Genomic DNA, 288,358 nt, shown 5'->3' on the forward strand with positions numbered 1-288,358 from the left:
TTGCTCACATAGGCTCATCTATTTGAATACTTGCTCCTCAGTTCTTTGGGAAGGAACAGGAGGTGTGGTTGTGCAATGTAAGAGGAGATGTATCACTGGAGGTGGGCGTTGAGGTTTCAAATGTCCTCCATTCCCAGTTCTCTCTCTCTCTCTCTCTCTCTCTCTCTCTCTCTCTCTCTCTATATATATATATATATATATATATATATATATATATATATATATATATCTTCTTCCATCCTTCCCTCCCTCCTTTTTCCCTCCCTCCCTTCTTCCCTCCCTCTCTCCTTCCTTTCTTCATCCTCATGGAGAATGTTTAAACTTTCCATCCCAGGTCTACAACTATGCCTTACTGACTGCCGCCACATTTCCTTCCTTGTCTGACATGGAATTACCATCTAAAACTGTAAACAAACAAACAAACAAACAAACAAAACCCCAATAAATTCTTTCCTCTTGAAGTTGCTGTATTGGTCAAAATCCTCTGGAGGTACAGACCCAGCTGAATGAATGGTATATGTGTGAGGTGGAATTTATTAGAAAATCTTACAGGTTAGTTCAGTTAGTCCAATCTCAGAATGCAAGAGTGGTTCAGTCCACAAGGATGGATGTCTCAGTTAGTCTTCAATATACACTAGAATCCTAAGGAAGCAGGCCCCAGTGTTAGTAAGGAGTGGACTTGCCAGTGAGAGTGAGAGCAAGCAGACAAAAATAGCAAACTTTCTTCTTTCCTATCTTGTATACGGGCAGCCAGTAGAAGGTGTGGCCCAGGTTAAAAATGGATCTTCTCACTTCAAAAGATCTGGTATAAGATGTACCTGTAAACCTCTAAAGATCATGATTAAAAGTGTCACTTCCTAGTTCAAATGATTTAATTAAAAATTAAAAATTCCTCACAGTTGTACCCACCTCTGAGTTTTTGTTAATCTCATATATAGTCAAGTTGACAAGCAAGAATTGCCATCACCTATCTACTCCTTGTCAATTTACATATCTCTTTTATGGCCTGTTTAATTTCCAAATGAAAACAATATCTAGATAATAATTATTTTGAACATGTTTAAATATTCTATTCTTGTATAAGCAAAATGCATTCATTATACATTCTTTTTGTATATCAAACTTACGAATGAGTTATTCTCTTAACTTATGTTATATTACATAATTTAAAAATCTAATAAAGAAAACACAAATACCTGTACAAAGAAACTCTTACCAAATTAAGACAGAAATACTCAATTTAGTTATTATTATCATTTCTGTAACAGGCCACATACCGTTAGCTGTTATATATAACTACCTACCTCTACTACCTGTTCTGTAATGTATTCATTTTTGTGAGTACCTCAGCTGGTCTTGATTTTTTTCCTTTTTTCTTTTTCTTTCTTTCTTTTTTCTTTTTCTTTTTTTCTTTTCTTTTCTTTCTTTTTTTTTTTTGCAAGACCCCATAACTTCATTCTAGAAAGATCTGTGTTTTTAATCATGTGGCTGTATTAGATTGTTGTACTTTCCCATTGACTCCAACTTCCCTTTGTAATCTGGATCAATTACTTCTCCTAAAATTGTTATTCTGTTCTTCTCCCATTGGCTTAAATGCTTCATAACCCAAAAGTGGCCAGAAAAAAATATGAATTTCTGTTTCAATGAAATATTTTGTTGTGTCTTTTGGCAGAAGGTTCCTACTCTAGAGCAAAATATTTTAAGCCAGTAAAAATGTAAGGTTGTGTGAATAGGAAGCAACATTTTCCTAATGAAACACTATGGGTCATAGTTGGTGGAACTATCCCCTTTTCCACTCCTTAATTTCTGGACCTGAGGCTCCCAGCTATGGGAGGAACTGTACATTCCACGTTCTGGAGAGCAGTTCCTCAGAACTCCAGGCTGCTGCTACTTAATTGGTACTATGACTGTGTCTTCAAATGGCCATTCCATCTTTCTATCAGGCCAGCTGCTTCAGGATGGGAGGGGGGGTAAACATCGTAATATCAGTGAATCCCATAATTGTGTGCCCACTGTCACACTTCTTTGGCTTTGAGGTAAGTTTCTTGGTCAGAAGAAATACTATGAGGAACATCATGGGTAATACAAGGTATAATGTGAGTCCATGGATAGTGGTTTTGGCAGAAATATTATGTAAAGGGAAGTGACATTCATAACAAGATTAAGTATCTACTCCAGTAATGACAAAACATTGCCTTTTCCATGGAAGAAGCCATGCAATATAATCATCCTGCCGTCATGTCACTGATTGGTCACCTGGGGAATGGGGTCATATCTGGCGCTCAGTATTGGTCGCTGCTGCTTCCACATATGTCAGCAGCAGCAGCTGTACCCACGTCAAGATTGGAGTGTGGACCTCAATGTTGCAAAGTTTATACTTAACCTCCATCTCGGCCACCAGGGCCACTTTGCTCATGGACCCACTGGGAAATTACAGGAATAGCTGGGGAAAGAAGCTGAATGACTACAGCATAGGTTATCCTACTTTATGATTGAGCGCCTCTTTATTTTATATGAAGTAAACTTTTACTGAGCACTTACATGAGGGCACAGATTTCTTCACATCCTTTGCACATTTGGTGTATTTCTTACTAATTCTTTTGCCAATTTTCTGACTACTCAGCCAATCTACTGACTATAGCCCATGAGTTTATGAACAACCACACATCTGGTCATTATACTTCCAAACAAAATGTATGAACATGTGTATTGTCAAGCTCTGCCTACTGTGAAGATTTTTTCTGTGGTTTTTTTTTTCAGAAAAGCATTATAATGAAGGAGCTGTCCACATCTCAGTAGTGCTTATATAAACAGAAGGGCTATCAGCAAACAAAGTCCTAGTCATAGCTTCCTCAGTTACTTTATCTTAGGGCACATTCCATGCAGCTATAGGTGCAGGCTTGACAGCAAATGACATTGTAATAGCAGTAGACACCATAGGAAATTTGGTAACTTTTCCATGTAACACACTTGAGCCTTCAGGACTTGCTCAGGCCCCGTTATGTATATAATACTTTCCTTTGATAAAGGATTGCTGCTATATGTCCTAATTAATGACTTGGTGAGTCAAACAACACCCAAGTCATAATGGGAAGCCCAAGTTGCATGGTAACTTGGTGGCTCATTGTCAAGCATTCATTTTATACTACAGTTCAATAGCAGGCCAACTGCTGGCTCTCAAAAGGAGAATAGTTCTCCCTGATCCAAAATCCTGAAAATCTCTTCTGTGAATCAGATTATAGGGACTTACTGATGTCTCCAAACAGTTTCACTGTGTCTGCTGGACACAGTGTTAAAGCAGCCTACACAGCATCCTGGATTGTTGAAGATCCTTCTTATATTAAGGGCCCCATTTAAAGATATCAAGTTTCTGAGTCACGTGGAATATGAGACAGAGTAACACAATCAAAGGATATAAAAACTGTCTCCAGAATCCAAACATGCCCACTAATTTAATATTGCTCTTTGGTGATGATTCAGGTGGAATAACTTATCCTTCCCCTTAGAAATAATATCTCTGTAAACACATGCCACTGTGCTCCTGAGAATTTAACTGAGGTAGAACTTTGGGTAGACTTATTCCCCATCCTATTTGTGTGTGTGTATGTGTGTGTGTGTGTGTGTGTGTGTGTGAATATATACTACCAACAGGTCAAAATGATTGTTACCATCAGCTCACTTAGTGGAAGCAACATATCATTAATATAGTACAACTATATTAGTACAATGATATTTTGTGAAGGTCACTGAAGATCAAGATCCCTTTGAACTAGTTTATAATACGGAGATGGAGATTGTGATCTCACTTGATTAAGATTTTGATAATCAAGTGTTATTCTCCATAATCTGCCTGTCTTCTGCACTGGACAGAGAAGAGAATTACAGGGAGACATAGCAACCACCACTTGTGAATCTTTCAAGTCCTTTATGGTGATAATAATCTCTGCAATTTCTTCATGGACACAATACTATCTTTGATTCACTAGTTTTCCTGCAAGGGCAACTCAAAAGGCCTTCCAACCATAACAGCCCCCACTCCACAGACCAGGCAATCCATGTGAGAAATATCCCCATTTATAAACATATCTATTCCAAGTATGCATTATAGCACTGGATCAATAACCACAGGATGAGTTCAGTGATCCACTGGACCTACTATCAAACAGCTGAAATTCTATTAGTCACTTGACTTCCATAAGGCCCTCATTTAACTGTATAGCCACAAGATTTTTGGGGGTCTCCCAGAATCATCAATTCAGAACCAGGATCCCAGGAAGTTTTTTTCCCCATGTATTGTTACTCTTGCTAAAAGATGTAGGTCCTTCTGGGGAAGAGCCAAAGAAAGGTAAACAATAAAACTCTTGGGTATTGTGTCAAGGTCCTTCCTAGGGGAATCTGGTCATCCCTTCATTCAAAGGGTTCTGAGTCTGTACAGTCTCAGTCCTAAAAATTGTTTCACAATCTGAGATTTGCTTTTGGATGATACACTGTAGCCTTTCTTTTGGTTGCATGAGGAAGTATTCCTCTTATCTAAATCAAACAATAATTTGTTAGACTTCTTATCTATTTGAAGCCTGGAAACACTAAGATTTATTATCCAGTACTAAAGGTCAATATGAGTCACACCACCATGAATATTGTTCTGTCTATTTTGCCCATTATGGATTAAGACATTATGGATATTCCTTTATCCACACTCTACTTTATAGTAACTGCTATTGCTTTGACTTTGGCAACTTAGTGTTGACACTTGGCCCATGCAAATTCAGGGGTGCAATTAAACTCGTTGCATTTAATTCATCTGACTAAGCATCAGTGTTTTCAACCCTAAGGTATCACACAAGGAAAAGAGTTATAAGAAAGCTATTCAAGTGTGCTGGTGCCCTTCTCATGATTTTGAGTTCTGTGATAAAAACTGTGTCTTCTGGGCCTTCCCATTGTGGATGATTAGTCTTTACACAGCATAGCCAGTATTATACTGCAATTTCCCTAAGTTTTAAAATCCTTTAATCAAAATTAAGTCATGGATGAGCTTCTGAATCATGAAGCTTCTATATAGCACAGGGCACTGTCAACAGAACAAAATGACAGCCTACATACTGGAAAAGGATCTTCACCAACCCTACATCCAACAAAGGGCTACTAATCAAAGTGTACAAAGAACTCAAGAAACTAAACAACACTAATCAAATTATCCAATTAAAAAACGGGTACAAGGGGCCGGGCGTGGTGGCGCACGCCTTTAATCCCAGCACTCGGGAGGCAGAGGCAGGCGGATCGCTGTGAGTTCGAGGCCAGCCTGGTCTACAAAGTGAGTCCAGGACAGCCAAGGCTACACAGAGAGACTCTGTCTCGAAAAACCAAAAAAAAAAAACAAAAAAACAAAAAAAAAACAAAAACGGGTACAGGGCTAAACAGAGAATTCTCAACAGAGAAACATTGAATGGCCAAGTTTTAGTTAAAGAAGTGATCAAAGTCCTTAGGTATCAGGGAAATGCAAATCAAAATGACTCTGAGATTCCAATTTACATCTACCAGAATAGCTAAGATCAAAACTTCAAGTGACAGCACTTGCTGGCAAGGATGTGGAAAAAAGAGAATACTCCTCCATTGCTAGGGAATACAAACTTGTACAAGTGCTTTGGAAATCAATCTGGAGCTTTCCCAGAAAGTTGGGAATAGTGCTACCTCAAGACCCAGCTATGCTACTCCTGGGAATGTACCTGAAAGATTCTCTGCCATACAACAAGGATATTTTCTTGTTAAATAGCATCCTTATTCGTAACAGCCAGAATGTGGAAACATAGGGTATCTTCTTGGTAACTTGCTGTCCTTCCTCTTGATACCCTATGAGCATATAGAGGGGGAGGTAATCCCCTACAGGAACAGTCATAGGGGAGGGGAATAAGGGGAAATTGGGAGGGAGGGAAGAATGGGAGGATACAAGGGATGGGATAACCATTGAGATGTAACAAGAATAAATTAATAAAGGAGGAAAAAAATTAAAAAAAAAACAGAATGTGGAAACAACCAAGTGTCCCCCAACTGAAGAGCTGACAAAGAAACTGTGGAATACTACTCAGCTATTAAAAAAAAAGGAAATCTTGAAATGTGCAGACAAATGGCTAGAAGTAGAAAAGATCATCTTAAGTAATGTAACCCAGTCCCAGAAAGACAGAATTGATATATACTCACTTATAAGTGGATATTCTCCCAACATAGATGTCCTCTAAGAGACTCCATCCAACAAGGGATCAGAACAGATGCTGGGATTCCCAGCTGGACTCTAGAAAGATTGCTGAGAGTGGTATGGAAGAGGTAGGGAATGGAAGGACCCAGAGGTTCAGGAGCCCCACAGGGAGATCATCAATATAGGTGGATCTAGACCCAGCAGGCCTTCACAAACCGATGTACCAAGGATAATGCATGAGAGAACCTAGACTCCTGGTCCAGATAGAGTGAATAGGCCTTTCATTCTCCAAAGTTGTAAGGGGAGAAGGGACTGCCTCTAACATGAACTCAGTTGCCTGTAATTTCAACACTTCATTTGGCCAGGAGGCCCTGTGGGCATACAGAAAAAGGGGGTGCAGGCTATTCCAATGAGACCAGAAAGGATTTGGTAAAGGATGGAGGAGGAGGGGCCTCGTGTCATAAGTCTAGGGCAGGGTAATAGGACTGAAAAGGGAAGGAATGGAAAGATACAAATGGTGGTAACAATGAGGATTTAAGATGAATCAATTATAATAAATGATTTTTTTAAAAAAATGAACAATAAAGATCTGATATCTCATAAGGACATTTCCCAATCCAGAAATTGAGTGACAAAAAAATTTAAATTTTTTCAATAAAATAAGGCTGCATCCAAAACTGTTTTCAGTATATTTCTCCAATCTTTTTATCCCATGTCTTACCTGTCATTCATGTGTTCCAGATAGACAGTACCTAGCAATTCTGCCAGTTCTGCACATTGGTATTTCTGTATGAGCAGAGTGTAGGCTACAGTAATACTAGACTAATGATGATGACCTAATCCCTAGGAAAGCCATCCATTTGATAAATATTTACATGGGTTATTCACCTCATTCATTAATAATTGATTTTTGAAAATGATCCTGCCACTTTTGTTTCTCCCTGTCTTTAACTTGCTGTCTCCTAGGCCTAACAATAAACAGCATTAGTGAATTTTTTCACTTTCTTTCTTACTTGATTGAAGTAGTTCTTTTGCATAATTTGTGTTGCTACTGCTTGGTTGCTGTGTTTACAACATGCATACTGCTTTTTGCTGATACATTTAGTTTGAGTCTCAAGACTGCTATGTCTATAGTTTTAGCTACTGCAAAGTAACCTTTAATTTTAGAGAATTTAAAATGTGCATAATATTGGAGGAAGAATATCGTTTTATTGTACTTTAAAATTCTTTATTCGTAATAACAAGAGATTGCTATTTCTTCTTTCATGTTGACATAGTACATTTTTTGTGGGAGGATGATGGAATTCTTCATATGTTTTATATTGTACATATTCTTCTAACTATATTAATTCTGAAAATCTTCAGATGATATGCTTTAGAATATTTTAAAAATATGTATTTTTAATTCTATATTGTCCCCAAATATGAACAATTTATGTTTTAATATATCATATTAATATTTTGTGGGGGATGATGGAATTCTTGGTATGTCTTATTTTGTAAATATTGTTCTAACTATATTAATTCTGAAAAACATCAGATGATATGCTTTAGAATATTTAAAAATATAATGTATTTTTAATTCTATACTTGCCCCAAATATGAGCAATTTATTTTTAAATATAAATCTTAATTGTTATCCCATCCCTTGTATTATCCCATTCCTCCCTCCCTCCCATTTTCCCCTTACTCCCCTCCCCTATGACTGTGTCTGAGGGGGACCTCCTCCCCCTGTATTTGCTCATAGAGTATCAAGTCTCTTCTTGGTAGCCTGCTATCCTTCTTCTGAGTGCCACCAGGCCTCCTTATCCAGAGGACAGGATCCTGCTCAAACTATGGCACCAGCCAAGGACAGTACATGCAGTAAATTTTGAACCCCTACCCAGATCTACTGAAGGGACAGAACAATTTATTTTTGTTGTTTTTGAAAACTAGTAATAGTAACAATTTTGAAATAAAGAAAAATGAGACAGTCTTTTGAAAACACATTCTTTGTTTGCTCTTATAAAAGTATAGTACATTTTTACAAAACTAAATGGAATTGTCTATGTTAAGTGAATCTATTGAAATATTACTTGTAACATGGTGGGGAAAAGATCTGCCACATAAAAGCCCATGCTTTACAACTCTGACTTCAGTTCAATCCCGGTAACTCATGTAAAATGCACAATGTATTCAGTACACGTATCTGTAAGGTAGCACTCTTAAGGTCCAATGGAAGACAGAGACAGAAGAATAATCTGGAAGGAAATATTTTCAAAATTTGTACTACATTAAGCTAGAAAATGTAAAAGAAAAACAAGAACTTATAATCTTGCTATACTTCTATGTACATTGCAAATACACACACACACACACACACACACACACACACACACACACATTTCACTTAAATGATTTTAAAAAGATGGAAATAGGAGGATTCCCAAATTCTTTTATAAGGCCAATATTACACTTATATCATGACAATGTAAGTATACAATACGAATACAAACTTCAGGTCTATGTGCATGGTCTCCAAATACTTAATAAATTATAGAGTCACAATATTTAGTAAAATAATTGAATATAGAGTACAGTTAGTGCATAAAATATTATACATTATGACCAGATTGGTTTTATTCCTGAAGTGCAGAGATGGTTCATCTTATATGAGTCCATAATGGCAATAAACTACAAAATTTAGCTTGAGGAAAAATTCATATGATAATTTCAAAAGATCCAGAAAAGGGCTTTGATAAAAATCTAACAATGTTTCATAATTAAAGTCATAGAAAATATAAAACTAGAGGAAATGTTCCAAAATTTCTAACAGAAAACTTCAAAAGAGAATGAACAAATTCGGTAATATGGCAAGATACATAATCAATTTATAAAAATAGATAGCTTTTCTAAATACTAACAGCAAACATACAAAATGATCATGGACACACTACCATTTGGAATAACCTCAATGAAAGTAAAATAACTAGGAATAAAGCTAACCAAGGAGACCTGGTGGCACTCAGAGGAAGGGCAGCAGGTTACCAAGAAGATACTTGATACCCTATGAGCATATACAGGGGGAGGTAATCCCCCTCAGGAACAGTCATAGGGGAGGGGAATAAGGGGAAAATGGGAAGGAGGGAAGAATGGGAGGATACAAGGGATGGGATAACCATTGAGATGTAATAAGAATAAATTAATAAAGGGAAAAAAAGAAAAAAAAAAGCTAACCAAGGAAGTAAAGAACTTCTACAATGAAAAATTTAAACCTATGAAGATATAGAAAAAGATGTTAGAATACTGAAAGCCATCTCATGCTCCTGGATTTTAGAATTAATATTATATAAAAGACCATTTTACTAAAAGAAATATCATTTTGTAAAGAGTCAATACAGTGCCCGCAAAAATTTTAATCTCCCTTTTTAACATAAAAAAATTTAAAAATTCCTATAGTTTATATGGAACCACATAAGAGCATGAATAACCAAAACAATTGTTAGCAAAATGAACAATGTGATTATCATTTTAGTGCCCAAGATATATTTTAGAGCTACAGTAATTAAAACAACATGGTAGTGACACTTCAAATACACAGTCAAGAGGACTCTAACCTGGAACTGACCTGAAAGACTGCTCCCTGGGATCTATATTTCACTGTTTCAGGAAGAACATAAACAGTCCTAACTATATATGATACCTATGATCCAAATCAATGATCAGAATGACATTTTAACCCTGAATGTGAAGTACTGATACACCTATCTTGGTGGTAACCAATAACTCTTTAATTTCCAGTACAACCTGTTCAACAAGAAGAAACTATGCCTGGTACCATAAACCTAGCCAACTACCTAGGACTATGCTCAATACATTACTAAACCAACATAATACCTACTTATATTCCAAATATTATCTTTATACCAACAGGAAATTATAGTTTTTACTTTATATCAGAGATGTTTTTTAGCAACAGACTGAAACCATTACCAGAAAACCACAATTGATCAAATGCAGAGTTGTGTGACCTAGTCTAATGGATATATCTCCAATATAAGTGTGGTACCCAAGACTTAAGAGTCATTGTAGACAAAAGGGCATAATGATTGTAATAGCCAGAAAAACAGATAGGTTTTTTTTTTTGTCCCCTACAACTATTCGAAAGGAAGTCTCATTAAAATTGGTGTTTAAACAAGACCTGAAATACGGAGATACCAAAGTCCATGCTAATATGGAATAAAGAAATCGTGTGAGGCCTCCACCCTAGACAAAGACCTATAGACCACTGAAAACCTTTTTTTGAAAGTGTGATAAAGGGTTTTCCACAGGGAAGAGACCCCATTTGATTATCCAATCAAAGTGATCAGTCTTGAGATCTTATACCAGTAGGTAGCATTATGTATAGTAATTTGATCTTATTTGAATACACAGTGTGTGAGCTTGTGTGTGTGTGTGCACATGTGTGTGGGTGTGCATGTGTAATCACAATTATTTAAAGAAAAGAAAGCTATGCATTTAAGAGAGCAAGGTGATTTATGGGAGAAGTGGTGAGGTGGAAGTAAAAGGGGAACATAATATGATTATGTTTAATTTCCAAAAATATTTTAAAAGTTATTATAAAACCTGTGTTCTAAGTGCACAAGTAGGCACACACCCTCACATAAAATGCATCCTGTATTGATAGATTGTGAATATAGGTACTGTTAAAAATGTCTGTAACATACAAACTGCTCTACAAATAAATGTAATTTCTGTGAAAATGTCAATGACAGCACTACAAAAAACAGTCCTAAAATTCATATAGAACCACAATTACCTCAAGATTATGAAAGTAATATTTCAAAAAATGAAAACATGAAAGGCACTGCTGTATTAGTGAGTTTCACTGTCTTTCCCAATAACCTTACACGAGCAACTTCAGGGAAAAAAAGAAGGTTGGTTTTTGACACAGAGTTCAATGGTTATAGCTCCTCATCACGTGGAAAGCATGGTAGCTTAACTGATGGACCACAGTGGCAAAAGCTTCAGTGCAGCATCTTCAGCTCCAGTGGAAGATAGGAAACAAGTTATTTGTCCAATATGAGATTTTGAAACAATATTTAAAGATAACCCACAGTGGCTCACTTCTAAAAGTAAGGTTGCTATCCTAAGTGATCAACAGTAAAATACTCAAGACGGTGAAATGACTTAAAAAGTTAGCTATTCAAATGTACAAGTCTAATCAAAAGAGTTTGCATTCAAATTCTAACAATTATGTACTTCAAGATCAACTATAAAGTTGTAGCAATCAAAACAACATTGCAGTGGCACAAAAATAGAAACACACAAGAATAGGAACAGAATTATCCTCATTCATAGGCAGTCAATTAATTTTCAGCCGTGGTGCTAAATGTATGGTCTAAAGAAAGAATGGCGTTTTTGGTAAATGGTGCTTAGAAGCCTTGGCATCCACATGTCAAATAATGAAAATATACTCCTATCTCCAAACAATTAAAAAAATTAGCTCAAGATGAATGAGCCATTTAAATGTTTGATCTTGTACTGTGGAAATAAGAAAAACATGGGAAATACTTCAGAATATTGATTGTTAATGTTCCTTTGGAGAAATTTCCAAAGGAGAGGAAACAATCTAAATTGAAAAATAGAATTATATAACCTGAAAGGCTCCAGCAGATCAAAGGAAGCAGTGAACCAAGTTTATTTTAATCCACAGAGTAGAATAATAATTGCAATTTGTAGTTCTTTATTTTTTATTTTTTATTTTTTTTATTTTTTGCAATTTGTAGTTCCAACAAAGTTCACTACTCAAATATTATAATATGAACAACACATTAGGAAACTGAGAATAAATTTAAAGCAGTCTATCTTTAATATTATCAGTAGAAGAAACTAAACTGTTCTCAAAAAACATATGTATTTAAAAGACATTCAGAAAACCTATCATTGGAAAATTGCAATTATAGTGTGGTAAGCGAATGTGGAATACTATTGTGCCCTGAAAGCAATACAATTGGGAGAATGGGGAAATAGAAAGATCCAGAGGGTCCTAGAAACCTACAAGAAGAACACCAAGAAGGGCAGATCTGGACCCAGGCGGGTCTGCTCAAACTACTGCACCAACCAAGGACAATACATGCAGTAAATATTGAACCCCTACTCAGATCTAGCCAATGGAAAGGACATTTTCCACAGCTGTGTGGAGAGTGGGGACTGACTCTGACATGAACTCTGGTGCTCCATATTTGACCACTTCCCCGGGGTAGGGAGGCTTGGTGACAATCAGAGAAAGGATAAGCAGGCTACCAGGATTAGACTTGATAGGCTGTGACCATATGGTGGGGGAGGAGGTCCCCTTCTGTCACAGACCTATGGGAGGGGAATGGAGTGAAATTAGGTAGGGAGGGAGAAACGGGAGGATACAAGTGAGGGGATAACAATCGAGATGTAGTCGGAATAAATTATTTAAATAAAATTAAAATTAAAAATAAAAGAAAGCAATAAAATTTTTATGCCTAATGGCAACATGGATAGATAGTTCATTATACCACATGAAACAAGCCTGGCATACAAATCAGACACTGAATTATCTCACTCATAATTGAAATTTGAACATAGTGATCTTATGGAAGAGTAGAATTATGGTTAATAGACGTTGTGCAAGAGAGAGAAAATACTGTTGACAGTGGATCAACAGGTTAAGTAAGTTTAAAACTGCATAAAGAAGCCCTAGTGGTCGATGCCATAATATTTTGACTAGAGATGATATTAATTAGCACATATTTCAAAAACCTCTAATGAAAGTTCTGAATATTGATGTTTCAGAACTGGCTCACTTTGTTTTTGACTTCTTTAAGGAATAAATTGAGGAAGCCAATATGTAAGGAAGTTCATGTAACACAGCTGCAGAAGAAAGCATAAGCAAATAAAAGAGATATAAGAATGATTCTTCTACAGATGTTTTATAAATACCTATAAGGAAGAGGGCATTTTCATTAAAGAAAGACACTTTTCTGACTGAAACCATGGTGTAGTGGATTTCTTTCTTTTCTTTGAAATTAAAATATATTTACATTGTTTTCTCCTTTCACTTTCCTCCCTACATTTCTTATGTAGTTACCAATTTGCTCTCTCCAGAATCCAGGACCTACACACACACACACACACACACACACACACATACACACACACACACACACACACACACACACACACACGCATGCATGCACGCACGCACACACACATGAGTGAAAACAATCTGTTCAGTCAATGTCTTACTTACTCCTCTATTGCTATGAGATATGACAAAGGCAACTTATAGGAGATAGAGTTTATTTGGGCATGATTATCATTGCAGGTAGCATGACAGCAAACAGTGGAGCATAATATTGAAGCAGTAGCTAATAATTTACAATTTTATTCACAAGTGTGAAGAAGAGAAGAAAAATGGATTGAGAATGATGTGAGCATTTTAAACTATATAACTTTGCCTCAGTGACACACCTTCTCTACCTAGGCACACCTCCTAATCCTTCTCAAACTGTTTCACTAACTGGGACCAAGAATTCGTGGATTCATTCACAATCAGACCACCAGAGTCCATTTAGTGTTAGATAGCTCTCCATGCTAGTTAGCTGTCCAATAATAGGAGTATACATACAAGTAGCATAGTATGAATTTCTCTTTTATGTTATCTTCTCCAGTCATCCCTACATAGGGGCATCAGAGAAACAATGTGAGGGATACTGTAATGATGTCAGGGCTTTTGAGATTCACACTCCTTAGTAATGTATGCTGCTTTATTTTATGGTACAGTAGGACCATCCACTTTCAGCGTCAAGCGTATTTAACCAAAAATAGAAGTTCTACTCATCAACAAGCAAAATAAACAAAATATGAGTCTTTCTCAGTTGCCTCATACATAATTTCCTGAATGAAATAGTCTGACGTTCTTCCTGTAACAGATGCATGCTACTTTACGCACTAGTTTTGCAATTGTGTCCATTGCAATTACAGGAAGTTAGACAACAATAAGTTAAAAGACATCATGCTTTGTGTAAGTTCTGTAAGGGACTGGGGATTTACGGGAGCTAGTGGAGACTCCTGTGAATTTGTTGCTTCTCACAAAATCCTGCCATTTCCTAACATCTGGCCATCTTGGCTGTCATGTACTCATCCGAAATCTCTTTCAGTTCTCACTCTTAGTGCCCCAAGTCTTTCTGTTTTTAACATAACATCCTTTTTAACACAAATATTTATAGTCACTTTAGCAATTTCATCACGAGATGAAGTTTTTTGAATAAGATACACTTACTTTGATCTAAAAATTATATAATATGTGTATGTATAGGAAATATGCAAGGCTCTATAGTATGTCAAATTAAAAATTAATTAAATGATATTATTGGTTTTTAATAGTACTGTATTTCATATCAGCTTCATAATTGCTCTTGTATTTTGAGTGGAAATGTAAATGTTCACTAAGCAACTTTTTTATTTCTATAATTACAAAGGAAGAAAATTTTTCCCAGGAAAAAACGAATTAAAATAACAGTAGGATAATTCAAACTGTGATTAACTGAGAGGCTTATGTCCATAGATGCAAAAGGAATGGCATTAAACTCTTATAGATTTTACCTGAACCTGTAATTATATAAGCACATTTTCCACTTTCTTCAAGGGATCATCACAGCATGAAAGAAAAATGATTTTTGGTTAACAAATAAAGGATTCCTTTTCTTTTTCATAATGGCTAACCATATAGCAAACAAGCAAGTGATCAGAAAGCTGTTCCGCTAAGAACTTTCCCATTTATAATCATGTGCTCCTAGTATCTCCCGAAAGGCACTGTGGTACACATAAAGGTCAAGAATGTTGGCTAGGTGCAGATCTTAATAAAATTACAAAGTATGAAAACAAATGAAGTAAAATCTTATACCCACAAATTTTAATGTTTAAATTAATTAGATTGTTGCCTCACTATGGATATAACATCAGAGGTAGGCATATTAAATCCTGTAAGACTTCCTACGATCAAAGATATTTTCATGAAATAGTACTGATACGAAACAGCAGACTCTAACTCTGAGCAACGCAATGTAACCTTCTCATGTTTCCAGCTTTAAGACCAAGTTTGAATAAATATTATAGATCTAGTTTACAGTAAAAATCTATTGAACACAATTTTTAAAAATTAGCAGATTTTGTCACAGTTTGGCGATGAGAGTAAAAGCTAAAATTTAGATTCCAACTGGTGCTACATATCAAAAAAAAAAAAAAACCCTGAGATTCTCCTCAAGAAATATAGTCATCTCACAGGCTGAAGACATTATTTTCCTACAATAATTTTACAAAAATTTAGAGGAAAGTTCAGAGACTTCCGACATAACCAATGTTTCACATATACATAGATTTCCTGTTATCAATGTCCTCAATGGGAGTGCCACAGTTATTACTACTGATGAATCAGTATTACTTTGTTCTCAGTCATCCCAAATCTAAAATATATATAAGTATGCATCCCTGTCTCTGGACATTCAATTGATCTAAACAAATTCATGACAACTTGCGATCCATTAGCCTATCATGTATAGCATTTTCACTGTCTTACTTAATCTCACTCACAGCCACAACAGACATTATTCATTATATTCAAGGTTTTCTCATAATTTTGGATACCTGAAGTCTTTTCAAATTATGTTCATTTATTTAATAATCCTACTTTAAACTTTCTCTATGTCTTCTCATGGCCTGGAACTTATTTCCTTCTAGAGACGTACCATATGCCATTGTGTGAATTTACCACATATCACTTTACTTGCATTAAATTTTACAAATAACAATAAAGTATTTTTATTCCTACATGTGGGGTTTAAGTGTTGTAATAATTTATACTGTCAATTTGACCAGATTTAGAACCACCTAAGAGACCCACTTCTGGCTGTATCTGTGGGAGTGTTTTCAGAGAGGATTAACTTAGAAAGAAAGCCACATGAGTGTGAATTACCCTGTCCTGTGTTCCTGGTCCACTGACTAAATAAAAGAGAAGAACATAGAAATATAAGCAGGAAAGTTCCTCTCTTTGTGCTTCCTGATTAACTACGCAATAAGACAATCTATATCACACTAATGCCATAAAATGCTGGATATAATATCCAGTAATAGTTAATGTTCTGATAGAAAAGATTATTATAGCTACTTTGGAAAAGTGGTAATTTCTCACAAAATGAAACACACCATATGACTGTTTCCCATAATAGCTTACATTTCTTCCTAAAATGTGAGCCAAAATAAACCTTTTTCCTTAAGTTGCTGTTGTCAAGTATTTTGTCACAGCTGTGAGAAAAATAACTAGTAGGCAGTTAGACATGCATTTTCAGATCCTTTATATATATCCTAAAGATGATGGCTTCTAGATGCCGTAGTCAAAGTACACTATTCTTCCAGGATTTCCTGCTTTGATAAGCTTGTTCTACTTGCACGTTGTTTCCAGTCCATTCTTTGTCACTGATGATGTACACTACTTTTGTCATGTCTTTACTGGGCATCACTATAAATTCTATGGAGATAAAAGTTTTAAGTCCTCCATAAGATATAATTTACATCTTTGTCTGTGAGGTAATCCCCGTCAAGAGCAGTCATAGGGGAGGGGAACAAGGGGAAAATGGGAGGGAGGGAAGAATGGGAGGATACAAGGGATGGGATAACCATTGAGATGTAACAAGAATAAATTAATAAAAATATATAATTTACAAATAATTCCTCATAGAGTCATTTCTGCTTTTAAAAATAAAGTCTTGCTTAGCAATTTGAGAATTTTAATGTATCTGAAATATTGTCACTACATCCAAGATGGTTATATTCTTGATGTGGCTTGAGATAAGGCTTCTCCAGGAAAAAAAAAGAAATATAATAATCTTCATTGTATATTTTTTTTCTGATTTTTTTTTGTGCATTTGTGTTGGTGATGAGGGGTGGGAGGGGTGAGCATGTGTGTGTTTGGGTTTATTATCAGGCCTTGGTTTTGTTTGTCTTTCAAAGAAGAAGAAGAGAATGAATAATTATGGAGTTAGCTAGATGGGGGAGGTAGGAAGGATCTGAAATAATTGGAGGAGTGGAAAGCCTGTATGTGGTATATGAAAATTTTTCTACAAAAAAGAGAAATATAGGCCTTTGTTATCTTAGTTCAAAGTAGGATTATTATTTTGATCTGTATATAAAAATTAAATCAAAGAAGTTAAATATATGTCTGTTAAGCCATAATCACAGCTATTGATTAATGTGTTCATGTATATATGGATATATACATGTGTTTATATAAATGTACACATATGTGCATATTCTGTATTATATGTAAGTATATGTGTATATGAGTATATTTATACATTAGTAATTACAGTAATAATGTCTAATCTCAGGAAAACTGCAATTTATATGATCAAAGTTATGAAAATATGGGATGGTTTCTGTGTTGACAATCTTTTGATATTTGATCAACATGGATGCAGAATATACTAATATAGCTTGCCTTATCCCTATACTCACAGACCAAATGGAGCCTGCTAGAGCTGAATGGGTCTGAATTCATTTTAAACTCAATATACTTGTTCCAGAAACTCATACATCCATAGGTGTGCTTTCTGTTTCTTAGTATGTCTTATTTCTTCTCTACTTTGCACGTGCCTTGTGATTATTTTGTTTTTGTTTGTATATTACTGCTAGATTTTAACTTTTTTTCTGTATGTTCACTATACGACATTCTATTTTCTACCCACATCTCATATATTTCTTCAATATGCTTTCTTTCTCCAATTCTCATCTCTATCTTTTTCAACTTTTTAATTATAACTTTCCGTAGATTTGTTTTCATTCTGTAAAATCTGTGGCTCCTAAAAATATTTAAACTCCCCACTCCCAGCAAAGTTTCCAACTTCAATTTATTTTCTCTTTTAAATTAAAATTACATTTACATCTAACATTACCCATCCCACATCCATCCCACACAGGGTTAATAATTAAAATTTAAGTATAAACCATAAAATCCCTATTTGATTATCTCCCAACTGTTACTAAAAGCAAAAAGGGCTACTGATACTGCAATAAGAATGTCAACAATCATTGGGAAAAAATGGGGAGAAAAAAATCAACGAATGTTGGATATGATTCTACAATAAGACCCAGATATACTATTTATTGGCTTAACACTCAAATAATAATTCAATATCATACTCCACAGATACTTGCTCAGTCATATTCCTTGCTGCATAATAGTAAGGAAATGAAAATAATCTAAACGTCCAACAACTGGTGAATGGGTAATAGAATATGGCAAATCTACATTATGAATATCATACAGTGTTAACATTGAAAACATAAACCTTTCAGGTAAATAAATGGAAGTATAAAAGTTTATAGTGAATGCGATAACTCATAACCAGAAAGACAAATGTTACCTGTTCTCTCTCATTGGAGGCTCATAGCCCCAGTATTAACTACAGAATCAAGAAGACTAAACTGGGACTATTGCCAGGGTAGGAAGGTTATAGAGTAAAAGAAAGAAGAATAGCATGGTACAGGTAATTTGATCAGATAGATGGGAAAATAGAGTGCTCCTCATAGAAGGGAAGTGGGAATTATGATAGGAGGAGGAACACTGGTAAAAAGACAATATGAATAGCTGAAGAAGCCATAAGGAATCAAAATACTAATTATTTACCTAAAAGTCCTTATAGTACACATAATTAAGTGTATGAGCACACACACATTGTTTAATGAACTTTATCTGGGCTGATGGTAATAACCTCAAAGCAAAAGACCACCTGAAAAAGACAATCAGGAACCTTCTTTTCAGTTATTGATCAGGGATGAAACATTAATATAATTCCTGATTTTTTTTGTGATTCTTCACGCTATAGGTAGTTTATTTTATATAAGTGTAATAATATAAATGTATATATATATATGTATATGTATATATGTATTTTAAAAATGACTCCCAAAACATGCAGCCTACTGCTGTTGCTGTTTTCATTCCCCAGAGGTTAAAGTTAAGTTCCTATTGCGGAAGACACAATACACTTCATTCTGAAGATCCCTGAGCTGAAACTGACCTGAATGCTTCCTCCCTTGTGATTAGCTTTTCTGTCAACCAACAGCCCCATCTAAAAGCGGTAACTACAGACAACATCATAAACAGCATGATATAATAACACTACAGGTACTGCAGTGGCACGCATACTTTGGTAATAATTAATACCTCTAAAATGGACTTATGGCTCTGTCAGTGTGAGGGAGACCATGCCTTTATTGGAAACCTTGGTTAGAACTCAGTGCATGTTTATTGGAGGAGGATCTACAACCCCATATTTACCAAGCCAGTATATTCCTTCAAGAACTTATAACTGTGTGCTCATGCTCGCAAATAAGTGAGTCTTCCCACCCATCGAGGAGACATCCATTCATAACAGATGGAGACCAATACAGAAAGCTACAACCAATCAGTATGCAGAGTTGTGTAGCCCAGTGCAAATGGATATAGCTACAAAATACTCCGCAACTTACATGGCTCAGAGAACAGTGCAGAAGACGGGGTACAAAAGTGTAGGTGCTGGAGAATCAAGAAGTTTGTTGTGAGATCACATCTCCTAGTACCATGATAAGCTATACCTGTAAATTTCCAACATGACAACCTATTTGTGAACTGGAAAAGGATGACAGCAATGAACATGCCAAGCTTGAGACAGACGAGGCAATGAGACTTCATTATTACACACATAACTACTGGAAATTGAATAAACCTAGGGGCAAGGAGGTGGTGTGGTTGCTTGAGCAAAACTGCTTCGCATAGGCTCATATGTTTGAACATTGGCCACCAGCTGACGTATTGTTTGGTAAGCAGTAGGAGATATGACCTTGGAGGAGAAGGTGTGGCCTTGTTAGAAATGATGTATTACTAGGAGTGGATTTTGAGGCTTCAAATACCTATACAAGATCTATTTTCTTTTCTCTCTGCCTGTTCATTAGAATGGGCATATGCCCATTCTATACAACTGACTGTTCTGGAAGCTCGTTTAGATTTTTTATAAACTTCCACAATTATTTCCATAGTGGCTTCAGCACTTTTTACTCCCCACAGCAAGGAGCAACTGTTCTCCTGTCTCCATCTTCTCACCAGCACCTACTGACTAGCATTTATTTATTTATTTTTCAGCTTTTTAATTTATTAAGCTTAATAATTACTAAACACAAAAATTAATATAATATAAATTGTTTTCTAATCTGTTAGTGCACATAAGTACCTTTTCATAGTTACATTGTGTGTGTACATTAATATATTAATTAATACTATTAATTAATTAATTATGATATTGCTTGTGTTTATATTTTTCTTCTTTACATATATTTATATTATTAAAATATACACAATAAACTACCTACAGCAATTAGAGCCATGAAACAGTCAGTAATTATATAAAGGTTATATTCATAGTGCTTTAGCTATTTGTATTTGGCAACCTGGAAGAAAATATCTTTCCCATCTTGGTTTGTCTAAAACTCTGAATGTAAATCAATATCTATCCTATCTCATCTTATCAACTTAAAACATCTATCTAGATCTAAAAGCATCTTAAACCCAAAACAACTAAGCTTAATTGTAAAACTAAACTATCTGGTCTTCAACCCCATCAGAAATTTAAAAAGGAATAAAATTAATTACCTGAGTATACAGAGTGTGCAGATTATCACTCCCAAAATAAGAAAATAACAGTTTTCTGCCTGAACAATCACCTAAAACTCTCTATAAGGTTGGAGAATTATCTTCAGCCTTCGGTCTCACTATATCTAACATATATATTTGTGAGGCGGGAACTATTGAGAAATTGTTTACCCTGTCTTGGCAGAGTTTGGATGGCTTCTCTGCCTACATCCACATTTGCCCATTTTCATCCAGTGGTTTGTTTGTCACATTTGAAGCCATTTCCATAAGGAGGTTCACTGATGCTCATCATCTTTGAGATAGACTGGGTGTTATCAGGAGTTAACCTGTCTTATTGTAGTGAATCTTTAAAATAATAAAAAACATCTTTAAATGCCATTTTTCTGTAGGTCACTAAGGTTTTTGAAGACTATATCTAATTATTTTACCTTATCTATCCATAGAATCATATCTATCTGTTAAAACTAGGATGTATATTCATGTGATAAAAATACTAGTAATTGACATGACCAGATTATATAATTAAATTGTATTACTTAATAATCCTAAGCAGCCTGCACTAGCACTTTCAAAGTATTGGAAATAAACCCTGTATTATAGTTGAGTTGTATGGGTACAATACTTCACATTAGAGTAGTAGTATATATAAAATATGTGTGAAGACTAACCTTAAATTTGAATTCTATACCAATGTATCAAAATTAAACTTATTTTGCATCAATATACGAAATTCTATGTGAGCATTTATAATGCTTTATTTTCGATATTTTCTACATTTTCTACTGAAGGAGAGAAATTGTCTTCAATTTCACCCACATGTAAATCTTACAAGCTACATTGTGCGATCAGCCAGAAAGATATTTTGGTGCAGTAGTGGCACAAATGATATGGCAGTAACTAACCAACTTTTGTTTCAATGTAGGACTGCTTTATGAACTAGAACCCATACCTGACACCATTAATACAGCCAGGATCTGAAGACTAGACAGGGCATGTGCCCTAAGGGGGAAATCCTACTACAATTTTTCTGCTAAATGAACTTAGCAACACAAGAACTCCTAAAAGGACCATTGCTAAATCCATGATGGCTAGAATGTGAATTCCCCACAGGGTCACATGTCTGAATACTTAGTATCCTTGGTGAACTGCTTAAGAGGGAATAGGAAGATTGTGGCCTTTCTGGGAGGATGGTGAAATTTTGAGCTTTCAAAACCTTTTTGTGTGTTTGTCTCATGACTACTCCCTGATCCTCTGGATCTTACAATGCTTTGACCCCTCTTCTGCAATGATACCTGTAACTTAGGTAGACTTATTCTTTTACGTGTATCCACCATGGAAAGAATCCAGAACATATTTTTGTTCTATCTTTTTATAATAGTTCCCTGTCAGAAAACAATCTAAAAATGGAGTCATGTGAAGAGGATTCTGAATGTTTTATGAGGAGACTCCAAGAAAACAAGACAAGATTCTTGTGAGATCACTTTTTAAGAACATGGAATGTGTTTTCATGATCCTCCCAGGTGTAATGGATATAGTAGATTTTATTTCAGATTACTCCTTATTGCTTCCTGCTATTATTCAATTAAATGTTTAAACTATCTTTTATATGCCTATATGGAAAAACAGGTTTTTGCTAAGTGCAGATTGTCCTTGTGTTTTTATACAGCTTAAACTCATGGGAATTTTACTCTTGTGATTCTCTGAGCCTTGAGAGTATAATTGTTCAGTGCTCTGAATAAAGTTGCCTATTACATTAGACTTTATCCACTTCCTTTATTGGCTCCTTTCTCCTCATATCCCAGCACCTTAAGAGTTGTAAACAGTCCCCATATGTTGCAAAAAGAAGTTTCTGGGGGAGACTTATTCAAATAGAGAATAAGCAGGCTACCAAGATGAGACTTGATGGTCCATGATCATATAGTGGGGGAGGAGGTCCCTCTGGTCTTAGACCTAGGAGAGGGGAATAGGGTAAAAGCAGGAGGGAGGGAGTAATGAGAGGATACAAGTGATGAGATAACAATTGAGTTGTAATCTGAATACATTAATTAAATTTAAAAAAGAAGAAATAATCTTCCTCAAGTACGGGCACGCTAATTTGCTAGCCATTATCAAATGGTTGGCTCCGAAAATAAACATACAAATAACAATATACATACTAAGCATGATGTACCTATGTATTTAATATGTTATAACAGTTAGTAAAAAAGATTCCATGATTTTGAAAGTGAACAAGAAGGGACATAAACAAGAAGAGGCATATTGAGGAGTTTGGAGGGAAAAAATGAAGAAGTGAGATGAAGCATTTATGTAAATCTCAAGAAGAAAAATAATTTAAAAATAAAAAAATTCCCACTAGTCAGTATATTCTGTCTCTTCATCTGCTTACACGTCAAAATGTATATTCTCAGCTATTTTTGCCACCCTGCTGTCATCCTGGCATAAGTTATTGTTAAGTTCTAGAGTTTTAATACTTATTAAACAGTTATTTTAAACATTTATTGCCTTGTTCTTTGTATTAAATCACAGCAACATAAAAGTAAATATGATAGCTATAGGTAAGTGCATTAATCAACTCTTAATATGGACATTTTTTTAAATAGATGATAACATAGAGACTCACAAGTGTACAGTGTGCTGAGAGTGATTTACCTTAGAATATTCAACCTTAAATAGGATGTCTTTATCACATAACCTGTCAAGATTTAGGGATTGATGCAAAGCAGAAGATAGAAAGATTGTAAGAACCATAGTTTACAAATGACTCCAAGAAATGATCATTTTTTTTTCAGCTACAGCATGACTCATACATTTATGAACTCACAGATACTGTTACAGCATGCATAAGACATAAACACATTAAAGTCAAAGTCTCAGCACAGAGAAGGATAAATAGATACAATGTTATATCCCTGACAAAAAAGCTATTTGACTTTAATATCTGTTGGAAGAGAGAACACCAATACTCCTCACTGAAGTGTGCTCATTCTCAGGATTCATTGGCCAACATAGGAAAAACTCTATCTTTTTTATGTGCATTGTACTATTTTTGTTGGATTGTGGATTTGGTTGTTTGTATTTTAATTTAATGTAATAATATATTTTTGAGAGAGAAAGAACATGAAATTGAGTTGATAGGAGAGGCAGAGTATTTGGGAGGAGTAACACAAAAGGAAAAATATAAACAAAATATATTGTATGAAAATATTAATGGAATAAATTAAAAAATGAAATACCAGATGTATAAGGCAAATATAATAGTATAAGACACATAAAAAACTAAGGCAACAAAACTCATCAAATTATTACAAATATTGGAGAAATGCTACCCATTGACAGTGAGTTAAAACTACAAGACATAGAACTCAAAAGAATGGTTATAAGAATATAATTAAAGTAAAAGAAGAAAATACACAATTAAAAGGGAACACAAATAGCTGAATGAAATAATGTGATGTGCAAAGTTAAAGAGGAATTCAATTAACCAGTCATAAACACTATAAAAAATCCTATGTGAAATGTAGAAAAGGAAAACTATAGCCAAATTAAACACTGTAATATGTCTCACTAATAGTCTGGCCTGAGGATAGGGCAGAATATTTGCATTTGAAAACAAGGTAGAGGAATTTCAACAGTATACTAAAAACGAATATAAATAATAATAAGTTATAATTATGAATTTCAAGATATGTATGATACTATTAAATGTAAAATATAAAGTTATGGGAATAGAAGACATGAATCTAGTTCTTTAAGAATAGGAATCATTTTTAATAACATAATAACAGAAATATATCTTAGGTAAGTGGACAAAGTTGCTAATTGAATGAAAGAATAATACCAGAAAATACACTTTCCTTTTCATACTATATTAAAACGGTAATTGCACAAATCAAAGAAGCATATTGAAAACAGTAACATTAGAAACACTAAGTCACATATCAATTAGCTATTATTAACCATGAAGCTTCATCATGATTCGCAGCTTTCTTGATGCTGTAAGGTACTGTACTAGTACCTACTAGTACTGCTAGTAGCTTACTAGTAAGGTAAGCTACTAGTAATGGTCAGTGTTACCGAGCTGTAACTCTGTGCTATAGTAATTACTGGCCTGGCAAGATATGCCCATTGGTGTAACAGTGAGCCAAACCTCATAGATGCAACCATTTTTAGTGACACTACATAAGATGAAACCCATACCTAGCAAAATTATTAGGCCGTGGACTTGTTGGTGGTGGGCAGGTCAGAGCCCCTTAGGCAGAATCTACCACTACTATTCTGCAAAAAAATTAAGGATAAAAGTACTTGGAAACTATTCATTACCAGTTCCATGGAAGATACCTGAGAGAAGTATTTGGACTAAAGAGAAAAATAAATGTATCCATGAAGCCACAGAATAGAATATATTACATTTGACTAATAGTTAAACAGCATAGGAAAAGGAAAATTCAAAACCTAACAAAATGACAGGAATAAGATATATACATTTCAAAAACAACCCTGAATATTAATGATCTCAAATCCCCAGTTTCAATAAAATACCACAGATTAGTAGATTGTATCAAAAGCTAGAGCCTCCTATTTATTGCCTGTAATAAATAAAATTTCCTATAAAAAAAGATTACCTTCTTAATTATCTTTTTCACAGAACAAGCAAAGAAGGATCAATATTTAACTCTTTTTATGAACTAGTATTAGCCTTATACAATGACAAAAATATAACGTAGTCTGTTGGACTGCTTTAGGGCATCTGCTCCAGGCTGGAAGCTAGAGACATCCTTTATCCTGTTGGTGGTTGTGTTCCAGCTGGAGGCTACACATGTAAGAGATATTTAGAGGCATTTAGTCCAACTCAAGTTTTTGTTATATTTATATCTTCTCCTTTTAGATGCCAAAATTAATGAGGACATCTAAGTAGAAGATAGATGTGAGGATGTAAGTAAAACTATAAGGAAGATACATAGGGTTGACAGGTATAAATATTGTGAGTGGACTAATCCCAACTGATTAGCTAACTTTTAGCCACATTAGGCCAGTTTGTGCCATAAGTCCTACAAACAGTATCTAAACTAGCAACTCAGTGTAAACCCATCATGGGGATCTGCTCCTGCACTAAAAGAGTTCTAATTGCTTCCTTCCTCTTAAGCTCTCACCTGTGAACAACAATAAATTTATTTTAGAAATTCACTGAGTTCATAAAACAAAGACACTGGCCAAAGTGGCTTTGGTGTTCCTAGATTATAGTGGGCCATACTCCCATGAGTTATTGCTTCCATTGATCTCAAGAAACCTGCATTTCCCCCACACCAATAATCAAACTGGGAAAAGAACAAAAAATGAAAATTAAACACCCAGCTCCCTAAGAAACATAGATGCAAAAGGTATCAATTAAATACTTGCAAGGATAATTCAAGGATTCATCGAAAGACAATACAGAGTGATCATGGATGCTTGCTTTCAAAGATACATGGATAGTTCTGTACATGTAAATCAGTTAATGTTATAAATTATGTATTAAATTCTAATGCAGAAAATACATTGTCATATCAAGAGATGGACAAAGACATGTATAAAAATCTAAGAACTCTTTTAGATGATACATGTAAAAATGATAAATTTATATAAAGAAAGACATAGCCAACATTGTCCTAAAGGATGGAGCATGCAAACTATTTCCACCTAACTTTGGAAAAAGATAAAAAGTTACTCTCACTTCCTTCACTTGTATTCCATACAGTACTAGAAATTTTGGCTGGAACATAAAATAAAAAAGGCAAATGACAAGAAAACAAAAAAAGAAATACAATTATTTTTATTTTAAGATGACATGATTCTACACATGAGACCCTTATACCCCATCAAAAAACTTTTATAGCTGATTAACACTTTCATTGAAGTCGAAGAATATATAATTAATGCTCAAAATCAGTAACTTTTCCATGGTAAATATGCTGAACAAGAAATCAAAGAAATAAGTCCATTCACAATGGCCCAAATAAGTGAATGAATAAAATACTTGAGAATAAACATAACCAAAAGGCAAAAATAGAAGGTCCAAGCAATAATACTTGTAGACATCCATCAACTGACAAGTTAATAGTACAAATATAATACATGTATTAAATGGGAATTTATTCAATCTCTGAATCAAGTCCATTCACTGTCCAGAGAAAGATTGCATAAAGTGTAGCAAGGGGTACTGGCATATTCCTGTAGGAAATATCTGGAGACATAGTGTGGTTGCTTAAATAAGAATGGCCCTCAAAGACTAATATGCTTGAATGCTTGGTGCCAATCAGTGGAACTGTTTGAGAAGGAGTAGAAGATGTTGCCTTGTTGGAGGTATGTCATTTTTGCAACTTCAAAGTCCATCAATATCCAAGTCTGTCTGTCTGTCTGTCTGTCTCTGACTCTCAGTTTCTGTCCTCTCTCTCTCTCTCTCTCTCTCTCTCTCTCTCTCTCTCTCTCTCTCTCTCTCTCTCTCTTTCTCCATCTCTTTCTGTCTGTCTGTTTACAAATTAGTATGCTTTCATATAAAATGGATATATAGCTTTAAATTATTTCATAAACTAACTATTCACTATTTAATTAGTCTCTGAATTCTATATTTGAATTGTGTTTAATATTTATTTTGCATGAAGTAAACAATTTGACTTTCAGAACTGCAAATTGGCTCCCAAATAGATCTTTTAGTGACTGATTTCCTTTTCCATTTATTTTTTCATTGTTAATTTTTATTTATTTATTTATTTTTCAATTAAAATACAGAGTAACAGGTTTTCTAATGCCATTTCCTATACCTTGGGCCACTAACTTTTCTACCCACTAGAGGAAAAATATTCTTTTCTGATACCATTTCTGATTCTCCGATGATATTCATGGAATAAAATGCTAAATCTACACACTTCTCAGTGAAATTATTGAACACTGTAGGAAAGACACACTGTCAATTGTAAAGAACAATTTTTGGAAAGCCTTTTCCAACCTCTTGTGTAGATTTATAATGGAAGAGGTAAACAAATCACAGAGGTTTAATAAGATAATTTCCAGAGGTTCCATGTAAATGTGCATTCTTTTATAAAAACTATATGAGCTGGTATGGGAAGCCGTGTCTGTAATCCTAGTACTTGAGGTAAAAATCAAGAGGATTAAGAGTTCAAGGTCATGCTCAGCTTCCTAATGGGCATAAGGCTAGCCTGGGATATAGGAGACTCTGCCTAAAGACAAACAAACAAGCAAATGGTATTTGAAAGTTCATCCTCAGAAAATCTGTGTCACAGTTTCTTTTAAATGTATTATAATTAATCTGCATTTTGTACATGTCATAATTATGCCCTACTTTGTTTCCGCAAAATTAACTTGAAATTTCTCTGACATCAGTAATTAAACATTTGCAAAGGATTTAAGTCATTTGCTACTGATTTGAATAGCATTTGTTTTTATATCTCCTATGCTCCCATATAACCTGCTTTTTATTTACTAGGTATGAATGATCATTTCTCATTTGATTTGTTATTTTAATTATGTTTAAATAATTTATCATCATGGATTTTATATTCACAGCCAGACCCCATTTTATTTGTATTTGATTTTCCTATAAGCCAAAGCTCAAACTTTTTACTTAATTGTAAACTTCATTCAGGATATAAAATATAGCCCTTTTGTTTTTCATATAAGAACATTCTAAACGTTTCATCAGGGCAAGTTATACAGTGCCTTTCATTGAGCTGCACCTTGAATACTTAACAACCTGTAACATGCCCTCACTTCCCTGTCTTTACAGACTTTCCCAAGAGTTCTAAGATAGATGGATAGCTTGTTCATATTTGGGGCATTTCCATCAGTTCCTATTTATCTTCTCTTTCTGGGGTCATAGCCTGTTTCAAGATGTTCTGGAACTTCTCCCCAGTGATCTTTCCCTCAGGAGGAGTATATATTTGGCATAAAGTGTCACTTAGCTGAGGGGTGTTCCGACTATATCCTTCTCCGGTTTCCCAGTCGACAAATACGCAACTGCTCTGCTTACTGGTGTTTCTTCTGATTATCTTACTGATACCGTTTTAAAGACAAGCAAACAAAGTAAAGGATAAGCCTACTTTGCTCCCTTGTTTTGATAAACCTTATAGCATTCAGAGTCATTACAATATTTCTCAGTTTTCTTTCAGTGTGTGTGTGTGTGTGTGTGTGTGTGTGTGTGTGTGTGTGTATGTGTGTGTGTGTGTGTGTGTGTGTGTGTGTGTGTGTGTGTGTGTGCAGGTGCTATAATTCTGACAAAGCAGAACTCAGCATCAAATTTAATCTCATTTTTCACTGGACACTTGTGCCCACTTTATTCAGACATCACCTGCTCGCATGTCTGCTTTCCGTGTCCAGGTCACCTTGTGGCTGGTTATGTTTCATCCGTGTATTCTGTGAAAGCTTTTAGAGCCAAACCACTTCACACTCATTACCCTTTGTGAAATCTGGTTCTCCTTTTTCCAGGGAGATCTGACTTCATGATCTTCTCTGAAGTCAAATAGCACATGTTTTCTGTGCTTACTGAGGCATGTCCATATTGAGTCATCTCACTTATTTTTTAGAGATATTTAGTCCCCTGTATGTTTAGTGAAAATATGTGACACTGCTTCATGTGCACAATTAGTCAGAGAAAAATCAAATTTTCTCTCATACCCAAATACTCAAGCTTCAGGAAACTAGCTTCCCATGCACTCTAGAGCAATTTCCTGATACCTTCTCTGTTTCTTTTCACATAAAGCATTTTCAATCTTCTACATGGATTTAAGTCTTTAACAAATATAAGTTATGGTGACTGATTCTCTTGCAAGTAGGGAATCAATAGTTTTTAGGTGATATCACCTGGGTAGTCTGAATTTATTTCCACTGTATGATTATATTTGTAACATTCTCCTGAAGCAACTGCTACAAAATAGGAATTTAAAGCAATTTTATCTGTGTTGCACTCCCCTATATTGTCTATGTTTGAGTTGCTCCAACGGGTTACAATAGGCAGGGTGGCTTAACCAACATACATTTATCATGAACTGAAGGCTGAGAAGCCAAAAAGCAAAGTGCTAGAGGAGTGGATGTCTGGTGCAGATGATCCTGTTAGCTAGTGAGTGTTTCCTCTTCTTGTAACATCTGTCTGATAGCTTGGCAGACAGCAGACCTCACTGTGAGGTCTTAATCCCTATGCCCTAATTGTATCTCAAGATTCTTACATTTCAATAACACTGGACTGCAGTCCAAGATTAAATGCATTTCAAGTGTTTTTATTCTAGTCAAAGACTAGAGACTTTGAATCATTAAATTTGTTGGTGTTTATCTGTTGTCAATGATGTGTTGGACCACCACTTTGCATCCACCCACCAAACTGTGTGCAGAGCAGCTGCTGTGCTATACATGAAGCCATAGTTGGAGGACATGAGGATTTTTATAGGAGAATTTATTAAGCCTGATACAGCCCTTCAGGAAGGGAAAATGGACACAGCTGCACCCATCTCTACCAGGAAGTTTAACAACATCATCTCATTATCAGCCCTTGTCTTTAAAGGGTTCCGGGATTTTCCAGGTGCCAAGACTAGAAACACACACTTTTTCCTTCTAACTGTTCAATTCTGAAATCACAGAACCACTTCAGGCTTTGGAAAGCTGCAATCAATACCCTTTTCAATCTGCACTTTCAGTGAACACAATTTAGCAACAGTACACAAGTAAAGCATTTTCTGATCTGAAAACAATAGGGACATGAAGCTATAATGCTGTATCTATGTCTCTGCTGATATCCTGAAAGAGCAATTTAATTTTGCAGCCAGCCATGTGTAATACGAGTGTGACACATTAACAAATGGATAGCTGGTCCATCTTTCTGGCTTCCTGTCTCCTGATGCCTTTGGGCAAGTTAGAGGGAGTTAGAGCCTATCTGGAACTGCATTTGAAAGAATTAAGGCACATAAATGTGGACTGATGAGACATCACTGTGAGGCAACAAAATTAATGGCCTCATAGAAAATAATATGCAACAGAGAAACAAATCAAGGGGAAATTGACATTTTACTTAGTTCCTCAGAACTATTTTAAATATAATATGAGTATTTGAATTATTGTTTATTGAGCCCATTAAACATCTGCAGAAATTTAAAAATAGGTCATCAAATAGAGTACAGAGTGTAATTTGATTTCGATTGTATATGTTCTTTGTAACATGATTTTGCCAGAGGAAGATTAGACATGCTACAATCAACCTGAGCCTTTCCTAAATGCTTTCTAGGGTAGCATAGGGTACTAAAAACATGTCAGTCTTCAGTAGAAAAGCATTTTAGCCAGAATCCATAGCAAATGTGAAGACTTTGTATCACATCTAGCTTCCTGGAGCTTCCTAACCCTGAAAATTTGCAGAAAGAAATAACTCAGCAAGCCTTGACGAGGTTAAAGAACAAAACAAACAAAAAAAATTCAAAATTAAGGTACAGACAGCAGCCAAATATACTTGATCACAGGTGACAAGGATTATTTATGGATACATTCCCAATAATCAAGGACATCTGCCAGAAAACAGGTCTATAGTTATAGGTTATTTTTATAATTTGTGTATTAAGCTTAGTAGGCAACATTAAAGGCTATATCTTACCATTTGCAACACATTTAAAATCATGTTTAGATACTTTAACAATATTTTATCAAATTCAATTACTGAAGCCAGCAACGGCTTGCTCAGCAGATTATCTGTAAGCCATTAGAATAAGGTGGACCCCAAAGATCTTAAAAACTTACATGTTGGAGTTATATTTTTACTTATGTATGTTACAGAAGAAAAGGATATACTTCTAATTACTATAATTCTAACACTGTGCTGTAGTCTTCCAGGAATTTTGGCTGCTTCAAGTGTTCGTAACATATGACAGACTCAAAAGGGTTTGGCTGATGAAATTTACCAAAAATAGCACAAAATACCTGAATATATAAACCTCAGTAGAAATCAGATTAAATCTGAATCTATCAAACACGCGGAAGCTACTTGAGATATTTGCTAATGGAATGTATGAGCCTATTGACTTTCTTTATATATACACATTCGTGGAAAATGTGTAAATGGCACAAATTTGAAATTTGATGACTATATAAAGTAATCATGTGTGCGTCATTATTGCTGGAGATACTCAGGGAAAACATTAAAATAACTTCAAAAGATTTTTTCCCAATGTAATAAAAACAAAATCTTAATTGTAGTGTGCTAAAGCTAGCACCTCTAAAGAGAAGTTCTAAACTGTTGCACAGAGCAGTTGTAGGTTTGGTCCAGTTTGCTGATAAATTAAACAGAATATAGCCACAAGTCAGTGATTAAAAGCAATTAGATACACCTTGCAGATGCTCTGGAGATTAGTAAGAATGCAGACCACCATGTGCCCACTTGTTGTTCCTGGTTAGACCTAGATGCTGGACTATTAACCTGTGTGTTGGTTGTATACCTGCTCTGGAATGTCACTCTGAAAAATAGTAATCTGAGCAAAGTTGAGTTATGCTCATCAGTATAAAGCCATGTCCTAGAACATTGTATAGCGTGTGTAGTTAAATTAAATAAAATTTCAGACAAAAATGGGACAACCCACAGTTCTGTAACAACCCCTAAGTGAATATAAAAAAGATAAGATGTTACAGTGGCGACAGTCGCAAAGGCCTTCTGAAAAGTGTGTAAAGACTTAATTGTGATTTTTCTCATGGTCTGGATTCTTTATTTACAAAACAGAAAAAGATGTATATTAGAATATATCTTCATCATATGTGTGATTTGATGACTCAGAGCCTGAGCAACAGTGAAAGAACACAGAAAACCATCTACCACATAGCTTAATAAAGTCACAGCTTAATGAGATTCTGTTTATAAACATGCGTGTACTCATGTCCACTGGGAACTTTAACTCCTATTATACACAACTGCTTCACAAAATATAGACTTAGTGGTACTTGAAAAATTGCTAGTAGCTAAGAGCACTTACTTCTTTTACAGGGGATCTTGATTTGGTCTCATTATCCACATGGTGGTCCAAAACCATCTGTAACTCCAATTCCAAGGCATATAATGCCTTCTTTTGACCTCAGTAAGCAAAGCAAGCATAGGATACACATACTTATATTCAAGGGAAAAAGTCATAAACATAAAATTATAAATATTTTTCTTAGTTACTATTCTATTGCTGAGAGGAGACACCATAACCAAGGCAACTTATAAGGAATAGGGGAAGGGGACAGGAAAGGGAAGGTGGGACTGGGAAGAGAAGAGAGGGAAGGCTGTGGCTGGAATGGAATGTAAATAAATAAATTACTGCAGTAAAGAAAGAGAAAGGAGGGGCTGGAGAGATGGCTCAGAGGTTAAGAGCACTCTGTGTTCTTCCAAAGGTCCAGAGTTCAATTCCTAGCAGCCACATGGTGGCTCACAGCCATCTAGAATGAGATCTGGTGCCCTCTTCTGGCAAGCAGGCACACAAGAGGGCAGAATACTTTATATATAATAAATAAATTAGTGAGAGAGACAGAGAGAGACAGAGAGAGAGACAGAGACAGAGAGAGACAGAGAGAGAGAGAAAGACAGAGAGAGACAGACAGAGAGACAGACAGAGAGACAGAGAGAGACAGAGAGTATTGAGTTGGTGACTTGTTTACAGTTTCATCCTGGCAGGGAGCATGGCTGCAGTAGCTGAGAGGTCACATTGGGTCCACAAGTTGCAGGCAGAGACAGAGCCCTAAGTAGAAAATACATGGATATTTGAATCCACAAAGTGGACTTGAAACAGCACATGTCTCCCCTGACTGGACTTCCAAATCCTTTAGACACAGTTTTGCCAGCTGAGGACCAAACGTTTTAACATATGAACCTATTAGGGTATTCTGATCTGAAGAAATGAAAGTTTTAAAGGAAAAAAAAAACATATAAGTGACAGCAAACTGCTTTTACTGAGTCAAGACTCCACATTAATGAAATACTGTAGAAGACTTAAGATGATGTTGGAAAATTTAAGCCAAAATATAAAGCATAAAATGTTAAAAAATTAAACACTGTATCATACATTATGCAGCTAGATTAAATTCACCTCAGAATATAATTGGCGTGCCTCATGTTGCTATTCAAATTTCAGTGTGCGTATGATTCACTTGTGCACTATTTATGGATTCTGGAATTACTAGTACATTAGGCATGTCGATCTCTAGTTATAAGATGCCAAATAATGTCACTTTTTGCCATGTGTCACACTTCCAGGTGGTAAAGGGCCCACGGTTCCTCCGTGTCTATCTCCACTGTATGCTATCCTAGGCTTCTCTGTAACTATCACTTTCCATTCTTCCGTCTGTCACTCTGTACATTATTCCCTTCCCCTCCTCCTTTTCTCTTTTTCTTTCCATCTGTGTAACAACTCTCATCTTTCCCCCACAAGCAGAAATTCAAGTAAGTATACTGTCTATTTGACTGTGTCACTAGATCACTAGAATCCAGCCAAGGAGCAAGAGTTTCTGCTAATATAAACACTGGCTACTAAACCTTCTGGCTTTGGTAGATTCTTTTCTTCTGGTAATTTGCTGCACATGCAGATGTGTGCTTAACCATGCTGCAGCTCAAGGCAATAGGAATGAACCACTCTAGGGTTAAAATTCACGCAGGATGAAAGAATGCTTGAGAAGAAAGGTAATGCTTTTTTTCACAGAGGAGACAATAGGAGAGAGAGAGAGAGAGAGAGAGAGAGAGAGAGAGAGAGAGAGAGAGAGAGCACCCAGCTGTGTGTTCCTCTCTAGGCTTCTTAATGTTTGTTTGGTGGCTCTACAGTTCCAGGTAAATTCCTAGTGTTCTAACTAAAGTGTAACTCACTGGCGTTCAGCTCCAGTAGTTTATACCTTAAGATATTTATTTGGAGGCTTCCCTTTCTCTAACTGTAAAAAGCAATGTGGCCTACAGCTATCCAAATACATAAACTTCCCAAACAGCATGATATTGTTTCATGCTTTTGTGTATGAAAAAAAAAAAAAAAAACCTTAAGTAGTTTCAGACCATTTATAGAAAACGTGGGAAGTATACGCCCCACCCCCACCCTGTGGCTGAGACATCAAAACTCCTTAGCGCACAAGAGTAAGCAACATAAGGATCCCATCCAGCGTCTTTAGTGGGAGGGGTCAAAAAGCTAAGAGCGAGGCTCTTCATCACCTCCCAACTTCAAATGCCCGATTAAAGATCAGCCCCCAGGAAATGCGGAAGGAGAAACAGAAATGGAATAATTTGACGCAGGCAATGCAGCAGATTAAAAAAATATCTGAATGTGGTGGATGTTTTGGTGCCTTAATTACTTTGTTTCTAAACCAGAGTTCTATTGCTTTAGGCTGTGGAATGAGAAAGCTTTTCCTTGAACCTGGACAACAGATCCTGATAAAATTCTGGTTGCAGGTTTTAAAACTCAACACAAAATTGCCTTTTCTTGCTTATTATCATCTAAGCCTTGAAAATGGTTTCTGTAGGGAAGACATAATTTTTTTTTAAAAAAATGGCAGAAAGTTTCTCTGGGATATTGCCAACTGCACTGTTTCTGGGTGTGCATAGAACAGGACTCCCCTGGGAGAAACGGCACGGCTCAGGGCACTCAGGTGGGTCACCCTGTCTGAAAGGCTCTTCCACGTGTGCACCCTCTTTAGCTTCTGCCTAATTGTCCCTGACAAGGAGGGTACAGAGCACCGGAGCCATGGTGCCTCATTGTGCTCTGGAAAATTCTGTCTGGAGCTCAGAGCCAAGACCTCAGCAGAGGTCACCAGGGGTTACTGGGAAGAGGTCTCAAGAGCTGCAGGAACTTGGCCTGCTCTGATGTCAAAGGAGGCACACCTTCTTGGGAGAAGGATGACAGTATGTTTTAAAGTTACAGCATGTGAGACTGAGCAAGTTTTAAAAATAGGATAACTTTCTTTTCTATTGTAATTGTTAAAGTTCTGTGCCCATGATTTACATAGCCATTGCTAATAACCCAGCAGAGTCACAAGAATTCATGGAGGTGTGGGCTTTCACCTTTCACACAAAAATAAACAGGACCATCAAGTGCTATGAAGGAAGGAGTGCTTCTGGTTTGTTTGATTATTCATCTGTTTATTTGTCCATTTTAACTTTAAAAGAGAAATGTAGAAGACACTTTTTCTTGTCTCTTAAGTTTTGTACACTCTAATAAGGTGATGGGTGTTTTTGTAGCTTCTAAGAAAAAAGAATAAAACAATGTATTCACTTTTATTTTTTAAAAAAAATTGATGAAAAACAAAAAAAAATTGACTTTGAGTTTAGTTAAATTTAGAGTGGAATAAGAGATAAAATATAATTTTTGTTTTCCTTTTGAATCTTTAAAATCAATCTAATTTAATGCACAAGTTCATGCTACATGATTACCCCAGGAAATGTGAAGATAAGTACCCTGCACAAACAAGTGTTTTAGTGGATCAGAATTTAAGGGGCTGAAAAGATTCAGTGATGCCCAGAAGTGATGGTGATGATGACTGTGATAGTTAATATCATCCAGGGATGAAGCTATAAAAGGCAACATTTTTATGGAAATTTAATTTAATTCTTAATAATAACAACAGGTTTTTGTTATTATCTTCATTTTTATAGATGAGAAAACTCACTCCAAATAGACTGAAAATTGGTGCTAAGGAAGGTAATTTCCAAATCAGAAGCGGGAAAACACATCCCTGTATTCTCCTTTCTCTTTTCAAGTGTGCTGATCATTTCTTATGCCTCATTTTCCTTTTATTTCATATTTTAGCAAATGCATGCAGCACCATCTTCTGAGTTTTCAGTTCCTCCAGGTTTCACTAGATATACACATGGTACAATAACACTTGGTTTATTTGCCAAAGGGATTTATTAGCTTATATAGTAAGAAGCTATTATTGTTAGCAATTGGGCAACCTCACAGCCAGCCCCAGGGGACTTGAAGACAGCTGGACACAAGGCATTCCCACAGCCAGCCCCAGAAACTCAAGGACTACAGAACATGTCCTTACCAGCCACCAAGATGTGACACATTTCCGACTGTCCCTGAAAGCCACATGTGCTCTCCCTGTGCATGTGCTGAGTCACCTTGGAAGAGGACTTGTTCCATTTCCCCCACTCCCTCTCTTCCCTGCTTCACCCAGAAACACTCTCTGTAACCCCCTTTAATAAAGCCTCCCACATGGGACCTGCCTCTGGGTGTGACTTTGTGGATCAGTCACTTAGTCCTGCCACTAAATCCCAAACCCTCTGAGGTTCTGCTGGGACCCTGTCTGTCTGCCAGCTCATAGGCCCGATTTTCTGCAGCCCCATCACTACACTCCTACATACAACATCATAGGCTTGATTGGCGAGTTCCCCTTCCTGGTCTGCATAAATGCTTCTCTGGGTCCCAGATTGACCTTTGATCATCCTGCACTCTCTGGCACCTTTTGAAGCGGAAGAACAGCCGACCACAATCTTTACAGGTATGGTTGACCCTTCTCGCTGACCACCATTTAGTGCTTTCTCCTGTGGGTGAAATTTTCCCTCTACCAGCACAGTTTCTTTCCCTCTCTTCCTTCTTGCATGTGGCTGGAATCCTAGTACTGTGTAAACCGTGTCTACACGGGCAATTGTGCCCTTAGTCTCTGGCCAGTGACTATTTAATCTCTGGTTTATCTACTTCTTTGAGTCGAACCTTGCTCTTGGGACCCCTGAACAGGTCACTGACTTCCTACTCATGCCACGGGAACAGGCCAATTGTCTGTTCCTCCTGGATCCCCCTCTGTGATGCTTCTGGGAGTTTTAGATCTCTGTACCTAGTATCTGCTTTACAGGGCTTCTAAGCTCACATACCTCTTCAACAAAACTTGGCCTCAGTATACCTTAGATAATGAAATCAAATGGCAGCCTAATAGCACAAAAAAAAAATCCCAATATTATATGGGACCTTTGTAATTCCTACAATGACCAGGTAAATGGAAGAAGATTACCTATGTCGAAGCTTTCTTCTTCTTCACACAAAACCTTCCCTCTGTTCTTTCTGTCCTTCCCCTCAGCTCCCTGTAGATATAAAGGCTCAACCTCAGGACTCCTCTAGTACTTTAGAAGCAGATGACAACCCCTCCCCTACCAGTCACGGCCCACAGCTCCTTCCCCACTTCCAGGTTCTTCTTCCTCCTCTCCAGCTTCTTCAACCTCTTCATGTCCCTCTCCAGCAACAGGACACTCTAATTGTCCTCCTCTGCCATCTACTTTCATCCTGCCAGCAGCTTTTAGGCCCACACCGACCTGCTCTTACTATACAGCAAAAGCCCCTTCTTCTCCTCCTACTCAGCCTAAACCAACCTCAGTTTCTTCCTTTGTCAGAGGTGGGCAGCGTGGATGACCTAATTAGGGTACACATTCCCTTCTTAGTAACTAAATTTTCTAAAATAGAAAAGAGACTGTGATCCTAAATCTCTAAATTTCTACTTTCATTGAAGAATTCCAATATCACTCAATCCTAAATTCTCACTTTTCATGGCATATAGATGATTCTTACCAACAACCTACTGCCTGAGGAGAGCAGGCAAGTTTGGGAGCAAGCTAGAACCCCCACAGACAACCTGTACCACACTAATTCAGCATACCCAGTAGGGACTGAGGCGGGACTGAGGTGGTACCTGACCAGGAACCCTAAAGGAACTATAATACCTAGGAGGGCATTTTAACTAGAAATTGGTTTGTGACCTGACTCCTTGGCTGGTCTCCATAAGACTGCCCTCAAGCCAGTAAATTATGAAAAACTGAAAGTGGTCATTCAGGACAAAAATTAACACTTGTCTTAATTCCTAGAGTGCTTACAAAAGCCCTTTCACAATATATCAGTCTAGACTCTGAAAATCCAGAGGGCAGACAACTCCAGATAACCTTTTTCTTTCCCCGAGTTTCCCCGACAGTAAGGCCAAGCTTAAGAGCTTGGGAAGAGGATCCCTAATTCCACAGGCAGAAGGCTTAGATCTGGCCTTTAGGGTGTGTCATGGGAGAGACAAAAAAGCCTACAAGCAAAAATTCCAAATGCTGATAAGGCTGTCCAATTGGCTTCAGTGACTACTCAGGCTCTCTTGATTTCTAAGGCTTGAGGACAGCAAGATCCCTGTTTCAAGCATGATTAGGAGGGTCACTGGATCTGGGCCTGTCTTAAGCCCCATCAGCCACTAGGGCCATGTCCAAAGTGTCACTAAGAGGGACATTAGGCTGTTGATTGCTCCCATGTCCCCTCTGGCACTCCCAGATCACTCTGGCCGATCTCCTGGGCCTGGCTATGGATGACTGAAGGTGTCCAGGTTCACTTGGCCCAACCACTGACACATCTGACAGAAAGCCTTTGTTAGTCATCATGTTGTCAGGGTGACCCATCTCCTTCCTTCTGGGCACTGGAGTCACTTACTGGGTCCTAAAAGAGTTTTGAGGACACACCTCTCCTTACCAACTGCACCAGACCCTGCCATCCAATTGCATTTTCAGAGGTGTTCCTCTCACCCATTCTCTTTTAGTGGCACCACCCTGTCCCATGCCCTTATTGGGAAGGAACCTTCTAGCCAAATGGGAGTCTCTATTTCCGTTGCTCCTCCCGTTTGCCTAACCTCAACCTCACTAGCAGCCTCTTTCTTCCTTCTCCTACTACCCGACCTACCAGTTCCAACACACCATCTTCTTCGCCAGCCTTTCAGGTGGATCCTCAAATCTGGTATGTCACTAGGCGCCATTCCCATGTTGCCTTCTAGCTACCCAGTATATCACCCAACCTTAATACCCACTCTTTCTCCAGCGTCTCGGGGGACTTAAGCCTATTATCTCTGAGCTCTTAAGAAAAAGAAAAGCTTTTCCACCTTACATCTTCTCCCCTTACTATCCCTACACTTGCAGTTAAGAAGCCCAAAGGAATGTACTGTTTGCTTGAAGATCTCCAGCTTCTCAGACTGCGGTGGGTCCTCTCTACCCTGCCATGGTTAATCCTTATACACTCCTTTCCATGATCCTCTCAGGACCTCCCATGTCTTGTTCTAGATCTGAAGGATGCACTCTTCTCTGTCCCCCTTGACACCCAGTCACAAAACTTCTTTGCTTTCACCTGGTTGACGGTGCCACATACTTCTCTACCCAACTCACCTGGACTGTCTTAGTCCAGGGCTTCTGGAACATATCACACCTGTTTGGTCAAGCTCTGGCCTCCAACTTACTCTCCTTATCTCCCTTTGAATCTAAATTAATACAGTATGTATGACCTTCTCCTCTGTAGTCCATCCCTATTAATTAGCCAAACTAACACCTCTGTCCTTCTAAATGTTTTGTCAGCCAAGGCCATAGAGTCTCACCTCTAAGATTCAATTTTCCACCACTCAGGACACCTATTTGGGACTAACAACAACCCCAAACCACAAAGCCATTACCTAAGATAGAAGATGCCTAATCCAATCTCTAACAATCCCCTCCACTAAAGAGGAGATTTTATCATTCTTAGGGATGGCTAGTTTCTTATGCTCCTAGATCCCTTCCTTTTCCCTTCCCTCTTGCCCCCTTTACAAGGCAGCCTTAGGCCCCTTGCATGAACCTTTTCCTGATCATATTACCAAGAACTTCCAGAGGCTCCAACAGACATTTTTTCAAGTCCCAGTCTTACACTTCTAAGACCTAACTTATCCTAACCTAAACAAAAAGAGATATTTGCCCTTGGAGTACTAGGTCACTAACTGGGACCCTCCTTTACACCTGTAGCATACCTGTCAAAAAATTAACCCCAACAACTCAGAGATGAGCACCCTGCATACATGCTTTATCTGCTGCTGAGCTACTTATTTGTGGATCAAAAAAAATCAAAAAAACAAAAACAAACAAACACACACAAAAATATCTAACCTTTCAGTAAACTACTACTGTCTTCTCTTCTCACAACCTGTCTCACCTGTTACACATAAAGGCTGACAAACTCTACCTTCCTCCAGGGTTCTTTCTATCCAAGTGGCACTAGTAGAAATCTCTATGCTTACTTTGTAACTATGCCCACCTTTTAATATCTCAAATCTTCCCCAACCTCACATTGATTACTCCCCATTTTGTTTTTGCATTGAAACATAAAAGGAATTACTGCCCCATCCCTCATACATATGCGAGGGCACTTTGCCCCAGGCCATCTATACCTGGTACACAGATGACAGCTACTTTGTACATGAGGGTGCCTAAAAGTCTGGCTATGCCATAGTGTTGGATACTGAGTTTGTGGAGGCACAGCCCCTCCCTGTGGATACCACTAATCAGCATGCAGAACTAATGGCTCTTACTCTTACCTCCCAATTGGCATAGGGAATTTCCTTAAATATCTACATAGACTCTAAATATGTCTTTCATATCCTTTTGTTCCACGCAGCCATCTGGAGAGAGCATGGATTATAGATCCTCTGATCTAGAACAAATGCATACCAAATTATGACCATACTAAAGGCCTCCACACAGATATTAGAATTGTCCACTGCTGTTCCCATTGGATCTACAATTCCATCATCTCTAACGAAAATAACTGAGCTGACAAGGCAGCTAGAGTGTCGGCCCTTGGAGGCCAAGACTCGTTTCACTCACACAGGACAGTCTTACACTACAACCCACACCCCCCTGGCAGCCCCTGACACTGGTCAAATTCTCTCCTATCTACACCAACTCTTTCATCTTAATGGGAAAGCATTGTCTAATTTTTTAGGACCCACATACAGCCCACTCCCGAGGACTTTCACTTCTTAAACACTATTACTGTCTCTTGTAAAACAAGTCAGATATCAGACTGTAACTCCAGATATTGTAGCTCCCCTTTCCATACCACCTAGGCTAGTGGCTTTCTCCCCAAGACTGACAGACAACTCGATTTTACCTACATGCCAATAGTCAAACATGTTAGGTGTCTCTTGATCTTGGTGGACACCTTCTCAGGGTGAGTAGAGACAATCTCCACCAACAACAAGAGGGCGTAGATAATCTTTGATCTCTTCCTTCATGAGATCATTCTTAACATTGGAATCCCAACATCTCTCCAGTCAGATAATGGTCCAGAATTCACCTCTCAGGTTTTCCAGACCTTATATAAAGCCCTCAAAATTACTTGATATTTTCATATCCCATACCACCCTCAGTCCTCGGAAAAGATAGAACAAACTAACCAATACTTCTAAAATGTTCCTGTCAAAGGGTCAAAGGAACTTTTCCTTGATTTGGGTAAAAATTTTCAGGCTACGGGCTCTCCCAAAGAGACATCTTTTTGTCTTGTCCTTTGGATTGATGACCAGTTCTAACTCCTGGTCTTTCACCAGAACTCTTGCTTCTCCCTGACTACCTACTTACTAGTTAATTTTCCATCTCTGATCCCTAATTTGAAACTATACTGACCACTGCCCACCACAGCCACACAATAACCCCTGTCCATCTCCTATCTACTTTGGAGACCAGGTCCTCCTCTCCTCTCCAGACCAACTTTCCTCAGTCCTTTCCCCCAAATGCCAGGGCCCCTTCAGAGTAAGTCTTGTAAATCCCATAGCTGCTAAGATGGAGAGCCTCTCTCATTGGATTCACCAATCTCATCTCATGCTTTTTATGCCCCCATTTATATATAATTTTCCTTCATATATATCAATTCCAACAGGACCCTACTCTCTTAAGCCCCAGAGGATGCCAAGACCAATCCCTTTGTCTCCAGTTCCAAAGAATTGCATTTTTCCTCCCCCCCTCTTTTTTTTTTTTTTTGTTTCTGTCCAGAGTAACCCATACACAAGGAACCTTGAAGTTCAAAAAATTCTCAACATAACCAACCGTCTCTGCAAATAGGGTTGAAAGATTGCCCTATTGAAGGCTGTTGGAAGCTGGTTGAACTCATCGTTACTCCAATGTCCACCCCTCCTTTCTTATTGGACAGAATTTTTGTTTGCTTCCTCTTTGACCAAACAGAATGCTATAGAATGAATAGTCATAAAGATATGGATGTTTCCCATGATGGTCTTGTCAAGTCTATGAACCAGCATGAAAGAAGCCAGCTCCTTCACCCATATAAAAAGACCCACTTTGTTTACATCCAGTATCCATGGAATCACAGATAGGAAACTGACATCACTGGTAAACTATAGTTCCACTACAAACCCAGTCTCCCCATAAGTACTGTTCATATTTAGAGAAAATATATCCCAATTACCCAAACCCTGGTGATGGAAGAAGTAGAGAAGGTAATTAAGCACACTTCTGAGGTCACTGCCACTTTAACATCCCTCCCCTCCTAAATAACACAACCCTGTCATTTTGCCTCCTACTTCAGACCCCCTCCTCAGCCTACACGCTCCTTAATTGCACCCCAGCTGGCCACTATGTAGACTGCTGGCTGCATGTTTCTGCCTGGGGCCAGCTCAGAGCTTCCACTGACCGCTTCTCTAGTAACCGTGTCAAGTAATCTTCCCTCACCATTCACCAGCTGCTCTGACCCTGGTGCCACAATGAGTCCTTACCTTTTTTCATATTATCCTCTTTGGCATGGGAACCTGATTTATGGCATCCGGGGCATGCTCTGTGAGGGTGCTAAATTCCCTAGACTGCAACAAAACTATAATCCTCAATACCTCATCTCAGCCCCAAAGCCCTACTGTCCATAACACCTTGATTCTTTGTGGTACTCAGATCTACCAGCACCTGCCTGATGGCTGGTCAGGAGTTTGCATGCTATTGCTTCTCTTCCTAGAGTTGGAGGTGATGCATGGAGAAGAACCCTTACCTACCAAATCAGGTCATAGATACATGAGTAAGGCAATTCAAATCTTGGTCCTCCCAGTTGTCATAAAGGGTATTGGGACTGGGACAGCAGGACTGGCCACTTCCTAACATGGTATCACCAGTTTTCTTCCCAGTTTATCCAGAACCTCCAGCAGTTAGCTCAGACAATACTAACTCTTCAGGGACAAATAGACTCCCTAGTAGTGGTGGTACTTTAAAACAAATTAGGACTGGATCTCCAAAAGGCTATAGAAGGTAGCCTTTGCCTGTTACTCTACAAGGAGCGCTGCTTCTAGGTCAGCCAATCTGGTATATTTAAAAGCAAAACCCAACAACTCCAGAAAGACCTCTGGAGGATGAAGGATGCAGCTCAAGGCCTCTAACCCTTGGTTCTTTGACAACCTCATGTGGAAGTGGATTCTACCCCTCCCGACCCCTCTTGTCAGTTTTGTTGTTGTTGTTGTTGTATTATTTGCACCTTGTTTTATTAACTTCTTCTCTATATTCTTCCAACAACAAATCTCTGGAGAAGCCATTAATCAGTTATTCTTACAGGATTATCAACCACTGGCCACAGAACCTGAGGCAAACAATGACCCAACGTGCCCTGATGGTGAGAAACAGCTGTGCCCCAAGAATGACAACATCCTTAGTCATCAGGAACCAGTCTGAAGAGCATGAACTTTGCCCCATCCCCTCCTAACCACAAACCACTTCCTAGTTCCTCGTTTTTAAATAATATCTCAAAGTGAGGAATGTTAGCAAGTGGACACCTCTAAGGCCACCTGCAGAGGCCTTGAAGACAGCCAGCAGGATGCTAGGTATTCCCACAGCCAGCCCCAGCATCTCAGCAGCAGCAGGATACATCATCACTACCAGCTGTCAAGATGCAAGACATTTCCAACTACTCTCCCCATGCATGCACTGGGTTACCTTATAAGAGGACTTGGTCCTTCTCCCTGCCCCTTTTTCTCTCTTCCTCAACTCTCCCAGAGATAGTCTCTGTATCCTCTCTCTAATAAAATGTTTTTTTGTGGGATCTGTCATGTCCTGTGACTGATATTGTGGATCAGTCTCTTAGCTCCTCTGCTAAATCTCTACACTTATAATATCAAATCCTTAAGTTAATATGTTGATATTGGTCAGGTAAATATGACAAATAAACAAGTAAATAACACAGCAGTATCTCAGTTAATGTTTTCAGAATTTCTACATTTGGTACAACCCAGAAGAAAAGTAAATGTGGTCTGTAACACACAGCTTCCTATGGTTTTCCAATATGACACGTAAGGCTAGGAATGTATCTCCTTAATGGTTATCCTATACACTAAAGAGTCAACTCCTACAATGTCCAGGAGGAGAACCAAGTGTCAGCCAGTCAAACAATCTTAGCACACCTTTCAACGTTAATTTGAAAATTATCCTGACTAGAAAATTTCTTTCGAAAAATCATCTTTCCATGTTTTCTTTTGATACACTAAGAACTATTGCCATATAAATCACATAACATAAAAGATTTCCAGAATAACAATTAAAAACATGTCATATCTAGAAATGACAGTGATTGTTTTGTTTTTACCTTTTATTATAGGGTTCACTTTACAGCTATTTGTTTATAATTTAAGTGTATTCAGCTGCGAAGGTGCATTTTGCTTTTGAATATAGGAACCATCAAATATAATGATGAACTAAGGCTTTAATTTTTGATAACTTCAAGCCTACATTTATCTATCTTAAAAGACACAGTATCTGCCAAATCTTCTTTAGTATAAGAAACTCTCTGTGGTCAATATAATTGAAGTTGATCATTTTTGTCCATTCTGTGATGAGCTTTTGCGGTAGGAAACAAGCTCTTCAGTGACCCAAACATACTAACCTTGTATTTAAATAACATTTTTAATAGATTCTTTTAAAATGACATTTATTTTTTAGATTTGATTACATGTACTTCTGTACATAACTCATCATGGATAGACAAGTAAGAGTTTAGGGAAGAAGAGGTCTCCAAATTTTGATCTGTTCAAAAGCTTTGCAGTGCCATTCCATTTGTTATGCACCTCCCAGTGGCAGGCCAGTCTGAGTATATGGCATCCCTGCCTTTTCCTCATTTCCACTCTCATGATCTTTCTTTATGTCCTGCAAAACCAAACAATATGTTTTGATATTCACTTTTTAGAGAGACTGTGTTCTTTTTTTGTCTGTTTATACTGTTTATTTTATTTTATTTTACTAATTTATTCTTCAAACATCTCAATTGTTAGCCCACCCCTTGTATCCTCCCATTCCTCCCTCCCTCTCATTTTCCCCTTACTCCTCTCCCCTATGACTGTGACTTAGGGGGACTTCATCCCCTTTATATGCTTATAGGATATCAAGTCTCTTCTTAGTAGCCTGCTATCCTTCTTCTGAGTGCCACCAGGTCTCCCCATTCAGGGGACTTGCTCAAATATGAGGCACCAGAGTACATGTGAAAGTCATACCCTACTCTCCACTCAACTGTGGAGAATGTCCTGTCCATTGGCTAGATCTGGGTAGGGGTTTGAAGTTTACCGCCCATATTGTCCTTGGCTGGTGCCATAGTTTGAGCGGGAGCACTGGGCCCAAATCTGCCTATCATAATGTTCTTCTTGTAGCTTTCTAGGACGCTTTGGATCCTTCTACTTTGCTATTCTCCCATGCTTCTCTCATCTAGAGTCTCAATAGGATGTCCTCCCCTCTGTCCCAGTTTCCTGGTAATAGCCTGATCATGGAAACAGCCTAAGTGTCCCTCAGTAGAAGAATAGATAAAGAAACTGTGGTATATTTACACTATGGAATACTACTCAGCTATTAAAAAACAAGGAATTCTCAAAATTTGTGGACAAATGGATTGAACTAGAAATGATCATAATGAGTGAATTAACCCAGAAGCAGAAAGAGTCAAATGGTATATATTCACTTATATCTGCACACTAGCCCAAGGGTTTTTTTTTTTTTTTTTTTTTTTTTTGGTGTTTGATAACTTCATATATGACTGCTATATTTTATTATTTCTATAAAATAAGGAGTGAAACACCTTTGTCATATGGTAGACAGCAAAATATCCCTTAAGTATCATGATACTCATGTCTTGATGGTAAACAAAAGCTGACTCACAGGACTTAAGACTCAATGGTCAAGAGGAAAATCACACATTGTGAATGTTGTTTTTCTTTCCACTGATGATTGTATGAGAAGACAGCTTTTTACAAGGCTTTCTAGTTCTTTCTAAACTATGGCTGGCTGGTTCAACTCAGCTGTTCTGACCTAAATTCCTTTCCAAGATGGCTGACTCAAACTGGTTTCTCTTGTATTCCCAGTGAAATTCTCTGCTTGGCCTCAAACTAATTCTGACTATATGTTTTGATCTTTGACTCTTTCTCCTTTTCTAGAACATTCTATTTTCATTGTGTCTAGCTTGTTCTCTCTGCAACCTCTCTGTATAAAATTATCCCAGTAAGAAACTCGTGGTAAAACTCCTTGATGTCTTCCTACACTCCTCTTATATAGTCTCTCTTTCCTGTCCTGTTCTCCTGAGAGTTGGGCATGTCTTGTCTGACTCATTCTGTCAAATATTTCCCTGATTTGTTACTTCATCTGCTGCTTAATTTGGCATCACATTCAAACAAAGCTTCTTCTTTCTATAAACTAACCTTACCTTTATTGTTTGTGATTAAAGGTATACGCTAAGGGAGTGTCAGTATTCCAATCAGATCATACTGAGTTCCAGAGTGTGTTTGCATTCCAGATTGATCACATAGACCAAAAAGCTCTTTGGAGGTGTTCCATTGACAGGGCAGGAATGTTGTGGAACGAATATTCCTCTATAATCCTTGGTACTGTAAATCTTATCAATTACTTGTTGCTAATGAGGGCATGTATTTTAGAGGAGAACATGTTAGCACCACTGTACTAAATCAGCATAATTCTCAGCTTCATTCTAAATGCGTATTCCATAGTTCGGAAACCTCACTAATAAGTTTCTTTTTGCAAAACACATCTTTTCATAAAGTGTAACTCTTCAAAATGCAGTTAACAGCAGATCTTGTGGTTTCTATCCCCAGTGAATGCCAAAAAGAACTACAGGTAACAGAAAGATGCTAAGAGCAAGAAGAGTAGTATTTTTCCAGCAATGAGGACATCAATTTGTTATTCAGTACCAAGTGATCAGTCCTAAAATCATGCAAGGAATATTAGAGAGACACAGCAGATTGTGTGTGTGCATGTGTGTGCATATCCTATAATAATAGTTAAAAAGAAGGGTCCAAGAGTTGGAGATGGAAAAGCCATAGGGAGAGTTAGAGGAAGGAAAGGGAATTGGAGAAAACAATATAATTGAATTTAAAAATTTTAAAAAATGATTCTTTTTTTAAATTTATTTTTCTCCTTTATTAATTTATTCTTGTTACATCTCAATGGTTATCCCATCCCTTGTATCCTCCCATTCTTCCCTCCCTCCCATTTTCCCCTTATTCCCCTCCACTATGACTGTTCCTGAGGGGGATTACCTCCCCCTGTATAGCAGGAGACACCGTCAAGAGAACAAAGCAACAGCCTACAGACTGGGAAAAGATCTTCACCAACTCTACATCTGACAAAGGTCTAATATGATTCTTTAAAAAGACATGTTTTAGATATTTTTATTTCTTTTAAAGACTGTTTAGCTCCATAGCCCAATTATTAACTAGCTTATTTGTTTATTTGTTTTTAAAGAACTTTTCATATTCTTGGTAGTAATTCTTTATCAGATATATATCTAGCAATATTTCTCTCAAAATTTGTGGGCTTCTTCTTCAAGTAAATAATTGTTTCATTTGCTGTACACATGTTTGAGATTTATGTGGTCCCATTTCTCATCTGTTGGTCTTAATTATTGAGGAAATAAAATCCTGTTAAGAAAGTACTTTGTTTACTAAATCTTGTAAGGTACTACCTATGTTTTCTTCCTGACCTGTTGTTTTTTATGTTTCTTGTTGAGGCTAATGTTTATTTTTATATAACGTAATAGATGTGGGACTTATCTCACTCCACATGTGGACATCCAATTTTCCCAGCACTACTTGTTGAAGATGCTGCACTTTCTCCAGCATATGCTTCTGCATCTTTTCACATATTGCATGCCTCTATTTTAATAATATGTATTTGGATCTTCTATTTTGATGCATTGATCTACATGTCTGTTTTTGCATCAGTACTATACTCTTTTATGTTGATATGATTTTGAATCTGATATCACGCTATCTCAAACCTTTTGTTGCTGCCATTCTTGTTTGTTTGGTTGGGTTCATTTTTCTTCATTTTGTTTTTCTCTCTCTGGATTATTTTGCATATAAAGTATCATTTGTGCTTCCATGTAAATTTTAAAATGATTTTGATTTTTTCTATTTATACAAATAATGTTTTAGGTATTTTGATAGAAAATGTACTGAATCTGTGGCTTGCTTTTGGAACAATGATAATTTTCACAATATTAAGTCTATAGGTCTATAAGTATGGGAAGTCTCTCCTTTAGTCACACATTTAAATTTTTTAATTATAAGCTTCTTCTATCTACTTAATCAGGTTTATTCCTCCATGTTTATTTTGTGTCTATTGTGAATGTAAGTGTCTCTAAGACCTATTTAATGTCACTATTTTGTGAATTTATTGTGTATTCTGCCACTTTATTGAAGGTGCTGATCATTTCTGAAGATTTTCTAGTAGAATTCTGAGAATCTTTTATGTGTAGTAATGTACCATCTGCAAAATAGGAAATTTTGAATTATTTTATTTTTTATTCTTTGAATTTATCTTGTCTTATTGCTATAAGTAGTGATTTAAGCACTATAGTAAGAATTGTAACCAGTTTTGACTTGTTTCTGATTTTAATGAAATTGCCTTATGATTTTCTCCATTTAGAATAAATTTGACTGTGAGTTTGTAAGATACAATCTGTCTTGCACTGAGGCATGTTGCCTATAATTGTGCCTTTTCAATTATTTTATTTTGAAGGCATTGTGTTGATTAGTTTTTGTCAACTTCATACAACTAGAGTTAATTCAAAGAGGTAACATCAAATGAGAGATTATGTCCTTCAGATTGTCCCATGGGCATAGTTTGGAGCATTTTCTAGATTAATAGTTGATATATGAGCAACCATCTCACTATAGGCACTATTAGTCTTAGGTAAGTGGTCCTTGGTTATAAAAGAATGCAGGATGTCTAAGCCTTGAAGTACAAGGCATTAAGCATTTCTGCATGGTTCTGCTTCAATTCCTCATATGACCCTACCACAGAGGTGGCATCTCAGATATCCCATATATCAGATATTGACATTATGGTTCATATCAGTAGCAAAATTATAGTTATAAAATAGCAACAAAATAATTTTATGGTTTGGGCACCAGAACATGAGGAATTTTACTTAAGGGCTACCCCATTTGGATGATAGAGAATCACTGCTTTAATATTAAACACACTCTTTCCTACTCCAGTTGATTATGCTCACACTATTTTTCCAAACCCCTATTCTGATCTATTCAGTGCACAAGACATTCTCCACAGTTAGTGGAGAGCGGGCACTGACTCTGACATGAACTCTGGAGCTCCATATTTGACCACTTCCCCTTGGTGGGGAGGTCTGATGGCACTCAGAGAAAGAATAAGCAGGCTTGTTGTGTGCTGGAGCATTTTCTGGGTATATTCCAAGGAGTGGAATAGCTGGGTCTTGAGGAAGCCCTAATCACATTTTTCTGAGATAGTACCAGATAGATTTCCAAAGTAGCTGTACTAGTTTGCATTCCCACCAGCAATAAAGGAGTGTTCCTCTCTCCCCACATCCTCGCCAGCATGTGGTGTCGCTTGAATTTTTTATCTTAGTCATTCTGATGGGTGTAAGATGGAATCTCAGAGTTGTTTTGATTTGCATTTCCCTGATGATTAAGGAGGTTGAGCATTTCTTTAAGTGTTTCTCAGCCATTTGATATTCCTCTATTGAGAATTCTCTGTTTAGTTCCAAGCCCCGTTTCTCAATTGGGTTATTTGGCTTGGTGGTGTTTAATTTCTTGAGTTCTTTATATATTTTGGATATTAGACCTCTCACATACTCTGGTGCCTCACCTTTGACCATGTCCCCTGGAGGTTACCAAGAAGAGACTTGATACCCTATGAGCATATACAGGGGAAGGTAATCCCCCTCAGGAACAGTCATAGGGGAGGGGAATAAGGGGAAAATAGGAGGGAGGAAAGAACGGGAGGATACAAGGGATGGGATAACCATTGAGATGTAACAAGAATAAATTAATAAAAAAAAGGAAAAAAAAATAAGCAGGCTACTAAGATGAGACTTAATAGCCTATGACCATATAGTGGGGAAGGATGTCCCCTTCTGTCTTAGACCGAGGGGAAGAGAAAAGGCTAAAAGCAGGAGGGTGGGAGGAATGGAAGGATACATAGGATGGGATAACAATTGAGTTGTAATCTGAATAAATTAATAAAATTAAAATATATTTTTCTGGTTTGACTGAGAATGGTTCCTATTTCCTTCTATATTTTAATACTTAGTCCTTAGTGAAAATGTTTGTGAGGAATTAGGAGTATGGTCTTATTAGAGGAGGTATGCTGCTAAAGAGGTAAGCTTTAAAGTTCTAAAAACTTTCATGATTTCAAAATAGCTCTCTGCCTCTGTCTATCTCTGTCCCTGCATCTTTGTCTCTCCGTGTCTTTCTTTGTCTATCTGTCTGTCCCTTACTGCCTGTAACTTTGACTCATAAGAGATGTCTCACCTACTGTTCTGATGCCATGCCTGCCTGTCTTAGTCCTTGCAATGATGGTCATGGACTCACCCTTTGAAACTGCAAGCCCCAATAAACTTTTTCTTCTATTAGGTGCCTTTGTCATGGTGTCTCTTCACAGAAATTGAAAAATATTCCAGAGAGAAATTTGCACCAGAGAGTGGCATATTGTCATGACAGACCTGATAATGTTATATTTTGGAGGAATGTGAAAGACTCTAATACTTTATACTAGGAAAGCAATTGAAAAACTATAAGTAGAGATTAATGTAACACTCTAGTGGGACCTTTGAAGACAGTAATTTTGAGAGCAACGTGTGTTATAGAGGCCCGGATCAAGAGGATTTAGAAAGGTAAAACATTAGCAAATGAATTAGATTAGTTTTGTGATATATTGACAGAGTATGGTTGCCTTTTGCCATTGTCCTAAGAATCTCATGGAGGCTAATGTCAAGAATTTTGGAATGAAGTATTTGGCAGGAGAGATATTCAGATAGCCTAATATTCACTTTTCCTGGTGCTCCTTGACTTTTAGGCATGTCTGTAATGAAAATAAGTAAGCAGGCAAAAAGGAATAAAGAAGTAAGTTGAAGAGAAAAGGAGCAACAGGACATTTCATGTTGAAGCCTAGGTTTGAGCTAAGAGAGATAAGGAGAACTAGATTAGGGGAGAGGTGCACTAAGGTTGAGACTCTTTCCAGTTAGTCATACACTTCATAAAAAAAAAAAAAGGAGGGCCTAGGAAATTATTTGTTCATAAAAAGCAGCAATAAATAAAATCTATGCAAATGTATTTCAAGAAGATGGGCAGGTTCCATACTTAGCAGGCAGCAGACCTTGGCAGTGTCAGCACAAGTTTAAAGGCACAAAGAATACAAAAGTAAAGAGATTGTGGAATAGTTCTCTGAAGTTAAGGAAGGCTGCTCAACCCCAGCTTGTGGCAGAGAAATGCCACCATGGAAATATTGAAAGGCCATTGTCTGAGTCTGATATACTAAAGCCTGGACTGTGTTGAAGACTCCAGGATGTTAGAGACTTCAGTGCCATGGGATGCCTACCAGATAAAGCTAAAAATGAGGAGTAGAAGCACCGCAAACAACAGGAAAGCTAGGAGAAGGACATCCAAAAAGTTATCCAAGCCCTTTGATGTTGGGCATAGAGCTATATGATTGGGAGTTTCCTTGCTGGGTTTCAGTAATACTTTGGTCCACCACTTTATTACTATGCCCCTTTTAGAATTGTGATATATATCATATGATATTGTATGCTTGAAGTGTATAATTTGCCTTTAGATTTTATATGGGGTTACAGTTAAGAGATTTCCTTGGGTTTCAGAAGAGACAATGGAATTTTAGAAACTGTCGATATCAAAAGACAATGAAGATTTTGAAGATGGAATAAACACATTGTGCATTTGTTATGTCTAAAAGCCTACAGGAGCCAGGGAATAAAATGTGATAGTTTGTATAAGAATGTCTCCCATAGACTTACATGTACTTGGTCCTCAATGGAAAAACTCTTAAAGTTTAGAATGTCTGGCCTTGTTGGAGCAGGTATATCATTGGAGAAAGGTCAAAGGTATAAAAATTCACATAACTTCCAGTTAACTCTTTCTTTTTTGTCTCCAGCTATGGATAAAATATAAGCTTTCAACTACAGCTGCAGGGCCTTTCTTGCCTGCATGCTACCATGTTCCTAATCATGATGATTGTAGACCAACTCTCTGAAACTCTAAGAAAGAATAAGCTCTGTATTCAATAAGGTCCTGGTTGCAGTGTCTCTTCACACAATTGAACAGTAACCACGACACTGTTTATCACAGTGAAAACAGAGGCAAACTAGAATAGGCAGGTTGGGCTTTGTTAAAGGACTTTTCTGCATCCATGAAAATAAATAATGTGATTTTTGTCATTGAGTCCTTGTACATGGTTCCTGATACTGTATCTTCTACTTGATAAGACTTACCCTTGAATTTTCTAATTGGGTTGTTGAGGTTTTTAATTCTATCTTTATTTCTGGCTGACTTATTTTTCCTTGTCATTGTTGAATTCAATTTTCAATTCCTGGATTGTGTTGATCATTTTATTAATCCATATCTTTGTGTTTTCATAGACACAACTCAGAAATTTATCCCCATCCTCTTTAATTTCCTTGAGGTATAAATGTCTACTTAAAAATTCTTACATTCTTTGATACTATTCTTGACTGATCTTTAACATTCTGTGTCCAGGAGTTTATTTGGGAAATTTTTATTAGAGAAAATTTCTATAGAATGAGTAGTTGGTTGTTGGGGAATATACCTATCATCTTAGCCTTTTTATGATTTTGGAATGTGACTTGGGTATATGGGGTTACTTCGTTGGTTGTATATGAAATTTAAGCGTGCCTCAGTTTGGGCTGCTGCAGACATCAGATAGACAAGAGCTAAGCCTGGGAGTGTGAGGATGCCACAAATGGGTCAGATTTGGTAACTTCATTTGGTAAAGCCTGTGAGTAGCAATGTGATCAGAACAAGGCTTGGGGGTGTGGAGAAGGTCATGTGGAACTATGAGGTCTAAGTACTTAAAAAGAAATCCTTGAAGACAAATTTATAATTTTCTTATTGTGCTTCCTGAATTTGGTCCTTATGCTAACAAAACAAAACACCCCAAAACTTTGATATAGCTGTTTTAAGGTCCTAGTGTTACATACTTTTCTCCTTACTGTGACAAATACATGACAGAGGCTATCTAAAGAAAGAATGCTTTATTATGGCTCCTTGCTTTTGAGATTCCCATTCATAGTTTTTGGGTACACTGATTCTGAGGATCTGTTTAGTCAAAATGGATGGTCAGTGGGAGTAAATAAGAATGAAGGTGATCACCTCATGGTGAGAGAGAGCATGGAGGGAGCAAGGGAGTAGAGAGGAGGTACCCCCCCTAAAGGCACAGCCTCACTGGCCTAGTTCCTCCAATTCTTTTCCATCTCTGAAAGCTCTAGTATCTCTGAAAATAGTGCGGCCAACTGGAAATTGAGAATCTAAAACATGAGCCTTTAGAAACATTCTATATTCAAATAATATAATTTCATATTTGTGTCATCGTTTTGGCTATATGTCTTTTTAAGAATATTTTTCAACCCCTCCACTGTGTTTTGTTGGGTTACTCTTTATCTCTGTTATTCATTTTGTTTCACTGAATATTATCCAAAAACCTACTTTATATTAGGTTTTTGTGTTAGATCCTGATTTGGTTGTTTCTTTTGTCTTAATAAATACTCAGGTTTTAGTATTTCAAGTAATTTATCAAGAAATGTTATTTATTTAGGAGCATAGATATAATAACTCTAGGAAATATCTCTCCTATTCTTAGGTTGTATTTTTTTCTTCTCTTTGACTTCATTATCTAAAGATCTATGTTTTAGCAAGGCATAATGGCAAACCCTTGAAACCTTGGATTCTAGGAGGCAGAGCTAAGAGGAATGAGACAAATTTGAAACCAGACTGATGATCTCCATCATGAGTTCAAGGCCAACCAGAGCTATATAAAAAGAGTCCGTCTCAAAATAACAATAATGTATTTTAAATTACTTCTTTCGCAAAATGTTATCTTCTATTTTTCTTGAGCCTAAATCGATGCGATTTTATAGATCACAGATGTGTGGCACATGTGTGTTGACATACCCATTCTCACCAGCTGTGCATTTCAGTTATTTTTGTGTGGCCTAGACATTTAGGTAGATGTGTAAGACATAAATAAGCATACTTGGAGTCTTGAGGCTTCTATTACGGAGAAGTTTTTTGAATTGTAATATAGCTCCTTAAATTAGCAGAAAGTAGAGTTGAACTACTTATATTGAAGACACTCTTAAGTTTTCCACAGCTTTATTACTTTCTTGGCTACCTCAAGTATAATTAGTGAATGATCATCTTCCAGTTAGGAAATTGATACCATTGCTACTGAGGAGAGGTGACGAGGGATTCTGAAAAATCCTTTGTAAATAATGACTAGCTAAATATGTTAGTATAGGATATAAGCCTAACTACTCCTGAGGTTGAGTCTGAAAGATAAATAATTCAGGACCTACTTATATTACATAGTAACCACAAGGGTAGCCTTGAGATCCCATATCATAATATTTTATTGAAAGCATAACCAAAGATATAGCTCAGTACTAGCATGCTGTATAGTATGTCTGAAGCCCTAGCTACAAGTCTAAGCAACACAACAAAATAAAAACAACATTCCTTCATGGTGCTTTTTGTCTTCAGGTCCTCTATATTAATGTAGACTCTAGGAAAGATGATGGCTTTCTCCTTACTTACTGCTTGCTGCTCCTTTTCATCAGAGTGCTAACACTGTATCCTAATCATGCTTGTGTTTAGAGGGAAAATCTAGTAATATCTATGAAGTCTCAATTAGACTACGACAAACAATAATTTTAACAATAAAAAACTGAACCCATCTTATATCAGAGACTCAGTCTATAGTAATCAGCATGCTCCAGTCCATTTCTAAAATAGAAATAAATTCTTACTTTATGTTAAAAAAACAGGAAAATATTAATGTTTCCAGGTGATTTTCATGATTAGATTTTAAAACATGTACACGTTGAAATCCAATATTAGCAATGGAACCCTAAGTATGGAATATAAGACAGGTTATATTTGAATAGACAGAAAGGAAAGGTGAGACTTCAGAGACCCAGATGCTGAGCACTTTTCTCTTTCTATCTCCATGCTATCCCATAAGATAGTACTTATGATATGCTTAAAATCTTTCAGGGCACCCTGTAAATCTAGGGTCTATCTGAATGACAGTTTTATTCTTCATGTTGATATATACTGTGTCTGTTGAATAGGGCCACTTTGGGTTGCTATTTTCATATTTGACTTGAAAATCAAGTGGATTCTTGGCAGAAGCAATTGAAATTAAGCATACGAAGATATCATCCTCTTTTTTAATTTATTATTTTTTTATTTTTTACACATATATATTTGTATTATTCCACATATACACAATAAACTACCTATAGCAAGAATAACCCTGACGCAATCGGGGATTATATAATGGTTACATACTTAATGTTTTGGCTGTTTGTATTTGACAGCCTTGAAGAAAACTTCTTTCCAATCTCAGTGCATCTAAAATTTTGAATGTAAACCAGTCTCCATCCCATCTGGTCATTATCAACTTAAAAGATCTATCTAGACCTAAAAACATCTTAACCCCTAAACAACTAAGCTTCATTATAAAACTAAGCTACCTGATCTTCAACCCCATCAGAGACTTGAGAAGGAATAACCTTGATTATCTGCATATGCCGGGAGTGCAGGTTAGTAGCTTTCCAAATGAGAAGATGACAGAGATAGCTTGACACTTGAATAGTCACCCAAAACTCTCTATTATGTTGATATCATTCTCTTAGCAAGGTAGATTTTACTCAATTCAAGTGACCTCACATAATTCACACAGAAAGTGACATGCAATAGAGAGAAGAGAAAGGCAAATGAGAACAAAAGCAAGATCTACATGTATAAGCACAGGTCAACAGATACTTAGATTTATAAGCAACTAGAAGAGGCAAGGATATAGCTGCACAGTCTGTAATAGCTGTACAGACAAATTCATGGAAAGAGCCTGTGTCTCCAAAAACTGATTGACTGATGAGAAATACAGTAAAACGTCTCTGGGATACCTAGTCTCTGGTTACTTCTCTTGGCTTGCCTTGCTTAACTTCAAAGTGAAGGTCTTTGTTTTATCTTATTATATTTTATTTTGCTAAGTTGTATTGTCAACTATTAGAAGCCTTTGCTTTTCTAATGAGAGGCAGAAAGGGAATCTATCCAGATCAGTGGGGAGGTTGGGAGGAACTTGGAGAACTAGAGGAATGGGAAATTGTAATCAGAATATATTGCATGAGAAAAATAATTTTCAATAAAAGAGAAATAATCACAATAACAAAGAAATGCAGTAATATAGATAGGTTGTAATGCTGCAACTCTGGAAGCTAATTAACTTTGTCTTCCTTCAGTCTCTTGAACAGCCATTCTGTTTCCTCCTTCGTGTTAGAACTAACATACTCTAATAAATAAAATTCTTTTAGAATCCATTAACCTAGCAGATCATTAACTAGCTTCTACCAACCACAAATGTTAACTACGTAGTCAGATACATCTGAGGACTGTAGGAGAACTTCCCTCATCTTTCTATAAGGGTCTCTTTGATGTTTTATTATGTTTTTGTTGTCTATGAAACTGCAACGCCATGGAACTTCTTTCATGTTGGAATATGGAATTTGATATAACAGATACCTGTGTTGCTGTGCCTTAGTCATTCATTATTTGGCTCCAGAATATCTTTAATTCTCTTTAAAGTAAGAGCTGTGTTATTTATATCAATAATCCTTTGTGACATACAAATATATATAAAGAAAACTTGTTTTTAAAGGATGTTAGAAATGATGACATTTTTAAATTGATGGTAGAAAGCTTTGTCACCCAAAGAATGTGGCTTGGAATTTCTTGTTATTTGCAACCTAACCTTAAAGAGATGGTTAAACTAGATTGTAAACTTGAATGGATTTAGAATCCAGGAAAACAATTTCAGGCATGACATAAACTATTAACTAGATTTATTTAAATAAGATGGGAAGAATCATTCAGAATGGAGGTATTACCTTTCCTTGGTATAAGGACTTTGACTGAATAAGAAGAAAAACTGACTTGAGCTCAAACACTCTTTGAGTTCATATGCTTTTGGTTTAATTGTCAGATTTGTGGTGAACTTAGAAGGCTTTGAAATTTTAAGATGGGGAGTATCAAGGCAGGTTACCATTCAAGCTGAGACAAGGATAGTGTTCACTGCTGCTCCACACCAGCAAGAAATGGAGAGGAAAAAAAGTACAAAATGTGTCATTTAGAGAGAAATAAAAGGAGTTGTTAAAAATTGAAAACGATGCTGAGAAGGTGGCTGGAACTTCTAAACTGATTGGGCTCTTGAAGAAAAACTTGGCTTTGTGTTAGCACAACAGAGTTTTCCAGAGGATACAATCCATGCATCAGAAATTTCATCTTGTGAAAATACAACTCCATTTGAAAACAGAGACCCAGCCAAGCACAGTGGAGTACACCTGTAATTCTGTCCCTCAGGGAGGCAGAAAGAGGGGAATCTCTCTGAGTCCTAAGTGAGCAAATCCAGGATAGCTAAGACTACACAGAGAGACTCTGACTCACAAAACCAAAACCCCAAAACAAAGAAAGAAAGAAAGAAAGAAAGAAAGAACAACAAAACAACCCACCAAAACAGAGACCCTAAACTGAAAAAAAAGTACTGAATATTCTCTGTTTCTGGAGAATCTCTCCATAAAGAGTGTTTCCTAGGGTAGTCGCACAAAGACTGATGTAACTGCAGTCTAAGGGAGGCAGAATCCTTCCTATCTTGAATTAGAACTTGGTGGCAATGGATAGATAACACTTGTCTCATAGAAATGAAAAGTCTAGAATGTAGAGAGTCACATAGTCTTGTGGCAGGCCTCCAACCAGCCATGTATCAAAGGCTCAGAGGCCCTTTGGGGAGGATCTACGAGGGCACTATGTGAAGGTGTGAAGGGGGAACCTAAACTGAAATGCAGAATCCAAAATTTTGGAAATGCCAGCATTTTGAAGTATCTGTGGAAGAAAACTGATCATAAGAATGGAATTAACAAAAGGGAGAGATAATGTATGCAAGATGTGGGAAAGATGGAAGAAAGGTGTTACCCAGGACCTCTGAAGCCAAGACAATTTCATCGCTGAGTTCTAGGCAGCAGAAATGAATCTGCAGTTTCTGATGTTTTAGTTTTGCTTCGTCTGATCATTCCTTGCTTATTTTCATTTTTCTCTTTTGGAATGAAACTCTTTATATTGTGTCCTAGTATAGTGGAAATAATGTACAATTTTTGCTTTGAGTCTCAGATGGGACGTACTTTAGACTTTAAACTGTATTAGCTTAGTTTTATGTTGCTTGGTAAAAAAATTTCCTCACAAAATCAACTTGGGAGAGAAAGGATTTCTTTTAGTTCACAGTTGCATATTACGGTCTATCACAACAGATGAGCCAAGGCAGCAGGTACTCAGAAGAGAGAGTCAGATTCACAGTCCAGAGCAGAGAATGAATGTGTCTTCACTCTGCTAATATTCTCCACTACTGCTCAGTTTAGGATATTCTGCCTAGGGAATGCTGTCGTTCATTATGAGTGGATCTTCCTATCACAATGAACACTATCAAGACCATCCTCTGCAGACATATCTCCAGGCCCACCATCTCGAGGTAATCTTTCATGGACACTGGCTTCCAGAATGAGTCTGGAGTACATCAAACTGACAACTATACCAATCATCACACAGGATTCTAAAGACTGGGGACTTTGAAGATAAATTGAATGGATTTTACATTATGAGATAGAAATGGGGCAACTCTATGGAGGCAAAGAGTAGGAGGTCATGGCTTGAAGGTGATGTGTTTGTATGTCAAGTTCTCGAAAGGTAAATTGTAAGGTTTAATCTTCATTACCATTGTCATTGGATTTGGATTCACCTTGAAGTCAGATCTCCAGATATGTCTGGGAGGGAATTTACAGAGAAATTTAAACTATAGTGAGAATAAAATCCTAAACTTGAATGGTATTTTTCCATGTCCTGGGGTTCCTGACTAAATAAAAAGAAAACGTCTGAAGATAGGAATTCATCACACTCTGTGTCTTGACTACAGATCAAATGGGCAAAGCTCTTACCCTACACATTCCCAGCATGGTCGACTACCTCCTCACAGTAAGAGCCGAAATAAATTCTCTTTTCTTTGGGATTTTAAAATATTATTTATTTATTTTGGGGGTGGCCAGGAGACTTGTCAGAGTACAAACACAAGTAACTAATGTATTGATGATTGGGTCGTTCCGCATTTTTAATGAACTTTATGAATATCAGCTTGTACTTTAAGCATTGGATTCTCTCGTAGTGAGCCTGATTTAACATTTTTGACTGGGAAAAAAAACTTGTGGAAAATAAAATTTCTATCAGCTCACTCATCTTTGGTGGTATGTCTCAGTGATTACAGATACTAATAATGACGGTGAAACTTATTTCTGCAAATTTATTTACTAGTAGTCAGTGTTAGCACCTTTGTTGCTAGAAAGACCAGAAAAGAAAAATGTGACAGAACAGAGGGAAAAAAAGATTTTTTATATAATCATTACTTTAGAATTTACTTAGTACTAATTCAGATAAATTATCTATCCTCCCTAATATTTGTTCAATAATTTTTAATACACTTGGGCTAAAGTGATAGGCAAAACATAAGCTACCTCCTTTTTCGGATTTTCTTTTCTGGCGCACTTCATTAAACAGCAATTTATGGAGATAATATGTTTGAACTTAAAAATGAGATTTAAAAAAACTATTTTGATAGATATAATTAACATATAAAACAAAATCTTGTAAGCCAACATATCATATCATGTGACTCTCGTAAGTCACAAAGGCTTTCTTTCATCTAATCAACATAATGTGTACTTTATATTACTTACAGAGCTCCATGTGTTAGCAGTTCCACTATCTATTCCATAATTTTCTAATTAATTACTATGTCTTCAGGAAATCTAAATAGAAATATAAAATAAAACAAACCTGCTGAAATTTAAATGTTAAAATAGATGAAAATAAATACTTAATGGTTTGACTAAGTGTAAGGATATGGAATTATTAGAAAAATGCTGAACTGAGAATTTTCCAAGGGATATTTCAAGCTTTTCTTTCTTTTTTCTTCTTGCCAACCAACCTCAGGCAATCAAGACTCATGAGTTTTCATGATGTGAACTGTGAGGCCATAACTTAGTAAACTAAAACACAGCATATGGCAATTAGTAGCATGTGGTTTCCTTTAAGCTATCCATTTGGCCAGTGTCACAGGAGCACCTAAATTCCTACAACTTAGAATAATTTAGTATGATGGAGAAGATCCAAGTTAGAGAATGGCATTGCAGGAGACACTTCTTCAAAGTACAGTAAGACTTAAAAGATAGGCAAGCAGCAAGAGCTGGCAAATGATGCATGTTAGCCCTTCAAGAGCAGCAGCCGAGGCTCTGCAAAGGTTCTTCTTATGTAGCTTATATAAGCAAGTTTCTTGATGTGTGTTCTTTTTCAAGAAGCTTAGTAACTGGGAATTGGCATTCTACATTTACATTCTAGAAGATTATTGTTAGAAGGATTACATAGAAACAATTATACAAGAAATCTGGAAAATATCCTCTAGATATTAAGATATAATTATTAGTGAAATAATTGCATTAAAGGATTTCTATTCTTCTACCATTCGCTTTAAGCATATCTTTGTTATGAAAAAAAAGTATCATAGTATTTAATTACCACTAGTGTTTATACAGGTTCTGATATCTGTACACATGATTTTAATACTCTTCTAAAAATTAGTTACAAGCCTGAGGATGTAACTCCACTGAGAGAGTTCCTTCCTAACATACTTCAAGCCCTGGGTTCATATCCCAGCCTCCCAAAAGACCAGACATAGTGCATATGGCTGTAATCCCAGAAATTTAAGGTCAACTTGGCGATATATCAAGCTCAAGACCTGCTTTGGTTGCATGACTTTAAAAAAAAAAGTCTTTAGTTTTATCCTAATGATTGAGATTTAATTTATTATTGACAAACATCACACAAGGACACATCTTCAATATAGTCCATTAGTGTTGAAAAATCATCATTTTAATAACCAAAACAAAGAAATTTAAAACGGAACATTTCAATTTCACTTTTTACTTTATCTTTTTACTAATTCATAAAGGAAGTCGTGGAAATGTTCATGTAGCATTATTTTCTGGCACGACGGTATAGACTCTGTGCTCAGGAATTTCCATGACTTTCTTTCCATCTTCACAATGACTGCTAGACTGTCTGTTCACTATTTGTCTTCCACTGTAGCTATTTGTCCTTAGATAGAAATCACCTTCTTAAATTGACATCTATGTTTATGAAATCTGTTCATTTTACTGCTGTTTTATTAAATAATGGGAGCATTAAAACAGTGCAATACATAGAATGTGATGAAAACAATAGCTTATAAAACACCGTATACACATATAGTGCTGATAACTTGCTGACGGCCTTATTTCATAACTTCAGTCAGAGAAATAAAATTACTTACATTCCTCAAATGAAATAAACATAGAAAAATCATTTATATTTGTGGCACTCTCAAAGACTGCCTATGGTTCTTGTTTTATTCCATTTTGTAGTTTAAAAGGCTGACTTGCATACCAATGATACTGAGAAAGCAATCTTTAGTCTCTTTTGGCTTTCTACATTCATTATTGATGCAGTATTTTTGCTGTGTTTTTCTTTCATTTTCAATGCTGTTGACCATCAACAAAAAGCTGTACTTCAAAGGATCATCAGTAAAATTGTGAGATTATATGTATCTACTCTGAAATGCTTTCATTAACATTAGTCTTTTACAGATTCAGATTCTTAGGATATCTGTTTATATTTTTCATTGTTTACTATAAATTTATCATCCATTTCTTTGTATTCAGTTATAGATCACAATATTGTCATGTAGATAAATGACTTATAAATTCTAGAGAAGATAAATCTCAGTTATTACCCTACTTTAATTAAAAACATATGTTGTATTATAGAGCAAGATAGTTTTACAAGAAAGAAATCAAGTAGAAAATATTTAAATTGGGTTACATAATTAAACATTAATATTTAATAAGTATACAATACATATACTTTATACATGTGTATATATGTGCTCATATAGATAATAAGCCTATCTCCTATATAAAACAATGCTTAATATTATTTCTTTAGTTAAATTGGAAGTCTGTTTCTTTTGGTCATTAAAGTGGTGAGTATTGAGAATCAAATATTAATCATATTTAAACCAGCTTAATTAGTTCTCTCTATGAAGGTAAGATACTAAAAACCAATGAATGTCTACCATGTGATCAGAAAGGTACTGTGGTTAATTGCATGGTGTAATATAAGGCAACTTATCAGCTATGGAGAAAAGCCCAAACCATGAAATCCTCTCAATAACAGCTATAAGAACAAAACAGTAGTAGTTTTAATTAATTGCCTCCTATGTGACCAGCCCACTGTAAATTGGGTAGCTTCCCTTATTTCACAGAATACATGTAACAGAAAAATATCACATGTACTCAGGAGACAAGAAAGAAACTAGTTCTCAAGAAGGTTATGGATTAGCGTGGTAAAGTGGGGTCAGCAGAGAAGGAAAGGGATGACTTTGGATGAAGTACTGGGAATGGTTTTTGATTAGCTTCCCTTTAGGGAAATGAGTACAGTTCTGTTGGAATATTTTTAAAATCTATTTTCTGTTTGGCTTACTTATACCTCTTCCTCCTTTTTCCACCTCAATCCCTTCTAAAACTCCAACACCAGGTAGGAGAGTAAAAAAGTTAGGGGAGAAAAGGGGTATAGTTTTCCTTAGCTACTTCCGGCTGTTAAGGATTGTTAGATTCCTTGTGTAAGTTCAATCTCCGATATCTCCAGCTTCTTCTATTCAAATTGCATTAACAGCAGCCAGGAGGAGGGGGGAAGCACCAGCAGCTTGCATTCTCAGAGCAGTCATTCATTCATTCATTCATTCATTCATTCATTCATTCTCTCTCTCTCTCTCTCTCTCACACACACACACACACACACACACACACACACACACACACACACTGAACTTAAGCTTGTTTACTATAAAATGATGGCATTTGCAAGAGAAAGAAGAAAAGGTGAAATCAAGTCATAATATTGTCTGTCTTAGGGTTTCCATTGCTGTGAAGAGACACCATGACCAAGGCAACTCTTACAAAAGACAGCATTTAATTGGTGCTGGCTTACAGTTTCAGAAGTTTAACCCATTACTTTCATGGCTGGAAGCATGGCAGCATCCAGGCATCCATCGTCCTGGAGGAGCCACGCATTCCACATCTTGATCTGAAAGCACACAGGAGGAACCTGTCTTTCTCAGGCAGCTTTGAGGATCTGATTCCATACTGAGTACAGCTTAAGCACAATAAACATCAAAGCCCACCTCTACAGTGACACACGTCCTCCAATAAGGCCACATCTCCTAATAAGTGCCACTTCCTGGGGGCCAATCACTCAAACACGGCAGTCTATGGGGGCCAACCTTATTCAAACGGCCATATTGTCTATCTCCATATCATTTCTGCAATACAGATTAGGGAAAGAATACTTATTAGAAGCACAAACATTTGTAAAACTTCCGTAAATATTCTTGTTTCTAGTGGTATGTATATTTAGCTTATAACTTACTGTGGGGATTGGAGAAAGGAGAGCCCAAACAAAACCATGTTGTGGCAGTGTACAATTGATTTTCATAGCAAAAGACACAAATTGATTGCTCCAATGACTATGCTAAAGGAAGCTAATGAGTGTTTGTCTGTGTGTATATCTATTATTAGTAATAATGGTGTCAGCCTTACGTGTGTGCAGTTTAAGATTTACAAAGACTGAGGCATTAGAACAGCAAAAAAAAATTGCGTGAAAAATGAGCAGGAACACTGGGATGAGAAGAAAGCAAAAAAGTCAACAAAGTCAAATTTGTACTCAAAGAAAATGGAGCAGAGAGTCCACCCTTTGACTCTTGCCTTCTCCAATCTGCTCCACACATTTAATCAGATGCTGATTCATTCCATGCATGCATAAATAGGGACCTTTCTTTGGGTAAGTCCTTATAAACTAAGCATTTTTAAGTGTTTCACATTGTCAAAAATTATTAAGTGCTCTTGCTCTCAGTTGAATGGGATCTGCGTTAGTCCGATATTTAGTTCAAGACAAGGAAATACGAATGGAAAGACAATGGAAAGCAACCTTATTCGTGCTGAGCATTTTTGCAAATTCTGACAGAATTGGGACTGCGCTTTCGTCCGAAAATAATCTAAGTGGAACATTGGCTCTACTGCTTTTTCAGAGATTCAAAAGAATGCTTTTCTCCTGTCTCAAATTATGAGTATAATGTTCTCATCTTCCTAAAGGTTAAATGTTTTGGGAAGAAAGCAGTCACATGTCTAGGGTGACACATTTATTGGGCTCAACCTCATATCACTCACATTCTTTGGGACAGAAAGTAAGCAGCTTCACAGAAAGTGTAAACATTTTCCTTTCATAGTAGTATATTCCTTTCCTTCTTTCTTGTTTTCTGGAAAATGTAAAAGAACATACAATTTCATATCATTTTTCGCGTATAGCAAATATACAAGAACCACGAAGCTTTTACTTACCTTAAAGCTTGCACATACTTGCTGAGTTCTTTGATCTACATACTTAAGTCTCCAGGCCAGCCAACCTTTCTTGTACTATATATCTGAATGTGTACTTTCTCTCATACATCAGTTCTATAAGCCATATGACAAAATCCTTATGCAATAGAAGCTCATTCTACCTTTTCCATAGCTGTGGTGTTTTCTCCATAGAAAATCTTTAACTTCCCCCTACTCTCACATTCTACACTTGATTGTAGTTAAAAGCTGAGATGTGGCTCCCTATATACTTTGAGTTTTCCAAGATACCATGTATTTAATGGGCTGTTTATTCTTCTCTTTTTCATTTTGAACGTTTAAAGACTTTTGTTGCTTATTTTCTTTTACTTTTTCTTAAATTGCTATCTTGAAGTTTAGCTCAGTACAAACACATCCATTTTATCTTTTTTCATGTTTCTTTACTTTGTTTGAGATGTCAATGGAGGTGTCTTCTAAAAAACCTATCCTGGTGAGGTCTGAAAGTGCAGGCAAGGGCATATATCCTTTATACAAAGTCTTAGTTCACCACTTACTACCTATGTGACTTTAGCTATTTATTTAACCATCTGACGTCTCAGTCTTCTCATCAAATGCAAGCAACAAAAATATCTCTGGTAATGTGCCAAGAAGAAATAAAATATATGAGGCACTATACTTTGTAACCAATAAAGATTTCTTCCCAGGTACTATGTTTTTCTAAAACATATATTTTCTTTACTGCCATGTCACAATCTTCAATACATAATTACTGAAAGCATTATTATTAGAAGCAACCTACTGATCTAAAAAGATTGTGAGCCTCTTATGAGATCAGGCTCCATTTTCAATGTTGTAATGATATGTGACACATATTGGGCAAATTACACAGCAGACTATTTGTAAATGGATATATGTTGATCTTCCATGCTTCTTTAATGTATTTAAGCCAATAAATTTAGATTGCCTTCAAGTTCCACCAACTTTTGAGTTTTGCTTTTTCCTACTAGAGCCCTTTTTATGTCAGAACTCATAAAACCATCACCTGATGAGCTGATGAAGCACAGCAGAAAAAGAAAATTGAATATACCAACATCATAAAGAAAACATTTTATTTTGCCTTCCTCATGCAACCTTGTTTATCTACACTACAGAAGAAGAGAACAATTTATTTCATGATTTCACACTTTTTCAAGTAAACCAGAATCTAACAATATCTTACTTAATTTACAGTCCTCACCATTTCCCTATGCTTATTTAAACTATATTTCCTTTGTTTGCTCAGCTACATTTTGTGAAACCAACTACTGCTACAGTGTCTCTGTGAACACCTCTTGATACAATGTTGAAGCTACTCCTTTATAGCACCTTGATTCACTTAAAAATGTCATCATCTTTTATCTTTTACCCCTACTGGAATAAAGCCTTGTATTTGGAAGAAAGTATTGCAGATATTATGCCAAAAATACAGGAAGGTACTCTTGAATGTACTGTTTTCATAATGAGAGCCAGATAAAATGCTAAACTAAAATTTCCATTTAAAATATTAATTCTAGTAGCAGTTTAAAATGAATTATAATTTGTTAAATATTAAATTCTCAACAGGCTGGCAGTGTTTTATAATATATATTCAGAGCATAACTGTGCAGTTTGATATGATTGGCATCATCACTACATACCATTCTGCTTTCATCGTGAGTCATCTTTTGTGTTGTATCTATACATATTATCACTATTTTCTTTGTTTCTTGTGAAGCCATTTATTTGCAAATGACAGCCAGTACTTAGACAACTCTTTCCCCTAGTCAGCTTTATTAAATTCTGATATTTACCGATTAGTATTCTACGAACTACATGGCTTCAGTTGATTTTCAGTATGTCATCAGTCTCAGCTACTTATGTCCTTACTGCAGGATTTAAATAGCTGTTGTCTGCATTGCAACCTCACTATTCTAAAGTCATTCTCACAGAAGTACCCATGCCCTTACTCATACCGTTAGCATCCCTGTACTACCTGATTTTTACTTATAATATGGGAATGAAATGACTTTCCTCTGCCACCTATCAGATGAAATTAGACAATAGCCTTGAGAGTGCTTGGGAAACAACTGTTCTTACAGAGCATGCTGATTATCATCTAGAAGCTCCAAAGAGATAACCCATGCAAAGAAGCTCATGCTTATACATAAAACAGCAAAACAAAACAGAAAAGGAATCAGCTTTCAGTAGGATGAAATATTTACCTACTTATTATAAAAGCATTCAATATTCATGTTCTTAAATATCTATACTTGAGAAGTTTCAATGGAGAGTCTTATGTGTATACTAAAATAAAGTGACAGAAGCAGGGTTAGTAATTATGGGTGATCTTTCACGACTTTTAAAGGAGCAGAGCACAGGTAGAGAAAGCCATAAAGTACTGATTGTATATAGGCGGAGAAAGAAAGACCAGACTGCAGTAGTTGTTCAGCTCCTAACAGCATTTGTTATTCTTTCAGAGGACCTGAATTCAGTCCCAGAGTCTATATTGGAGCTCCATGGAGACATGGAGACATGTTAACTCTGGCCTTCATAGATACTGCATTAAAAATACCCCGACTACACACATATTTTAGTAATAAAAATAGTATTTAAAATATTTTTAAAGGGTAACATGGTGTACTGGTAGAATAGACGTCGTTAGGGTTTCTATTCTTAAGAAGAGACATGAGACACTAAGAACTGTGAGGAAGGGAAATCTTTTTTTTTCCTTGGTTTTCCAAGACAGAGACTCTCTGTGTATCCTTGGCTGTCCTGGACTCACTTTGTAGATCAGGCTGGCCTTGAACTCACAGTGATCTGCCTGCCTCTGCCTCCCGAGTGCTGGGATTAAAGGCATGTGCCGCCACTGTGCGGCAAAAATGTGTATCCCAAGCTGGCCTCGAACTCCAGATCCTCCTGACTCTGCCTCCTTCAGCAAATCCTACTGGTCTGCACCAACAGAACTGGCAATCTTTGCTTGGGGCTAACTCACAGTTCAACGGTTTAGTCCTTTAATGTCAAAGTGGTAAACATGGTGGCATGGAGGCAGACATGGGGCTATAGGTAGCCAAAAGTTCTACACATGGATGAGCAGTAATCAGGAGGAGAGAGTGAGCCACTAAGCCTGGCCTGAGCTTCTGATATGTTAAAGTCCACCTGCAAGTGACAAGCTTCCTGCAACCAGACAAAAGGACTTCAACAAGGCCAACACATCTTATAGTGAGATTCCCAATGAGCCTATGAGGGTCATTTTTATTCAAATCACCATATCCACAAAATCCTAAAGCAGAAAGACAGAAAACAATAGCTGAGAACATTGCTATGCTGGAAAATTGCTTCAATGGTAGAAAATAACCACCAAGCCAACAGGTTTCTGAACAATAGCAGCTCCATACTCCAGAAGCTTCTCTTTCCTTCCTTTTCCTTATTTTCACACATATTGACATATAGTAGAGAAATCCAGAAAATTAAAAGAAAAACTATAGTGATATTCTTTGAAAGAGATTATGAACACATTCTTTAAAAAAAAAAGAACTAGTTAATGATCAAAACCTAAATGGAAGCCCATAGAAAGAACTTTTAAGACTTCTAATTAGAAATAGCCAAGTATTTCTTCATTCAACAGAAACATAAGGAGAGAAAACCCAGGATTAAATTAAGATATTAAGATAAGATATAAATGATGATAACAATAACAATAAAGAACTAGAATACAAGACAAGTAGATATTTATATTCTATCTGAAACTAAATTTTCTGGGGTTTTGTTGATTTTTTTGTTTTGTTTTGTTTTTGTTGTTGTTGTTGTTGTTGTTGTTGTTTTGAGAGAGGATTTCTCTGTATAGCCTTGGCTGTCCTAGACTGGCTTTGGCCTACAACTCACACCAGGCTAAAATTTTGATGTGATAGTCACTAATATTTTTCCCCTGGACTACTTCAGCATTTGTTAAATAAGTAAAGTATTAGGACAAGAAAAATGTGGTAAGCATCCACAGTACTTAGACTACTCATGCCATTTAATAATCTAAGTCTGTGAGCTGGGCCTGTCTAGTATGGTGTCTGCTTCCTGCAGCCACTGCACATCCAGTAGTACAGTGGGAAACCCCAGAGAGAGAAGAGGGAGAATTGGGGACTTGTTCTAGAAGAAGGCATTCCAAAGAATGACAAAAGAGGAAAAAGAAGAGCTTTCACATAGTAATGTCTTTTTGACACATTCATAATAGAATTCAGAGAGCTCCTCTAGAGAGATTTTATTTCTAGTTTTTTTTCTATTGTATTAAATCTTATTGCCTATTTATTAGGTTAACAATTCACACCTGAAATTGATTTCTAATAAATTCTCAGGAGTAGAATTACCATTCTGAAATGTTTCCAGTTCTGTTTCTATTTTATTATACATAAAATCTCTTTGTTATATGATGGAAAGTCTACAATAATCATAAATTATTATAAATAAAAATATATTCTTATATGCTGCTTATTTGTGTGATTACCCATCTTGAGGTTCAGGGAGAGTAATTACTAAAGAAAAAAAAGGAAATGATTTGCTTCTTTCTTCCCTGGCAATAAGCAATGCACACTGATTTTTGAGTATGAAGCAAATGAAACAAACAACAAAGCCATTAGAATACTCTATGCCTGTAGATACTCAGTGAAAAGGACCTTATATACTTGTTTCTAATTATTTAAAATAAGGACAGCTATCCTCTGAGTATACCAACTATGGCTTATTTTCTGAATGAGCTAACTATGTGAATTCTTACCCTCTATCAGTAATGCAAAACATTTCAAATTTATTCTTTCAGAAAACCATTCATATGTTGTTAAGTTTCATCATTCCTACAGAGGTGTTTTCCATTGGAGATACATGGCTATAAACATTGTGATGGAGGAACTCTATTGTTCCATGGGAGATAAGAAGAAGTAACAGAGTTCAGGATAACGTTTTTCTACGAGGATATTGGTCTCCCCTTAAGACCACTAAGCTTTCTTTGAGATTACAATTTATTTAAGTAGAAGTGTGTCAAAATTGAATTTTTTTATATTTACTTATTTATTTGTGGTGTGTGTGTGTGTGTGTGTGTGTGTGTGTGTGTGTACAGATACTTACTCATGGCATGCAAACACATGGAAGCCAAAGAAGAACCGTGATTTTTCTTATCCACCATCATGTAGGAGCAGGGATTGAATTACAGACCTTGGGCTTGGTGGCAAAGTCTTCAACCCACTGATCTCTGTTACTGGTCCCAAGATTATTTCTAATAAAGCATAGGTTAAAAATCTTTTAGTTGCATTTATTACTTATTCAGTTTACACCCCTGTTGCAGGCCTCTCCCTCCTCTTCTCCTGGTACTATTCTCCTATAAGTTTCCTCCACTCTCAACCTCCCTTTCTCTTTAGAAAAGGAGAGACCCGCCATAACCTGCCCCAGCCCACCCTCTTCCAGTGAGGCCCAGCAAGGCAGCCCAACTAGCAGATAGTGATCCAAACATCAGACACCAAAGTCCATGTCACAGATAGCCCAGCTCTAATTTCTAGGGTAGAGATCATGTTGGGGAGGTGAGAAAGCTCAAGAGAAATACCCATGGGGCGGGGCATCTCTGTCACAAGCTGATGACAACTTAGGGTCGGCTGCTGGGAACATATGAGCATGACTCTAGCTCAGACTCTAGCAGAGGAGGATAGGAAGATTGAAGAGGCCAACTCCTATAGTCAGCCAGAATCTCCAGAACAAGGAGGGGAAAACAACCCACACATTGAGCATTTTTGAAAAATATTTCAGAAATAACTTTGATTTGCTTTAGTAAACTTTTCTTCAAATGTTTTTGTTTCTTTTTTGCTTTTTGTTGTTGTTGTTTTGTTTCTGAGACCGGGTTTCTCTGGGTAGCCTTGGCTGTCTTGGACTCACTTTGTAGACTAAGTTGGTCTTACAGAGATCAGGCTGCCTCTGCCTCCCTGAGCGCTGGAATAACAGGCATGTGCAAGCATGCCCAGCTTCTTTCTTATTTTTTTTATTGAATTTTCTACATGATTCATGATATATCTGGCTTCTGTTACCTTTTTAATCTCTTTGTACATTCTAATGCAAACAGTAAGAATAAAAGTTTCCAATTTTTATTCTAACTTTTGGATTCTTTATGATCATAGGTTTGCAATAGAGCGAGCTTATCACAAGGGGAAAAAAAAAAAAGACAGGTCCATGAAGCAAATTAACTGGGGGCCGAATTTAGGCTTCTGAACTCATTTCATTTGCACCTCAGCTTGGACTTAAGCCATTAGCACAGCGGGGGAAAAGCAATGGTTATGCACCAGGCCACCAACACTTCCACACATAAGATTTGTAGAATGGCAGAAATAATGAATGTAATTAAAACAGCATGTAGCCAAGAAAAAATAATTAGCATATAAGTGGGATGGCTCTGGGAGGCCCATGACATGACAAAAATATTTCTAATAGTTATAATGTATTTGAAACTAGTTTAATTTTCAAATAAGTATTCATGTATCATATTTGATAAATAAATGTTCTTAATAATTATTTTTAAGCTTTAGACTCAAAGGATTCTAATTTTAACAATATCAGCTTCTAATCTTGGATTTCCTCAACTTACTCTTGAAATGACATCCATAAATTATTTAATTATTATTTTCAGCAGAAAGGAGGAATGTAAATGCCTTATGGCAAAAAAAAAAAGATGTTAACATCTTTTCTAGGGAAAATATTCTAAATTATTCATTGTAATGATACATGCTGAAGCATCTAAAGGCAGTTTATACTTTGGAGAAAATAGGATATAGAAGAGGCAGAAGTGCTGGAAAGAGGAATATATATATATATATATATATATATATATATATATATATATGAGATAAAGAAAGAGAAAGAGGGATTTACATTCACAAAAATATAGTTTTCCATAGTAAAGATAAAATTATCTTCCACTGACAATGATGTTAGTTCTTTAAAATATGAAAAATTGTGTTATTAGAAACATAATTATCAGAAGTTAATATAAAAGTAATACATTATATATTTTCCCATTCTAAACATTAGAATAACTGAGTTATTTTCTTACAAAGAAAATATTGTACTTCCAAATTCAATTCACAGTTTATAGTTATTTTTGATGCATTTTATTGAGATGAATTTCAAATATCTTAGATTACTGTATCTCTCAAGCCTTTTCATAGAATCTTCTCTTTTCAATAGACGGTGATTAGTGTGGATGTCCACGGCTTGTCAAGTGCAGGAAATATGACTGTGGCGTGCTGTGTTCTAAACAGAATATCTATAGCACACCTGCTTAATCTGAGGCACCAAATTCACCCTGAAGAAGGGGGTGGAACAACTCTAGGACCCAGATAGAGTGGGTGTCTACAACAAAACAATATTTGCTGGGCATAGTAGAACAATTGCCCACATTAATGTATGTCTGTGGCTGTGTGCACAAGACCTGAACAAGATCAAGCCAGAAAAATATCAGCATCAGTGTGGGTGGAACTTAAAAAGCCCCACTCCGTGTTGAGGAGCTATTGTCTGTTGGTGGGTACTGGAGCTGAGTCAGTTTCTCCAGGGATTTGGATCTTCAGAGGCTCGTCATATTGCACTACATGGTCCTACATCTACGCACATACAAAAGGCACTAAGTGGTATCATTGTGGCTTTGAAAAAACACATGATATTGGGAAGGAAAAGATTCCTAGGAGATAGAGGAAAAAAAATTGAAAAGGAGGAAATGTGTGTAAATTTGATTAAAATACTAAATGCATACATGAAACTCTCAAATAAGAAAAATCTTTAGAAACTGCAAAATTAGAGCAGAAGCTGAACACCAAGTAGATTGTGACTAGTCAAGGTGCTATGGAGAAGTACAGTGGATCAAGGTTCCCAGGCAACAAATCTGTGGGCACAGCTAACCAGAAGAATAAGTTGGACAAGAAAAGGAATACCAAGCCAGATGTGGGACTTTTCACACCTAGCAGAGTGCAAACACTATTGATAGAATTGCCAGTAGAAAACATTTATTGAAAATCCAAGAAATTCATATAGTGAAAAAAATATATGAGGAACTTGTGGTATTAGTTTTTATAGAAACTATATAAAATTGAATTATCAAATATGTCAGATGTTAAAAAAAAAGACACTTGTTAGTAAATATTACTTCATGCCATTAAAGCAGATGAGGCAAAATTTTAGGTGATTTCCTCAAAGGCTTCTGTTTCAGGATTGAGAAAGGCAGGCATACTTTTAAATTGTATGCACACATATATGAAATTATTAGTATAATATTAATATGTTTTACATACTTCAAAATAAAAACATTAGACCTTTCCTTTTGACTAAAAATATGGTCATTTTTATACCTGTCTTGTAATACTGGAAAAATGAGAGAAGTGGGTTGGAATGGAAGTGCAATGGGAAAAAAAAATAGAGAGTGGAGAAGAGATAAGAGGTGGGTAGGAAGGGCAAGGAGGTGAGGAGGGATGTGGGGGTGAAGAAAGGTAAAAGAAGAAAAAGGAAAGGGATGGATGAAGGGGAGGGAAAATGTTTAAAAGAGAAGGGCTAGAAAGGGAAAAAATGAGAATGGGGAGGGGAGTAGAAAGGGAAAGGCAGCATGTGGGAAGATAAGAAGAGAGGGGAGGACAGAAAGGGAAAAGAGAGATGGGAGGAAAGAAAAAAGAAGGTGGGAGAAATGTGTGATCTTTAATTATCAAAGTTACACAGCTTTGAACCATCTGGACTCAAGGTTTGCATTGAGGCAATAACTTGGTGGGCGTGGCCTGTGAGCATGTGGGTGAAGCATCCTTTTGATTATTAGTGTTATTTGATGTGAGAAGTCTCATCTCCTTTTTTAGAGACATTCCCTGGGCCAAGGATCCTGGGCTGTAGAAGCTGACAGAAAAGCAATCTCTTGAGTGCATATGTGGATAGCTGCCTTCAAGTCCTTGCCTTGTCTGTTCCTCACAGTGACAGACTGCAGAATGAAACTGAGCCAAATAAGTCCTTGGTTCTCTAACTTGTTTTTGGTTGTAAAATTAAGACCAAGGACAATACAGGCAGTAAACTTTACACCCCTACCCAGATCTAGCCAATGGACAGGACATTCTCCACAGTTGAGTGGAGAGTGGGGTCTGACTTTCACATGAACTCTGGTGCCTCACATTTGACCACGTCCCCTGGATGGGGAGACCTGGTGGCACTCAGAGGAAGGACAGCAGGTCACCAAGAAGAGACTTGATACCCTATGAGCATATACAGGGGGATGAGGTCCCCCTCAGTCACAGTCATAGGGGAGGGGAGTAAGGGGAAAATGGGAGGGAGGGAGGAATGGGAGGATACAGGGATGGGATAACCATTGAGATGTAATATAAATAAAGTAATAAAATATATTTAAAAAAAAAACTAAGACCAGAGAGGAGGGGAGTAGAGGAGGAAAGGAGATATATGAAAGATGAGAGATGAGGAATCCCTTCTCTACTGGGGACAGGGGAGGGAAGAGATTAGGAATGGAAAAGAGGATAACAGAAGGGAAAAGTGGTAAGTGAATGGGGCCAGGAGATAGTCTATTTATAATTACAAGTATGGACTTGAAAATTCAAGACTTTTTACCTTTGATAAGAGAAATTATTTTTCTAATCATATTAAATCTGGGTAAGTTCCAAATAGCCTCAATGGAAGGAAGTCAGTTACACAGAAAGTGTTTTACACATGATTATTTCACAGGATTTTCATGAACCTGTTGTAAATAGAAAATTTGTTTGTAAAGAGGCCCATTCTCCTCTTTAGGCAGGAAGTTACTAACCACACTAGCCTTAAATAATACAGGCTATAATGTACAACTCTCTGCTCTCTTGGTGTTCAAAATGAGAGAAACTTTGTGAACTGTGGAACTAGACAATTGAATATTGAAAGCATTACACAAGCATTAGGAGAGAGCATTGACATCATATGACATGACAAAGCATGTTGTCCTCAGCATTCCAACTTTACAATGCAAATATATGTATGGATTTTTATATAGATGTTTGTACCTAACAATTTGAGTTTTGTTATGTGTTTTACTACTACGTTATTTAAATAAGAGAATTCTTTTTAGAGTGTTTGTCTCATAAGAATTTTTATGATAGTATTCCATTAAACAAAGTAGAGAAGAATAATTGAAATTTATTCTCATTTTCTCCTCTAGATATTTTTATCTATGTACTTATTTTTAATCATTTCTAAGTTTGAACATTTTGATATTGTAAAATACCTTTTGGGAAGGTATTTTATTATTTGAATTTATTTATCACAAAACCTATGTAAGATAGTTGAAAATTGTGTAAACACTGGTACAAAGTCATCCAAAAAGCATGCTATTAGAAGGACATTTTAGGACCCATAATTTATTTCAGTAGAGTTGTTAACTGAAACAATCAAGAGCTAATAGATTATTTGGCAGCATTCACAGCCAACATTAGTTTGATCATTCTTAATTAGGATGTGGACCATAGGAGACCATGTTACTCTTAATTGATTGATATTAACAATCAATGAATTCTGTGTAAAAATGAAGAAATCTGGAACAGAGAGACACTTTGGAGGAAAAAAAATGTTGCCAAGCATTAGAACTACAAACCTCTCACAAATTCTTTGTATAACGGTTGTGTAAAAAGAGGCTAGGTATCGATAAACTAGACTACTGTAACAATTTTTCTGTTTAAGTGACTTAGAACAAGCAAATTGATTGTTAAATGACTTATTTCATAAAGCAATGGTCTCCTTGCAAACATGAAGAAAAAAAAAACACATGTAAAACAATCAATTACCACTCAAGTATGTATATGACTTGGCCAAGCGTTTTCATACTTTATGGCTTCAGGAGCTAAATGTTGCAAAACCCATCCCTGAGAAAGGAAATCTAATTGAAAAATAATAAGACTCTCATAAGTCCTTTGGCATTACAGATATTCATGAAATTATGATTTATATTTTATTCTATATCTTATACTCATAACACACTCAAAAATTGTCCACAAAACTAATATATCTAAAGTTTTAGAAAAGAAATGCCAAAGCAAAAGGAAAGATCATGATCATAATCTTCAAGTTAGGTTTATAGCACAACACAGGAAAATAGCTAAAACCACCAATAATTGTATGCTATGTTTAATATAAAAGGGGTGCTAATTATTGTCTAGAAAACTGCTGAAGTCATTCTCAAGAATAACAAAAAATAAAATTTCAAAGGAAGACAAGAACTTGAGTTCCACACAGAACAAATAAGAAATAGCATGTCCCCCTGTAGAAGAGGAGGAGATTCTAAGGCTTGGAGTCCTATAAATGTGCACCAGTTTCTGTGTTTTATATGCTCCATTCTACTGATAAGTAACTCACATAAGTACACAGATATAAATCAATGCCATGTGCAGAAATGAGGCAGGTAGACTACATCTTGTTAGCTCATTGTGCAAATAGCCAAGGGCCTACCAGGGAGATTCACTCTGGGACCTATTTACTTACCAAATCAGAAATTCTCCTGGTATTAATCATTTGCATAAACCCCAGGGAAACCCTTAGAATTAGCAACCCAGTAATTACCAGCTGATGGGCAGTGTTACTTCTCCATTACAGGTTTGTCTTTGGTGTCACTCACAGTCCTATCTTGAACAAGTTGAGAAAGGGCAGTAGTGAACTGTGATGCCATACTCACTTCTTAACCATGGTAAGTTAAGAACCTGGAGGCAGAATCACTCCATATGCTTAGACCATGTTGGCAGCTTCCATAAAAGTGTTTCCTTTGTTGAAAATACTCGGTAGAAATTTGGAGGTGCTTAGGAAACACAGAAATCTGCAACAGCCTCTTTAACTTCACCAAGCAAGAAACAAGTACATCTAGCTCTCAACCCATGCTAAGATGTGCTTGTTACTGTGGAGACATTCTACCCATATTTATTCACTAAGTGGTTAAATAATCTGATTGCTACTTCTCACTAGATTCTTATCATTCTTCTCCTTCTCCTTCTCTTTCTTCTTTTCCTCCTCCACCTCTTCCTCCTCCTTCTCATTATTATTATTATCATCATCATCATCATCATCATCATTAATTATTTATCCTTCACTACATTTAGGCAAGGCCCAAGCACAAAAATATATGAGAGATTCCTTTATTTTTTTTTAAATTAATTCATTCATTTTACATCTCAATAGTTATTCCATCCCTTGTATCCTACCATTCCTCCCTCCCTCCTGCGTTCCTCCTACTCTCCTCCCCTTTGACTGTGACTGAGGGGGACCTCCTCCCCCTGTATATGCTCATAGAGTATCAAGTCTCTTCTTGGTAACCTGCTATCCTTCCTCTGAGTGCCACCAGGTCTCCCCATTCAGGGGACATGGTCAAATATGGGGCACCAGAGTTCCTGTGAAAGTCAGACCCCACTCTTCACTCAACTATTGAGAATGTCCTGTCCATTAGTTAGATCTGGATGTGGGCAAAATGGATTGAACTAGAAATAATCATAATGAGTGAGTTAACCCAGAAGCAGAAAGAGTCAAATAGTATATACTCACTTATATCTGGACACTACCCAAAGGGCATGTCCCATGAAAGTCTTCACTTATCAGGAAAGTTGGATAGAGGGGGAGGATATTGTATTGGGATTCTAGGTAAGAGAAGTATGGATCCAGAGGGTCCTAGAAACCTACAAGATGAACATAATGATTGGTGGATCTGGGCCCAGGGGTTTCGCTCAAACTATGGCACCAGCCAAAGATTATACATGCAGTAAACATGGAACCCCTACACAGATCTAGCCAATGGAGATTCCTCTCTTAATGCCCATGCTTTGAAGATATTCCAGTGTGTAAGGATATGGTTACAGTCTAGAGGAGCTTTCAATGATGCCTGCCTAATCTGTTTTCCTTCTCTGTTTAGTTTTTACATTTTTTTTCAACTTCCTTCTCTTGCCACTATGCCTTTTTCCAGCATGAAGGACTCTTATTCTTCTGGATTCATAAATTTGAATAAACCATTCTTTCTATAATTGACCTCAATCATGGTATTAATCACAGCAAGAGTAACATAAGTAAAACAAAAGTTAGTATTAGTAAGTAGGCTATTGTTACTGTGCAGTTGGGGTAGCTGGCAACTACAGGTGAGGGGTGTTGGGCAGCTTCCAGGAATGTCAGGAATGCAGTACTGGGTTTCTGCATGGCTTTTTCTGTTAGTTGTTTTCCCAGTGGGCAGACTTGATGAGGGAGAGAGGAGTGAAATTTATAAGACCATATGGGGGGAGAGGAGCAAGCCAGGGGTTTCAAAGGAACATCCTGACCTCTTAGAGTAAATGGGTGATGGCTAATGTCTGGCTACCTTCTTCTGAAAAGGGGTTGCACGGAGTGGGAGAACTGACAGTTCCTGGGTCCATGCTCCACAGGAAATTGGGCTGAAGAAGCAGGAGGTTTGATGGACTGTTACCAGGGAGACTTCAGGAATCCATCCCTGGAGAAGGCAGAGAAGGGAGCAAGTTAAAAAAAAAAAAAGGCAAATGAGAAGGAGTGTCCTCTTAAAAAGGCAAGCCATTGGAAAAGGGGAGACTGCCATCAATTGATGTTGGGGAGGTGCACTGGTTTGGCCATCCTGGCCTCTCATAGTTCCTTTCTGGAGAATGTCCCAGTTGTTTCACAGATTGTTACTATTAGGTAGGTTCCCTCTTGGACCTGGAGAGGTGGTACCAGTACTGCTGTCCTGGTAGCTTGGTGATGAAGGGATGGTGTGAATCAGAGTGTAGGTTCCTTTCCACAGAGGCTCTAGAGACTTGGGAGAGAACTGCTTGAGGAGTACTTTTTCCCCTGGGGTGAGTGGGGTAGACCAGCTCCTCTGTCATGGGGGCAAATAGGTAGCTATGAATCTGTGGGCAGACAGGGGAACATAGGACAGAGAGATAGGTTATATACCTGGCCATTAGGGGGTCTGGGCTGGGAGGTGGTAACTGAGGAGGAATGGCCTCCTTTAAAGGAGTTCAAAAAGACTTACCTGTAGGAGAACATGGAATGGTGCATGTTATACAACACCTCCAAAGACCACTCAGGAGCTATTTCCAAAGCAAGTGTATGAGGGTCATTAATTCCAGCCAGAACAGGGACTCCCTCCGTCACTGATGCAGCAGATTGGGAGTGAGAGCCCAGAACTCAGAAAATAGGGGATTTTTATAAGGTTTTGAACAAAGAAATGATTGGATGACATTTGAATAGACAAACATGTCTGTCCTTTATTGGCTCATAGCTGTGTGCCAAACCACTGCCAATTTGGTAAGTAGAAAGTATATTTGGACTTTGGATGCGCTAGGTGAGCACCTAAGAAATGTAAGTCAGATTTATTTTTTGGTTTGAGTAACCTGGTGTAGGGACTATTCCCCACACTTGGAGGTAAACAGTTTTTTTCTTTAGAACATAAACATTGGCTCTTAGTCATATTGACTTCATCCAGTGAGTTCTTTCTGGGATAGAGTTGGAGGTCCTCTGTGATACAATGGAGTCTGGGAGCCCTTTAACAAAATGGAGTTAGTCAGGCTCCATACTTGGAGGCAGGTAAGGTCAACAGGGATGGGAGAGGCCCAAGATAATCTGAGCTCAAGTGAGATGTGTGAGCTACTGTTTGATGAGTCCCTTGGCTCTGTCAACCTTTCCCAAGGAGTTTGGACAATAAGGCATGTGGAATTTTCAGGAATGTGGAACCCTGCTATTCAGGTCAAAGTGTGGCATTTCTGGATAGCCCCTGAGTTCACTATGGGATGTTGGACAACCTTTCTTGGTGGGGTAACTTCTCTGCCTGATTTGGAGATCCCCAGACCCTCTAAGGAGCATCACATAGCCCTCAGGGAGCATTGCTATTAAAGTAGAAGTGTGCCATATCATGGTAGTCTCTGAGGTAGAGGATGACAGACTCACTTTTTTGTCAGAATTCCATCTCTGCCTGATCTGGGGAACCACAGAACCTCTAAGGAACATCACATACTCCTCAGGGAGACTACAAGATGAACCCTTTCCAGATAAGAAAAATATTCAGCAAGTTCCTGGGGATTCCTGGAGATACCCACCCTAATAAGATTTCTTGTTGTCTTGGCTTTCAACCAATGACTTTTAACCTTACTTACCTAGAGATTATCTTCCACTCATAGAATAATTAAGTACTGTTATCCCCTCTTATGATAAGGCTGCTTTGTTACATGTAGATTAAGTAGCCCTAGCATCTCTTGCTCCATCAAATCAAACACACACCCCCTTCCCACTGCCCAAGGTTTAAAATTCTCTGTTTTACAAGTTTATAAAAGGTGGGCAGAATCATCTATTTCACCATGACTCTCTGAGATTCATCACTTTTTTTCTGGGGAAAGAAGAGCTCCCATTCTCCCTGAAGGATACCTTGAGCTTCTTGATGACCTCTCCTCAGTTCACCTGCCAGTCAGGCAGCCATCTGCCAAGCTGCATTAAGCTTCTGTCATTCACTAGCCTGTCAAAGCTGATCACTGATGCTAGCTTCCTAGTGCTGTTGTACCTACAATAGTGCCTGTCTGCAGGAACAAGTAGCTGTGTGTTCCCGATGTAGCCATTTTTGTCTATACAAAACCAGGCTTCTGCCTCTGCCTCTCTCTGCGTTGGAGCTCCAAGAAAGACTCCTGTACCAGCAGCTCATGAAGAAGCCACTATCTTCCCAAGTCAGACCAAGCCATTTTTGCTGCCTACCTCAGGTACAACTTGGTGCTTCACTCTTTTCTGCCAGTGAAACCAACACTTCTGTTTCCTCCTCAGTAGCCCAGGAGATGTTAAAAGTTTCAGAGAGGAGCTTGATAACACTGGAGGTGAAGGCTGTACTGTTGTCTGCTTGGGGGGTCTGCAGCACATCAAATTAAGGAATTATGTCTTTAAGGAGCACCTGAACCACCACATCTGCCTTTTCCTTGGAGTTGGGAAATGTTTCAATCCACAGGTAAAAGTGTCAACAAAGGTTAGAGACTAGCAGAGCTTTTCATGAGTGGGCATGTGGGTGAAGTCAATCTGCCAGTCCTCCCCGAGTTGGTATCCTTGAAGCTAATGCAGAGACTAATGTATGTGGAGATACCCTTGTGTGTTGGTCTTGGCACACATCTGTCAGGAAGCATGGACCTGTAAAAATGTGGGCTCAGATGAATGTGGTTAAAAGGAGGCTCTAGAAATTGGAATAGGGCCTTGGGTCCAATGTGTAGGCTCTGGAGGGTATTAGAGAAAATAGATGACACCTTTTTCTGGGGAAGAATAAAGGTATTGTTTATAAAGCCATTCATCTTTTGCCTGTATGGCCCATTTACCAAAGAACTTATTTCTTTCCTCTGGTCTATAGTGAGGTTTGTAGGACAATGTCAGAAAGAGGATGTACCCTTTGGGTCTGGAGAAACTGGATAACCAACTCTGGGCCATTGAGTCAGTTCTGGCATTATCCACGGCCACTGGGTCCATGTAGGTGTTGTATCCTTGACAATGGGAACATGGCTATCTTTGCCAGGAGTTGGAGAGCCTCCAAAAGTTTGGCTCTATAGGCACTATTGACAATGAGTATGCCCTTGATGATGAGAAATCCTCTTTTGTTCCAAAGGGCAAGAGGAGTATTGGCTGTTAAGAAGGCATAGTTAGAATCAGTATAGATGTTAGTCCATCCATTCTTGGCCCTTTAAGTCCTCTGGTCAAGACAATTAACTCATCCTTCTGTGAAGAGGTCCCCATTGAGAGGCACTTTGCCTCAACTTTTTCAGTGGAGTTGACTACAGCATAGATCACCTAGTGGTCTCCCAAAGTGGCTATGAAAGATCTCCCATCCACAAAGAGGGTGAGTTAGGGGTTGAGAAGATCATACTAGGGTGAGCATAGGGCCTCCATAGCATTTGGGAAGAAGTGAAAATATTAGACAAACCTGGGCCAGGGAGGAACATTGTGGTATTTAGTGCAGATTTGGAAGTCAGTATAATACCCTAGGAACAGAAGATGAAAGGCTTGGACTTGTGAGGGCCCAAGGAGAGAAAGAGAGGAATGGCTCAGAAGGTCTGAGAGGCATCAGGTGGAGTATACCATGGTAGACTGGAACAGAGTGATCTTAAGAAAATTCTGCTGCCACTGATAGGGCTCTCAAACATGGCTGCCATCCACATATGGGGGTGGGAATATACCTGTTTAGAAAAAAAAAAAAGCAGAGGCCTGATGGTGCTATGCCGATATTACCCAGATTGCAAGACCCCCCCAAAGACCACCAGGACTCAATACCAAAGCAACAAACACAGGGTCCTGTATTATGGGCTCAGAGCTTCAGATCACAATCCTTCCTGATGGAGCAGGATAGGAGAGTGATTCCAGAACTTAAAGAGTAATGGGTTTATAAGAAAAAACTGTAATTATGGTGGGATCACAGGGAAGTAAAGACAAAATCATAAGTGGGGGTTGTGAAGGTTGGTTAGAGGCCAGATCTCCAGGGAAAGTTGTGAGTCTCAGGAATGTAGAACTTTAAGTTGGTTGGTTCCAGGAGGCTGAATCTCCAGGGAAGTTGTTTTATCTCAGAGGATCACTGGGCGTTAATTGTACCTAATTGTTCCGGTGCAGTTTCTGGAGAGTGCTGGCAAATGTCATTTCCAGAACTCAGAAAGAAGGGCACCTAGAGGACAAGTTCTCATACAGACCATCATTAATTGGAGAATATAAATTACATATAGGATATGACATTAATTTTTCCCCTACAATTGAGGACTCACCAAGCTGAGCTAAAACACCTGTGGCCACTCCCATCTTCTCTTCTGTAAAGAGGTGATAAGGGAAGGGGAAATATGGGAGTGCCAGGGCATGGGCTGTAAGAGAGGATATCATGAAGCAAAGAGATATAAATGCACACTTTTCCCTGGAAGGGTGAGGAGCACTGTTGGGATCTCTCTGGCTCCTTGGTATAGTGGCTTAACCATAATAGCACAATTGGGGATCCAATGTCTAAAGAACTTCATCAAAAGAAGCTGATCTATCATACTTGTGGGCTGTAGGTGCCTTACAGCTATCATTTCATTGGAGTGAGGGCCTTAGAGCTGTGGCTAAGCTTGACCATGGAAGAACATAGATGAATTTTAGAGGGGAGACATTGCAACCCAGGGAACCAAGATACTTTAAGAGTGATGCAATGTTCCCTTGGGACAGAGATAGGGAAGGAATGCAGAGTACCATTTCATCTACATAATAAATGTTCTAGGATGAAGTTCTAAGACAGAGAGGTTCAGAGCCAAGGCTTGTCCAAAGAAATGAGGGCTGCCTTGGAAGCACTGAGGGAGAACTGTCCATTTGAACTGTCTCCCAATCAGAATCCTCCCAGGAAAAGACAAAGAGAAAATATTAGTCAAGATGTAAGGAGACAGTAAACAAGACATCTTTTAGGCCCAGGACAGTAGAGTGGGAGGTTGTAGGAGGAATGTTAGAAAGGAAGGAGTGGGGATTGGTAATCAGAGAGTGGGCTGGAATTACTGCCTCAACAATGAGGTGGAACTCCTGTATTAAGCAGCAGACACAAGAGGGCTTATACACTGTGAGAATGGGAGTCTTGCAAAGTGAACTAATGGGAATTGAGAGTCCCTGAATTATGAAGTGGGTAATGATAAGCTTGAGGCTGCAATGGTAGATTTCATATATGAAAAACTGGGGTCTTATAGGGAAGGAAGAAAGGACCTAAGGGGGTAGTGGATAGCAATCATCAGTGTGGAGATACCTCATACTTGGGGGCTTATCAGACCCAGTAAGGTAGGGACAGGACAGACTGGGGTAGGTATCTTTGAAGCCACTAGGAAAAAAAGAAGAGAGAGAGAGAGACTACAGAGTCAGAAGAGGTGATAGGGGACAGGGAATGGGTGGTTCCAAAACAGCTGAGGATACCTCTGCCAACTAAAGGAACAGGACAGACAGGCATGGCCAGAAAAAAAGTATGAGAAAAAAAGAATACAGAGGAGTAACAGGGTCTTATATACAAAGGAGAGTGTTGTTTTCTTTTCTTTTCAACTCCCATGACTGAAATTGGCAATGGGTCCATGGAAATAAAGTGTGAGGTTAAAACAGAGAAGGTGGCCCACATGTCCATCAGGAGTGAGATTACCTTGCTGCTTACCTGCAGTGTTACCCTGGACTTGGCAAGGGTGATGGTGTTTGCAGAGTCTAGGAGCCATCAATTATTCTTCCACCATGCCCAGAAGCTGTAGTGCCTGCATACGTGGGGCAAGGTCTCCATGTCTTGGCACAGAGGACAAGCCCACATGGGGCCATTTCCATTTCCAGTGGCCAGGCCAGACATGGCTTATTAAGATGCTGAGTGTTAGGGCAGGTGCAGGACCAGTGTCCTTGCTGGCCACATTTGAAACAGGTTCCTGGCAGAGTTGACTTAAGCTGGACCCCAGTGAGTTGAGAATTGGTGAATCTCCCTTGTTCCCTCTGTGGGAATGCTGTTGGCCTTGAGGCAGTTGCCAAGGCTTGGAACATAGCCTTCCCTTGTAGCTGAGCCTGTTTGAAAGACTTACCTGCTTCTTTTTGGGCCTTCTTAATAAAGACTTTAAAAGCCATTTGTTTTTTACCAACTCCTACATGGGGGATTGGGGATAATACTCAGCTTTTTTTAGTTTTTATTGACTATCTGGCCATGACTGAGAAATAAAATGGATAGAAAGGACAATGGCTTCTACTGGGGAGATTTGGTCTAGGCTGGTATCTGTCTAGTTACAGTGTCTTGTAATTGATTTAGAAAAATGGCCAGATTCTCACCCACATGCTACATACTTTTGCAGAGATTATAAAACTTAGCAACTTTAATTGAGAATGATTCCATGCCCTGAAGGATGCAGTGGACCATGAGGTTTCTCCTCTGGTAGCCATCTTGTCCTGCTAAGTAATCCCATTTGGGTTCTGTAGCTGGCATCAATGTGTGGCTCACAGGGACTGTGTCATCCATTAGGTGTGTTTGGTTCTTCCTATTGCCCAGTGGATGCCTGAACCCATCAGTCTTTCTCAGGAATAAGGGTGGAAGCCTGTATGAAACAAGGGTTGTGCTGTATTAGCTCATAGACCTGGAAAAGGTAGAGATTTGCTAAACTCTTTAATACAGGCAAATAGGCAGATGAGTTGGCAGAGAAGGAGCTTAGCCCCTTTTCAATCTGGAAGAGGTCCTGCAGGGAGGAGGCATGTGAACTCCATCCAATAAGCCCCTCAGCTCCTGTTACTTCCTAGAAGAGTAGAGGAGAGCAGAGATCTGTTGAGACCTCTTGTGAGAAGCCACAGTGGAGAATCCAGGCAGTGCAGGGTAGTGTGTGGGCAGGGCAGGTGTGGGGCCATAGAAGGGGGAGGTGGCCAAATAGGCACAGAGGACTGAACAGGATGGGAGAAGGTGGGTAAAGGGCAGGCAGCTGATTATTTGATGAAGACTGTGGTGATTAGGAAGAAGGAGGAACAGCAGGAAGAAAGACATAGTAGTGAGGTGGGTAAGGGGGAAGAGGCTGGGACTTGTCCTCTGTCTCAAAAGAGGGAGAAGGAAGAGGTGGGTGAAGAGAAGAGGGCTGACCATCAGGCAAAGCACATGTGGTATCAGAGTGGAAGGAACAGGTTACGCTAGAGGAAGGAGTGGGTGAGCCAATGACTTGGGAGGCTCAGTAATGACTAATGACTCAGGCTTCAAGTCCCTCAATAATAGAATGTTTGAGGGTGCTATAACCATGGCCAACAAGGCTTAGGTTATTGAACAATGGCTACAGGGGGAGGGGCGGGAGTGCAGTTCCCAAAAAACCTAGATGTAAGGGAATTTGGTTCAATTATCTGTCACTGGCAGAACATTTCAAGATCACAGAGAATGTTAAAGTCTAGTATGCTTCCTGGTGGGCCACTTAGATTGGTTATCTAAAGTGTATTGTGGTCAAGCCACAGAGCAAAGGAGAACAAGGCATTTTGAATGCAAGTTCTGAGGTGAATCAAATTTGGGTAAAGTTCACAACAGATGTATTTTAGACCTGGGAGTGCCCACCTTCCCAGACTTTGCTTGAGCCCTGAAACTATGGGAGTGGCATCCCACTCCATAGCCTGGGATCAAACAGTTTTGCGAGGTAGCCTTAGATCTAATGTGTCTTAGATCAGATGTGTTTGTATCACAGGCTCCTCGGAACAAAGACTTGGACTTATACCTGGAATAGGCTAGCCCTGGCATGACTGTAAGTTGGTGGAGAGAGCCCAAAAGTCTCTGGACCCAGAAGACTAGGGGACAAAAATCAGAAAAAAAAAATTCAGGACAACTATGGTGAGAAAGCTTTTTATGGATTGGAGGCAAAGGAAAATGACATGTCTCCCACATGCTGGGCTGGGATTGTGCCCAGGTGTGGTTACCTAGGGCGTGGGTTAGGATGGGAGGCAGCTTCAGTTGAGGAGCCTGGGACAGCCACCAGGAATGTCAGAAACATGGGACTGGGATTTTTTGGCACCTTTTTATGTTCAGAGCTTTCCAAGTGGGCAGTGTTAGAGGAGAGAGGAATGTAATTTACCAGATCATGTGTATGTGTGTGGGAGGAGGGGCAAGCCAGGAACTCCACGCCAACAAAATGGTGCAGTTAATGTGGTTCAAAGCATTTAGGTCTATCCCATACCAATAGCAAACCTTGGCAGTATCATTGTGTTGGCTTTAAAGTCATGAAGTATGTGAAACCACGAGTATCAGGGAATTTTCCTCGGTGTATTGAGAAAGCCACTGAGGCCAGGCAATGTGTTGCGGTGAAGTGCCTTTGCGAAGGTCACAACAGGGCAAGAACATCCTAGAGGCCGTTGTGTGGATCTGTGAAAAGGAAGCATTGGTTGCAGCAGGTATCAATCCTAAGATGTTTGAGATGAAACAGTTATGGAATATGTGCCAAAAAGAGATGAATCCAGGGAGTGGAACCATACTAAGAGAGAGGCTTATGTTTTAGGAAGCAAAGTTGGAAGGGTGGAGCCGTCTAAGTCCTTGAATTCCAGACATGGAGCTATGGAATTTTTTTATTATGATTTATTTACATTACGTCTTGATTGTAATCTCCTCACTGTTATCTTCCTGTTCCCAGCCTCCCTCCCTTTTCTGCACTACTCCTCTTCCCTAGACTTCTGACCAGTGGGGTCCTACTCCCCACTGTCTCACCACAGCCTATCAGGTTTCATCTGCACCTTCCTCTGTGTTCCCAGAGTGCCTCTCCACCAAGGGGCAGTGATAAAATTCGGGCATCAGAGGTCATGTTAGAGGGAGTACCCTGCTCTCCCCTCCCCTTGCCATGTGGAGGGTGAGCTTTCAATCACCTACACCTGAACAGGGGGGTCTAGGTTCTCTGATTGCAATGTTCTTGGTTGGTTGGTGCATCAATTGGTACAAGCCTCCCTGGGTCCAGAACCACCAGCCATGGGAGTCTCCTTGTGGAGTTTCTGACACCACCCCCCTGTCCTTGCATCCCCCATCTCTTCCACACAATTCCCAGCTCTTAACCAAGAGTCTGGCTTTTAGTCTAAGTGTCTGTCCCTATTTCCTGCTAAGTGGAGTCTTTCAGAGGACATATATGTTGGGCTAATGTGCTCTTATAAGTGAGCATATACCATGCATGTCTTTCTGTGTTTGGCTTCCCTTAAAAGGAAGATTATCTCTACTTCCATAAATTTGCCTGCAAATTTCAAGATTTCCTTGATTTTGATAGCTGAAGAGTATTCCATTGTGTATGCTTACCATATTTTCTTTATCCATTCTTTGGTTGAGGGACATCTAGGTTGTTTGGCTATTAGGAATAAATCTGCTATGAATATAGTTGAACAAATGTTCTTGTATGGTGGAGCATCTTTAAGTTATTTGCTCAGAATGGTATAGCTGGGTACTAAGGTAGAACTATTCCCAATATTCAGAGAAAGCCCACCAGATTGATTTCCAAAGTGGCTGTACAAGTTTGCACTCCCACCAACAACAGAGGAGTGTTTCCCTTTCTCTGCATCCTTGCCAGTATGTGCTATCACTTGAGTTTTTATTTTAGTCATTCTGTTTGGTGTTTGCATTTTCCTGATGACTAGGAATGTTGAGCATTTCTTTAAGTGTGTCTCAGCCATTCAATATTCCTCTGCTGAGAATTCTCTGTTTAGTCCCGTACCCTCAGCTGTAGTTAAATTTCTGTAGACCTATGGCCAGAAAAAGTGATATCATCAGTATTACAGGCTTAGCATCTAGTTTTGCTAGTTAGCAAACCAAATCAGTTTAAATCTGTATTCTCAGAGCCTGTATTTTCTTAAGTGTGTATTTTGTGCATCTTTATAAATACTCAGTTATTTTTAGGTCTGTTGGTTTATATTTAGGTCCACTATTTCATTCTATCAGTCTATATGTCTTGTTTTCTTACTTGGTTATTTGTTTTTCAAATACTATTTTTTCTACTATGGGTCTGCTATATCACTTGAAATCAGGTATGGTAACGGTTTATTATTTTTTTTGTTATTGTTAATTTGTTCAGGAATGCGTTATTTATCAAAGGCCTATCGCATTTAAATAATAGTTTTAAGTTGTAGATTTCTATTTCTGTAAAAGTGAATATGTAAAAGTGAGTATTGCATCTCTGCCGTATCTTGATAGTATAGCCATTTGCACAAAGTAAATTCTGACAACCCATAAGTTTGTAAACTTTTTAAATAGTCTAATGATTTTCTTAATTTCTTGCTCTGTTGTTTTAAGGTTTTCATTGTAGAAATCACTGACTTCCTCATTTTGAGTTACTCTAGGGTACTTTTAAAGGCAACTGTGAACAATATTGTTTCTCTGATTTTAAGATATTTTTCTTCGATTATAGAAAGATTATTGATTTTTGTATTCTTCTACAATATCCTGCCACATTGCTTTATGTGTTTTTAGCTCTGCAAATGTTCTAGTGGAGTCTTTATAATCTCATATATGTATAAAATCCTATCATTTACACAAAGATACCTGAATGTCTTCTTTTCCCATTTATATTCCTTTTATTTCCTTTACTTGTTATAGTAGTATAATGTAGACTTCGAGTATTTTCTAGTATAACAGTGAAAGGTGGACACATTTGTCTTTTTTTCCATCTTTGTGAAACTACTTTAGACATCTCTCCACTTCACATAATAATTGCCATTGATTTGTCATATATAACCTTTTATATGTTCACATGTTTCCTCTACTCCTGTTTGTTTGTTTCAGAACATTTATTACAATGTTTTCTTTTCAAAAATTTCACAGCACTTTTTGCATGTATTAAAATTCTGATTTTTGTCTTTGAGTGAATTTTTATGATGAAATTACATGTATTGAGTTTAATATATCATCATTAGATTTCAACACTAAAGGAAACTTCAGGATATATTCATTATGAATCCTCTTTTATGTATTTTTGAATTCCATTTGAAAGTATTTTTATTAAATATTTTCTTGGGTATGTTCATCTGAAAAAATTGGTGTGTATCATTTTCCTTTCTTTTAAAAATTTGTGTTTAATCGGGTTTTTATACAAAAATTATTAGTTCTCTCATATTCTTCCAGGAGTCTAATGTGACTTAGGTCTCCGACTTGTAGCACGAGCCATGGAGACTGAAGATGAAACCCTCTAACTAGACAAGTCTCCTAATAGGAGGAAGGGGAACACTAATCTACACACAAAATTCACTCTGTCTGCAAGATCTGCACAGATATGCATAGAGCAGAGATTGAGGGAATGTCCAACCAATGCCTGGCCCAAACCAAGACCCACCCCATTGGTGAGAGTCAACACCTGACACTATTAACGGTACTTTGATGTGCTTACAGACAGGAGTCTATCAGAATTGCCCTTTGAGAGGTTCCACCCAGCAGCACCTTGAATCAGAGGTTGAGACTCACAGCCAAACACTGGCAGATGCCTAAGGAATCTTATGAAAAAGTGAGGGACAGAGTAAAAAAGGACCTACAGAAGACAGGAGGTCCACAAGTAGACCAACAAAGCCAACTAGGCAGGTCCCAGAAGGACTTGGTGAGACTGAAGCACCAACCAAGGGCCTTGCTTGGACTTGACTTTGGCCTTTTACAAAGATGTACCTGATGGGCAGCTCTGGCTTCATGTGGGTACTTTATTAAGGGGAACAGGGTCAGGTTCTGGCATGGACTCTGTTGACAGCTTTTTGATCACTTCTTTCTGGCCTTGCCAGACCACAGGGGAAGACACAACTTGATGAGCTGGGAGGCATGGGACGTAAGGCTCCCCATATCTGAGAAATAGGAGGAACATATGGGGGAAAGAGAAGAAGGATGGAACTCAGAGGTGAGAAGGGATAGGGCTAAGAGCAAAATGTCAAGTGAATGAATAAATGGACAGATAGAGGAGAGATAGATAGATAGAATCATATATAGATAGATAGGTAGATAGATATATTATAGTATATCCGCCTTTAAAAATAAGTATTAGTTACTTTTCTTTTGTTGTCATATAACAAATGAACAGCAATAAACTTAGGAAACAAACTCTCTGGCTTATTTTCAAGGATATACAGCCTACCATGGTGGGGAAACCATGACAGTAGTAATACAAAGCTGGCATAGCTGTCAGGACACTAACTAATGGTATGTCATTCATAAACTTGAAGGAGAGAAGGAGGACAGAAAATGGAGCCAGGCTAGAAGATCTTAAAGCCTGCCTCCAATTAAGGTTACCATCAAATCTCAATTTCCTGAAGATTCTATAACCTGTCTAAACAGGGTCATCAACTGGCCATCAGATGTTAAAGATATGAGCCTGTTTTGAGATGAATAATACCTTAGTAGGGTCCAAAAAAATTGGAAAATGGTTAAACAAGGTAGGAATAGCATTTGTGGTCCAGTTTCTAAATGATGAGAAATTCTCAGCTTTATTAGGGTCCTGTATCAGACAGTCTGAACCAACTAGGATTGGAAGCTTTCTTTGAAGGTGTGCTGGGAGCTGTCTTGTTTTGATGAGGAACAGCAATTGAAGCACTTAGTGCTCGAACATAAAGGATGCAAGATGTCAGTGCCCAGGATGCTGAGAGGAATGAATCCTGTCAAGTCTTATCCAATGTCAGTGTCTGGTTCTTTTGTTCTAACAACATAATTTCTCACATGCATTATACAGTCCTAAAATTATAAATGTATAAGGTGTCTGTGATGCACAGAACAATTAAGGCTGGTTCTCTGCTCTTTGTATTAGCAGGAAAAAAAAAGACATCTGTAAATCTTCATTCATGCCATACAAAGAATGACATCTAACAATAACTCATAGTGATTCTGTAGACAAATTAGCTGGAAGAAACATTAAGAGAATGACACCCAATTTCCTTTAAGGTCGTTGAGTAGGTTTTTTGATAGCTTTCTTGGGCTATAGAGAGTTATTTTTAAATGGGAGTTGGTTATAAGTTATTGTGGGTCTTTAGAGAGAAAACAAGCTTAGATTCATGGATATCTCTCTTTTCCTTTATCTTCCATTCTTAGGTTTGGAGTTAGGGTTGAAAAGGCAGAAGGCAAAATAGAGAAATATATAGGGAAGATAGAACAAAAAAGCAGATTAGTGAATCTACTCAACTTAATGCCTCAATTGTCATTCACAGGGTTACTTTTAATTCAATGATATAGAACAGAATTTTGTATATAGATGCAAAATAAGTTAAAATTTAGATACAGTGGTACAGAATTCAATGTAACATTTTTCATCACATATACTATATATATTTCTGCTCTAATATGAAGTATGGTACTCATATAACTCAATAAGAATACAAGGTTTACTTCCAATACTTTGAAAGTGCTATTGCAGGCTGTTTAGGATAAATAAGTTATATAAGTTAATTCTTAATTGATGAAATCATGGTCATATCATTTACTACTCTATTTTTACCACATGAATATACAACTTAGGGTCAATAGATAGATATGATTCAACAGAAAGATAAGGTAAACTAGTTAGATAAGGTCTTCAAAAACCTCAGAGACATACAGAATATGACATTCAAAAATGTTATTATTGTAAAGATTCACTGACAGTGAGACAGGTTAACTCCTGACAACACCTAGCCTACCTAAAAGAGGATGATGAGCATCAAAGAAGGTCCTTATGGAGATGGCTTCAAAAATGGCAAACAAGCCACTGGACAAAATGTCCTCATTTCTACCACAGACAGAATTCTACCTATAAAAAGGACAATTTTGGATGCAGGCAGAGTCGAAGTCCAGACTCTGCCAAGACAGAGTAAACAAGTCCTCAATAGTTTCTGCTTCACAACTGTATCTGTTGGGCCAGAAGGCTGAAAATGATACTCCAACATTATTGAAAGTTTTGAGTGACTGTTCAGGTAGCAAACTGTCTCTATCCTATTCTTATTTGGGAAGTTGCTAACCTGAAGTCCTTGTATACTCAGGTAATTATTTTATTCCTTCCCAAATCTCTTGATTGGGTTGAAGAGCAGATAGTTTAGTTTTACAGTGAAGCTTAGTTGTGTTGGGGGTAAGATGTTTTTAGGTCTAGATAGATATTTTAAGTTGGTAATGATGAGATATGATAGATATTGATTTAAATGCAGAATTTTAGACACACCAAGATAATAAAGTTGTTTTTTCAATGCTGTCAAATACAAATAGCCAAAACACTAAGAATGTAACATTTATAAAATTCCTGATTATTTCATGGTTCTTCTAGCTGTAGGTAGTTTATTGTACATGTATGTAATAATATAAATGTATATGTAAAAAATTAATAAAAATTAAGAAATATGAGCCTGTGCATTTGTTTTACATTAAAACAACAATACAGGGAATTCTGTATTTTAAAGCATGCTTTCTGTTTCTTATTTGAAAGTGAAATTTGAGATGTTTGGTGTTAGTTCTTTAGAAGCCTGATAACATTCAGAAGTGAGTTCAATCCAAGTTTGTGTAGTTTTTCAATGGTTATTTTTAATTACTAGCTCAATCTTACTTTTTATAGCAGGTAGTTTTAAATTGTTTATCACATTTGCTTAACCTTTATAGGTCACATGTATCTAGACATTCATCTATTTTTTGTATAATAAATTTAGAAGACCATAAGTTTAGCAGGTACAGTGAGTCACGTATCCAATGCTCAAACCTTAAATCTTGTAAAGATGCAAGCAAAGAACTAACTCCACTAAGCCTTTTTTAACCCAAATTTTCTTAGTGCATGTTCTACTTCCTGACACATATGCTATATCTATCTTCTATCTTTATATCTATCTAGATAGTAAGATATATATATATATATATATATATATATATATATATATATATATTCACACACCTATATATATGTATATATGTTTATAAAATAATAGAATAATTTATAGAATGTAAATGATATGGAACTCTAAAATCCTAACATTTAACGTTTCTGCTGAGAAACAAGTATACTGATGGACCTTCCTTTCTCTTGCTTAATTTTCTTTCTTAGTATTTTTTCATTATACTTTATTATTCTCTGTATTTAATATAATATGATATTTACTTATGATATTACAAGGAAAGTTTTTCTATGGCCTTGTCTATTTAATGCTATATTTGCCTCTTATACACGGATGGGCCTCTTTTTTCCTGTGTTTAATAAGTTGTTTGCTGTGTTTTTAGTGAAAATATTTTCTGGGTCTTTGGCATGGTATTCTTATAATATGTCTATAAATAAAGTCTTGACCTTCTCATAATGTCTCAAAGACTGAAGCCATTTTTGCACTCTGGAAGATGCTTACTGGTCATCATTTCAAATCCAGTAATTTATCCTTTTTTGAGAATGTATTTCTATGCAGCAGAGGTAAAGAGTTATTTGTTATTTTGTGATGATTCTTAAAATACTCATTTTAAAGCATTATTTAATTATTCAGGATATTTGCTATCTGTTTTTGTATGACCAATTAGAATACAAGCACTTTGACGGTAGAAAGAACTTTATAATATTTTTTCATGATTTTTCTACCTTTATCATTGCATACATACTGTGCTGAATATTGTATTTTTGTTAATTAAATTTATGTTGATCACAAAACAACATGCTTGTAATTGATTTAAAGTGTAACCTTCAAATATCTTTAGAACTTAGAAGAAGCATGAATTGCATTTGAAAAAAAATTGAATTATTCAACTTAAAGTTAATAAACTATGAAATGCTGCACAGAGACGCCGAAGGTGCAAGTGCAGCCATGTATAATGTCATTGCAGGTTAACGATGAAATAGATCTTTTCCACATTTTCTGTGAAAGCATTCGTGAAAAGATGTATTGCTCCAAGTTGGAAATCTATATTCTGTGACAGCTGCAGACTGGTAATGAGATCTAATGAGCTGTCTCTTTATTGGAAAAAATAACATTTGCAATAACAGCCCCTTTGCAAATTGTGAAAGAGTATGAGTAGAAATCTAACCCTCAACTTGGTAGGGGTATATTCATTGTCAGTGTCATTTTAATTCAAATCTAAATTTTTATTCTCATTTGAAATACAGTCAAATGTGAAAATCAACTCATTTTACCCTAATAGCCTCAAGCTAGAATCATGTAATATTAACATAACACTGATCCTAATATTATCATAGTAAACTTAAGATGAGTCAAAGATGATAGGCCTTTCAGACATTATTACTAAATAAAGTTTCCAGCTAGTACCTTATCTCATTGTTGTGCTGGCCTCACTTGGGGTCCATTGCTTTGTGTGCATCTACTAGCTGTGAGTGAGCCCTCCCTGCCACAGTCAGTTCTTGACATGAACATCAAAACCAGGCTTTGATCACAACTACAGTAAAGTTTTTGAAGAACAACAGTGGTTTGCATTATAATGGATTGGCTCAGGGCTCAATTCAAAATCACTTGAACACAGCAATACCAGTAAAGTGACAACAGATTTGGTTAAAACTGAAATTTCTAATATTTTGCATAAGGAAAATTGGGGTGTTATCAAAAAAGTTGTGATTAAAATACAAGTTCTTTGAAAAATACTGCTGACTCACATTTAGATCATAGAGATTTCATTCACAGAAATATACAATTTAGAATTAATAATTTTATGATTTCTAAAATGTCCCAGTGTAACATATGTCATGGGTCTTGTCACATGTAATTACTTTTACCTTCTTCAGAAGGATGAACCCTCCTCATGTGAATATCAGTCCTCAAGTTCTGCAATTATTATCTAAAATTTTCTGGAGAACATTCTCTGTACCTTGCTGATATCTTTATCTCTGAGCTCTCAAATCTAATCTTAGCTGTCCCTTGCAGTTAAAATACAAAATAAATATTGATCGTAATCCCCAAAGCTATAAAAGCGTGTGTGTGTGTATGTGTGTGTGTGTGTGACCCCCATCCTTCTATTTATTTTTTAGCCTGTTTCTTAATATACTAAAATTTTATTTTTTAATTTAAACTCTCACTTTTATAACAGATTTCGTCCTATATATTAAAGACAAAGAAATTAATATGAGTGAATTGTCAACATGTATAAAGAAGCAAAGAACATACCATTAAGCTCACAGATGATTGGATTGGATTGGATCACATCTATACTATAGCCACATTGCCAGTCTTCAGTTTGCAGAATTGGTGACTGAGTCAATTTCTTTCTTTCTTTCTTTTTTTTTCTTCCAACACAATATTTTTGTTGGGTATTTGGAATAAGAAAAAAGGAAAACAAAACAAGTCCAATTTGTGTTGTCCATATTTTTGCAGTAGCATTGTCAAACTCCCTGCGATATTCCCCTGAGGGAAACTGAATCCTCCTTTATCTTTACCCTTGTCAGAAGCCATTTGTTTATGGAGAGCTGCACTTCAACATCCTTATCACAATTTTAAGAGTTCTCTTTGATAGCTTTCTTTTTAGGTTGTTACATTTTTGAGAGGGGAGTGGTTGTAGGATGTATGGGTTGGCACATAATCCTTCTGTGTCCCTCTTTTTCAACTGTACATCTGCAGTCACAAACACCACTGCCAAAATAGCTTCCCAACCATTTATAGTCATCTGGAGCATGGATCCTGTCTTCAACATGACTTCTGATGACAACGTGGATTAGGAACATCCACACAGTCTCAAACATCAACAAATGCCAAGAATTTCTGCTTGGTTTCCAGTTGCAGTATGAACCAAAGATATCAACACAGCTCTCTGCCAAAACATGGACCATGGATGTCATCATAGCCTTCAGCAATAGCAGAGGTCAAAAACATTAAGATGGACTCAGGGGTAACATGAACCACAGACTCCAAAAAGAACTAGGCTGATAGTCTAGCCCATGGATATCAATATGCACAGGCAGCAGAAGGAACAAGAGATGAACCACAGACATCAGTCTGGCCTCTTGTAGCAGCACAGCTCATGAACAATGACATGGCCTCAGGTGACAGCACAGATCATAGAAATCTGCAGATCCTTAGGTGGTAACACAGGCCACAGACATCAATAAGACCTCATCTATTTCAGGATCATAGAATATGACATGACCTTTGGTGGAAGCATGGACCACAAAAAATAACATGGCATCAGATGCCTGTGCAAGCCACTCATCAACTTGGCCCTGGGCAACAGAATGACTGCAAGACACCAACATGGCTTCAGGCACTGGCATGGACCATAGATCTGCATAGTCATCAGTGGTTACATGGGTCTCATTCAATAACACAGCCCCTGGCTGCAGTAGGACCATGGACACAAACATGGATTTCTGCAGCAGCATGGACCACAACATTGACATGGATTCAGACAATGGCATAGATCACAAACATCCAAATTGGTATAGGGGCTCATCATGGCCTGGGGCCCGCATGGATAACAGCATAGCTGCCAGAGGAAGTATGGACCATGAAGGTCTTTCTTGGTCAAAGAGGTCTAATCCACAAAATGAACCATTCTTCATCTCAGAAATCATGCATTGCTCAGAGCCAGGGAATTGTATGGCTAGCCAACTTCTTCAGCAGCTGAGCCTGTGCAAGTTTTAGGCTGTTGAACACCACCTTGCCAGCCCTACTGGTCAATGACATGTTCATCCATCAACTTCAGCCTTCTCTCACACATTTCACTGCTGTTACACCTCTCACCATTTCACATGCTTCTCTCTGTTCCTCCATCTTTCCTACCTCTCCATCACATGTTCATTCATTATAGCAGCATTGGAAACTGAAGTGTGTCATGTATTTTTTTGCCCAAACAGATTTACATGCAAATTTCACTATAATGAGTCTGGTTCAAGGTTTCTGGTTTATAACACACTATCAATATTGAACCATTTCCATGATTCCTTTTGGATATCCTGCTGTTTTCCAGAGTCATCATGGCCTTGCAGCTCTCAGGCCTTGCAGCCTGTTCTGCAAGATAGGCTTCTCCAAATACTCCAACAGCTCATAGACAGAATAGATGTTGGGATATACTGACTTAATGCAAACCATTGGGCTGGGCGGGAATATTAGTTGAATTGGTCATTTCAGGCCTCCCACAGCACTGGAAGGGCTTTCCTCTCCCCAGTGCTGGTGATTTCAATTCCTAATTCTTTACTGCACATATTTTTCTCTTCAGTGTATACATGCATACATACATACATACATTTCATACATACACACATACACACATATACACACAACATTGGTTTAGTTAGTCTAGATTGCTTATTTACTATGTAAGTTCATGCAAAGTGTTCTCATTTTGTTGGTTTGGAGAATTTCAGCGAAAACATTGAAGCAAGTTCAAAGTTCAAAGTTGGAAAAATTTGTAGCAAATATCAGGTTTTATAGAAAATTAATCACCTCAGCATGAAGAACATTTGGGTCATACCCTTCTGGCTTCCCAAGAAACAAAACTTAAGATTACATACCTAAAGATAAACTAAAGAGAGGAGGCCTCATTTAGGACAAGGATCTTTGATGAATAGGCTTCCACAGCTTATGTTTCTAAAAGGTCTGTTGCTCTAGGATACATTTAAGCAGTTCAGTTGCACAGAGTTTAAAAACCTAACATAAAGAAAATAGCAGAGTATACCATTTTAGCATCCTAAACATACATGTATGTATTTTTTTTTCAATGACCTGTTAGGATGCAAAATGTGAATAGGGCTTATGCAACTCATGGAAATGGTCTTAAAGTAAATGGAAAATTAGACACAATTCTAAATCCCCATACATTTGATTTGTTCTACTTTTCTCTCAGTCACATGTTCCTTGCTCATGGGTATGCAGCTCTATTACACTGCTCACTAAGTGAAGCTAATCAGAAACACAAAGCACATTGAAAGTAATTCTGAGGAAATAAATCTGTTTGCCCCCTTCGCAGTATGCCTTTATAAAAAATATCAAAGTTTATAATTAAATGATTGTTCTTATTCATTCTTCCTACAGTTCTAGTTAATTCAATATACATTTGTCAGAGCTTCCACAAATTCCTAATACTTTTTGAAACAGTTATTTAAATACCATAACTAGGACCTAACCTACTTTTATTAGCACATAAAGCAACTCTCATCAAAGAGATTAAAAATTATTTTTCTAATTCAAGAATTTAATTCCATTTTAAATTAATAGTTTGTTGAAATATAATATATTGAAAAATACTCTAAAGCTCAAACTGATTTCCTATATGAGCTTGATGAGTCAGTTATTTTTTTCCTTTTTGTTTTTTAATGTACAGAAAATAGGAGGAAGTTAAAATAAGTAGGGTCACGGATAAACTTTAGATGCTTTTTGGTCAAATGGTAGTTATGTACACTTATTTGCTACATGAATATGAGAAGATCAGCAGCTCATCAGACAGACATGTTCAAACTTGCAAGATGTTCATATTTAAATGACACAAGATGACACAGTTCTCTTCAGGATAAGCTTTCATTTCCTTTATGATATTCAAATGCATAAATGATAGAAGACATCATTGATTAATCCAATTACAATATAATAAATTGACATATTGTTATAAATGATGGCTAAAGTTATTGTAGTAATATAAAGAGACAGATATTCTTAAGCAGTTTTTCATTTCTACAAAATTATGGGAGGAAAAATATAAGGGTTGTATATATTAAGTAACAACTGTATGGCCCCACAGTTTGCAATAGAACTCCTATTTGGTTATGTTATGGTGTCTTAACACCTGACTGAAATAACTTAGGTATAGCTTTATTTGACTCAGCTTTAGAGAGGTTTCTCTTTGATGTCTAGACAGGTTTATTTTAGCCTCAATGTTATGTCACATGGAATTGGATCTAAGAATCTAAATGGATTTGAAGTTCAGAATACCAAGCTATGCTATTAGGAGATGCTGTGGGGTGAATGAATTTCCATGTCCTCCTAAAGCTTATATGTTGAAATGAAGTGTTTCATTGTATGCTGTGTCCAAGAATATTTGGAAAAAAAACAAATTGACCTTGACCTTGATAATGAAAAATAAAGAAAAAACCCTAAAAGATGGCAAAGTTGTATATGTAGAGAATAGACGATAACATCTGTGAAGAGTTGTTGGAAGATAGTGAACATAATCAAACACAATGCAACTCTCAAAGAACTGATTTGTGTGTGTGTATGTGTATGTATGTATGTATTCATGCATGTATGTATTTCTTGACATGTCTCCTCAACACCAATATGCTGGTATGAGATGGTACTAGGTAGGCCATTGATCAGGAGGTTACATGGGTCCACTTACATAAATGTGATGGATGTACCTTGTGAAATTACCCAGAAATCTTGATTCTTTCACCTATGATGACTATAACTAAATTTTCCTGTCATACTTCCAAACACCTGACGGAAATAAGTTACAAGTATGACTTAATTCTACTGCTGTTTTCAGAGGGGTTTCTGTCCATCTACCATCATGCAAAGTAGAGTAGAATGACTGTCTCTGGTGTCACCAGTGTGAGAAAAGACAGGCTAGCATGGCTGACATTCCAGAGACAGTGACTTGGCAGACAAAGAAACAGAGAAACAATACAAGAACCAGAGGCAAGGCCTGTCTCTAGCAGCTTTCCAAATAATTCACAGTCTTCAGACTAGCAACATAGGCTAGAGCTTCAACACTCAAATAATGTTTCAGTAAACTGGCATGCCAGGGACAACCTGACATTGGATCTTCGGCAAATGTCCTAGACTTTTCAAACGCCATAACTGTGACGTAGACTTTCTCTTTACAAACTACTCAGTCATTGGCATTTTGTTGCTGCAGCACAAACAGAATGAGATAGGACCTTAGGCTTTGAAGTATCATAATGTGCATTACTTTACAACTGGTGAGAGAAAACACAAGGTAAACAGGCAGAGTTTAAGAATGGCTTGAAACCAAGAGACTCTGGAAACCTTGCGTAATGAACAACTTGACTGAAAACTGAGGATCATAGGATTTCTCACTGAGCCCATGCAGGTGGCATAACTACTCTTTCCTTAATCCTTGCTAGCAGAAGTTGCTATCTCTAACATCACAATGAAATAAAAGATGACAGTGGTGTGGAAACTATTGAGGAGTGGCTCAGTGTGAAAAATAGATGCTTTGCAGAGGGTTATTCTAGAGTTGTTCTTAATGGGAAAAAAATAAATCATTTGGCACCTTTCATAAACTCAGTATTAGCTAGTGAGCTGCTGTACAGGGACTGCCAATGGTGCCTGAAGAAATGAGATGAGCTAACACTGAAACAAGTCAGGCCTTGGAATGTGTGTGTACTTTGGTAGCAAGAATGAAGAGTTAGGTTTGCATCACAGGGAGGAAAATGCTTTATTGGATCTTTAGAAGCAAATCAGCCAGAGTCCATAGGGATTGGTGAGTCATGTGCAGGGTTGACAGTATTCTATGATTATGGTTGCCTTTGCAGTTGGAAGGGCAGGTCATAAAACACTCTTTTATATTGGCAAATCAGAATACTATGTTTTGAATTGCACCTTACCTTATTCGTCCTACGTTGCTAGGAGAAATATTACTGATTAAAATGACAACAATAACAAAATGAGAATGAGGAGATTTTTTTATAATACATTTATTTTATTACACATGTATAAAACAAACTACATACAGCAGGGAGAACCATGTGACAGTCATGAGAATAATGAGTTCTATACACATTACATTCATAGCGAATGGCCATCTGCATTCATCCCATTGGAAGTAAGTGCCTTTCCTGTCTTGCTGGGGCTAAATCTCTGAACGAGATTCAATATTTATCCTATCTCAACTCTAATAGCTTAACTTCTTTATCTTTTTTTTTTTTTTTTTTAGTTTTTTGAGACAGGGTTTCTCTGTGTAGCCTTGGCTGTCCTGGACTCGCTCTGTAGACCAGGCTGGCCTCGATCTCACAGCGATCTACCTGCCTCTGCCTCCCGAGTGCTGGGATTAAAGGTGTGCACCACCATGCCCGGCTAACTTCTTTATCTTGATCTAAAACAATCTTGTCCCCTAACCATGTAAACTTGGCTGTAAAACTATACTATCTTGTCTTCAATGCCCCTCAGAGACTTGAGAAAGAATAAAACTTAAATTCCTGAATGAAACAGCAGTGCAGATTAGCAGCTTCCAAAATGTACAAATTGACTTAAGACAGTTTACTGCCTGACCAGTCACCCAATACACTATATAACATTGGAGCCTCACCTTCAGCTTTCTCACCTAATACTCTGCCAGACTTGTTCACAGGGCAGGATCTATTGAGGACTTGCTTACCTTGACTTGGCAGAGTGGAGCTGTCGACTCTGCCTGCATCTAAGTTGCCCATGTTTAGGCAGATTCTGTTTGTGGCAGTAATGAGGACATTCTGCCCAGTGGCTGGTTTGCCACCTATGAAGCCATATCTGTAAGGAGGCTCTTTGATGCTCATCATCTTTTTTGAGGTCAGCTGCGTATTGTCAGGAGTTAACTTGTATAAGGAGATTTTGAAGAATAAATCAGCCATAAATATTAATATTAGAATACAAAATAATTCAAGGAATAGAACTACACATAGGACAGAATAGAGTTGCTTCTTTGTAAGGCAAACAGTTGACCACAATCTCCAGAAAAAGAGATTTCCTCTGGAATTAGCAAAAAAGGTTTTCAGTTTTATTACCTGGAACTACTGCAGTGAATATTTAAAGAGCATATTAAAACTCCACTAATTAATTGGGTTATACAAGTAGCACCATCAAGGTCATTAGTTTGAATCAGAGCTATATGGGCATAACTGTTAGCACATGAAAGTACTTTGGTAAAAGTTCTAAGATGGAAGTCTCTTTCTGTCCCCTTGTCAGAAAGTGTGCATGTGCACCAAGAAATAATGACCCTGCTCTTGATAATCAAAGATACGTGCTAGAAGACTAATGCAGCAACTAATATTAAATAATTTGGAAACTGCTCTCCTGGCCTAAGGTAAACTGCTCAACTACAACACACAATCAAACTGTGCTCCCAGTTTGTTCTCACCATCATTATGCAAAATTCACTGAGACATAGAATTCAGAGCATGATGATTTGATTATTTAATACAACAAGTTAAATGTTTTCATTAGCTGAATGTTTTTACACAATGAAGATAATTGAGTGTTGAAAGTATACTAATTCATTTGATCCCACAAGACAGAAATAATATCAGGGAAAATTATAATGTTAGAAACTCTTGTTAGAAAATAACATAAAAATTGACACTAATAGGCCTAAATAAATTTGGAAAATAATAGGCAAAAATATTCTGATGTTTTGTCTGTTGAATTATTGAAAGTTAGTAAGGTGTTTATTTTCCCTCCTTATATGTTTCAGATTTCTTCCAACTTTGTGGGGCTGATGAAACTTTATTGTCTCATATAAGCAAATTATATGTGTTCTTCCCTCCATACATGTATATCCTTTTTTTAAAATAATTTTCTACTTACTGGTTTAGGTCTAGCAGTATATACTAGTTTAGGTCAGAGTAGTACATAATAGATTTCCTGTCTATATAATACCGCACTTCTTATTCCCCAACGAGCCCTGGGATATCTGAACAGATTTTCTTGAAGTCTATTGATGTGCTTTTGTATTTCAAGGCATCATGTAGTAGAATCTTCTGCAGTCTCCATCTTATTCCTCACTCCCTGCTTTAAGTCTGTCTTATGAATGTTCTCTGATTTTCTATGGAAAAAGTTGCTCAGTGTGTGTTTCCATTGTGTCTAAGACCATTTAATTCATAAAACCATGTTGTCATCTAGTAAATGACACATAATAACAGAATAAATAAAAATAAACTTGAGCTATTTCATTCTTACCCTTGTGAATGTTTGAATACTTGTTCTGTCTGTTTTTCTATCTGCAATAAAAATCTATATGCGTCTTTCTTCTTCCAGAAACAACTTAACATTACATTTGAAAACCATTGAAACTTCATTGCACTCTCCAGTATTGCGTAAGACTAAAACAAGATCAAAGTGTATTTTTAGAAATAATTGTTTTGCGAAGAAGTTCAACATATGACTTTAAATAAATTATTATGGCTTAGTCTATATGGATTTCTTTATAAATTGCATTGCATATGAAGAAATAAATGTGTTAAAATTCCACAGACAGAAAAATCACAGACCCAGGCTCCAACACATTCTGGCTCATAAACAGTCATGTTCAGAATGTAACTTCTCACTGTGAATGGGCAGGTTTCTTCTCTGAGAAGACTTACATTTAAACTTGAGCCAGGTGAGGTGGTGCATGCCTTTAATCCCAGACAGGACTCAGGAGGCAGAGGCAGGCAGATCACTGTGAGTTTGAGGCCAGTCTGGTCTACAAGTGAGTATAGGACAACCAAGGCTACACAGAGAAACAGCCAAACATCAGAATATTTTGCCTATTACTTTCCAAATTTACTTTATGCCTATTAGTGTCAATTTTTATGTTATTTTCTCGAGATGGTAACTCCAAATATCATTACGTAAGTGATTATTTATCCCTCATGATTTTTAATTAATGAATGTATTTATTGACTCTACATCCTGATTATAGCCCCATTTCTCCTCCCCTCCCAGCTGCAACCTGCTCCCCTCTCCCCCAAGCCCCTCCCCTATTCCTCAGATAAGAGGAGAACAACTTCCCATCCAACCCAGTTTATGAAGTTGCATCAGGACTGAGCATGCCCTCTTTCCCTGTGTAGTCTAATAGGGCAGTACCACCAGGGGAAAGTGACCAAGTCCATGTCAGACAGCCTCTACTCACCACCCCACCCCCCCTTTTTTTTTTTTTTTTTGTATTGTGGAATAGTTTGAGGAGTATTGGCATTAGCTCTTCTTTGAAAGTCTGGTAGCATTCTGTGCTAAAATCGTTTGGCCCTGGGCTTTTTTTTTTTTTTTTTTTTTTTGATTGGGAGAATTTTGATGTCTGTAGAGGTCTGAAGAGACAAGCTGAAGGTTGACAAAACCACTTGGCCAAGTTCCTTGTTTTCTTGTCACATTTTTCTCTTGATAATCTGTCTTTTTTTCTTCAGATGTTTAATTTTCCCTGTGGTCCTTGGATTCCTTAGTTAGATGTTTTTATTCTCCTGGAAAGATAAAAACAAAATCCTACCCCAATCCTAAATCTGTAGGGTTTCTTTTTGTTAGATTATATTATTACTAGGGCAAAAAAAATTTTTTGGCAATCAAAAATATTACCTCTCAATGAAAATTTTAAAAAGTTATTTTGAAAATGTGAAATCAAATATACTTTTAAGTATATTTATTTTTATATTATGAAGGGCATTCACATTAAATTTCAACCTGCCTTTTTCAAGTTGTTTTTAAAATAAAATCATTGTAATTCCTACATGCCTGCCTATATCTCCCAAGTGTTGCAATCACAGGCATGTGCCTTCCAAGTGCTGGGACTGAAAAAGTGTGAACCACCACATTTTTATCTGTTTTTCTTTACTTGGAACTTGATATCTATACAGAGATCTGTATGATTCCGTCTCTTGAGTGTTGGTATTAAAGGCATATGTCTACCAAGTGCTGCGATTAAAGATGTGAACCACCACCACCCTGTTCCTATTGTAACTCTAGAATTTAGAAATTAACTAACTTATAAGAATCTGCCTGTCTCTGCTAGGATTAAAGGCATGGGCTACCATCACCTCATTTAAACTTTCTATCTTAGCTCCAATTATTCCAACTTTTTGAGATTTAAAAAATAAGTTTGATCTGTATTAACCCTTTGAGATACTTAAAAAATTTCAAATCTCTTCATTTGTGCTTTCAATACCAAACAACAATACTATCATTTTTATTTAAGAAGAAACCTTTAGTCTTATATGTTAATTTGAAATGGATGACCAACATGTCGGATGAACTATCATCTTTATTCTGGAGATCTCTCTTGTTTAAATCTAATTTTTATCAATTTTAATAGTCTCCATAGCTTTTCTTCTCCTGTGGAAACAAAGACAAAACCTCTTCCCCAATGTAACACATATCCTGGTTTCCATTCTGAGGTCAACATATCTTTAAAATATACAGGTTCATTCAGTTTTTTCTATTATCCAATGTTTCTATGCAGCTATTGCTCCTTTCCATCAGCATTTTAAAAAATTAAAGTTAATAAAGCACTGTGAAATCTATCTCTGGGAATCTTTATTACCCCTTTCTGTTTATTAAACATATCTTTTTAAATGTTACTAGGCCTTTATATAACTGCTTGTCCTGTAGAATTGTGTTGTATATCTGTAATATGTTTTATGTTGTAATATGCAAAAAACTGTTTCATTTTACTAGAGACATATGCTGAAGCATTGTCCATCTTCATTTGTACAGAAATCCCCATAATAACCATAGTGCCTAATAAATATGTAATTACAGAATCAGAATGTTCAGAACTTAAACCAGTTGCCCATTGGAATCCTGAATATGTGTCTCCATGGTGTGATGCACATACTTTAATTTTCTAAACTATGCAAATTGAAACATGACTGTTTTCCAAATTTCATTTCTGTGAGTACCTTATGTGTTCCTTACTGTAAGTAATGGCATTTGGTTAAATAAAGAACATGTAGGACATTGCCTTATGGTTTCCTTAGCTTGTTGCAAAGTGATAGAAAATTCCTTCTTTAAACCTTTGCTATTAACATGTTGTTTTTATGAAACTCTGAAGCCTCTAACACACTTCCTATGACTAGCTGATCAATTTCATCATTCCCTTGTACTAGAAGGCATGGTAGACCTATATGATGTATTACATGTGTTACATGTAATAGATGCTTTCTATTTCTAATCACTTGTTGTAACTGAATAAGTACTAACTTTAAGTTGGAATCATCCTGAGATAGACCAATTGTTTCTAGAAGCAAAACAACTTTTTCAGCATATTGAGAGTCAGCTGCTATATTAAGAGATACTTGAAATTTTGATAAAAAATTGCATATAATTCTGCTTTTTAATCTGAATCATGAGAACCCTCAACCGCATTACTTATGTCTTCTGACTTATAACCTGTCCATTGGATTTATTAACATCAGAGTAAAATGTAGGAGCACCAGAAATTATAATCCTTTGCGATATAATAAGGAGAATACAATTAGTTCTTTTTTTGAAATAAAGTTGCTTGCCATTTTGGTATCTGTTACTAATTTCTTCCCATAATATCACTGCAAGCTCTCTGCCAAAGTTCATGGATTCCCCTAATGAGATAATTTCAGCATTAGTATAAGGTACCACAATTTCTGCTGGGTCTATTCCTGCTAATTAATGAAGTCTCTCTTTTCCTTTCAGAATCAATTCAGAAATATTTTCTAAATAGGTCTTTAATTTTTTTCTACTCAATTTATGTGTTAACAATACCCATTTTAAGATACTATCTACTCTCTGCATGAGAAATTCTGTGGGAGAATGAGTAGAAGTCAAAATAACCAAAATATAATCGGTTTGGATCCAAGTGATCCACATGTGAACCCTGTAATTTCTTTTCTGCCAGATACAATTCTCTTTCAGCCTCAGCTGATGATTTTCTTGGAGTATTTAAGTTCTTATCACCTTGGAAAGTTTGAAATAAAATACTCAGCTCTTGGTTAGTTAATCCAATAGTGGACTATAACCAATTAATATCTCCCAGCAATTTTTGAAAATCACTAAGAGTTTGTGATTGGTCTCTCCTAATTTGTACATTTTGTGGTCTAATTTTCTATAGGCCTACTTTGTATCCTATATAATTAATATAGTTTCTCCTGTTTGTATTTTTAGGAGCAATCTGTAATCCCCAACAGGGAAAAGTTATATTTATTTCATTAAAAACATTATTAATGTAATATTTTGTAAGATTATAATTTCTGGTTGTGTCATGTTTCTTCTTGCTATATTAGTTTATTGTATTTAGTTATAATAAGGTAAATATGTACATAAAATGAATAAAAACTTTTTTAAAAGAAAAAATAGTTTAAAATACAATGAAAATAATTCATTGCTCATACCCAAAAGTATGTCACAGAGTTCCCACTGTTTATTCATTTTTTACAGCATCCAAATTAAAAAAGAGTCCCTCACCTTTAGTGTGATGACATAAGAATGTACCTTTGAGGTGTATAGATGATGGGGACAGATTCTAAATGATTAGAGTTTGTCCACTTATAAGAGAAGCATAAGGAATCATCTATTCCTTACCGTGTGTGAAATTACCATAACCCAACAGTTATTGTACTAAACATGTTGGTTTTCTTGCCACTAGAACTGTAAGGAAAGGAAAGAAAATGTTCATAACTCAATTTTTAGCATTTTATTACAAAATACTTAAAATAACAAGATGAATTCCTATGTTTGATCTTTTGTGGCAGTAAAAAGCAAAATTATAAAGGAACAGTGTATAAATACTGTGTATAAAAATTATAAATATCCAGAGGAGATGCTTCCATTTTAGGTATGTTTGTCTTATTGATAAATTTGAACCAAGAATAGGGTCGTGTTTTAATAGACCCACATACATGGAAAATATTATACTTTAAAAATGATTTGTGACAGCCAGTTACTGAATAATTATTGATCATCACAGCTTAGAAGTACAGTACACATGCTGTGTTGATCATGAAATGAGAATCACTAAAGAATATTGAAATTTATAGCACTTGTCACGGAAAGCGTCACTATTCAAACTCCAAAGAACAGTTTATAACAAGTGTTTATTGATTCTACAACATTATAGTATATATAATATATATTGTATTACATATATATTGTACTATATATATAATATGCATTATATTGTATAGTATTATGTGTAATACACACATGTATATATGTGTGTGTGTATATATATATATTTTTTAATTTCCAATGAAAAAGATATTCATTCAATTCTCTCAGATATTAGTTCTAGACGCTATATTTTGTCATAATTTTTTAGAACATCATTTTTAAATTTTTAATTCTAAAATTTAATTTGTTAATTTTAATTTCTCAAATGTACTATTTTATTTATCTTTTAAATCTATACATCTTTGTTATTATTACTTGCATTTTCTTATAAATTTTAATCCTAGGCCAAATAGTTTATAGTATTTTACATGTGGCAATAAATGTGCTATATGTAGGACTATATTAATCACCAAAGCTTACAGTATCAAAATAATGGTAATGTATTACACTATACAAGTTATATATAATTATATTTTGAAAAAACTGGGAATTTTTAATTATTTATTTGTGTTTTTCATATAATACATTTTTATCATGTATCACTTTCCCTCAAGCCCACCCAGAACTTTTGTACTTCCCTTCTCCTCCTCTCCCAACTTAATGTTCTCTCTCTCTCTCTCTCTCTCTCTCTCTCTCTCTCTCTCTCTCTCTTTCTCTCTCTCTCTTTCTCTCTCTTAAAAAAAAGATAAACAAACCAACACAAAACCCAACAAGACCAAAACACAAAACAACAAAACAAAACAAAAACCAAACAAACTAAACTTGAATAAATGTCTATACTCCAAAAATCATGGATTTCTTTTGTGTTGGACAACTAACCTTGGGCATGAGCCCTGCTCTGAACTGTAGTTGGATTACAGTGACACTCTATTGGAGAAAACTGTATTTGCCATTCCTAGAAGTTATCAATTTCAAATAGCTTCTTTTTTAGGAGTGAGGATTTGCATCCTCTTCTCCTTATCAGTACTGAAATTTTGTCTGGCTTGAGCCTGTTCAGGTCTTGTATACCTATCACAGTCTCTGTGAGTTCCAATGCATCACTTAACATGCAGTAGCCTTTTCTTGCAATAGCTGTCCACACCTGGACAACTTGCAGAGAATGAGAGGCTGTAGAGGACTCAGTAATTTATGCGATGTTTTCAGAGAAGCCCTCCCCCCAGATCTCTAGATCTATTCAAAAGAGAAGGCAGAAAGATTGCAGGAGACAGAAGGGGTATATTACTCCAAAGTACAGGACTGATGCACATGAGCTCACAGAACTGTCATAATTTTCATCTAAAATTGAAAATAAATTTTATTCTAAATCATTACCTCAAACCTCCCTTTGATAACTGGCTTTTCATTGTTCAGACTTAGTTCTTCCCTGTTCTTTACCCATAATCCTTCTTCTTCAGTACTCAGTGAAGTTAACTGAATACATGTAGACCATAGTAAGGTGTGGTTGATGTTCAACTCCTTACACAAAAATCTGTCAGTCAGCAAATATTTAACATATACATTTTTTTCTATTTTGTTTGCAGAATTAAATTACATAGGAAAAATATTATTACTGTTAACTGCTCTAGCTGAACCTTGGTATTATAAAGTGTCTGTGAATTGATCAATAGCTGAAATATTACCAAATTTAAAAAATCCTTTATATTAGAAAACTGAATTTCAAATGGGCATATTAAAAGTGTAGTGAAAAATAGTCTTTAGTCCACTGTTAATGTCACACTGATACTCATTAGTTGGGCTGTTGTCATCATCATCATTAAGAAGTACTTACTATTAAGCATCTATTTGTTCTTAATTCAATCTTCTATAATTACAGAATTCCCTGGATTCCATTTGATGTAATTGCTGGTGGACACTTTCTTTATTAGACGGTGCTCAGATTTCCTGCAAGGCACCTGCAGGAAATAAACAAATAAAATATAAAACTGTGGTGAATTACTTTCTACTTTACATTTATAGCTAAATAACTTATCTCTCAATGGATTATAGGAAGACTAGAGATTGTATTATTTCCTCAGTGTTTTGCTGAAGAATCTAGTTTGTACCTATCAGTTACGAACAGACTGCTTCCCTAACCTGCACAAGTAACAAATAGCTTATTCATCAGTGTACTATAATTTGTTTTTCTCAGGAATTAGCATTAAGAATTTTTAAATAATTTGTGGCTCATTGTGCTAATTCATTAGCTTACTAAGAATGAACAATCTAGAATTGGTGACCATTATACTATGTCTTTTTGAAATGAACTATCCCTTCGTTTTAGATATGCCAGCAGTGACAGATAAAATTGTATAACTTTTAACTTTGCTTCACTCTTTGGAAATTATTTTTACTGCTCCATGAGAAAAATTTTTAAGAAACATATCTCATGTATATTTGTGGATCTCTAGGTAATCATTTCTGGCAAATCATGCATTTATAAATGATGTTGCATAGGGTTTTACTTTGTATCAACCCCTTGCCTGGAACTTATTGTGTAGCCCAGGCTGCCCTCTAGCTGATGATAAGCCATCTTGCCTCAGCTTTTAGGATATTAGGATTATAGATATAAGCAACCACATTTGGCTAAACTATTCATTTTATTAAACCAATGTAAAAAAAACTAATATTTTATTCACATTTAAATTCATTTGATTTTATAGAAGACTTTGTATTTTGAAAGGTACTTTAAAATTATAATGTGACATTAAACTGTTTTGTCTTAGTTCTGTATGCTTTTATAATATTGAAAAGATACACTCAACTTGATAATACATTCAACTACTAAAAGGATTAAAAGATAGCATGAATTTTTATATTTATTCTATCTGCTTTAAGTAAAACAAATGCATTTCTGGACTGACATAAGATTCTTAAAATGATATCCTATGTATAATACTCAAATGACATTTAAAATTACAACAGAAGTTGGTCTCATAAATAAACTAAGGATTTATAATAATCCTGAAAATCTCTATGCACAGCACTGAATCCTAGCATTCCTCCCTGGGAGATTCTACACATAGAAGTCAGAAGAATCATGCCAAGCTTTTTAAGTGACCGGACTGGTTTTCCACCAGTTATGGTGGAAAGTTATACTACAGTTTTACAAGTCCTTTTGGCAGTCTGAAATTCATCATTTGGCTTCCAAATTTAAACCCAAATTTATCTTCCACCAATAATTACCCTTCTAATTTCCACTGTATATTTTCTGGCATCTTTGACTTTGATGAACATAACAAGTATGCTACCATGTGGGAGTGATAGCTTGTTATACATACTACATCTGACTCATCTTTATGGCACTTTTTATTCATTCAGGTTTAAGATGGTTTTTGACTACAGGACAACCTATGTAAAACAGCAGTGAGATTGGCGGGACACAGTACACCTGTAATCTGCACACAAAAAAGGGTACAAAACAAAATGAAAATACTTTATAGGTAAATGATAGTTGGTATAAGTTATAGTAACTTTATAGTAAGGATTACATATGTATAAATGTGCTATGTGGAATACATCTGAATAAGTAACTATATGTATCTATCTATATGAGCTATTAGACCTCTGGTGGCTGTGGGGTTGTTAAAAATCTTTTCCCATTCTGTAGGCTGCTTCTTTGTCTGAAAGACAGTATTGTTTGCTCTTCAGAAGCTTTTCAGTTTCATGACAGTTGATTTATTTTTGGTGATCTTGGTGCTTGCACTATCCGTATCCTGTTCAGAAAGTTTTCTTCTTGCCAATGATTTCAAGGCTATTTTCCACTTTGTCTTATTTAAGGTTCAGTGTGTCTCTGTTGTTTGTTTGTTATTAGGGTTTTTCCCCTTGTTTGATTGACACTGGGTTTCACTGTGTAGCCTTGGAAGTCCTGAAATTCACTCTGTAGACCAGGCTGGGCTCAAACTCAGAGACATGCCTGTCTCTGCCTCCGGAGCACTGAGACTAAAGGTGTGCACCATAAGCCCTGGCCAGTGTCACAGATCAATATGGAGTTCAGTTTTGTGCAGGTAAGTAAGTACAGATTTGTGTGCATTCCTCTTCATGTAAGCATCCAGTTAGACTAGCACAATTTTTTGAAGAATTGCCTTTTTCCCAGTGTGTATTTATATGTTCCTTATCAAAATTCAATTGTCCATAGTCATGTGGATTTATATCTGAGTCTTTATTTCTATTTTGTTCACTTATGTTTGTTTTTTATTCCAAAACCATGCTCTTTTTATTATTATAGCTTTGCAGTAGAGCTTGAAATAATAGATGGTGAGACTCCCAGTAGTTCTTTTGTTGTTCAGAGTTGGTTTTGGTATCCTGAGTATTGTCCTTTCAAGGTCCATTGGGATTTTCATGTTGATTGTGTTGAATCTGTAGATTGCTTTTGGTAGGATGGTGATTTTTATTATGGTAATCCTGCCAATCAGTGAGCTTGGAAGATCTTTCAGTCTTCTGCTGTCTTCTGTCATTTCTTTCCTCAAAGACTTGAAGATGTTTTTCATAAAACTTTTAATGAAATTAGATTCATCCCATTATATTTTGTATTATTTGAGGTTAGTGTGAAAGGTGATATTTCCTTTATTTTTTTCTCATGGCAGTCTTTATTTGTATATAACAGGGCTACTGATTTATTGAGTGACATTTGTATTGAACAACTTTGCTGAAAGTATTTATTAGCTTGTAGGAGGTCCCCGGTGACATTTTTTAGAGTCACTTATATTAGCTATCATACCATCTGCAAATAAAGATACCTTGAAGCTTTATTTTCCAATCTGCATCTCCTAGCTAATATTTCACCTACGATATTGAATAAGTATAGAGAAAATGGACATCTTTGTCTTGTTCCTGATTTTAATAGAATTGCCTTCACTTGCTCCCTTTTATGTTGATTTTAGCTGTTGGCTTGCTATAGACTACATTTATTATATTCAATGTGTATCATGTAACCCTAATCTCTCCAAAAGTTTTAACATGAAAGACTGTTGGATTTTTGTCAAAATTATTTTCTACATATACTGTGATCATTATGTAGTTTTTCTTTTAGTTTTTATATATAGCAAATTATATTTATTGATTTTTATCTATTAAAGCATTCCTGCATGTCTAGACTGAAGCTTACTTGTTTATGGTAGATGATCTGTTTGATGTGTTCATGGATTCAGTTTAGAAGTAGTTATATAGTATTTCTGCATCTACTTTCATAGGAGAAATTGTTCTGTAATACTCTTTCTTTATGTTGTTTTTTTTTTTTCTGTAGAAAAATTTCAAGTACTATAATGAATAGGTATGGAGAGAATGGACCTTAGGCTTTACGTGATTTGGCTATGAGGATAACTGTAGCCTTATAAAATGAATTGGACACTGTCCCTTCTGTTTCTATTATGTACTAATTTAAGGATTATTGGCTGGTTTAGAACTGGTGTTTTGCATTTGTTTGTTTGTTTGTTTGTTTGTTTTTCCCCTTAGGAGTGTTTTAATGACAGCTTCTACTATTTCACTACAGGTTATAGGTTTTAAATTGCTTTTTTGATCTTGACTTAACCTTGGTAAGTAAGAACTGGGGGTCCTGTTCAAATTATGGCACCAGCCAGGGACAATATGTGCAGTAAACTTCGAAACCCTACCCAGATCTAGCCAATGGACAGGACATTCTCCACTGTTGAATGGAGGGTGGTGATTGACTTTCACATGAACTCTGGTGCCCCATATTTGGCCACATCCCCTGGATAGGGAGGCCTGGTGACACTCAGAGGAAGGGTAGCAGACTACCAAGAAGAGACTTGACAACCTATTAGTATATACAGAAGAGGCGGTCCCCATCAGTCACAGTCATAGGGGAGAGGAGTAAGGGGAAAATGGGAGGGAGGGAGGAATGGGAGGATACAAGGGATGGCATAACAATTGAGATTTAATATGAATAAATTAATAAAATATATTTTAAAACAACTATTTATCTCAGTAGTTCTCAACATTCCTAATGCTGTAATCTTTTAATGCAGTTTCTCATGTAGTGGTGACACAATCATAATTTTTTGTTGATACTTTATAACTGTAATTTTGCTACTTTTATCGATCAAGATTTTGGTCTTGGGTTACCTCTGTGAAAGAAACCTAGGACCACTGAAGGGGTCTTGACTCACAAGTGAGAATCACTGTTTCATATTTTTCAATTTGGTAGAGTACAGTCTTTTGAAGTATGTCTGTTATGTCCAGCTTCTTATTTCTTATTTTGTTACTTTGAATATTCTTTCTCTGCTTTTTAGTTAATTTGGATAAGGGTTTGTGACTTTGTTCTTTTTTTTTTCTTCAAATATACAATTCTGTTTCATTTACTCTTTGTATTGTTCTCTTTGTTTCTATCTTATTGAGTTCAGTACTGAGTTTTATTATTTCTAGCTGTCTATTCCCTTTGAATGTCTTTGCTTCTTTTTGCTCTAGAGCTTTTGGGTGTGTGTTAAGTTGCTAGTATGAGATATCTTCTGTCTTTTTTTTAAAAAAATAATATAGGCACTTAGTGCTATGAACTTGCCTATAGGTATCTTTTTCTAACTGTTTACCCTGAAGTAATGCCTGTCCATAAAGTTCAGATATTTCTTGGATATAGCCGAAGAATGAATCCTGGTTTTTTATCCATTCTGTTAGTCTGTGCATTTCACTGGGAAATCAAGACTATGGATTGAAAAATATCAATGAGTGGTGATTGTTGTTATCTGTTCACTTTTGCTGTTGTATTTGATGGTAGTAGTTGATGTGGTGCTTTGAGGGTGTATGTCTGTGAGTGTGTGTACTTCCATTCTTTTGATTTTGATGGTATGAGATTATTTATTCCCAGTGTTATCAAGGTTGCAGTAAAATCTTCTTACATTAATGTTTTCCTTCCTATTACCTTATGTAGGGATGGGTTTTTAAATAGATTTTGTTCAAATTTTAGTTTATTGTGGAATGTCTTTCTTTCTCCATCTTTGTCGATTGAAATTTTTGTTTTACATAGCAGTCTGTGCTGTCATCTCCAGTCTGTCTAGGGCCTTCTGGATTTTAGATTCTGTTGAAAAATCAGATGTAATTCTAATAAATCTTTCTTTATATGCTACTTTATCATTTTTCTGCAAATTTTATTATTTGTTCTTTGTTCTGTATCTTTAGTGTTTTGAATATTATGTGGTGAGGGGACATTCTTTTTTGTTCCCACCAATTTAGTGTTCTATATGCCTCTTTTACCTTTTGGGCATCTCCTTCTTTAATCTAGAAAAATTTTCTACATTGATTTTGATAAACATATTTCCTAGCCATTTGAGCAGTGTTTCTTCTTCTTCTAATTTTATTAGCTTTTTTATTTTCATAATGTATCAAATTTCTTGCATGTTTTGTGTCAGGAGTTTGCTAGATTCAACATTTTCTTTGACCAATGTGTTTATCTATTATATTTCTTAAGCCTGAAATTCTCCTTTCCATCTCCTATATTCTGTTGGCAAAGATTGCCTCTGAAATTCCTGTATAAACTTCTAAATTTTTCTTTTTCAGAATTCCCAGAGTTTGATTTTATTTGTTGATTTCATTTTCCTTTTATAAGTCCTAAGCAATGTTATTTGTTTCCTTCCACTGTTTGTTTGTGTTTTCCTAAATTTTTTTAGAAAGTTATTAGATTCTTCTTTAAGAAACTTTATCCTTAAAGGCAGTTTAAGGTCTTTTTACTATACTTCTGCTGTGGTTTGGATATTCAGAGCCTCTGGTGTTAGGGTTGCTAGGTTCTAGTAGAGGCATTTTATGCTAGCTGTTAGAGACTGTGGGTTTTTTTCATTCATCATTTTATTTTATTTTCTTAAGCATTTTTATTTTTTACATATATACTTATATTATTACACATATATAATAAACTACCTATAGCAAGAAGAACCATGAAACAATCGGAAATTTTAAAAATGTTATAATCTTTGTGTTTTTTGGTTATTTGTATTTGACAGCTTTGAAGAAAACATTTTTCCTATCTTGGTCATCTAAAATTCTGAATGTAAATCAATATCTATCATATCTTGTCATTATAAAATTAAAACATCTATCTAGACCTAAAAATATCTTAACTCCTAAACAACAAAGCTTAATTGTAAAACTAAACTATCTCATCTTCAACCCCATCAGAGACTTGAGAAGGAATAAAATTAATTACCTGAGTAGACAAAAAGTGCAGGTTAGCAGGTTCTCCATTAAGAAAATAACAGGGACAGTTTGATGCCTGATCAGTCACCCAAGACTCTCTATTGACTGTGTTTTTACACTTGTATATTGACATCTGGGATTTGGATGATTATAAGCCAGGTGTTAATTTCTGGTTTCCTCTTTGTTGGGTCACTGTTTTGTTCATTGGTTTCCGGTTCTTCTGTTTCCCTGGCCTGCTCAGTTGCTGTCTTTGCAGTGAATGCCTGCTGTCATTGGAGTCTGGGATAATAGGATACACTGGAGGAAGAAAGTTTGGAGGAAATGATCTTTGTTATCAGGTTGGGTTGTGGTCAGTGAGGATGGACCCCAGCAAGTGTTAGGCTACAGATCTGGAAGTGAGCTTGGTAGGATTGGGACTAGAGATGCAGAAGGAAAGGTAGAGATACACAATTGGCCTACCTGGTTACCTGGCAGGAGTCTTAAATTATTATTAAGTGATACACTATAGCCACACTAAAAAAATTAAAATTCCAACACTGTTGCATTTTTTTTCCTTCACTTCTATAGTTCTTCTAGGAGAAGCTGCTTCTGCATATGCATGTGGTTCTTAGCATTCCTCTTGTAAATGTAACCTTTATGATTTATAAAATTTATTTTGCTTTAATAACTGAAGTAAATCCCAGGAATCTTTAGAGCTATAGACCAGGCCTCATGGATCATCACTTTAATGAAACTTAGCTCTGATTATGACAAGGTGCTTACTGTATTTTAACTTTTCACCTACCCTAAACTCCTTCCTGTGTAGACATAGGACACCCAGGTGCATTTACATTTGTTTGGGAGATTATAAATTTCAACAATAAATATCTGGATTCTAAAGCAAAGCTTTTGTTTTAAATTTTAAGAAAGAATGTGTCTTACATAATTATCTTTACAATTAATGAGAGAGCTAAGCAAATTAAAAGGGATTCAATTTGGAGAAGGACCTTGGAAAATGTGAATACTAGAAAGTCCATGTTTCAGAGACAAAATTCACATGCATGAAACATTAAGCCCTACAAAAGTTATTGTTTTATAATACCATCCACAGAAAGCAATTCTCTAAAGCTCTACTAAATCTTCTGGTCTGGGAGGGATAAAAATAAAGAAAAATTCAACATTCTATGATTCATTATTTCTCAAATAGAAAGGCCACATTAGTACTTGGACACAGGCCTAAAATTTTATTATTATCTGAGATGGTGATGAATTTAAAGGATTCCAAATTAGCAGTAGAATTAGCATGGGATTGACACAGAAAAGTCTGATGAACACCCAAACTCTGCATCTATTAGGAAATGTCACCACATTTATTTATTATTCCAATTCATGGATCACAGCACACACTGGGGAGCACCTCAGGTAATTTCTTTCTGTCTGGCTTTACCAACCTGCAGAAAATCCTCTGGAGGTGCTCACAGTATCCAGTTTTGGGAACAATGCTGCTCAGTATGTCAGCCTGTTCTTTAAGTGCAAAGCTGCAACTGCTCTCTCTATTGTGCTAAATTCCTTACAACTTCCTCCTGCTCATCCTGGGCCTACCCTCTGGGTCTGTGCAAAATTATCTAATCCTTCTTCTCCATGAAAACCCTTGACACAGCTGAAAACTGCTATCATGTCTCCATAATATTTTATTTTTCAGGCTATTTACCCATCACCAAAATAAGATTAACTCTCACTGACCTTACTCATCTCACAAAGCTGATGAAAATAAGGTGCGATAATAGATGTGAAAGTGTGTCAAGAATTCAAACAAAAATACATGAAATTCATCATTGTAACATTTTGAAACTAATAGGTATGAAATTCTAATCCCTCAGCTAAAATGTTCTTCACCATGGTATTTAAATTTCTCAGTTATTTACATGTTTTATTATGATTCAACCAAGTTAGTATGTAAGTAAAGTCATTCAAGTATTTTTACAGAAATTAGAATGGGTGTTAATGGAGTCAGGTGAGGCAAATTAACATAACCATTTGAAAGGCTAGACTATAGTTATAGGGGCATTTTCTAACTTTACAAATAAAAAAAAGTTAAGGTATGATGCTTAGAGGACATCCTTGCTAAAACATTTCATTGCCTCTTAAAATAGAGTTTCAAGCATTAGTGCTGGGGCTAGAATAGCTATCCATCACTATTCATGCTTTTTAAAAATGTATGTGCATTATTGAATAGTAGGAACCCATTTAGCCAAGAAATACAATGTTAAATTTTCTGTTTATTCTTTTATTTTCATTACCATGGAGAAATATAATTGGCTTATGTATTGGCAAACTCATTTTAATAACTAATTTAAAAGTACTGAACCACAGCTAATATTAACTACCTGTTTCACTCTTACTATGCATTCTCAGCAGACTCATTTTTCCTGTACCTTCCAGGAAGTAAGAAAAATCAATGTTCCAGTTCTCTAATGCAAAGTCAGAGAACAAAGGCCACTCCTATCACAGTCAAAGAACAGTCTAATCAGTGATGCTAATGAGTTGAACACAACTAAAAAAGTGGAGACTCAACTCTCTGATTGCTAGCTGGTAGATAATATCCAAAGTCAAGAAAGATGAATCTGAGCTGAGCATACTTTGTCTTAATTTCACAAGCTCTAGCTAGCACGTAACAATTTGGTTTTTTATTTTTTTCCTTGTCTTAATTTCTCTTTGCTTCTTTTTGCTATACTAATTTCTTCCAAACTTCTATCCAAAGTCAACAAACAACCCAGTCTACAGAGCCACTTTCTCTGTAATAATATTCCTTTTGGTATGGATGTTCATGTTAATATAGTCAGACAGGTTTTCTGTGCAGTTTGCAGTACACTGAAATGGCCTCGTTTTTTCCCTTCAGCGCATTCTGAAAAGAATGATAAGTTGCTTCACTTGACTGATAGACACTCTTGCCTTGTTTCTCTTTGGCAATAGGAAAAAACACATGCCTTGCATATTCTATGTGTCCCTTCTAACCTGATTCCTCTAAGTTTTTGATAATTGATATATATTCTTTTGGAGTTTCAACATAAGCTGACATTTAAGCATTTCCATTTCTTTTTTTACCTCTGAGTAATCAATGCTATCCCTTCAAAATATAATAGAGTGGACAGAATGAAGTACTGAATTTTCATGGTATGATTTTAAAATTTTTTCTCTTAAAACATAGATCATTTATTTTCCTTGTAGTCCTGAGTTTCTGGTTTTCGTTTGTTTGTTTGTTTGTTTGTTTTGCATAGCAGTACATTAACCATGCCATTAGTATATAACCATTCTGTATTCTGTAATTAAGAAGACAAATATGGTTAGCTTATAAACTCACAAAGCCTGAAAATGCTTCCAAGGCTTTGTAGGACAAAAGTTTTTGAGCCTTGTCTCTGGAGCTGGAATGAATATACATGAGTTGTTTTCCTTGTTTGTCCTCAAAATGATTCTGCTCTTCTTTTCCACAACTCTAAATAAAATGTTGTCTAGATCATGCCTTTTGCTTCCAACATCTGTTATGCACTGATAGGATATCGAATGTATACATACATTATTTCATGGATTTATGTAGCTCTTTTTGATGTGTGTCATAGGTGTCAAGAAATGTTACCAGTAATAATACCAATCAAAAATAGCTAGCTGGAAACTTCCAATTAGAAAATTATAAATAAATTAATTGCATTTAAAGGATGCCCAAGTCGTTTGCTTTGTTGACAGTGTCTTCTGCCTTATAGGAGCTTCTCATCCTCATGATGTCCCATTTGTTAATCATTGACCTTAGAGCCTGTGCTGTTGATGTTCTGTTCAGGAAGTTGTCTTCTGTGCCAATGAATTCAAGGATCTTCCCCACTTTTTCTTCTAACAGGTTTAGTGTCTCTGGGTTTATGTTGCGGTCTTTAATCTACTTGGAATTGAGTTTTGTACATGGTGATGAATATTGATCAACTTGCATTTTTCTACATGTAGACATCCAGGTAGAGCAGGGCCATTTGTTGAAGATGCTTTTTCCCATTGTATAGATTTGACTTATTTGTAAAAAAGATCAAGTGTCCATAGGTGTGTGGATTTATTTCTGGGTCTTTGATTTGGCTCCATTAATCAACCAGCCTATTGCTATGCCAGTACCATGCTGTTTTAATTACTGTTGCTCTATAGTACAGCATGCTGGGGTGGTCTGGTGGCACTTGGAGGACAGGGAACCAAGCTATCTGGATGAGACCATATAGGCTGTGAGCATATGGTGGGGCAGGAGATCCCTAAGCACAGGCTTAGGTGAGGGGAATAGTGTAAAAGAGGGAGGGAGGGGGGAACAAGAAGATACAGTGAAGTGATAATAATTGGGATGTAATCTGAATAAATTATTTAAATAAAAAATGAAAAATATAAAAAGGAGATGCTAAAGTCATTTGCTTAATAAACAGAACTCTTGAAACTCTATATGAATTAGTAGTTTAAGTAAAATCTAGTATTTAATATGTTGGAATCAGGGTTCAGATTATAATAAGCATACACATATTCTGAATTTATTTTAGAATATGATTTGTTACAAAATGTCACTGTTAAACAAAATGAAGTGGTAGCAGAAATCTCTAAAAACACATCATCCTCAATTTTTTTCTTTCCGTTTCATCAATTCCAACTAGATGTGAAAAAGCAGAAATCTTTGGGGCAGTGGATGACCAGGACTTCTGTAGTTAAAAAAATAGGAAGTCAAAAGTGCTGAATCCTTTTTGAGAAAACACCTAAGAATTTAACAATCAAGAGGACATCAGTGCTTATGGACTTCACCTGTAAGATGGCCACAGTTCCTCTAGCTGTACATCAAAGTGTCCTCCTCTGGAAGGAGTTGAAACTTATTATTCTGGTTAGAATCTTCACCCATGCCCTGAATAGTCAATCAAGCCACCTGACTGTTTATACTCATCCACAAGAATAGGTTACAACAAAGTAGGAAAAGAAGCAGAGGCCATTGGCCTAACTTGAAGAGGATATACTCACAGAGAAACCATCTGTCCTTCAATCAAAGGTCAATACCTTTTTTTTTTTTTTCTGATGGAAAACCGGAATGCTTAGCTAGTGGTTATTATTCAGCATTTGGATATTATTGATCTAATGGTACTTCCGCTTGTTTTGTGTTCTATGATGGAATCCTCTACTGACTCAAGAGAAAAGCAAGCAGTGTTGCGTAGAACACTGGAAGACTGTGGCAACACTGATTTCACGGATGGGAACTTGGAAAACAAAGACAGTCAGCCTAAGCTGGTGGAAGCTAACAGAACTAATGACAACATCTGTGAGGATATCCACCATTAACTGGAGGATTGATTTTGGATCCAAAATTTGTGCCTTGCACTGCCGATTTGGAAAAGGCAAAGTCCAAATAATTCAGTATCAAGTTATATTAAATATGCAACACTGAATTTTCTGTGTACAAAGAAAAAAATAATGATGATGATGATGATAATAATAATAGCTCTGTCCAAAAATAAAAACAACAAAACTGAGACAAACATCAAAATGATTTCAATGTAAAAGAAGTAAAATTCAATATATAAACTTTAACACAATGTAAACAAAGCCTAATATATTAAAACGTGTGCAATATTTTATAGTCTACAGCCAGAAAAAAGTTCATGATATGAAAACATTATGTCTAAGTGTTAAGTAATTTTAAATCATAGAAAAAATTTAATATATGCTTATTATTATTTAATATAGGCCAAAAATTAGGGATTAACTGAAAACTTCAGAGTAAACTGATTTACTGATTGAAGACTGATCATTTATAAGCAACAAGAATACATGCATAACCTTATCAGGGAAGGGAAACATCTAAGGCAAACTAAAATATTCAAGAAGTGTATGTGCGAAATTGTAAACAAAATTATTTCCAAAGGCTAGTTTGTAAATGTGCATTCAAATGAATGTAAGAATGTGAATAACAGGTTTAGTTTTTTTCTTTCTTTCCTTCTTTTAACTGGGAGAGTAGGATCAATGGTTTAGAAAGCTAAAAGTGGTAGTCAGTATTCTTGGGCAATGTAGAAATAACAGAAACATTAGTTGTAAATGTTGTTTTCATTTCCCTAGAGGAAGGGATAAGACGAAAGCCTCTGGATTACAGTATGATCTGGCTAGAATACAGACAGAGGGTATGTGCATCCAGCCAGATCACATGGACCTTTAAGTTCTTTGGATATGATCCCTTGCCAAAGTAGCCATGTTGCTAGACTAAAATTCTTCTTTATCTTCTCTCTCTTTTTTTTTTAAGCTAAAACCTGTACACAGTTTCTTTTGTATTACAAAAGAAACAATTATCCATGCCATAAACTTAACAGTTGAATGCCCTTATGAAAACTAGTTGACACAATAACAAACATAACTGCAGTCTTAATCAATCATTTATTCTTCAGCAAATGCCCATGCTATCATCAAGGTTTTCCAGCCTACAGTTTGATGAACTATTTGTCATTTCTTCAGGCAGTTTGTTTAGGCTGCCCCATCCAGGGGGGATCAGTTTCCTGATTCATCTTTGTTGTTCTCTTTCTCTCTTGACTTGTGCCTTTCTTGTAGAAACTTCACTTACTTGAACCAGATATTTATCAATTTTGTCAGAAACCATAGGCTTTCATTACCTGTGGAAATATAGGTAATGAATATTGGTAATGAATAAATAAATATAATGAAAAATATAGGTAATGAATAAAAAATAACATCTTTCCCAATGTAACACATTCCCTGACTTTCATTCTGATGTTAAAACATCCTTAACGTATACAGGTTGATCTAATTCAACAAGTTTCCCCCCCAACAGTCCAATGACTTTCAACAGCTGTTGTTTCTGACTCATTAGAATTTAAAACATTAAAAGTTAAAACTCTGAGATTCCATCTTACAACTGTCAGAATGGCTAAGATTAAAAAAAAAAACCCTCAAGGTACAGCATAATCGGGCAAGGATGTGGAGAAAGGGGAATTCTCCTCCATTGCTGGGAGTGCAAACTTGTACAATTGCTTTCAAAATCAATCAGGTGCTTTCTCAGAGAATTGGAAATAGTGCTACCTCAAGACCCAGCTATACTACTCCTGGGCATATAACAAAAAGATGCTCTATCATACAACAGCTTTACTCATAATAGCCAGACTCTGAAAACAACCTAGAAGTCCCTCAACCAAAGAATAGATAAAGAAACTGTTGTACATTTACATAATGGAATACTACTCAGTTATTTTTTTTAAAGATTTATTTATTTTTTTAATTTTTTATTATTAATTTATTCTTGCTACATCTCAATGGTTATCCTATCCCTTGTATCCTCCCATTCTTCCCTCCCTCCCATTTTCCCCTTATTCCCCTCCCCTATGATTGTCCCTAAGGGGGATTACCTCCCCCTGTATATGCTCATTGGGTATCAAGTCTCTTCTTGGTAACCTGCTGTCCTTCCTCTGAGTGGCACCAGTTATTAAAAACAAAGAAATATTGAAAATTTCAGGAAAATGGATGGAACTAGAAAAGATCATCCTGAGTGAGGTAACCAAGAACCAGAAAGACACAGAAGGTATATACTCACTCATAGAAGATATATAATACAGGATAATCACACTACAATCTACAGACCTAAAGAAGCAAAGCAACAAGGAGTACTCTAGGGAGGATGCTTAATTCTCATTCAGAAGGGCAACTATAATAGACACAGAAAATGCTTGAAGAGAGGAAACAGGAAGGGAGATGACCATAGATGTCATGTGAATGACTCCACCCAGCAGAGGATCAAAGCAGATGCAGAGAATCACTGTCAAGCTTTGGCTCAGAGCACAGGGAGTCTTTGGAGAAGAGTTGAGGGAATAGAAGTACTTGAAGAAGACAGAAGGTCCACAAGAAAAACACAGAGCCAATAAATCTGACTCATAAACCAAGGACCATGCCTGCAGAAGTCCTAGACCCCTGCTCAGATACAGTTGATAGGCAGCACAGTTTCCATGTGAGCTCCACAATATGGGGAGTAGGGGCTGTCTCTGACATGCACCCTGTTGCCCACTCATTGATTACTTACCCCTGGTGGGGTTGCCTTGACAGTCTACAGAGAAAGAGAATGCAGGTGGTCCTAAAGAGACTTGACAGGATGGGGTCAGGTGGTAGGTGTGGAGGGCTAGCACTTTATGAGGACTAGGTGAAAGGGGAAAAAGGGAAAAGCGAGGAAAGATAGAAGGTGGAAGCAATAGGAAATGAGGAAGGAAGTTACAATTGAGATGTAAAGTAAATAAATTAAAAATAAACAAACTTACAAAAAATTTAGTTAAAAAAGCATTATTCAGTTCAATTCCAGGAGTTCTTATTCCCCTTCAAGCAACTCTTGAACCATTAAACCATTAGATCTTTCTATAACTGCTTGACCTGTTGGGTTGTATGGTCTCCTGTTACACATTTTATGTTATAATATGAAAAAAAAAGCTTTTTGTCTTACTAGAATTACCTGCAGGGGCTTTATCAATCGCAATGATAGCTATCACTTGGAAGAAATGTGCAATTACAAAATCAGGCTCTTAAGGACTGAAAACAGAGCCCATTGAAATCCTAAATATGTATCAATTGTAAGATGTACAAATTTTAGCTTCCAAATTCTGCAAAGTGAATCATATCCATCTGAAAAAATTTATTTTTTTATGTACCCTTCAGGTTACTTCCAGCAGGTAACATGATTATACAAAGAGGAAGTAGTTCATTTTTTTGAAAATTTATTTGTTTCTGCCAGACTTTGAAGCAGGATAAGACCTGACAGGATTCATTTCCTCTCAGCATGCTGGATGTTATCATCCTATATCTTTCATGTTCCAGTAACAAGTGCTTCAGTTGCTGTTCTCCATCAGATCAGGGCATCTCACAGGATAGCTTCAAAGGAAGCTTCTGTATGCAGTTGGTCCAGAGTTCAGACTTTAGCACACAGGACTTTTAATAAATCTCGAATATTTAGAAACTGAACCACAAATGATATTCCTATCTTGTTCAACCATTTTCCCCAATTTTACTTCCACCTCTCCAAAGGTATTATTCATCCCAAATCAGCAGGAAGAAAACCTAAGAGAATGACACCCTATTTTCCTTAAGTGGGATTGGGCAGGATTTTGGATGCTTGCTAGGGCTTTAGGTGTTTATTTTTGCTGGGAGCTGGTTATAAATTACAACTGGTATTACACAGAAAAAAAAAACAAGGTTGGACTCAGGGATGTCACTCTTTTCTTTTATCATTCTTTCTTGGGTTTGGGGAAGGGGATGAAAACAGAGAAGGAGGAATGTGGAGGTGTGTGGGGAAGATATGACAAAAAGTGAATTGTTTAGTTGACCCTTCAATTTAAGACCTTAACTGTGCTCACAAGGTAATTTTTTGTTCACTGGTATAGACATTTATATATAAATGCAAAATGAGTAGATTTTGATACATTGGTTTAGAATTCAAATTTATGATTATTCTTCACACACCTTATAATTATTTCTACTCTAAATTGAGGTATTGTACCTGTACCTCTTAAGTAGAATACAAGGTTTGCCTCCAATATTTTGAAAATGCTACTGAAGGTTGTTTGGATAAGTTAGTTAGACAAGTTATTTGTCAATTGATAGAATAGTGGTTATTTCAATTACTAGTCTATTTGCACCACAAAAATATACATCCTAGATGTAACAGGTATGTTTCTATAGACAGATAAGGTAAAATAGTTAGTTAAGGTCTTCAAAAACTTCAGAGTCCTACACAATATGGCATTTAAATATGTTTATATTGTTTTAATGATACTTTGACAACAAGACAGATTAACTCACCCAGCCTACCTCAAATATGGTGATGAACATCAATGAACCTCCTCGTGGAGATGGCTTCAAATATAGTAAACCAGCCACTGGGGAAAATGTCTTCATTTCTACCACTGACAGAATTCTTAGCTTTCTACCTGAATAGTCACCCAAAACTCTCTGCCGTCTTCTCATTTGGAAAGCTACTAACCTGCACCGCCGGCATACTCAGTTAATCAAGTTTATTCCTTCTCAAGTCTCTGATGGAGTTGAAGACCAGGTTGCTTAGTTTTACAATGAAGCTTAGTTGTTTAGGGGTTAAGATGTTTTTATGTCTAGATAGATGTTTTAAGTTGATAATGACAAAATGTGATGGATATTGATTTACATTCAGAATTTTAGACATAATAAGATGGGAAAGATGTTTTATCAAGGCTGTCAAACACAAACAACCAAAACACTAAGAATATGTCATTTATATAATTCCTGGTTGTGTAATGGTTCTTCTTGCAATAAGTAGTTTATTGTATATATGTGGAATAAGATAAATGTATATATAAAAAATTTTTAAAAACCACTTGCAAACTTGAATGTAGGCAGAGTCAATGGCCAAACTTTGCCAAGATAGGGTAAGCAAGTCCTCAAATAGTTCCTGCATCATAAATATGTCTTTCAGATATACTTGGCCAGTAAGTTGAAAATAATGCTCCAACATTTTATAAATCAATAGGTGATTGTTGAAGTACCAACCTGTCTCTCTCTTTAGATAATAGAAAAAATAAGTGGATTCCTGTTTGTAATATACTGGAATCCAGTACAGAACTTCTATGTCTGTGTGATCCATTAGGAATACATGTGCATCCTTATTACACACCTTTGATTCCTCTGCATGGAGTACACACCTCTACTCCTTCTGGCTGGAGTAAAAAAAAATGACATATAATTGAGGAACAGACCAAGTCATGACTCAGAGAATAATTTAGAATGACGCACAGACATTCTGTGTTCAATTCTTACAAGAATAGACAAGGAAGAGAAGCTACTTAAGAGCAGATAGTCGAACTGAGCACAGTAGGGTAGGGGGCAATGGGTAGTAGAGAACAATACAGTAGAGTGGAGTACAATAGAATGCTCAGTAAAGAAGATGGTACAGTAGAGAAAGGAATAGAGTTGAGTACAGTATGCAGCTCAGTAGAGAAGACATTACAGTAGAGTTTAGTACAATGCAGGACAGCAAAATACAGTATACATTATAGGTAGTTTGGTACAGTTCAGTTGAGAGCAATTGATTTAAGTTGAGTTCCTGCAGTTGGGTGCAAGTAACTTTGTGGAGTTCAGAAGCAGAGCAATTCAGGATGATCCAAAATAAACTTGGTTGAATCAGTCATCTTGGACAGGAGTTTGATCCAAGAGAGCTGAGCGGAGCCAGCCAGCCAGATTTCAGAAAAATCTAAAAAGGGTGAATTTATTCAGCAGTGTGCCTCCAAAGTGACAAATAAATCAGACAAATAAAAATTACAACCACAGAAATGGACCCATATCTTGGATCACTTTATTTACAGCAATTAGGAACATCCTCCAATGTCCAGGTTTCTTATAAGTGACAAACACAGGAGAGTTCCAAAGTTTGCTGACTGTTCTATGTGTTCAGCTTCCACCTGCTCTTTTACCAGCTTCTCAGGTGCCTACAATTTTTTTTTTCATTCAAGAGCCATTGATCTACTCGCACAGGCTTTTCACTGAACCATTTTAAAGGTAAGGGCTGTTGATTTATTAATACCTCCAGAATCTCCCATTCTATCCAATGGAGATGCTCTGCCCTTGACTGATAGGCTATTTGTGGCTAAGTCCACAGCCGTGTTAGGTTCTGTAGCAGGTCTTAGGTCTTGAATACTGAATTTAGTTTTCTGTAGTTGCTCTGTGGTTTGCTGAAAAGAAATATCTGGCTCATGTTATTTGTTGCCAGTGTATGAGCTAACCTCTTAAAGAGTTTCCTATATTTACAGAATTATATTGGTCAAAGATTACCTTGCATATCTATTGCTGATCATTATTCATTCTTCCAATACCTACCTTTAACACACCTCTGCAAATCCCAGAAGCTTGAAGTCTTTTGGAGAATTCCCTAGATATATTTTGTCTACAGTCTCTTTTCAACTGAGCATACCTACCACAGTCACAACAAAAGACATTTTGATATGTAGAGTTATTGGTCATTGCGAGGCTAATTACATAGTCATGAGGGTCCATTCTTGCCAGAATGTTCTTGTATACTGTGTACAGTTTATCCTTGTTCATTCAAATGCTCCATTATCTGGACAATCTGGACATTGCATTGTGACGTTTATTCTAAGTATCATCTTTTTCAAGTGTGTAAACATGTCACAATTTTTCTCTGTGCTGCCAATAACACAAACTATACAATGCTGAGTGATAATAGAGATTAAGATGAGGCATCCTGATCCAGTGAAGGGAGGGGATATAGAAGCAAGGAGAGGATGAAGACAGCAGGAGAGGAAGACCGGGAAACATCAGGAGAAATGAACTAGGTATAGGAGATAATTTTTTTTTTTAATTTTTAAAAGTAATTTATTCAGATTACATCTAATTTGTTATCCCCTACATTCATCTACCTGTTCCCCTCCCTCCATCTTTCATGTTATTCCCTTTCCCTAGGTCTGTGAGGGAAGCGGACCTCGTCCCCTACTATAAGATCACAGCCTATCAAGTCTTCCTAGTAGCTTGCTTACTCTTCCTCTGAGTGTCACCATATCTCCCCACCAAGGGGAAGTGGTCAAATAGAGGACACCGGAGTTCATGTCTGAGTCAGTCCCTGCTCTCCACACATTTGTGGCAAATATGGTGTCCATTGGCTAGAGTTTAATAAGTGTTCTAGGTTTACTGCATGCATTGATCTTGGTTGGTACAGAAGTTTGAGCTGACCCACTTGGATCCAGATCTGACAGCCTTAATGATCTTCATGTAGGATTCTAGGACCCTCTGGATCCTTCTATTTCCCAATTCTTCCTTACCTCTCACACCTAGAGTTCCAATAGGAAGTCCCAGTATCCATCCCAATCTCTGGCTAAGTATAAAAGTAAGTATAAATTGAGAAATCAGAATGGGAGGAAACTATACTAGCATGGAGGTTAGGATGCAATAACTGTTGTGAAGCGTTGTGCTATAGACTTATTAAATACATCCTAGTCTCTCTGTGAGTAACCTCTGACTTCACCAAATACTAATTCAATATTAAATATTCATAATGTTTCAACAGTCAATATAAGCATACGTTCTAACTCACTTATCTATAGGTCCTCATGAAGCTTTTAAATGTCTAAGAACTTCTGTATATTCTGTATTTGTACTTTCAGAAAATAAAGTTTCCATTAATACCAGTCTAGAGTCTGGATCTGATATTGTGAGGCTTATAGAGGATACTAATTTATTAAGGTGTCAGTAAAAGCCTCTCTGATGCTTTACATAATCTTTGTGAATGACATAGACTCCTTTTTTTTTTTTTTTTTTTTTTTTTTTGGTTCCTCTATCAGATCTCAGGCTCTTAAAACTACTAGAATACATTGAATAATAATAGACTGATGACATTTTATGTGCTATCACTCTCTTAACTCAGTAAATTGACCTTCAGGCAACAACTGGTCTTTTGTTATATTAAACACTTTTAGACCTATGAAAAATGTCCATAATTTTAGCTCCATCTTAGCCACTGTAATTGAGAATCAGCATCCAGTACAGATAAATATTTCTAGTCTTGAGAAATAATCCTATTTTGGGTAGCCCTAGTAATTAACATCTGTCTCACCTATGGTAAGTAAGTTATTATTGATCTTTTAAAATTTTTAAGATCTTGTATTTTAAGAGTGTTCCAGACTCTCTGTTCATTTTGTGAATTTACACCATTTCCTGGCTTATGTTCATGGATAAATAGGAAAGCTAGCAGAAATGGTCAAATTTCTTCAATATCATAAAAATATGGAACTGTATGTTCAATGGTATGTCTATTTCCAACTTCAATTTCAGTAAGTATCATAGCTTCACAATTAGGCACTTCCTGTTCCCTTACTTCTTTTTCCTCTTGTCTCTCAATCCCTTATATTATCATAGCTAATTATTTTTTGTATAAATGTTTTGTTGTTGTATAATTGTTTTCAACCTTTTTTTTATTTTCCCTTGTTGTACAGTTATTTTTTCAACATTTTTTGAGAGTAAATATATAAAGATTACAGCTGGGAGTAAGGAGGGATTTACCCCAGTTGTCACAATTGCAATAAGTAATCTGATGGCTTTTTCAAGTAGCATTTCTATCTCCTCAACTCCTACCCTTGGTCTTAAGGTATCTGAAATAAATTTTCCCATTTTCTAGTGCAGTAAAAGTCTGTCTATATTCTTAATATTGTATTCTGTTGTGGCTTGCTGAGATTGGCTGTCTCAGTAACTCCTGTGTCTTTCTATGTATCCAGCCAAACTTGAGGAAGTGAAATGTCCTCTGGAGACAATTGCAGGTAAACTTCTTCTCTGTGGCTTTCTGACAGATGTCTCCTGTTCTCAGGCTTTATAAACAGATGTCTTGTTCTAAGCCTAGAGCATTTCTATCTCTGTTGTATCTATTCCTATGCCTAGGCCTGGAAGCTTCTAGACTCTGTATAATTGAATCTTCTTTAAGCTTGAATCTTAAAGGCTTCAGATTCCAGCCTCCATCTGCTAACTTAGGCCTAGAATATATTCAGGTTCTGGAATTCACTGCTGAATAAGCTCACCCTTTCTATTTCTTTCAGAAATTTCGATGGCTGGTTCAACTCAGGTGTTTTGTACAAAACCCAACTCCAAACTGAATGATTTAATACATCTTCTGACTGAATAATTCTTTTTGGAAAAACAGCCTCTGAACTCCACCAACTGACTTGCTCTGACTACACAACTCGAAGTGTACTATGCAATCACAGCAGAACTCAATTCAAACCACTCCCTGAACTGCTCCTAAGTAGCCACACTTTCCTGTCGGTTCTCATGAGAGTTGTGCATATGCTATTTCTAAATCATTCTGTCAAATCTTTCTCTGATCTTCCACTTTGTCTGCCCCTCAATTAAACGTCATTGTTTGTGATTAAAGGTGTATGCTAAGCCTTTGTCTGCATTCCAGCCAGAGGAATTAAAAGTGTGTTTTGTTTCTTCATTCCAACCAGATCACACAGACCTAGAAGGCCTTTAAATGTGATCCCATGCCAGAGCAGCTGTTTTGCTAGATGAAAATTCCTCTATATTCATTGGTCTCTATGTCTTATAAGCATAATTATATACCTGACACTGATTGTGTGGTTTTGTATCAGCTTATTTTATTACTTGCTTTAATTTTATCTCCTATCACTTCTACTACAATATTTTGGTAAACAGTATGCACATCAACAAACAAATAAACAAACAAACAAACAAAAAAAAAAGCCAACCTCAAATTACTTATAAGTCAAATAAAGACAAACTGTACAATTCATGTCATTTCATGGGCCCTGCTTTCAAGGATTTACCTTATCTGCTGCTTGGTTGGCTATCCTATTATTGGGGGCTGAAATGACACAACCGGAAATTGGAAGATGGCAGGAGAAGAAATATTTATCTTGGATATGTTTATGACTACGGCCTTAAGTGGTCACTTATTAATTATACATTTTTAATTTTAGTGTTTTGGTATATTAATTATTAAATTCGGCTATAGTATGATCAATTTAGATTTTTTCTAATTTGCTTTCTAGAACTGACCATCTGTTTGATAGAGTGGTGTGTAAAATCAGAAATGCCATGCTACTGCAAACTGTTAGAGACCTATTTTGTATAATGAAGTACACTGCCATCACCTTGCTGAGGGAGCACAGGTAGTTAGGGACATAGAGGCCCTGGGAACCCTCACTTTGGATGCTTTTGACAAAATACTACATTTTTCTTTTCCACATTTGTCTCCTTTTACAAACAAGCTCCAGAGTTTCACAACATGCTGAGAGTGAGTGTAGATATCTTTACTTCTTTAAATAAGGGGATGAGATGAGAGCTGTACCTAAGCTGTATAAATAAACAGGTTAAGCTGAGTCCAAAGTATTTTTTTTCCTCTGTTCTAACTATCCCTTGGCCTAGGCCAGAAGCTTTAACTTCCGCACAATCTAATCTCTTGTAAACTCTGACCTTGAGGGCTTCAGCTTCCAGCTTCCACCTGCTAATCTATGCCCAGAATATTTCAGCCTCTGAGTCTTACTGCTGAATCAGTTCACCATTTTTAGCTCTTTTTGAACCCTCTCTGGCTGGTTCAGCTAACCTGTTCTGGCTCAATATTCTATCTAAGCTGGCTGATTCAATCTGGCCTCTCCTGGCTTTCAGAAGGAATTGCTTTGTTTGGCCTCAAGCTAACTCGAGCAATATGTTCTAGTTTTCTTGTTCCTTCTCATTTTCTGGATTCTGGATTCACTTGTGTCTACATTGTTTTCTCTACAACCTATCTCTGTACAATTGGCCTAATAAAACTGCCACACTACACAACTCCTTTTATCTCTGTGTGCTGCTATTAACTAGCCTCTCTTTCCTGTGATGTTCTAGTCAGAGTTGGGAATATACCATCGCTGACTAATCCTGCCAAATCTTTCTCTGGTTCATCATTTTTCTACCCTCCAATATACGTCATTTTTTAACACGGCTGCTTCCTTATGTAAGCTAATCTTATTTTCATTGTTTTGAATTAAAGGTGTGTACAAAGTATGAGTAGGCATTACAGCTGGATCACACAGACCTAGAAGGTCTTTAGATGTGATCCTTTTCCAAAGCAGCCATGTTGCTGGATGAAAATTTCTATACACGTCAGTACAGGTGATGTTGATGAAAAAAATCACATCTTATTACATGTTTATGAGCTATTAATTAAAGCTGATGTTCAAACAGTTCAAATAGATAAGAAAAATGTGTTTCCGTATGATTAAAACAAGTGAAGTTACCCTAAAAGGACACAAAGTTTAGTATGAGTGCTAAATAATACACAGCTGGAGAGTGAAAGAAGTCAAATCAACAAAGTGAGCAGAAGCTCATATGTATGAGAACTTGGTCACTGAGAAGGAAGCATGTTCTCACCTTGATTGTGATGGCAAGCTGTATGAGACAATAAAGCTTAGAATAAACACAATCTGATATGTGATGATGAAATATATGGGTTCAAGACATGCAAAGCTAGAGAAAAGATCAGAGGAATGCAGATAGGTCAAAATGTTACCATCAAGTTCAGATGAGAATTTAGATAGTGGATGAGTACAGTGTCCACGGAAGTGACCCAAATGTGTGTTGAAGTGTCAAAGATCAACTTTGATATTCAGGGCAAACTAAATGATCACTCAGCAGACTGTTCTCTGAGTGAGAAATCTTGATTCATTGGGATGGCAAAGTACTTCCTGTGGCTGGCAATAAACTGTTTGGAGAGCAATGAAAAATAGGGGAAAAGAACCATGTGTGTTCTCTCTCTCTCTCTCTCTCTCTCTCTCTCTCTCTCTCTCTCTCTCTCTCTCTCTCTCTCTCTCTCTCTCTCCTCACACACACACACACACACACACACACACACACACACATTTTGTGGATGGAGCAAAACTCCAACAAGTTCCAAGCATTTTACATATATACAAACATATATATGTGGTGGATGGAAGAAAACTCCAACCAACTTCACATATATACACATTGGGTGGATGGAGCAAAGCTCCAACAAGCGCCAACCATTTTACATTTACATAAATACATATATACATATTGTATAGATGGGGCAAATGCCACTGAGCAAGGTCAGACAATTTTATTTATTCTCCCACAGTTCATATATCTGAGCAAAATCTTTCAAGCAGTATAAAAATTACAATGTGATTACATTTTAATAATTTTGTTGTGAATAATTATGAAAAAACATTATGTCCTCCAATATATTTACATGAAAAACATATTACAAATTACTGGTGAAGAAAAAATGTTCTTAAGGACCCATATACATTCATAACTAAGCAAGGTGATACAGCTTAACAAAGTGTAAGCAAGCAAGGAAATTTCCTCAGCCAGTTTGTCTTTACTGGCAGGTTATATTATGCAGTTACAAAGAAAGTATCAATTATTTTATTATTTGGCTTTAAAAATAATCTTATAAAAATCTTAAGAGAATAAAAATCTAAATATTTGTATAAATAATAAACAAGCATTTCTACTTTAAATCTTCAAGGTACACATCTACTCATTAGTAATTTTTAAAAATTATATCCTGAACCTGAGGGCAAAAATTGTTACAAGAAATTTATTACCACCTTGATCACCAGCCCAATGATCTACTTAGCAAGAGAGTCAGGTCAGCCAGTTCTAATTGGTCTTTTATTGTTCTTGTTTTCTGACCTCAAAAAATCCCTAGCTCAACAATTAAGAGTGTGTATCTGAACTCCAAATGGTTTCATACATGTTTTTTATATCAGTCATTGACAAAAATATTTTAATTTAACTTTACTAACAGTTTAAATCGTCACAATTTTAAAGGGTGATGGTCATTGTTAATCTTCATCTCTTTCTGAGTGTGATGGATGAATCATTAATCTGCTCCAACAGCAATGCTTGAAAAATATCAATAACTATTATTGTAAGTGACAATGATGCTGCCCAATGAGGGCTTGTTAGCCCCCTAACAGTTTTTCTTACAACTAATAGATCATGAAGCATGTGGTTACCATGAAGACAACAAGCAAAACAAAACTCTAGAACAGCGTGAAGTACTCAGGACACATAGTTCACTGTCCTCTGCCTCTCAGAGGCACACCCATAGTGGTTGTGCTATCCAGTGAGCTGAATTCCAAGAGTTCTAAATCTATTTGTTGTTCCCCTTGCACAGTATTCAACAAGGAAAAAAGAAAAAAGTAAAAAAGAAAAAGAAACAAGTACATGCATGGACAAGTCCTTTCTATAGATCTGAAAAACTAAGCAGTATATCAGCTTACATCCTGCTGCAGGAATATATAGCTACATGTAAGAAAGCTATGCATTTGAGAATGATGTTCTCAAAAAAGTGAAAGTAACTTTCAGATACAAGAGGAAGAGCTCAGGGAAGATGCCAATAAATGTATAATCTGTACTTTGCACAAATGGAGATGTTTGATCCTGTGGTATGTATGTACATGCGTTTGTTCAGACTCATGAAACTAAACAGTTAAAATTTGTGCCACTTACTGTATACAGATTAAACATTAAAATAAAAACATACAACTTTTAAAAAACAAATTAGTGTTCTTTCAAATTGAGGATAATGAAAATAAAATGAGATTCAACCAAAAAGGGTGTCCATAAAGATAAGATATCAAAACACTATTAAAACTCTAAGTAAACTAGTTTTACATAACTTATTATATACAAAAGCTTGGCTGATGTGACAATAAAAAAGCCATTGCATTCATCTGGAAAGGTAAGTTATAAAGAATTTTGTTTGTAATAATGACAGTTAACAGTTAACTTTCCTCATGTGATCAGATGTATACCCACCCACAATAGTGGCATGTAACTTTTAGTTTTATGAATCAAATGAAGACTTCCTTTACAGGAACTATTTTATCACTCTCCATGCTAATAATAAATTACTCTTGGTTGTAAACATGTTGAGTAAACAGATTGCCAAACAAAAGCCCATAACTTTTTATAATTTAAGGTTTCTCTCCTGTGATCCAGGTAACTATGTGCAGAGATATAATTCTTTCTAACCATGTAGTTTCATGAAGACAAGCATTAAGGAATGATGACAAGATATTGTTCTTACTACTGATTTTACAATAACAAACTACCTGAATCTTCATCCTGTGGATTTAAAGAAAAATATTGTGATAGCAATAGATCCTCCACAATTTTTGAGTTTTCCTCCCAATGCATCAAAGTCTTAATATTGAAGTAATAGCATCCACTGAATTCAGAAAATTTTAAAAATACAGCACTGCCTACTTTTGAGGCAAAGAGAAATTCTGGAACAATCTTTACAAAGTCCACAAACCCCATATGTTGTTGGTATGCTATGTTGTGGTCTACCTCTAATTACTTGTCTTATTAATCATTAATTGTATGCATTATATAATATAGGTATACACAAAATAGAAATACCTTTCTTCTTATTAGAGAAACAAAATGGGATCTAACTCTTTATTCAAACACAACATGGATTTCCACTCTAGTTTTTAAGAACCTTCCTTTAATTGCAGTCATGTGCCTTCTCAATCTTCTGGCAGGGTTTAGTTCTGACTTTTCAAAAGTGGTCTGCTGGACTACATAATTGAGAGGTGGGGAATAGCAGCATAACTATACTCTCTTGACATTTTCCTAGGATTATCACCCTGCATTCTGTTGGGATAACAAGTTGTTTTCATCACTCCTTTTTGTGTTTGATACTTACTACTTTAAGTCTTAACCAATATTTCGAACATTTACATCTTAGGCATGCCAGTATCCCAGTCCTAGGGTAAAGGAATTAAGTCAATCCTTTTGACTGATCTTTTAAATCTAGGTGATAAACAAGAGTGATATATATGTATACATACATACATACGTACACACACACACACACACACACACACACATACATGTAGTGTTTTTGGAATCGAACAACCCTGACCAACAACTCAAAAGAGGGTTCCTCATGCCTAGTGTTCAGATTTTTTTTTTATTAAGTGATCCTTGGTTCTTGTGGGGAGGATTGTCAGCTTAGATGGAAAAAATGTATTAATATATCCATATTCTCCACTGTCTGAATTTGATAATCAGTCTAATCTTGATAATATAATTTCTGCATTACTTATACACAAATTTTTCTGTTCTTTTTAGGGGCATAGTTAATAGTATGTTCCTTGTAACTTTTTCTGACATATTAAAGTCATTTTATATTTTTCCATTCTCTTCTCCATGAAAGAGACATAAAGCAATTAAGATAATTGTTAAGCATAGACTTCTGTTAGGAGTATAGAGAAAGAGAAGCATTCTTCCTATTTAGTCCACAGCTTGCGATATATACTTCTGAGTGTGTAGGTAACTGTGATATTTAATTATTATTGTAGAGTTTATTGTTTAATTAACGTATTGAAGATTAGTGAGAAGGACAAACTGTGGGTGTCTCTTGGAGGGTATCTCTATGACCAACTGACTGATGGTTGAAGTCTCTTCCTAAATGTAAAATATACACCCCATAGGCTAGGATGACTGAATGAATGAAAAGAGATAGGAAAAAGCCTGCTGAGTGCTGCCAGTATCATTTTTCTATTTCTTCATCTGCCCAGATATGCTAAAGCTGCTTATACAATAACTTCGACACCATGATGGACTATCTACCCTCAAAGGAAAAGCTCCTTGATCTTTTAAAGTAACATAACAAATGCTAGAGAGATATGGCCTTGGGGGGGTGAGTGTGTTATATTTTGGAAATGCAAACTAATTAAGCCACTGTGGAGTTCAGTATGTGCATCCTCATAGAAAGAAAAATAGAGCTAGCATATGATGCAGTAATAACAGCCTAAATGGATAGTATATAGTAGAGACATATCTGCACATCCTTGTTCACTGTTTATAACTAATTACAATAGGCCTGCTATGGAACCAACCTAGGTATCCATCAACACAGAGATTACCTATGCACACAGTGATGTTTTACTCAACTGCAAATGAGTTGTTATGTTTCTTTCAGAAAATGGATGCATCTGGAGGACATTGTATTAATAACCAAAGTCATAAAGACAAACATGTTTTTTTTTCTCATATTCGGACAGTAGATCTTATATAAAAACAGAAAACTGTGCGAAGGGGACAAAAATAATACTGCAGGAAAGAAGGAGACTAGGACATAGAGGAAAAGAGGAAGGAGAGATCATATACTTGAAAACATCTTCTTTATAAAGTCCATTCACTATGTACAATGAATATACATCAATAAAAATTTTAGTGGGCATGAGTAAAAGTTTGTCTATGAACTTTGAATTGCCATTTGAAAAATGGAAATGATATTTTCCAGATGGACTGATGAGACACACTGAAGATGTGGTGGAGGGGAGGAGAAAACCCATTACCAGATATGAATTAAAGCTTGTCTGCTTTTATGTATTCCAAACCCCAACCAACACAGAACAGTAGTCAGAAGCTGGACCTAATTTCAAGGAAGGAAATTAGAAGCTTATTTTCTGTCTTTCCATTGCTTTTGAGTCTGAGTCCTGATCCAAGCCAAATGTTGTCTGTCAGCCTGCTGCTACAGCTTGGGCTCTCACGAGCTGCCACACTTTTCAGTGGTGTCCCTCCGTGTTAACCTGCTCTGTTCGGCTGCCTTGCTAGATTAAAAAAAAAATGCTCAGCTGCTGTACCATTCTGCCTGTTTCCGGTGCTTAAATATTTCCATATTATGGTGTTTATATCTCACTACATTCTGGCAGTTTCCAAATAAGAATTTCATAAACCAAACTACCAGTGGGAGGATGAGTCCTCATACTGCAGAAATCAGAATCAGTCAAAGGTATTGTTTATGGCTCAGTTTTCCTTCTGAGAACTAACATAACACCAGAGAGAGTATGGATGACCAGCAAGACCCTCAGAGACACAGCTGCAATTGGTCAACAGATTCAACCCATTCCAAATGTGCATTCCAAGTGCATGTGGAGTTGGATGAAAGTAAAATGAAAAAAAATAAATAAATAAAGAGATCTAGCCTGTCTTCAAATGAGAGGTACATACAAGCCAAAATGCCTCTCCGCTCTTTGTTTTCTACCTTTCCAAAGACTAGCAGATGTTATAAATTCTATGAAATTAGAACAAATGCAAATGTCCACTAAACACTGAGTAGTCTTTAATGCAAAACTGCAGGGATGTTAAAATTCAGAATTTCTATCAAGTTATGTTTATTAATATCATCCACATATGTTTTTTTTTCTCTCTCTTAAGGGTATTCTTTGATGTAGTGCCAAGTGGCTCTACAAAGCACATGGAACAGTATTGTGAGAGTCATATTTATTGGAAAGGAACGAGCTGCATGAGGCAAATGTCAACTGTCATTAGCTTGTAAGCCTTGTCTCAGGAGACCTAAAGAGTGGCCTGAATTACCATGGAATGTGCCCTCTGGGGATTTCTTCTATCAACCATCTATTTAAATTACCCTCCCAGGAGTATGGCTAACATTTACATTTCCTTTCTTTTTTTTTTTTTTTTTTTTTTTTTTTTTTTTTTTTTTTGGTTTTTCGAGTCAGGGTCTCTTTGTAGCCTTGGCTGTTCTGGACTCACTTTGTAGACCAGGCTGGCCTCGAACTCACAGCGATCCGCCCAACTCTGCCTCCCGAGTGCTGGGATTAAAGGCGTGCGCCACCACGCCCGGCTCTACATTTCCTTTCAATACTTGAAATTTAATTGTAATTTGGATACTTTCTCAATCTTCCCAAATCATTCTATATGACTTTTAAAATTTTATAAAATTTGAGAACAAAGACAGAAAGTTGCCTTTAGGAAAAATTTGTCAATAACTATGGTATATAAACTTGTAATACAAAAACCATTTCATCCCAAAATAGACATCTAATTCATTTTAAGGGTACATTTGTGTATTTCTTTTTATATAATTTATTTTAAGTTCATTTTTTTTGGTGTGCATATATGTCTGTGTGAAGGTGTCAGAAGCCCTGGAACTGGAGTTACAAAGAATTGTGAGCTGCCATGTGGGTGTTGGGACTTGAACTCAGGTCCTCTGGAAGAACATCTAGTGCTGTTAACCAGTGACCTATCTCTCCAGCCCTTTGACTATTTCTTAACTAATAGTACGCAATAGCTCCTAGGAAAAATAACACAACAAAACTTTAGAAATATAGTTTGAGTGTTTTAATTTATGAAATAATTTGAAAAGACCAAATAATGAACTATTCTCTTCTGTTATCAGTGAAAACATATGGAAATTAGTATTATAATCATAAAAGGATATGGTTCTCGAACTGTCTTTTAGAAAAAAATTACAATATGCTTTTTTTTGTCTTACTGATTTTGCCTCTATTTATGGTTTCAGATTTTTTGTTTCTATGAGTTTTAATTGGTGTGTGCATTTGTGTGTGTGTGTGTTTCTTGTGTTTCTTCTCTTCTTATTTTTAAATTTTGGTTTTGTTTTCATGACAGATTTTTTTTTAAAGAAAGAGAAAAAGTGTGGAGGTGGGTAGGTGAGTATATGGGGAGTATCTTGGACAAATCATGGAGAAGAAAACTATGATCAGAATATATTGTATAAAAAATACATTCAGTTAAAACAAAACTCAACATAGTAATTTCAATTTTGTACTTTATGTGAAAAACAAAAGTCAGATTTTTATCAATTAATTTATTCTCCGCAAAAGAAAATGTTTCCATGCTGCTCCCTAACAGATTTACCCGTATCCCTAAACTGTCTAAAATAGATCATATCAGACTTTAACCTGCCCATTGACCTTTAGAAGATCCTGCTCCTGATGAACATGTTTATCTCAAATTCATATTAGCCTCTGATTTTATTTTAAAATGACAGCGGCAGCAGGGAAGGATAATTTGACATTTTCATGTATGTCTTTGGGGAGGGGGCTTATAATTGTTTCTATTTCTTTAACACTTAGAAAAGTGAAACAGGTCAAATATGTTTTGTTTGGTATTTTTAGCCTCTTGCTATACTTTGTTGGCTTTCTTCATCAACATTTAGGATGATTCAAATTATTGCACCTGCAATGAATTTCTTAAGAATTCTCTACACTGTAACATTAACATAATATTTGTTAACCCCAAAAGACATGGCCTTTATTCCTTGCTGATGGAATTTATTAGTTTAATATACAAATTACAAGTGTGGTTATCTCTATCATTTGTTTTTATTCACTAGGAATGGATATTTATGCGCTATGGAGATGGCATTTGAATTTTTCTGTTACTGTTTTCTCATAAAATCTAGAAAATGATGTCCATTATGAAGTGTCCTATGTTTAATTACAATTTATTTAATTTGGTAGCATAAAAGACAAAATATTCTTTATTGTTAGACAATATTTGGGTTTAAATACCAATCAATGTTTAATTTTAGTACACAAATCATATTTTATTAAATATGCTGTAAGGAGTTGATTACTAAAATGTTATTAGAAACATTTAAAACAAAATGAGTTGAATGATATAGCTGAAAACAATGTATTGACTTTGTCTGCAGTTTTCCTCCTTCAATCATCAGTGGAATTTTTGCTGAAAGCATTACAGAGGATGAAAATTAGGGGATTTAAAAACTGGTTTGTATTGAGTTTTCTCTATGAAAACCAAGAAAATATGAATAGAAATAATATATAATAGCAGAATGAACAGGTTGAGATGTTCATGAACTCTTAACTCTTGTCAAATTATAAAGCCCCATTATCCCAGCCCATATACAGAGATTTATATATTCATACTTTAGGATCCACAATGCTCTCATAATAAGCATCTATTGTTCACTACCATACTGTGTGGTGTTTTGTTACAGAAGCCGGACAAACTAAGACACACAGTAAGTGCTTTCCATGCACATGTGCCTCCAATTCTGGTCCTTAACAGGAAACTAGAGATAAATATTTTCTTTACAAATTGCCTCATTTACTGTTCTATAGCTGTGAAGAAACATTATGATGAAGGCAACTCTTATAAGAGAAAATATTTACCTTGGGGCTTTCTAACAGTTTCTGAGTCCTACTCCATTATCATAATAGCGAGAAGCATGCTACCAGCTAAGTGTGGTGCTGGAGAAATAGGGGCAAGCTACATCCTGAACTACAGGCAGAAAAAGAAAGACTCTGCCTGGCACGGGCCTTTGAAACCTTAAAACCCACCCCTCAGTGACACATTTCCTTCAACAAGGTCACATTCCCTAATCCCTAATTCTAAATGTGTTACTCTATAGTGACTAATGATCAAATATATGAGTCTATGGAGGCCATGTTTTATTCAAACCCTTACATTCTACTCTGGCCACTGTACCCTTGCAGCCATATTATAATACAAAAAATGTATTTATTCCTACTTCAAAATTCCCCATAATCTATCCTAGTCTCAATACTGTTTAAAAGTCCAAAGTCCAGAGTCTCTTCTGAGACTCATGGAACTCTCTTAACTGCAATCCCTCATACAATAAGTGTCATGTTACTACCTGTGAATTGAAAGAATCATGATATTTTTAGTCAGCAAACATGATTTCTGAGAATATTTGGAGGATATTAAAAATATAATGAATAATACCAGAGTCACAAGGGTTGAAAATGTAAGTAAATGAATCTGGTAGTCTTTTGTTTTTCTTTCTGTAAGTGCTTCTATCTTAATACCTATGTTGAGCTATGTGCTGATCTCGGCAATAGCATTTCAAACATAACCATAGAAGGAAGGCCAACTATAGTTAATCAAAGTAAAGTCCACATTTGAAATAAGAACAAATCCAAAGACATAAGGGAATATTCAAATGTTACTTCTAAACAAAGCAGTTATGAAAGGCTTCATAAGTGGATGCACAAGAGCAGACTATCGTAGCGGTGGTGGGAGTGTTAATGGCAGAAAACAGAGTGAGGTACAAGTTTCACCACTGGACACACTTTGTGCGAACATGTGACAGATGGCTGGGTGCTCATCTCTTTACTACTGATGCTATAGAAACATTGCAGCTTTTCATATCAGAGAAAATCACAGGAGCTGTATACATTAAAAAACATTCCAAATGCCCTTTGTTTAAATATTCTATAGACCAGTGAGACAGGGGGGCAAAAGCCTTTGCACTCTGACTCTGTCTTCAACTTAGCATCAGAGCAATGTACCATCTGGCTCCTACTGCTTGATGACTCCTTATGACAGAATCTCAGTTCCCTCTACCAGCAGGAGCTAGTCAGAAATAGAGCTTGGCCTAAAGAAGAGAGAGTGGATATACATTTATTTTCCACTTTTCCCTCTTCTATTTTCATTACCCCAAATATTTCACAGCATTAATATTTAATTGCTCTGCTCTTTATGCAGGAAATACATGACACAGATATATAAGAAAAATGGTGATGTTTGATGTGCTGATTACTACCCATTGTGAGGTTCAAGGTTTGTGACCATCAATTCCTTATTGAATTTTAATGTAATGCTGAATCTTTACAGTTATTCTGTCCAATATGACAACAGTAAAGAAATTAGGGAATTATTTTGCTCCTAGCCTCTAGTCATTGCTCTAGAATTAATCATTATTTGTTATAAAAGATGACTTTTAGACATTTTCTTAGCATCTACATACATCCAATTAGGAACCTTGATTGCGTAAAATAGGAAAGGTCATTACTTTATTACTTTAGTCAGTAAAAGTAGAATATGGCAAATGAAATTGGCTTACAATTACAGTCAGTAGTAACTTAAAAGACATCAAGGTCTTTTTTTTTTTCTACTTTAAATATTGTTTTTTTTTTTTCAAATGTACTTTTATTTCCACAGTTGAGGGGATGAGATGAGAACTGTCCTTTCTAGCTCTTTCTGAAATCTCACTATTTGGCTTAACTCAGTTGTGCTAGCCTAAACTCCTCAAGCTGACTGATTCAAATTGGCTTCTCTTGGCTTCTGACTGAATATCTCTGCCTCATCTGAAACTAATTTTGGCAATATTTTTATAATGATTTATTCAGACTACACCCAGATTGTTATCCCCTGGCTCTTATCTTCCAATTTTCACTGTTCCTCCACTTTCTGCCCTATTTTTCTCCCCTATGCCTCTGAAGGAGGGAGGGGGGCTCCTCTCCCACAGTTTGATCACAGTCTATCAGGTATCATCAGGGTAGCCTGCATCCCCTTCCTTCGCGTGCCCTCAAGACTTCCCAGCCTAGGGGCAGTTATCAAATCACAGGCACCAGAGTTCATGTCAGTGTCAATCCTCTCTCTCACCCCTCCCAAACACATGGAACATGAGTTGTTCATCAGCTATATCTGAAAAAAGGGGATCTCATAATTTTCAGAATCTGGAAACAACCTAGATTTCCATCAGCTGAAGAATGGATAAAGAATTTGTGGTACATTTACACAACAGAATATTATGCAGCTGTCAAAAACAAGGAAATGCTGAAATTTGCAGGAAAATGGAGGGCGATATAAAAGATCATCCTGAGTGGTATAACCCAGACCCAGAATGACACACATGGTATATACTCACTAATAAGTGGATATTAGCACAAACATAGAAGTCATCTGAGAGACTCCACCCAGTATGAGTTTGGGACAAAAACTGTGACTTGTAGCCAGACCTTATAGGAGAGATGAGAGTCGTATGGAAGAGTGGAGGGTTGGTTGGGAAATGGAAGGACCAGGAGTGGTCAGGAGATCCACAAGGTGACCACGAAGGCCAGTGGATCTGGAGCGAGGGGGCCTACACAAACTGATGCACAAACCAAGGACAACGCATGCGGAGTATCTGGAAATATTTTTTAATCTTTTGGCCTTTTTCCTCATCCTCTGGCTTGTTCTGTCCTCAGCTGTGTCTAACTTGTGCTTTCTGCAACCTGTCTCTGGAAAACTGTCCCCGTAATCAACTCTTAAACAAAACAACAACAACAACAAAACCTCTTTTTGTGCTGTTCTTAAGTAGCTTCCCTTTCCTGTCCTCTTCCCATGAACATGGGCTTATCCTATCATGCAGACATATTTTTCTCTAATTTGTAACTTTGTCTGTCCCTCAATTAGACATCACTGTTTCCTTCTATAAACTAACTCTTTTTTTTTGAAATAAAGGTTTGTACTAAGGGTGTGTCTATATTTCAGCCAGATCATAGTGTAATCCAGAGTGTCTCTGCATTCCAGCCTGATCACATAGACCTAGAAGGTATTTGGATGTGATACACCACCAGAACAGCCATGTAGCTCGATTAAATTATTCGATATTTTTTACATATAAGAAGGTATAGGCTTTCTTGATCTCCTGTCAATCAATTAGCAACCTCCCAGATGTAGTTAAAATGAAATTTTAAATAATTTTTAAGTAGAATTCAACCTATGTCTGCTTGTCTTTATTTATGTCTCTCTGTCTTTCTCTCTCTGTTTTTGTCTCTCTTTTTTTTTTGTCCCTCTTTGTCTATATCGCTCTGTCTCTGTCTCTGTCTCTCTCTGTGTGAGTATTCATGTGTGCATACATGCATACATTTGTGTTTGTGTTGCATTATTTTTCCTTGGCTCCTTAGGCAAGAGTTAGTTAAGTCATAAAGGAGGTCTTTTTGAATAAATCTGAGAAGGTTTGGCTTCCACCTCCACTTCTCTGTGGACTTGAATATGACTTATATAGGTTGTTTGTGGGCATATCTTGTTACAGCTGCATTGAACTGCTTTATGAATGTTAACCCTTTACACTACTGTGTTCTATCTTTCCTTCTTTGAAGACCCGCAATGGTCCATGACTAAATCTCTGATGCCTGATATTCCAAATGGAACATACAACTATAGAAAGATGTATGGTGGAGTTACTCTGCATTGGGGAAGATAGCTTCCTCAGCTGTACCCCATGCTACCCAATAAATCCTCCAGGACCAGGAATATCTTTTTGTTTTGACTATTTGGCTAATGGATTTACATAGATTATCAACTTTGTCTATTCTAGAGAACTTGACAGGAAGAACCTGCTGCTGAAGATAACTACATACCTCAGTGCTAAAACATGAAGACCTCAAGGTGATATTAAATTGTAAACTTTATCCCTACGGACTACCATTACAGTGCTTTGCACAGTGACAGAAAAAGAGTAAGCATCAATTTCATCTAGCTGTGAATCTTGCCAACTACAGCAACGACCGGCTTGACAAGATAGGCTCATGAGGTACAAATACTACGGGAAGAACTAATGACTTTCTAATCATATCAAAGGATTGATCAATGAAATGGAATATACAGCTTGTACTACTAAAGATACAGGAAGCAATGATTAGGTAGGTGACAGGCCCTAGGGGAGTATCCAATAGTATTAATTGGTTAAATCAACACTGTAACAAAATAAATTGTCATACTCATAGATCATAACACTTTTCAAACCTCTTCAGATAAGATACTCCATACAGTAGATGGCAAGTAACTGAGACCCACAAATAGTCAATATGCAATCAGCAAAAGACTGTAGAGTGCTTAGGCATAACTTGAAAGCTCAGATTCCACCCAAGGTTCAGAAAGAAAGCTTTTATGGTGAAGCGGTGGCTCATGACTTCAAGGAAACAGTGCTTTCCAGACATGAGAGGGAAGATACACTCACTCTCAAAGGTTGTGACACCATGAAAACGATTTAAGCTTCAGCCAGACAAAATCCCAATTCATCAGCAAAAGGTGAATATATAATCCCTCCACTAGCTGAGGAGCTATTAGCATTTCATAGCTTCTGGGAAGAGAGACCAATGATTTGATTTTGTTTGTTTGTTTTATGTGTTCATTGTTTGTTATATTTTTGCAGTGTGATGCTAAGCAGACTGACAGCACATTAGAGCAATCCTAAATCCCAAGACTACTTAGGCAATACAAATTAGTCTCAAAGAAAGAAAAAAAAGAACAATTGGGTGTGAAGCTATGGAAAAGTTAAGAGGGTAGTAAGTGGGTAGCTGAGGGGGCGTGAACATGTATAAACTGCATTGTACAAAATTCTCAAAGTATAAATAAAAATATACAGGGGGAGGAAGTCCCCCTCAGTCACAGTCATAGGGGAGGGGAGTAAGGGGAAAATGGGATGGAGGGAGGAATGGGAGGATACAAGGGAGGGGAGAACCATTGAGATGTAATATGAATAAATTAATAAAATTTAAAAAATATTTTTATTTATTTTGCGTGACACACTATTTTTTCCTAGTCATGAAATGACAGACAATACTGACAAAACATCCCCACTTTCATTTTCTTGTTGGACTCTTGTTACCTTGATCCCAATTTGGATCCTGGGGTGTCTGAGTGGTTCTCATGGCAGTAGAACAGTCACTGTTTGTCTCACTATTGCTTACTTTTCCACTCCCATAGTGTGACATTTATCTATAGACAACACTTAGTATAAGCTAGAAAGTATTTCTTTGGAAACATAGGACTCCTTCCTTAGTAAACAAAAGGTGCTTTTAAAAGCATTATTAAGAATCAGAAAGCATAGAATGTGATGTTCAATAATATATATCAAAACAGTGATACAAATGGCTAGTTAAAACAGGTATTTAGGCAACTTTTTAAAGACTTTAAACTTGTTTTCATTATTTTCTGTTATTAATATTTATTGTATTTAATATGCTTGTGATGTATAAATTATACTTTATCATATATGGATTAATTTTTAACTAAACAAATCATGAAATAAAAGTCTTTTAAAAATGGTACTTTCCACTAACGTATAATCTTAAACAGGTAGTGAATTTGGTGGATTAAGCAAATGTCTTTGTATAAAATTAATTAAATATTTAATAAACATTTTGATAATAGTTCTATAATATCACTTACTAATCATTTGATAATCTATTATTACTATAGTAAAAGCAGTTTATATGAACTTGGAGCTTTTATTGGCTCTCTTTTATAAAAGGCATATTAAACTGGTCAGTTCTAGTCCTCATATTATTTTTCTTGGTCTTTACTAATATTGAAAATATATTTTCAGAAGAATAAGATTCCATCAAGTATTTAAAGAAAGCATATTGTCACAGTAAGCCATGTTTTATAGCTATATGTGAAGAGATTAAGTCACGTAAAATGCATTGACGCAATTCTGGATTCCCCTTCCTTATTGACAACCAATGCCAACTTGCCTTAGGGGCCATTACAGGAAGCCCTTCTCAGGCAATGTTTCAGTCTAGGTCTTGCACAGCTCAATTGATGCATCTGGGTGGGTGGGAAAAATCCTCATTCTCATGATGTTTATGCTAAAACACACAAAATTAAAATTTTATAAATCATACCAAGTGAAGCTGCATTCAACTGCAGCTGCTAATGACAAAGGTTCTTCCAAGTTCGGATTATCTCTGTATCTGCCTAATTGAAAATGAGCAGAAACAAGTGTCTGAACAACTAGATGAGAGGAGACGTTCCTGCCTCACACCTTGGTGGCCTTGTTTTGCCATTTCCAATGTAAGGAGACTCTGTGAGTCCTTTCTCTGCTCTCGAAGCCTGTCTCCTTCCCTGTTCCTTTGTCACAGCCTCTGATGCCGAGCAGCACACTTCTGCATCGATTGGCTGAGGTTTCTTTATATAAAATGGTTTCAAGTGTTCTTCTGAGACAGACTTAGAATCTTCAGCCTTTTTTTTTTTCTTAATCATGGACTAAGTGCTATAAATTCATAAGCAGGTGGCTCACAGAACTGTTAACATACCGCCATTCACAAGATACAGTCAGCTCTGTCGTGCAACTTTTTTTGTGAGCAAAAATTTGTATATATACAATTGACATACAGGGAGCAATTATACATAATTCAAATTTTGTATTTTGTTTTTGTAGGAAGTACTATATCAAATAAACTAGGTGAAGTTGGAATACTGCATCCAGCAGGGCCCAGCTAAAAAGACATACGGAATTCTTAAAATGCAGTAGATTCACACATCTATCAGATACCTCACTACACGATATGTGAAAATAACCACACCCATCGCCATCTGGTATTATGAAATACATCCAGTTTCTGAAAATCTACCTTCTACGATTTTATGATCGCATTACAGAGTGGTGCTCTTACTCTGTTTTCTCACATAAGCAAACTGTATGTCATTTTCAAATACCATATTTTATAATATTTATGTTACTAAACCTTGAGTATCTATTAAATGATAGCACCATCTTTCGCTACATTCTGCCTTTTTGTGTGTCACTAAGGATTTTGCATGTTGAGTGGCTTCATATTTGCGGATTTTGTACAGCACAAGTTTAAAATATAAGAAAGCAGCAAGTCTGAAAATTGACAATGAATTCCCTTCATCCCCATGACCGCATTAGAAAGATATAGAGCAATGTGCTCATGTTGCTATCTCTTCATCCTCAGTTCTTCTGCATGCTAGTCTCTGTCACTGTGAAAAGACAGGCTTTCTTTTCTTTTCCTTTCTTTTTTTTTAACTCAAGATCATATTGGCAATCACTTAAATCCTGTTTTAGAGAGTGTGACTTCTACTTTGAAAGGAAAAGACACCCTTAAAAAATGGAATGAAACCCATAGAGAATGGAAAAGATAATATAAATAAAGTCCATGCAGAAGGGAGCTCTGGGTATAAGTTGTCTATCAAAAAGCCTTTTGGGTTACTCAGAAGTGAGAGATAGTGGAAGACATAGATTGCTGCATCATTTACAAATCCCTAACTAGGCATTCTGCCCAATCCAGAATGGACCAGTGGTCACTGAGCTGCATTTTAAGTTTACTATTTTAAATGAGGGGCTGGTATTCACAATAGGTATCCTGGGACACCAACAAAAGTCTTAGTAATGATACAGAGAACTTCTCCCTTTAGTTATGGGAGAATTCAGAAGAAAAAAAAATTGAAATAGAAACAAAACCTGCAGCTCTTTATTTTAAGTAAGACTTCATGAGTTCTTGGCTTGGATTTAGTTATGCTTGAACATGCTTGAAAATTGTGTCTTTCTTATCAATAGAAGATTGGTACTTATTCAGTCACGAGGAAACTAGAAGCCAGAACATTCTACTTTCTCAAAATCATTTTCTCTGCTGTGTGCAGTTCAATTTCTTCATACACTAAGGCCACTTTAGCTTTTTCAAAGAGGTTTTTGAGAGGTTATAGAACTCTGTACAGACTTCCATGTGAAAGGCTATTCATATGAAATATTTACACAGTTAAAACAGAATCATACGTAAAACAATATGTGATTACAACCGTGGCTTTGTGAGAAAGTGGTCTCTGCTGGGTGACTCTGACTTCATTCCAATTAAGTGCACAATACAGCTTCCAGTTGAGCTGCCCATCTGCTCCTCACAGACAGCAAAGCCACCAACATCCCAGGCTCTCTTCACTGACAAATGGTCCCCTATATGCATTTTATATTAGAGTCACACAGCCTTTCATAGCTGTGAGGTGCAAACCTTCCACATACTTGCTGAAATCTGATCACAGCATTCATTTACAAAGGAAGGGCAGGAATGAACATCAATGTGGGGACTGAAGTGTTCCTGTAAGTGATATACATTTCTCTTTCGTACGTGTTACCTAAATGAAATATCACGCTTCCAGGCTTAAAGTGAATGAGCTGTCTACTAATAGATTCATTTTTAGTAATAATGTCTCCTTTTCTCTGCCAATTTTCATGGTATTCAAACGAGAGTTTTCAAAACATAAAGACACAGAGTTACTGACAGTCTTGTTCACCCTCTCTGTGTTCTACATAGCTTCCACTTACTCAGAGCGTATTTCATTTCACCCCAAGCATGCTTATATTGCCTTATAGCACTTTTTAATGTGGCAAAAAATAAAACTAAACTGGAATTATTTAGAGCAAATAATAGAGTGGGTTTCCAGGAAGCCCGAGGCAACCTGAGCGTTTTGCATTCAGAAGATGCCACAAGGGAGGGCCAGTTCAGAAAAAGCATCAGTGTGAAACAGGTTGTCGAGGAGGCAGCATTTGGGCATACACAGGTTCACAATTTAAACTGCTATTATTTGACCATGAAGTATGCATTCCAGATATATACTGCCACCATTGATGTATTTATATTAGTTTCTTCCTGTAGGTTGAGTCAATGTCATGTGAAGGTATAACCAAGTGAAATATTTAATGCTATTAATTTAACATGATAATTAAATGCAGATGGAAAACTGGAAGTTGGTAATCTGTCCCATCCAGCAGGACCAGTAATTACGGGGTCGCGAGGGGAGCCATACCTGAGAGATGGGACGGAGAAGAGAGAGGCAAGACCAAGTAGCTTTCCTATCAAGGTCTGTTTATTGAATCAAAAGCAAAAGCTTACATGGGGTGGAGGCTAAGCAGCAGGGGTGGGGGCCTGAGAATTCCCCCAGATGATGCCATCAGGGGAACATCCTGTGGTTCATCTCGGAACAATTCCTATCTTATCTTAGCTAACTGTCTCTTGGAAAGTCCCGAGCTAACCTGCTAAACAGCATCTGCAGAGGCTGAAAGGAGGAAGTTAGCTAACCTGCTAAACAACATCTGCAGAGACTGAAAGGAGGAAGTTATGCAGAGGCTGAAAGGAGGAAGTTAGCTTTTGAACGGGGAATCAGTATTTTTCCATAGCCAGTAGATCTTTTAGCCTTGAATGACCCCGGGTTGGCTCCGAACAGTAATCCTATTGTGAAAGTTAGGTGGAATCCCTTATTAGGAAATGTTCCCATTGCAGTTTTTAGTCCATGTTGCTGCAATAGCCATAGCTAAACTGGTATCAAAGAGACCCACAATAACAATGGTTTGACAAACATAAGAGAATGTAATCTCTGGACTGTGGCAATCTAAAGCAGAGAATGATGTCTTAAAGATACAGGTGGTTCTGAAGCTTGAGGTCATCTGGATATCACAATTACTTCTCCCATCACTGAGGAGAAGCTTTTCCTTGTCACCAGAGTTGTAACTGTTATTACCATCTGTTACATACCAGCTGTATCACCATAATTGCCCAAGCACAGAGGAGATGTATCAGGGTATCCATTTAAAAATGAGGTGACATAAGACCTATGCATGAATTCTCTCTCACACCCAACAGTGAAGGAAGCTGAACAACACAACCTTGAGCTGGGAGCTTTTGTTCACAAAAGAAAGGATAAAATTGCTACTAGTACAATCTCATCACTCCCATTAGCCAGCTGCCTGTTAATTTATAAACTCATTTAATAAGACAGTATTTCTGACAGACATAACAAAAGTGCCTTTCAAACAATCTATACCAGATAGCTTCTATTTTTTTCATCCAAAAGTACAGTCTTTACAACATTACACACATAAAGCACCCTGTGTTTTGGGACGTATAACTCCAACACAGGGTGTACTCTTCCAAGAGCTTTCCGTTTTCTTACTCCACTACTTTCACTTCTGTCATCCTTCACTGCGTCCCACTCTTCCTAACCATCATTTCAGAATTACCCTTGCTAGGATATCCTAGGTAGGTTCTGCTCTGCTTTTTAACATTTTAAAACTTTATTCCATACCAATTGTATTGTCACTGGTTTTTGTTTGGTTTTGTGCTGACTGAAAAATAAAATATGTGTTTTTGTTTCCTTGCATTTCTCTTTTCCTGAGATAAACTTATGGAAGATGTATGAAACTGCAATAGAATATTTGTTTGAATAATCCTTTAGTGTTCAGAAATTTAAACTGTAAACATCAAGCATACCATATCTTTTTAAAATATTTTATAGTAAAATTAATATCTGATGTATCCTTAATATTTTGTGAAGAAATTAAAGGTAATGCACTGATGACTGTGTAGCTCAGTGCATAAAAAAACGACTAGCATAACTATAAGAAGTGAACACAGTCCAAATAGAGGAAGCAAAACTCCTTATCTTTGATTATTTTGACAAACTCCACCAAAAGTTATATGGTATTTGAACAGAATCCAAAAGACTGAATTAAGAAGGCTCAGATGTATCTAGTGTGGTGGCTCAGAGGTAATGAACACATGCTCTCTTTTGCAGAGGACCCACATTCAGTCTTCAGCCTCTATATGGTGAGTGACTCACAATGTTCCATAACATAATTCTCAGGGGATCTATGCCTTTTTCAGCTCTGCAGGCAGCAGGCCACACACGGTGCACATACATAGTTTAGAAAAAAATTTAAAACCATTTAAAATGTTTTAACATCTTTAAAAATGTCTGTACCACAAAAACTGAGACTAAGTAGCAAACAAAATCACAATTCAGGCACACTTTTCATTCCAAATTTCAGAAGTGTTCAGTCAAACTTCAGAAAAAAATACAACATAAAACAAAGCCTTCTGTCTTAATGTATATGAAACAATAAAATGAAAATATGTTTAAATTAATAAATAAACCACATTGAGTTCATATTAAAGAACATAATACCTGATGTTGTTTAAGAAAAGCCCTCTGCTAATATCTGAATACCAGATGTAAGAATACTTTTACCTAAATACATTCATTCTGCTCCATACAGATGGAAGACATATTGGCATTTCAATTAAATATTGAGTGTATAATTAGACTTCGTATGTTCAGCATTAACACCAAGAATATGACTGACGTGAACATTTACTTTCGTAATCAACACCAACCTTTGGATTAGACTTATGTGTTGACATCATAAATGGTTTTTCTTAAGATTTATTAGTATTTTTCCAACCTGCTTCTTATTTTGCCATGTAATTATTCTGCCACTTGTGAAAACTAGTCAATTTCAAACATAGTTAAAGAAAAACATATCAGTGATGCATCAACATCAAGAAAAAAGTATTACACAAAATATTCCAATACCTGTTGCTGAAATTCAAAGAAATCACAACCTAAATGTTTCTTCCAATTTGGCTTTATAATTATTCAAAGTTTTGAACTACTTTTAATATGACTTAATTCATTACACTTAATATCATGATAAAGTGAAGAATTCTAGATGTTCTTACAATGTCTCTAACATGCTTTAAGTTTTCCCACTTATTTTATCTCATGTTTTAGATTTCCTATAAAATGGCATAAATAAAAGTGCTTAAACACATGAAGCTACATAGTGAAAGTAGAATTACTATGAATCTCACTATTTCTCCTCATGTTTATTTTATTTTGTTGAACATTCACGAGCTATGCAAAAATGTTTAGCATGTTTTAGATCATATCGGTAAATTTACTTGATATTTGATGGAAGAGTAGAACCTCCCTGAGGAAAGGTAGAACCAATAGATTTCACAAACATTCTGTGCTAAAATGGATTTTCTGTGATAATATAGCAAGAGATTGTGAACTACTTGTGCTTTATTTCTTCTTGTTCATCATAACATGAAATCAACTAAACATATTGTAGATTTTAAAAGGACATGAGTATATTATGCATAATAAATCGTAGATTTTTCTATTTTTGGAAAAAATAAAGGACAAAGACTAATTTACACTAAATTTAAACTCAGTATAAACTCATACTCTGAACAGAAATATATATATATATATATATATATATATATATATATACTTATATTTACTTCAGATATTTATATTTCCTAGCACTATCATCTCAGAAAATCAAGAAGCAAACTTATATTGACAAAAAAGAGAACACTTGATATATAACCTTGATTGCTAAATGTTGTTCTTTAACACACAATTTCTGTATCAGATGATATGGAAGTCTGACCTGGAATATTTACTGCATAAGAAGTTAAGCATATGTTCAAGAAAGAAGTAAAACTTTCTGAATGATGAACTCAACGAATAGAATTCAATATCCTTTCAACAAATGTAAAAAAATAATAATTCAAGCAAAAAATAAAATCTATATGAGACTACAACTCCAAGATTACAACAAATATGTACATATCTGTGATGGAAGAGCAATGCATTAAGCAAGGAATATACAAAAAAAACTGAGACTGAAATGTACTGTAGTGGAATGCCAATGAATAAACTCAGATGAATAAAAAATTAAGAATCAGTATAATAAATAATAAATATATAACAATTTTTGCAGAAAATCTACCTAGGATATAAAATTAGATGGTATAGTAGGGCTACCACAAGACCCAGCTATTCCACTTCTTGGAATATACCCAAAAGATGCTCCACTACATAACAAAGACATATGCTCAGTCATATTTATAGTAGCCTTATCGTAATAGCCAGAATCTGGAAACAATCTAGATGTCCCTCATTAGAAGAGTGGATAAAGATACTGTGGTACTTTTTACACTATGAAATACTACTCATCTATTAAAAACAAGGAAATCCTGAAATGTGCAGACAAGTGGATGGAACTAAAAATGATCATCCTGAGTGAGTTAATCCAAACTCAGAAAGATACACATGGTATATACTCACTTATAGTTGAGTACTAGTCCAACAGGGATGTCCCATGAAGGTCTTCACTTAGCAGGAGATTGGGATAGATACTGGGACTTCCTATTGGGACTCCAGGTAAGAAAGGTCTGGAAGAATGAGGGAATAGAAGGAACCAGAGAGTCCTAGAAACCTACAAGAAGCAACCTTATTCATAATAGCCAGAACATGGAAACAGCCTAAGTGTCCCTCAGTAGAAGAATGGATAAAGAAACTTTGGTACATTTACACTATGGAATACTACTCAGCTATTAAAAACAAGGAATTCCCAAAATTTGTGGACAAATTGATTGAGCTAGAAATGATCATAATGAGTGAGCTAACCCAGAAGCAGAAAGAGTTGAATGGTATATACTCACTTATATCTGCATACTAGCCCAAGGGCATGTCCCATGAAAACCTTCACTAACCAGGACACTGGGACAGAGGGGAAGACATCCTATTGGGACTCTAGATGAGAGAAGCATGGGAAAATGGCAAAGTTGAAAGTTCCAGAGGATCCTAGAAATCTACAAGAAGAAAATTATGATAGGACCCAGGGGTCCCACTCAAACTATGGCACCAGCCAAGGACAATACAGGCAGTAAACTTCAAACCCCTACCCAGATCTAGCCAATGGACAGAACACTCTCCACAGTTGAGTGGAGAGTGGAGTATGACTTTCACACGTACTCTTGTGCCTCATATTTGACCATGTCCCCTGAATGGGGAGACCTTGTAGCACTCAGAGGAAGGATAGCAGGCTACCAAGAAGAGACTTGATACCCTGTGAGCATATACAGAGGGAGGAAGTCCCTCTAAGTCACAGTCATAGGGGAGGGGAATAAAGGGAAAATGGGAGGGAGGAATGGGAAGATACAAGGAAGGGAATAACCATTGAGATATAATATGAATAAATTAATAAAATAAAATTTTAAAAAAGACCATCAAGGCTGACAGATCTGGACCCAGGGGGGTCTGTTCAAACTACTGTACCAAGCAAGGACAAGACATACAGTGAACCTAGAACCCCTCTTCAGATCTAGCCAATGGACAACACATTCTCCACAATTGTGTTGAGAGCAGCAACTGACTTAGCCATGAACTCTGGTGCCCCCTATTTGAGAACTTCCCCTTTGTGGGGAGGCATGGTGCACTCAAAGGAAGGGTAAGCTGGCTACCAGGATGAGACTTGATAGCCTGTGATCATATGGTGGGGGAGAAGGTCCCTTCTATCACATACCTAGGGGAGGAGAAAAGGGTGAAAGAGGGAGGGGAGAGAAACCAGAAGATCCAAATGAGGTTATAACAACTGAGATGTAATCTGAATAAATTACTTTTTAAAAAGTTGTAATACCATAAAAAGTCAGTTTCCAATTTAAAATAGAGTAGATGGTATAGTTTTGAAAGGATTTTCATGGTAACAGTGTATCTCTCAACGTTTCTTTAATTACAAAAGAAATGCAGTCATTTTACTATAGAAAAAACTAGAATATAAATTTTTAATAAACTAGCAAATGTCAACATCACTACTGGTGAGATTTAAATTTGAAAATGTCACGAACACCACAAAATGATGCAATAAAAAGACAGAATGTCTGTGTCATGATTCTGCCCCCAAAATGATGTCACCAGTCATGTGACATCAGATTGAGAGGAGTTCATAAGAACAGAACTCAAATTGAGAGGAATTCATCTGAACACAAAAAATTTTGTAACAGTGACATTCTTCTATAAATAAGATAGACTGAGGAATGTTACAGTTTTCATGAAACTAAGAAATAGTACCTAAACCCAATGCAGGATCTTGTCTAGATAGAGTCCTGAAATATCAAAAAACAATGAGAAAAATTTAAACTAATATTTTGTTTGATTCACAGATTTTAAGCAGCTAACTTTCTGTATTGTTATGATTTAATAGTGATTATGTATTTTATACATGATTTAACATTTGTAAAATCAGGTGTACTGGTACAAACATTTTTACAGCCCCTACTAATTTTACAACTTTTTATAATCCTGGAATGAATTCAAGTTTAAAAGTTAAAAAAAATGGTATGGATTGATATGACACTTACAAATTTACAATAACACAAGTAGCTCAATTTTATATTTATCAAAAAGTAATGTGTTTCATATTAATTATAATTTAATATTTTAATTAATGATGATAATCTACTAAAGCCAGTAAAAAAGAAACAAAGTAAATTATTTCATGATATAAAACAAAATGAATTCCAGGTAGTCTATGGTTCTGTGCTCAGAAAAAAAACTATGGTAGAAAAAGTCACCTAGTTACTTAAAGAATGATTGATTTACTAGGTGCCAAAATATACAAGGAAATCAACTACATCAACAGATCTTCAGAAAATATTTTTACAGAATAAAAGCCAAGTTGATGAGCTATGAATATTATCTAATTTTTAATATTTATTATGTTTCTTTTTAACATATACATTTATATTATTGCACATGAATAAAATAAACTACATACAGCAGTAAGAACCATGAGATAATCAGACATTATATAAATGTTACATCCATAGTGATTTGCATATTTGTAATTGTTAAACTTGAACAAATCATCTTTCCTATCTTGTTGAGTCTAAATTTCTCAATGAAAATCAATATCTATTATATATCTCATCTCTATTAACCTAAAATTTTTATCTTGATCTAAAAACATCTTAACCAACTAAGCTATCCTATCAGAGACTTGAGAAGGAATAAAACTTAAATTCCTTAGTGAATCAGAAGTGAAGGTTAGCAGCTTCCAAAATGAAAAAAAAAATGACTGAGACAGTTTATTGCCTGAACAGTCAGCCAGCACTGTCTATAACTTTGGAGCTTAATCTTTGGCCTTCTAGCCCAATATCTCTAACAGACATATTTGTGAGGCAGGAACTATTGATATGTGCTTACCCCTTGGCAGAGTTTCAATGTTGACTCTGCCTTCATCAAGTTTGCCCATTTTTAGGCAGAACTCTGTCTGTGGCTGAAATGAGGACATTTTGCCCAGTGGCTTGTTTGCCACATTTAAAGCCAACTCCATAAGGACAGCATTATAGAAAGCCTCTGATCCCAACTGGCCCAGCATTTCAGACTGTCCCACACAGGACTCCTATTAAGCTCGAGTTTCTCAACATTTGGAAACTGGACCACAAAAGCTAACCCTGGCTTACTTAAACATTATCCAAATTTTATATTTGATCCTTCAAAGGTACTATTTACCCTAAATCAGCCGGAAGAAACCTTAAGAGTATGACATCCCATTTCCTCTAAGGGGTGTTGGGTAGGTTTCTGTTTGTTCTCTTGGTCTACAGATGCTTATTTTCACTGGGAGATGGTTATAAGATATTATTGGTCTTATACAGAAAGGAAAGTAGTTTGAACTCAAGGATGCCTCTCTTTTCCATTACCTTTCTTTTGTAGGTAAGGATATAGGACCTGAAAAGAAAGAAAAGGGGATATAGAAATATTGAGGGAGTATAGAACAAAAGGTAGATTACTGAATCTACTCCTCAACTCAAGGCCTTAGTTGCTACTCCAAAGTAAGTTATTTTTAGTTCATTGGTATAGAACTTTGTATATTGATGCAAATCATGGTCATGCCAAAATCTAGTCTAATTTAATCTAACAGATAGATATAATTCTAAAGACGCATAAGGTAAAATAGTTAAATACAGTCCTCAAACGACTCAGAGGCCCACAGAATATGGTGTTTAAGCATGTTTCTATTAGTCCAAATACTCTTTGACAACAAGACAACTACTGGCAACACACAGCCTACCTCAAAGGAGATCAACATCTTATTTTTTTTTTAATTATATACAAAAATAGGACAGTCTGACATTAGAAAGATAACATTATTTGATTCTCACACTTGTATTATCTGAAATTTCAAGTTCTGTTTTTATCTACTGCTTTTAGAATTTCAAAAAATAAACCCAAATAATATGGTATGACACTGTTCCCTTATTCGTTATTTATTATCATTGCTTCTATTCCCTGAGATCTTTTCAATTTGGTTTGTTTTTACTTGCATGTTTGGACAGTTGGTTTTGAAAAATGTTGGAAAAGAATTTTCATTTGGTTCACAGGTAAGGTTCTTTATCATGTTAAATTACTCATTACTTGAAACAAAAGGCTTTGCCTGGTTGTTTTAGGTACTTTGCATATAATCAGCCTGACAGTGAGCCTGTTTCACTTAATGATTTCTCTTTTCACTAGTGGGGAGCTGAGTGAACATTTGGGGGATATAATAAAGTAGATTTAGCTACTTTCTATGAAAGTACACTAGAAGAGTCAGAGAGATGTTTTATTCAAAATTTCAAGGAAATAACTCACGTTTTTAAAGTATAGTTGTCCTTTAAAAGCTGCAAATTATGGATTTCAGGGTATTTTGTATAAATGTTCTGTTGTCTTTCATATTTAAAAACAATACCCTAGATACATAAATGCAATCCATGTATAAGAGGTCATGAATATCTACACACTTTGTATAGTACAGGAAACATTTTAATCAAGTTAATTTGAAATAAAAATCAAATTCATAAATAAAATTCTTTAAATATTAACAATCAAACAAAATGTGCAATTACTTAGAATATAGGACCTGTGTAAAGTACACAAACTCCCTTCTTATTAAATATTTTTACATATGCATTGATATTATTATACATATATACAATAAACTACCTACAGCAAGAAGAACCATGAGAAAATCAGGAATTATATATATGATATATCATATTGTTTTGGCTGTTTGTATTTGACAGCTTTAAAGAAAACATCTTTCTTTTCGTGGTGAGTCTAAAATTCGGAATGTAAATTATTATATGTCATATCTCATCATTATCAACTTAAAACATCTATCTACACCTGAAAATTTCTTAACCCATAAACAACTAAGTTTAATTGCAAAACTAAACTACATTGTCTTGAACTCCATCAAAGTGTTAATGATGAATAAAATTGATTGCCTGTGTTTTAAAAAAAGTGTAGGTATGCAGCTTCCCAAATAAGAAGATTACAGAGACAGTTTGCTGCCTGAACATTCACGCAAAATTCTCTATAACGCTGGAGCATCATCTTCAGCTTTCTGGCTCAGTACATCTGACATACATATTTGTGAGGCAGGAACTATTGCTGACCCTGTCTTGGCAGAGTTTGACTCTTGACTCTGCCTGCATCCAAGCTTGCCCACCCATTCTTAGGCAGAATTCTGTCTATGGTAGAAATGAGGACATTTTTCCAGTCACTCATTTGCCACATTTGAAGCCATCTCCACAAGGAAGTTCTTTGATGGTCATCATCCTCTTTGAGATAGGCTGGTTGTTTCCAGGAGTTAACCTGTCTCATTGTGAATGAATATTTAAAATAATAAAAACATCTTTAAATGAAATATTCTGTATGTCTCTGAGATTTTTGAAGACCCTATCTGCTTTACCTTACCTTTCTATAGAATCATATTTATCTGTTACCTCTAGGATGTATATTTTTTGATAAAATTTGAATAGTTTTTGATAGGACCATGATTTGATGAAGTGACAATTAACTTGTTTAACCTACATATCCTAAAAAGTCTGTAATAGCATGTTCAAAGCATTGGAAGTAAACCTTGTATTATAGTTGAGTTGTATGGGTAAAGTACTTCCTCTTAGGGTAGAAATATATATAAAAGAATAATCTTAATTTGAGTTCTATATCAATGTATCTAAAATTAAACTTATTTTGCACATATACACAAACTTCTATACCAGGAAATTAAAAATAGCCTTGTAAGTAACAATTAAGACATTAAGTTGTGAAGTAGATTTATTAATATACTTTTTGTCCTATCATCCCTTTATATTCCTATATTCCCCCTTCTTTCTTTTCAACCCTTATCTCAAAACCTAAGAAGGAAAGATAAAGGAAAGGAGAGACATCCCTGAGTCCAGCCTTGTCTCTCTAAATGAGACAAATAATAACTTATAACCAACTCCCAATGAAAACAAATATCTATCACTTAAGGAAGCAACCCAAAACCTACCCAAGTGCCCCTTAACGGAAATGGGGTGTTATTCCCTTAAGGTTTTTTTTTTCCACCTGATGTGGGACAAATAATACCTTTGTAGGGGCACAAATAAAATTAGGGGAAATGGTTAAACAAGCCAGGAATAACATTTGTGGTCCAGTTTCTAAATGTTGAGAAATTCCAGGCTTAATTAGAGTCCCCTGAAGGACAGTCTAAAATGCTGGATGAATTGGGTTTGGAGGCTTCCTTTAAAGATGTCCAAGGAACTGTCCTGTTCTCATGAGGCACATCACTTGGGCTTGGAACATGAAGGATTAAGGATGTCAGCATCCAGCATGCTGAGAGGAATGAATCCTGTCAGGTCTGATGCAGCGTCAGTGTCCAGTTCTTTTGTTCTGAAAACACATAATTTCTCATAAGCATTATGCAGTCTTAAAATTATAAATGTATAAGGTGTGTGTGTGTGTCGTGTGTGTGTGTGTGTGTGTGTGTGTGTGTGCGTGTGTGTGTGTGTGTGATGCACAGAACAATTAAAGATGATTCTCTGCTCTTTGTATACAAAGAGAAAAAGACATCTGTAAATCTTCATTCATACCGTACGAAGAATGGCATCAAATAATAATTCGCAGAGATTCTGTAGCCAACAGGAAACATTGTCTATGCATAGACACTCATCTCAGCCAGGCTCAGAGCTACTCCTGTGTAGTGGAATTTGCAATATAAGTTACCTGCTTGTTCTGCAGTTTGAATTCTTCACATTCTTATTGTATCTCCCTCCCTCATTTCCTCTCAATCCCCCTTCCATCCCTCATTCCCTTTCCCTCCCTCCCCTAGTCCTGAGAAAGGGGAGCCCTCCTCCCCTAACATATGCTCTCTATCTGTCAAGTCGCATATGTACTACTTGTGTCCTCTTCCTCTGTGGTCTTGCAAGGCAGCTCTACCAAGCGGAAGTGATCAAAGTTGGTGAGCCAGGGTCTATGTCAAAAGTAATCCCTTCTCTAGACATTGTGGAACCCACAAGGAGACTGTGCTACTATATCTCAACTACTATATCTCAGCTGAGGGTCTAGGCCCACATTCTACATGGCCCTTGGTTGGTGCATCAGTCTCTGTGTTTTACTGTAGTTATCCTGTATTCTTGATAGCATGGCCACTGAGGGTTTTAGGGACTCTAAATGTGATCAAGAGATAATTTTAATAAATGTTATATTTCAATAATTTTGAAAACATTCAAATGTTTCGATTCAAGAATTACTTATTTCCTTTCTGAAATATGTTAGCTAAATAATCATACTTATTCACTATTTAAACAAAATTACCACGATTACTTAATGTTAATGTGAAAAATTGAAAATACCTAAAGCTATGTAAATTCTATTTTATCTTATAATACCATGTAATTATTGAAAATTGTTTCTATGAAGACTTGTTGTAAGATTAGCTGCCATCTCATCTATGAAGATAAATAATAGTATAAGTACATAGGTATTAAGGCACTTACCTGTAAAGCAATTTAGATAAAATATACCAAAATATTATTGTTCAGTTTCTAAGAGTCAGTGAGATATTTTGCCTACACAGAATGATCTATGAAGGTCATTCGATATAAACACTTTAGGAAAAAATAAAATTTTAGTTGAACATACTTTCATGTAAGTAAATCAGTAAACAGAACTTCATGGTAATTTGTTTCGATAGGTGTGAGTTGTCATAACAAAAAGACACAGAGTGGATGATTTAAATACTCATTCAAGTCCAAGGGTAGGATATTTACTAGTCTAGTTTCTTTGCTCCCCTCTCCTTCTCTCTGCCATTGCTTTCTCTAGGAACATCACCGCCTTTTCTTAAGAGTGCCTCTGCCCCACCACCATGATCAAATTCACGTCTAGACATCTTGAGTTTTGGAACATCACTGTTGTTTATTTCATTTTCTACAAATTGTATTGATAAGTCATAATTGTCTTTAAAAATAAAATTGTAACAGGAATATTAGACCTACATTTTATACTGAATCGTGTACTGGTACTGCCAAGAAGATGAAATACCCTTTCTAAACTTTCACACTCAGAAACGTTTTGTTAATTATTGATAAGATTAACACAAGCACACTCTAGCATTTTTAATTATACAACACTGAGCTAAATCCATTAATGACTTTTTTTCTGCTTTACCAGCAGTTTTCAGTAAAAGTTCTTAAAAGGAATTTATTTTATATATAAGTAGGATATTATTTTTTCTAAATATATAAAAAGTTTCTTGCCTTATACATTTGACATTATTAATAAAGATGAGCATTTAGCTGATGGCCCAAGCTTCATTATTTTTTATTATCCTTTCTTGTCTAGTTTTAAAAATTAAAGTCTTTTGTCTAACATTTTCTAAATTCTAATGTTTTCTAAATTACACCTTCATTAGTATTCAGGTAGTTAGCATTTATGTTGGTGCCTCCATGCTGGGAATGGAGGAAGAGTCTGTGGTGAAATAAAGGATAAGTTTACCACATATTTACCCTTCTTTTCTTTACGAAGCAGTTGTGGTGCAAGGCTCCAGATTGTGGTCCAGGTGTCCAGAGGGCAGAGACCGATGGAGTCTGTTACCGTAGAAAGAGCAGCAGAGCACAGGACACAGATATATTAGAAGAGAACAGTGCAGATGATTCCAGCAAGTGTGAGCTAAATGTATCCAAACTAACATTGTTGATAAAAAGGGAATAAGACAGCACAATAGGGACAGAGATATTATGGATGTTAGAATACTTTTGCTGAGAAACTTTTGCCAATTAATAAAGTTTGAAATGCTCACAAGCTCCCCACAAGAATCATAAATTAACAAAAAAATCCCAGTTCCAGTTATGAGGACCCTTCTTACAAATGGTTTGTCAGGGAAGTCAAAGTGACTCTTACAGCCATATAGACTCCGGATGTATCCGTGGGTTGCCTCTCAGAAGTTAAAGATAAGCAGGTATTACAAAGGATACTGCACATTTAGAAAACAAGACTCAGATGATTCAAGCTGGGTTTAACCTGCAGAACTTTCCCCTGGGATCTAGCTTCTATGGTATTAAGTGAAAAGGAGGTGGATCTCAGGGTGGGGAAGGGAAAGGGAGAGGGAAGGGAAGGAGGCCGGAGGGAAATTGTATTCCGGATATAATATGTGAGAGAAGAATAAATAAAAAGGAAAAGAAATACGATGTAAGCAGCAAAAAGAGGAAAGCAATTAATAGTCCCATCTTGCTGTAATATGAGCCACAACTGACCAGCGTGGCACGATATCTGGAAAAGTGTAGTAAGTGGTACTCACATGTAGGTTATAACCAACAGCTGTTTAATTGGTCCTAGGGCCCACTCAACAGGAGGAAAATTATGGTCAATTCTGGTAAGCTTGACTACTCCCTGGGAGTAAGTAAGGGATGCATGGCTGCTACTTTGTTAGACTAGAACAATTGTTTACTATATTATAAATCACATTATATGCAGAGATCTGTGTACCTGTTACCCTAATCAAACAAACCTCCCTTTCCAGCAAAAAACTAAAAGTAGACACAATGATTAATCTATTATAAAGACCCCAGACACAATGGATAAATGGACATATTTACCTCATTGTACCTGCACCTAGAACATCATAGGAGAGGAGAACAAAATACTGGAAGAGCCAGATTAATACCAGAATCTCTTCTATGAAACAGTCTTACCTGGAAATATTACATTTCCAGAACCATGGCATTATCAATAGACATGCTAACATGGAAGGCAGGAAATTGCATGAAGTCACATGGACAGATAACAAACTACAAGCACCTAATGACTGCTGGAAGCAGGGAGAATTAGCTTTTCCCAAGCTGAGTCTTTTTAGTGGTTGTCCAATTCAAAATAGCCAACCCTGAAAACACACACACATACACACACTCATATATATAAACAAATAAACAAAACTGAATAAATAGGTTGTTCTTATATTTTGTGATTTATTTCAAACAAAGATATTTTCAGTTTGATATGTGGGGAGACATCAGAGGAGATGGAGAAATGGTTTGTGAGAGTGCTAAGAGGGAGCACAAGGAAGGGGGAAAGTGGTGTAATTCTTTTCTAATTAAAATGCAAAAGACACTGAAAAAAAGTAGAATGATGGGTAGTATTCAAAAAGATTGGTTCAGTAGAGGTTAGAAATTTTGCTCTGTTCTCCACACAATGGGACCTTTGCTTCTTTTTGCCCCATGCAAATTGACAGGCAAGCAAAATCAGGATTACTAACAGACCAGAAAAGGTAGTAGTCATTTGTAGGTAGAACACAGTCTAACTGGCTGAGAAATCCTCAAGAAGGCTTGGCGTTGACATATATTTCACACTGAAAGCCTGCATGTGGTTGGAGTGTCTTTTGCCTTGGTGCTACTTTCTATAAATCTTACCAGCAAATCCCTAACCATAGCATTTGCCTTAAAACTAACAGAGGAACTTGTAAAATTTTACTATCTGAGATTTTTTTGCCCTCAGCTGAATTCTACCCTCTCAAAGCCAGAATGGCCAGGTTTGCACCAGCCTGCAGAGTCACCACATGATAAGATATAGACTTTTGCTCAGACAAAATGAAAGCACAGTACAATTTATTACACAAAAAACATCACACACCATAAAAGTAAAATAGAGTAATACATATCAACAAAAATGAACTCTTGCAAATTCTATAATTAAACAAAGCCAAGACTCCATAATAAGTTATTATAGGTAACATACTTGAAAAGAAAAACAAAGCTTTAAAATAAATTGGTGTACAGGTAAATACCATAGGAAAGAAAGATGGGTAAATATAGTATGTGAGACAAAGAGGAGTATATTCTATAGAGGTACAATTTATTTTAAGCTAAACGAACTGTTCACAAAACCAGGTATTAAATATTTTAGACTCTAAATGTAACATGTTGTACCTGACAAAGTGATGGATTGACTAACTGTATAAAGATAAGTAAAAGCATATTGTTTGTTCCTAAAACAATATGGTGAACTGGATACCAGATGAATTAAAGTTCCGAGTGGGTAAAGTAAAACTATTAAGAGAAAATTGGAGACTCCTATCAAAATATACTGTCAAAACAAAGAATAAGGTATTACACAGGTATCAACTACATTAATATAAAGGATTTCAGGTTCATGAATTATACAATACCAAAACTAGGTAAATAGCAATGTACTACACAAATACACACACACACACACACACACACACACACACACACACACATAAACACACACACACACCAGCAAAATTATAGAAATCCAACAAAACATAAAGTATAGCATGAAATAAAAAACAGTTAAAAGATAATGAAATACAAATAAAAAACATACATACTCAAACTCACTAATAATTAGAAAAGAAGTAAAATTGCATGTAAACTAAACTGGAGATTGTAAACAGTTAGGTTAATGGATGATATGAAATGTTGCAAGAATGTGAAGGTAGAGGAAGTCACATGCACTCCAGGAAGTTTGTCAGCCTTTTCCACCATCACAGAAGGCAGGCTGGGGAAACTTTTGTCATATAGTGTGTACATAACCTTGTGCTTATGCATTTCCTGCTTTTTATTCTATTTATAAGTTACAAAGAATTTATTTAACAATTCTGTAAGCTACCATATATACAGATTTCCTGTCAGCAGTTTTGTTCTGGTGGGAACGGTTTGGACCATCCAGGGACTATATCACAAGCTGAATGAACCTACTGGAACCAGTAGAAACATTAAAGCAAGTGCTGCCAGGCATGGTGGTGCTTACTGCAACCGCAGCACTTGCTGAGTGGCTCAGGAAGTGGCACTGATATGTTCAATGACAGCCTGCATTAGAAAACGAGTTTCGGACTAGATTGTGCTGCAGAGTGAGAACTTGTAACATGTGAGAGAAAAGCAGAGTGAGAGGGATGGACAGGCAGAAGCCCACAGAGAGAGAAAACAAGATGAATCAGGACTTTATAATATAGTCTAACATAATATAATATGAATATATGTCATACAAATAAATATATAGAAATTTATATAAATAAAAGTTCAGAATTGGAAATGCCTATTATCATTGTCATTATTATTTGCAGAAAGTAGGCTCATCACAGGAAAAATGAGTTCAGGTTGAAGGGATACAGTGGCCCAGAGAGAAGTCAGTTCTAGGCTGGAGTACAAAATAGGCCTGTAGTTCATAAAACAAATTAACAAAACAAAAAATCTTGCAAGTCATTTGACTGCTGATTAAAAAATATTGTGACTAAAATTAGTAAGCAGAAACAAATGCAAAGCAAAAAGTATATGAAAGAATATGTAAATAAATATTAACCAAATATGCAGAACAGGTTTGACAGTGAATACAAATACATTCTGGATTTCAGTACAAAGTACTGTATGTGCCATAAACACAAGGTACCACAGCAACCCTCCTGTGACAGAAAGAATCATGCCGTGCTTACTCCTCCACCATCCAACAATGATCACTAATTAATATACAGATTGTTTTCTTTAAAAAAAATCATGCTTTCAAAATACACTCTTAGCTCTTCTATTTTTCTAATTAAAGTTCATTTTCTATCAATATTTTGTACCAGGCACTAGGAAAATTGATGTTATTAAAGTTATCATTTAATCTTATTAGAGAGATTTGATTTTGAGAGATTTTCAGTGAACAGATTAATTTTACAAAAGTCTGTGACTTTTTTGTTTTTAATATTTTTAATCCATCTTTCTATCAGAAAATATAACATTGTAATTAATCCCAAGACCATTTTAATTTACAGACTCAGATTCTATATCTTGTATCCCAATTTTAAAATCTAATATAGCAATTTATATTAATGAAGTTTCTAGGAACTAAAATCTATCCCTATGCTTGTTAACTCTAAGGCTTTGACATTTTCTCCTCTATGTTCATCTGACTTCCAAAACGGCTTCCAAAAAGACAAATTAGTCCATTCCCATTGTCATTAGAAAGTATTTCCTTTCTTTTTATTTGGGATAAATTTCATGTCTTTTGTTACTTCCATGTGAACAGATGCAAATAAAGAATGTAAAATACAGATCTAGAGCAGGTTTGACAGAACACTTTGCTTTTAGAAGGGCAAACTTGTGAAATGCTTCTTATAGTCTCCTGCTTTTTTAAGGATTTTCAGTCAAAAGAGGTATTAAGTTAGAGAGCATTTAACACACTGCAGCACATGATTTGCTTATTTATTTCTAGGGTTTTTTTTTTGGGGGGGGGGAATCACATGAAAAGGGCAATCGAACTGCGACCTTGATAGCAGCTCAGCAAGAAATGGGCCTGGAAATAGCATATACCTTTTATTAAAGAAATTCAGAGGACAATGAAATTCAATTTTGATAGTTGACCACTGAAGATGCACAGCATTACCCAACTTAACAACTGCCCAGTAACTCCATACACAGACCCTTTTTCTCAAATGAATTACTCATTTGATTTAAAACAACTACTTAATGACAGAAAAAATAAAGACTTGCGGAATGAGTTTCCCATTTTATCTCAATCCTTTATTGAGGAAATATACTGAGTATGTACTAATTCATAATTCAACAAATTTAAAACACTTTGGCACACAGCTAGGCAATTGGTATGCAATCTGTTCACTGTGAAGACAGATCAAATATCAAAATATGCTAATTGATATAATTTTTAAAAGTATTTTATGAACATTTCAGACAATATTCACACAAAGAAACTACCATGGCACGATCGTTTTTGCATGAGGTGATGCTCATGCTGACCAGGTCAGCAGCGTCCCTTCCTACTCACAGATTTCTCCATACACAGCTGTCAGAGAATCTGTTTAAAACTCACATGAGTGGTTATGTCAATTCAGCCTATGTCTTCTGACTTTTAAACCATGGTCTCTTCATGGTCTTTTCATGAGCTTCTCTCAGTTTCTGGGCCCTTGAAAAAAAACCCTGCTATTCTTCACCCATGAACCTCATGAGGCCTCCTCTCTCTTTTCTTGGATGTTGGTGAGCTTGATCTTGCATAAGTCCTGAGCAACAGGCAGCCATAGTTGCTGTGAATCCGTGAGCCCAGTGTGCTTACCATATCCCAATGCACTACTCAGCAGTCTTCCCAGACTTCTATCCAGGCTTTTTATTCTCTGATGTGTTTCTTGAATAATATGGACATGGGATGATATGTATGTACCATTTGTGCTGAGCTTTTCACAATGACTTTTTTCTCTGCACTTGGACTAGTTATGGGTCTTGGGTTTATCAATCACCTACTCCAATAAGAAGCTAATCTGCTGAGGTGGTGAGGTCCATGGTAATCTATGAGTATAAGGACCACTATTTAGAAGGAAACTCGATGCAACATTTATTTAGAAAATTAACAGCAGTAACTTCTTCCCTTAGGCCTATTACTTAGCCCCCACATAGAAGTTCTTGGACAAGTATATAGTATCAGGCATGAATTCATTCCTGTGAAGTGGGACTAAAATCCAGTAAGAATTCTGTTGGTCACCCCCATAACACTGCTGCCACTACTGCATACATTAGTCCATCTTTCCAAACCAGTCATCATTGTGGCTTTCAGGGTTCAGGATGAGGAAAGTTTGTTATTTTTCTTCCCCAGCAGTCAAATCCTTCTTGCTCTCTGAATGAGAGAAAGCCTTTTGGCTAACAGCTTGATTTGTCCATGCCTGTGACCAAAGTATATGATATGTTTAGCAATAGATCCTTATGCAGACAAACTTCAAAGAGGTTGTTAAGCTATAAAGTGGTACCCCCCCCATAAATGGGATTGGTGTCTTTATGAAGGAAGCACTGAAGTGTATTCAGTTGATTTCTCTTTTCAGAATTCCCAGGCTCAGAGAAAGTGATCCTTCCTACTGAATGATGTATCTTGGAAGGGTAGAAAAATCTTCAACAAAGAAGATGTATTGTCTCCTTGATTTTGTTCTTTCCTGTTTCTGAAATCCACGTATTTTATTTGTATATTCCTGAATTTCAGAAGTGTTATTGCAGGACACAAACGTACTGACATATGCAGACTCAGGCTGAGAATATTAGTCAGCTGGTGTACACGGGCATGTTTATAGGATCTTCTGCTTATGTGTGTGAGGAATAGGAATGTTAGGGAAGGAGAAAGTAATTGCAGAAGTGAAAAAACTATTAAAAACAAGTTTTTGTATCGCAGCACACCATATTAATATAATGTTTGCAAATAATCTGATCATTGTCAAAGTAGGCACTCATATATATGGGTAGAAACATTTAGCACTAACACAGAAACATTCTACACTAAAATACGTAAAATAACTTCTTTGTTATAAATCAGTTTCTATATGGATTCCTAATATATTCATCACATTAAAATTTCTCTCTTTTCTTTCTCAGCTTAAGATTATGCATTCCATTCCATTCATGGTTGGGTTTTTATGCAGTTATAATTAATCTATTTTTTCTTTTAAAATTAAAATATAGCCACACCACTTCTTCCCTCCTTCTCCTCCCTTAACTTTTTCCATGACCTCCTTTCCTTTCAAATTCAATGTCTTTTATTATTCAATTTTTATTGATACACTATATGAACATATACACGAACACATACACAAATATACAATCTACAGAGTCTCTGTAGTACTATTTATATGTATGTTTTTAGGAATGACCACATGACATTAGATAACCAATTAAAGGGTTCATGCATAGTGAACCTCTCTTTAAGTAGTCATGATTTGCAAATAGCTGCTCATCTAAGGTTGAGATAATCTGAGATTTCTGCCATTCACATTGGTGCAACAATAGGCATTGTCATTGTCTGTGTCTTGCTTAGGTTCCCATATTGTTGACCTTTCATTGGTTTGACCTCCCTGAAAAATCCAAAACAATAAAACTTAATGTTTACATTTAGGAAATGTACTATTTGCCCAGTTATTAAGGCCACATCTAGATTAGCGGGGACACAGAAAAAGAAAAAGCTTCTTTATAGCTAACACAATAATCAGTCACATGGAAAGGAAGTCTGTAGAGTAGGAGAAAAACCGTGTCAGGCATATATCTGGCAGAGCATTAATACCCAAATATACAAGTAAATAGGAAAATAAGTGTCAAGAAAACAAATAACATATTCAAAGAAGGATTTCTATAGTTAGAGCCAGAAGAACAAATGAAAATGAATTAAAACTACTTTAAAAAGCATTAGCAATTAGGGGAATGAAATTTTTAAAAAGAGACTTGGAAATTTCATCTTATTCCAACAAAAATGTTAAAGATTAAGTAAACAACTGACAACAAATCCTGCGAGGTTGTGGAGAAAGAAGAATTTCTAATACATGATGGTGGGATTAAAAAACTCTGGAAATCAGTGTGGAGAATCCTTTGGGAAAAAAAGCTATGTCATATGACTTATATAGACTACTTATTAGCATCTACCCTTGGAACTTGACACCAATGCCACAGACACTCACTCAGCTCAGCTGTATTCATTGTTGCTCCATTTATAGTATTTAGGGCTAGAAACAACCTAAATGTCATCTAGTTGATAAACTGATAAAGGGTGGAAGATATGAATAATGTAATATTATTTTTATTTTATTTTAAAGGCTGTTGACTTTCTTTTTTTATTATTAATTTATTCTTGTTACATCTCAATGGTTATCCCATCCCTTGTATCCTCCCCTTCTTCCCTCCTTCCCATTTTCCCCTTATTCCCTTCCCTTATGACTGTGCCTGAGGGGGATTACCTCCCCCTGTACATGCTCATAGGTTATCAAGTCTCTCCTTGGTAGCCTGCTATCCTTCCTCTGAGTGCCACCAGGTCTCCCCATCCAGGGGATGTGGTCAAATATGAGGCACCAGAGTACGTGAGAAAGTCATATCCCACTCTCCACTCAACTGTGGAGAAAGTCCTGTCTATTGGCTAGATCTGGGTAGGGATTTGAAGTTTATGGCCTGTATTGTCCTTGGCTGGTGCCATAGTTTGAGCAGGACCCCTCGGCCCAAATCTGTCTATCATAATGTTCTTCTAGTAGGTTTCTAGGACACTCTGGATCCTTCTACTTTGCTATTCTCTCATGCTTCTCTCATCTAGAATTCCCTGGTACTTTCCTGGTAAGTGAAGGCTTTCATGGGACATGCCCCTTGGGCTAGTATGCCAATATAAGTGAGTATATACCATTTGAGTCTTTCTGCTTCTGGGTTAACTCACTCATTATGATCATTTCTAGCTCAATCCATTTGTCCACAAATTTTGGGACTTCCTTGTTTTTATTAGCTGAGTAGTATTCCATAGTGTATATGTACCACAGTTTCTTTATCCATTCTTCTACTGAGGGACACTTAGGCTGTTTCCATGTTCTGGCTATTATGAATAAGGCTGCTATGAACATGGTTGAGCAAATTTTCTTGTTGTGTACTGGAGCATCTTCTGGGTATACTCCAAGGAGTGGAATAGCTGGGTCTTGAGGAAGCCTTATTCCCAGTTTTCTGAGATAGCATCAGATAGATTTCCAAAGTGGCTGTACTAGTTTGCATTCCCACCAGCAATGAAGGAGAAAAAGTGGGGCAGAGCCTGGAACATATGTAATATTATTTATCTGTAAAGAAACACAAAATGACAAAATATGTAGGTAAATGAATGGAACTAGAATACATATTAAGAGAGATAACACAGACCCAGAAAGAGCAATTCCCACGTGTTGTTTTTAATCTGTGGTGTATAGCTCCAAATCCTCAGATATGAGTATAGAACATGGAGCAATCACAGAAAACAGGAAACTATAAATGGATCATAGTGGGAAGGGGAAGAATCCTGGAGATAGAAATAAGGAAAATACAAGTGATATAAAGTGTAGAAAGAAGAAAATGGAGAAGACCTTTTTTGGGGATGGAAGAGGGAAGACAATGCACAGGGGTAAGAAAGCAGAGAAGGCAGGATAGATATTACTGTGGATATTGGGCAAAGACATAAGGAATCACCTTGCTTTATATTTACATAAACTTACACATAGTGCATTACATTTAAGTACATATGTATACATATGTATATTGCCTAAATGAAGTTACACTAGTTGGAGCCACAGACTAACGAAAATCCAAACACTTCCTTTCTGGTTTTGCTTAGGATAATTCAAGAGACTACAAGAACAATATCGGTGATTGTGTTTGGTTGCCTCCCACAGGTTGAAGTTAAGTCCTTATTGCTGAATAAACTGTTCAGACACAAGACCCAGAATATTGGAGTTGTATCTCCCTGAAAACCTCCATCTGAAAACTGGGAATTGTAGTGTAATAAGTACCACAGAAGCTGCCGTAAGAGGAAAGCCATCATTAGTATTACCTACAGGTGCCTGTGAATCACAACAATGATCAGCTTGATAAATTATACCTTGAGGTGCAATAGTGACACTTACAACTCAGCGATAACCAACACTTGTCTAATTGAAAATCCTATCTGATACTAGATAGTATGCAATTACCTGTGGCTAATGAGGTCATTAGCTTAGAGGGGAACCTGCTAGTGCTCCTTTCCTAAAATCAGGGTAATTCCTAAATGATTATAAATGCCCATATCTGCAGATAAGAATGGCTCATGCCTATTGTTCTTTTCGTTTTGGGTCAACGTCACAAAAGGTAGAGTTATATGTGAATAAGCACTTACTCTGAGAAAACCCTTCTGTCATGTTGGCCTTCAAGCAATGCAGTTGGCATTTGCTTGACTAATGCCTCATGTGAGAAATCCTAGGGCACTGTCAGCATTGAGACCTCTGGGAGCACACCAGCAAACAGCATTCCCCCATGGCCTTGGCTTCAGTTTTGTTCTGAATTCCCTTGATATTACCTGGAGGTATGAACTAAATAGATTAAATCTTCTACAAGTTGTTTTTTTAAAAGGTCTTTGTGTCTTTATCACAGAAATAGGAAGTAAACAGAGACATTCTTTATCACGAAGCATCTTTTTGGAGAATGCTAGGACCATTCACAGTCACACTTATCTAGTAAAAAAAAAATGCTGAGAATAGTGTACCTTGGGCTTCCAAAGACCAATTAATAGATTTTTGACATATACTTCACCATTAAGGATCAATGAAAATGGGGGCATATGGGATGGAGAGACAGTAAGAGGGAGAAGACCTGGCTGTCTGTTGTAAGATGGTGATCTAGATACAACAGGAAAACCAATCATTAATCTGGATAGAACACCCAGTTCAAGTGACCTGGGCCACATACTTCCATGTAGCCTAGCTCTTATGGCTTATGCTCAGAACTCAACTGGGGATGAGTACACCTGCATCATCCATTTCCCACAGAGTTCAACTCAGACTCTCAGAGTATACAGAGATTCCTGACTACACTTCCACTACTCCCAGGACATTCAGTTCAGACATCTCTGGAGTTATTCTTCACCAGTATTGCATGTAGAAAGCAGGGAAGATCCATCTCTATTGAAAACATGGAGGAGTGCCCCAGCAGTTGGGAGAGACTTCTGTCTTTTCCCATTTGGGTTAACATTTCTCGACTGTGATTCTCTTCATATTTTAAATATGTTAGATAGCCTAGTCCCAGAGCCTTTCCTTTCTCCTGAGCTTAATTTTCTACAGTGAGGTCAGAAGTTTGATTACTTGCTCAATGAACTCACCTTTGGAGGAAATAAATTCAAGCTTCCAGTTCAGAGAGATAATAAAGGGAAAGATGTCAAATTATTTGGAAGACTATTCTAGCAAATAGTTCTTTTCACAGAGAGACATTCAAATAAAACATACACTTTGGTGAGTTACTATTCACAATTAAAATAATGTAAAAAGAAAGGAAGAACAAAGGAAGGGAGAGAGGGAAGGGGGAAGGGAGGGAAGAAGGAAGAGAAACAAAGAAAGAAAAAACAAACAAACAAACAAGCAAAGAAAAACAAAGAAACAAAGAATGTCAAGAATCAGAGGAAGGATGCATTAAGTTCTACCCATAATTTAGGAGCTGTGGAAGTTGAAGGTTGCTGGGTAGGGGAAGTTGCTTTTCCGGGGGGGGGGGGGGGAAGAGGAGGCCAGTAAGTTTGCTCATGCTTCAGTGTGTGGCCCTACAGTCATGCACATATGGGCAGCACTGATTGGACTCAATGGGCTATAAAAAGGGGGGTGTGCGTTTTGAGGGAACTGAAATGAAGTTGGAGAAAAAGTGAGGGGTACACTTGATCAAAGTACATTGTATACATGTGTGAAATTCTCAAAGAATGAATAATATAATCATACATTTTAGCTGCAGAATGATGGAATAACAAGCTTTAGAAAGAGCACTGTTGTTAGGTCGTAGGAGTGGGTATCAGAGTGTATGTTTATGAGGCACTGGACTCATGCTGGGTACACTCCAAAAGGCCACAGCAGGAGAGGAAGATTTCACACCTTCCTTCCCACAACATCCACTTCCCCTTCTGTGTCTGCAGTGCTGGTGGACAAGCTTCCTGTCGCTAGAAGCGTCTTCATCAACTTCTGCTCAATATAGCTATTCGAGAGCTGTTCCAGCACATATCCGCAACAGAAGGACATGTCAGAACTTTTTCACACAGCAGATTCAGAGAAGCCACAAGCAGCAGGAAGCCATGATAACCACTTTGAAAACTGCCATAGCTGCAGATAATAATTCTGTCATAATAATAGCTACAAGCACCCTACAAATGCGCAATTATCATGGTTGGGGGAAATTCTGGCCATGTGCACTGTGCCTTTTTTATATTTCTCTCTTAGCTGAGTAACACAGTTTGGCCATATTGGCAGAAGTTGGTGTTCTGTCTTCAAATTTATACCCGTCTAACTGTCTAGTAATCAGACACAACCTGAGTTTTCAGATTGATGTGGCCTCAGTTTTCCATCTCCTTTGTGACAAGGCAAGGTGATTTGACTAAATGTAGAAGAGAGTATTACCATAAATGCCATGAACAGATTCTCATCAGTCCTTAGATTAAAAACAACACATGGAACAATTTTGTTTTATAACTTATTTTTCCTTTTCCTGTGTGTGTGTGTGTGTGTGTGTGTGTGTGTGTGTGTGTGTGTGTATGTTTGTGTGCGCGTTTGTGTTACAATAAAGATATAGTATCTGGAACTGATACAGCTATTTAGATCCATGAGATCAAACTAGGTTTTGAGGCTGCTAGCCTCGTAAAATGAAGGAGACCACACAATTGATTCTGCTCCAATTTTCAGGCCAATCACATGTACATTGCCTCCTGAAAATTATGTTTGTAAAGTATGCTTCTTTTCCATTTAACCACTCTAATTTGTTTTTAAAATTTCTTTAAACTTTAATGCTAAAATATCACCATAATCTATGTGCACTTTTGTGAATATTTAGAATCTTGAATGAAACAAGATGACTCAGTGCCTCCAGACCTGCCAACCTGAATTTGGTCCACAGGCCTGTACAGCTAAAGGAGAGAATCGCCTCATTGTATTGTCTTCTGACCCTCATGTGCATGTTATCACATGCAAGCAATCCATATTAATTAAATACATCATACTAATATTTTAAAAGGATCCAAGCTTCCTCAAGGCTTTATCTCAGTAATACCTCTAGAAATTATGAATAAAACAAAATGTGTTTGGAAATAAAACCAGATTCATTTGAACTAAAATGTTATTAGGGCTATGTGTATGTCTCAATGACAAAGTTCTTGCCTAGCATGTTGAAGACCTAGGTTTGAACTTCTATTCTGAAAAAAAATAAATAAAAACCACAAATAAGTAAATAAACTCAAATGAAAATTTTTCATAAAGAACTTACATTGTATTATTTAATAGGCATTTCTATTCTTAAATAATATCTTCTTTTAAATAATGATTTAAATTCATGCCATATAACCTTAAGGAAAAACTACACAATTCAATTAGTTCTCAAAGTGACTTCAGAAAAAATAATTATGTTCTTTAACATTAGTCCAAATACATTACATGCACTGAGGGAATTTCTGGTTTAAGAAACAAGTATTTTTAAAAAAAACAAATTGTATTTTTAAAGCTTAGAGTTAAAGGTTTGAGTTTCCTCTTGCATTTGGACAGCTTAGACTTTACACATGGAGCAGTGCTCATGCATGTAAAATGCTAACTTCAGTTTTTCATCTCTTTGCAATGTGTGAAAACTCAAGCTGGCAAGAGGAGAGCCTATGGCTGTGTAAGCAACCCAGCTGGCCAATACTGGGTAGTTCTTTTCTAAGCAGAATAAATATTTTATATGTCTTAGTAATTATAAAATGAAAGCAAAGCCTTTGTTCTCCATTTGAACTGTGCTGCTTTATCCAGGCTGTTGTGAAATTAGACTAAGCTGGAATGAAACACTGAACTCAAATAGGTTACAGTTTCCACTAACGTCAATACAGACATCCTTAGGACAAGATTTACTGCCACACTTTGGTTTAACCACGTTTATTTATTTTGTTTCTCATAATATAAAGGTGTTTTTTAACATTTCATTATTTTGCATGAGTAGCTGTTTATCAATTAAAAGAGAAAAGCCAAGTAGTAAATCACATTTTGGAAAGACTAAAGTGAATTTGATACACATGTTGCTGTTAAGGATTTAACAATATTACTAGAATTTTGAGGTTTCAGAACTATGGGTCCGTAATTTTTTTCCTTCTGCCTATTTTGCTTACTTAAGTCTGGAATAATTTCAAAAGCTCTCTCTCTCTCTCCCCCTTTCTCTCTCTCTCTTTCTCTCTCTCTCTCTCTCTCTCTCTCTCTCTCTCTCTCTTTCTCTCTCTCTCTCTCTGCTCTGTGTGTGTGTGTGTGTGTGTGTTTGTGTATGTGTTTGTGCTTGCCCATGCATGCACTTCATGTGTAAATGATGCATATATAGAAAAAGGTAGAAAGAGAAGGACGAAGAAAGGGAGGAAGAGAAAGACACTGGGAGAGTAGAGAAACACCTCATTCTGATTCCTCCCAGAACTTAGCACAAGTGTATTTGTGCCTCTAATCAAACCTACATGATTCTCATTTGATACCTCAAAATGCATAAATGTATAAATCAATGCAGCTTGATTGCTGGCATTCATATGTGGTTATGTTTAAAAATACTTTAAAATGACGGTTTTACTTCATTTGAATGACACTGACACTCTATATAAAGGAATGACTTCAATCTGCTGGTAGTTAGTGTGTGGGGAGAAAAAATGGAGACAGGCTTCTAGAAACAGCACTTAGCAGCATAGAGACTGGGACATAGGAGGAAATGACAATGATTCTGAAAACAGGGTACCAGTTTGAGAAATGTGTGAAAATTAAAGAAACAGTACATAGGAGTATAGTTGTATCTAGTAACGACAAAAAAAATCATACCCAAAGATCATTTTTATCTTTTCTTCTAAATGTTTGAGATTATAATTTAATTACATGTGTCTTGTCCTCACCCCAAACTCTCCTATATACCTTTCCTCACTCTGCTTAATGTTCATACTCTCCATTCATTACTAGTTGCTATTGCTTACATGAATATATGTAAATATATATATATATTCCTAAGTAGAACCTGTCCAGTTGGTATAAGGACTGACCATTTGGAACTATACAAAAAGGACTTTGAAGCTAGGTCCTAATTCATACCTTGTTCCTTTATTTGTTCCTTTGTCTTTGAATTTAAAGACAAAACTGTGAGCTAATAAGCATTTGCTCTAGGGCAGCCCTGATTTGAGATAATCACAATTGCTGTAATCCTGAGCTGCTGTTAATTTAGGATAAAGAGTGACTCATTCCACACTTAAAATGCTTTTCACATTTAGTTCCTTCCAACTGGTTTTCTAAACCCTCAAGGATTATTGTGTTTTATTTTTTAGGAAGGGGTCCATTAACTTGCTAAGAAGTTTTCACAGAAAGTTCTAGCTGACCTTGATAAGAGTCTGTGAAGTTGCAATATAGAGACAAGATGGAAACGGAGGCAAGGAGAACCACTTTGTCAGTGTCTTAGGTCATGGTGGACACTGTCAAAACTTAAGAAGTTACCTTGACAAAGATGTATAGAAAGTGATTTAATACTGAAGCTATAACTCTGCATGTAATGTTGCATTACACACACAGGTTTGTTTTCTTTGTCATTATTTATTCAATAAACAAGACGATGCTTATAAATTTAAATTGTGTATCCATTATACATGTATGGATTTAAATTCTAAAGACAGAAAGAAATTAATATCTAGGGATATTATCAGTTTGCAAGTCTTGGGGAGAGTTCTTTGGATTTGCTTTCAAAGTACATTCCTGACTCACTAAGACTACCAAGGAATAAAAGTTACTATAAACTATGCAACCACAACCAGCCTATTTTGTGTAGTGAGAGAAACATGGACGTTAGATTCACTTTCCTAACATGAAGGAGTAAAGAGTATAATACTTTACAACATATTTTTAGAAGCTACTTATTAGACACCTTTGAAAACTTATGATTGCTAAATAACAACTTCCCACATTTCCCTCTCTGCAGTTTCTGGTAAACAGTGTTCCAATGCCTGTTTCTTAACGGTGACACAATCCAATGATTCATACAAATGGGATTTGCTGTATTTACTTCTCTGAGAATGGCTTTCTCTACCCAGATTTATGTCTTCATGTTGTCTCATGGTAGAATATTCTTCTTTCTTAAGCTGGAGTAAAACTCAATTGTATGTATGAATAACATTGTAAAGTTTTTCTTTATATATATATTCCTTTACTAATTAACAGTCTTTGTGGCTTGTTCACACAGAAATATAATGCCTCTCCTTCACATCAACTCCATTATCTATCATTCCTCATACCTCTCCGTCTCTCCTCCTTTATCCTTACACATTAACAACATCTCTAGTGCATTCAACATATTAAATGAAGCATGCAATATTTGTCTTCTTTTGTTGGCTTTCTGTTTCATGAAGTTAGAATTTAGTTTTCTATATCTCCAACGTTTGTATATTTTTTTATCTATTCATCATGTAAAAGACATCTACACTAATTCTATAACTTAGTTGTTAAAAATAAAGGCATTATAACTGTGGTCCTGTAGGCATCTCTATAATAAGCTGAATTTGATTCTCTGTTCTGTAGACCGAGAAGCGGTGTAGATGGCTACACTAATGTACATTCGGAGCAGTAGTGTCTGAGAGTTCCTCCCCTGTCCTTAGCGCCTGTGTCCTTGTCAGTTTTTATTGTTTTCTTTCTTCGTGATACGCATTTTGACAAGACAAATTAGCTTTGAATTGCATTTCTCTGATGGAGAAAGATATTGAAATTTTTGCACATTTGTACTTGGTCATTTATAAAGTATCTTGTTCACAAACCTCCTTTCCTTAAGACATTTTTCCCTTTGCTTTTTTATCTTCTAACCTGGTGTCACCTGCAATGCCAGAATCCCAGCTCCAGACAGATGTCTCTTTGGTCTTGAGACACTTTTGTAGAGTAATTCACTTCGTCTCTTTCCTATTCTCCCAATACCATTCTTCCCTGTCTGATATGAACCCAGGGACACAGATTGTAAAGCTCAAGTGAAATTTATTAAATAATAAAAGGCATATAAAGAAAACATGAATGAACACTTAATTAATTTAACTCCAATATGATACGAAATAAACAATTGAGTGATTTCTAAATAAAGACAAATATATTACTGAATGAAGTCATAAAAATAGATTAAGATTTGAAAACTGAATTCATTAAGGAGACAGAAACACTAAAAACAATACGAGTTGAAATAAAGATGACATTGAAAGTCTCAGTATTACAGTTAGAAAACTTAGACAAATGAAATAAAGATAGAGTATCAAGACTCAAAGCAAAGGATCTACTAAAAAAAGGAAAATATATGAACAAGTTTAAAAATGCAAGAAAAGGATTTACAGAGCTTGTGAGGGAGCATTAAAAAACTAAATCTTTCAATTATAGACGTAGATGAAGGAAAAGAATTCCTGGTCATTTGTACAAGTCAGATATTTAACAATATGATAGAAGAAAACTTTCTCAAAGAAAGGAAATATCCATCATATACATACAAAAGGCACCCAAACAACAACTGAACTAGCCAAAAATATAAACAATCCATGACATATTATAGTTAAAGTGCTAGATATAAAAAACAAAGACATGAAAAGCCACCAGAGAAAATATATATCACAAACAAACCTTCTAAGAAAACATATTATTTCTCAATAGCCACTCTGAAAACCAGAAAAGCCAAGAGCAACATATTATCACTTCTAAACACTGAAAGACAAGATTTGTAACCTAGAATGCTATTCCCAGCAAAACTATGTAACATAATTGAAGGACAAAGAAAAACTTTGCATGGTCAAAATAGCCTAAAAAATCGCTAAATAGAGTATTGGAAGCAGTAAACTTGAAGACAGAGATAAACAAAACAAAGGGATTCTAAAAAGAAAACAAACTGATAATTTAATGAAAGACAAACTACAACTGTGAACAAAGAACAGGAAAAATCAATTATAATCTACACACACATATCAATAGTTGTTCTAAATATTAATGGCCTTAACTCTTCAATCAAAAGGCATAGCTAGTTGAGTGGAATCGAAACAAAACCCAGCTGTATGATGTGTATATAAAACTCAGCTTTAAATATAGGCACTATTTTAAAATGTAATACTGGATAAAGTATTCAAAGCAAAAAATATCAGGAAGCAAGCATGCATCGCCATTGCTGTATCTTATAAAGTAGATTTCAAACTAAAATCAATAAGATGACATAAAGAAGAATGTTGCATTCTAATTGGGAGATCAATTATTCAGGAAAGTGTTACAATATTAAACATATATGTATAAAAATCTCTTCTTCATCTACATTGATAAAAAGATACTCATGTCATTAAACACACAGAATAGCATGGACTCAATAATTATAAGTACTTAAACAGTGCAATTTTTCCAATAGGTTGGTTCTTTGAAAAATATTACAGAAACCATATAATTAAGTAACACTTTACATCCAATGTGCTCCAGAAGTAGTTCCCAGAGGCCCTGAGCTGGAACTGGCATAAAGGTCTCTTTCCTGATGACTAACTTTCATGAAAAACAAAACAAAACAAAACACAAAACAGAAATAAACAAAACAAAAATAGAAGGCACCTCGCAAGCTTCCAAAGGAGGGAAGTAACCAGCAGTCCTACCCAACTATGATGCTCATGAACCACAACCTCACCTAGCATGATAACCTTAAGGATACAATAGAGCTATGCCTACTGTGGCAGTCACCAAAAGTTCTTTACTTGGACTCAAGACTTGCTTATCAAAAGGAAAATCATGCCTGGTACTGAAAATGTAGCCAACAACTTAATACTAATGAATAAGAATCTTCGTAGAGAACCTGAAACTACCACTTTACTGACCCCACATATTTTCTAATGAAAATGTAAACACTTTTCTTTATACCCACAGAAAACACAGGCCTCATCCCTCATCCAAATACACTTTTTTTTGCAATAGGTAGTCACCATTACAAAATAGCATAACGAATCGAAACAGAGTTGTGGAGCCAGTCCCAACGGATATCTATAAAATGCTACCTAATCTCAGACTCAGAACGTTTTTCAAAGGAGAAAGTGGGAAGATTATAAGACCCAGAGGATCAGGAAGTTTTCTGTGAGCTTGTGGCGCCTAGTCATGTCAGAAGGTACAATAATAAAATTTATCCACATGGGTGCCCAAAGATGAACTGAAAAAAGAAACAAAAAAAGATATATCAAAGTGAAAGAAAAAAAAAACCCAAACACTAAACACTACACAAAGAATTAGGGGCAACTGAGGAATACTTAGCATACAAGAAATATTCTTGTTCATGGTAGAAAACAACAACTGTTTATCGAGTGCCGAATTATGAGCTCTGAAAACATATATACGAATAACATTCTACAGACTAAGTGGGTTATGCTTGAGCAGGTTATATTTAGGCATATAAGAATTTATATTTATATACATTTATGTATTGACAATTAAAGGAAAAGAGGATATAAATCTGAAAAACAGCAAGGAAAGGGCATGTGGGATGGTTTATTTGGAGTAAAGGGAGAGATGATATAATTATATTACAATCTCAAAAATAAAAAACAGATAAAGTTTAAAAATATACCTAACAGATATCTAGAGAAACTCCCACTCAAATGCCAAAGAATACATATTATACTCAGAAGTATATGGCACCTTCTCTAAAATAGGCTACATCTGCAACAGAAAACAAACTATAATAAAGAAATTTTGAAATAACTTTATGTATACTATTGAACCATTAGGCAATAGCAGTTAACATTTACAGCAAACAAAACCCCGGTAAGTGTTTAAATACATGGAGACTAAGGACTTCATTCCTGAACGATGAATGGGTCAATGAAGATATCAAGAAACACATGAATATTTCTGGAACTAAATGAAAACAAAACAAGACAAAAAATTCTGGGATACATTAAAAGCAGTTTTATGAGGAAAGTTTATGGCCCTATTTGCCTACATTAAAAAAGATCAAAATAGCAGAAGTAAATGACTTAATGATACAGCTGAGCATTTTAGAAAAACAAGAGCCAAACCCCAAGGCACCACATGGCAAAAAATAATAAAAATTAAAATTGGAGTTACTGAAATATAAACAAAGAAAACGGTATAAAGAGTCAATCAATATAAGATCTGGTTCTTTAAGAGGATAAACAAGAATAACAGACCCGCGGTGCAAGCAACCAAATAAAAAAAAAAAGTAATATCCCAAATTAATAGAATCAGAAGTGAACAGAGAAACTTAAAAACAGACACCAAAAAAATATAGGATAATGTAAGGGATATATTTATGACCTAAATTCTACTAAGTTAGAAAAATCTAGAAGAAATGGGTAGATTTCTGGATTCATCGAAACTACCCAAGTTAGAGTGGCAGGAGAACAACAATGCAAATAGATCCATAGATTCAAACAGAAATAAATAATTAATAATAATAAAAATCCTTCTAACTATAATATGTCTAGGCCCAAATATATTAACATCAGGATTCTGCCAAAATTTAAAAAATATTACCATTAATATATGATTTATTTTAAAAATATTAATGGAAGAATCACTTTCAAAATAATTCTTTGAAACCAGTACTGCTCTAATTATCAAATACAGTAAAAACACAACAAGAAAACCCAACATACTTAAATTCTTAATTATCATAGACGCCAAAAGGCCTCAAAAATACTAGCAACAGAAGACAAATGTATTTCAAGGAGACCAACCATCATGAACATGTTCCCTTAAATCTGGAAACAAAAGGCTTGTTTAACATACTCAAGTCAATAAATATCATATAAATTGACTGAAAGATGAAAATAATACCACCATCTCAATAAATACAATGGCGAAATTCATAATTTACAAAATCTAACACACTTTCAGGATAATCTCAGAAAGGTTACATTTAAAAGACTGTCAAACTATCTCCAATGGAGAAAAGCTTGAAGCAATCCCACTAAAAACAGAACTAGACTGTGACAGGGCTGCCCACTGTCTCCAATCTTTTTTTTAATATATTATGGAAGCTGGTGGAGTATTAAGGCAAGAGAATGAAATTAAAGAAATACAAATTGGAAACAAATAATTCAAACCATTCCAGAGAATATATTTCACCACATAACTTTTAGATATGCAAAAAATTTTAGCAAAGCTTAAAAAAATCAACACTACAAAATCAAGAGGCTCATATACACCAACAGCAAACACACTAAACGAAAGAGTTTAAAGAACTTTATAATGGAACTTTAAATCGCTGAAAGAAGACATCAAGTCAAAGAGTAGAAAGTGGAAATACATTCAGCATTCATGAGTGGGTATAACTAACAATTTGAAAAAAAATATAGGCATCTTAGCCAAAACAACTTACAGATTTGATACAATCCCAGTCTAAATAACCACATAATTTTTCACAGAAAAAAATCTACAATTTACATGGAATTTGAATAGACCCTGGATAACCAAAGCAATCCTAAGCAAAAAATGAATACTAAAGGGCTTGTTATTCTAGAAGTTAAGATATAGTATAGAGCTATAGTAATAAAAACAATATGGTACTGATGCTAAAACAGACATGGAGACCAGTGGAATGGAATAGAGAATCCAAACATGCATTTTCGTGACAGTGTCCATTTAACATCTGAGAGCAAAATACATGTATTAAAAATAGACGGCATATTCAAAAACGGTGGTGGGAAAACTGCATACCAAAATTAGCAGATTGAAAGTAGAGCTGTGTCTGTTTATGAGACTGTACCAAAACTAGATCCAAGTGTATAAAAGACCATCATTTAAACCCTGAAACACTAAAAGTTGTAGAGGAAAACATCGGCATGTACCCTACAAGATATAGCTGTGGTGAAGGACTTTCTGAGCCAGTCTCTATATCCTCAGGAATTGGTGACCCTTAAAGCATGGGCCCTTAGAAAGAGCTGAAAGACTCCTCTACAGCTTTGGAAATAATACAGCAAGTGAAGAAGAAGTCCCCCAGGCAAAAAAGAAAGACTCTTTTCCAGCTGTGTATCCGAGAAAGGACCAAATAAATGAATAAGAATAAATACATATGTAAAGTACTAACGAAACCATAAATCAAAAGCAGAGTCCAGGACACAAGTGATCCAACTTCAAAACAATAAGCTGGGGATCTATATGGAGTACTCTCAACAGGACAAATAAAACTGATTAAGAAATACCTCCGAAGGTTTTCATCATCCTCAGCGATTAGAGAAACGCAATCAAAACAGCTTTTGAATTTATCTCATTCAAATCACAATGAGTAAGACCAAAAGAACAGAAAACAAATGCTAGTGAAGTGTAGGGAACCCTCCTTGTCAGGAACCCTTATTATTCACTGCTGGTAGGAAGGCAAATTACTGCTGAAAGAAGAACTAGGGTTGATCTCTTTTACTGGTTATCTAATACAAAGTTGTCGGTTGAAATCATATACACACAAGCAACCAAATGGACTCAATAGATTGTTTCTATATATTGGGGCATACAAATATACACATATATGTATTACTTACCAATAATAACCAATAAAAAGGGAAAGGGTATCAACTTGAAAGTTGATAAGAAAGATATGAGGTGGTACCAAAGGAGAAAACTAACAAAGGGGAAGGAGGAAGTGGTATTACAGTATTTTAATTAAAATATATTAAAACATTTTACAATGTCTATTCCACATAATTATTGGAATATTTCCTTCTATGGAGGTTCATAAGTTTTAATTCCTTGTAAATTCTGGATATTTATCCATTATCTTATATATAATGGTAAAGATTTTATCTCATTCTGTAGGCTATTTATTCTTGTTTCATTTGCTGTATGATGTTTGTTTGTGGTTTGTTTTGTTTAAATTTCAGCCTATGATTTCCTGAGCTGTCGGAATCCTATTTGGATATCGCTAATGATACTCATATCATATATGTATATACATTAAAAATATATTAATATATTTTATAAAAATATATTATATTATGTATGTATATTACTTTTTCCCCTGGTGGTCTCAGAATTTTATATAATAAAATCTTTGATATAATTTCATGTTTTATCAGTTAGGAAATAAGATATCTACACATAGGATATCTAGGTTCCCCAAGACATCTGTATGAATGTCTTCAACATAGAACTCCAGAGTATCTGGTTCTATTGGGATTCCAGTACCTTTTTAGCCTCACTTAAGTTGTAATTCATGCACTGAATATAAGTAAAACAGCCTAAGTCTAGACAGATATTTACTGAACACATTGAGTTTGCCAAAACACCAAATCAATATTTAATGAAAAAAACAAATATTGCAGTGTAAATTTCTTTACTTTCATCATTAAAATTAATCTTGAGAAAAATTGATGCAGTGAGGATTCTTCTTCATTTAAACCAATGGAGAAATCCATTGGTGGCTTTGTAACTGCAGAGCTGGATGGAATATTCACTTGCTGGGGAAGAGCTTGTCACTCAGTTTGCCTTTGGGCATCAAATAGAGAAATGTAACGTGGCCATTTTCTGAAATGACCAAGTTCAAGCTGTTTTATTGAATTGGACAGTATGGAGTCTACCGTAGAGATCCTCTGAAAGATACCCACTGGCACCCTAAGGAGGGGATGGAAGCAGATCCTGAGACTCAGACAAACTTTTGAGCATAATGCAGGGAATCTTATGAAATTGGGCCATAGAAGGACCTGGAGTTGCTTGTGTTACTACACTGGCCTCTGGCCATCTGGGTTTTGTGGTTATAATAGACTTAAGTGGTGGTTTCTGAATTTATCTTTGTTTAATGCATGGTTTTTGGGCTGTTTTTTCCCTTGGTTTCTGTTTCCTCTCTGTCTTCTGGTCTGAGTGGCCTGGTGTTCTGGTAACCAGAGATTCTTCAGATCCACTAGAGTGTCTCTGATGTGGGTTTTTTAAATTTTTCTTTATTTTATTTAATTTTATTCATTTTACATTCCACTTGTAGCCCCCATCTCATAGCCACCTGGTCCCACCCTCCCTCATACTTTCTTCCTCACTCCCCTATTCCCCAGAGAAGGAGAATTCTCCTACCCTAAAATATGACCTCCGTCTATCAAGTCTCAAATGGACTGCCTTTATCCTCTTCCTCTGTGTCCCGAAAAGGCTACCCCACCAGGGGAAAGTGATCAACATTTGGGCACCAGAGTCCATATCAGAAGCAGTCCCTATTCCACATATTTTTGGAACCACAGAGAGACTGTGTTGCCTATCTACTACATCAGAGCAGAAGGTCTACGTCACCGCCATGCATGGTCCTTGGTTGGTGCACCACTTTCTATAGCACCAGCCTTCTCCTCTGCCTGGATTTGTTGGTTTCCTTATGGAGCTCCTGGCCCCGCCAAGTGCTTCTATTCCTAAACTCTTCTGTGAGACTCTGTGCTACATGCCAAAGTTTGGCTGTGAGTCTCAGCATCTGATTTGATACCCACCTGGGTGGATTCTTTCAAAGGACATGTATAGAAGCTGCTGCCCTGTGCCTTCTCTTCAACTGCATCCATTGTCTATTCTATTTGCCCTTCTAAATGAGAATACATCATTCTTCCTAGTTTCCTCCTTGCTATTTAGCTTCTTTGGGTATGTATATTGTACCATGGTTATGCCGTATTGTGTGCTTAATATTCGCTTATAAGTGAGTATATACCATGCATGTCTTTCTGAGTCTGTGTTATCTCATTCAGGATGATCACAATCAATCTGGAGCTTTCTCAGAAAATTGGAAATAGGTCTACCTCAAGACGTTACCATACCACTCCTGGGCATATAACCAAAAGATGCTCCACCATACAACAAGGATATTTGCTCAACTACATTCAAAGCAGCTTTACTCGCAATAGCCAAAATCTGGAAACAACCTAGATGTCCTTTAACTGAAAAATAAGAGATAAAGAATATGGTATGTTTATATAATGTAATACTACTCAACAATTAAAAACAAGGAAATATTAAAATTAGCTGATAATTTGTGTGTCCTATGTGGCTTCCAGGAAATTGGGCAGGGTTGTGGGGTGGGAAATTGAGCATCAAGGATGGGGTGCAGTTCAGTGCTTTTGGGTGTGCTTTCAGTGGAGTTGGCAGACCAATATAATATAATTTAAAATCAACTATGAGGTAAGGTTCTGGGTGAGTCTGATATGGGTGCTTCCCCTAAGGGAATACAACTTTAACATGGTGGCTCTGACATCAAAGCATTCCTTCTCTGGTGGTCTTCAATTCTCATATGTGAGTGTCTACACCTGTTTCTCTTGCTGCTACCCTTTGATGCCATCAGCCTACAGCTACTTTAGATACCAATATAGAAAAGCAGCACCTTGCCAGGAATCTTCCAGGTCTTCAGCACTAAGCTGAATACTCCTGAAAAGACAATACTCATAGTCTGGGATACTAAATGTTTATTACCTCCAAGTCCTCTCGGGTGCTGTTGGACTACTCAGAACCTCATGTATCAGGTACTAAATCACAGAAACTCCTCTTTTATAAAACGAGAACCATTTAGCATGAAGACAACATTTTTAAATGAAATTAAAACTTTTAATTGATACTTCAGTGCCCAGAGGATGGATGTGTATGTGTGTGCATGTGTAAATATATGTATGCATATATACATGCTTTTAATCTAAAGGTGTGAACAGTTCTATATAAGTGCAAGAGATGCAGGTCTCTATAAAATTGTAGGCAAAGATTGTGTTGTCAAAAATTCTTCTTTTTCCTAAATATTTGACAGCTTTCCTCCTACTTATTTGACACTAAGAGAGCATAGAGTTGATGTATAATAGCAGAAAACTATAAAAAGTCATGAGTAGGCATTATATATTCTTAGAATCTTGACTATGTTGTGCTATACACCTTTTATTTTCCAATTTACATTCCATTTTTCTATAAATTTGACTGTCAACAATGTGCTCACACATAATTTGAATCTGTTTTACTGCATGTCAAAGGACAAATAACAGCTGTCACTCTGCCTCACTCCTATGTTCATGGAGTTTAAAAGCATATCATGTTTATTGGCCTTTAGCAACAATAATTTGCTCATCTTCATAGGATATTAAAATTTTCTCTTTTATTAGTTACTATTTGAGTTTTTCCATCTTTTTTCTTGTAGGCAGTCATTATATATACATTTTATTCATTTCAGAAGAATAAGCTTTTGGAAAAAACTCTACTTTCGTGATTTTTCAATAGTCTTACTCTAAGAAAAGTTTCACAGAAGTGACAAAGCAATAGGTCTAGAAATATATTTAAGATGAATCAGATGAAAATACTTCCCTTGAAAATCACTAATTGAATGCAAAAAAATTGAAGTTAATTTTCTATTATTATTTGAAAAGTTTATAAAGATAAGACATTTATATTTCATATATTGATATATTTAACTATGTATAGTTACTGATTTTATCTTTTGGTTTTATCCAATGAGACAGGATGTCTTGTACACACTTTAGCCTATAAATCACCAGGTAGCAGAGAATGACTTTGAATAGCTGATCTTTGTCCTGCCTCTACCATGTGACAAATAAAATTACTCATGAACTGTTTTCTAACTCCATACCACAGAGTCTGTGATAAAGTAGAAACAAATAATTGAATACATTACTGGCAATAAGAAATCCTCATGAGGTTGTTCTTATGGGATCATAGCATGCTGGTCAAGGAAGAGTGGAACAGTTGCACTTAGTAAAGTTATTGTCAGTCAACCTCCTCTGGAAATTCCACGGGGGCAGGGGAAATATCTGAAATATCATTATCATATTCTAATATATGAAAACTGAAAGAATTTAGTGGGAAATAAATAATTAAAAATACATTTGGAATATATTGTATTTCTTTTTCAGGGCTTCTATAGTTGTATAAAACATCATGACCATAAAAAAGTTTATGGAGTAAAAGGTTTATTTCTTCTTATAGCTTGTAGTGCAGGTTGGTTTCCAGCTTGTGATGCTTATGCCTCTACCGTCTCAACATATCCTACTGTCCCACATCTAAAGAGACTTTGGATATTTCTAAAAAGATGCTGAATATTTTAGAGGAAGCCGATAAATGACATTCTTCCATGGCTTCTGCATCACTTCATGCCCCTAGGTTCTTGACTTGAGTTCTTGCCCTAACTTCCTTCTGTGATAGATGTGATACCGAAGTACGGTATGCTTTTTTGAAAGTGTTCCTTGTTATTTGTTGCTACATTGTTTAGTCAGACAAGAACTTCTTGTGGCTCTTGTCAAGTTGATTCCTGTCTGCTGTTGAAGATAAGTAGTTTTTCCTTACAATGATGGTTTACTCTTACAAGACTAAGTTCTACTCTAATAACAGCCTGTTTAGGCAAGATCATATTGTAAATTTCTCTGACTTGATTCAGAATACCTACTATCAAAAATAAAATGGAATATTGTGCTTTGGGTTGTATACTCTGCATAAAATTACCTTTTCCTTTGATTAATATTTTCCCTTATGTATTTGTTTGCTAATTATGTAGCATCTAGTTTGGTAATCATATTAGTGTTAATTAGTATGTAGGGACTGAGTTTGGAGTTGTTGTTTTGGTGAGGACAATGATCAAAACTGCATCATATTATATAGATGAGGGTTCAAGTTTAATAGAAGTCCTTTGTAACCATAAATGTTAGTAAAAACATTCAAATACACTGTAAAATAATTAAATCTTGTTTATATTCTCAAATATGCTACGGACTATGACTAACTAATTTTACAAAGGTATTTTGACAAAAATATTCATGGTTGCACAGTTAGAACAAAAATATCAAAATAATTCAATCCTGTATTGTAATTGTCTTGTTTCCAGTAAAAATATATAAAGTCTTACTATAGTAACATAAAAAAAATAGGCTACTTTGTCAGTGTATCAGACAAAGTAGCAAATCCCAGAAACATGTCTGAGTAGCCTGATATGAGTGGTTTTTTTTCTTTATTATAATCCTCATGAGAAAACAATTAAAATATTAATAATATATCAAGTTTATCAAGTTTTAAACCTTTAAACAGCAACACTTATAGTTCCAAGATGAAAGATATAGGTTAGATAGAAATTACTTTCAATAGAAAAACCACAGTGCAGCATTACACAAATACACAGGTAACTTTGTTTCTCAAATTTAGCATTGTTACAGTTTATTTTAATATTTAAACTTCTTTATTAGTACTAACATGCAGTATGTTTGTCTGAATGAGCTAAATTATATTTTAGGTGATGTACTACACACAAATCAGTATAACATATCCTTATGTCATATTCAAATTTTAATCAAATTTATGCATTAGTAAATATTCATTGTAGATTGCTCTATTAACTTAAGTAAACAATTCTCTTTTGAGGTTGAACAAGTTTTCTAAAACGGATTCTGTAAATAGAATTGGTGTGGGATACCTAAATCTCCTGGCTGCCTGAAACAGTGTCACTAAGGTGGTTGTGATGTTGTTGTATTAACAATAGAAAAATTCTAATTTATTTTCCTGTTTAGATCACCTCAGAGAGTAACTACATGGATTTGTTATGATCAAGAAATATATTGCTTGCAGAAGATATTCCAGGTTGTTGCACTAGGACCACATCAATGATAAACAGAATCACTAGGCTAAAATCACTGAAGACGATTCTAGTATGACTTGGCCTAAAACTTGTGAAAAACTTAACAAAAAAGACAAATAAAAACATAACTTCATATGTGTTTTATGAACATACCAAGGTAAAACGTTGAATATATGATTACAAAATGGAATTAAGTACTGTTACCTTTTCCTGGAGAGATGTGAACAAATATCTGGTTTTTTCATTTATAACCCTAGTGTGTACTCAAAGTACATATTCTCAGTTGGACTCCAAGATAACGATGAGCAGCAAGGACTGTGTGTAGAAGCTCCAGTAAATGATTCAGGGAATTGCATGGATTTCTTAACCAGGAACATCAAGCTCCCCTTCCCACTACAGCTTGCAACTACAGTTCGAAAGGATTAAAAATAAAAAAATCTGCATACACGTGAGCAAGGGAGGAGCGCGGATGTTCTTAGGCGGGAGCGACAGCAGCGGTGGCTGAGCTTTGCAGCTGGGAATGCTCTGGCAGAGGCAAGTGGTGTGGTGACTGGTGGAAATTGCTGCAGGAGAGGGGACTCAGTGCAAGATTTGAGTCCCATGACTCTATTTTTAAAATTATATTTTATTGATTTATTCATATTACATCTCAGTTGGTATCCCATTCCTTGTATTCCTCAATCCCTCCCTCCCACTCATTTTCCCCTTTCTCTCTTCCCCTATGACTATGACTGAGGGGGACCTCTTCTCCATGTATATGCATATAGGGTATCAAGTCTCTTCTTGGTAGCCTGCTATCCTTCCTCTGAGTGCCACCAGGGGACATGGTCAAATATGGGGCACCAAAGTTGGTGTGAAAGTCAGACCTCACTCTCCACTCAACTGTGAACAATGTCCTATCCATTGGGTAGATATGGGTAAGGGTTCAAAGTTTGTTGCATGTATTGTCCTTGGCTGGTCCCATAGTTTGAGCAGGACCCTTGGGCCCAGATCTGCCCATCATAATGTTCTTCTTGTATGTTTCTAGGACACTCTGCATCCTTCTATTTCCCCATTCACCCATGCTTCTTTCACCTAGAGTCCCAATAAGATGTCCTCTCCTCTGTCCCACTTTCCTGATAAGTGAAGACATTCATGGGACATGCCCCTTGGGCTAGTGTCCAGATATAACTGAGTATATACCATTTGAGTCTTTCTGCTTCTGGGTTAACTCACTCATTATGATCATTTCTAGTTCAATCCATTTGTTCACAAATTTCAGAAATTCCTTTTTTGTTTAATAGCTAAGTACTATTCCATAGTGTAAATGTGCCACAGTTTCTTTATCCATTCTTCTACTGAGGGACACTTAGGCTGTTTCCATGTTCTGGCTATTATGACTCTAACTGAGCTCAGAGCACAGTTTGAACCCAGAGTTCCTAGCTGAGGTCAGAGCATGGTTTGGGCCCCATGAGCCAAGCTCAACTTGGCATGCGGCTCATGCTCTGAGACCCAAACTGGACTTGGAGCACGGTCCTGGCCTTGAGAATCTGGCTGGACTCTGCGTGCAGTTTGGTCCAGGAGTCTCTAGCTGAATTTGGCATGCGGTTTGGGCCCAGAGTTCCTGGCTGAACTTGGCAGGTAGTTTGGGCCCAGAGACTCTATCTGGGCTCAACACAGGGTTTGGGGCCAGAGATTCTAGCTGAGCTTGGCGCACAGTCCAGGTCCTGAGACTCTACCTGAACTCAGCGAGCTCAGCATGCTGTTTTGGCCACAACCCTGGTTGGACTCAGTGCTGCTAACTAGACTAAGTACATAGATTAGGCCCCAAGACCTGTTTGGGTCCAGATATGTGAACTGGACTCAATGCTCAGGTTGGGTACATAGATGCTAACTGGACTCAGTGTGTGCAGTTTGGGACCCGTTACACTAACCCACTCACTATGAGCTGTCTGGGTCTCAAAACTCTACTGGGAACCACAGACCAGTGGAGGATCAGATCTCTGGGACTAGGGAAATCTAGGGGTGACAGGGAGTAAAGTGGTCATCAGATACCCAACCCGACCTGTTTCTGTTGCTGGAGAGCTCCAGTACCACAAGGAGACCCTGAAGGCTGTGGACACTTTGGTCTGGCCCAGCGCACATTCAGAGACCCAAGGCAATTACAGGACCCACAATACAGGGGAGCTGGAGATCACTGGCTGTGACAGACCCAAGCCACAGGGTGGCCTCCTTCCATCCAGAACAGAGAAGAATCAGAGTTTCCAGCCTAGGGAAATAAGAAAACAGGTAAATCTATCCTCAGACTCCCTCCACCCAACTCCAGAAGCTACCTCCCAAAAACAGAGACAGAAAAATGACTAAAGGACAGCATAAAATGATACGCAAAACAAAAACAGAAACAAAACAAAACAAAAAACCCAAAACAATACGGTGTCTCCAGATCCCAGCTGTCCCAAAGAAAACAACCCAGAGAACTCAAACACAATGAAATACAAGAAAATGACCTCAGATCCTTAGTAATGAGGATGATAATGGAGGAAACAATAAGATTGGTAATCAAATGCAGGAAGACGCAGCAAAACAGGTGGAAGCCATAAAATATCCCTATAAAGAAGCACTGGAAAAAAAAACTCAGGAAAATACAAACAACCAGATGAAGAAAATCAGTAAAACTGTTCAAACTCTGAAGGCCTATAAAGAGGCAATGGAAGAAACTCGGGAATATACAAACAATCAGATGAAAGAAACCAATAAAACAGTTCAAACCTGAAGATGAAAATGGAAATGATAAATACACAGACAGAAGAAAAACAAGAATGTGAGAGCTCAGAGAGGAAGGTAAGCAACACAGAGGCGAGCCTGTCTATAGAACTCAAGAGATAGAGAAACGAATCTCAGGACGAGAAGACACAATCGAAGCAAAAATGAAGGAAAACACTAAATCTGGAAAAATCCTGACACAAAACATCCAAGAAATCAAACACACCATAAAAAGAAGAAATCTGAGGACATAAGACATTGAAGAAAGAGAAGATGCCAGATTCCAAAGCAGAGAAATTATTCTCAAAAAAATCATAGAAGAAAACTTCCCCAATTTAAAGAGAGAGAGATGCCTATAAGCATACAAGAGGCCTACAGAACACCAAATAGAATAGATTAGAAAAGAAAAACTTCCTGTCACATAATAATCAAAACACAAAATATACAAAACAAAGAAAAAAATTAAAAGCTGCAAGTGAAAAGGGCCAAATAACATTTAAAGGCAAACTTATCAGAATTACACCTGATTTCTCAACAGAGACCAAAAAAGCCAGAAGGGACTGGACAGAGATCCTGCAAACCCTAAGACACCACAGATGCCAGGCCAGACTACTTTACCCAGCAAAATTATCAATAACCATCTATGGAGAAAACAAAATGTTCCATGGCAAAAACAAATTCAACAGTACCTATCCACAAATATAGCACTACAGAAGGTACTAGAAGGAAAACTCTACCATAAAGGAACAAGCTACAACCAAAACTACACAGGGAATAGACAACTACACCATCGAAAAAACACAACTACACAAATGTTGTACTGGAACCAACATCAAAATTAAGACTCTTAATAGTCACTGGTCATTAATATCTCTCAACATCAATGGTCTCAATTCTCCAATAAAAAGACACAGACTAACTGAATGGGTCCATAAACAAGATCCAACCTTCTTCTGCATTCATGAAACATTTCTCACCCATAAAGATAGACATTACCGCAGGGTAAAAAGCTGGAAAAAATATACCAAGCAAATGGTTACAAGAATCAAGCAGGCATAGCCATTTTAATATTGAACAAAATAGACTTTCAACCAAAATTAATCAAAAGGGATGAAGAAGGACACTTCATACTCATCAAAGGTAAAGCCAATCAAGATGATATCATAATTCTGAACATCTATGCTCCAAATACAAGGGCACCCGCATTTGTAAAAGATCTATTAACAAAGCTTAAACCACATATAGATCCCCACACAATAATAGTGAGAGATTTCAACATCCCATTCTCACTAAAGGATACGCCATTAAAACAGAAACTAAGCTGAGAAATAACATCATTAACCAATGCCATGAATGAAATGGATTGAACAGATACCTACAGAACCTTTACCCAAAGAAAAAGGAATATACCTCCTTCTCTGCACCCCATGGAACCTTCTCCAAAACTGATCACATAGATGGTCACAAAGCAAGCTTCAACAGACACAAGAGGATTGACATAATACCTTGTATCTTATCAGATCACCACAGTCCTAGGCTGCACTTCAACAACAACAGAAATAACAAAAAGCCTACACAAACATGGAAACTAAACAACTCTCTACTTAATGACACCTGGGTCAGGGAAGAAATAAAGAAAGAAATTGAAGACTTCCTGAAATTCAATTAAAATGAAGGAACAACATATCCAAATTTGTGGGATACATTGAAAGCAGTGCTAAGAGGAAAGTTGATAGCACTAAGTGCCTTTAAAAAGAAATTGGAAACATTTTAGCCTTCAGTGATATTTTATGATATCTATGTTAACACTGTATGATGTGTTTATGGAAGACCTTGATAGGCATGTTCTATGGGACACACAGACTCAGAAAAAGGTAACTGAAATCTTCACACTAGGGAAGCTGTGATCTGTCAATATATGCCAAGGAAGCTAGAATAAAGTAAAAACGTATATAACTCTAGGTATATAAAGCATAAAGCTATAATCTTTAAGTTGAGTTTCCTCAAAGGATTAATACAGTATTACTTTAAAAATGAAATAATAAGACATGTATGATGGCACACACCTTTAATCCCAGTACTCTGGAGGCAGAATTAATAAAAATAAAAATAAATGAAATAATAAAACCTTATGTGTCCCTATCTCCTATGCTCTAATAAAATGATAAACATGCTAGAACACAGAGTTTTTCTGTTTAAAGTGACTCTGCCTGAATATATTGATTCAGCCTTGTGAATCCTTGCACTACCAAGACCGAGACAAAACATTAAGACTGAGAACAGCTGGATCTTAGTGCAATTCTGCCTCAAAAGAGCAACTGCAACAGCAAAATCCTCAAGAAAATGAAGATATAATTAATAATATACATTATTAAGCAGTTAATAAAATGCTAACCACTATATTAGTGTGTATGTGTGTATGTGTGTGTGTGTGTGTGTGTGTGTGTGTGTATACAAAGGAAGTGTTGCTCATGTGTATATGCACTTGTGCCTATACATATGTGCATATATATTGATGCCAGTGGTCAGCCAGTCTTGAGTACTGTTCCTCATATATACTCCATTTTGATTATTAAGAGAATGTTTCTTACTTAAGTGGATAAAATATCACAAAAGAAGAATCATAAAATCATTAAAACTTTAAAATATCCAACTAAGTTTTCTTTTACTATGCTAAACTATGAGCCAGTCAAAGAAAGACATTCCATGTTGCTAGTTATATTATCTACTATTCTTCAGTACTAAAAATAGAACATAATAGCATTCTCTTCTGTGCACACACATGTGTATATGGATGTGAAAGTGAAAGAAAATAAGACAAAGGGAAAAGATGATGCACACTTCCAGGTGTTCTACAGGCAACCCCATTACTTATAATATACTGTATAAGTTAAGTGTTTTAAAGAAAGCTTAGAGAAAACAAAACAACACTGCATAAGCTTACTTACCCCACAGAAATAGAGACTGAAAATCTTACAGCAAATACATTATATGAAGAATGGCAGATGGAGGTATGAAGAACAAATGTGGGAAATGATAGGTATGTGACATCAGATTACTTCAAGGAAATGAACATAGTAGTAGCAGAATTCAATCAATAATTGAGGAGATAAAGAAATCCACTAATAGTTCAGAAAACTTGAATAAGCCAGAGAAGAATGTTTTTAGCAAATCCATTAGTGGTAGATGTTTAACTTGCAGAGAGATGATGTTTTTGAAAACAAGTACATGAAAGATATAACTATATCAGCATAACTCATAAAAGAGCACAGTTTCAATGTGGTAAGAGGAATGTGTGTGAATAGATATAGTTGACAACATACCTAAGTGTTTTTCAAACCATCACACTATATTAGGCAAACCATTTCCTCTGAGTGATGATGAATTTTACTTTTAAAAATTGATTTGAAATGCAAATAGAATAAAATGTCAGATTATGTATAATGAATTTACCTAAAAGGCAAAATTAGTATTTAATTTTCCTCTTTGTTTAGTAAGAGAGAATTAATTATCATAAAATACTGTTAACATTGATGTTTTCTAAAAGGGTTATATTTACTAACTGGATTAAAGTATGTGTTAATGTACTGAAACTACTATTTAGGTGAGGTCAATTTTACAGGTATGCTGCATTCAGTTGTGTTAGTAACTACACCAAGGCAACACTCCAGAAGATGTCAGATGTGGCTTTGTCATTCTCTACAATTATGCATTCCCTTGGGAACCTACTGATCTTTTGCATAGGATACCTTTATATTTTATAAAACATGGAGCAGAAATAAAATTAGGAGAGAAGGTGGTTAAACTACTTACACAGAGGGAACTAGAATCAGAAAGCAATGACAACACGAATGAACCAAAAAACTCTGTCTGAATATTTGTTTTGTTTGTTTGTTTGTTGTTAGTTTTGCTTGAGACAGAGTTTCTCTGTGTAACAGAGCCTGACTGTCCTGGACTCACTATATAAACCAGGTTGACATAGAACTCACTGAGCTCTGCCTTATCTAAGTCCCCCAGTGCTGGGATTAAAGGCATGTGCCACTGAGTCTTTTGAATTTCAGTATGTGCTGAGCTTCCTTAACCTAGAAAGTCTCAGTTTTTTGTTTGTTTGTTTGTTGCTGTTGTGGAAAAGATATACACTGGAGAAGCTTTGAGCAAAGAGGGTCCTTGACCACCCCATGCTTCCTGTGGCAGCTTCACCATTTACCATGGCCTTGATCTGAATTGCTTTTGTCATATTAGCCAGGAAGTATTTAAATTTATACTATCATTGAAGGTAATTCTGAGCCATGTTATGAACCCTTTATTTATTGTCTACTTGCAAATTTATTGTTCTGAAGGATTATAATATTTTATGTAATTATTCTAGGTGAATGATAAATGAATTTTTTTACAATAAGATAATTGGTTAGAGACAGATGATAGTTAATTAAATGTATTGAACCTCATGATTTAAGAAAATCACTCCTAACAGTAGGAGGTACACAATAATCTTTGGAATTAGACTCCTCTGGTATTTCATTATAAGACAGTGTGGAAGCTGGAAAATTTTTCAAACAAAAAAAATGTAATTATTTTGAAAATTGTTCAGATTTTATAATTGTCCTCAGAGTAGTGTATCATTGAAATATTATAAATAATTCTTAAATTGATCCTAACATACAGTATGCCTAGGCTTTATTCTTCATACTTAGATACTTAAGCAACTAGGTATCTAAATTTAAATGACCCATTCGAGATGTATGAGTCTTGTCACTCCACTTCTTTATATGCCTTTAAGTTACTGATGGTAATCATAGTATAATATGGTTTGTATAACTTGGTGATTAATTAATCAATTTATTGGTTGATGTTAAGCATTTGATACTTATTCATTAAAATTTCTTAACTCCTTTATGTAAAATCAGTGAATAATTTTATAGGAAAATTCATTCACATTAAATTTATCAAGGTGAAAATAGTTTAATGAGAAAGGAAGTCGAACAAAAAATGTGTGATAAAGAAGGACAAGAATAAGATAAATACAGCATTTATATATTGGTCACTCAAGTTGTTATATTAAGTTTCTCTTCTATATCGTCACTCCATCAAAAATATTTTTATGAAAGAGCCAAGCATATCTTTATTTCCTAAGACGCCTGGATTTCTTTCTTGATTGTTACAGAGAAAAATACATCTTTTTAAGTTTTGTGTAGTTTCTAGGCTTCCAGATGATCACTGGATTAGTCCCACATTTACTGGTACCTCATGATGAAGATAACAGTAGACAGAAACTGGCCAAGGTTTAAGCATAGAGGACACCACATGTATCTTTTCCCAGAAGCAGAAAATATGCTTAGCTATGTACTGGCCAAAACCCATTATGGATGGATGCTTCTTCCCACATGATCTACTTTGATGCCACCTCTTCTTTCCCTGATAACAGTAGAGAGGGAAGTGTCTGTTTTATTCCATTTTAGAATTCAAAATACCATATGCGAAGGTAGGGGTATCAGGGCTGAGGCTCATTAAAAGAATTCTATTTCCTTCTGGTCAAAAGGATAGAAATTCAGTTCCACCTTTGGTCCTGGGTAGAATCATAGCGTTCTGATGAACTGTATACATTAAGAGCATTGCACACAATTGTGTCCTGAGATTAATCTAGTTGACCCTCTGAGACACCTAAGAAACGGTTCACCCTACCTGAAAGATGACTCACATGAAGGCATGCTATGCTGTTTGGAAGGATCGCTCTTGATAACATAACGTACTTGTTCCCAGAAGTCACTCCCACACTACAGTCACCTTCAGCAAGTCCTTCAATCAGATGCCGTGACTAAGCCTACCATATGCTTTTAGTTTTAAATTCTACTTTTCATTCTGTTTGTTTTTCCTTTCGTCTATTTGCCAAAATTCTAAGCATACTTTTTTTTTTATTACACTGCGCTTTCTCCTTCTCTTTTGACTCTTACCTTCTATGTAGCGGCCATGCAACTGCTTTCTGGCCTCTGCTACTGAATGTGCCAGCTGCTTTTCATTCCAACTCAAAAAAAAAATGAAACAAAAACAAAACACAAAGCAAAGCAAGCAAGCAAGCAAACACACTCTCTCTTCCTGGCTGTTGCAAATATTTATAGTTTGCCTTGCCTGATGCCTTCCTTCAAACGTTAGTAAAACTATCCTTCAGCTTCTTTCTGCTTTTAAATTCCTGGATTAACAACACCAAGGACCCAAGAGAGTAACTGAGTACACTCCATACACTGAACTTAATTTTCTTATTATTCAGACTAGATATAAATGATCTGTATGTGGTTCATGTGGAGTATCTATAAACAGAGTCCCACTTCAACATCCTACATTTTATTAGTCTGTCCTACTTAGCTCATGCACAGTTGCTGACATATTTCTTTGATCAAACTACTAGTTCCAAGAGTGTGGGTAGGAAACGGGTGTCCAGAGGCATCCAGAGGCAAGGACATTTAAAAGCATTAAACTACAAACCTAAACATTTCAGAGATACAGGCTTCCAATGTAGCTATAAGATGATATCTGCAAACCACATCAGAATATTTGACAGGACATGGCATTAGGATGTACTCACCTGAGAGGTCAGTGACTGAGCACTGGAATCCATGCACCAGCTCTGGGCTCATAAGTAAAGGACATTTATATGGCACGTGATACAATGAAGAAGAATCTATTATTACATTCTTTCATTGCCATTTCCCTGAGGAAGACGGTGCTGTTGTTTGAATGTATTTCCTTTTGTGCCTTTATTCTAAAAGATGGAAGTCTTGTGACATGGAATTTTAAGAGTTATTAAGGCTTTCATCCCAATCTTATGAATGGAATAATATTTTTATTATGGGAATAGGTATCTTAAGCAGGACACATGCCTTCTCTTTTATCATTTCACATTAAGAACAAAACTGAAGGCACTATCTCTTAGAGGTTTTTCTTTCAAATGCAAATCCAGAATTCTATTGGTAATAATATAACAAGACTTTAAAGTCATCAATTTGTCATTTGTTGATGAAACCATTATGACCTTATAATATATTAAAAATTGAGCCACAAATGAAACAACCAACTTTTAAATGCAATTCTAATTAAAACATCCCTACTACTTACAATGAAATCTAATTGAAGGGCTGAAGAAGCAGGTTAGAAGATTATGACATTCATCCTTCTGAAGAGAAATGGACAAGGAATGTATATGACAGGAGTGGTGGTGGTAAGGAACTGGGACTTAAGAGTGGACAGAATGTAATATATGGAAAGTTCCATTTAAGGTACAGACACAGTGAGATACTAAGATTTATGACTAAACTTGAGGAGTTTATTGATTTCTTTGATTTAAAGTTTCCCTTCACTTTCTACTCAACTCTCACAGATGCAGAAGAGTGTTCACTAGGATTGTTATAAAGCTACCTCAAGTACATTTGTAGCAAATGGTAATGCAGGTACCAATGGCATGATGTTGATTTGTGAGAAAACACAGAAATAACAACATTAGAGGTGAAAACTAATCATACTATAAAGCCATGGTAACAAAATGAGGTAGATGACTAGGAGGTAAATACACAACAACAATCATATAATCTTTGACAAATGTATCAAAAACATGCATTGGGTCAAAATCACTCCTTTTCAAAATGCTACTTAAAAAGCTGGATATTCACAGGGAAAAGAATGAAACCATATCTTACTCTGGATCCAAATCAATTACAAATATATCAAAGATCTGAAACTGAATTTCCTGGGAAATCTATAAGGTAGACATTGCAATATAGAAGCCTATTTGAGTAGTTATCTGAAAAGGATTTTAACAGCATGTGACAAAACCCCCAAGAATTGACTACTGAGATTGCACTTCAGTGCAAAAGATTTTGCTCATCAACAGATGTAACAAACAGAGTGAACTGACAACCTACATATTGAGGAAATATTTTTGCCACTTCTATATAAAACAGGCAATTAATATATAGAACTTGTAAAGGATTTCATATTTATAAATTAGCTAAAACTTGAAGAGATAGTTTTTAAAGAACAGCAAATTACCAATGTATATTTGAAAGGCCAAAAACAAGCTCAACAAACTTTTTTTGTTAACATTTTATTTCTTTTTACATATATTTATATTTTTACACATATATACAATAAACTGCCTGCAGAAAAAAGAACCACAAAACAATCAGGAATTATATAAATGTTATATTCAAACTTTTTATTAGAAAAACTCAAATTAATATTGCTTGGGCATTTTATTTTATCTTAGTCAGAATGTTCATTGGCAAGTAAACAAATAAGAGAAAATTCTGGCAGAGACAGAAAGAAAAAGGAATGTATACACTGATGATGGGAATGTAAATTAATGCAGTTAGTATAGAGGTTTCTCAGATATATTGAGAATTGAACCATCATTACATCTAGCTATACCTTTCCATGGTGTATACTCAAAGACTAATTCAGCACTCCAAAGAAATATATGCACATTTTTGTTTACTTCTTACAATAGCCAAGATATCTTCAATAGTCCATCAACATAATAGTGAATAAAATAAAGTGGCTCTTAAATGCCATGGATTTTATTCAGGTGTAGAGAAGAGTGAACTATGGTATTTTAAAAAATTGATAGATTTGAATAACATTACGATAAGTAAAATAAGATAGACTCAAGCTGAAAAATTCTCCATTTCTCTCTCATGGAAAGAAAACAGATTTAAGTACACAGGCATGAATATATTAATGCCCACATAAATATATCATGAGTATGTTATCCTTAAAATATAAATGATTGTTTTTTAATTCAGACTATATAGAATAACAGTAGATTAAAAGCTATGATGTTTTAATTGGATATACTTTTTAAAGTATTTCTGGTTACTCGACCAATGGACTTGGTAAACACGGGTATTTTATTTTGTATTAATTATTATTATCAACTTTGATATCACAGATTACACAAGAACTAGTAATTATATCTTTGTATATGTTTATATTCAGGTAAAAGAATGGGTTAATGATGCTGCAGCACAATTTAAAGACATCTAAGGTTGTTTATGGAAGCCTAAGGTAGAGTTAACAGAGTCTGAGAAGGAGTCGTTGCATTTTGTAATATATTAACAACCCCACTTAGAGGTATTATAGTAACATCATTAAGCTATGAGGACTGCAGGGCTGAGGTGTTGAGCTAGGACTGAAGCTAACTTGAGCTGGAGGGGTGAAATTCAGGACTAAATTCAGATAGATGAAAGGATGGTGAAGTGATTTGGTCTATCCTTTGGTTATAGCAGCAGTGAGAATTGAATGGAACTGAAGTCCATATTGGCAATCAAGAATTTTTTGTCACTTGGTCCCTTGGCATATACACCAGGTAGTCTAGTGTCAGGTTAGTGGTTGCTGTCATCATTGAAGTGTTGACTGTGTTCCTTTGTAAGGAGAGCAGATGTGAATGTTATACCCTGCCTCCTTCTGTTAATATACTATAATTTGTTGGCACTATTACTTTTTTCTGACAATATTTTAATATGATCATGGGCACATATGTTCTCAGTGTATTGTCATAAGTATATAGACTAATGTTTTTTTTTACTTTTTGAAATTAGTTATTAGTAAGTTTATGATTTATGGTTTTGGCTGTATAAGTGTTATTGTCTACGTGCATAAGAGATTCAGTGTCATCCTTGGAAAGAATTCCTAAAAGGAAATTACTGTAAGAAAGGTTATGACCTTTTTACAGTCCTTGGCATGTGCTGACAAATTTCTTTCCGGAAGATTATAAACACACCCTCAAACACACACACATACACATACACACACACACACACACACACACACACACACACACACACACACACACACAAATGTATGGATAAGTCGTGTACAGAACAGAAATATAATTTTAATTTTTTGGCTGGTCTGATTGACTAAAAGAAAGATTATGTATAACATGTATTTAGTTTCTCTAAAATTTATTCATGGTTTATGCTACTCTATTTGTGGTTAACTGCTCTAAATTAGATTTTAACTTTCTAATTGACATTAATTTCTTTAATTTCTACTTGCTAGTAGAACCTCAAATTTTTAATTTTGTTTTGTCCATTATTGTCATTTTGGTGAACTTCGTCATATATATTATCACTCAATAATTATAGATTATAAAATTGTTGATAGTCAATTAATGCTCATCCTACATTTTCCATAAAATGAAATAAAGGTCTTGTAGAAAGTTTGATACATTCTCCCATGACTCAATAAAATCACAAAAAAACATTTTAAAATGAATTATACTTATACTGTTAATTATTATGTAACATGTAGCAAATTTAGGCAGTATATTTAAGGTTTTAGGGAAGTTTAAACCTTATGCAGAGTTTTAGGTTTGTCAGAATTTCTTTAGCCTGTTGTAGAGCTTGATATGCTCCAAAAAAATTTATATTTTGAAAGAAAAAAATACAAATCAATGTACATAGAATTGAAACTACTTCTATAATACAATTTTTAAAAGTCCTCACATTAAGATTGGTTTTATTCAGTGTTTGTCTCAGTGATTTTTTTTATGGTTTCTCTTTTTCATAATTTCTTTTTAAAATAATTTATTCAAATTACACCTCAATTATTATCCTATCCCTTGTATTCACCTTTTCCTCCCTCCCTCCCACTTTCATGCTGTTCCCCTCCTCTATGTCTGTGACTTAAGGGACCTCCTCTCCCACTATATGATCATAGGCTACTAAGTCTCATCTTGGTTACCTGTTTATCCTTCCTCTGAATGCCACCAGGAGTTCCCACCAAGGGGAAGTGGCAAATATGGGGCACCAGAGTTTGTGTCAGAGTCAGATCCCACTCTCCGCTCAAGTGTGGAGAATGTCCTGTCCATAGGCTATATCTGAGTAGGGGTTTGCTGTTTACTGAATGTGTTGTCCATGGTTGGTGCAATAGTTTGAACAGAAACCTTGGGGCCAGTTCTGCCTGTCCTGGTGTTCTTCCTGGAGGTTTCTAGGACCCCCTGGATCCTTCTATTTCTCCATTCTCCCGCACTTCTCTCATCTAGAGTCCCAATAGAATGTACTCACATATGTACCGATCTGGTAGGTGAAGAATTTCATGGGACATGCCTCTTGGGCTAGCATCCAATTATAAGTGAGTATATACCCTATGAGTCTTTCTGCTTCTGGGTTAACTCACTCATTATGATGCTTTCTAGTTCCATCCATGTGTATACAAATTTTGGGATTTACTTGTTTTTAATGGCTGAGTAGTATTCCATAGTGTAAATGTACCACCGTTTCTTTATCCACTCTTCGACTGAGGAACATTTAGGTTGTTTCCAGGTTCTGGCTATTATGAATAAGGCCACATGCACATGTCCTTGTTGTGTGGTGAAGCATCTTCTGGGTATATTCCAAGGAGTGGACTCGCTGGGTCTTGAGGAAGCCTTACTCCCAATTTTCTGAGATAGCACCAGACAGATTTCCAGCCACTCTCAAGAGCATGAGAATTCCAGCTAGCCTGTGGGGCCTGGCTAGGCTGGGTCCATTGTGACCAGTTGTGCCAGGGTAGTCCTCTGGGACTAGGCATTTGGCTTCTGGCCAGCCCTGCTCAGAGGGCTGCTGCAGTCCTTGACTCCTGGCAGCGTCTCGAGTCTCAGACCATGCCACTGTGACTGTGTATCCTTGATTTCAGCAGTTTGCAGTTTGCAGGCAGGGTCTTGACCAGGCGCTGGGGCCTGGATTGCTGTCTGTAGAGTCCTCTTCTCAAAGTGCACAGTGACTGGGAACAGTACCCACAGCCGACTGGGTGCTCTTATGGCACCTGGTCTTTCTGTGGATTTGTCTAGGACAAGTGAGGGATCTGAGGGCCCAATTTACCCATTCCCCATAGATTTCCGTAGGCCAGGAGGGTTGAAGCACCCTCCGCACAATTTCAGCTCCACGTACTGAGTTCATGCCACTAAGCAAGGCTGCTACTCACAGCTCGTCACTTACAGTCTGGGTCCTGCCCAGGAGCTGGTGACTAGTCTGTCATCTTTCCGGGGGTGCTGAATGCCAGGAGGTTAGACTCACCCATGATCCGTACCGTGTGGATCTCTCTCAACCAATTATCCCCAGCTGCCGTGCTTCATGGGTCCGGTCAGTGTCCAACAGCATGCATATCAGGCAGCATGCATCTTTGTTGTCGCCACCTTGCAAGTCCCTGTCCCAGTGAATTTTAAGCTGGCTACATCACAATGATTTTCATCACATATTATTGTAAAGGTGTCTCCTTAGTGTGAGACTAATGAGGATTTCTTCTGAAATTTAATAAAAGGATGCAACAATTGTATGAAGGATTATTCTTGAAACATCAACCAATTATTAGCAGCAAGTGGTCATTCTTTTCTATTTTATAGAAAACAGAACATCTACTTTCTTATAATTGGATCTCTTCAAAAACGGTCTAGTAAAATGACAGTTTATGTACATCCATATTTTTAATATCTTCTCATGAGAAGCAGTCACAAAATAATCTAGGTCTCCGTTTTCAACTGGTTCGCACAGTCCAGATTCCATATCTCCAATGCAATAGATTCTTGGCTCTCAAAAATCTCTGCCATATCAGCAAAAAAAGATGCAATTGTACCCATCATTAACATGAACTGCAGAAGATGTAGTACAATGCTGTTTTGGAAGTAAACAAAGTAACTTGTGTGTAAAATTTTAATACATTTACCTCAAATTGTTATCATAATTTCATTATCTGTTACTAATTAAAAAAGTAAAACTGCTCACAAAGAAGCAGGTAAGAATAATAACACTCCCTAAATTGGGAATTAAATATATGCTTCTGTGCTCTTGAAAGTGGGTAAGTTGTAGCAAATTACTTAGTTCAGTGTTTATCTGATGCTCTGAAGATCACAAGTAGGAATTTTATAAATGTGATGATGGTGATGGTTGCTGCAACCAAAGGGAAATCGTCCACATTTGTGTGACAAAGAAGTTTCATTCTCACCCTGAATGGGTGACTGCATCATAGTATTCTCCTAGTCTGATCCAGAGTATACTTAAATATTGTCTGCCTTGGAATCGAGTGATTTGATACTTTTGAAGAAAGCTCTTGACTATGAATAAACTCAAATGAAGCTTCTATTTGGAAGAGTTTTATATTATCTAAAAACTAATCAAGAAGAAGTCCACATACTAACCAGCATGTGCTGTTACTTGAGCTTTTGATCTTAGCCATTCTGGTAGGTGTAAGATGGAATCTCTGAGTCATTTTGACTTGCATATCTCTGATGACTAAGGACGTTGAGCATTTTTTTCAGTGTTTCTCAGCTGTTCAATATTCCTCTGTTAAGAATTCTCTGTTCAGCTCTGAACCCCATTTCTTAATTGGGTTATTTGGTTAGGTGGTATTTAATTTCTTGAGTTCTTTATATATTTTGGATATTAGCCCTTTGTCAGATGTAGGGTTGGTGAAGATCTTTTCCCAATCTGTTGCTTTGTTCTGTTGACAGTGTCATTTGCCTTATAGAATATTCTTAGCCTCATGATGTCCAATTTACTAATTGTTGACCTTAGAGCCTGAGCTCTAAGGAAATTGTCTCGTGCTAATGAGTTCAAGGTTCTTCCCCACTTTTTCTTCTAACTGAGTTAGTGTATCTGGTTTTACATAGAGGTCTTTAAGGTCTTTCATATAGAGGTCCTTTCATTGCTGGTAGGAGTGTACACTTGTACAATCACTTTGGAAATCAATTTCTCAGAAAATTGGGAATAGAGCTGCTTCAAGACCCAGCTATTCCTCTCCTTGGCATATACCCAGAATATGTTCTACATGACAAGGTAATTTTCTTAACTATGTTCATAGCAGCCTTATTAATAATATCTAGAATAAGGAAAAATGTAGATGTCCCTTAGTCAAAAATGGGTAAAGAAACTGTTGTACATTTACATGATGAAATATTACTCTGCTATTAAAAACAAGAAAATCTTGAAATGTGCAGGCAAATGGATGGAACTAGAAATGATCATCTTGAGTGAGACAACCCAGACCCAGAAAGATATACATGGTACATACTCACTTATAAGTGGATACTAACCCAACATGCATGACCCCTGAGAGTCTTCACTCAGTGGGGCGTCAGGAGAGGCGGTGGCACTCATTATTGGACTCGAAGTGAGTGAGGTATGGAAGAATGGGGAGATAGAAGGACCCAGAGGGTCTGGGAGCCCCTCAAAAAAACCATCGAGGCTGGTGATCTAGACTCAGTGGTCCTGCACAAACTGCTATACCAACCAAGGACAGTGCATGCAGTAAACCTAGACTCCCTATTCAGATCTAGCCATTGGACAGTTCATTCTCTATGGTTGTGGGGAGACTAAGGACTGCCTCTGATATGAACTTGATGCTTCCTATGTGACCATTTCCCCTTGGTGGGGATGCCTGGTGGCACTCAGAGGAAGTGGGTGAGACCTGATAGGCTGTGATCATATGGTGGGGGAGAAGGTCCCCATCTGTCACAGGCCTAAGGGAGGGAAATAGAGTGAAAGAGGGAGGGAAGGGGCAACAGGAAGGTACAAGCAAGGGAATAACAATCAGAAAGTAATCTGAATAAATTATTATTTAAAAATAATTGAGAGGCCATGAGCAAAATGGGGGATTATATTTGTATATATATAGGTATAAATATACTGTTTAGCCTATTCTTTTGATGTTAGGAATATGTCAATTGGGTCAGTGGAAAAGAAGTGAGGTTGAATCGCAGGTCATATTATTTTGTTAATTTTTAAATTCATAAAATAGTAGTTAAAATAGTAGCTAATCCTTGTGCAAACACAATTCCCAAGTCTTTATGGTTATAATTAATATTCTTTGATAATTCTTGCCAGAAATTCATATTCTTACTTTCACAAAAAATGATTTTTATACACAAATTTCTTCCATATTTATCAGTTGATATGTCATTCTAGTGACAATTGCAATTGTCCTTTTACTTATTTACTTTATGTACCCATCCATAATCTTTCTGCCTCTCTCTCTCTCTCTCTCTCTCTCTCTCTCTCTCTCTCTCTCTCTCTCTCTCTCTTCTCTATTAATTAAAAAATCTGAATTACTGTTTCATTCAAAGGATTGCCTTACTTTTATGTTCATATTGTTCAAGATTTCTTCAAAACTAGACCACAATCCTACGTGTACTCTGGGCTCTTTTATTTATTTTTTAACACTTACTAACAAGTCCTTTTTGCATTCTGAAACCTTTTCTTTCTCTATTTCCATCCTTGATAAAAACCATCCTACATTCTATAAAACTTTCTTTAATAGAAATCATATTTACAAATAACACCTGCCTTTATTTTATTTAGAATATATTTTTGCCTTGCATAACTAATATCCTTAGGCATATTTGACTTTTTACATGTTATATGTGTATTTAACAGATACTGAGCGCTATTTGCAGCTTAAATTTTTTTTCCTGCCTGCCTTTCAACTGGCTATATGTGAATGTCTCCCCCTCTTCCAAAGTAATAACTCTAACTCAGTTATAGTGCATGTACTCATTTGCTCATTCTGACAATACACATAAAGCAACTTCAGAATAGCTGGAAACACAATCACATGAAACCACATCCTGAAAGAAAAGTGCCAGGGTTCAGTTTTTGCAGATCTCCTCTTCTTAGAGTCATTGTGCAGGTAAAACGTATTAAGAGGTTATATGCACTGATTTCATTTTTCTTTGTTTGGTTTTTACTGCTTTGTCCTCTTTCTGTGGCTTGTGTTTTCTTATGAAAACCAGTGGAGATTTTTTTGTTGTTGTTTCTGTTTGTACCTAGTTTTAAATTTGTCACACTGGGTTATTTTTATTTATTCAGCAGAAAAAGCTATTAATGTGCTGTGGGATACTGCACACCCAACAAAATCATGAAATATTGCATTTGATATTGCACAGGCACCTTCTACCTAAATTCTTTCAGCTGGAACATTAGAATTTGGTGGCACACATTCTGTGTGCTAACTGTTGACTGGTATCAGTCCATGGAACAGGGTAGTAAGTACATTTTTATTTTGATTTTTTGTAAACATGTTTGTTAATTATGTGTGCCCTAAATAATGCTTCAAGAAAGGCTTATGTGAATAGTCAGTTCTACAAAATTTTAAATATTCATTTTTGCATTAGATATAAAATTAAGGAGAACAATATTTACGTGTTTCTTCTGTTCACTTGCCAGAAAATATTAATTATTCCTGGCAAACTATATACATACAAACACACACACACACACACACACACACACACACACACACACACACACACACCATCACCACCACCACCACTACCATCACCACCACAACCACCACCAAAAACAATTATACAAAAAAAAAAAAGGACATATATTTGACCAAACAATGATGGAGACACCCAGCAGTGGCTAGAGGAAGAGGGAATTGGTACAATTATAATATCAAAGAAATGAAAAATATATAAAACTATAAGTAAAAGTTTAATGTCCAAGTGAAGCTGGCCAGACTTACCAAGCAAATCTTTTACCTTAAACACCCAGCACCAGTGACCCACACTGGACCTACAATAACCATTTTGTACTGAGAACTGAGTGCACCCTGATGCGGAAGCAGCAAAAATACAAATAGGGTAGATGTTCCCACTCTTAGTTTCTCTACTTATTTGTGATTTGATATACATAAAGAAAATAGATTCAAATGTGTTTAAATGAAAAGAAGGGGCTGTTTACAATGCTTCCTCATTAGTACTGAGAATGGAATCTTGTGTTGTTTGTAATTGTTTTATAGAAGATAGATGACCTTAAAGCAGAAGTTATTACTGAATTTGGAACAGTATAGAAGATGTAGCAAAGAAAGTCTTACTTTAAGACAAAATCACTGTGCTCTAGCTAGCACCTCTGCATGGTGAGAGTTAAAGTCCTACCTCAGAGATTAAGGTCTGTAATTTTAGACTATCTAAGAATAGAAGGATAAAAATTGACCACAGGCTAGCGTGTACTGGCCCCTCCAATGAGCCTAAGGGCTACTGGTAGGTCATGATCACAAAGCTTTCCAAAGCTCTGCCATGTTTCCTTTAAAGATTACCTCAGCTGGAATCCTGTGAACATCTGATCACAGCTGGAGGAAAACTTTCACTCTCTGCCTTTTACATCTCATCAGCCTGACTTTTGACCTTCCCAGCCAAACAGGGAACCACTGATGGAGTCTGCACTTCTGATTATATATCATGGATTTCCTAGTGCATCATACAAATAAGCACTTTTCTCTGAAGTTTTATAGTTCAGAGCCATAAAACACTTGCACTATGCCTTGATCCCAGACATGAAATCCCTTGAACCAGGCTGCCTATGGTGAGCATTCTGAATCTGCGAGACCAAGCAGCAAGGACACTGTCCAGCCAGGCCTCTCTGAGCAGAGCCGGAATGCAGTTGAGCAGAACAGCCACGGTGGAATCAAAAATAGTGCGTGATTTTGTTTTTCAGACACAAAGAATCATTTAACAACACTTTGGAAAATCCTCAGTGCTTTCCCACTATGGTATGGGGTAAAATGCCAAGGCAGAATACCATCCTTCAGGACTCCAGGACCCAGGATAGACAAACGTCATCGGAAAGTTGAACTAAGAAGCACTCATCTGTGTAGCAATGGCAGAAATATCATCCTTCAGGCCTTCACCACCACCCCCCCCGATTCACAAACATCATCAGAAAGTTGAATTAAGAAGCAATCATCTGTATGGCAATATTTTTTATACTTTCATCTCTTTGTTGACTAGACCAATGCAAAACATATTATAAAATAAACACAACATAGAGCTACCTCCTTTGAATATTTATGTGCATCTTTCCAGGCATCAGACTATCTATTCATTTTATATTTATATTTATTATTCATAAAAATACTTTGGTATTTAAAGCAATGTGTCAAGAGATTGAATACATACAGTTACTTGTCAAAATAAAGCCTAGAACTTTAAACTTCTTTTTAAAATCCTGGTATACTTTTAGCTTTATTAAAGATCATTTGATTATCACTTCAAGTTAATAAGAATATATGTATTTTACAACAGTATTAAACTTATCTGATGCTAAAAACATCATTGAACTTGTGTCTAAATCAGCTGATTGATAAACATAAACTTTACACTTTTGAAAGGTTTCATGAAAAACTAAAGTCATTGTAAATTCTAAAAGTTTATAACAATTTCAGTAAATTTACACAGTGCAGAACCAATATTTTATTTTAACAAAGGTATACCATTTCATTCAGTTTGTAGATTAAGAATATTTTTTAGCTTTTACTTTTATCATGACTTTTTACTTAATTTTAATTGCATGCAAGATCAGGTCTTAGTGTTTGTGGATTAAGGATAGTCTATAAGAGTGAAATACAAGACTGTATATATACAATGTTTTTATTTAAGATCATGCAGCTTCCATATAAATTGGGGTGTGGCAGACTGACAAATGAATCTCTGATTTTCCACAAGTCACTATCATCTCTCAGTGACAGTTGAGATCGTAAACTCATTGCAATATATAAATGAACAGAAGAAAATTAAAATTGAGGGAAAATATAAGTGCAACAACATGCATCAGAGTTTAAGTACATAACTCATAGAACCACAAAATGGACAAATTGCTAATTTACATTTGTAGTGTGGAGATTTAATTATTATATGCTCTTAAAATATTTAATGAGTGACATCTACAGTGAGTGATCTAATGCGCAAGGTTTTGTCAAAACCAATGACGTTAACACTATTGCTTAAATGATTTCATTTCCTTTGTAGCTCTGCCTCCACTTCCTGCCACTATTCCATGTTCTCACAGTCTTGAGAAGAAAGACTTATGCTCTAAAAGTATTGCTTTATTTATTGTTAGTATTATATATATGCATATACCTTACTCTTTAGACTTATCTTCACATTCTAATCATAAGAGCCAAATACCATCTGTAAAGACATCATATTTACTAATTAACCAATATTAATTTTATTTTCTTAGATGGTTTAGCCATTCTGTGCATGTTATTTACTCTGAGAAACTGAATTTCACTTAATCTCAGTTGCAAATCTTTGAATATGTGCTTGAGGGCATCCTGCATATGCTTACTCATTTTTAAAAAATGGACTCAGTGTGTTTTTTCTTTTGCACAATCACAAATAATCTATTTAAACCAAACAGACATTAGTTATATTCAGATGAACAAAAATATTGATAAAACATATCAAGCAGCCGAATGAAGTAAATGGTATGGACAAGGCAACGTTGACTATTAATTACTATTGATTTCTTGATCTCTGTTCTAAAATGAAATGGCATCCCTTCCACACCAGGGTCACACAGGATACCGCAGTTGCTAGTGGGTTTTTATAGAATGAAGCTTTAACCTTTGCAAGTGGGGTTTCATTGTGGAAATATTTTCATGACTGCAACAAAAGCAGTGTGAATGGCCTTGCTGGATTACCCATGCCATTAGCAGGTGTGGTTAGAATTGCTCCCAGTGGGATTTGCAAACTTGGACCAAAGATAAGTCATTGACATTTCAGCAAGAAAGGGAAGTATCTTGCATGGTTTTGTTTGTATGGCACGAGATGAAGTGTGTTGTGGTATTCATTACTAGGTCAGTTTCTTGGGGTTGCTAATCACAGGCCCGAATACAAATCCATGATCCCAGCTTTTCCAGATATTTGTATGGCAGGCAGCCACACAGCAGCATCTTCTGTAATCCCTTCTCCCGCAGTCAGAGCTACTAAAAAAGCTTAATAATATCCCAGAGGCAAAGATGAAACGCTATTTCCACAGCTACTGTTTGCTGTAGAGAGCTTTTGAAGTCAAGCTTAAGATGTCTTTATTTCCCTACCAGAAGGATTCTTTTTTTTTTTTTCCTCCCTTTTTTTACTCAGCTGTTGTCATGATGATGGCTTTCTGCTTGAAAAATATTCCAAGTAGCTTCAGTTCTCCCATAAAGCATTAGGGAATGAGAAGAGCTTTTCATCAGGGGCTGTTGGAATCTGTAACTACAGTTTGTCACTGCCGAAACCCATGGCGATGCTGGTAGTGATCTCAATTGAAAACTACCAGTTTCTTTCTTATCTGCTTCAGAGCAGCCACAACTTTCTCTGTCAGCTTACTGGGCACTGCCCTCACTTTTAACGTGGTTGTTAATTAAATTCTATATCAGTTGTAGTGGATAGCTTCCAACCAACCTTTGTTCTTGAACCATCTAGAAAACAAAACGTGGTAGCCTCAGAACTCTTAGAAGCTTAAATTAATCGCAGTGGTACGGAACAAGGTGAAATGCAGATCAGGGTATTGTGTGATGATTTGGGAAGCACGGTTTTAGGCAAATCTACGTACAAAGCAAAGCAGCCTTCACGCTACGGGAGATGAGCGGCTGTAGACGGCTGCAGAACCAGTGAATGTTGGAGAATAATACAACTCTTAGCTAATTAAAAAAAAAAATTGAGTGAGCCAAACCAAACCAAATGAACAAATAGCTCTAGTAGTATATAAATAAGAAAGATGATGTTCAATGATTCTCCAGAAGGTTATACACTGCAAGTAGCAAAAATGAATTATTTCATCACTGGCATTAAAATCTCAGTTTTCAATATATGCATGAGAGTTTTTTAAGTACATATGAGCTATGTCTGTGGATAAACACATAGAGATTTAGGTAATGTTACATTTATATTTTGAACTTTAAGCAAGAGGATAGTTTGGAAAAATAATATCCAATCTTAAATACAAGATCATCTGAAAACCAGAAATAAATGAACACTTGAGGGCTTTATATGGCATTTTGTTTAAAAGTATTAGTATCTATGAACAAATAATTATCAAATATTGAGAATAATTTTATTTGAAAAAATCTGCTATTTCCTCTTAAAATACTAAAATTATAAAGAATTTAAAAATCAGTAATTAGTATAATTGAAATTATAAGTCTCAGAAGGTTTTGGCTACTCTGATAATCTCATCATTAAATAAAACAATTGAAAGTATCTATGGGTTTTGAAGTTGCTTTGTTTCCTCATACTTTCACGGAGAACTGAGAAAGTTGAAGACTGGCTAACTATGTCAGGAATTTGTTGTCACAGTAGTACTCCAAATAGCCGAACCTTAGAGTCTGGAAACATGACAAATGGGGTTAGCCCTGGGATGAGTGCTGCTTAGCAATTCCATCAATCATCACAAAAATGCTCATTTACTTAGTTAATAACATCAGGCCAGAAGGGTTATTTAGCACCTTGAAGGAGAAAATTAAAATATAGTATGACCTTGAGAATTAACAAGTTTCAGAAGGTATCAGAATCAAATTATAAAATCTTACATAAAATACATATTGATGTAGTTCTATAGGCCTAAAGGACCCACATAGCAGATTTAGAACAGATTTATGATTTTTTTTTCTGGGAGAAAAATATCTCAATCCCAGTGGGAAATTTTTACAAATGAATCACAGACCTCTTTCTGCCTGGCAGACAGGAATTCTGAGTGCTTTTAGGCATGAGAATGCTGGAGGGCAACAGACGGCCATGCAGAGCAATAGAACAATTTTTGCCTCTTTCTTGAAAAATGAGTATTTATCATCAGTTCCCATGAATCTCTTGGCTTTTCAGATCTATTAAATGTGAAAAAAAATAGTGTCATTTCCATAGGACTTTGTGAGAAACTTAAGACAACACAAGCATAAACACGGGCTTCTGTCATGTGCTCAAAGAATGAATGGAAAATCAAAATGAATGGCATCTCAGAAAAGCACATCCACACCTCTCTGAACCTTAGCAAAGTACAGAAAAGTGAAAACAATCTGAATAGCACATTTCCATACTTTCCCTTGACAACTGAAGAACAGCTGTGACGTAAGAAGCAAAAGACATCATTCAAAATAGAAAAGTTAGAAAGGCCATTTAGGATCTCATAGGTAGGAGACTCATGAACTATGTCCTAATCTGTAGTAGGCAATATTGGTACCATGGTCTCACACGAGAATTGCCAAGAAAAAAAGCGACTGTTGCTTGGCTTGATCACAAATGCAGCATTAACATCTGTGTATGTCCCTTCACTCACGTGAAAATGAAATGTGATGTCATTAACTACATTATAATTTATGAATATCATAGTGTCATAGGTAGTTGGCTTGACTTGAACAAATCAGGACCTGGAACCGTATATGAGTTGGTATCAATACTGTATTCATGCCTCAGTTTCCTCACTTTGCTGTGGTAACATTCGAAATGATGAAAAGGTTGGTTTAAAAGGGTTTCAGAAATGAGTAAATGAGTGCCAAGTGTATGAAGAGTAATAACTGATCGCTCTGTGCTGAAAATAGCCAGACCCCAGCGCACAATAAGTGGGAGTACATACAATATTGCTCCAGTGTGAATTCCTGTTCATTAGGTCAAGACACTTTGCAAGCCTTTCTAATATATTTCTCTAAGCACAAAGGAGCAGGGAAGATAGGCATTTCATAGTACCTAGAGACAGACATTGGATAGAGCTAACTCCTGTGGTTTATTGAAGTAGTCCTTTCTTACCAACCTGCATGTTTGTGGCCATTCCTCATTCGTTTCCCAGTGCAAATGGCCACATGAATGTCTGCTCAGTAAACTCTGTTCCTGGTGCTAACATTAAAAGTATAGTACTAATATGGGCTGACCAATAGTAAATCTAACATTAAATGTGTCCACTGGACAGCTGAAACCAACTGGAACAATATCCAAACTTCTTTTTCAAATAGCCAAGCCTATTCATTTTTATTTGGGCCATTATCTTTCAGCACGAGAAAGCATCTCTTGTTTTCTTTAATAAACTTCTGTTTCTTCAGCTGTGCATATAAGAAAGTGTGTCATTTTTCATAAATGTTTCTTCTGTGTGCTTTTGTTTATTTTCATAAATACTACAAATACAGAGCCCTACAGGATTCAATATATAGCCTGCTGCTAAACTATTTATATAAAAATAATACCTAACAAAGTAAGAAAAATGATATTAAAACTAAGCCCCCTTGAAAGCATATGAGGAAAATATCCAAATCTGCCAATGTTGCATAAAGTTCAAAGGAACATTTCCAGCACATTTAAGGAGACATTTTTAACCCTGCCCAAGGATCTCCTTCATAAATATTGGGCAAATGATTTAGTCATGAGATTGAAGATTCACATTCTTGGTTTTTTGTTTATTTGTTTGTTTGTTTTTGTTTTGTTTTGTTGTTGTTGTTGGTTTTTTTGTTTTTTGTTTTGGTTTGGTTTTTTGAGACAGGGTTTCTCTGTGTTAGCCTTGGTTGTCCTAGACTCACTTTGTAGACCAGGCTGGCCTTGAACTCACAGCGATCCTCCCGTCTCTGCCTCCTGAGTGCTGGAAGATTCACATTCTTGATTTTCATTGAATGTGTGAGTATCTGAAATACTTCACTTGAGGCAGGGTAGCATTTCCCTAACTTCACTGCTGCTGAACCTTACCCCCCTGATAATTGCAATCTGAATGGTGAGGGACACAATGAATTCAGTTTCAAGTATCGAGTTTAAATTTGTGTTTCTTAACATTGAAGAATTAAATTCTCTCTTACTATTTTCTAAGAAAGATGGAGAAAACACCATTGTATCAGATAATTCCTTTGTTAATCGAATTTTGTTCAAAATGCTGGAATAATTCTTGTTTTCACAACTGTCTCTTTATTAACAATGCATTAATATTACTTATTTAATTGCATTACTCACTCACTTACAAAATCAACAAATATCTATTGGGGGCTGGACAGAGACCAGGTTCTCTGCTAAACACTGATAATAACACTGTTAAGCAAGAAGCAATTACTCCTTATGATCAAAGACCAAATAGCAAAGCAACAGAAGAATTGAGTTTTATGGGTCAGTGTGAAAGGAGGAAGTTTTATTCAACTCTTCTTCTGTTTGAGATACTGATGCTTTTCTAAGACACAGCCCTACTCTGTGACTGTGAATTAGTCAGTGACCCTGGAAAACTAAACCACAGACAACAACACACAAACATTTTGGTCTGATTGAAATACATAGTTAGGTAGAAGTGTTTGAGCACAGAAGAGAGGTTTATTTAATTTCCTTACGTTTATACTATGACTTTAACCTGGAAAATATGAGGAATTTAGGAAGTATATGGAAAGAGCAAAGGGAGTTTTTATATACACTGGATAGATTTAGATCTTTCAATGCTCAACTGGAGAAAGACAATATATGTTCTCAAAGATGCTAATAATCTTTTTACTGATGCAACAGTCTTGGTCTAGTCTTCTGTTCACACTAACATCTAAGCCAGTGCTTTTAAAGCCAAAACATCATCAAATCACATACAATATATTTATAATGCATGTAGCATTTTAGAAGGCACAACAGAATTTGAGTCCCCATTTCATTCAAAGTTCCCAAATGATGTTGGCACTCCTAACTTCAGGAGCTTGTTTAGACCAAGAAACTTTTCACATTCGTAGGAGAACCTCACAACTGAAGAAGACAGGCAACTATATATTAGTTAAGCAACTTTAGCCTGTTTCATTAAGGACATATGCCATATGTTGGAAGCATAGGTGATGACAGGAAGCTACATATTATGCACATTTATGGAAAATTTCCAAGAAATAGCACTTGAGCAAAGTCTAAATTAGAATTTAAATAGAAAGGCCAAGTTTTGGCACTGGAAAAAAGAGACATGGCACTTATAACTTCATCTGGATCATTAATTCTTGGGACTTTAAGGTGTATGCGAAGAAGAAATAGCAATTAGACAAGTGTTCTGGGTGGTTTTAAAGTAAGTACATCTCAATTTTCCAGAGCTCACAAACTGAATATATATATCAAAATCAAATACCGGTTCCCAAGCCTCAAACAAGATAAGCTGGAAAGTTAATTGTTTGCATTCTTGTTTCTCTGTATTTCTAGTGAGCCTGGCCTTTTAAAAAGTTGAGCCAATTTTCTAACTCACTGTACTTTAAAATGAATTTTATTTCTATAACATTTTCTTCACAAAAGTGAAATATTTAAAAACATTCTTATTGCAATATTTTATGTGATTAGTAATTTTATGTGATGTATTACTGAAAAATTTGTGTCCAGATATTTAGTAAAATACTAACTTAGATGCTGCTGCAATCAAGAGGAGAGAAACAGGTAACTTGATGTGTTCTTTCTTGATGCAAGTGTTCTTATCCACCCAGTTGTGATTTTAAGAGAAAACATGTATAGGTATTTCAAGAAAGGAAAATCTTCCATCTAAATGGCCTTTGAAAAGAAATGTCAGGTTCACCAGGAAGCTTTCAACCCTATAGGAACTCTGGTGATCTAGTCTCTTTCTGTCAGTCTTTCTCTGTTTCTTGTGCATATGCACACACACAACACTCTTGGCTATGTATTTGTTTCTTTGTTTTGTTTATTTTATTTATAGTACCATGACTAACACAACTTTGTTTTCTCTAATTTCACAAATGTGTGTTAGCACTTTACAAAGCATAATTCAGAATAGTTTTATAATGCTACTTGGGTAAAGGTTTTATGTTATTTTTTTCTCTGAGAGATATTTAGAAAATAGTGGAGGGGTCATCAATGGATACAAATTACTAATAAATAATTTTTGCGGGTGAACAAGCAGCTTTGTTAAATTACTGCAATTGAATTTATTTCAATATATATTTGATACGCACAACTCAATGTCTGGCATTGGGGAAGGGGGCAGAAAATCTGGTAAAAAGAAAGAATCTTTGCTATCAATGATGTACTCAGTATTTTTTGTTTGTTTTTGTTTGTTTGTAACAAGGTTTCTCTGTACAACTCTCAGTGTACTAGAACTTACTAGGTACACCAGCCTGGCCTCAAACTTGTGGAAATCCATCTGCCTCTGCCTCCCCAGTGCTGGAACTAAAATAGTGCACCACCACTGTCAGGCCACTGGGGATGAGTACAATATTCCTGGAAAAGATAAAACAATTTGCAGTAGATTTTTGTGTTTCATGTCATTTTTGTGTTTCATAAAATTGGAGTGTCAATATAAGTACAAAAATGGTCTACACCAACTCTTACACAACTGTCAAGAACAGTGCTAGGAATGAATTTGCTGTTTTGTAATTGTGGGCAGACAGTTGGTTGGTTGCTTTTTGTTGTTGGTTTTTCTTTTTGCTTTGTGGTGGACCCTTTACTCACTCTAATATGGGTATGTGTGTATCTGATTAAATAAAAGGTGCACGCATCTATTCCCAGAGTTACAATGTGTGAACCAGCTGTCCAGCAAATTGACAGAGAGGAGGGGAATATGTGAGTACAGATAAAATAATTAGAAGAGAAAGAGGGAAAGAAGGCATAGAAAGGGATGAAAAGAGGGAAGGAGGGAGGGAGGGAGGGAAGGAGGGAGGGAGGGAGGGAGGGAGAGAGGGAGGCAGGGAGAGAGCAACAGCATTGTACTGCAGGAGCTTAGTAAGAGTACAAGAGTAAGATTGGTTTTTCCATGTAAGTGTCCTCATTCTCCTTGAACTCAAAAATGGCACTGAAACTATTATAAGCCTTTAGTGCATCCAAATAGTTTATAATTAATTTGCTGTTGAAAGGAAGGAAATTTCAAAATCTGGATATATATTTGTGTGTGTGCATGTGCGTGTGTGTGTGTGTGCGTGTGTATGTATGTGTGTGTGCATGTGTGTGTGATTTAAAACAACAGAACCCTGTGTGGCAGCAGCAGCGAGGCTTGCTTTAGCAGACGATCCACTTTCAGTGAAGTGCCCTTTTTCCTGAATCTGTGGAATTGTGCCTTTGACTTTCAAGGAAAGAAAAAAAGTCCTATGGTGCAGCTTCCAATAGCTTCATTCTCGCTGTTACCACTTAAAAATTCTCACTGATTGAGATGTTACATATCATTTTGAGTGGTGTTAACTTAATTATTTCTTATCTGTGGAGGATTTAAACATGCTGGTGTAGCCGGCATTAATTATTAAATAAAGGAAAAATGATCTGTAGAGCAGAGATGTGCTGTAGATGAAGTCTTATTTTTAATCTTGCCCTTAACTTCATCTTTCTTTCTTTCTTTCCTTTTTTTTTTTTCAGACTTCAAAAGGGTTCATGGTACCTGCAAATTAATTTTAGATAAAATAGGGGAATTTTAAGTACAGGACCTGCAAACTTAATAGTCTGTTTTATTAATGAAGGGTTTGCTTATCAGTGCTTTTAATTTTTTGAAATGCTTCCTTCTCAAGCGCAGCAGGAAATACTGAAATGTCAGACCCCCATGGGAGCCACCAAAATATTCATGAGTGCCTCAGAGAAGCTTATCTATATACAGAGAAGAAAAATATGCTAGATACAGATCAAGGAAAACTTAATTTCTTTCTACAGGAAATGCCTTACAAATGAAGATGTATTATTTTCTGATATAATCAAAATTTAGTTCTCAGAAAATGGCAGCAAAATTATAGCTATTAATCAAAACACAAAATGATTATAAGTGAGTAATAGGAATTGAGCATTATTTACATTTTTTTCACTTTAAAGACATCAAAATGCATGATTTTAAAGGCAGAAATAAGAATATTTCTTCTTAATCAGCAGAAAACCTGAATTTCTGTTACATTTGGCGTCCCTCTGTCTGTTACGTTTTGTGTCCTGCTGCAATTACCCTCTATCCATGGTCTCCATCTGCCACCAGGGTGCTTTCAGAAAAAACAGAAAATATTTTTCAGGGGGAATGTCTATCTTTTGCTAACTGATAAAAACTGTCTTCATCTCTAACTTAACTCTCTTCCTTTGTTCTCTCTCTCAGTAGAACTAGTGTTTCTGAGAAGCCAGATTTAATTCTCAAGGTGAATTACATTGTCAGGCATAACTTATTAGAAGTAAACTGATAATTGTCGCTCTGAATATTAAACTGCAAGGACAACGACGCACAGTAGATGAAAGCAGTAGAGTGAGGACATTTAGAAAGAACAGGGAGAAACCATGTGAAATGTAAATAGTTTCCATTGAAATAAATTGATTAAATTTAATATATATAAATATGAAAATTATTGAAATATAGTATATTTATTTACTCATGATTATCAAACTCTTTTTACAATTAATCTTAATGGACTATTAACAGTTAACATATTTCTTTAAAAATAATAGTTTTTATTTCATCTGTTGTGTAAGTTTTCCAGGAAAAGGATACCCTAGTAAATCTAACGAGCTGACTGTAGTTTGACTTCCCTATTTGTCACACTGAAACACAATTAGTATGACTCTTTTACATATTCCAAGTCTCATAATGATACTTGAGTTACTTATAATTTTAGTGTTTATTATGTACTAATTATGTTAAAATAATTTGTGAGTACTATATGATACAAAATAGAAAAATCGTCCTTCACTAAAAAGGGATTCAAATATTAGTCAAGTAAATCAAAGCTGATGTGATCAGATTAGGTGGCAAAGCAACCCTAAGTGATGGCTTGGGGATAGGTTGGGCATATTCACATAATTACACAAAAGATTTGTTCATAAGATTCAGATGATCATAAGAATCAAGGAGCAATAAAATAAAATAAAATAAAACAAAACACATAGGGGCTTATTTAGACAGCTGGTGATTTTGATTTCCAGGTCTGACTTGTTTCTAGTATTAGAAACTAGCATTTTTTTTTCTTTTCCAAGATTTCAGTGCCTTTAGAGCCTTATTTAAAGAATTCATAACAAATAATAGGAAGATTTTTTTGTTTTTTTAAAACTCATTCAGATATTATAACTGTGTTTAAACTTCAACACAATTTTCTGTATGTAATTCAGAAAGGCAAAATGATTCACTAATTATAGGAAATTGCAAAATCAAGTACCTATGGGTTTTCTCACATTTTACTAAGATTGTAAATCAGTAATCTGGGTGGGAGGGTTTTGATAAGTAACAAATGACAGGATATTAACTTCACAGTTCTATTATCTTGAAAAACTTTATGGGATTTGTGCTAAGAACAGGACCATATGCATACAGGAAGATTTACTTGATGATATTTAAACAGTGCTCATTTTATACAAACAAGCTTGTAGACACCAAATATATATTATATGAACTTTCCTAGCAATGCATGTGACAAAGGACAAATTGTGATTCAATCCCAACCAGAAATGTGAGTTTTTCTTCAGGTTTGGGGGTTTTTCTGCTAGAGCAGGCAATAGTTAGAGAACTGCTATCCATAAAACTAGGTAATATCTAATCCTGTACAATAAAGGTACATGTAAATTTCTAGAAAGTGTGTACACTTGCCAGTATGCACTCCAAGGTTTGTTCTCATTGTATTCTGCTTAGCAGAGAATACTTGACTCTCTCAAATTTCAAACTTTGAATTTCCATGTTTTTGTGAAACACTGTGTTTCCTGCCCAGAAGTAAAAAAAAAATAAATAAATTTACGTCATGACATACTATCTTTCTTCACACACTGGGAATTATGATGGCAAAGGGCTGCAAACTTGTAGTTAATTGAACAATGAACACTCGCAAAGTATTTTTTCCTTAAATACCAGGTCACTTTTAAGTACAATAATTCAATTTAGAAGAAATATTTAATCACTGTGCTCAGTTTATTTCTATCCCCTTTCTTCTCTGGTTATTGTACTTGGCTGGGCCAGAAGGACGCAGAACACCTCTTTGACTCTTCCCTGTGTCACTTTTAGAATATGATTCACCTCTACTTTTGCTAAAAGGAGCACAAGAAATGCAAAGCATCATTAAAAAGGATTTTGCTTTTAATGATGCATATGTATAGTTCTGTGTGTTGGTATGTGTGAGTAAGTGGGTGTGTTTAAGAAGGTCAAGGGTGTTGAAACAGTGTGGATGCTGAAAACCAACTCTTTCCTTTGTGAAAGCAATACTACATTTGTTTTCTTTTTTTAGCTGTATTGCCTCTCTGGTCTGGTGTAATAACTTTTTGCCCCTAATCAATATCTCAAAAATTCTTATACTCAGGCAGGTTCCTCTAGACTCCCGGTGCCCTCCATGTACATGCCATGGAAGAAGACATATTCTGACATATTCTTCCATCAATTCCTGGTCTAGGTGCTACTGATCTATGCCCTCAGAATTTTCTTACATGGTTAGAACAGACCTGGTCATACCAAAAGCAATCTAGAGATTCAGTGAAATCTCTGTCAATATTCCAAAACAAATGTTCACAGATCTTAAAAGGAAAAAATTTTCAGTTTTATGTGGAAAGAGAAAACAAACAAACAACACAGAAACAGAAACACATGAAAAAATATGACACAGGATATCTAAAACAATATTGAAATATAAAAGAACTGTTGGCGTATCACTACCTTGAATTTGGAGTTGTACTAAAGAGCTATAATAATAATAATGATATAAAAAATCAAAGGCATGGGATTGGCATAGCACACTTAGCACAGGCTCTAAGATCAACAATTAATAAATAAGACCTCATGGAACTGAAAAGCTTCTGCACAGGAAAAGGATACTTCCCTTCAGACAATGTAGTAGACTACAAAACGGTGAAAGACTTGCCCTCTCCACATCCAATAGAGGATATATAATATAGAAAATATATAAAGAACTCAAAAATTAGATATCAAGAAAAGAAATAACCAAATTTAAAAGTGAAGAGAGACCTAATCAAAATTCTAAAAAGAGGGAAACAAAATGACTGAGAAGCACTTAACTGTTCAACATCTTTAGCCCTTAGGGAATTGAAAATCAAAACTACTTTGAGATTTCATCTCAAACCTGTCAGAATGGCTAAGGTCAACAAAACAAGTGGCAGCTCATGCTGGTGAGGATGTAGAGAAAGAGGAAAATTTACCCATTGCTGTTGGGTGTACAAACTTGTCCCATGATTATAGAAATCCTTGTGGCGGTTCCTGGGGGAAGATTGGAATCTACCTGCCTCCGGATCTAGCTATACCACCTTTGTGCATTTACCCCAAAGATGCTTCACCCTACCACTGAGAAACTTGTTCAACTATGCCCATAGCTGCTCTACTTACAACAGCCAGAAATTGAAAACAACCTAGATGTTCCTTAACAAATGATTAGATTTTTAAAAAGGTGACGCATTTGATCAGCTATTTAAGAAAGACAAAGTTCGGTTGTATGAGAGAAGAATAAATAAAGATTTTAAAATGGTGAAGTCATAAAATTTACAGATAAAAGGATGGAACTAGAAAAAGTCTTTGCAGTTGTGTTGGCATGTTTATGTCAACTTGACACAAGCTAGAGCTATCTGAAAGGAAAAAAAACCTCTATTGAAAACATGTATCCATAATACTGGGTGATAGAACATTTTCATAGTGACTGACAGGAAGAAAGCCAAATCCATTGCACATGGTGCTATCCTTGGGATTGTGGTCTTGGAATTTATAAGAAAGGAGGCTGAGCAAGCCAGTAAAATGCACCCCTTCACGGCCTCTGAACCAATTCATAGCTTCAGGTTCTTACCCTTTTTGAGGTGCAGTCTTGAATTTCTTTGAGGATAAAAAGTGCTATGGAAGTATAAGCCAAAAATGGACCTAACCCTCTCCATATTGCTTTGGTCATGGTGTTTTATCACCATAATAAATTTAGCTAAGACAAAGAGTGATAGGATAAACATATTATATCCTCAGTTATATGTGGATATTAGCTGTTATGTCAATAAAAATCAAGCTACAATACATAAAAACCACAGAGACTAGTTAAAGGGTAAGAGATTTAATGGGGGAGGGTGGCTGATAGCTCTTCCTAGGAAAGTAATATAGATTAGATAGTTATGGATCAGAGAGAAGAGCACTGGAGTAGGAGCATCAAATGGAAAGGAGGAAAGAAGAGAGGAATGGGGGGAGGGATTATGTAGAGAGGAAGTTAAAACAAAAAGGCCATTCAAAGGGTAGTATATAAGCCTAATAGAGTAGAAGCTTCATAAAATGTACACATATACAAAGGCAATATAAGTGAAATCACTAAATAATGGGAAAAACAAAGCCTCAACTGACCATTTCTTATCAAAAAATCAAGCTTCCAGCATCACTATTAGATTGAATATAACTGAATTGTTGGCCAAAGAGGTCCCATGGGGACTCCCAAAGAACCTGAGTTGTTGCCAAAGAAGAGGGTTGTTTTATACAACCTGACAGCAGGCTCCCATTACTGAAACAACACGTACATAGTTCGTTGACATGGAGAAGTTGAGCTGGTGCCTACATAGAGCCTTTACCTATTTTTGTTATTGTCTTTGGCCCAGGAAATCACTCTGCACATTATTAAAGGAGAAAAATAAACACAAAGCAAGCCACAAACTCTTTGGGTTTATGTCCTGCCTGCACGATATGCTAGTGCAATGGTGGTACAAAGCTTATCGGAGTTACCAACCATAATCTGATTTGACACTACTTGGTTGATCAACACCTAAGACTAGATATCCCAAAGATTAGATGGGGGAATTACTTTTCTGAAAAACAAAAACAACAATAATATGATTTCTAAAGAAATATCATGAGTGCTGTTATACTCACAGATCAGTGCCTTGCTCAGCCACCATCAGAGGAACTTCCTCTTGAAACATATTGGAGCAAATACAGATACCCAAGCTAGACAGTATGCAGAGAGGGAACACACTGCCTTAAGCAGGATGTTTTCATCAATCCTGTACTTCATGTAATCTTTTGGAAGATGAGGTAAAATGATTTTAAGAGCCAGAAGAAATAGAGAGCACCAAAGAAAAGCATCTCTCTAAAGCAACGTGGTCAAAGCACATGTGAACTCACAGAGATTGTGGCACCATGGACAGGGTTGGATTAGTTCTCCACCAGCTGGGGTCCTCAAGCTGAAAGAACTGGATACATGTTACCTTCTCTATCCCAGAAGCAATTTCCAGTTATTAACCACAGGTAAATGAAAATTTAGTTTTCTCTAAGGGAGTCTCATTGGGGAAACAAAGTCCTCTTGAAGGCAGTCTTCATGCCCACCCACAGAAGTACAATAGAACATGAGATCAATAGCATCTTTGGAAGTTCCTTGTCTGATAATGTCATACCAAGCCTTTTAGTTTTTCTTTTTTCTTTTTTTAAAGATTATATTAATAATGAAACAGAATTCTCAACAGAGGTTTCTGGAATGGCCAAGAAGCACTTAAAGAAATGCCCAGTGTATTTAGTCCTTAGGGAAAAGCAAATGAAAATGACTCTGATATTCCATCTTAACACTAGTTGGAATGGCTAAAATAAAAAACTCAAGTGACAACACATGCTGGTGGGGATGTGGAGGAAGGAGAAAACTCTAGATGCTACACAAGGAGACCAATACAGCCAAATACCCAGGGCCCAGAAGAGCCTACTGTGACTGAGGAACCAACCAAGGATCTTCCATGAACTGGACATATGCTTGCTCCAAAGATGTAGCTGATCATTTGCTCAGGCTTCATTTTGGTCCTCTATTGAGGAGAGCAGTTGATCTCTCTGACATGGATTTTCTTGACAGCTTTTCCATTACTTCCCCCTGGCAGGGCAGGGGAAGAGGATGGGCATAGCCCTGCTGTGACCTGATGAGCATGGGTGAGTGGGTGGGGGCTCCCCTTTTCTGAGGAATGGGGAGTGGCAGTGGGAGAGAGGGGGCAAGGGTGGGACCGGGAGGAGAAAAGGGATTGGGCTATCACCAGGATATAAAATGAATAAACAAACAAACAATAGATTGTCTTAATACTTCTAGTTTTATTCATATATATTTCTATATTTTCTCTATCTTTTTACATTACAGGAATTTACATATACATTATGGATTCCAGTTTAAGATTCAAAGGGATTCCTGAGTCCATGAACCAAAAATATTTGTTTCTTATGCTTTCTTTTGATCTGTTTTCCTTCTTTTTGTTTGTTTTACCCTGTTCTATGTGCTAGTTTTTGCTTTGTTATTCTATTGTATTTTATTTCACCGTGAGCTCTTGGAATCTTTTTTGTTTTCTACTGAGAGATAGGAAGAAGTGAGTCTGGATAGAAAGAGAGATGGGAAAGAAATGGGGGTAGAGAGAGAGAGTAAACAACAATCAGCATATATTATGTGAGGAAAAACATCTATTTTCAATAAAAGGAAAAATGCAAGATGCATCAAACTACTTCTCATGGCGTTCAACAAGATCTCTATAAACACAGGTATCCTTTCATACATTTCCCTGTGACCTACAATTATCTTCCCTCTTCTCACTTGCCTTGCTCAAATGAGCACAGTAGGCAGAAAGGCAAGTTAACTGTGTAAGCAGATACCTAGAGAGTTATTATGGTCTGCCTTAATCTCTCCAGATAAATCTCTTGGAATTCTCCTTTGGCTTTATGGGAGAGCAGTTTATCAAAAATAGAGCAACAAAAGCCAGAGCATTCACTCATACACCCACATGCCCTAATTTGAATCATTTCTTTTACTGTCTTAATTTAATACTGACATCTTGTTATTTCAGCAGCCAAGTTAACAAGCTGAATAAAGTGTAGCTTTGTATTTATTTGTTAGGTGAATGTGTACATCTGTGTGCTCAGAAAACAAAGTAAAATTCTGAGTTGCCTACTGCCAATTTTTCTAGGCTGTATATAGAATATCTCCCTGGGAATTTTCCAAGGTGACCACTTTACAGAAACCTCAAAAGGCTTAATAATCAGTTCATCTAGATGCGTGTGTTTTGTTATCTGTTAAGAGAAATTTATCTATGTTTAATCCCTAGTTGAGAGAAGAGTGATAAGTGTCTGTTTTCTAGAATAATCCAGAAAATGTAATAAACCAATGAGACAGGAGGATGCAGTAGTTGCTACATTGCAGAAATCTCTAGATTACAATTTTATCCTTTATCTGCCTTTGCACTTTGACTGAAGAGAACAGCATGCTTGGAAATACGCCTGCAAAATATATCTTTATTCACTAAATTTCAGCCCCAAATTTTACAAGAACTATATATTCTTTCCATGCAGTTAGTATGAATATTGAGTTAGAATAAAACACAATAGTTACCAGAATGGGTAATAAACATGGTAAGTCAAATATCCATAAACTGATAAATGAGTCACAGAAGTGTCTCAATGTAAACAATTGAATTTTATTTGGTCATAAAGGAAAAATAAATATGGAGGCATGCTACAATGAAGGAAGAAATATAACTAATTCAAAAACAATATGAGTTTTAAAAACTTCAACACAGAATTTTGTGCTCTATTAAAAACTCTCAAAATAAGGAATCAAAGACTGAGCTGATAATTAAGATCCATTTCTTAAGAGACAGATGATTACTTTCAATTAGTTTGTAGAGGCAACAACATGGATATTTTCTAGCCCTATCTTAACAAAGAGTCTTTTGTGTATTTAATAGGTAAGTGGACCTAATATTTGAGTAATCAAACAACAATATATTAGTCAATAATGTACTTATTAATTTGAATCTACATATTCTAGTAAGATCTCTTTTCCACTCAATATTAATCTTGTAAGTATTCAAATAGATAAATATCCACAAACCATACCAGATACCAGGTATAGCTTAGTAACATGACTGACATAGTATTTATAAAACTTTTGTTTTTAAGAGAAATTTAAAAATATGTTTGTGTGTATCTGCATTTTAGGATGTTTATATGAGTGTGTATGCAATGGAAACCATAAGAGGAAATCATATTCATTGGAACTTGAGTTATTAATTTAATTTTATTAACTTATTCAGATACAACTCAATTGTTATCCCATCACTTGTATCTTCCCTCCCACCCACTTTCACCTTATTCCCCTCCCCTAGGTCTAAGACCAGGGAGGACCTCCTCCCCCACTATATGGTCAGAGGCTATGAAGTCTCATCTTGGTAGCCTGCTTATTCTTTCTTTGAGTGCCATCAGGCCTCCCCTCCAAGATTAGGTAGTCAAATATGGGACACCAGAGTTCATGTCAGGGTCAGTCCCCACTCTCCACACAACTGTGGAGAATGTCCTGTCCATTGGGTAGATCAGAGTAGGGGTTTGATGTTTACTACTTGTACTGTCCTTGGTTAGTGCAATAGTTTGAGCAGATCCCCCCTGGGCCCCGATCCACCCATCATGATGTTCTTCTTGTATGTTTCTAGGACCCTCTGTGTCTTTCTATTTCCCAATCCCCTTATTTCTCTTACCTAGAGTCTCAGTAGGATATGCTCACATCTATCCCAATCTCCTGGTAAGTGGAGACTTTTGTGGCACATGCCTTTTGGGCTAGTGTATATAAGTGACCCCCAAAATTCCACCAGAGAACTCCTACAGCTGATAAACACCTTCAGCAAACTGGTTGGATATAAAATTAACTCCAAAAAGTCAGTAGCCATCTTATATACAAATGACAAACATGCAGAGGAAGAAATTAGGAAAACTACTCCCTTCATGATAGCCACAAGCAATATAAAATATCTAGGAGTAACTCTAACAAAGCAAGTGAAGTACTTGTTTGAAAAAAACTTTAAATCTCTGAAGAAAGAGATTGAAGATGACATCAGAAGATGGAGGGATCTCCCTTGTTTGTGGATTGGGAGAATTAACATGGAACATGAATTATATTCTGTTGTGAGCATCACTTGTGGGTGTTGGGAATCAATTCAGGTCTTCTTGAAAAATAATAAGTGTTAATAATTGCTGAACCATCTTACCAATGCCAATATATTAAGAATATTGTTACCATGAGCATTCAAAAACTAAGAGTGCATTAAAAATATATAAGGTTGTATCTTCAAAGGGAGAGATGTACAACATATTTTTCTGCCACGAAAGTTGTTTTCTGATGTGATTATTAGCCTAGTGACCTTCAAATGATCTGTTCTGCCATGCTACAATGACTCCCTAAGATCTGAATATTTAGTTTGTTTGTCTTAGTCAATCTATAGTGTTCTTCTTTCCCAGACTCTTATCCTGAGCCTGTTTTCCTTGAGTCACTTGTACTTTGAAGTATGTCATTAGAAGATCTCACTTGTACTTTATAAGAGTCTTAACATAATCATGTCTTAAGCTTTGTTGTACACACAGGATTAGTTATCTTTTTTTCTCAAATTATGTTGTGCTTAAATATGCCTAAAATAAGTTATTTGACATCAGACTTGCCAAGTTTGCACCAACAGCCTCTACTGAGTTGTGTTGAGCCAAACAACCTTCTTGCCCTTGCTGGTTGACACTGCTGGCCATGTAGAGCTAGGAGAAGCCATAGGTACTGAGTGAGCTTTGTTCCATATTAATTTGGGATGTGACAATGACATCAAAATTCTTGTAAAGTAAAAGTGAGACCTTGCATAAAAATGGGTTTTACAGATTAACTGGGGAAAGGATTTAAAGAAGATGGTCAGAGGAATAGGGCTACACACAGACTTGAGAGGAACATGCTCCAGATGAGTCTGGGGAGCTACTGGGTCCTGGCCATACAGACTGTGTTTAGCTCACCAAGGTATTAAGCACATCAGTGTTCTTTCTGTGGAGAACACGTATCATACATCTCTCAGTTGGTGAGAAAATGTTGCATGTTTAACATTCCTGGTTTCCTAGTGTTTACCCATGAGCACAAAGATCTCCATGCGTCCTATAAACACTGGATAGGAAGAAAGAAGTTCGTTAGCCTCCATCTCTGAGGAGCTATGAGCAGTTGATAAACCATTAGATTTCTTTGAGGATGTGGCTCCTGGTAGATAGAACATGGTCCAGTATATGGATCCAGATCCAGAAATATATGTACAGCACAAACTAGAACCAATAGGTTATTATTATATTAAAAGTAAAAAGGGATATCGGAAGGGAGGTGGGAGTGGATCTGAGAGGAATTAGTAAGAGGACCTGAGGATGGATATGAGAATTTATGTTATGGAATTATCAAAGAATTAATAAATTATTTAAAATGGATACATCATATTATATGAATACTTTATGGGTTAGAGAGACATTGAGTGACATGTCTGTCATATCATGAGTAGTAAAGTTAACATTTGAGGGCACAGCTAACAAAATTCGCGACTAAGACTCTTCTACGGCACAATATCATGATGATGTGATGTGGTAATAATACTTTGCCCTAATGGCACCATGTCCTACATGGCAAGGTAATAGGACTGAAAATGACTATAAGATCAGAGAGAGTTCCATGTTGGGCTATATTATAAGTTCTCAGTAATCCTCAATTTAACTACCCAGAATACCTTTAAATGAAACCACTGTTTGACAGAAAAGGAAACAAAGAGCCTGTAAACATTTATGGCTTACAAAGCACAAAGAAAAATTTTGATATACATAACAAACAACAAACAAAATTTGTCTTTTCATTATGTTGAATTTTTATCTAATGCAACAAATTTATTCACCTACATTTCAAGTCATTACTATGACAGCTGCCATGGTATTAAACTTAACCTCTAAACAGAAAATACAGGATTCTTATCTAGGGGTTTGTTCTGTTTTTATTAATCAATCATAAAAGAGGTTATCTATTCTCATTATAAACATCGAGTCAATTGTTGTTCTATTTATATTAAATATCAGTTAGTTCAATAATTGTTATTATAATATTTGTTTCTGTTTACTTACATTAGAAAAATATTTTACTTGTAGCAAATTCATGAAATACCAGATATTTTAATTATCCCATAAGCTATATAAAGGACAGAAAACACTGCTCTGAATAAGCCTAACAATGACACAGTAAGTAATGAAAATAACATGGACAAGTAATTTTATTTTACATTTTCAAATTTACATGGTAACTGAGATCCACATATATCTAAAATTCATTTCCTTTTTTCCTTAGGTTATTTTTCAAATAAAGCTTACTTATAAGGTTCAATTAATACCTGTAAGTCATTGTAAGGTCATGTAATAAGACACGAACTAGATACTATGTCTCAACTGTGGAAGTCATTACCAATGAGAGAATTTGAAGTTATCCTTGGCATATTCAAGTAATGTTATGACGAATATGGGCAATTGTTTGTAAAATGAGTCTACAACTTGGATTCTTAGTAATTATTTTGTGATCTAGACCAACATGATATTGAAAATGTTTTAAATGTTTGAAGACATATGCTCTGGGAAGCACTAGAGATATTGTATTCAGTTTGTACTGTAACAGCAATAATTCATAAAACTCTAAAACCTTTTATGATAGCCAAGAAAATTGTTCTTAGAGCAAACTGCTCTGAAGTAAATTGGTCTGTTTTCTGATATGAATGGTAAGATTCTAATGAGAATTTATCTGCTCATCAACAATCTATTTCTACCATTATCTAGACACCATATGGCAGAGCATTCAAAATAATTTTAACATTTGTATCAGCAGAGTGAAGCCAGCTTATTTTTAATTCTCATTAAAGGCAACAGAATAGTCCCAAATCTGCCCACAGAAGGTAAATATTGAAATCATATCTTGGCACCATTACTACTGTTTGTGCCCCCTACCAGTATATATTTTTCAAGCACAGCAGGTGAAACAGGAATTAGGGCATCCACACCAGTAGCATGGATTTTTGTTTATCCTGGAAGAGCTAAGTATAATAATAGATACTGAAACTAATGTTTGGATAACACATACAAAATTGTTCTTCTACAAGGGCTATTGCTGTCTGTTGAGGAAGCATAATCAAGCTGCATTATTGTACACAGAACCTATACTACAAAAGCAGACCAGGAAATAACAAAAGAACCATGTTCCTGCATCTGCTATTTAAATGTGAAAAGATATGCAGAAGAGAGAATAGAAGATTTCTTAAAGCAATAACTTTACTTTACTACACATTGGAATCCACAGTGGCATTTCTTTCAAGACTTTTGTGTTAATGTTATGTAGGGTGTAAGATAGGACACAGGAGACAGGTGGAGAGCCTGTAGCTTTGTAATTCTCTCAACAGTAAGTCCAGTAAAATTAGATCAAATAATACATTTTCCTCCTTTATCCAAAGTGCCATGTAGGATGATATGCAAGCATCACTTTGGTGAGCATTAAACCAAGTGAACAGTGCTAGCTTTTCCTAATTATGAATACTATCCCAAAGCAAAAGTTGTATCATTTATAATTGAAGTAAAAATTCATATTATAGTAGTAGATATGACCAATTATATAGTTTAATACATTATATGACCAATTTATACAGTTTACTACATTATATAAACATTTTGCATGCATATGTAACTGATGTACCTGAATGCATACATGCCTGAACATATATGGCACAAACATGCAGGGATGCAAACAGAAGAAGCCCAAAGTTGACATCATTTTACACTCTGTTTATTGATGCATGCTGCTGACTGAGCCCAGAACTTTCCAATTCTGGCTAGTGTAGTTAGCTATTGGTCTGAGGACCTTGTCTTTGCCTCCCTTAATATAGGATTATAGAAGACTACGACATCTTTCCCACTTAATGTTGGCTGGGAAATTTGAACTCTGGTCTTAATGTTCACATAGCATGCCCTTTATTCATCGAATTCTCTTGCCAAAACTTTGTACAAATTTTATATCTAATAAATATAGATGTTCATCTAAAAAGAAAAATAACTCCTAGCACTAGCTTGGTGATTAGAAATAACTTAGGTGCCCCTCAGTCAAGAGAGCCAGAACAGCCAGAACAACCCTCAAATTGCAATAGGACAGTCCAGTAATACTTCATGTCTCTATATGTACATTAAAGACATTCTTCTTCAGAGTCACCATAAGGAGAGATCTTGCCATCTCATAACATGCCCTTAATAAATGTACTCATGACTGCAAACAAAAGGAGAGTCTAACAGCTCTCTTTTGACTATAAATCAGACATTGCGTTTCTGTTCTGAATTTAATAGCAAAGCAAGTCACCTGTCCACACATAACTCCGACAGGTTGGCTAAGTACAATTCACAGCTATGGATGGCAAGGAAGGTCACTACAGTGTAGGGACCAGTAGACGCAGAAAGGTTCTGCAAATGGAATGGTTGACAAACTTCCTGGGACAATATTTTACAACCAAGCTACCACCAGTGTCACAGAAAAATCATCTCACATCTTTTCTTGGAAGCCTTTATGCATATCACAATAAAAACTTATAATATGTGAGGTAAAGAACATTTGTGAGAATGTAATTAATCAGAAGAGTGTAACTACACAATTTAAAAGGAAATTATAACCACTGTGAGCTAGGGTAAATTTCATATTACTAGGATATACGTAGTTCATAAATGTGAAGAGGACAAAGCAAGTGACATTATTGTCATGGCAATGTAGCCTATCAAAATAACAGTATTCTTAAAATAAATTTTAAGCCTTACTGAAAACTTTTCAATTTTTTATTATTAATTTATTCATATTACATATCAATGGTTATCCCATCCCCTTGTATCCTCCCATTCCTCCCTCCCTCCCATTACCCCTTATTCCCCTCCCCTATGACTGTGATTGAGGGGGACTTTCTCCCCCTGTATATGCTCATAGGGTATCAAGTTTCTTCTCATTTAATCCTATTTGTTAAGCTGAAAATTGGTAAATGAGCCTCAGACTCACATTGTCCCTGAAAACCTAGAAAGAATCTCCTCCTAAAATCTTCATTATGAGATGTGGACTGTATTCCACTGCTCAACAGGCTTAGTTAAAATATTAAAAGTTCCCATACATGTAGATAATCTTAAAAGAAAATGTGAACAAAACTACCAAGGAAGCCATTAAGCATCCTGTCACTGACCTCCTCTAGCAAAGTTGGCTTTTATTAAATGGCAGCTGTGCCTGATTAAAAAATGATGATTCCCCTCAGAAATCATGAGAGTCATTAAAAACTAAGTCATAAAACGTTCTGCTCTCTAAAGTCACACTTCCGGAGAACCCTTTTGATATCTTTACTATAATTTAGATACCATAACACCCAAAATGTATTTAAGGGTTTTAAAAAACACTTTCATTTTACTTTTTACATCCCTGCCTCAAACTAGTAAATAATTACTTTAAATTAGTATCTGAAAAATGCACACCATGTGAATTATAAATCTTGTGTGACACATGGTCATCTTAAATAAATCAGATCCATTGATAAATTTCAGCCAAATTATTTTAATCAGTATTTTGATATACTTAACCTTGATATTTGAAAAAAACTAAAAAATTTATCAGGAAAATAATCAATGATGGATGTGGGAAGGGGACAATTTGGTTAAAATTGGTAGATCTAGAAGGGAAAATGATCTATGAAAGGTGATGATTTGCCAAATGTTAGACATGTATGAATATGTAAACATCTCTCAAATTCCATACTTGTGGTGCTAAAGCAATATTGTAGTATGAGTGCATGTTTGTCTTTGAAAGAAAAATATCCCCCAGTATTAAGGCTTCAACCTATAGCCACATATGCTACAAGCTCAGCCAAAGAGAATGATATTAACAGCTTTGTACTGTTCCAGTGCCTTTTCTGCCAAACACTGCACTTTTTCAAGGCTAGTTGCAGTTAAGACTGACAATTTGCTACAATTATCTAGATAATTTACAGAAAGTCAGCAATAAAATTAGGGAAATGGTCCAGAAAGTACCTCCCAGGCATCTTCAATGTCATTGCCGAGTTTCTTCGTGTTAGTCATTATTATGGTTAAAGTTCAGACTTACAAAGTTTGCCCTCTGTCTGTGTTAGAAGAAGGACAGTAAAAGGAGGAATGAGAGCCAGTCTGTTGTGCCCAACAGGTTTTCAGCACACTGTGGTCTGTTACCATGGTAAGTAACTGTGGTTCTTGTGGCAATCAGAATATATCCTCCATTTGTATGTCTATTATTTCTCAAGTAGTTAATATAGTGTATTTATTAGAATTTTAAATAGTATTCAAATATAAGTAAGTTTATTTACATGTTTTTAAGTCAAATTATCATATACTGTTTATATATAAGGTTTCCAACTATTTATAATCTTGGATATTATTAATTAATATGTTTGTTGTTTTCCAGGTTCCCATAATAAGAATTTGCATGAGTCTTATAGGTCAGTCCTATGTTCCTATTCTTGTTTTTACTAGCTGAATATTTTCTGAATAAGTTTGGTTTCCATCTACTGATCAAGCTCTATTTCCATTTTCTACTTACCTTTTTATATCTAATACCATCATTTTCACTATCATTATCATATTCCATCTATTTTCAGAAAACACTGAAATTCCTACTACTTATCTTCACCCTAACACTAGAGTCTTATTATTTAAATATGCAATGGAAGCCTACCCCTGTAGCTGTGCTAACATTTATTACCATAGTTCTTTCAGATTCTATTGACATATATTTCTTGAGTTACTACGCATGCTCAGCATATAACATTTAAGATATCATCAAACTTTGTTTTTCAAAAAAGGTAAACAAATATTTGCTGAGACTACCCCCACTGTAGTTATAGTAGTTTAGTAGAAGACTAAATTTATTAAATTTATTTGATAACTAAACAAGTTATGAACATATGTTCAAGAAGTAACATTTATATTACTATATCAAGTCTAAAGAAACTACATATTGCATGAGTCTTAACATATTATAATATGGATTAGGCAAATGGATGGAGAAAGTGAAAGCACTTGAAATTATGAGTCGTGGGTTTAGAAAAAGGAGAGTGTGCCAAGAACAGATAAAAGTCAGCGAGTCTAGTCCACATGAAGCAGCAACTGAGGAACCATGTTACTATAAATTTGTCCAAACACAGAATATATAATCTCACTACTAAACTCTAGCAATGGTGTAAACTATTGACGTTATATGGTAATGCTGGTTTTACTTTAATCAACTTGATACAAGCTACAGCCATCAGAGAAGAAGGAGCCTTAGTCAAGGAAATGTCTTCATGAGACCCAGCTGTAAGGAATTTGCTTCGTGATGAACGGAAGAGGGCTCAGACCATGGTTAGTGGTGCCGTCCCTGGGGCAGTAGTCCTTCCTATGTTCTATAAGAAAGCAGGCTGAGCAAGTCAGGTGAAGCAAGCCAGCAAATAGCACCCCTACACGGCCTCTGCATCAGCTCTTGCCTTGAAGTTTCATGCCTGCTTGAGTTTCTGTCCTGACTTATTTTGGTGATGAGCAGCAATGGGACATGTAGGCCAAATAAACCTGTTTTTCCACAACATGCTTTTTGGTCATGGTGTTTTGTGGAAGCAATAGAACCCAAACTAAGACATATATCTTAGTGCATATCCAATGATATTGATCTATGAACCACTGAGGAGTAAGTAACCACATTTACATGTGAAGGGAGACATGGAGACTATAAAGTTTCTGATAATTTCTTTGTATAAAACAAATAGTAAGTTAAGGGGTGAGGTTTATTACTTATAAATGACAAGTATTTCTGAAATTGTATAAGATTAATCATGCCTATTTTATTGTACCTATAAAGTCAAACACCTGTATGTTTTTAGAGTAATTTATTTTTAATTTGCTTGATTTGTAACACTTCAGGAATGTCAGAAGAGGATGTTGGACTTCCAGGAACTGTAGTTATAGTTGGCTTCTTGTTATCATGTGGGTTCTGTTCATTAACATCAGTCCTCTGATAGAGCAACAATTGCTCTTAAATGCTGTGACAACTCTGTAGCCCAGGGAGACTATATTTTTATTATATAAATGCCTGAGTATGTTATTTATAGAAAACCATTTGTCAAACAATAGCAATAAATATTTCTGTGTATTAATTTTTTTCCTAGACATCAATTTGAGTTTTTACATACACCATCTCATTTATTTGTTTATAACTTATGTGAAGGGCATGCTTGTGAGCCAGCAATGATTCCTTTGCCTACAAAATGTGAGCTGTAGCTTCAATATTCAGCACTAAAAATGATACTCTGAGATAAATATTATCCCTATTCTCACTTTACAGATGACAAATGGCAATATAGGACAAGTTTTTCTTTGAGTCTGAATGTTTAAATAGTTTATCTTACATAAACACAGAGGGTATTGGCTTGAAATCCTATTCACTTGGCATGCAGCTCTACATAGCTAAAACACAGGTAATAAAGATACAAAATACACTTGTCTTTTCCTCTACAAGCTGTTGAGTGAACAGGAACTGAGTGGTAGTTAGATGGTTGTACCATTTACTAGGTGGAGAAATGACAGAACAGCACATGTTAAAGAAGATGATCTTTTGAAACTATATTCTATGTTCATATTATGTGGAAAGATTTAGCGGGAAAACAACCAACTGGAAGGATGTTATTCTAGGTATTATTTGAAGGGCCCGGACCAGATAAATATGCATAATTTGTCAGACAGTTTGACATTGTGGTTTAGAATCTCTACTTAACCAAAATATACTTTCTTCCAAGATGTGGTATGTGATATCAACAATAAAAACTCTCTCTGCCCTCAAATTTTGGTCATGGATTTTAGTGTCTTGCACAATCTTATTTTGGAAAACTAAAGACGGTGATGCCTTAGTATCACTTCAAGAAGTCTAATCGCATTCTTGGCTCGCTTCCAGTGATCCACACGCCTGGACATAATCCTAGCGAAGTGCTGTCGATGGTGAATAAATAAGATAGGCAGGTACAGTAGTGGCTAGAAGTACATACTATGATGAAAACGAGAGTGGTTCCTTCTAACGACTTAAAAACACCTTCTTGAATTAAAAGACAAATCTCAATCAGCTACTGGGGTTTTCCTTAAATATTTATCCAGGAAAATTATCTCAGAACTGACGTAGAAATAAATGTATATAGTAAAATCCTTTAATTTCAGAGACACATAGTTTTTGGAAGAAAATGACTTTTAAGAAGCTTTACACATAATTTCCCAGCAGTAATACTGTCTAAGCATAATATGAACATGTATAACAGCAATAGAGCTGCTAACATGGACAGAGAACGCCCTAGACAAAGAACTGCACGCAAGTCATGAGCACTGAGATAAGGAAAAACAGTCTTCTCCAGAGAAGAATACATGAACTAGTTATAAAATACCACTGTTCAGCCTTGAAATATACGTACAAGTAACATTATATAAACTCTAACGGTTACATTTATGTGTAAATAAATACACATGTATGTGTGCAACACAATTAATGGAAAAAGATACAAGAAATTTGAAAGTAAAGAAGGAAATATTAGAGGGTTTGGAGAGAGGAAGAAATAATGTAACAATGTTAAAATCTTAAAAAAAATAAAGTAAAATAAATATAAAAATATTTCAGTTTGAAGGAAAAATAATAAAGGACTACAAAATGCTGAGTGCCATTCATATACATTGAAATATTTAGGTAGAATCTGTTGTCTGAATCAAGTCAATTTGACTGATGGATATCACAGCACTTTGGAGATTGAAAAATGACAGAACAGATGTAATGCAATGATTGACAGAAAATTTCAGATTCTGTAAGATTTTATGTATGTTTATAGTATTTCTTAACACGGTGTTCAATAAATGAGGCAAATCTGTATTTTAAAAATTATAGTAAAAGAAATGAAAAGTGTATTCAAACAGAAATTAATATAATTGATACTTATTCAAATCACAAGTGGTCATCCGTAAAACAAATTAAAAAACAACCCTAAATGACCCAACAAGTTGTATTTATGTATCTATTCACACATACACACACACACACACACACACACACACACACACACACACGCACGCACACATGCACACACACACATATGTGTAACAAAAATAATTAAGAACAAGAGGCTATGAATTCAAAAGGGAACCAGGAGTATCATGGTAGGGGTTTGAGGGGGAAAAAAACGAGGGAAGAAATGTTGTAATTTTATTGTAGTTAAACAAAAAATGTACTTGTTTATCTGTACTAATAAAATTCCCTAAGCTCCCATAGGTCAAAACACACTCTTTAGGAAATTTGTGTTTAACTTCACCTGTATGTGACAAATGTATGATTCTCTAAATCTATTGGTTTTGAAAATTAGAAGTGTAAATAGAAAAAAAGGAAGAGAGACAGGATTGTCTCAATCAATACAGACATAGCCTTTGGCTGATGTTCTGATGCACATGTCTAGTTGATGTGATTTCACTTGTCTCATTAGAAGGAAAGGTGTGTGCCCACCTGCACTGCCATGACGGAAAAAACCTGAGGTGTGACCACTGCTGGAAAGGATGTGTTTATTATAGACTGGTTTTCATAGAAGAGCAGAGATGTTAGACTCTTAGAAGTTTTGCAAACTAAATAAGAAACAGAGTTATGTATTCAGTAAATTGTTTTCATTTTTTTGTATTGCCATTATCCACATGTTTTAATCTACAAAAGAACACCCTCTCCTATCTGTCTAAAAAAAATTAACTTAACCTGTGGTTGTATTACACAAGCTGCTTTTTAAAGAACAAATTAAAAAATATAGAGAAACAAAATTAAAATGCAATCTAATACAAGAGACTGCTATTACCTCCATATTTTTTAGCCATGGTATTATACATTTTCTGTATGCATAAAATTTAAATATTGTATTTATCAATTCGTTCTTTTGGTTTTTCTATGTAACAGCAATAGAAATTACAAAACAAATATCAATAAGACTTAAAAGTTTCATACTACAAATATTTATTTTATTCTCATTAAGTCGTAATATATGAAATACTCCATATAAAAACAAGTTTTACAGATATATCTTGAATTTGAAGCATAGTGTTAGTGTTTACACATATTTAACCTGCTGGGAAGTAAATATCTTCCAATTAAAGGTAAGTCAATACTCTTGTCTTTCTTCATGTTACAGTTTACAGAACTTCGAAGTGCAGTGTGTGTTGCTGTGTTTTGTTTTGTTCACATGCTCAATGCTTTGCTTATTCCAAACTCATTAAGTTAATGGGACAAACAAAATGCATTTTCAAGTCACTAAAAATTCCTGCTCAACTTAGTTTCTACTGACTATGGAGGCTAGTTTCTATGACTTCATCCATGATCACAGACACAATATTCTCTTTATCCATTTTGTAGATCTGAAAGACAACAATCTTTAAAACATTTGGAATAGCTTTATTTTCATTTCTGCTGTTTTTTTTTTTTCTTTCACACAAATATCAAGTTAATCATGCAAGTCATATTGTCTTTCTAGGTTACAGAGAGTAGCTTAATTCTCTCCTTAAAAAACAAACTGGCAAACAAAAAGCCCTACAAATTTACTTACTTGCTAATAATTATCATTATGTAGTGCTTGAATGGAACCCAAGGTACAGTGTCAGCATCTACACTAATCCTGGGAACAGCTGAAGTTTCCAAATCCATGTTCCTGCCAAGGATCCCGCCACTATGATAGATACAGGATACTAGAAAAACACTTTGTTATAAGCCAATCAAGGCCCTATTAAAGATCAAAGCAAATTAATAAAGGGAAAGTTCTTAAAGGAGTGCCCAGTTGGAACTAGGTACCCACAAAGAACATTTTTTACCATCTATCCTTTCATCCCTATTGCTACAAACAGAAAAAAAAAATCCAACTGAACAACTGAACAAAATAAAGTATGCTCTATCTCTCTTCTTATTCTAGCTATATATGATTTTGCTTAAGTCAGCATTTCCTGTTGACCAAGGCTTGACATTCTCAGTATTTCATACTACTCTGTTCTCTTTAAGAATGCTCATGTAAAATATTTCCTGATAATTGTCACACAGAAATATGATGTGCCACTGACTTTAACACCTTTGTTTATTTTTCATACAAATATTTTCATTTAATTTCCAAATTAATGTGTTCGGAAAAATGAAAAACAAGAAACATAAGTTGTTGAAGCACAATATTTAAAAGGCTAAAGACACCTTTTGCAGTGACATTTATATTTAACTGTATTAAAACTAGAAAATTTAGGTAATATTAAAATAATCCTATATGGTAGTCTTAAGAATTGTGAGAAACATTAAGAAAATGTTATCCCATTTTCAAAAATATGTTTATTCCTTTCTTCAAAATCTTGCAAATTTGCATTTGATGAATTTCTCTATACATTTATAGATATACACACACAAACATATTGACATATAGACGTGCACATACCATAAAGCTGAGTCTACTTTAACGATGTAACATAGATGATGTATTGTCACAGACAGGCCTGGTGCTATCAGTACAGTAAAAAGCCATGCATTTCAGTACGTGACTCTGTTTTAAATGTTTAAATGTTTAAGAATAAATGTAGATATAAAAATAATATGTGATCAAATGCAGAAGTTGGTTTCTAATCTGATATGTCTGCTGATCTAAAAAGACAGAGAAATATATTTGATATTTTACATGTTGCTGAAACAACAAACAAGTGATTTAAGGGGGGAAAGAGTTTAATGTCACAAAGTATGGGTGTTTAGTCCTTCCAGGAGGGGAAGCTATGGTAACTGGAGCCTAGGTTGCTAGTCAGAACACACCCACACAGAGAAAGAAGGTGCCTCTGCTTTGCTCACTTTGTCCAGGCCACCAACCCACATCCAGGGTGAGTCTTCCCAACCAAATTATTCTAATTCAGAGAATCCCTCATGGCCATGCCCAGAGACATTTTATTGTTTGTTTGTTTGTTTCCATATAGGATTTCTCTCTGTAGCCCTACTGTCCTGGACTCACTTTGTAGACCAGGCTGGCCTTGAACTTACAGCAACCCACCTGCCTCTGCCTCCCAAGTGCAGAGATTAAAGGCATGTGCCACCACACCAGGTACTACAAAATGATTCTAAGACTCATCAAGTTAAGATTGTCACATCACATGAACACAAACAGCAGAATCCCGTATTTGACTGTGCCTGTTAGATCAAGAACAAGAGGCTAGGTAGTCCTGGACCTAAAACCAAAAACCAAATTTAAAATACAAATATATGTTAGAATTTTAATAATTGCAATATTTCATCTTATTAGATGAGTTAAGTATTAAGAGAAAGAATGATAGGAAAAGCAGAAGTAATCTGTTAATGAAATACATAATTTCTTTTTTTTAAAAAAGATTTATACCAAGAAGAGACTTGATACCCTATGAACATATACAGGGGGAGAAAGTCCCCCTCAATCACAGTCATAGTGGAGGGGAATAAGGGAAAATGAGAAGGAGGGAGGAATGGGAGGATACAAGGGAGGGTATAGCCATTGAGATGTAATATGAATAAATTAATAAAATAAAATAAAAAGATTTATTTATTATGTATACAGTGTTCTTCCTACATGTACACCTGCATACCAGAAGAGGGCATCAGATCACATTATAGATATTATCTTCATTAAATTTCTGTATGTAATTTGCATTAAACTTTTCCTGATAAAACTGAGGGAAAGTAAAAAGTATTCAGTGCAATACTATATTTTGTTTTTTAAATTAAAATATGATTACATCATTTCCACCATTTCTTTTCCTCCACACAGCGATTCCTTTTTCCAACCTCTCTTACATTCTTCCTTTCTTTCTGATTGATGGCCTAGCCACTTTCACATTATCTTTTAAAAATTCTTTTTAATTATTCTATGAATATTTGGAGTATTTTTTATTTTCTTTAGGTCTACATAGATGTTTTAAGTTGATAATGATGAGATATGATAGATATTGATTGAAATTCAGAATTTTAGGCTCATAAAAATAGGAAAGATGTTCTCTTCAAGGTTGCGAAACACAAATAGCCAAACACTATGAATGCAACATTAATAGAATTCCTATTGTTTCATGGTTCTTCTTGCTATAGTTTACTGTGTATACATGTAAAAATATAAATGTAAATGTAAAAAAAAATAATGAAAAAGAAAAAATTGAAAAAATGTAATTTATTCAAATTACATCCTATTATTTCCCCTCACTTGAATCTTCCCATTCCTGCACTCCCTCCCCTTTTACCCTATTTGGTTTTTTATCCTTTTGCATCCTGTCTGTGAGGTCAGCAGTCCTGCTCCAAAGTGTATTCCTCCAGTGATGTGATATCTTGACAAAGACTGAAAGTGACTAACCTCCAAAGCCATAGCAAGGAGATATTTGGAATAATGGGGAATCAAGAAATACCTCAATATCCTGAATAGAAATATTATTAAATCTGAAAATAAAAGCTTCTCCCCAATAAAAGACCATATTTTCTGCTAAAAGGACAAATGGTAATTTATATACTTGGAAATCCCTTTTAAGCACACAATACTGTAGACTTGTTTTTGAAATAAAAGAGTTTCACTGACTTACAAATTAAATCCTTTTAGTCTCTTCACAAAATAATACTAAAAACAAAAAAAAATTAGAAAAAGTATTTGGAACCTTCCATAACTTTTCCCAATTGTGTGATTAACAAAGGAAATAAATGTCAGATTCTTGGTCCAATGCTGAGTCCAGGAGGTTATGTATTATGGACTTAGCAAAATTTTGGATGAATGTAGATTATTGTCAGCCACAACAGAGGTTGATCTGAAATGCTCAAAGAATGGAATTGCGATAGAAGTAAGTTTGTAGAATATGACTTAAGAAAATGATGTGTTTCAATCTTAAATAGCCTGATATAAATAAATGTTCTATTGAATTATTTAGATTCTCTCATACTAAATTCTGATCTCAATTATTTTTTATTTTAACTTCTTTAAGTGTGTGTGTGTGTGTGTGTGTGTGTGTGTGTACATAGCATGCCCACTGATGCCATAGAACAACTTGTAGAAGCCTATTTTCTCCCACCATGAGAGTCTTGGAGATCAAATGCAAGTCCTCATGCTTTATACCACTTGTCTTGAAACGCTGTGCTGCCTCATCCACCCTGTTGTTGATCTATGGTGGAACACTTTCCAGGGTAGATGGAGCTGATGTTGCTGTCCAGGGCATGCACCTACTTCTCTGGAGACATTAGGATTGTGGTAATTATACCAAGGAATACATGACCAAAAGATAACAAATAGCACAGCCTTCTTAAGTTTAATTATTTTTTTCTATCAGTTTTAGATAGAAACTCCTTTATTCTACTCCTTTATTTTACTCTTTTATTTTCCTCACAACATACTATAGACCTGTGCCGACTAGTTTTATGTCAAGTTGACACAAGCTATAATCATCAGAGAGAAGGGAGTCTCAATTGAGAAAACACTTCCATAGGACTACTAGACTAAGCTGATAGAGCATTTTAAAATATATTTTATTAATTTATTCATATTACATCTCAATTGTTAATTCGTCCTTTGTATCTTCCCATTCCTTCCTCCCTCCCATTTTCCCCTTACTCCCCTCCCCTATGACTGTGACTGAGGGGACCGCTTCCCCCTGTATATGCTCATAGGGTATCAAGTCTCTTCTTGGTAGCCTGCTCTCCTTCCTCTGAGTGACACCAGGCCTCCACATCCAGGGGATGTGGTCAAATATTGGGCACCAGATTTTGTGTGAAGGTCAGTCCCCACTATCCACTCAACTGTGGAGAATGTCCTGTCCATGTTTACTGCATGTATTGTCCTAGAAACAGCCTAAGTGTCACTCAGTTGAATGGACAAAGAAACTGTGGTACATTTACAATATGGAATACTACTCAGCTATTAAAAACAAGGAATTACTGAAAATTGTGGACAAATGGATTGAACTAGAAATGATCATAATGAGTGAGTTAACCCAGAAACAGATACAGCATCTTTTAATTTAATTTTTAAAATTTTATTCACTTTACATCCCAATCATTGAGCCTCCTTCATCTCCTCCAGTCCCACACTTTCTCCTTCTTCCCCCCATGTTTTTCCCCTAGTCCTCAGAGAGCATGAGCCCTTCTACCCTACCAGTTGGCTATAAACTACTAAGTCTCATCCAGACTGCCTGTGTCCTTTTCCTCTGTTTCCAGGAGGAAATGATCAAAGAGCAGGCAACAGAGTCCATGACAAGAGTAGCCCCTGCTTCCCTTACTAGGGAACCCCTATGAAGACTGAGCTCCCTATTTGGATATATCTGAGCAGTGGGCCTATGTCTTCTCTATGCATCCACCCCACCCCCTCCCCCTTCCACTCTCATCCCGCAGCCCCTCCTTAAGCATACCCCAGATTTGTTGGCTGTTCTTCTTGTGGGGCTCCTATCTGCTCATGGCCTTTACATTCCTCCACTCTTCCCTATGACTTCCTGCCCACTGCCCAAAGTTTGACTGTGAGACTCTGCTTCTGTTTCAATCCCCTGCTGGGTGAAGTCTTTCATAGGACCGGACCTCTATGGTAGTCTCCCATCCTTTTCCCTCTCCCTCTTCCAGTGTCTATTTTATTTGTCCTTCTAAATGAGAATTAATCATCCACCCTAGGATCCTCCTTGTTATTTAGCTTCTTCATGTCTTTGGGTTGTAATATGGTTAGCTTGCATTATATGGCTAATATCTGCTTATAAGTGAGTATATACCATGTGGTCCTTCTGAGTCTGAGTTACTTTACAGGATGATCTTTACCAGCTCCATCCATTTGTCTGCAAATTTAATGTTGTCTTTGTTTTTGAAAGGTGGATAGTATTCCATTGTGTAGATGTACCACAGTTTCTTTATCCATTCTTTTGGTTTAGGGACAGCTGGCTTTTTTCCAGTTTCTGACTATTATGAATAGCTCTAATATGAACATAGTTGAGCAAATTTCCTTGTATGGTGGAGCAGTAGTGGCATAGCTGGTTCTTGAGGTAGAGATGTTCTCAGTTTTCTTAGAAAGCTCCAGATTTATTTCCAAAATGGTTGTGCAAGTTTTCGCTCCCACCAGCAATGGGAAATTTTTCTCCTTTATCACCATTATTGCCAGAATGAGCTGTCACTTGAGGTTTTGATCTTAGCCATTTTGATAGATGTAAGATGGAATTTCAGAGTTGTTTTGACTTGCCTTTCCCTGAAGGCTAAGGACATTGAAAATTTCTTTAAGTGCTTTCGGAAAACATTCACCTTTGATTTGAAAATGATCTCTGACTGGGGTTAAAAGTCTTTGTTCAGTACTGTGAGGCTGCTGTTTATTTTATTACACTCCAGCATTGCCATTTAATCTGGTTGGTGCAATATTTGCTCCTGAAGGTGACCTTCTTCTTCCTGTTATGTTAGTATGTTAGTAATAAATATATGAGATTTATTCGCTCATTATTTTCTCATAAATTTATAAGTTAATCAATTCAATTGTGATAATTTTGATTATCATTAGCTAATACATGTGTTCTTTCCTATTTAAAAATGATGGAAGGGATTTTAGCATGCTCTCTCTCTCTCTCTCTCTCTCTCTCTCTCTCTCTCTCTCTCTCTCTCTCTCTCTCTGTGTGTGTGTGTGTGTGTGTGTGATAGCATTAATTTTTATCATTATTTTATCCTTGTGCTCATGATGAAACATTTCAACTGTTTTGGGATAAGTTCCAACCTTATGGTGTTGAGATTCTAGGATACTCTGATAAGGTATATTCAGCCTGGCATGGTGGTGATGATCGTTGATCCCAGCTTTCTTGGAGGCAGAGGCAGGAAGGTCTCTGTGAGTTCAAGGACAGCATGGCTCAGGACAGCCAAGGCTACACAGAGAAACCCAGTCTTGAAAAACGAAAAGTAAAATAAAAAAGTATATGCAGATTTTCTATGTCACCTAGTCTTTATTTAATAATGTCTCCTATCATTCCTAGCATATGACAACTGGAAAAAATCTATACCATAGGTCAAATATGAAATGAAGAATAACATTTTAAACCCTTACTTTGTCAAGATCTCACTGTACCGTATGACAACTTCTAAAATGGAGCTTACTAGAACAAGGAAAGCTCTACAGTGACATAGACCTGAATGCGGAGAATGACTGACTAGTCCTTTCCAAACAGCCTGGCCAGCAAATACAGCTGCATAGAGGAGAAATCATCAGAAACAGAAAGTGAGACAATATCTAAGTGCTATAGGATCAGAAATTGTTACGATGGAGTTACAAGTATTGAAGGAATTGTTTAGCAGGATGGACTTCCAATAACTATCAGGCCACATCAGACCATCAGAGTCAGAGACACTGCACAAAAATTACAAAGAAATAGACAAACAAAATAAAACAAACAAACAAATAACAACAACAACAACAACAAAAAGGACAATGGTTTTTACCCTTCCCTGGAACACAAAGCACACAAAACCTGCTAGATTAGGAGAGATCTGAAAACCGTACTTTTCAATTCAGGGCACCAGGCCAGTAATTCACTCTAAAGGTCTCCAGTTTACTTATTATTTTCTATGATTTAATTAGCAGATGTGTCTCATCATGGTTTTGTTCTTGTAAGTATACTCTTCAATTAGGTAGTAAAACTTTTATCCACTCAATTATCTAGAACGCATGCTTTATTGAACCGTTCAGCTACCTCTTATATGCTTTCTTCCTATTCATATGCCATTTCTTCTTTCTCTCTCCTGATCCTCTCTTCTTCTTACTTCTTAATTATAATTTTCCATAGCTTTAAAATACCAAGAAGCCGTGGAAACCAACAGCAAATCAAATTGTCCCCTTTACTACTTTAACCATATTTATTTATTCATTTATTTTTGCAATATTGATCAAAAACGTATCTTTATAAATCCTGCCTTTCCCCTCTCTTCATTGTTACCCAAAATCTGAGTATACTCCAACTCTCCTTTGTGGTTTGCTCTCCAGCTCTGTTGCACTTAAAGAGCCACAGCTGCTAATTAGATAGGATCATGTCTTACCAGGCTTTCTATTGCTGTAATAAAATACCATGGACAAAAAAGCTACATGGGGAAAGGTGGTTCATTTGGCTCACAGGCTACAGTCATGGACAAATCAAGGGAGGAACTCAAGGGAGGTGTCTGAAGGAAATGACTGAAGGGATAGCCAGAGAGATGCTGCTTACTAGCTTGTTCTGCCACTTTTCTCATACAGAATAGGGCCACCTGCCCACACTATAGCTACCCACAGTGGAACGGGTCATTCCTCCCTCATCCATCATCCATCTGGGGGCATTTTCTAACTGAGGTTTTATCATATGACTCAAGCTTGTATAAAGTTGACAAAACACTTAATCAATAGACATGAAATTGCAGTGATATCAAGCTGCAGTAGTTGCTCTTGCATTTAATATCCTACTCCTTTGAATAATATGTATTTTATACATGGCATTATGATGACCTTGCCTGGGGAAGAATTTTGTGAATTATACATTCAACTATATATGAACATGCAAAACACTTAAACTGAAGGAATATAAAGCCAATAAAGAAAAAAAAAACCAAACAAATAAACTATACAGGATAGATAAATGTCAATACAGTAGAGGAAGTAAGATGAAAAACCATGAAAACAAAACTCTTTCAAGAATATTATAGTTAGAAGAAATTCCAGAAAGTGTCCTCAAAAGAATAAAGTATATTTAAAGAAATGAAAAAATAAAACATGCTCATGAGTGAGAAAAGAAATAGCTGAATCAAGAAATAATGTGTTGCATGTTATGAAAAAAAATTGAACAAAGAAATAGAAATACTAAGGAAAATATATCTGAAACGCTAAAAATATAATGCTAAATAACATTTCTAAAAAGACCTGCCAAATAGAATGGGTCAAGGATTGGAAGAGATATCTAAGTTTAAAGACTTGGTAGAATAATTGAAACATCCAATCAAGGACAACAATAAAATTCAAAATATTAATGTGATCCTAAATGTATATACCTTGACCACAGGTATGAACAAACTTAATTAAACACTTATTACCTTTAGAACCACTGATTAACCCCAACACAATAGTAGTGAGTGAATTCAATGCTAATTAACTAACAAGTCTTTGCAATAAAACTTAAAGGGAGAAATACATTAATTATGTAACATCAAAGATCAAATGGATTTAAAAGATATTTAGAGAGCATTTTAGCCAAACACTATATAATATACTTACTTCACAGCAGTCCATAGAACTTTTTTATTTTAATTTGTAATGTTATTTTTAAGATTTTTGATTTACTTATTAGTTTTCTATTATTGAAAATAGATTTTTTTCTTCACATAACATATATTGATTAAGGATTCCTACAGGATAATAATAAAATAAAATAAGAAAACAACAACAAAACAAAAAACCTAAGATACCAGAAAATGACAAAACAAGCAGAAAGAAAAGATCCCTCAAAAAAGAAATACGAAACATATACAGACGCTAGAAGCCATAACATAAATGCAGAGCACACGTAGAATAAAAAAAACACAGTAATATAAAATTAGAAAGAAAAAAAGTGGGTAAAGCCCTAGTATGACAACACTATGAGACAAGGAAACTCGAAAAGATGCCTATAAGGTCATTTGCTTTTATTTTCAATATATTTTATTAATCTATTCATATTATATCTCAATTGTTATGCCATCCCTTGTATCCTCCCTTCCCTCCTTCCCTCCCATTTTCCCTTACTCCCCTCCCCTATGGCTGTGACTGAGGGGGAACTCTTCCTGTATAGGCTCATAGGGTATCAAACCTCTTCTTGGTAGCCTGCTATCCTTCCTCTGAGTGCCACCCGGCCTCCCCATCCAGGGGAATGGTCAAATATGGGGCACCAGAGTTTGGTGAAAGTCATACCCCACTCTCCACTCAACTGTGAAGAATGTCCTGACCATGTTCATAGCAGCCTTATTCATAATAGCCAGAATATGGAAACAGCCAAAGTGTCCCTCAGTAGAAAAATGGATAAAGAAACTGTGGTACATTTACACTGTGGAATACTATTCAGCTATTAAAAACAAGGAATTCCCAAACTTTGTGCACAAATGGATTGAGCTAGAAATGATCATAATGAGTGAGTTCACCCAGAAGCAGAAAGAGTCAAATGGTATATACTCACTTATATCTGCATACTAGCCCAAGGGGCATGTCCCATGAAAGCCTTCACTTACCAGGAAAATGGGACAGAGGCGAGGACATCCTATTGAGACTCTAGGTGAGAGAAGCATGGGAGATTGGGGAAATAGAAGGAACCTAGAAACATTATGGAAGGAAACAAGAACATTATGATGGGTGGATCTGGGCCCAGGTATCCTGCTGAAACTATGGCACCAGCCAAGGTCAATAAGTGCAATAAACTTCATTTGTTTTTATACATCTACCACTAAGCAGGCAGCCGACCCTTAACAGCAGTTTTTTTTAACAGCAGTTTGTTTCCTCAGTGAAACTCCATTGATGAAAACTAAATATTCATTTGCAAGTAGTTATCAGTGGAAGATTGCTTCTGGGTTAGAAATGAGTACATGTATAGACTTTTCACTTCAAGAAGTGTAGTTTCGGTTTTACCCTAGCTTTCTGGTCTATCAAGTCGTAGGATCTTGGTCACACAAGCAGTTCATGTGTAGGTTCCATATCTTAGAGTGGTGACACATCAGATCATATATTATTTGGTTATATCCAGAAGCTTTGTTCCACTGTTTCACAAAATTTGATGTAGGCAAGACATCATTGTCAAACAAAGTGTTTCTGGTAGGTTAGTGTTTACATTTCTCCTTTGAAAGAATGCAGAGTGGCTCCTCATGCCAAAGACATAAGGCAGAAGGTTTTTATCAAGGCACCAGCTCAATTTCTCCATGCTCAATGAGTTATGTTGCTGTTCTCTTCAGCAGTGGGGCTCTGCCATCTATATGAAAAGATGAACAGCTTGGGTGGCTAGGGATTACCATATGACAGACACCTTTGACCAAAACTTCTGTCAGATATATTGGGCCAGAAGGCTGAAGATGATGCTTCAATGTTATAAAGAGCTTTGTATAGCGGTTTAGGCAGCAAACTGCCTCTGTCATTTTCTCATTTCATAAGCTGCAAACCTGCACTTCCTGTCTACTCAGGTAATTACATTTAATTCCTGCTCAAGTCTCTGATGAGGTTGAAGACTATATAGTTTCGTTTTACAATTAAGCTTAGTTATTTAGTGGTTAACATGTTTTAAAGTCTAGATAGATGCTTTAAGTTGGTAATGATGAGATATGATAGATATTGATTTACATTCAGAAATTTAGACACATCAAGATAGGAAAGATGTTTTCTTCAAGGCTGCCAAATACAAATAGGCAAAACACTTTGCGTGTAACATTTCTATAATTCCTGATTGCTTCATGGTTCTTCTTGCTGTAGGTAGTTTACTATATATGTGTAATAATATAATTGTATATGTAAAATATAAAGATTATAAACAATTTTTAAAAACTCAATTACATGGGCCAGTGATTATGCTGCGAAGACAAGAGCCTTTCTGACTGAGGCCCCATCCCAATAGCCACTAGGCTTCCTCTACCCACAGGCCACCCAGCGCATGTCCCAGTTACCCACTGCACTGATCATGAAGCCACTGGCCACTGCCATGTGTGTTGCACACGTGCCACCATGCCCTTCCTGATGAACACCCTGAAGGAAGTCACCCAAGCTGTTTCTCAGTCCCCGGGCTGGTGGTTGGTTTTGATTTGTGTTGACTGTTGATACTTATTTACTGTATAAATATAATTTATCATCTGTAAAAAAAAAAAACTCAATTACATATAACCCAAACCAAGTTCTGAAAGTTCATATTGTGACAAGAGATGGCCAGTTAGGGCTAGGTCCCCCTTACTTAGCCAGTTAATTTAGATTTCTTTCATATATGTATATATCTTAGGAAGCATCGACTGTGTTAGGTTTCCTAAGACCCTACACGTGGTCCTTACTCGTAGCTGTGCCCCCTCATGTTCCCTCCCTTATCCCTACCTTCACTGCCCCCTCCCACTTCAGTCTCCTGCTCTGGCCCCCAATCCACTGATAAATATATAATAATTTCCTATTCTATTTTCTTTTCATATGGGATGTATTTTTCCATGAACCTCTAGTTCCTTACTGTATACTTATCCTCCGTGGTTCTAGGGATTGAAGGGTGGTCATCATTGATTTAAAGCTATTATCTATATATGGGCCAACACATACAAAAATTTGTCTTTCTGGATGTGAGACATCTCACCCAGGATTAATTTCCATGTTCTATCTATTTACTTCTGGATTCCATTATTTTAGTTTATTAATGGTTAAGTAATATTCCACTATATAGTATGCCATATTTATTTATTTATTATCTAACATCCATCTATCTATCTATCTATCTATCTATCTATCTATCTATCATCTATCTATCTGTTAAAAGAATCTAAGTTGTTTCCAATCTATCTATTATATACAGAGAAGCAATATATACAATTGAATATGGGCCTCTGTGGCAGAATAAATATCTCTGGGTATGGGCCTCTGAGGTATATAGCTACATTATGAAGTAGATCAATTCACATATTTCTGAGGAAACACTACACTGATTTCTAAAATGGAGGTATCAGTTTTCATATCCAATAGCAATGAGTGAGTTTTCCCCTTACTCCAGATGCTCAATGGCATGAGCTGTCACTTGTTTTATTGATCATAACCATTCTAATTGATGTCATATGAAATGTCAGAATAGTTTTGACTTGCATTTCCCTGGTAACAAAGGATGTTGACTATTTGAAGCATTTCTGGGTCACTAAAGTATTTTTTAGTATTCTTTGTTTAGATCTGTAGCTCATTTTAAATTGGGTTATTTATTTTCTTGGTATTTAATTTCTTGAATTTAAAATATATTTTGTACATTAGCCCTCTATCTGATGGGTAGTTGGTAAAAAATGTTTTTCTGATTTTGTATGGCATTATTTTGTCCAAATAAGGTTGCGGTTTGCCATGCAGAAGCCTTTCAGATGTACAAGGTTCCATTAAATATTATAGATATTTGTGACTTTGTTAATGGTATCCTGCTCATAAAGTCTTTTCCTGTGCCAATGCATTCAAGACCATTCTTGTATTTGTCCTCTCCCAGATTCAGTTTTGTGTTGAGATTTTTGAACCATGAATAATTGAGTTTTGTGGAAGATGATAAGTATGAATCTGCTCTGCCCCCCTAATCCACTGATAATTATCTAATAGTTTTATGTTTTACTTTCCTTCCATAGGGGGATTTGTTTTCCATGAACCTCTAGTTCATTACTGTATACTTTACCTCTATGGTTCTTTGGATTGAAGCTTTATTTTCATTGACTTAAAACAAATATCTACATATAAGCTAACACATACAACATTTGTCTTTCTAGATGTGGGACATTGAAGCAGACAATACTTAAAAGATGCTCAAAAGTATTCTAATGGCTGAGAAATACTTGAAATGTTCAACATTAGGGAAATACAAATTACAACTACTCTGAGATTTCATTTTACACCCATCAGATGTCCTGGAGAAGTTCAATGTAAACAAATGGTAGAAATATCATAAGAGGATCAAGTATAGAAATCTCAGGTCATCTCACGAGATACAGAAATAGCTTTTGACAAAAATATATTATCCTTCTGTGGCACTATCAACAATCATAACAGACACTTGAAGAGAACCTCACCAAAAACAAAACAACAAAATCAACCTCACTTTTTAAACTTAGTCTCAGAAAGGTTCTTAGAAAAAAAAAGAGAGAGAAAACAGTCGTATTATTTGCCAAAATGTCACATGAATGCCCCGTAACCCATCTGCTGATATGGTGCCCTTCTAAAACTGCTTGAGATGGGATGCCACTGTCTGATGTACTCTAAGCACTATTTTATTCAAGAACTATTTTCTTCTTCCTACTATGCTCACAGTGTTCAACATTTTCTACAGTACAAGTTCGAAAGCTTTTTATATTTCTCTAAAAAGCAGCATAGTCTGTGTTGTTCACAGTAACATCTCACTTTTGTTACCAACTCCTGTCTTGGTTGCTTTTATGTACCAGTGGTAAAATAACATAACCAAGAATGACTTATGTATTTTTGACCCTACATAATTGTTTAGAGCTGAGTAAGTAGTTGCTATGACTATTCTATCTTTATAGTGATGATGCTTGAAGTACACAGAACAGGTAACAGAGGAGGTAAGAACGAGAAAACTAGAGTATACAAATATCTGGTACATATTCAACTGAAACCATGGTCATACTGATTATTTATGAAAAATAGTTCTGGGATTAATATTCTATGGAAGCTGATGTCTTTTCTTATAGAAAAAAAATTTAGACAACAGCCCCAAACAGTTTGGGAGAACAGTTTGGGAAGAAAGAATAGCTGTCAAGCACACATAGCCAACAAGGCAAATTAATGGTTCAGCCACAATGTGTATAATTAAAAACTGGATGCCATTGGCCAGGTACCCTTCATGTCTTACACAAGAATCTCCCATTTAGAATATTTGAACTGGTTATGTGTATAAAACAGAGCAGGTAGGCATGTAGTGGAGCCTGTAGTTTAGAGTATAGAGCCATCACACAAAACTCTCACTGAATCATATTTTGTGAGATCCACCACAAAAATTTTAGTAAGTTCAGCTTACTAATATCAGTCATTGCATCATTCCATGATTTTTGTGAGCGCTAATGAGCAAAATATCTGTAGATTATGAGATAAGAAAAAGATGAAGTCAATTATTAGAACAGCTCATTTGAATTGGCCTCCATTCAGTCAATGTCTTTGTTACTGAAATGATGCACATAATTTAATTATAATCATAGAAAACTTAAATATGATTTGATAATTTAGTTCTAATTTTATCTTGAAATTAGTAATGGGTGTTTAAGAGTACAGTTACCTTCTATAGCTAAAGGAGCTATGCAGTCATCACACCACAGAGATCATATCCTCACAGCAGTGTCAGAGATCACATGCCTGCAGGTTCTGACTGCCTCAATTTATTTAAACATCATTTATTTAGAAACTTTAAAATATCACAGAAAGCAGAATATCCAGATGAGACCTGATAGGTTGTGGTCATATGTTGGGGGTGTCAAAGGTCTAGGGGAAAGGAATAGGGCAGAAGAGGGAGGGAGGGTGGGAACTGGGAAGATACAAGTGAGGATAACAATCTGAATGTAATCTGAATAAATGAATATATATATATACATATATATATATATTGTAAAGAAGGGGTGACAAAGATGTAGATGCAATGTTCATGTTTGAAGTCTAAATAAAAATAAAATTGTGAGACAAGAATATGCCTAGCATCTTTAGCATTAGTTAAATCATAATTTTACAGAATATTAACAAAATAAATGTTTATACATTATCTAGAATTAGGTTCGCAATTCGTTTGGACAGGAAAGAGCTGCCTAATTTAATGGCATATTATTAATATAATGGAATTATATTATATAGTATTATATTATTATTTGATAATAAAATGAGCTCTTACTTGAAACAAAATTAAGGAGTAACTTAATTTCTTCTGTCTTTCTCTGAAAGACAGAACAAAGGAACATAAACACATATCTGAATTACAATTTGTGTGAAAATATAAATATGACAACAAGAATATTAACCACCATTATAAAAACCATACTAACTTTACAAGATAAATTAATTTTCCTATTTTAATTAATTTTTGAAATTATTAGTGTAACATTCATTTGAATTTTCGAATTGCCCATTGTAGAGCATGTTTATCTTATGTAAAATCTTGCATCTCTGTGAGATACTCATCAAGATGTAGGGCTTTGAAAAGAATGTGAAATGTTTTGTCCTGCAGAGAAGCTTATTAAGCTTGGGAACTAAACAATTCAAAGGATTCTGGAGGTCCTGACAGCAGATTCACTAGATCGCTAAATTCTCAAGGCAAGATAGGGAATACTAAGATACCCCGAGACAAGCTGACCTTCCTAGAAGCCCTTCCTTGCCTCCCTTTAAGGACACCCTCCAATCTGCTGAGCTGCCTGCAGGTTGATCAGTACACTTCATGTTTCCATTTTCCATAAGCTATCTCTGAGGCTAGAACAGGCTTTGATGATGTAGCTGTTTTTGAGTCATTTCTTCTCCTATATGTAATTACCCATATTTTTGTAAGTAACCTCAATAAAAACCATTGATTAACCAGGTTAGAGTTTTGTAATGGCTTTACTTTAGTTCAAATCTAAAGTGAGTAGAAATTTAGATTTAGTTCCAAATTTAAGGTGAGTAGACATTTATTCATGTTTTTCCAGGAACAGTGTCACACAACAAACTTCCTTATGCGTCTTGTATGTCTTTGCTGTGTAGATAATTTACCAGTTTTAAATATATTTGGTTTCTTCTTTTGTTGGGTATTTCTAATTCCCAGTGTACACTAGTGATAATATTTCACTGTTGTCTCTATGGTTTTCTGGCTTTCAGTACTATAGGGTATATGTAATAGGAATTTTGTCATATATCCATCAAGTGAAATAAAATATAACCATCAATGATAAAGAAAAAAAGTTAATTAACCCTGGAAATTCTTCAGATTTCTTTATTATCACATCATCCTGCACTCGGAGAAGCTCACAATTTTGACTTCCATGTTAGCTATTTTCACATTAATTTCAGCTTTCCTTTGTAGCTGACTCCCTATGTATTTTTCTTAAACAACATATTTTATCTTATGCCTTGATAGTACTCTGTTACACAGTTACTGCTACTGTGCCACTTCCCATACAACTCTTATTATAAATCTTTAAACGTATTATGCTTTAATCACAGTATAAATAAATAGCTATATAAATAAATAAATAAATAAATAAATAAATAAATAAATAAATGTTCTTTGAATTTTCTCTTCAAGCTCTTCAAGCTCACCAAAATTTGCTCCGCCATTTCTCATTTTAACTTACTTCTTAAATAATATATTCATAACATAAGGTTGTGGGTTTCAAAGGCATAGTTAATTGCCATTAATTACATTCATGTTGTTACACAGCAGGAATAATAGACATCCCTGAAACTTTTGTTTCTTTTTAATCTGAAACTTTGTATTTATTCTTTCTTAAAAAAATGGTCCTTGTTATTTTTTCTCTAGAAGTCATTATCATACTCCTATCTCCAATGAAATTTATAATTCTAGGTATCTTATGCGGAAAACCATAGAATACTTGTTGTTTGTTTGTTTGTTTGTTTGTTTTTTGTAAGTGTTGATAGGTTATTTCACTTGGTCTAGGTTTATCCATGTTGTAGCATATGTTAGAGTTTCAATTATTTTTATGGTGAATAGAATTTCATTTATCTTTATAAAGCTACCTATCCCTGACTTCATCCATCAGTGGACACATGCCTTCTTTGCCTCTCACACTGCCATTTTTGCTGTCAACATATTTGGACAAATGTTTCTGAGTCATTTTCAATCTTTGGGCATATACCCAGAAGTAACAAGGTAGGCATGTTTAAACTTTTGAGAAACCCCTAGTTTCCCACTGTGACTGCAAAGCTTCCAAGCAGAATCTAGAGCTCAGGCTTGGTCTTGGACTCATATAGTGCATGTAGTCATAGAATTGTAATATTTTGTCATTAATTCTGTTACAACTTTTGGTTTTATCCATCAAGCTCTGTTCTAGTCTTCATATTTTCAACATTTTCTTATATCAACCATTTTTCTTTTTAAGTAATAATAGGATAATTTTCATGAAACATTTTTGGAAAAAGAGGTTTTTCCTGGTTCTTCTACTATTTGATTTCAAAATATGTTCTCTGACATGACATGGTTCTACAAAAGGCAGACTTCTATAATTTTATACAGCACTATATAATATACAAAAAGCAATATTCTATAATATAGACCTCAAATAGAGGTTTTATGCTTCTCAATTTTATGTCATGAGATCCAAGAGCATCTTGAGCAAAAAAGTTTTTCAGTAAATACTTGCTGAATTAGAATGACTTAATATTGTATTTCATACTTTTTTAATATATGAGTTAAGTGTGGGTGCATAAAATCAGACTAGAGTATTTTAGATAAAGGGAGTCATAATATTTTCAATATCTTTTTTCCTCTGGGATATAAAATGATTAATGCTTCCCAAAATGTGGCATCTGTCAAGTTCTCTTCTATAGTAGAGATTTGAACAGAATCACTAGTGATATGTCACCCTGGCCTCATAAAAATACATAAAAAACAGTTTCCACTCATTTATTATTCTTCATAAGAGATAGTTTGCTTAATCCCTGAAGTAGCTGAATGATATTTACTTCTAGAAATATTAAAATATCAAGACCTTGACACCTGTGAAAATAAATCTTTCCCTAAATTAAATAATGAATACTGAAATAATGTTTAATGAATTATAATTTATTAAATAAAGAATTATGGGATAACTGTTTAAAAATATCAGTAATAAACTTGAAAATAAGAATATTTTTTATATAAGGAAAAACTTTTATATACATGAGACAATGGGCATGTCAAAAATAGTTTCATGAGGAGTTTGGTAAAATGTCTTTAAATTCCTATTTTATAATATAGTTCAGATAGCAGTGATATTTGTTCTCTAAAATTCTGCAAAAATTCATTTGTTGATCTATTTGAACTTGGATTATTTTTTAGTTAGGAGATTTTTAACTGCTACTTTTATCTTCCTGCTTGTTAAAGATCTATTAAAATTGTCTATCTCCTCCTGCTTTAATTCTTTTAGGTAATATGTAGAAGCTCATGCATTTCTTTTCAATTTCCCAATTTAATGGAATATATGTTATTAAGGTGTAACTTAATGACTTCTTTTCCAAGTATTTAAGTCTTGTTTCTTTTGGGAATTTTCCTAAAATTTTATTTATCTTGTTTTATCTTATAAAATAACCGATGGTTTGTTTCATTAATTCTTAAAATGTATTTTGTTTCCATTTCATTAGCTTCTATTGTTTTTGCAATGTTGTTATTTTAGCGAACATACACCTGTGTACAATAAAGCATGACCATATCATCCTCCTTTCAACTTCTTCCATTCCCCAAAATAATTTTGTTTAAAAATATAATCTGATATATCTAGTTATTGTCACCTATACATGCGTGAGTGTAGGGCTAACCACTGTAGCATGAAAATACATCAGTAGCCATATATCCAATAGGAATGGTACCCAATGGCAATATCCCCTCAGTAGGAGGTGGTGCAGAGAGATCATCTACCTCATCTAAGCCAGTGTTTTGACTGACTTGCCCTTGTGTATATCTTTTGCAAGTAACCACAACTGCTGTGAATTCATGCTTATATAACTATGTTGTTCCCAGATAACAGTACTTCATCCCACACCTTGCTATCTTTTGGTTCTTGTAGTTTTTCTGCGGCTTAGCCTAGATCTAGTGAGACTAATTTGCGTGTCCCATTTAGAACATGATAACAAATCTGTTTTTTTATTATTTTTTATTAATTTATTCTTGTTACATCTCAATGGTTATCCCATCCCTTGTCTCCTCCCATTCTTCCCTCCCTCCCATTTTCCCCTTATACCCCTCCCCTATGACTGTTCCTGAGGGGGATTTCCTCCCCAGTATATGCTCATAGGGTATCAAGTCTGTTCTTGGTAACCTGCTGTCCTTCCTCTGACTGCCCCCAGATCTCTTATTCTCATCACTTTGAGTCTTTATGCATATCTTTGTTTATTTTTATTTCAGAAAGAAGTTTCTCTGACCAAGGTTGACAGCAGCCCAAGGATATAAATATAAATATTCAGAATGCAGTTTCACAACATAACCATTTAACAAAATAAGAATAGTAGGTCCTATACTCGGTATTAGGAAATTTTAAATTATTTTTAATTTCCATTTTCATATTAGCTAAGAATGTTCAGAACATTTCAAAGAATTCCCAAGATTTCTATATTTCTTCTTTTGGGAATTTCCTGTTTGGTTACTTACACAATTTTAAAAACTGAGTTACTTATCTTCTCAATATTTAGATTTTTTAATTCTTATCTATTCTAGATCTGTCTGTGTGCAAAAATTCTAATGATTTCTATTGATTCTTGGTGTGGATTGTTTCCTCATTCAAAGGTCAAAATGTATATGTAGTTATCTACTTGAAATCTTTCTGATTTCCTAATTTTTAATGTAGCCCTTAGAGGTATAAAAACCTATCTTAGACTACTTTAATGTGTCATATCACTTTCTTAATCTCTGTTTGCATTTCCAATTCTTCAAGAACAAATTTTTGACATATTTTATTTTTAATCTCAATAACTATATATATATATATATATATATATATATATATATATATATAGCAGCTTCTCTTGCTATTGATTTGTATAGCTTTGTTCCATTGCAATAAGATAGAATACAAATAATTATTTCAGCATTCCTATCTGTTAATTCTTACCTTCTGTCCATACATGTGAACTACTTTATAGGAAGTTCTGTAGACTCCGTAAAGAATGCACATTTTGTAATGCTTGGAAATAATGTTCTGTAGAGGTCCATCCATTTACTTTGTGGTATCATTTAGGTGAGGTATTTCCCCATTTAATTATTTATATATTTAGGTATTTTTATTTTTTTCTTTGTGTGGCACTGGCTGTCCTAGGACTCACCTCTCCTCAAGAAAAGAATCTTTTTACAGCAGGGTGCCAAGAACAGGATGATTTTTCCTAATCTGCCATGGCAGATTGATCCAGCTAGTCAGACATTTTCAGCTTATAGAGATCTTGATAATGGTTCCGAGTCTCCAGCTCAGTTAGTGCTTCTGCAGACCTTCTTTCTTACAGGAAAGAACTGTCTATGTGTTATATTGATATTGTTTTTCTATTTACAGGTGGGTGGCATGTGTTGCCATCTTACAAGAAAGTTTCCATGGCTATCTCTTCTTATCATCTTGCTTTTAGTATTTTACAATGACTTTTGCAGTTGTCAAAATAAAAAAAAATCTGCCTTGCAAATATGTAGGTATGTATTTACATTTCAAAGTACTGCTTGTTATCACTCAACTCTAAATCTGTAGTCAGGAAAATAAGAATAGTATGTAGTATGTCAAACTATATACGTCTGTGCTCAGAGTTGTATTAGTTTATATTTTAACTCTATGAGAATCTCAGCTTAACACATATTAGAATATTTATTGAAAAGTTACAATATAAAAAGTAGCTCATTATGAAGAGATTTAGTGCAACTTACAACCAGACTGTTACTTCTTTCCAACAATTCTTGTGTCATATAAAGATACAAGACAAAAGGAGTTTTTGAACAAAAGGCTCATTTTCTAGCAATTTTTAAACCATCTATTATTAGTTTGTACTTCTTTGCTTTCCTGTCTACCAAATGCATATTAGAATACCTATCTTCACTTTTAAAAATCCTGCTACCTGACAGCATTCATCTCAGCCTATACATAATTCATCATAATTACTATCAGTAGTTTTCTAATGCTAAGTGTAACCCTCTCATGAGCATAAAAAGGACTATGAGTTACCTCATGCTTTTAAGCACAAAAAACTGTCAAAAGACTGTGTCTATATTATTTGTAGTGGGTTCCCAAGAACTACAGAAGAAACAGAGTACCTTTATAATTTTAAGCTATTGTGTTCTCAGCTACTGAAGTCAGGAAACTTATATGACCAGAGTTGTGTGACAAAATTCTACATTTTCTTTATCAAGCTATCTATTGATAAGTACCTAAGCTCATCCCATGAGTCCATTGGCTATTATGGATATTTTTGCAAGGGAACATGGGTAGAGAGGACTCTGTACTGAGTGCTGACTTTGCTTTAGTTGTGCATATAAGCCACAGATAGCACATATTCCGTTGCATACATACCTAGAGTGGGCATAGGCTCATGAATCGTATTGTAGTTCTGTCGTTTGTTTTCTTATTGAACTTCCAAACTGATATCCACGTGCCTCTAGTAATTCACATTCCTGCCAACATAATATGAGTTTGCCTTTTCCTCTTGTATCCTTGTCACTAACTTTTTATGATAATAATCACTATGAGATAAATGAGAAAGAATCTCCATGAATCTCTGACTTGCATGGCCCCTATAGTTCAACATGCTGAACAAATTTTTAAAGTAATTTTTTCATTTGCATTTTCTGATTTGAAAGTGTCTGTTCAGTAACTTCATCTATTTATTGATGTGTTTATTTTTATTTTAATACTTAGCATCTTTTTTATTCACTTGATTTTAGAAGGTTTTATATAACCCCAAAACAACATAAAACTTGGTATATTTTTAAAGGTGAGCTGAGTTTTAATCCTTCAATCTACTTCCAAATTGCTGAGATGACAAATTTGCAGCAGCATGCCTTGCTTATATTTAGTGTCTTGAGCTATCTAAATATTTTGGATATTAATCATATGTTAGATAAATAGCCTGAAAGGACTTTCTCCCATTCTGTATATTATCCCTTTACTCTGTTAATTACTTTTTCCACCGTACAGATTTGTCATTTGATGTAATGAAATCTGCCTATCTTAACTGTCATCTTCAGATCTATTTAGAAACACATTGCCCATGTCTACAATTTGGTACACTCCTCATACATTTCCTGTTAGCCTTCTCACAGTTTTCTGCCTTACATTAGTCATTGATGCATTTTGAGTTGATTTTTATACAGGGATATAGGAAGTTAGCATTTGTCTTCTGGGTGTTTATGTCCAGTTTTCCCACCACCAAAGTTTAAGATAACATTTTAAAATTTTTTTTATTAATTTATTCTTGTTATATCTCAATTATTATCACATCCCTTGTATCCTCCCATTCTTCCCTCCCTCCCATTTTCCCCTTATTCCCCTCCCCTATGGCTTTTCCTGAGGGGGATTTCCTCCCCCTATATATGCTCATAAGGTATCAAGTCTCTTCTTGGTAACCTGCTATCCTTACATTTAAAAAAAAAGTGTGCCAGAAGTATCTAAAATCATATTTCTTGTAAATTTGGGATTTATTTCTGAGTCCCCCTTGATTGGCATGTGTATTTTGTTCCCTTTGTCTTCTACTTTTGTCACTCTAAGGTCTATTGTAATGTCTGAAGTTGGTTATGTCTGACACCTTGAGCTTTTAATTTTCTATTAAACTATTTGTTCAGAATGCTAACAGTAATTTTTTATCATATTGCACAACAATTATGTGCATCATTAAAAGCATGTGGAACTTGGATAATTAAGGATGTCATGACTGACTAAATGTGCTTTCCCTCAGAAGCTTCTTTTTTTTTTTTTTTAAAGAAAACCTGTCGCTATGCCCCAACACAAGTTTAAGAAAATCTTTGGCAATATCCATTCACAGAATTACTGGTAGTGGGAAATGATTTCAAACCATTTCCAAAACTTCCAGTGGGAATTGATAGTTATAAATATTATTAATAAAATTGTGAAAGCTTAAGAAAGAACTGCTGAACAATTTTATTGAAATTTTCAGAGGGTCTCTTCTTGTGTAGTGGTATCCAGGAGGCAACAAGAGCTGCAGACAGCTAAATCGATTGTGTACATTCACTCTGGGACTCACACACACACCAATAGGTGATTTTAATTCTGATTCCTTGACTGTGTGGTGACCATGCCGCTGCTTCAAACAGTACAATGCAAGGCTTAACATTCAGTAATGTCTGATTAAAAAGCATTATAAAAATCTGTTGTCTTATGCCTCTTTTTCAAGGATAATTCCTTGAAATAGCAAGCCTTTGTCACTGAGAGAAATTGTACATGTGCCCTCTGTTAACAATTCCAACCACTGTGATGGCAGAACTCTTGAATCACACCAACTGCCAGCTAGGAAAGGAGTTATTTGCCTATTGCAGCCCAAAGCTCAACATCTGGAGGGGCAGACGGCCGTCTATTAAGATCTGTACTGCAGACACCTGAGAAGCAATGCAAGATTATGTAAATGAGTGTGGTTAGAAATAATGGGAAACTTCTTCAATTCTTTATTATTTTACTTCTCCCAACCATGAAGAAAATAGATCTCTTGGATAAAATTAATGTGAGATCCATTATAAAAAAAAACTTTTACTCATTGACATTTACACAAAGATTAATGTTCTATATATGTCTGCAATGCTTGTGACATATTATCTTCCTTTATATCTAACATCAGCTGTAGCCATGGTGTCATTTCTGGCTTTAGAGTCTTGAGACAGCACTTTGATGAACATCATCTGTTAGTTTGTTTGTTTGTTAGTTTGCTGGAACGGGTCTTCTTCTATCCCTCATGCTGCTGTTAAAGGATCCTGCTGCCCCATGCTCCTGAGTATTAGGTATACAGGCATGTGTTACTTTGCTTAGGTCATTGGTTTTGTTGTTGCCTTTTAGTGGGTCAGTAGAATAATTCTGTAAACTGAAAATAAATGTTACCATGCAATATTAAATGTCATCTGCTAGATGCTATGATACAGATTTTATATATGGTAACTGGTCTTCACAAGAAATATACTTGGCTATGTCCACTATACACATACCAGAGCCCAGAGAGAGCAGTGCTTCTATAACGTCGGACAGTGAATGTTTGAACATGAGTCTCTGATAAGATTGATAAATCATATTGCCTTCTATTTATAGTAAAATAACTCAAAAAAGGTAGCACACGGTCTTTGGAAGTGCATGTTCCTTGCATGATTTACTCAGTTAAAACTACACATATGTCCTTCTTTATCTCTGTGACTACCAGCTGCCATTTCCTGCCTTCATTTCCCATCTCACCAGCTGTCATCCCACTCACAGTTAGTAGTAAACCAATTATGCTTTTAGGAGATTTTGTTGCATTTGCTTTCTTTCTGGCAAGAGAGGGGGAAATGGTGCCATCCAATTGAGAATTTTTTCCCATGCATTTAAGACCATATTTGGAGTTCCATAGGCATAAAGATATTTATGCAGTCATAACTAATGCAAAATTTACCTTGCAAACAATCATATAGAGTAACAATAACAAACAAACAAAAACTGGCGGATCTAAACCCTTACACAGAATATGAATGAATATGTTGAGTGCCCATAACTGAGTCACCCTCAATAGTCCTCAGAGCCTGAAGGCTGCTTCTGTTCTCAGTATCATAATATTGGGTCTCAACTTTTAGCACATAAGCACCAGGAACTCCACCATGTTGAAGCCCTGGCAAGAAGTCTCTGTGAACATCACATGAATCTTGGATCTGTGTTGTTTACTAGCTCTGTACAACTCATGACTTTATAAGTTTCTGAATTTTATAGCATATAATGTATTTCATTTAATTTTTAATTGCCTCTTTCCTCCATTAGACTGTGAACATTTGCAAATGAGAACTGTTACCACTTCTCTACTTTCATCATCTAGCATAATTTTTAACTTAGATAAATTATATTTTTAATTATTTGTTGAATTTTAAAAAGGGATGAAGCGATGCTAGGAATAATGGAGAAGACAAACCAGAGATGAAGCACAAACATGCACGTATTCATGTACACACACACACACACACACACACACACACACACACACACACAATTATGGTTTATTTTAAACAAAACAATGAAAGAGATTATAACAGGTTTGGGAGATATTGCAGAGGTTAAATATTGGCCTTGTAAGTGTCATGATCAGAGTTAGATCACCAGAAATAATGTGAATTACCAACTGGGAAGCCAAGATGTATAACCAACCTGGAAAAAGAGAGTGGCCACATCTGAGAGATCTGAGTTTGATCGAAAAATCTTGCCTTTATATATGAGGTGGGAGAGCTTTCCAATAATTATTCTTAACATCAACCATTGTTCCTCCATGTGCACAGTCCCCCACCACATGAACATACATGCAAACATGCATATACCCATGTGCCTCCCAACACCTTGAAAATTTAGCAAAAGAACAAGAATATTTTTATATTTTAAAAATGTCAGTGTTATAACTCAGAGAAATCCACACCACAAGTTCCCTCAGTGTTGGGTGTGCTTGTGAAATGTGCATTTAGATTACCAGGATATTCTTTTTTTTTAATTTATTCAGATTACAACTCAGTTCTTATCCCATCACTTGTATCCTCCTGTTCCTCCCTCCCATTTTCACTCTATTCCCCTCCGCTAGGCCTATGACCAAGGAGGACCTCCTCCCCCACTATATGGTCATAGGCTATCAAGTCTCATCTTCGTAGCCTGCTTATTCTTTCTCTGAGTGCCATCAGGACTCCCCACCAAGGAGAGGTGGTCAAATATGGGGAACCAGAGTTCATGTCAAAGTCAGTCCCTGCTCTCCACATAACTGTGGAGAACGTCCTGTCAATTGGCTAGATCAGAGTAGGGGTTCAATATTTACTACTTGTATCATCCTTGGTTAGTGCAATAGTTAGAGCAGATCCCCCTACCAGGATATTCTTACATTTAGTTTTCTAACAATTTAAACAAATTGACTAAAATGTTTGGTTTTAGTAATACTACGAGATACAAACACATATCAGACCAATCATTTTTTTCTCTCTCACAATACTGAAAGCTTTTGTGCCATCAAAAGTATCATTACTTTCTAATGAAAAGGTAAAACTATTTTGTATAAAGTTTAAATTTCTAAGTATATGGCAGAAGGTGTCATGCCAAACTAGGGCAATTTTAGCAATAGACAAACCACATGGACTGTAATTTTAGTCTTTAAAAGTCTGTCAACCACATACATTTTTGATTCATTAAGTTTGATGCTTTTGTTCTGTTTTATTTTTGAGAAAGACTCTCACTCTGCACCATATGCTTGTCACAAACCTTTGACTCTATAATTGTGGAACTTTATCAGTGAGTTAGGTAATAAGCAAGTATTTAGGTGGCATAGATTATTTTGAATAGAATGTGTAAACAACTGGACAAAGCCTCCAATTTAGTACTCTATCTAATGCTTGTTCATTTTATGTTTAAAAAGTATAAAGTAGTTATTACTTTTAAATATATAAAAGCTTTATAGGTGGAGTTATATTGATCATTTATATATTTCAATATCTTTTTGGTCTACAGAAGATAGTAGTACAGATGGTGGACTCTCAGGTGTAGTAAAATGTCAGGAATTTAAGTGCCATATTCCATAAGTTAATGTCTATGCAAGTCTGATTAGAAACCTTAAACAAAAAGTTTGTTAAATTAATAGAATCCTTTGTGCTTTGTAATTTCTTTAAAAATAATTTTTTGAGAAATGTTCTGCCTTTGAATGCCTGAAGATAAATCAATTAATATAACTCTGTCTGTGATTCTGCTCATTTAGATATAAGAACATATGATGCTATTGTGAAGCATTCTATGGGTGATTTTACCAGTTCTTCACCGTCATAAACTTGTTTGTCGCTCTCTTTCAACAAGACTCTTTCACTAGCTTAGACAGGGACATTTAACCGAGGGCTCTAACTGGGTGCAGCAAACAGTGCACCTGACAACTTGCAAAGCCCTAGGAAATGAGACTGAAGGATTAAATGGAAGCAATTAAGGACTGTTACAACTTTGACATCCAGAGTATTAGAACTTTAATATGGCTCATGTACCCCATTCTAAGATCCAGACACTTAAAAACCGACTATGTAAAATTAGCAAAAGCCCGAGCAAATAAGTATTATGGAAGAACTTATAAACATGAAAAATGATAAGTCAGTTTCTTTTCACACTCATATCCAATTCAACATGGTGAACTTTACCTAACTTCCTCAGAAAGTTATTCTTCTTTGCAGATCAAAGTAGTCATTTATAAACCACACCCCCTCACACAGTCAGGGATGCCTTTCAATTACTGAACTCAGGACAACACCGCTAAATTAAGTCTAGGAAATAGTTCTGCATTGACCCACGTTGCAGCTCCTACCCAGCAGTCATTTGGAAACAATCAATAGTACAGAGAGTCTGAAGTCCAAGATTACTGAAATTGCCCGTGCGAACGATCAAGCTGAAACAGAGGAGTGCATCATCTTGTGCTTTTCCGATCGATGATTGTCAGAGAGAAAAGAGAGGACGTATAAACTTCCTCAACGCCCCATCAATAAAGTCACAAGAAAAGTAACATCACAATTTTGTAAAGAGAGAAGCTCCAGACAGGTGACTAACTTCCAAAAGTATAAACAAAAGATTTGAGATCTGTGATAAAGACAGCAAGTTAGGACTCAGAGAAGGCAATTAGCCAGCATGAGTCCTAAGTTTTCTATCACAGAGGGCAGAAATACATCTCTTGCTATAAAATTCTTCTACACATCAGAAAATAACCTTTTCAGTGGATGACAGTGAAGCTTATCATGATTTTCCACTTCTCTAAAACTCAAAACATGTTTTATGGTGGGCAAATACAGATAAGCAAAGTTAATACTAGTACTGTTGAAATCGACTTTTTAGATTTGTGTTTATTTTGCCTGAAACTTTACCTACTCATAAAAGTTTGTGCATTCACAAAGATGCTGAATGAAACTGAACTTATTTTTTTTAAAAATACATTTTTATTAATTTATACATATTACATCTCAGTTATTAGCCCATCCCATGTATCCTCCCATTCCTCCCTTCCTCCCACTTCCCCCCTACTCCCCTCCCCTCCCCTAAGTCTGTGTCTGAGGGGGACCTCCTCCCCCTGAATATGCTCATACGGTATCAAGTCTCTCCTTGGTGACCTATTATCTTTCCTCTGAGTGCCACCAGGAACTTATAACAAAACAGGTTATTTAATCTGTTAGTTATGAAAAGAACTCTGAGATATTTCATTATACCATGCTTCATCAACATTGTCCTGTGATATCTCTGACATTTTGTGTTATGTCCTTTAAGTAAAATTAGGAATACAGAAATACGATAATACAATTGCTTTCATATCTGACATATAGAAAGAGAAACAGGCAAGTGTCTATCAGATGTTAATGTGCAAAGTGTATGCTGAAGCAGATGGCTGTGTTGATGAGAATTTCAAACATCTTACATCCAGAAAACAGGTCAAAGGTTACTTCATTGATGGAGTTAAGGATGACATTACACCAATCTGAGTTTGCTAGTAGGGAAAGAATCTACTAAATTCTAATTAGTGATTTTTTTCAAAGAAGGCCACTAAGGTAACAAATCTGAGTGTTGTATTAATTTTTTGAACAATGCATAAAAATTGGAAATAATATATATGCTATGAGAATTTGAAGATGCAGATTTAATAGCATAAATGAAATCAGCCTTATTTTGTTAAGGAATTGGTATTAATAGGTAACTCCAAAGTAGAACACTATAAATTGTAGACCCACGTCATTGGATGATGGAAGTGACTTTATTGTGTTTTATGTTAACTAATAGAATGGTTTACATTCAATATATGCCAAGATGTACTTTTCACAAACTGCATCTTCTTCTTCCACAGATGGCTTTCTAATCAAAACTGTATTTTTCTGTAGGCATGCATGTTTGTTTATAAAAAACTTCATAGCCAGAAATCAGGTTTGTCTACAGAGTAAATCCATGTGTCCCAGTTAGTTCCGTGATGAGAAGCAAATATTTCTAGGACTACAGTGTTTCTCCAGGAATAACTAGGAACTCACCCACTTGTCTTAGCATCTAGTTTCTTAGATCTGTTCGCACTAATTTGCAAAAATGATTTCTCTATTACGGAGCTGAGCCACAGAAATCCAAGGAACTAAATAAAAGCCATTCAGAGTCCAATAAGAGTCTTTGGATGATTTCAACATATAATATGGTAGTAACTTCTAATACTCTATGGAGGACACTTAGAATGTATTATGTGATAAGATTTCCCTAGGTCTGTCAGTGGGAAACTCAATTCAAACATGATAGCAAAATATATGAAGATTGGGGAGATTTCTTAGTGGGTGACATGCTTGCTGTGTGAGCACAGGAACCAGAGTTTGGATTTCCAGCAGCCAAATGAAAGTCTGGGGTGGTTGTGCACCTATAAGACCAACTCTGGGTGTTTAGACATAAAAGCATCACTGGGCCTTGCTGGACAGCAAGTGTAACTACCTCAGCAATTTCCAGGTTTATTTAGAGACCCTGTCATTAAAATAATATTTAGGATAACAGAGAGAAAGACACCTAACGTTAACCTCTAGCCTTTGCATGTGCATTTACATAAGGACGTGAGCACACACAGACACGTAGAGAGAGAAGCAAAAAAGCACATGGCATTGAACTGTCATATTTTCTAAATATATCCATGTAGGGATGTGGTTGATTCAATCTTGGGCCAGTCATGTACGGGTAATCCCAGCCAGTGTGAGTTGGTGTTCAATTGAGCTGCCATGCTCAGCATTCTTTCCTACTGATATTTAGCCTTATATGTATTTTCAATCCAGCCAATTTTCACAATAATCCCTGGACTTGGGGGAAATGGTGTGATAAACATGTACCATGTAGCATGAGCACCCTAATTATCTATACATAGACCTTTTGTGGGTCTCTACATCACTCAGGATATACAGTAAAATAAATCTTCTCTGATATGTGTTGAGAGATGTATATAAAATAAGATCTTCAAGGTCAATTTAATATGGTATCCATTTGGCAAAATAATGCTAGTAGTTTCTCATTTAGGAGCCTGCGAAGAGCATTTTTGGCCCATTAAATGGATCCATGGATGGGTTCCATCTTGTAAAGTGAGTTTGAATCTAACCAGTAAGTTAGTTGCTCCAAGCCTCCAAACCCGTGCTTATCTTTCCATCTCAGTAGTTTATTGTAGCTTACAGGTTAACAGTGGAGTAAGACTATTGATGAATTTTCTCCCCTTCTAACAAGAATATAATCTTCTGGTACTATGAAAGTTAGCCTGTAGGAACACAGCTTCCCAGTTACCACCAGCGTTATTTCCCCATATCCCATGTCTCAGGTGTCTTTGGCAAGAGGTTATTAGGGTCCAATTCTGAAGAGCAATGACAAGAAAGATTGAAAGGGTTGTAGGACACCACTGGCCAGCAATTCAAAAAGAGGTAACTCATACCTGGCACTGGTGTTTTATTAGTTATCCTGTGGTATCTGCGATAGGCAGTATTCTCCGTTATAAAATGAGTCCATTTACTCCACTTACATATTGTGTATACGTTTATAAAGATAATATATCTATGTCTGTCTATCTATATGTAGATACATATATATGCATGTAGAATCATGTATAATATATTATACATTATCCTTTATATATTTGTATGATATATATTATATTACACACTACATATTTATTATGTTATGCATTACATATTGTATTTTATATATAATACAATACATATAATATATTATGATTTATGTATAGTATAGGACATATTATACATATCTGTATTTTATACATATCTATGGTCTTCTACATTCTTTGATAATCTCAAAGGTCTATGGCATAAGCCTTTATAGTATATTGAATAACATTTATTTATATATATTCATTAGTATTTATCTTGTTCATTATCAAAACATTGAAAAAATATTTTACCAAATATTTCATTATTTTTATTTTATTGCTATACTCAGTAGTTGATCTTCAACTTGTTCATAATTAAATACCAATTTGTATACATTTGTCCATCATATAAAATTGAGAATATTTATTTATAATAAATCTCCTATTTCCTCCAGCATATTATGTACACAAGCAGACACAGAAACCATTATAGTTCCAATTTGCTCCTATTTAATTTAGACACAGGTTTCATATATTTAAACTAAGATTGTGTGACAAGTGTACTAACTGGTGATGATATTGTTTCATAAATAAAAATACCATTTTAAACTAAGGCTATATCACCAGTTGCCTATTGTTTATTATTATAGTTTAGGATTAAAACTTGTAGGAAAATTACAAGCAAAATAATCCACAAAATATATTACCAATAAAATTTATGTCTCACTTCAAAAGCAAGAAGTATAGTGTTTAAATTCTCAAGTTATTTGAATATGTGTAACTATGAAACACATACAATTAAACAATTTTTAAAAGAAAGTATTGCTACTAATTTATTATATTTATATATTTATTTATACTATATTTTTAATGTATTATATTTATATTTGCTAATTTATATGCTAATACATTAATTTTAGCTTAGAGTATTAAAAGAAAGAAAATTTATCTCTGATATGTTATTCATTTACCATATTCATTTAATGGTATAGTCACTCACATACAAGAAAGCATAGAGAATTCCAATGAAGAATATCTCCATAGTTTTCATCATGTACGAAATTTAGTAGTTCAGCTGCAAACTGAATATATCACAAAATAAATAAAAATAAAGTTCAAAAAAGAGAAAATAATTAACAGATATAGTCACATAGGCAGAGGATCCTCCCTTTGGTGATTTTTAAGTATATCTTACAAAAACTAGTGTTTGTTTCTTTTACTTTTTGTAGTGATACTATATTCTTGGAAATTTCATGTTTAAAAGAATTGAAATATTAGGCATTTAAATGTAGGAATCAACTTAGGAAGTCACAAGTAGGCAGATCGCTTTGAGTTCAAGGCCAGCCTGGTCTGTAAAGTAAGCCTAAGTTAGCAAAGGCCCCTATCTTGAAAAATTAAAAAAACAAACAAACAAAAAAAACCAAGCTCAGCTCAGCTATTTTGTAGAAAATGTGAACAGGTTAATTAGCCCTTACCTAAGTGATTAATAGCTTGTTTATATCTGTGGATCTACATCAAAGAGAATGACTGACCTATGTCTTAGGATACTGATGAAGGTGCTATATCAAATTCATCCTGGATTATTAAAATACATTTACAAAAACCGAGTACTAGAAAGCTGCTTAGTTCTTAGTTACCTACATAACAACAGTACGTAAGCAAGTGAATTCAGATACTATCTGAAAAAATTAAGAACCAAACTATGCGTGTGCTGATGATGTAACTATACCAGGATTCAGGATGGTTAGATTATGACAAAGAGGACCACGAATTACATCACTGACTTGGTCTCCTACCATCTGAAGCATCTAAAGCCACCCTTGGTTATTCCTTTAAGCTAAGATTCTAAAAGATATTTATTCTAACATATTTTTCCAGATATTTTGACATATTTGATACAACTGAACACACACAAAATTACATTTAGTTGAAAGTTTAGAATGTTTGTGTAAGGACAAAACAAGCAGAAAAATGTAAGGAAGCAGGATAAATACCTTGGAAAAAAAGGAATAATGTGAAATTCTGTAGAACAAGAGCTTTGATGAAGACCTGCTCTGAGCACCAGAGCAACCAATCCAGAGGAGATATGTGAATTATTTACAGCACTCACAGTGTCCATAAGGCAAAAATCAATTATTCAAAAGAATCATTGGTAATCTGGATAATGAGAAGGGAGACAGAATTTTATCCTTGTGTTTTACATCTCCATAAGACATGGTAAAGTCTACTGGATCATTCTATAGTAGACAAAGTGATATGTTTTACACAGTCATTAGGCATCTCTCCATGTGAATTAATTGTACTGAATTTTTGGCTGAATAAGTCATTTAACCTCTTAAGAAATTTTGTAGACCTTAATCCATAACAAAATTGGTTTATGAAAACTGTGCACATTTCTGTTGTAGTCTATCATCATCATCATTATTATATCTTACATTTCTGAGAATGTGAGCCTACATTAACACAAAAATATCAGAACAACTCAAGTTTATTTGAATATAAATTGAGTGGGAGGTACATGCAAAATTACAATGAAAACACTCACCTCAGACCTTTGTAAAGACACAGAAAGTATATCTAACAGACATATATTCAAGGCAGGAACTATTGAGGACTTGCTTACCCTGTCTTGGCAGAGTTTGGCTGTCGACTCTGCCTTCATCTACACTTGCCCATTTTTAGGCAGAATTCTGTCTGTGGCAGAAATGAGGACATTTTGCCCAGTGGCTTGTTTGCCCCACTTGACAAACTCCATAAGGAGGTTCTTTCATACTCATCATCTACTTTGAAGCTGGCTGGGTGTTTCCAGGAGTTCACTTGTCTTGTTGTCAAAGAATCTTTAGAATAATAAAAATGTCTTTAAATGCCGTATTCTGTAGGTCTCTGAGGTTTTTGATGACGTTCTTTAACTATCTTACCTCATATATCTATAGAATCACATATTGGGCCAGAAGGCTGAAGATGATGCTCCAAAATTATTGAGAGTGTAGGGTGAGTATTCAGGTAGTAAACTGTCTCAGTCATTTTCTTCTTTTTGGTACCTGCTAACCTGCATTCTGGGATCCCTCAGGTATTAAGGTTTTACCCCTTCTCAAGTCTCTGATGGGTTTGAAGAACATAGAGTTTAGTCTTTCAATTAAGCTTAGCAGGTTAGGGGTTAAGATGTTTTTAGATTGAGATGGATGTTTTAAGTTAATAGAGATGAGATATGAGAGATATTAATCTCCATTCAGAAGTTTAGACCCAACAAAATAGGAAAGATGCTTACTTCAAGTTTGCCAAATACATATGGCCAAAACACTATGAGTGTAACATTTATATGATTCCTGATTGTCTTGTGGTTCTTCCTGCTGTATGTAGTTTATTTTACTCAAGTGTAATAATATAAATGTATATTTTAGCAAAGAAATGTAATTAAAACAATTTTCAATAAAAACATGTGACAAATACTTTTGGCTCTGTTGTACAGATTTGACTGCATGCACTCAGAACTGTCATGATAAAACAAATGCCATCATGGACAATATGTAAAGAAGTATGTTGTTTTCTCAATAAAACTTTGTTTACAAAATGAAAAAAAAGACACAGAAAGTAATAACATAGGTTGTCAAATCTGAGGACCTAAGAAAGATCTCTAGAGCCCACCTGGTGGGAGGAGAGAAATATTCCTCAAAGTTTTGAGCCAATCTCTCTCTCCCTCTATCTCTGTCGCTGTCTCTTTATCTTTGTCTCTGTCTCTTCTCTCTCGCACACAGACATAGATAAATAAATGTATTTTTAACTGATACTAACAAAATATAATTTTATGAAGCAATAGATAAAAGAATTATTAGTGTGCATGGCTCATATATTATGCAACATGTAGTTTTCTTCAAAACCAAAGGAAGAAATATCGAAACCTCTGTATTTGTAAGCATACTAAGTATTTCTTAAATATGTTTTATTTAACTTTTTCACTTGCAAATATATGTGTTTCTGTGTTTTCAAATGTGATTGTGAGTGTAAGTGCCAACAGAGTGAAAAGGATGCCTGATGCCCTGGAGCTGAGTTACAATCATGAACCACCAGACATGTGTGCTGGAAGCTGACTCTGTCCTCTGCAAAAGCAGTAAATGCCTTTAACTTCTGAGACCTCTCTCCATGTCCCACAGTGAAGAGTGGGATATTACTTTCTCACATACTCTGGTGCCTCACCTTTGACCATATCCCCTGGAGGGGGAGACCTGGTGGCACTCAGAGGAAGGACAGCAGGTTACCAAGAAGAGACTTGATACCCTATGATCATATACAGGGGGAGGTAATCCCCCTCAGTCACAGTCATAGGGGAGGGGAATAAGGAGAAAATGGGAGAGAGGGAAGAATGGGAGGATACAAGGGATGGGATAACCATTGAGATGTAACAAGAATAAATTAATAAAGGAAAAAAAATAAAAAAAAATTTAATTCAGAACAGAATAACTTGAGCATTATAAAATTTCCTTATAACTGAAATACAATATCTGACACATAAAAGTATATATTTAACAAGTCAAATTTTAACCCCACAATTTAGTTACAAAGACTTGAAGTTAATACAGCTTTCAGTATAAAACTAATTAGTAAGCTATCATGTCAAATAACTTGAACTCTAAGGTATTTATCAAAGTGATCACTCAGTTTGTCTAGCTGCTTACTAAAATATGTATATTTATAACACCATGCCTACACATAGAGAAGTTTTATATAAGCAGAATTAAATGTTACTTTAATAAACATTTTAAAATGTCAGCATAGTAGTCCTTTCAGTCACCAGTATTGATTGTTCCAGGCTATTTCTGAGCACTGAGTATTACGGAGTTAGTCTTAACATAGACTTGCTGAGCACTTTGGGCAATTACATTATTCTAAGTTACTAAGGCAGGATTTTAGGAAAGGCCTGTAAGATGCAAACCATATGGCTACACTTAGTTCATTCAAAAAGCATAGGAAGCATGAGAAACAGCATAGGCATGAGCCTTACTTTTGCATGGTAGAGAGAGAGAAAATGTGTCTAACAGGAAGCAGTGACGAAGCTGTACTGTATCATATGGATATTTATAAGATGAGGACTGTATTAATCACTAGACCTGTATTAATACTTTTATGAATAATTGTGGATAATAGATTTGCTTTTGTAAAATATTACCATTCTCAGAATTTATTATCAAATTATTGACTTATTATGATAGTGTCATTAAAATTAAAATGTTTATTACTTTTTCTTTTATTTATTCAAATTTGGAGCTTCAATCACTAGAAGTATTATTTTGTACCCTCCCCTCTCTGTGTTTCAGGGGATTTACTGCCTCTGGAAAGGACATGGGTTCAACACCCAGCATCCACATGGTAAAACTCAGCCATTTTTAACATCAGATCCAGGGGCTATAATATCCTCTTTTGATCTTGGCAAGAACCAGGAATGCACATGGCACACATACATATAAGCAGACAAAACACTAAATATATATAATAAAATATGAAATATAAAAACTTAAAATATGTAGTTATGGATATATAAAGACACACAACTATATTTAATATTAGCTTGTTCAGTTAATTTTGATCTTAACTTTTTTAGCAGTAAATGCCTTAAATGAAGGACCTGATAATAAATACCTGACATATTTACTTAATAAATCACCATAAAATTGTTGAATAATATTTTACTGTTTTCTAACCAAGTTGTAATAAAAAACCTAAAATCTATCTAATATAAATTTCAAACCAACTTGATATAAGGAATTAGTCTCACAAGTAAATAATCTAGCCTATCCGGGACAGTGCTTTTGGTAGCATTATGCAAGTTGCACAACTGTAAAATCAAAGGTGTTACTTCTACACTGTGAATTCTGAAAGCAAAGGGAAAATTAAAGACGTGCAGTTATCCATCTTTTCTGCTGTAAGCTGGACTACTCAATAGTAGACAATTGATGATCTATAAAGTGTTATCAGAAGAACAGGCTACCTTGAAAATTCAATGATCTCTATAGATAATGCAAATCACTAATATGAGAGGAAAAACAGAAATGAGAGACTTCAGCATTCCAGTTGTGTAAACAATATTACTTAAAAAGAATGTGAAAATAACCATTTTAAATGTGAAATAGTTTTACTGTATCATTCTTATTATTTATATTTTAGGATTTCTAGTAAATATAGTTTAAAAAGGATTTAGAATTATTCTGATTATTAGCTCTATGAAGCTCCAACAGCAAAGGTTTAGTGCTTTCTATGAAAGTCACTTTTCTTTTCTAAGTGGAGTATATTAACCTTTTTCCATGTAATTTGAACTTATGAAAATTCGGTGCATATCATTTAGCTTATAGCACATCTTGAGTACATTGAAGATTATAATTTCCAGTTCTAAAAGTCTTTAATCATGGTGACTGTATATTTCATTTTTGAAAGCTGATATTGCTGCATTTGAGGCAATGAGTATTATATCTGCAGTACTTACTCATACTACTAAAACACTACTATAAATTATGCATATAAATCATATTTTGTCACTTGATATTTTATAATTTTAGGAAGAAGAAGATGATGATGATGATTCTGTGTAAAGCAGGAATTTCTACCTTATGGTTTCTTCTCTCTTGATTCTTATTATATTGTACATTCAGGGAGTCCGATAGTGATAGTGTTGGGATAAAGGAAATTGACAAGTAACTCAAAAATCAAAATGTGAATGTACTGAAAATAAGCAAGAAAATACAACATCAATTCTTGACAAATTTCAGAGGCCATGTGTTGCTGCACTGGTCATCCTGTCATAACACTTCAAACAATGAGAAAGTTTATTGACTTCTGGATAACATGTTATAGCTGTAAAAATTTTTCCATTCCAGATGCTGTTATCAACACAAAGACTTTTATAGGGAAAATTAAGATGTTTGAGTAATTTGAGGAACCACAAAAGTTGGTGATGCTCTGTCCAGCTTTAACTGCATCAGTAGCTATGCAGTGTTGCCAATCCTCTAATGAATATGTCAGCTAAGAGAACTGTCAATAGAAAGTAAGAAAAAGAAATTGCCTGATAAGGATTTTTCATAGGTCACAATGAGTATATAATAGTTTATTACTTTATCTAATTATGATTTATTATAACGGTATTCATAAAAGAATGTCACACAGTAGGGTAACTCTAAAAGAAAATATAAAATAATTTATGTAAGATGGATTGTTATCATTTTATTTTATAGTAACAAGCCATTTTAAATACTAAAGATATAGACATAATTATTGAATGAATTGAACACTAATGAAAAAGAAAAATAGTTTATTTAATAATTAAAATATATAGTGGAATGTAGGGAAGTATAGGTGTATATATAAAATATCAACATCACAAATAAATTTAAGTTAGAATTTACTTCAGTGTTTATTTACTGCTAAAATGTCGATGAATATTTCACTGGAAACTATACAAAATATACATTATATTATAATTTCAAAGCTAAAATATTTTTCTCATGTATGTAAATGTTATTTACAACTTAGAGAGTTATTTTTAATTTAGAAACACAAAATGGCTGGTGTTTTATTTTTTAGGGTGGTCTTTGACACATACAGTGAATATCATCAACCAAGATGAGAAAAGATCATTAAAAGTATAAAATCAGATCAAATCAAAGTGCTGAATTATGGATCCAGGTGCCAGTAGACTCATCCTCAAAATTACTTCTGCACCTTAGGATCAGAGGACATTGAAGAAAGAAAGGGGCAGGAATGTGCATTGAGAGCCACAGGACCAGGGAGTTTGCTGTAAGACTGCTTCCTAGCAATATTGTAAACTACATCTGCAATGCCTCACCAATATGATTGCCCCATTGTGAGCTGAACAATGATGACAACAATGAACATTCCAGCTACAGGAGGAAAAGCCAAGGAGACCTTCACCTTACACAAAGAACCATAAGCAACTAAATAAAGCTGGAGACAAGAGAGAAGGCTCTTCTCAAAGAAGAAGCCATTGGCATTGGTGGTCCAAAGCCAAATGGTCAGTACCAAACACATCCATACAAATAACTTCATACATACACATACATGTGGAAAAATTGATTTAAAATATTAGATCATGGACTTGAAGGAGGAGGCAAAGAAGGTATATGGGAGATTTTTGAGGTGGAAAAGGCAAGTGAAAAATGTTGCAATCAAAACACAGTCTCAAAAATCAACAACAAGAAAAGAGAAGTGTAAAATAGTTCATGTAAGTGGATGTAACTGTGTTCATAAATTAATAATAAGATTCAACTTCCTTCACTAGAAAGCAAGTCTCTAAGTGTGAGAGTCCTTCTTTGCTTTTTCCACTGGCAAAGGATTGCCTATAGTTTTAGAAAATAGCTTTTGACCATGTATAAACCACTGTACCCATCTTGAATATCTCCTCAAAATGTGTATGTCAACTCCTTAACATCCGTAAAAGAATAAGCAGGATTTTATTGCCTTGTGTGAAAAGTGAGGGAAAATAGATCCAAGTGGACCATGTATGTTTGACAACATAGCCTACAATAAATACTGTATAGGTGAGGCTTGACCACAGGCAAATTTTTGTAAAGTTTGCTCTTTATGAGGAGTATATAGCATGCTTTTTGTATAAGCATTTCAGAATGCTTATATAGGTAGTTTACTAGTACTGGCTCTTATAGGAAAAAATCACTCCTCCACCTACTCCCAGGGAGCTGGAATTACACATGAGTCTATGTCTGGAGGATTATAGAAACAGAAGAAATAATCATAGGCAAAATACCCACACATTCACAGATTTACAAATGTATTCTTATTTTCCAATTAATCCTTACCTTAGTATTACTGTAACATTTAAGCAGGAAACCTAAGATTCAAGTTTGGGCATAAGTTATAATATTCACCCTAATGTTTTACCAAGAATGACTTTAACTGCATCATTTGTTCACAACCAGTAAAGACTTCAGCCCAATAGATACCAAACATACTATTAACAAACATACTATGAAGTTCTTCCATAATCACATATATGCAGATGTTTCTGTGGACCAATAGCTTTGCTTGAGCATATTACATATTAGCCCATTGTCACAAATATACTGGACACCATTTGAAAAACATCCTGGAAAGTGAAATTATTTAAGATGAGGTTCATAGTGGAGTAGTGAACTCCTTAATTCAATATGAATGTTTTAAGTATAAGAAGAGGTGAGAATACTAGGAAAGAATGTTAAATGAAGATAGAGGCTGGAAATGAATGTCAAAAGATAATAGATATGTCATTTTCCAGAAGCTAAGATACTTGAGGCATACATACTTTTCCCTAGAGGCAGTGGACCTGTTCCTTCTGATATCTCAGTTTCAGACTTCCTAAATTGAGAACTCCAGAAAAATAGAGCTATGCTTTTGTAAGCTATCCAATTTGTATGCTTAGTTATGCATGGTAGCACTAGGAAATTTATACAACTCTAGAAAGCTAATCATTTACATGGATAATGCAAGAAAGACACTCACTTGGTGGCAGGAATTTGAGTTTGGATTACTATTCCCAATTGTTACTAACATTCAAAAGAATAAGCAAGAGGTTTAATCTGCCAGTGAAAATGTTATCAACATCACATCATGTTTTTTCATTCTTTTAAAAAATCTTCTATGTTCTAACATATTGGAACTAACAGAAAGTAACTTTCCAGGAGTTCTAATGCTATATAAAATACCATATACTAGGCAAGATTATGTCCTGATACAAACAGAAAAATTTAAAAAAAAATTAAAATATCCCAGATAATTTAAACATTTACAAAGAAGAGTAAAGTTAAAATGTATATAGCTCACTTGAAATTTCCCCATTCAAGGTGGCTCAATTATAATTAGCTAACAGTATCTCTTGAATATATATAAATGAAAAAGAAGATGATACATACTTAACATATGAAAATTCTTGGTAGAAGAATGTATATCACAGCATTTACTTAAGAATGTAGAATATGCATTGCAAAGGATGATGAAAGCATGTAGCTGAGTACAGAAAAATGTCTAAGAAACAGCCTCAAATGCCATATGACTGTCAATATGCAACAAAGTTAGGGCAATATTCAGACATCAACATTAAATGCTTGCCCATTCCTCTCAGTGTCCTAGTGTTCCTTGATTAGTTTGATAACACAGGAGACATCATCACAATGGTTTTCATACAACTTTATTGACAGGCTATTCATTTATTGGATAGCAAGAAGAACAGTATCTGGATAAACTACAAAAGGTAAAAAAAAATCTTTGACAGCTTCTACTTAATGTCTGAAGACAGAAACTGGCATAATTGTGCTTACCATGTTTTCCCTTGGCAGGATTCCTGGGCTATGTAAGGAAGCCAACTAAGCATGACCTTGTGCATCATCAAGTAATATTCCTATATGATTTCTGCCTCAAACGCCTGCTTGATTTCTTGCCCTGGCTCTCACAATGCTGAATGGTGGCTGGTAAGTATAATTCAGATAAATCCTTTCCTCCTCGAAGCTTCTTTTCATCTGTGTTTTAATTCAGCCAAAGAAAGAAAACTAGAAGACAGCTTTAACCCCATCTATCTATCCATCTAACATCTGTCACCAGAATAGCATATTATGTAAGATGATAGATCCTTGACGTATCATTTTATCTCTTGTATCTCTTGTAGCCAACAGTTTAGTCTGTCTCTGTCTCTGTGTCTCTGTCTCTGTCTCTCTCACTGTCTCTCTCTCCTCTCTGTCTCTCTGTCTGTCTGTCTGTCTGTCTGTCTGTCTCTCTCTCTCTCTCTCTCTCTCTCTCTCTCTGTCTGCCTCTGTCTCTGAATTTGAGGATATGAAATTGAATTTATTAATGTGTACATGCTTATATATTTGCATGTAGAAACCAGATGCGAATATGAGTGTTGTCTTAGCTAGAGTTTCTACTGCTACAACAAAAACCATGACCAAAAACCAAGTTGTGGAGAAAAGGGATTATTTGGCTTACCCTTCCATATCTCTGTTTATCATCAAAGGAAATCAGAATAGAAACAAAAATTGAGCGTGTACCTAGAGGCAGAAGCTGAGGCTGAGGCTATGAAGAGGTACTACTTACTGGCTTGCTTTACCTGACTTAGTCAGCCTGCTTTCTTATAGAACCCAGGACCACCACTCCAGGGATGGCATCACTCATAATGGGCTGTGTAGAAGGAACCTCTTGTGTTTATATGGAAGCACCACCTGTCAGTAAAATGAGTTAGCCTATTGCTAAAACAGAAAATAGAAGGTGGAGCATGGAACAGACAGAAGGGATTCTGGGACAGAGCCAGGGTTGGAGAATCATCCAGCAATATGTGAGGAGGACAGATTCACAGTACCTGAGCAAAGGTAACCAGCTACCTTTCAGACTACTGTATAAACAGGTTATTTAAAGTTATGCTCGAGTCAGAGAAAAGCCCAGCTATATGGTCTAGCGTATTTGTAATTATTTTTGTTGTCTTACAGGGGTCATTATTTTTGGATCTTGGGGATGGGTAGGAAAAACAGGGCTGGGCTTCCCCATCTATCTCTAATTAAGAAAATGCTTTACAACTGGATTGTACTGAGGCATCTTCTCAATTGAGATTCCCTCCCTTCAGATAATTTTAATTTGTGTCAAATGGACATAAGACTAACAAGTACAGATGTCTTTCTCTATTGTTCCACATGAATTTTACAGGCAATATGTCTCACTGGAATTTAAGCTTGCAGTTTTAGCTAGACTGGCTTGCCAGCTATTTCCCAGGATCTATCTGTCTCATCCCCCAAGACTGGAGTAACAGGCAGGTGAAACCTTGTCAGGTATTTCATGATGGTTGGCGATTTAAGCTCAGTTCCTTTTACATGAAACACTCTTACCACTAAAAAAAAAATAAAACCTCCTCAAACACAGAGAGTAAATCTTTGTATCATAATATCTCTAATTTGATCAAGTATGCAATGGCCCATGACCATCACTGCGGTGGCATATAGGAAAATTTCCCTGCCTCAACATTTCTGGGCAGTCTGCTAATTTACTACTTTTTGATCCAACTGACATTGATCTGTACATTTTCCTGTGTATCTTTGCCTTGTCCAGAATCTCATATACAATTGGCTTTTTTTATATTTAGTAATATGCCTTTATGCTTGACCATCTGTATGGATTTATTGCAAAGTTTCTAATCATTGAACAATACTTTGGTTTACAGGTGTTGGATGGCTGCTGAAGGCAGTCCTGATTGCCTTCTACTCTGAGCAGTTAATGAATAGTGCACTGTGTTAAGCATTTTTTTTTATTGCACACAAGTTTTCCATTTCTTTAACACCAAGAAGGATGACTGGCGATCATCTTCCTAAGAGAGATGCAGTGCCATCTCATTTCATTTTTAATGTTTTAGTGTGTGTTTCTCATATGTCATGTTTTTTTCTTCTGTTTAAATGTCATTTGTTTATATATTGTGAGACATGTATTTAAGTGTTTGATTCATTTTTAAATAAGCTTTTTTTTAGGTGTTTAATTATTAGAATTGTTTTGTGTGTTTTAGCTAGCAGTGAGGAAAAAGTCTCTCTTTTCTATAATCTTCTAATTACTATAACTGTTTTTAGTGAACAGAGCTTGTTTTAAATGTAATGAAATCTAGTTTACATAAAATAATCTACATTATTTTAAAGGGTATGACTTTTACACAGAAGATGAAACCACAAAACCCAAATAATCTACATATGCTCCAATGTTAATGTTGACAGGAAAGTTTGATAAATTTCACTTTTTATTTAGGTATGCAATGTGTCTTACTGACTTAATTTCATTGAAGAGACAAGTGATGTCTGTGTTTATTTATTTTTTAATACATTTTATTTATTATAATTTATTCAACATCCAGATTGTTATCTACTTTTTTATTATATCTTCCCATTCCCACACTCCTTCCCTCTTCCACCATATTCCCCACCCCTAGACCTCTGACAGGTGGAGACCCTCCTTCCGCAATATCTGACCACAGCCTATCATGTTTTATCCCAAGAGCCTGCATCCACTTTCTCTGTGTACCCACAAGTGAAGCTGGTTGAATCAGGAGCACCAATGTTCATGTGAGACATTGTCCTCACTTCCCCCACAACCATGAAGAATGAGATGTACATTGGCTATCTGAATAAGGAGTCTGGCTTCACTGCATGCATTGTCCTTGGTTGTTACAACAGTTTGTGAAGCCCTGCCCTTCCCTGAGTCCAGATCCCACAGTCTTGATGGTCTCCTTGTGGAATCCTGAACCCTCTGGATCGTTCGATCCCCCCATTCATCCATACAATTCTCAGTGCTCTGCCCAGAGTCGATAGTGGAGTCTCTCAAAGGACATCTACGTTTGGCAAATATCCACTTATAAGTGGATATGTGTGTCTCTCTAGGTCTTGGTTAGCTCCTCAGGATGAGCTTTTCCAGTTCCATCCATTTAGACTGCAAGTTTCAAGATTCCCTTGTTTTTAATAGCTGAATAGCATTCCTTTGTGTAACTATATCACAGTTTCTTTATCCATTCTTTGGTTGAGGGACATTTGAGTTCTTTCCAGATTCAGGATATTACAAATAAAGCTGCTATAAACATAATCCAGCAAAGGTCTTTGTTGTGTGGTGGAGCATCTTTCTGGTATATGCCCAGGAGTGGTAGAGCTAGGACTTGAGGTAGCACTGTTGCCAATTTTCAGAGAAAGCACAAGATTGATTTCTAAAGTGGTTGTTCAAGTTCGCACTCCCACCAGCAGAGGAGGAGTGTTCCCCTTTCTCCACAACCTAACCAGAATGTGCTGTCACTTGTGGGTTTGTGTGTGTGTACGTGTGTGTGTGTGTGTGTGTGTGTGTGAGAGAGAGAGAGAGAGAGAGAGAGAGAGAGAGAGAGAGAGAGAGAGAGAGAGAGAGAGAGATCTTAGCCATTCTGGTAAGTGTAAGATGGAATCTCAGAGTCATTTTGATTGCAGTTCCCTGGTAACTAAGGATGTTGAGCATGTCTTTAAGTGTTTCTGTGTCAATGAATGTTCCTTTGTTGAGAATTTTCTGTTTAGCTCTGTATTATTTAATTGGATTATTTGGTTTGGTAGTGTTTAATTTCTTGGGTTCTCTTTTTTTTTTTCCTTTTCTTTATTTTTTTTTGGGGGGGGTTAGTTTTTGGTGTTTCGAAAAAGGTATTTACTATGTATCCTTTGCTGCCTTTGACTTGTTCGGTAGGCCAGGCATGCCTTGAACTCACAGAAATATGCCTCACTCTGCCTC

Source organism: Acomys minous, assembly GCF_964271855.1.
Source record: "Acomys minous genome assembly, chromosome: 1".
Classification (NCBI taxonomy): domain Eukaryota; kingdom Metazoa; phylum Chordata; class Mammalia; order Rodentia; family Muridae; genus Acomys; species Acomys minous.